Genomic DNA, 237,090 nt, shown 5'->3' with positions numbered 1-237,090 from the left:
AAGGGGACGGTATCTGATGAGGTGTGATGTCATCAGATAGTAAATCAACCGTATATACACATTTATGATTGTTAAATAGCCTGGGTACTGTCACGATCGTCAATGGGAGAGAGAGAGGACCAAGGCGCAGCGTGTGGAAAATACATCTTCTCCTTATTAGAAGAAGGAAAACGAAACAAAACAACAAACAGACGAACGTGAAGCTATCAAAAACTAAGTGCAAACATGCAACATAGACACAGACATTCCCCATGTCACACCCTGACCTAACTAAAATAATAAAGAAAACAAAGAATACTAAGGCCAGGGCGTGACAGGTACTGTTTCTGCTCTCTTACCAACTCTTTGGCATGATAGCACAAACCTACTGGCATTCAGGCCACCTCCAATGTGTCTGTTATAAAACTGTAACGATATGAGAAAAGAATTTGTACAGCATAGTTAAGAATAAAACAGCTATACAATGATGTAGCAGAGCATTACTGGACACCATGGAGTATGTATCACAAAAACTCAGGGATATAGTTGTAGCCTAAAAAAATGGCATCATTAAAGTTTTATCACTGGTTTTACATTGATGTTAACAATTTCCAGATTTCATTTTTTTTATTGGTATACCTGTATAGCAGAAATAAAATCCTAAAGCTCCAAAAAGCTCAAAGTGATTCATATAGTCTTTATTAAGACAGTAATGCTACTCCATATTCCAGGGTGTTGACAGTGTTTTACAGCATAACTTAAGGACTTAGTTTGTAACATCTAGCAAAAGTGAAACCTTTTTTTCCAGAATTGTTTTCATAACTTGTCATTTCTGTTCAAAATGTGGGAGACATCATCACATCGGAACAGAAAAGATCATATTTATAATATTACATATTATATAAGATAATATAATATTTACAGTATGTAAATCAGAATGAATAAAAAACAGAAATACATCAAGACAGTGTTAGTAAACCAATAGAAACAGATTTAGGTGAATAAATTACAACAAGAAAAAATGTCTCCTTTAAAACCCAATCTGTTTTTGAATTTCAAACTAGTTATATCAATAACCCCAATATCAGACCCAGTTACTGTAAAAGCATGACTTTTGTCATTGTAGAGTTTAGTTGTGCAGTTATATAAGACGTTATATACGTTATCACAAGATAGCTCTGTTTTAGAGAAATGTGTCTTTGTGGCTGGGTGCACATTACTTTGACTCAAATTCTAGAAGAGTTTATTATCTTTCTTCTCTTGTCTGTGCTTCTCCCAATGAAGACAGACAGACAGAGGTCAGTGAAGATCGCTCAAACTGTTGTTTTTTTCCCAGTCATTCTGGCACCATTTTCACAAGTCTGTGGAAATTTGTACATTATTATGAGGATTATTATTCATGGACATTGTGTGTGGGTTGATACATTTTTCGTTAGGACAAACCAAGTCAGAAATTCTAAAGTGGAAATTGCGAACTTTAGAAACCTTTTTTTCAACCTCAAATACACTACAAATGTGCGTTTCCTGCTTCGCAGCAGGAGCAAAAGAGTGATCAATTTAAGATCCTACATCTGTAGTACAAAACTCCAAACAGAAAATCAAAAAGGCAGTTGATTCAAATCTCTAAGCACATTTTCAATTGACAAAGTACAACACACAAAATCACTTTGTCACTTTTTCACCAAACTTAATCAGTTTCATTTTTTACTTTTGATATGATTGTCTTCTTTTGTTAAAATACATTTTCATATACTTAATCCGACTGCTCTTTATTGATGATCACTTAAATGTTTGATAAAACTATAGATTTGACATTTAAACTGGTTTGTCTACTACAGATTGAGAACTGCATAATGAAAATGTACAGTATGTCTGTAAAGTAGAAACATAAAAAGTACGATATATACTCAAATGTAAAAAAAAAAAAAATGTTAACCTTTATTGAACTAGGCAAGTCAGTTAAGAACAAATTCTTATTTTCAATGACGGCATAGGGATAGTGGGTTAACTGCCTTGTTCAGGGGCAGAATGACACATTTTTACCTTGTCAGCTCAGAGATTCAATCTTGCAACCTTTCGGTTACTAGTCCAACGCTCTAACCACTAGGCTACCTGCCGCCCCGTACTACTGTGTGTACTAATGTACTATTGTGATGATGACTATTATAATTTTACTCCACAGTAAGTGTTTTTTCTAAATCTGATAATGACAAGATCAGAGATGTACTGTATGTAACAAATCATGTCAAAGTTTATTGGTTGGGTACACAGATTAATGGATGTTACCGCAGGTACAGCGAAATGCTTGTGTTTCTAGCTCCTACAGTGTAGTAATACAATATCAATACAATACCAATATGCAAATTATTCAGAAAGTCTAAAACAAGAAATAAATGCGTCCCCTATACAGTAAACATGTATCCAAAATGAAGTTGTAGAGGTCTTTTTGATGGGGGGTTCACACTGCTTTAACAGGATTCCAATGGCCGATACAGTACTGTAATACCATAATATATGCCAGTACTATGACTACGGCTAACTACACTGAGCAAAACTATGAATTCATCATGCAACAATTTCAAAGATTTTACTGAGTTATAGTTCATGTAAGGAAATCAGTCAATTGAAGTACATTCAATAGGCCCTAATTTTGTGATTTCACATGACTGGGAATCCAGATATGCATCTGTTGGTCACAGATACCTTTTAAAAAAAGATAGGAGCGTGAATCAGAAAACCAGCCAGTATCTGGTGTGACCATTTGCATCATGCAGCACGACATCTCTTTCACATAGAGTTGATCAGGCTGTTGATTGCGGCCTGTGGACTATTGTCCCACTTTTCATTGGCAGTGCGAAGTTGCTGGATATTGGCGGGAACTGGAACATGCTGTGGTACACGTCAATCCAGAGCATCCCAAACATGCTCAACGGGTGACATGTCTGGTGAGTATGCAGGCCATGGAAGAACTGGGACATTTTCAGCTTCCAGGAATTATGCACAGTGCATATTCCAGTGGGTCAGAAGTTTACATACACTAAGTTGACTATGCCTTTAAACAGCTTGGAAAATTCCAGAAAATGATGTCATGGCTTTAGAAGCTTCTGATAGGCTCATGGACATCATTTGAGTCAATTGGAGGTGTACCTGTGGATGTATTTCAAGGCCTACCTTAAAACTCAGTGCCTCTTCACTTGACATCATGGGAAAATCAAAAGAAATCAGCCAAGACCTCAGAAAAAAATTGTAGACCTCCACAAGTCTGTTCATCCTGGGAGATTTCCAAACGCCTGAAGGTACCTTACCACTTCTCGTACAAACAATAGTACGTGTTTCTGTCTCCTAAGAGTGATGTACTTTGGTGCGAAAAGTGCAAATCAATCCCAGAACAACAGCAAAGGACCTTGTGAAGATGCTGGAAGAACAGGTACAAAAGTTCTATATCCACAGTAAACGAGTCCTATATCGACATAACTGAGAGCCGCTCAACAAGGAAGATGCACTGCTCAAAACCACCATAAAAAAGCCAGACTACGGTTTGCAACTGCACATGGGGACAAAGATCGTACTTTTTGAGAAATGTCCTCTGGTTCGATGAAACAAAATTAGAAGTGTTTGCCATAATGACCATCGTTATGTTTGGAAGGAAAAAGAGGGAGGCTTGCAAGCCGAAGATCACCATCCTAACCGTGAAGAACGGGGTGGGCAGCATCATGTGGTGGGGTGCTTTGCTGCAGGAGGGACTGGTGCACTTCACAAATAGCTGGTATCATGAGGTATGAAATGATGTGATATATTGAAGCAACATCTCAAGACGCAGTCAGGAAGTTAAAGCTTGGGTCGCAAATGGGTCTTCCAAATGGACAATGACCCCAAGCATACTTCCAAAGTTGTTGGCAAAATGGCTTAAGGACAACAAAGTCAAGGTATTGGAGTGGCCATCACAAAGCCCCTGACCTCAATCCTATAGAAAATTTGTGGCCTGAACTGAAAAAGCGTGTGCGAGCAAGGAGGCCTACAAACATCGCTTGTGATGTAGATGAGGTGCTGTGGCCAGACCAAAATAGGAGGCAGGATGCAGCCTAATGACTTTTTTCTTACATTTTGCATGTGTTTTTGTCTTTTTGTGAGTGTTTTTCCTGGTTTTCTCCTGTTTGGTATGGAAAGTGTTACATACAAAACACAAAAAATAATACCCTATCAATAATAGCCTATCGGCCAATGCGGTAAGAAGCACATCTTTCTAGTGGAGTTTATTGTAGATGCAAGGATACGACAGGTGCATCTATCTGCTTAGGCTCTAAGTCTATAGGCTACTACTGGACATTGACCTACATCTATATGTCAACATACACTTATTTGCATGGTTTTAATATAGGCTATGTTCTAACATGTATGGTGCTAGGCTGCTTGCATCATATGGCGCTGCAGCATATAGGCAATTTATGTGCGTGGAGAAGGTGACCTTCTGCTTGAGCCCTACTTGTCCTTGGCAAACATCATCAACAGTTAAAACACATATCATGGCACTTCAGTGGATCATTGTCAAACAGTATCGTAAATAGACATACAGGGTGTCACGTTCCTGACCTGTTTTCTCTTGTTTTGTATTTATTTAGTATGGTCAGGGCGTGAGTTTGGGTGGGTTGTCTATGTGTTGTTTTCTATGTTGGGGTTTTGTGCGTTCGGCCTGGTATGATTCTCAATCAGAGGCAGCTGTCAATCGTTGTCCCTGATTGAGAATCATACTTAGGCAGCCGGGGTTCACGTGTGTGTTTGTGGGTGTTTGTATTTCGTGTCAGTGTTCGTGCCACACAGGACTGTTTGTCGGTTAGATTCTCTTTTGTTATTTTGTTACTTGTAGTGTTCAGTTTATTTATAATAAATCATGGACACTTTCCACTCTGCGTTTTGGTCCTATCCCTACACCTCCTCTTCTGGCGAAGAGGAGGAAATCAGCCGTAACACAGGGCATGAAGGTTCACATGAAGGTTCACTACGGGACTATGATAATGTGCCTGTATAGGCTATAGGGGGTTCAATGGCTACAAATATAATATAATACATAAATCATATATTTTTGTTAGTTTGTTGATATCATTTTAGTTTGGCGGCATATTTGGCAAAATGGCGGCATATTTGTAGTTCACAACTCCGTAGCAATGTAAGTTGTTAGCCAATTTGTTACATACATTATTTAAAACGATCCAACGTCGTAATACCAAAACGATTTTGGGCTCCCGGGTGGCGCAGTGGTCTAAGGCACTGCATCTCATTGCAAGAGGCGTCACTACAGTCCCTGGTTTGAATCCAGGATGTATCACATCCAGCCGTGATTAGGAGTCCCATAGGGCGGCGCACATTTGACCCAGCGTCGTCCGGGTTTGGCTCTTAACTGACTTGCCTAGTTAAATAAAGATTACGATGAACGATGGAGCAACTAGAATTGATGAATTAGAAAATGCAGACAGAATCACTGCTGAGATATAGGCGATAGAAATGAATAGGTCATTTCAGATTGAGCTGACATATGCAGCGTTTACCGTGACGGCGGATGCGTTCTCAGCCCTCTCCTGTACGCCTCCAACTCATATCAAGTTTGCAGACAACTACAGTGGTAGGCTTGATTACCAACAACGACGAGACGGCCTACAGGGAGGAGTGAGGGCCCTCGGAGTGTGGTGTCAGGAAAATACATCATGCTCAACGTCAAAAAAACGGAGATGATCGTGGACTTCAGGAAACAGCAGAGGGAGCCCCCTATCCACATCGACGGGACAGTAGTGGAAGAGTGGAAAGTTTAGTCCTCGCGTACACATCACGGACAACTAAATGGTCCACCCACACAGACAGCATGTGAAGAAGCGCACAGCGCTAACAGGAGCTGAAGAATGTCATTGTCACCAAACCACTCACAAACTTTTAGACATGCCAATCGAGAGCATCCTGTCGGGCTGTATCACCTGGTACGGCAACTGCTCTCACAGCTGTCTCCAGAGGTAGTGAGATGTCGGCACAACATCACCGGGGCAACTACCTGCCCTCCAGGACACCTACACCCGATGTCACAGGAAGGCCAAAAAGATCATCAAGGCAACACCACCAAGCAACTGCCTGTTCACCCACTATCATCCAGAAGGCGAGGTCAGTACAGGTGCATCAAAGCGGGACCGAGAGACTGAAAAACAGCTTATTCTCAAGGCCATCAGACTGTTAAACACCATCACTAACATTGAGTGCTGCTGCCAACATACAGACTCAATCTTAGCCACTTTAATAATTAATAATGGATGTAATAATGTATCACAGTCACTTAAAAATGCCACTTTATATAATTACTCTAATCTCATCTATGCTATCTGCTCTATACCTTACTGCTCTTGCTATGCCGTTGGCATCCTATATCATATTTTTATGTACATATTCTTAATCATTCTCTTACACTTGTGTGTATAAGGTAGTTGTGAAATTGTTAGATTACTTGTTAGATATTACTGCACGGTCGGAACTAGAAGCACAAGCATTTGCTACACTCCATTAACATCTGCTACATGATGTAGTGTGACCAATAAAATTTGATTTGGGAACATTTCCTTTAAATTACAGTCACGCTGTAAAGCTGAACTTCAGCGATGCGGATTGAATAACCTTAAACCTGTTTCATCAGCAGCAGGTACAGTAGGAGAGTCAGAGTTCAGATGGTCATACTGAACTCCCTTCTATCTCAGGTCACTCAGGCACGCAGCAGTTAGCTTCAAGTGAGGCAACACCTCACGACACAACACCTCTGACCTAAAATCGAAAACTCGTATGACCTACATCTTGTAGGCCTATGTATGCTGTATATGAATGTGTAGCCTGGCCTATATGATGAGTATTCAGGCCTAGCCCATGTAGTGATTCAGGCGTTCAGATAGTGAAAACTTCTGTGTTTCAAGCTCTCACCCAGAGCTTGTTGGCTTGGCATGTGTACATAACCCCTCTGATCAATCAAATATGTGCATAATCTTATCATTAAACGTCTATAGTCTTACAATCAAGCTGTTTCCCAAGTTTACTGAGGAGTATATTACACCCTAGCTAAAAGCCTATAGGCCTATRTATWWAAAWWWAAMWTRKKCKKRWWYAYMRCRWAAWTMMWYMMYYYAKKWTWWMMWAWWWMMTTTAAGGSGTGTTCCATGATTGTGATTCCAAAACCAAAAATGTTTCAGTGCTTAGGAAGTATAATGGTTTGAATACAGCTATGCTTTCTGTGAACTACAACTCCCTGTTTCACGTTGCATCGTGTCCAGCGGCAGCGACCGGAAATGGAGCCAGAATTGTAGTTCTAACCCCTTCTGTGGTTTGCTTAAACATAGTGTACACTGTAAAGGATACAATTATTTTTAGCCACGGCTTTTGACACCCAACTGTAGATGGAAATGCCATGCTATTCATTTTGTACTATGCKCTTGCATCTAAGGTGTAGGATTAACTTGTTTGCGTTTCTTGCATGTTGCATGTAGGCCCTAAATGCATGTACCCAGAATAATGATTTATTACATGTGCTACTGATCACACCATGGCCTCCTGTCTCCTCTCTCCAGMAAAGTCAATTTATCACAAGTCTACAAGGCTTTAACTCTATTCTTTTTTCTCTGTAGCCTACACACTAAACCCCTGAAGATAGAATCCTTAGTTGCTAAATCCATTTTTGGACAGTTAAATGTTGCAGGAGGCAGGCAGGATCAGGTGCAGAAGTTATTATTTTATTTAAAGATGACAATGGTGATATAGATGTTACGAATGACAATATTTTTTAAATAATCTAAATAGATTTACAAACTCCATAACTAACAGGTCAATGAAAATACAATACTTTGGAAGAATCAAACCTMTCTATTCCATTAGACTTAGGTTGGGGTATACCAGGCTCACATCGAACAATTACACYGAAATGCCCACAGATGCTTACATTTTAAACAAAAGGCAGGAATACAATGACATACATTAAAACAGAATGGATATGTTCAATAAACAAGAAACACACAACAAATAGACAAAGGCAAAACATTGAAAAATGACAAGAGCTGCTATACAATTACTCTATTACCATCTGACAATAGACCATTACCGAAACCGAAACAAGTTCAGAAACAGCAAAAAAATAAAATGTATTATTGTGTTTGCCTATGAGTTGAAGCCACTACTGGTGGGGGACCATCGATGGAGGATGCTGTTCTTCCTCTCCATGCCTTTTCTGTCATCAGAAAGGTTCTAAATACTTTTACCAGGGAGATCAATTATATTCATTGATCTAACAATATTGCACTGTTCCAAACTAACTGAGGAAGTACCTATTGATCTGCACAAGCAGACCAACAGCAGTTCCATTGCCACTTTCCTGCTATGCCCTGAAAATAAAAARGGATGCCTGCAAAAAAAAAAAAAACTTTGCTCAGTCATCTGAAATTAATTACATACATTGCAATTGTATGTTGCTGGAGAATTGCAACATATTGCCTCTCAAGTGTGACACTGACATTTCTGACACAATCCCTAATGGTGTCCAGTGTTGTTTCTAAAASATAAAAATATTGACAGATGTGACAACAAATTCTAATCAATACTGAAATTCTATGCTTAGAGAATTGATACAATGGCGTACCTCTTAGACTGTGCAATTTCTGCCARTTCCCTTTCAGCCTCTGTTGCAATTTCTGTTTCTTGGGAAAGCCTCTGTGGCAGAGAGTCCACTAAAACAGAAKKAKKYGYAAWMMTWYGYKKKWRKKRWYMWYYAYGSRMGYKKKKWMYKKWTTTTAACAACGCTTTTTWSTGAWAWAAGATAGTTCYTTGCATCCACCGTMGAGCCCAGTTTCATAATATGARRATATTTCCTAGTTGCTTGCRGTCYAGTTTTGAAGTGATSKCGYAAAAACAGGCCTTATTTTAGGGCGTTTTTCACCCTGCCAGCTCCTATTAGTTCTATTGAGCACTGTGTCACCAACTCACCTTCCGAAAAATCTATTCCCAGATTATTGTTCTACATCACAATGCCTGCTTCGCTATTGTTGACAATTAGACCTGCTCACGTTGTTTATAGTTAAATGTAAACAACAACAAAAAAATCACTCATGGAACTCTGAGGTCGTCCCATTGTTTCCTATAGGGGAAATTAAGGCATGTCTGTCTATTTCGCCAAATATCTCGCAATGTGTACATTTAGATCATGAGAATCTCCTCTTTCTAATTATGTAAGTCTGGGCAGCGAGCTCGTTTGTCATCAAATGCTAGCCCCAAAATACTTTTTTCCCTTGGAACGCTGAGCTCCCCCCATTATTTCACAATGTGTATATTTCGATTTTTTTAACGCCGGGCACCATTTTAAAATCAGGAGAATCTCCTCTTTGTAATTATGTAAGTCTGGGCAGCGAGCTCGTTTGTCATTGATCACTAGACCAGAAATAGTCAGAAGTTTTCATTTTTCCCCCTACTTTCTCATTACGCAGACATAAGCACAGTTGACACCATCGAGGTGCGGATGTTTACTTTCTACACAAGTTGTTTTTTTACAGTTTCGTCCGACGAACAGATTATAGTGATAAAATAAAAAGGATACATTTTGTGCCATTTAGGTAAAATTGAATTCTAAGCATCACTCCAGTCAAAACAGGCAAAAGTTTGATTCCATTCATTTGCTATGGGCTCGCGCTAGTGTTCCAGCTTAGCCAAAGTTCTTTTGCCGTTTTTCAGCCTTGGGTGAATTGTGACTCGTTCTATTGTCCAGCCTACAATTCCAAGTGTGTTGCCTGAATACTAACATTGCCTCTGGTGCATCTTTTTCCCATGGTGGAGAAGGGCATCAATCAGGAGGTCAATACAATGGGACAGCGACATCCCTTTGGTGACATTCCCAAAGCACCTCAGATACGACCACAGCCTCTCCATCTGTTCCCCATCTGCCAGTCCAGCACCTTCCACATATCTGTCACGTTCCTGACCTGTTTTCCCTTGTTTTTGTATTTATTTAGTATGGTCAGGGCATGATTTGGGATGGGTTGTCGATGTGTGATTTTTATGTAGGGATTTTGTGTGTTCGGCCTGGTATGATTCTCAATCAGAGGCAGCTGTCAATCGTTGTCCCTGATTGAGAATCATACTTAGGCAGCCGGGGTTTCACGTGTGTTTTGTGGGTGTTTGTTCTTGTGTCAGTMTTTCGCCACACGGGACTGTCACGGTAGTTATTTTGTTATTTTGTATCGCATATTGTTTTGTTATATTAAATCACTATYGAAACTAACCACTCTGCATATTGGTCCGATCCMTCTCGCCTCTCCTCCGCTGAGGAGGAGGAAGAAAATGACTATCGTTACAATATCTTGTGTTGAATTTCATTTAGAAATAAAAGATCATGTAATACCATGGTAAAAGGGTTATTTGGTTAAAACTTATAAAATTTGAATAAATACCTACTCACAATATCAATAATCATGTTCATGTACCTGACATGGCAATGTCCATAAGCATGGAAAACTGGCACAGCAAATTTGGTCCCATGCTTCAATTCAGGAAAGTTTCTCTAAAAATTATGGACAAAATGTAAATGTAAAATAATATTTTGGGTGAAAACTGCTATTCAAATGTTAAAGTAAACGAGATCTTGAATAAAAAAGGTGAATTACTTGCACATGTGGTTGCATCTTGCATACAATGTCATAGATGAAGATGAGATTGATGTTCTTGCCTCTCATCCCCTCCTTCTCTCGCAGCAGGTACACTGCATTTGACAAACTACTGAAGAGATGCATCTTTATTTGCATAATAAATGAACCAAACACTGAAAAAAATAATGAAAAAGAAAAAAAAACAACTCATTATTACTGCATTCCACCTTTCACCCTTTTTCATGTTCAGGAAGTGAAGCGGTGCTCATGCTCGCAGGAAACTCCCAACACGCCTGTCTCATCGAATTTCGTTGTTTTGGGTTTGGACCTGATCGCGTTGCCTGCTTCAAATCCCTGACAACCCTACATATTTTTTTAAAATATCAAGTACAGTACAGGTATAACCTACTTAGCTGCTGCCTAAAGCAGATCAAACACAGTGGTAGCAGGTTCAGTGCCTAAATGGATGTTGCATGAGACATCCAATAATATTACATTCAACATACGCAATACTGACACACCGTCTCCAACCATAAAACCACTGAGTCAAACAGATGAAGTGGAGGGAAAACTGCATAATTTACATTTGAATTAGTAGCAATGTTTGATATCATGAGTTAAAATAATTCTAGATTTCGTTCACATTCCCTTCTAGGGAAGTTGTGCATAAGGTAACAATGCATGTTATCCTTAAAATGCAGTGCATATTACATTCAGGCATTTTGTTACCACTTTACCCCTGTTGGTGGCATGGGCTTACAAATGAATCAATCCACATCAACTTGGTTTGCAAAGTACTTTTCCTCATGTTTTGGTGGCTCATAACTTGATCCAGACAACTTTCTCCAAGGCAAACCAAAAAGCCCATCCACTGCTACCAACACTGTTCAATTGTCCTGTAAAGACATGTCAAATATACTTGGATACAACTTTATAGTTTTTGGACCCCATGAAGAGTAGCTTCTGCTTTGTAACAGATCATGGGGATCCCAATAAGCAAATAAAATGAAAGACTTGAAGTCTGTTAGTCTGTGCAACTTTTTGACAAAAATGTAACAGAGATGTTTCTAATAGATAATTTGTGTTTATAAAAGAGGGACACATCAGAATTGATATTATGCATTGAAGTGTTTTTTGAGGGGGATTAAACATTTCATTGGCCAAAAAGATACAACAAACCTTGGGAGAGAGTGGGCACTGGGTTCCATCTGCAGTTTCTGGGGCCAGATGGCGCAACATATAACATAGCATGTCGGAACTCCTCATAGGCCTCATTTGTCAGATCAAAATAAGCAGTGTCACTTAAAGGRACTCTGATTCATTACTGAATTCCATCAGAGTAGGACATCAACACTCTGATTCATTACTGCATTCCAACAGAGTAGGACATCAACACTCTGATTCATTACTGCATTCCAACAGATGTAGGAATATAACACTCTGATTCATTATTGCATTCAACAGAGTAGGACCATCAACACTCTGATTCATTACTGCATTCCAACAGAGTAGGACATCAACACTCTGATTCATTACTGCATTCCATCAGAGTAGGATATCAACACTCTGATTCATTACTGCATTCCAACAGAGTAGGACATCAACACTCTTATTCATTACTACATTCCATCAGAGTAGGACATCAACACTCTGATTCATTACTACATTCCATCAGAGTAGGACATCAACTCTCTGATTCATTACTACATTCCATCAGAGTAGGACATCAACTCTCTGATTCATTACTACATTCCATCAGAGTAGGCCATCAACACAGCAAATGCATCTTCACATACAAGTAGCACTTGGTTTCTATGACAGATCCTTTTTTATCAAAACAGAAATTTGGTTATGAACTTTTGCAGACAAAGTAGACACATTATAGAATCAGATTATAAAAGTGGTTACTTAGTGTCTTATGAGGATAATTGAATGACAGGCAGATGGCCCTTAGTGAAACAGCACTCTCAAGCTGCAGGCTGGTTATCCGCTTGAGTAGTGAGCAGACAACTTCAGTCTGAGGCTGGTGGGGTGTGCAAGGCCAAAGCATGCACCTGACCAATGACACTGTTTCTGGCTCACACTGGCAGAGCTCTACCCGCACATCATGCACTCAGCCTGAAAAATAGTTAGTCATTAAAAGTTCCATTAGAAAGACACAAATAAACTGTTAACAGAATGGAGCAAAAACTACAAATTTTCCATTGCAATTATCAATTGTTTTCTTTGACTTATCTGTGATGCGTAAAGGCACAATCCGCAGTCGGGATTTCAGTTTCACAATAAGTCGGGGTCAACAACGTAGAAAGCTTTGCGTTTCACATACAGTAGTAAACATAATCTCCTGTTTCAGTAGCAAGAGACAACTTGATATACAAGTATAACACCTGGACAGGACGCTAGTCTATCGCAATGCGTTACCCCAAATCTATCTGTTTAATGCAGAGTGCCAAGTAGAGACGCATTGAGTCCTGCTTTTTATAGTCTCTGGCGGTGCTTCATTTGAGCCGGGTACTGCCGGAACCTCTCGCCGCATTATTTATTAATTGTTTCACTGCTCGCTCTTAGACATTCTAATAAAAGCGATCAACATTAAATAAAGTTGCCTCGTTTATCTCTCCCGCCTGTGTGGTAATCCTTCTGTGTAATCATCCTATCATGCCACACTGATTTCAGAGCACCCCTTGATTGACCTGGGCAGTCTACAGTATGTCATGGTAAGAGCATGTTTTGTATATTCAGTGAATATCATTTGAAAATGAAAACAAAAATATCATTTGAAAATGAAAACAAAATTGCCTTGAACTTGTCGCGTAAGAACAACATTTTGAAAAACACCAAAAATGTTATGTAGAGAAAGGTTTTTGTTTACTGTAAGATATTATTAAACAAATGTCATCAAATACCCTCAGAAGTCTACTGCGGTAAAGTGATCACTTATGGCCAACTCTCCGCCCTCAGTGCCATTAGAAAGCAAACGGAAGGGTCCTTTTAAATTGACCATCCTTAAGCGGAAGAGTATTGGTTAAGAGGTTTCAATGATTTAGCCATGGCTAAAAAGCATGACCTGGGGAAAATAAGTAAGTTGTGGGTGAAAATATGTATCAGATAGACAGAGAGACAGATAGAGACAGAGATAGAGAGCAAATACAATTAGTTGATCAGTTTAAGTGTAACTGCAAATAGTACAAATGCTTGGTTTTAAGGTGATGACAGTGATCCTTTGTGGGAGAAACCTCTGCGAAGGCCTCTGACAATGACCATTTAACTAAACTTATGTTTGAGAAATTGGTTTATTTGTCAATTGGGCACATGATCAAACATTGCAAATGATAATTACACGCCAGATCTCCATGTAGTGGACAATGTTTTTGTTTTTATTGGTAGCCACCACACATTCAAGAGCAAAATATTGTCTCAGCCCCACAGTCAGTGAACTGCCATTATATCTCTGTCTTGATCCCACACACAGAGCAGATGGATTTTACTGGGGGGGCCATGTTCTCCACAAGGATTTTGTGCAGCTTTTCCCTCATCTCTCTCCATGCAGCCACTGTTTCCCCTTTTCTCCTCGGAGCACTGGTAGTCTGGGTATCACTCGTAGCCGGACGTAGTCCTCTCTTTGGGCCTGAGGAGGTTCAAAGCTGGAGGTACAGCACTGAGGGACAATGGGCCTCTTTTGCCTCAGAGTCTTGCCTGTCAATGGAATTTCCTTTCCCACAATACATTTGGGCGTTGTTGCATATTTCTGAAACAAAGACAGTTATGAAGAATCAGAGAAAATACATATAGTTGGTCACAAACTCAAGGAAAGCAAGAAGCGAGCAAATCTCTGTCCACTTTAAAATAATACTTTCCAAAGGTATTCACCATATGTCTCTGATGTTTCACAAATCATTTGATAAGGATTATGCAACATTTAGGGCAGGGATCATCAACTAGATTCAGCCACGGGCAAATTTTTTCTGAAGCGAATGTTCATGGGGCTGGAACAAAATAAAACGTTAAAACGGGTGGCCTGACTCTCTGTGGTCATTCATAATAAAACGCTAAAATGGGTGGCCTAACTCTGTGATCATTCATAATGAAATGTTAAAACGGGTGGCCTGACTCTCTGTGGTCATTCAATATAAAACGTTAAAACGGGTGGCCTGACTCTCTGTGGTCATTCATAATAAAACGTTAAAATGGGTGGCCTCACTCTCTGTGGTCATTCATAATAAAACGTTAAAATTGGTGGCCTCAGTGCTAGCTGTGCCACCAGAGACTCTGGGTTCGAGCCCAGGCTCTGTCGCATGGCTCTCGACCTTAGCCTCTCATGAGGCGGTACGGGAGTTGCAGTGATGAGACAAGACTGTAACTACTACCAATTGGATACCATGAAATTGGGGTGAAAAAAATGGGTGGCCTGACTCTCTGTGGTCATTCAAAATCCCTAAATTCCCAACCTGACCACATTCCATCATGGGCACCTAATCATCCCCCTCATTCCTAATTGGCAGATATCACTCCTCACCTCTCCACCTGATAGTGTGGTGAGCGTTCTGGTCAGGTGATACACATTGATGGTGGATGAGGTGAGTTTCCCCCGACTATGTAAAGCGCTTTGAGGACCTCAGTTGGTAGAAAAGCGCTACTTAAATCCAATCAATTATTATTTATTATTATTATTTGTATATGATCACTCTGTATTATGCATGGGAATATTTGTGAACAGATTTCCAAAATTAACATCACTTGGAGCTGATTTCCTGGTGTTTTAACACTCTTTTATGTCCGAAAATGAAAATTCAACTGGTGTTTTAACACTCGTTCGTATATGTCCGACAATGAAAATTCAACAACAACAAACAACGTCTTGGTCCCATGTTTCATGAACTGAAATAAAATATCCCATACGCACAAAAAGCATATTTCTCAACAACAAAAAGTGGCACCATTTTTTTTACATCCCTGTTAGTGAGCATTTCTCATTTGCCAAGATAATCCATCCACATGACAGTTTTGAGGGAGCTTGCAATTGGAATGCTGACCGCAGGAATGTTCACCAGAGCTGTTGCCAGAGAATTTACGTCGTTTTAGAGAATTTGTCAGTACGTCCAACAAGCCTCATAACAGCACACCACGTGTAACCACGCCAACTCAGGACCTCCACATCCGGCTTCTTCATTTTTGTTTAGAATATACAGTTTTGTATTTTTTAMTTATTTTTGCTCAGAAAACTTGGGGGGCCAAATAAAACCACCTTGGATTCAGTGCATCCAGTAGGTGGCAGTAACACATCTGTTTGGGTTGTAGTCCGCTATAAAACCCCACAGAAGAAGAAGAAAAACCAAGCGAAAGCAAAAAGGGACTTACTAGTACGTGAATCTGTGCAATAGAAACTCTTGTTTTCGTTGCAAAACCCCCCAATAATAAACACATCCCAACCCCTTACCCCATGTAGCCAAGACAGCAAATGGAAGCCTAGTAATGCCAGTTGTTGGGGGGGGAGCTAACACAAGCTTGCTCTATGCTGCTAATAGTGAGAAAGGACAACTTCCCGAAAAACCCACAAATTTGAACTTTGGCCTTCTATGACGAACATACGCACTCAGTCTCAATTGAAAGGGTCGCGTATAACACAGTACAATGTGTGGTACTGAATCACCATTCAAAGGTAACGCATACCTTTTTTAATTTTACCCCCTTTTTTTCTCCCCAATTTCGTGGTATTCAATTGGTAGTTACAGTCTTGTCTCATCGCTGCAACTCCCCTATGGGTTCGAGAGCTGTGCGTCCTCCGAAARACAACCCAACCAAGCCGCACTGCTTCTTGACACAATAGCCACTTAACCCGCACCAATGTGTCGGAGGAAACACCGTACACCTGGCGACCGTGTCAGCGTGCACTGCACCCGGCCTGCCACAGGAGTCGCTAGTGCGTGATGGGACAAGGATATCCTCCCCTAACCCAGACAACGCTGGGCCGACTGTGCGCCACCCCATGGGTCTCCCGGTCACGGCCAGCTGTGACAGAGCCTGGACTTGAACCCAGAATCTCTAGTGATTTCCACAATTTAAAGGGGGGATTGTAGTCTAATCGTGTGGGCGACCTGTCATTCATGGTTTCCCCACCTGTTTTGAGCCCCAACTGATCAACTCCCTCCAACAAATGCATATTTTATATTTTATTCTGGCATTAATTCGTGTCACATATCAGTTTGCAAACGATGTAAAAAAAGTCCTTAGTTAGTAAAGCGGCATAAAAGCATGGTCTCTGTCTTGAGTAAGGCAGCTCGACAAAATGCAGGTGTTTCAGCCTAGCTCAGTGCTTTCTGTAGTGGACTGGCAACCAGCGAAAACACTGAATGTAGGTGTTGGTAATCTTCTCAACATGCTCCGTGATTGGCTCAGTGTTCTGTCACTCATGGGGAGACTATGTCACCGCAGAATCTACAGGGGGAGCAAGGRCATAGACAGAAGGGGTAACCCAGATACGTCACAGGGGCTATAAAGCTGAAGCATCCGTTTAGAATGTTTTCCCACCACCAAATATGGTAGTAATGTAAGTAAGATGGCGCCGACAGACATGGCAGCTCTGCTTCTAGCCCCTAAGCAACTTTGCAGTATTTATTTAAAAAAAAATATTCTTACATGATTAGCCAAAGACAACGCCGGCAGAGAAGAGGTATTCGGAGTGTACTTCTAGACTCACCCACCACCCGCCAACCCCTCTTTACGCTACTGCTACTCTCTGTTCATCATATATGCATGGTCACTTTAACCATATCTACATGTACATACTACCTCAATCAGCCTGACTAACCAGTGTCTGTATGTAGCCTCGCTACTTTTATTGCCTCGCTACTGTATATAGCCTCGCTACTGTATTTCACTGTCTTTTTACTGTTGTTTTTATTTCTTTACTTACCTATTGTTCACCTAATACCTTTTTTTGCACTATTGGTTAGAGCCTGTAAGTAAGTATTTCACTGTAAAGTCTACACTTGTTGCATTCGGCACACGTGACAAATTAACTTTGATTTGATTTGAGGCGTGCACAGCCGTGTATATTCCTCCTCAAAACAATACCATGACGGCCCACAAGGACCTACACTGGACTTTGTGCAAACTGGAAACCACATATACTGAGGCTGCATTTATTGTAGCTGGGGACTTTAACAATGCAAATTTGAGGAAAACGCTACCAAAGTTCTATCAGCACATTGCCTGTAGTACTTACGCTACAAAAACTCTTGACCATTGTTACTCTCCCTTCCGGGATGGATACAGGGTTCTCCCCCGCCCTCAAATCATATCATGACTCCATTCTGGTCCTCCCTTCCTACAGGCAGAAACTAAAACAGGAAGTACCCGTGCTAAGGTCTATTCAATGATGATCTGACCAATTGGAATCCATGCTTCAAGATTGTTTTGATCACGTGAACTGGGATATGTTCCGGGTTGGCTTTGGGTGACTGAGTTCATCAGGAAGTGTATAGCGGATGTTGTTCCCACTGTGACTATGACAACTTATTCAAACCAAAAACCGTGGATAGATGGCAGCATTTGTGCTAAAGTGAAGGCGCGAACCACCGCATTTAACCACGGAAAGGTGACTGGGAATATGGTTGAATACAAACAGTGCATGCCCTCCGTAAGGCAATCAAACAGGCAAAACGTCAGTACAGAGATAAATTGGAGTCGCAATTCAACGGCTCAGACACGAGACATATGGGGCAGGGACTCCAGACAATCACGGATTACAAAGGGAAGACCAGCCACGTCGCGGACACCGACGCCTTGGTCCTGGACAAGCTAAACACCTTCGCCCACTTTGAGGATAACACAGTGCCACCGACACGGTCCYCTCCCGAGAACTGTCGTTCTCCGTGGCCGATGTGAGCAAGACATTTAATCGTGTTAACCCTCGCAAGGCTCCCCGGCCCAGATTGCATCCCTAGCCGAYTCCTCATTACATGCGCAGACCAGCTGGCTGGAGTGTTTACAGGCATATTCAATCTCTCCTTATCGCAGGCTGCTGTCCCCACTTGCTTCAAGATGTCCACCATGGTTCCTGTACCCAAGAAAGCAAAGGTAACTGAACTAAATTACTATCGCCCCATAGCACTCACTGCTGTCATCATGAAGTGCTTTGAGAGGCTAGTCAAGGATCATATCACCTCCACCCTACCTGTCACCCTAGACCCACTTGAATTTGCATACCGCCCCAATAGATCCACAGACGATGCAATCGCCATCACACTGCACACTGCCCTATCCTGTCTGGACAAGAGGAATACCTATGTAAGAATGCTGTTCATTGACTACAGCTCCGCCTTCAACACCATAYTACCCTCCAAGGTCATCATTAAGCTTGGGGAGCTGGGTCTGAACCCCACTCTAAGCAATTGGGTCCTGGACTTCCTGACGGACCACCCCTAGGTAGTGAAGGTAGGAAACAACCAGACAACACAACAGTAGTAGGCCTGATTACATCTGGAATACCATCTGCTAAATATGTGTATGTGACCAATAAAATGTTATTTGATGAGGAAGATGAAGTCCAGTCACAGGTAGTGGGAGAGGATGGAACTAGGTGAAACTGGGCAGACATTCTGCAATTTTTTTAGATCAATACATTTTTCTGTTACCAAAACTAGAATCTGTTACGAACACAGTGTACTAAGTTTTACAGACTTGACACTTTGCCAAAGTAAAAAAAACAACTTTATTTATTCAGAAGGAGTGCAAGGTTGAATTGAGTTTGTGCACACGCAAATACGTGCTACAACACGCCAATAGGATCTCGCTAGCTCGTACTTGGCTTTGCCCACCTCCTCTCTTGTTCTTCCCACTATGATTYATTTGCTCCCACTGTAAACGACACAGATAAACTGTCTTGGGTTAGTTATAAATGTCTTGTGCTGAACAAATAGGCCTACCTCGTCACAGCTCGTTTGCTTGCACTTGGTTATACTCAGAGCTAAGTGTTAATGATATAAAAACAAACATGATGAATTTACTGAACATAAATGTACAGTTGAAGTCGGAAGTTTACATACACCTTAGCCAAATACATTTAAACTCAGTTTTTCCACAATTCCTAACATTTAATCCTAGTAAAAATTCCCTATCTTAGGTCAGTTAGGATCACCACTTTATTTTAAGAATGTGAAATGTCAGAATAATAGTAGAGAGAATGATTTACTTTCAGCTTTTTGATCTTTCGAATTCACATTCCCAGTGAAGTCAAGAAGATTTACATACACTCAATTAGTATTTTGTAGCATTCGCTTTAAATGTTATTAACTTAGGTCAAACGTTTCGGTAGCCTTTCACAAGCTTCCACAATAAGTTGGGTGAATTTTGTCCCATGCTACTGACAGAGCTGGTGTAATGAGTAGGTTTGTAGGCTCTTGCTCGCACACGCTTTTCAGTGCTGCCCACAGCTTTAATTCCTGGCTTAATGTCTTGAGATGTTGCTTCAATATATCCACATAATTTCCAACCTCATGATGTCCATCTATTTTGTGAAGTGCACCAGATCCCTCCTGCAGAAGCACCCCCCAAACATGATGCTGCCACCCCGTGCTTCACGTTGGGACATGGTGTTCATCAGGCTTGGCAAGCCCCCCTTTTGGTTCCACTAACATGGCGTCATATGGCAACAGTTTCTATTGTTTGTTTCATCAGCCAGCAGAGGACATATGTCTCTCAAAAAGTACAATCTTTGTCCCCATGTGCATTGCAAACCGTAGTCTGGCTTTTTATGGCGGGTTTTGGAGCAGTTGGTCTTCCTTGCTGAGTCGGCCTTTCAGGGTTATGTGCGATATTAGGCTCGTTTTTCTGTGGATATTGTGATTACTTTGTTACCTGTTCCTCCAGATCTTCACAACGGTCCTTTGCTGTATGTTCTGAGATTGATTTGCACTTTTCGCGACAAAGTCTGTTTCATCTCTAGAGATACAGAACGCGTCTCCTTTGCCTGAGTGGTATGAGGCTGCATGGTCCATGGTGTTTTAACTTGCGTACTATTGTTTGTATCGATGAACATGCGGTACCTTTCAGGCGTTGGATTGCTCCCAAGGATGAACCAGGACTTGTGGAAGTCTACAATTAATTTTTCTGCTGGTCTTGGCTGATTCCTTTTTGATTTCCTCATGATTGTCAAGCAAAGAGGCACTGAGTTTGAAGGTAGGCCTTTGAAGATACATCCATCCCAGGTACATCCTCCAATTGACTTAAATGATGTCAATAAGCCTATCAGAAGTCTTCTAAAGCCATGACATTCTTCTTGATTTTTCCAAGCTGATTAAGGCGATCAGGTCAACTTTAGTGTATGTAAACTTCTGACCCACTGGAATTGTGATATACAGTGAATTATAAGTGAATAATCTGTCCTGTAAACAATTGTTGAAAAGTTACTTGTGTCATGCCACAAAGTAGATGTCCTAAACCGACTTGCACAAACTATAGTTGTTGACAAGCATGTTTGTAGTGTGTTGAAAAATTATGTTTTAATGACTCCAAATAAGTTATCCTAATCCGACTTCACTGTAGTTGCAGTTTTCCCGTCACTGAATTCACCACAAAGTGTTGACAATTCATTATTTGGCATACATTGCCTTCAGGAAAGTATTCATACCCCTTGACTTATTCCACATTTGTTGTTACAGCCTGAATTCAAAATGGATTAAATTAGATTTTTTTCTACACATTCTACCAATAATGAAAGGTGAAAACATGTTTTGAGAAATCTTGAAAATATATTGAAAATGTAAATCCAGAAAATATCAAATTTACATCAGCATTCACACCCCTGAGTCATACCTGTTAGAATCACCTTTTGGCAGTGTTGATACAGCTGTGAGTCTTTCTGGGTAAGTCTCTGAGATTTTGCACACCTGGATTGTACAATATTTTCTTTAAAAAAATCTTAAAGCTCTGTAAAATTGGTTGTTGATCATTGCTAGACAAACACACATTTTATTCAGGACATAAAGGTCATTTCTTTGACACATTTTTTGCAGTTTTACGTTAGGTACCTTATTACAAACAGGATGCATGTTTTGGAATATTTTAGTCTGTACAGGTCCTTTTACTTTTCACTCTGTTATTTAGGTTACTACTTGTGGAGTAACTACAATGTTCTTGAGCCATCTTCAGTATTTTGCTATCACAGCCATTCAACTCTGTAACTGTTTTAAAGTCTCCACTGGACTCATGGTGAAACCCGTGAGCGGTTTCCTTCCTCTCCGGCAAGTGAGTTAGGAAGGATGCCTGTATCTTTGTAGTGATTGGGTCTATTTATTCACCATCCAAAGTGTAATTGATAACTTCACCCTTCTCAAAGGGATACTCAATGTCTGCTTTTTTTTTACCCATCTACCAATAGATGCACTWCTTTGCGAGGCATTGGAAAACCTCCCTGGTCTTTGTGGTTGAATCTGTGTTTGAAATTCACTGCTCGACTGAGGGACCTTACAGATAATTGTATGTGTGGGGTAGAGAGATGAGTTAGTCATTAAAAAAATAATGTTAAACACTATAATTACACATACAACTAATGTGACTTGTTAAACATATTTTTCTTCCTGAACTTATTTAGGCGTGCCATAACAAAGGGGTTTGGCCTACCGAGTGGCGCAGCGGTCTAAGGCACTGCATCGTAGTGCTAGAGGCATCACTACAGATCRGGGTTCGATCCTGGGCTGTGTCACAGCCGACCGGGAAACCCATGAGGCCATGAGGAATCCTAGTGGCYGCTGGGTGCARGCAAGCTGACTTCGGTCGCCAGCTGTACGGTGTTTCCTCATTGGTGCGGCTGGCTTCCGGGTTAAGKGAGCAGTGTGTCAAGAAGCAGTGCGGCTTGGTGGGGTCGTGTTTTGAAGGATGCATGGCCCCCGACCTTCCCCTCTCCCGAGTCCGTACGGGAGTTGTAGRGATGAGAAAAGACTGTKACTACCATTTGGATATCACYAAATTAGGGAGAAWWWTTMMTATTTTTTCCCCKCAAAACTTAATTCAACTTTGACATTATGGGGTATTGTGTGTTGGCCAGTGACACAAAATRTWAATTTTATCCAATTCAAATTCAGTCTGTAACACAACAAAATGTGGAAAAAGTCAAGTTGRGTGAATACTTTCTAAAGGCCCTGTATATCAGATGTATTGGGATAAAGGAAAAAGACACATCAGTCTCTTTGTGACGATTGACAATAAAGTAATTTACAGTGCATTTGGAAAGTATTCAGACCCGTTTACTTTTTCCACATTTTGTTACATTAATCCCTTATCATAAAATGTATTTTTTTTAAATCCCCTCATCAATCTACCCATAATACCCTATAACGACAAAGCAAAAACAGGTTTTTAGATTTTTTTTGCAAAAAAACAAACATTTCCATTAGTATTTAGACCCTTTACTCAGTACTTTGTTGAAGCACCATTGACAGCAATTACAGACTCGACTCTTCTTGGGTATGACGCTACAAGCTTGGCACCCCTGTATTTGGGGAGTTTCTCCCATTCTTCTCTGCAAATCCTCTCAAATTCTGTCAGGTTGGATGGGGAGCGTCGCTGCACAGCTATTTTCAGGTCTCTCCAGAGATGTTCGATCGGGTTCAAGTCTGGGCTCTGGCTGTGCCACACAAAGACATTCAGAGACTTGTCCCGAAGCCACTCTTGCYTTATCTTGGCTGTGTGCTAAGGGGTCTTTGTCCTGTTAGAAGGTGAACCTTCGCCCCAGTCTGAGGTCCTGAGCGCTCTGGAGCAGGTTTTRATCAAGGATCTGTCTGTACTCCGTTCATCTTTCCCTCGATCCTGACTAGTCTCCCAGTCCCTGCCGCTGAAAAACATCCCCACGGCATGATGCTGCCACTACCATGCTTCCCCGTAGGGATGGTGCCAGGTTTCCTCCAGACGTGACGCTTGGCATTCAGGCCAAAGAGTTCAATATTGGTTTAATCAGACCAGAGATGTGTCATGTGCCTTTTACTGAGGAGTGGGATTTTTTATTTTATTTCATCCATTTTAAAATAAGGCTGTAACGTAACAACATTTGGAAAAAGTCAAGGGGTCTGAATACTTTCCGAATGCACTGTTTCTCATCTAAGCCAGTCTAGATAACCTGCAAGCGTATTGTGGTAGGCCTACATACAGGGAGGTCTTCCAGCAATCTGCTGCTGTAGGTTTAGTTCTTACAATGGCCTTGACTCTAATCAATAACACGGGAGGAGGATGACTTTGATGAGAAAGAGGAGAAACAATGTATTCTTCCTATAGTWTTCTCAGAGGGCTTGTGGTTTGGGAGGATTMCACAATAGAGTTATCTCAGGCTAAGGTCTATGGAGCTTTATTTGGCATACTGGATGGGACCCATTGAAGGACGTACATTGTGTTGGATCTAGTTTAATTTGATAGGAAATGGTTTAGTATCATCACATTGACAAACACAGCAATAAAATAATATAGTATAGAAATGCAATGGAGAGTGGAGACAAACAGTGTTGAGGTAAGTCCCACACCCTTTCCAATAAGAGGATCAGTATGCAGCCATCTTGTGTCTATCTATCCTCAATCATAAGATGGCCAACACACTGAAGCATCATCTAGTTCTAGTAGCCTATACATGGTTGTTCATATCCATACTGCTGTGTGGGATGTAGGACTATTACATTGACACGTTCTTTTAATTTAAAAAGTGTTTTTGTTTCGCAAAGACTAGGCTACTGAAAGAACTAAAACAGTGCCAGTGTATACTAGCTGAAAACTCGTTGACCATAACTACAGTAACAAGCCTACACATCCAACCAAGTCATCTTTGGTCATATTTTCACATTTTCTCTCCCCAATGAAAATGTGTTCTGGAATTCTTGGCCACTCCCAGTGTGTTCTGGTATGTGRGTGACGGGAATAACCAAAGCGAGTTCAGTTTGTGAATGGAAAGTCCCTGAAATGAACAATAAAAGAGTCAAAAACCAGCCGTCGCATAGGCTACAGTGAAGGATAAACGATGCCACAGTGKCATCTATATGTAGACTGTAACTCTCCTCACTACTGTTTCAAAGAAATCACATGATGAGTCACTTCACTTTTGGGTATCTGTCGCTCTGGGGTAAAMATTCCTCTAGGAACAGATATGGGATCAGCTTCCCCTCGTCCATTCCAATACTTAACCATTAGTAGGAAAAATMCAAATCTGACCCAAGATCAGCGTTTTAGGGCAACTTCACCCTACTCCGTCTCGACATCAAAGTAGAAGTTGCCTCACCACAAATCTTGGATCAGATTACCTTATTCCTTTTTGCCATCTTGTTTCTCTGCATTCTGCAAACAATCAGGCAACTCTGTGACATTCCAATTCAGGAAGAATGAAAAACAAGCTATTTAGTTTTATATTTAAAAGGTAGCAGATTTCACCTGTTGACTGGAAATACAAGWCAGCCAGGGGCTAACTCTTTCATAAAAGAATGACCCATCATGTATTAATTCATGCCACTGTACCGAAATCCATGTGACGTTCGTAATTTCGAACAGAAGCAGCCAGCCAGGTATAAACTCTAATGGTGTGCATGTCCCCTGATTCCAGTTTCAAAGAAATCAAGTGATCTTTACCACGCTGGGGCACGTTTGAAAGTAACGTTAGTGTTGGTGCACCATCTAGTGTTGAGTGTGCATTCTGCAATGCGTTGACGTCGTCGTATTTKTTTGCGCGGCAAATCATGTTGTGCACGAAGCTCTCTGAGTTTGTAAAACAGTWTATTTTTCACAACATGTTTATGCAATTTGTGCCTCATAAAATCAGTGTATTGARTTAACCTAATATTGGACACCGTGATGGTTTATCATTATCTATGCCTCGTCTAGCTATGCAAATGTCGGTCTGAAAAATGAAAGTGAAAGCAGTTTCTGCAGGCCACAGGGGAAGGCCGAAGAAAACATCATATTTCTCCATGCTTTAACAACTCCAAACTACACCAGAACAGTCGATAACACTGTCGAAGACAACCATGGACAATATTTCAACAATTTACAAGCTATCGTTTCTCGCCTTTACTTGCTTCATACACGGTAAAATGGTCGACTTTTTCTTACTGTATTTCCTTTCAACTCTCCGGCATTTGTGCTGTAGCTTTTAAAAAATATATATATTGAAGAATATTGAACATGACTTAATATATGATACAATTTGAAACAACTGTTGCTACCGTATCTACTTAATCTGTATTGATCTGTGATACTTTGTTACTTTGTAGCTTGTATATGCATTGCACTTGGCTGATTAATTTAGATCATTGTGTGAAATGACAAGCACACATAAACAGCCTTACAGCAAATATGTATTCATACGAATGCAATTGTTTTTTAAAAATTGATTACAGTTCAATAATAGAGATTTACAGTAATAGGGACTTACAATATTTTGGTTTTCACTGTCTGAATACTAAGCATCTCCATTTGCTCTTTTGATTGCCTTTTCATATCTATTCTTACCAAGCTAATCTACAGTAGTTTATCTTCTCACCTATCCACATTGATGGTCTCACATATTCACACAACTTTCTCATCCTTCTCTCTTCCAGTCTATGGGACAAGCTGTCCAGTTCTGGAGTGCTGGTTTGTCCAGGAGAAACCAGGTCGAGGTGGTGGATTCCCTGCTGCAATGATTCAGGAGAAGTCACTACTGTATATCAATACAGACCCAGAAACCAAGTCACAGCAGGGACCATCTGCAGACATTAACCATGATAGAGTCTACTACATCACTGGTCAGTACTTATCATTATACATTATATAGGACAATCTCTTTAGAAATTATGTAGGATTTGAATGACAAACCAGTCGCTGTTAAAGGTGCACTCAGTCAGTTTGGTGTTACAGCTCAACAGTTCGCCATCCTCGAACACCAAGCCTCTAATTTAAATTATACAAGACTACAAGAGTGTTGTCATTTTAGGCAGAATGTTTCAGAAAAATAAATGTTATTTCATTGAAAGGATAACTTTTATAGACAAATCTCCCTCTCTCTCATCAGACCCAGCAGCCATCCTCTGCAGTTCCTCTCTGCATCCACCAGAGGGCTCAGTCCATAAACCACAGTGCGAGATAAACCCCTTCATGCCCCAGCCCTCCACCGTTCAATGGGCAGTCCCGCTCACTGACTCTGCCCACAGTCCTATCTACCTGCAAGCTGACTGGTACTCTGCAGCCTTGCAGGGCCTTGACGGACAGCTGGGCCTGTCCAGTGTCATGCGTGCTCCCACGGCAACCAAGGAACCCACTGGTAAAGAGCCCTATGATTGAAAAAGAATTACATTCTTCTTGAGCAAGGGTTGTTTAAGTCAGATTGTTGTATTTAACCATTACAAGTGTTAAAGATGGACTTCTAATCAAAATTTTATACAGTTACCAACACCACAGTGATAATGACTTATTATTAACCGGGGCTCCCGAGTGGCGCAGCGGTCTAAGTCACWSRATCGCTAGTGCTAGAGGCGTCACTACAGACACTCTGGTTTGAATCCAGGCCGTGATTAGGAGTCCCATAGGGCGGCGCACAATTGGCCCAGCGTCGTCCGGGTTTGGCCGGTGTAAGCCGTCATTGTACATAAGAATTTGTTCTTAACTAATTGAAATGAATTTGTCATATGCCATGAAGAAGTATATAATCCGGTGATGTTTATTACTACGCAATGTCACAGATAAAGTAGTGTGAAAGTTTAATGTCTCTCTCGTACCCCTCTCTCTCTCCCAGTGGTGCTCAGTGTGTCCAGTCGAACCCCCTTGGTCCGTTCCAGACTCGGGGAACCGGTGGTTCTAGACTGTGGGTTCTGGATGGAGGCCACTTCTCCTCTCTCTGGCTCTGGCTTCGCCGTGGAGTGGCGCTACCAGTTCAGGGGCGATGGACGTCTGATCCTGGCCTACGACGGCAAGACTGACCGATTTGCCGAGACCAAGGAAAAGGGAGCAGGGCTAGACTTCACGGCTCTGCACGAGACAGGAAATGCATCACTGATCCTGCAGGAAGCTGAAGTGCGCCACACAGGAACCTACATCTGCACGGTGTACTTGCCCTATCTCCTGGCTCAGGTGGCAGTGGAGCTGGAGATTGTAGGTGAGGAGAGATGAATACGCTTGATTAGTCTGCCAATACTAAAGCGTTGCAATGTGTAGAATCTCAACCACTATGTATTTACATGTATAGTATATTCACTGTAATAACAACTGTAACTCTATATACAGTACATTCTTATAATGGTATGTCATGGTCAACTAAATAGCATTAGAAAACATGCCATATTTGTGTATCATCCTCTTACCTCATTCTCTCACTCTTATTTCTCCCTCTATCTCTCCCAGAGCCTCCGTCCCTCTCCATCTTCCCCTCCCCGCTCCCTCTCTCCGTGCCCGGCCAGGTGGTGAAGGTGCAATGRGAGGCGTCAGGATTCTTCCCCCTCTCCCTGGAGTTCCACTGGGAGTTAACAGGGCCTGACGGTAAGGTCAGGCCCCTGGGTCAAGGCAGCGTGACAGGCCACAGGCAGGGCCCAGACAACACCTACAGCCAGACCACCCGTCTGGAGTTAGACTCAGCCAAGCTGGACCTTGGCCGTGGAGGGGAGGTCACCTGTGTGGCCGTCCATCCTGGAGGCACCCGGCGGGCCAGCGTCACCCTCAATGTCATCGGTGAGAGATCATTTAATAGAGCTGCATTGAGTTGATGGATATTGCCCCTGGGTTCACTGATTCAGAGCCTGATATTTGTATCCCTGTAAAGGTAAAGGTTAGAATTGTGGTAAGGGAATCTGTGGTTAGGGGCAATTTATACCTCATGCAATGTTCTTTACATTCCATACATGGGTCCATAAAGCAATAAGGCCCTATGGGGTGTGGTATATGGCCAATATACCACACCCCAATATACCACACCCCAGCCGTGGTATATGGCCAATATACCACGGCTAAGGGCTGTTCTTATGCACAACACAATGCAGAGTGCCTGGACACTGCCCTTAGCCGTGGTACATTGGCCATATACCATAAACCCRAGAGGTGCCATATTGCTAATATAAACTGGTTACCAACAAAATAAAAATAAATGTTTTGTCATACCCGTGGTATACGGTACTGATATACCACGGCTGTCAGCCAATCAGCATTCAGGGCTTGAACAGCCCAGGTTATAATTTCTGATATGCAGTTACTTTGATCTGAAAAGTCAAATACATTTGACTTGACACAACACAACTTATCCTGAGTATGTCTTAAATTTACTCTATCTCTTCATCCCAATCAGGTGTTAATGGTCCCTCCATTGAAGACTCCATGGCGATGGTTGCCGTGGCCCTGGGGCTCTATGGTTTGATCAAGATCGTCTCCTGGACATTTAGCTCTGGTAACTACAATCGGTTTGAAKTAAGATACACAAAAAAATATGTTGAAGCCGTGAAGCTACAGTGTGAATTTGGATCTTGCGAATTCATTTGGATCTTGTGTGTCAATCTAATGCTTGACCTTTTCTTGCCTTTATAGGGTCCGATGATACTAACTCACAAGAGAAGGTAATTTCGCTTTCGTAAATGTCGTCAGACATATTTTGTAGTTAAGTGTAACTACTATGTATCTGTGTATATTTCCCAGCTAACACTGTCTTGCCCAAATTTGTTTTATCTCAAGCTGTATCCCTCTAGTTAAAACTCCAGCCCCTGGATTGTCAATCAATCAATTGTATTTAKTATGGATTACTATGTAATATGATGACATTATCTGTTATGTATTAGTGAGTTTTGAATTAGGCCCTTGGATTTCTCCCAGTCTGTTTTGTTAGTTTACACACGTTGGGCTCATCCTTATCCTCTCAATTACAGAAAGTGAAGTAAATGTGGAAACACCTGGGATTCCCAGGTGAGTGTGTAATGGAACCAACAAAGCTGGAATTTCAGGAATAAAAGTGCACCGTTTGTGGAAGGTTGTGGAAGGTGGTACATYGAAAGAAGATATTGAGTTTCTGACAGCAGTTGACAATGGTTGATCTAACAAGTGGTCGGGGAATAAAAATATTTGAATAGGTGACTGATTTAAATATTGACTGATTTAAATACGGTTATACAACTGTGAATTCCTCTCTAGAAGAACTCAAGAGACTTGTGCACATGWGCGTATGTACATATGGATATAGATKATTGTGTGTTGTGTTATTAGTGGTTCTATTGGGTTAATTGACCCAGGAATTAAAGATTGAACCCTGTCATTATTTGCTTTTCTTTTGATTCTGAAGGTGAATATAAGACAAAATCCTTTCAATTGGAATTAGTAATTCCCTGGAAGTGTGTTTATATATTGTTTTCATTTTGTTTGTTTTGGGRTATATTTAATTTGATCTTGCCTTGTATAGACGGTATATAGGCTATAGTGATTTTTTGTTTTTTGCTATTGATGTTCCTACCACCACATAAGAATTGTTAGATTAGTGTATTTGCCAGGAATGATCAACAACTTTGAGCAAATGAGGACTATTTGTGATGGGATGTAATAAATTCTTAATCTTCAAAGCAGTTTCCCCGTTGTTGAATGTGTGTTATTTGTCATGTGATAAGTAGATAAGAAGTATTTATCATATGAAAATCCTAGGATCTTTTGATTAGGGGTGCTTCTGCTTCCACACAACTTGACTCAAGGATGTGAATACTTAACGTTTTCCTTGGTCATAACCTAGCTGACTAATAAACTCAACTCCACGATTTAGAATGGAGTTGAGCGGCGACGAGTGTGTGCATCAAGTTTCAGTCAGTGGATTCTTGTAAAAATGTACATTCTTTAATGCCTACCCTGTACATGTTTGTCKTGTGTCACTGTGTTCTTTTTGTGTGTGCTGTAATCCATCGTTTTTGATAAAAGTACCGTTTTATGTAATGTCTGTCAAACTGCACCCGTATCCACTGTTTTTCAATGGAGTAGGAAGTTACTTTATGTACTACCACTCCATACTCTTATATATATKTATTATTTAATGCTTACTGTGTTTCTGTGCTTTTCGTGATTGTAATAGATTGTAAAAATGCATTATAGCCTATGCCTCCACAGCCAAAACAAAATATTCTAGTTCAATGACTGGTTGCTCCTTCTCTGTTTAAACAATGGCACCCTTTGCAGAGGTCGCGTAAAACACTCCTTTTTTTCATCACCAAAATAAAAAAAAACGCTGATACACAGAACGAACACYGTCACAAGGTAGGCATTAAAGAATGGACATTTTTTACAAGTATAGACTGACAAGTGTAGTCAGCCCAAACTCGTCGCTGCTGGAGTTGAGTTATTGGCCTAGTTTTAACCATATGGTTGTACMCTCAGTTGCAAGGAGCGCAACTGTATTCGCCTAATCACTTAKTCCAAATGAAAGACACATTTTTATGTTAATGCTATCAATATGTATCGTATGAGTCTCAGAAACACAAAATAACGAATTGGTTTAGGTAAATGCACTATGCAGAAATCGCTCCGCCATTTCATGGTTGCTAAAATTCMAATAGTTTCAGTTTWTGTGATTAAACAAGCAAGTATAATGTAGAAAATCATTTTACCATCTATTCTTAAACCGTTGTGAAATATATTTACCATAACAAAAAATATTGTATTTTCAGCTGTTTGAAGCTGGTGTMCAAAACCGAAAGTAAAAACTTAAGAACGAGAAGCATAGAAATAGCGCACATAGAACAMATCTAGCACTTCTTAAACTTGCTTTCAATGAAGAATGACAGATCCATAACACACATTTATATGTGAATTTGGTCGGGTCGACCAAAAATTGACATATACAGCTTTAAACAAGCTGACGGGCAAATGTAGACAATTTGGACAAAACACCTGACATGTGAAACTAGAGTAAAGTGAATGGCCAATGATCGACGATGTTACTGAGCGACAACCAACCAACAACCAATGGTAGGCTTGAATGTTCCCGAGCTCTTCGSGGCGAGACATTTCGGTATCAAGCGGGTAAGTTGARTATCATTGTTTTGTCCATAGCTAACCGTCTAACCACGGTCTTAAAACAGTAGCTATATTATATACATCTGRATTTCATACATAAAGCTAGTAAAAGTATTTGTTTACATGTTGTCTTTGTCATACCCCTACCATTTTACCTGGAGAGATTGGCGCTTTCCTGAGCAGCCAGCTAACATTAGCTTGTTGCTAACTGAGGTTAGCTAGCTAGCCAGCCAACAAGGAAACAACAAACACAYCAGTGGTGTTTGGAGTGTTTTTGCAGTAAACAATCTAGTAAATGTGTTGGTTTTTTTCTGACAAGTTTCGACCAGCTCAAATCTTGTTTAATCAAAAAAATACTTAGTAAATGAACTAGTTAGCAAGAGTCCCAGACGTTAGCTTAGCATGCTAGCTCACGTTACTGTCTGAACTGGCGGTCAGTGTCTGTTTTCGTTGTAGATAAGCCTACAAAATATTAACAATGTTTGTTGTTATAACATTTGTTTTAAATCGTGCTGGTGAAAAGGGWCAGGGTGGAGTTTACAATGGATAATAGGTAGTAGTGGTGTTTGTGCCTGATACTGTGTAATTTTGTAAAAATGGTTGACCATAAATATGATAAAACTTTGAAAGGCGTAATCATTGTATTGGATAGACTCACTAAACCAGATMGCATGACAGTGGTATGTTAATTTTGAATTTGCCCAAGGCATCATTTTGACACTGTTGTTTTTGCCTTCCCTCAGCAAAGAATAGTCCCTATCTGATGGCGGTTGCCTCAGCAGCAGTGATGGACAGCATTGTAATCCTTGATGATGATGATGATGAGGAAGAGGAGAGGCCTCAACCCTCTTCCTCCACCTCCTCTAAACCCTCAGCCAATCATCGTACTCCCCCCAAAATCCAACAGCCCGCTCCTACTCACATCACCCAATCTCCTTTTGCCACAGTGAAGAAAGAAAGCCATGTTCTTAAAGCAGAGAACCAGAAGCTATTTACTGAGGTAAGAGGGTACATGGATYGATGGTGGAGATGTTTGGTGCAGTCACATTACAAATATGTCAGTGGAGCTGCAACACTGGAAAGCACAACTACGGCTGTGGCTTTGAGTCTTTGCAGGCTATTAGTCCATCGCGATCATGGAAATCATAACGAATTTGTGCGTGACCCTTTCGAATTTGGGCCTTCCCACATCACTCTTAATCAGTGTTTTTCAAATCCCATAGTTTTGCAGGCTTTTGCTCCATCCCAGCACTAACACACCTGATTATAACTCATCTTTAAGCCCATGTATTTAGCAGGAACAAAAGTCTGCACCAACCCTGTGTCCCCCCCAGTGGAAAGATTGAAGAACATTCTTCTAAACCCTTCTCCCTCGTTCACTCCCCTCCTTCGCTTTGTTCAGTTTGTAGAGTACTGCTCGGCCCACACACAGGACTGCCCCGAAGTCATGACCTTCCTGCACGCCAAGCACTCCAAGGCCTCGCCGAGCTTCCTGGCCTCGGTGGAGTTCCGCAACACGCTGGGCCGCTGCCTGACGCGCGCCCAGGCCCGCCGCACCAAGACCTTTGTCTACATCAACGAGCTGTGCACCGTCCTCAAACAGCACTCGGACAAGAGGAGGCAGACTGTCGTGAAGGTGGAGCCTACCGCCGCGGAGAAGAAGGAGATGAAAGAGGAGAGGGAAGAGGAGGCACAGACAGAGGAGCTACCGTCTACCTCGGGGCAGCAGGAAGAGGAGGAGAAGAAGACGAAGAAGGCTTCCCGGAGACAGGTCAGCAGCACCAAGAATAGTGTCCATGACTTCTCTATAGCTTTATTCCTCTTCTGTCCAAAGTGTGCACTTGGTCACCCTCAAGGGTTTAAAAGCATTGATTTGGTGTAGATTACTGTAATGTTTTGCATCTGATAGTTCATCATAAGGAGCAATGTGCCAGGCATATCTTCATATCTCGCTCTCTCTCTCTCGCTCTCTCAGATTGCGTACCTGGAGAACCTACTAAAGATGTACAATGATGAGATCCGGCGGCTGCAGGAGAGGGAGCTGAGTGTCAACGAGCTAGAAGAGGAGGACTCCAGCTACATCCAGGAGCACAAGCTCAAACGCAAGGTCAGATCACCGAGGCCTATTGGTTCCAATGGCTCAGTTGGTTGGAGTGTGACGCTTGTAACYCCAGAGCTGTGGGTTTGATTCCTGCTTGAGCCACATACTAAATGTGTTAAATGTACATGACTTTGATAGATAGAAGCCACTGAAGTCCTCTCTCTCCTCTCAGATGATGAAGATCTATGATAAGCTCTGTGAGCTGAAGGGCTGCAGCAGTCTGACAGGCAGAGTGATCGAGCAGAGGATCCAATACAAAGGGACACGCTACCCTGAGGTCAACAGAAAGGTAACCAACACATTGTTTATTGACAACCCAATGCTTTTTGACCACTGCTTATTTATGTTATATAGACTATGGATGAAAATGAGATTTAAAACTAACCCCAGTATGAGATCAAATCGAGGAATAAGAATAAATGGGTAATAAATGCATGAAAACAATAACCATTCAAATTTTATTGGTCGCATGCAGATGTTATTGCGGGTGTAGCGAAATGCTTGTGTTCCTAGCAATTGATTTGGCTGTCCTTAGTGTTTGCTCATGGCGATACAGTACACTGACCCCTCCTCCTCCTGCTCTCCCCACCCGCAGATTGAGCGTTTCATCAACAGTCCCGAGGCCCAGCTGAATCCCCCCGACTACACAGACATCCTGCAACATATCCGCCGGGCCAACGAGCGCCACGGCCTCAACCTCAGCAAGAAGCAGCTGACCCAGATCGCCCAGGACGCCTTCCGCGAGACCGGCAACCGCCTGCAGGAGAGGCGCCACCTCGACATGGTCTACAACTTCGGCTCGCACCTCACAGACCTCTACAAGCCCGGTAAGAGAGCGTAATACACACACCTCTACATTCCTGGTTGGAGCTGTGTGTTTCCGTCTGTGCGATGTCTGTCTTTCTGTGTGTAAGAATAAAGAGAATTTCACACTAGGCTGGAAATTTCCAGGGACCTTACGATACGATATTATCACTATACTTAGGTGCCGATTTAAAATATGTATTGGGATTCTCATGATTCTATATGTATAGCGATTCGATACTGTGATTTATTGCGATTCGATGTTTCCAAACATATTGCTCACCATGGGTGTGTTTGTAAATTCGCTCTGGCTATCTACTCAGATTTCTGAGCACTCTCATCTGAGCGTGCCAGAGCGCAGAATAACTGATGAATTCACGAACGTCGGCAAAAACGCGTAATTATATTGTTGCCAGCAGCACAGTTACAGTCACCAACACTCTGGATAACATGAAAACAGCCTAACCAMCTCTGCTAGGGGGAGTAAAATGGTCAGTGAGCTGTTCCCACATTTGTGTCTGGAAGTAGCTAGCCAACGTTAGCCAGTTAACGTGGGTGCTTGACTGGCATTGTGAGGTCAGAACGCTCAGATCAACCCTACTCCTCGGCCAGAGTGTCTAGTGTGCGCTCTGAACGCTCCGAGAGCGAAARGCTCTGAATTTACGAACGCCCTGAGGGCACTCTGGCACTCAAGATTGAYTTGACGAACACACCCCCATACACARTAGGGCGGCAGGTAGCCAGCCTAGTGGTTAGAGCATTGGGCCAGTAACCGAAAGGTTGCTAGATCGAATCCCAGAGCTGACAAGGTAAAAATCAGTTCTGCCCCTGAACTAGGCAGTTAACCCACTGTTCCTAGGCCGTCATTGTAAATAATAATTTGTTCTTAACTGACTTGCCTAGTTAATTAAAGGTAAAAAAATATATATATATAATGTGTGTATGTGTACTCTCGGATCAACCCTACTCCTATCTATATATGTATGTATGTATGTATGTATGTGTGTGTACACACCCCATATATATGTCTGCTGCAGAGAGACAAGAGCCATAAATTAGAAAAATTGTGTGTGAAGCTGTGAGAACCTGGTAGTTGACACACAATTACAGAAAGAGTGACACCAGTATGCTGCTTTGTGGATATCAGGTTGGATGTGTGGGAATTATTTAGGAAGATGGACTAAGAAGTCACTAACTCTCTCACCCCCCCCCCCCCCCCCCTCTTTTTTTTATTTCATTTTTGTCCACCCATACCAGCCACTGACCCTGCCCTGTTGGATCCCACGTTGGCCCGTAAGCTGCGCTCTAACCGGGAGGTGGCTCTCTCCAGCCTGGAGCAGGTCATCTCCAAATACGCCCTGAAGCAGGACGACACCGAGGAGGAGGAGAGGGCTAAACGGATAGAGAGGGAGAGGCAGAAGAAAGAGGTAGGAGGAGGAGAAAGGTGTTGAAGGAGACCAATTTACATTTTAGAAATGACTGGAGATGACATTTAAAAAATAAATGTTCTGTAATTCTGACCTGTTATAGTCAGCCAACGCTTTTCCACGTCTGCTTTTAAAATACATGGTATTTATTTACATAAATGACTATATCTGTCACCACTCACTGACTGTTTTTTCTGTGTGTGTCAACGGAAGGGTCAGTCATCGGCGCTGGAGGCCACCACAGCCGATGACAATCCCCTGAAGAAGGGAGAGGATGGTGAGGGTGAGGAGCAAGCTGAGGAGGAGGAGGATGATGAAGACGACGAGTCGTCTGATCCAGACATCGAGGAGGAGATCCAGGCCAGCAAATCACAAGCAGGGCCAGGTGATGAGGATGATAATTTGCATCTACACAGCACCTTTCTCAAATTCAGTGTTTTAACCCGGTTTATCCTGGTTTCAACTGATTTGGGTTTTCTTTTTTTTCAGAGGATGATGAGGAGGACAACGAGGTAGAGGCAGCAAACGAGAGTGAGAACGAGGTGGATGGTGGGAGTGACGGAAACCAGGATGGAGGAGAGGAGGAAGAGAACGCTGAYGTGGACAAAGACTCCGTGATAAGTGGAATCAGCCCCATTTCCCGGGGTGACATCCCACAGATRTCCTCCTTAGTCGACGAATCCCCCACAGACAGCCCCAGCCAATCAGAGGCGATGGAGGTAGACAAGGGGAACGAATCATCCAATACCAACCTGACAAATGAGGACATTGTTTCCTCCAATCACATTTCAGCTGTGTCCATAAGCACTAGTGTGGAAACGAAGGACTCCTCAGCTTCCCCCATGGCGGCGAATCAGGTCTCTTTGCCACCATCACCGGTGCTGATTTCGACCAATGAGGACTCCTGCACGGTCATCACTGAGACGAGGTCAGCGAATTGCAGCCCCAGGCCACCCAGTCCCAGAGACACCTCCAGAGGCAGGAAGAGAAAGAGGAAAGAAGAGGTGAAATCCAGGAAGTCTTACAACGGGGTTCTAAGGCACCACAATGGGAGGTAAGGCTGTAGCATCCAAATTAATGATGGGGGGYAAAAATCTGTGGAGATGCCTATCCATTTTCAAATGTGGAGACTTGAATGAATGAATTCTCTCTGTTCGTATGCAGTGACCGTGACCTCCCTCTGGACATGGACGTGGTGACCAGTAGCCCCCTGCAGGCGGACTCCACCAGYGCAGACACTCCCACCCAGGAGATGGTCACCAGCTCCCAGTCCACCCCGCCTCCCAAGAAAAACAAGGTGAGGGTAAATGACGATTYCTGATGTTTAAGTATCATGACACTATACCTTTTTTCCACGTATACGCAGCATATCAAACATACAGTGCATTCGYAAAGTATTCAGAKCCCTTGACTATTTCCACATTTTGTTACGTTACAGCCGTWTTCTAAAARYGATMAATGTATTTTTTTACCCCATCAATCTACACACAATATACTCCATAATGACCAAGCGAAAACAGGTTAATTTAAATAGAAATACCTTATTTACATAAGTATTCAGACCCTTTGCTATGAGACTCGAAATTGAGCTCAGGTGCATCCTGTTTCCATTGATCATCCATGAGATGTTTCTACAACTTGACTGGAGTCCACCTGTGGTAAATGAAATTGATTGGACATGAGTTGGAAAGGCAGACACCTGTCTATATAAGGGCCCACAGTGGACAGTGCATGTCCAGTGTTTCCGCTGCACTCAGTTTAAATCATTGCAGCAACATGGAACATGAACTAATATTTCTGCTGAGGTGCATTTTGAGGATGCTAGAACATTCCACATGTCCTTTTCCTCTGCAAATAAAACAACCCCATAGTAGAACAGCTTATATATATATATATCTAAATATTCCTCTTGTGGCACATTCATGTTATAAGTGCTATAGGGAGGGAAACATGCATTCTGACAAASAGTCAATGCACAACAATTCTTGCAATCGCGAAAATAAGTCGTTTTAATGGCTTTTGCTAAAAAGAGGGGTTTCCCAGCTTTCCATTCTTACTTTCTTTATTTCTCAACTCCTAAATATGCTTGAACTTTTAAACCCATAATTAAATTTAAAAAAAATCAGAAGCACGTTACCGCTCTGCAATTGGGGCTAAATGGGGCTAAATGTAACACCGGTCAATTGTAGAGTGACTTGGGGTACAACGCCTATTTACGTCAAAATAATTTTTCTGGATTGACTTAAAAAATTGTAATGAGACAGAAAATATTTTGGTTGATCAAGAGTAGTGGAACCCAGGGGGGAAAAGTGACGAAGTGGTTTCTGTGAGYAGTACAGGCAGGGGGCTTATTACCCCGGGTGGCAAGTTACCCCAACAGGTAGACCTACAGAATATTCTGTGTTTATGCAAGTTTTTTTGGGGACATACAATTAATCAATATGATAATAACTAGTTAAAAGAAAAKATTTGAGATCTGGCTAATGATTAGCCCAATAGGGTAAATGCAGGTAGGCAACACCATGCTTCAGCCTACTTTGCTGCATCAGTTGGGCTACAGTTGATTATGTTTATTGCTAATAGCACACCTGATAATATGGACCATGCATAGGCTATATACTGTACATGGCCCAATATGTTAATTCTTTTACCAATGTGTTATTGGGCTAATTTCTGGAGGTGGAAATTCTATTTTAGATGGTGTCAGCATACTTATTTTCATTCATTTTGGAGTAGAATGTCCTTTTTAAAAAGTTACCAGATCTTAGTTCCTCAGTCCTTCTACATAATAATTATGAGGGACCCCTTCAACCAGCTGACATGTCAGTGATTCTCTCGTTAACACAGGTGTGAGTGTTGACGAGAACAAGGCTGGAGATCACTCTGTCATGCTAATTGAGTTCGAATAACAGACTGAAAGCTTCAAAAGGAGGGTGGTGCTTGGAATCATTGTTCTTCCTCTGTCAACCATGGTTACCTGCAAGGAAACACGTGCCATCATCATTGCTTTGCACAAAAAGAGCTTCACAGGCATGGATATTGCTGCCAGTAAGATTGCACCTAAATCAACCATTTTATCGGATAATCAAGAACTTCAAGGAGAGCGGTTCAATTGTTGTGAAGAAGGCTTCAGGGCGCCCAAGAAAGTCCAGCAAGCGCCAGCACCGTCTCCTAAAGTTGATTCAGCTGTGGGATCGGGGCACCACCAGTACAGAGCTTGCTCAGGAATGGCAGCAGGCAGGTGTGAGTGCATCTGCACGCACAGTGAGGCGAAGACTTTTGGAGGATGGTCTGGTGTCAAGAAGGGCAGCAAAGAAGCCACTTCTCTCCAGGAAAAACATCAGGGACAGACTGATATTCTGCAAAAGGTACAGGGATTGGTCTGCTGAGGACTGGGGTGAAGTCATTTTCTCTGAATCCCCTTTCCGATTGTTTGGGGCATCTGGAAAAAAGCTTGTCCGGAGAAGACAAGGTGAGCGCTACCATCTGTCCTGTGTCATGCCAACAGTAAACAATCCTGAGACCATGTGTGGGGTTGCTTCTCAGCCAAGGGAGTCGGCTCACTCACAATTTTGCCTAAGAACACAGCCATGAATAAAGAATGGTACCAACACATCCTCCGAGAGCAACTTCTCCCAACCATCCAGGAACWGTTTGGTGACGAACAATGCCCTTTACAGCATGATGGAGAACCTTGCCATAAGGCAAAAGTGATAACGAAGTAGCTCGGAGCAAAACATCGATATTTTGGGTCCATGGCCAGGAAACTCCCCAGACCTTAATCCCATTGAGAACCTGTGGTCAACCCTCAAGAGGCGGGTGGACAAACAAAAACCCACAAACTCCAAGCATTGATTATGCAAGAATGGGCTGCCATCAGTCAGGATGTGGCCCAGAAGTTAATTGACAGCATGCCAGGGCGGATTGCAGAGGTCTTGAAAAAGAAGGGTTAACACTGCAAATATTGACTCTTTGCATCAACTTCATGTAATTGTCAATAAAAGACTTTGACACTTATGAAATGCTTGTAATTATACTTKAGTATTCCATAGTAACATCTGACAAAAATATCTAAAGACACTGAAGCAGCAAACTTTGAAAATTTAATATTTGTCATTCTCAAAACTTTTGGCCACGACTGTACAACTTTCTGCAGCACTCCAACAATCAGTCCATTATGGCAGAGGGGCCAGACAGAAGCAACTCCTCAGTAAAAGAAGCCACTCCTCCTCAGGCCGCTTGGAGTTTGCGAAAAGGCACCRAAAGGACTCTCAGAAACAAGATTCTCTGGATGGCACTAAAAATTGTCAAAGACTCCAGCCACCCTAGTCATAGACTGTTTTCTCTGCTACCGCACGGCAAGCGGTGCCGGAGTGCCAAGTCTATGTCCAAGAGGCTTCTAAACAGCTTCTACCCCCAAGCCATAAGACTCCTAAACAGCTAATCAGATGGCAACCCAGACTATTTGCATTGTCCCCCCCCCCATCCTCTATGCTGCTGCTACTCTGTTATTATCTATACATAGTCACTTTAACTCTACATGTACATATTACCTCGACACCGGTGCCCCTGGACATTGACTCTGTACCGGTACCCCTTGTATATAGCCCCGCTATTATTTACTGCTGCTGTTTAATTATTTGTTATTCTTATCTTACTTTTTTTTWAAGGTATTTTCTTAACTGCATTGTTGGTTAAGGGCTTGTAAGCATTTCACTGTTGTATTCGGCGCTTGTGACATACAATTTGATAAAACCAAGATTGAACTCTTTGGCATGAATGCCAAGCCTCACGTCTGGAGGAAACCTGGCACCATCCCTACGGTGAAGCATGGTGGTGGTAGCATCATACTGTGGGGATGTTTTTCAGCTGCAGGGACTGGGAGACTAGTCAGGATTGAGGGAAAGATGAACGGAGCAAAGTACATAGAGATCCTTGATGAAAACCTGCTCCAGACCTCTCAGAACCTCAGACTGGGGTGAAGGTTCACCTTCCAACAGGACAACGACCCTAAGCACACAGCCAAGACAAAGCAGGAGTGGTTTCGGGACAAGTCTCTGAATGTCCTTGAGTGGCCCAGCCAGAGCCCAGACTTGAACCCTATCTAACATCTCTGGAGAGACCTGAAAATAGCTGTGCACCAACCTAACAGAGCTTGAGAGGCTCTGCAGAGAAGAATGGGAGAAACTCCCCAAATACAGGTGTGCCAATGTTGTAGCATCATGCCCAAGAAGACTCGAGGCTGTAATCGCTGCCAAAGGTTCAACAAAATCCTGAGTAAACATTTCTAAACTTGCAAACATTTCTAAACTTGTTTTTCTTTGTCATTATGGGGTGTCCAACTTGTAAGTCGCTCTGGATAAGAGCGTCTGCTAAATGACTTAAATGTAAATGTAAATGTATTGAGGGGGGGGGACAATTTAATCAATTTTAGAATAAGGCTGTAATGTAACAAAATGTGGAAAAAAGTCAATGGATCTGAATACTTTGAATACAGTGTGTGTGTGTCATGCTCTTGCTCCACTGCCGTGACATATCACCAAACATTTTTGTGGCGAAGTCACTTGTGTACACTATACAAACCTCTTACCAATCTCTACTTTGTGTCATTTTCAGGTCAACGTGGCAACTCAATGTGACCCYGACGAAGTGATCGTCCTATCGGACTCGGAATGACCTTTTCCCCAACCCTACTGGGTGTTCAGGCTTCCCATTGCTAGCCTGGAACCAGGTCTGTTTATGCTGCACAAACAGATCTGGGACCAGGCCATCCCATTACTGCCTCTTGACTTCCAAACCAGTGCCTGCTAATGTGAACTCTTGAAAATGCACACATTTTCAGACGGGAGAGAGCAAACTTTTCATTACAAATTGAAACTGGCAATGGACGTGGTAGTTTACCACCAGTGTTTACATTTTGTATTTATATGCCAATTTTTGCCCAGCGTCTGGATTGTGTGAGGAGGGAGCAGTATCACGTCAGGTTATTTTTGTATTTTAGCTGTAAAAATATTGTTTGTCAATCGTTTTAGGTGGGTGAATGAATGGGTGTCTGTGTTTGTATTCTAGAATGCCGGCAATAGAAGATYAACCAGCGGAACACCGGAGTACTGTATCTTAGATTTTATACAGAGCCAATACACAACCTACACGTCCAACTGTCAGTGTAATCATGGATCATTTGCTGTGTGGTTGCTGTGTCCACATAGTGCAACTTAKTGGCCTGAACAACGCTATTTCTACCAAGTAGTTACAAGAGCAACTAAGTGGCAGATTGGCCGATTGTGTTCAAGATGCCAAATGAACACAATTGAGCAGATGCATTGACGTAAACGGCCAGGTACAGCTTTGCGTTAACGTGAAATGTAGTGCAGTGTCCTACTTTATGCAGGCATAACCCCCCTGAAGAAATGTTCACATTGACTTTGCAGAAATAGCTGGGTTCATGCTGATGGGTGTTGTAGGGGAAGTCCATCTCGGCATGTAGTAAGCAGGTAGGTGTTTAGGTTGATTTGCATCAAAGGAACGTTCATAACGCCTCTTGCTTGAGACTGCAAACGGTGGTAATGATTTAATCAGACTCATTCATTTTCAATCCTCCCTAAGACACTTTGATTGGATTCTGTTGTTTTGACCAATTCAAGGTTACGGGGAAGGTCACTTAATTGTTATCTAATTTTCCTTTTAGTACACTGAGAAGCAAAGATCACATTTCCTTTTAAATAAACTTTGATAATAAATGAAAGTGCTTTGTGGTAACTCATTTAAAGCAATTAGGTAAGTTGTCCTTGCAAACAGCCCAACGTTGAACATGGCAGATAGATATGCCATGAATAAAGCCGACGTGATTACTAATTCTACATGTCAGAGATGCATGTTTGTTCTACATACCATATTTCTATCTGAACGTTCCAAAACGTCCCACTGAACACTCCACAGGTGTTTTGTGGGTAAAGGCATAGAAAAACATGAATTGTACATTTGGAAATGCGAAAACAGATTACAGAAATGAACTTTTTATTTGATTTAACTTGGCAAGTCAATTAAGAACAAATTCTTATTTACAATGACGGCCGACCAAGAGGCAGAAGGCCTCCTGTGGGGATGGTGAATAAAAAAATGTAGGACGAAACACCACAACGCTACATAGAGACCTAAGATGACAACACAACGTGGTAGCAAAATGACAACACTTGGTACAAACACGAAGGATAKGGTAGAGGCAACACATCACGCAAAGCAGCCACAAGAGTCAGTAAGTGTGTCCATGACTGAGTCAATGTAGAGATTGAGATAAAACTGTCCAGTTTGGGGTTTTTGCATCTCGTTGCAGTCACTAGCTGCAGCGAACTGAAAAGAGGAGCGACCCTGGGATGGGTGTGCTTTGGGGACCTAGATCCAACCCTTTTTTCCCCTTCCATTTTTGCCAAAAATGACATACCCAAATTTAACAGAATGTGACTGGCAGAACGGGTGCTGTATGTGGAGGATGAGGGTTGCAGTAGGTATCTGAGGGGAGTGAGACTTAAGAGGGTTTTATAAATAAGCATCAGTGATGTGTCCTATAAGGAGCCTTGGTGGCAAATCAGATGGCCAAATGGTAAAGAACATCTAGCCTCGGGAGCACCTTTACCTGATGATCTATAAATTACGTCTTCCTAATCTAGCATGGGTAGGATGGTCATCTGAATCAGGGTTAGTTTGGTAGCTGGGGTGAAAGAGGAGCAATTACGATAGAGGAAACCAAGTCTAGATTGAACCTTAGCCTGCAGCTTGGACATGTGCTGGGAGAAGGATAGTGTACTGTCTAGCCATACTCCAAAGTACTTGTATGAGGTGACTACCTCAAGCTCTAAACCCTCAGAGGTAGTAATCACACCTGTGGGGAGAGGGGCATTCTTCTTACCGAACCACATGACCTTTGTTTTGGAGGTGTTCAGAACAAGGTTAAGGGCAGAGTAAGCTTGCTGGACACAAAGCTTTGTTGTAGAGCGTTCAACATAAAATCTGTGGCGGGGCCAGTTTAGTACAAGACTGTATAAAGACAAATGAAGGCCTTTAAGAAAAGTTGTGATGTTTTTTTTGGTAACATAGATCACACATTGGAACCAGATATTTTATTTAGCCTTTTGATAAAGATCACATTGATGTACTTGGCCTATAGTAACAATGTCTAAGAAAGACTTGCGACTCGCTCACACCGACTGCGTCATTGTGTTTTGGTACACCAGAAGTACATTAAATTTCCAATGGAACACTGCGTTTGCCTTGCGTAGAAGGCTTGGCAGACATAGAAGGTGAATGTTGAACTTTTGTTGCACACATCCAGACGATCCTGCGCAATGACGCTGTAGGTGTGATCGGAGCATTATGCAACAACTCCGGTTCCACACGCATGTACAACAACAATCGTGTTCAATATAAAATAATATGTAACCCAAAATATGCACTATTCAGAAGTTAAACAGTATATTTCAGACCTAGTGTACAGTAGCAACAAGCTTTCTACATTTTTCTTCACAATTTTCCCTTTATGAAAAAAAGGTATTTATCCTGCCATAAAGATGACAAATGGATACTGTCTGTTAAGTGTCATACAATAGTACAGACTTTAAGATCAGCTGATGAAAAGGTGTTACATGAAGTTGAATCCTTTGATTATGTGATGTAAATGCTATGAAATGCAGCTAGGCAAGTTATTGAACAGTCCTCTATTGAAACCATAGTGTAAAGTCTTGAAACAGTCCATGGAATTCCTTTTCAATCTCACAAATAGCAGCCAACTTGAGTATTAAGATGTAGTCAATACGAAACTCACTATTGACCAAAAGCACTTTATCTCTATAAACAGTGGGGTTTGAAATTGACACCCTTGATAATGATGAGCAAAAATGACTGTATAAAATATTTCAAATACTGAGCTATATTATATACTAATACAATGCTAAGAGAAATACATTTTGTTTAGTAATATTTTTTCCCCCTCAAAAGGTAGGGGTAAAAATGYACACCCCTGTTTTTGATACCTCATCTTGTGAGGATAATGACATTGAGCCTTTTTAAACATGTTTTATGAGATTGGAGAACACATTGGGAGGGATCTTAGACCATTCCTCCATACAGAATCTTTCCAGATCCTTAGTCTGCGTTTATGGACTGCCCTTTTCTGTCTGGAGACAGATGGCCATTGCAAAATGTTGAATGGCCTATTAACCATTTCTTTGTGGATTTTGATGTGTACTTGGGGTTATCGTCTCACTGGAAGATCCAGTTGCGGCGAAGTTTCCTCCTCCTGGCCAAAATGTCCTGGTACTGTGTCAAGCTCAACTCTCAGTCTCTGGATTTGAAACCCAATTGAAGAGAGCAGTCCATAAGCGCAGACAAAGGATATCAAGGATGTGGAATAGTTTTGTATGGAGGAATGTTCTAAAAATCCCTCCCAAAGTGTTCAACAACTAAAAACATTTTAGAAAAAGTCTCCCTGCAGTTATCCTCACAAGGTGAGGTATTGAAAAAAGGGGTGTCAATCATTTTACCTCTGTTTCTGAGAAGAAAAACTTCTAAGACAAAATCTTTCTCTGAGAAATCGTATTTGTATAAAATAATATTTCCAATTTTCTTTTGCATACAATATAGCTCAGTATTTACATTTATACAGTCATTTTTTTTAATCAAGGGTGTCTATTTTCAGATCCTACACCCACTATGTTCTAGTAAGGCAGTCAAATTAAGTATATAAATTAGTGTTAAATAGTTCAATATTCCCTATTTGATAAATCTAAACATAAATATCTTTCATTATATACACTTAGTTTAAGCTCACTTCAAATGCAATTTCCTCAACTGCTGCAATCATGACATTCTACCACATGATTTAACAGATAAGCACACAAAGACTAAAAGCAACAAGTCTTTCTCCAGACAAGTTTTTCTCCTGAATAAAAACATCATAGCCACAACCTTCATAGAAGGTAAAACCCTGGTAAAAACATACAGAATCCTGGTGGATACAGCTTTGTTGAGCCAGCCTACTGTTAATAGTACTCAATGTCTCTCAAGGCATGCATTGGAATTTGGCAGTTTGAGTAAGGAATGATCCGTAAGTAACCCAAGTGTCAGACTAATGCTTTGTTGTCTACGATCAATATTAATGATGACTTGTAAACACACTATACACTGTATAGTTTTGCACCTATCATAATGGTAGCAATTAGTAAGTGATATAATAGGATATATTTACTGTACCATAGCACTGGAATTGGACAGTGAACACATCACCCGTGTGGAAGGGCATCCTGTGAAACAAGACCACAGTACTGCAAGGCTCTTCTTCACAGACACTAACTTGAAATGCACTCATTCCCTGGCAGAACAAAGCTTAGAATATTGTAGAACACATCACTTACAACAGCAACTTTCCTCTATTTCTAGTTTAGATTTTGCCAAAAGTGTTGTTGCGGAGTCATTGTCTCTTGATTTTTGGTTTTCTTAGACACAGCATGTGCCACAAAACAGTCATACAGAGAATAACCTTGACATGTAATAGTACACTGAACTGTACAATGGTCCCTAGCCATTTTCCAAGAGGGTCACTTTCCAGAGGTCATTGGAATACCTCTCCAAAGCCCCCTTGTCTTAAAACACTAACATGGTGTTCACCCGTTTGGTCAAGTGACACTAGTATCATTATCACCAACCTCACACACTTCCTCCTCACACCCACCTTGGCTGACCCCCAGACCAAACACAGAACCTTGATCCTGCAACACGCTTGGAGAGTTGACCCCTAAGCACGCTCCTGCACCGGCCATGGTCAGGCACGAGACGGCATTGCTGCTGCTACCTGTACTGGAATGATGTGGCGACAAGACAGAGATCCCAGTCCTGCTACCAACGGCATCTTGACCGGCCTCGCTGGCCGAGAGGGGGAGATGCTGAGGGGAGACGCCATCAGTGCGGTCGGACCCTCCCCCATCCTCACTCCTGCCAGCCGCCCCGCTCCGCCCCTCGCAGTGGGAGCGGTGCCGCATGTAGCTGTCGCGCCACATGAACTTCTTGCCGCAGCCGTGGCAGTCGTAGGGCTTGAGCCCCGTGTGGGTCTTCATGTGCTCCGTCAGGTGGTGCTTCATCTTGAACTTCTTGGCGCAGACGGGGCAGTTGAAGGGCCGCAGGTCCAGGTGCATGTTGATGTGGCGGTCGCGCATGCTCTTGTGGGTGAAGGTCTTTCCACAGTGGCACATGAACACCTTCCCTGAACCRCCGCCACCACCACCCCCGTCCAGTCCATCTATGCCACCGCCCAAACCCCCCTGTGCTGACAAATGGACCGCTCCATGCTCTAAGTTTGGCCTTTTAAATGGTGCCCCAGCCATACCACCTCCTATTCCTATGGGTTGAGAGGAGTCTAAAGAGGATTGGCTGTACATGAGGATCTGGTTGCCTTGCATGTCTATGGGAAAGAGCTGAGCTCTAGCAGCAGCAGCAGACTGGACTTGGCCGTGTAGGGCAGAAACGGCTCTGCCACCACTCTGACCAGCGCTGTCATGAAGGTGCTGTGGGGGAGTCTGGTCCATCAAACCACTGTCAAACTTGAGGTAGTCTTCAGAAGACTGGCAGTAATCCATCTATGAGAAAAAGGGATTCAGTTTGGTAACGATCCAAAAATACAGAAACTGACAGTTGTCCTCCTGATAAGTTAGAATGGTAAGTAGCCACATACACAGACAAACATTTCGCATCAAGGGTTTGACTAACCTGTGTCTCCATCTCATGGTCCGCTCTGCTCCTCAGCTCTCCAGACAGAGTCCTGACGTTGGATATGTTGAACGTCCTCTCCCTCTCCCTCAACATTTCCAACTCTCTCTCCTCTTCCTCATCTGGCCCTTCCTCCCCCGACACCACAATCAGGTCATCATCCTGGGATCCCTCCGTCTTCACCACCACCCACTGCTTCCGGGGCATGATGCTGGGCTGGCTGTAGGTGGGTCGCTTCTGGAGAGGGGAGGCGTCCCCGTCTTGGTAGGACGACACTCCGAAGCGGTCGCTGACTCCAACCTCTTGGTCCGAGATAGATGTTGTCCGTTTCCTCCTGCTGCTCCCTTGCTTCCTATGGTACAGGAGCTCTTCTTCCTCTTCTTCATCCTCCTCTTCGATCAGGAAGGCCTCCTCGGCCCCAGAAGGGGTGCAGTAGCTGGGAGTGGCGTTCACGCCTTCCTGCCCTGCAGCTCCAGCTACCGCTGCTCCCCCTCCGAAGTTGACATCTCTGGGGCTGAAGTAGTTGGTGCTGCTGGGAGACTGGCTCTCACTCAGGGACGGACGGCTGGGAGGGTGAGGGGCTGCCTGGGTGTTGCTTCCACCTGCTTGGGCACTCCCAGCCCCTAGGGAGCTTTCACTGCTACTGCATCCAGGGTTCCCCTGCACTCCCCCAATGACCCCCTGGGATGCGCTACCCACCACRCGCCCCTCTTTGAGGAGCTCTGTGCACTTGTCCACGATGTGCCACATCTGCAGCACGCTGCCCACGGTGAGGTAGTTGACGATGTCTTCGCGGAGCATGCGCAGCTGGCCCGTGTAGGCGCAGCTCAGGACGCTCTCGAATGCCAGCGGGTCCATGACGGCAGGGATGGAGACAGTGGACATGTTCTTCAAGAGCACCTGGGGGGGGGGACAGTTAATGATGGCTGGCGACATCCCAATGCACAGAATCAAGAATATCGATGTAAGCTCTCACTTCAGTGCAGCAAGTTGCATAGTGCCATAGGCCTTGGATGAAAACTATCTACATGAGACACTATCAGAGGCCGTTACAGAGTTAAACTAAGTTCAGTCTGGCTCTGCAACGCGCCAGCAAGCAGAACAAGACACACACCTGGTCGTGAAAGTAGGGTGAGGATGCAGCTAGCACGCAGCGGTGGGCCTTGAACACCTTCCCCTGGACCTGGATGGAGAGGTCACAGAGCTGGCCCTCCTCGCGCTGCCGATTCAGGCTGTCCAGTACAGACGCCTGGGAGCTGGGGAAGCACACCTGAACCACCGAGCCAGAGGGGGCACCTGAGCTGCTACAGCCCTGCCCCATTGACAGAGAATGCATCTAGGCGTTTGAAGAGATGGAAAGTTAAGTTTGTGACAGAATAATTCAAAGMACACGTTATATCAAGTGGTGGATGAATGTTGTATGTCCTTTCATTTACCTACAAGTAGGCAACAGTTTTCCTGAGATTGACCCTTTATTAGTGCTTATTAATGCCTACCACAAAACATTGTTCAACCACATTCCCAAAACAGTAATATGAAATTGCCCTAGGTGGTCAATCAACCAATCAAAACACATTTTTAATGTAAGCTAAGCTTTACAAATCACAACCATTCTTTCTTATAATGCATTGACTGAAATTTCTCTGAATGACAGACAGACACTACCTTGAGATTCAAAAACATTTATTAACATTTTGTTGGGGAAATGTTACAGCCTACAGATTGGTTCAATAAATCAAAGAAAGAAACTGTCAGTTGCCAATTAATAAACGTGATGAGTWGTAGTCTTTATTTGTCACATGTATAGCAAAATAACAGATAGCAATGCAATTAGTTAGCACGGGCTTGCAGTCAGTCAATTATTCTAACCAGCTAGCATTTGTTGCCAATCTAGTTAGCTAGTAGCAAAGCAAGCTGGTGTGTAAACAGTCTGCGCCGGTGGACATGRGTTGAAAAGGCAGTGTTGGGAGTTTCTCTCATTACAAAGCATAGTACTTTTCAAGCTCTTAATCATGAGAGCATKATTTAYCTACAACTAAAAACTGRCTTCAATGTCTATCTACGGGTAGCTAGCTAACATTAGCTTGCAAGCTAAACACAACTTACCGTTTTAGAATGTGCACAATTATGTCAAGCCAGACTCTATACCGACAAGCTACCCTCTCTCCGTTGTTTACATATACATTTCCAATGGTATGATTTGTTTTCCATCATGTTTTGCATACAACCCATCATGCGCCGCCTCTGAAGAAATGCCAGACGACTAAAAAAGTAGTAGGGTTGTCTCGACTACCGACTAGACACTGGAGGTAGCATAGCAACCAAGCTAATTCGACCTCTTGTGGCGTTTAGTGAAAGTGGTAAAATAAAGAAGAGGTTAGTTAATTAAACCAGATGTCTACTGGACAAAAATATAAACGCAACAATTTCAAAGACTTTACTGAGTTACAGTTCAAGGAAATCAGTCAAATAAATTCGTTAGGCCCTAATCTATAAAATTTCACATGACTGGGAATACAGATACGCATCTGTTGGTCACAGATACTTTTTAAAAAACTGTAGAGGCGTGGATCAGAAAACCAGTCAGTATCTGGTGTGACCATTTGCCTCACATCTCCTTGATTTGATCAGGCTGTTGCTTGTGGAACGTTATCCCATTCCTCTTGAATGGCTATGCGAAATTGCTGGATATAGGCGGGAACTGGAACACTGTCGTACACGTCAATCCAGAGAATCCCAAACATGCTCTATGGGTAACATGTCTGGTGACTATGCAGGACATGGGAAGAACTGGGACATTTTTAGCGTCCAGGAATTGTGTACAGATCCTTGCYACATGGGGCCGTGCATTATCATGCTGAAACATGAGGTGATGGCYGCAGATGAATGGCACGAAAATGGGCCTCCGGATCTCTTCACGGTATCTAATTAAAATTGGCATCAATAAAATGCAATTATGTTTGTTGTCCATAGTTTATGCCTGCCCATACCATAACCCCACCACCATGGGGCACTCTGTTCACAACGTTGACATCAGCAAACCAACAGCTCTGGTGGACATTCCTACAGTCAACATGRCAATTGCACGCTCCCTCAAAACTTGAGACATCTGTGTCATTGTGTTGTTTCAAAACTGCACATTTTAGATTGATCTTTTATTGTACCCAGTACAAGGTGCACCTGTGTAATGACAATGCTGTTTAGTCAGTTTATTGAGATGCCAAACCCGTCAAGTGGATGGATTATCTTGGCAAAGGAGAAATGTTCATTAACAGGGATGTAAACAAATTTGCGCACCAACATTTGAGAGAAATCAGCTTTTTGTGCAAATGGAACATTTCTATGATCTTTATTTCAGCTCCTGAAACATGGGACCAACACTTTACATGTTGCGTTTATATTTTTGTTGTGTATATAATGAGATGCTCATATCTCTGCCCTAGGCGGGAAGGCATGCGGCAAATTTAGGTCTGCATATTAAYCCCATAGAAACGCATTGGGCTTATTCTGAACATACTTAGCGGAGAGTGAGCGCTCTCACTTCGCCTCTTCCTCTCTGATTAAARTGTATTTCAGCTTAACCTCTGCAACAGATCTGGAAGGTAACATTATCAGACCAAATAACCATTCTCCTTAACAGGGGAGAATTAAGCATGTAAATCTTGGTGGTGCAAACAATAAATGTTATGCATGCCAGCAAAGCCACAACACTAAACAATACATTAATTGCCGTGACAAACAGTGCCCACAAACTGTTAGGGCCTACATAAAGCTGTCCCAACAGCAGAGCTTTCTTTTCAGCACCATGGAGTGAATCCTTACACCTGGCTATCAGCGGAGCCTTGTCTGGCAGCGAAACCGTTCATTCAGCCTCATTTACTGCCTTTTTGAAAAACATAGCTGATATGGCTGATTGATTAAACAAATGTGGTTTCTACTAACAATTGAGATGTACAAACTTTGGCATAAGGGAACGACGAGCTGATAAGAGGCAATCTGTAATTCCGATTAAGACATTAATGAGCGCGCTAGGACGGACGTAGTCAATATAACTATTTGTTCAGCTTTTGAAATCTACAGCGACAGAATTCAGAACATGGCCCATCCTTATAGTATTCTCCCTGTACACCAAGTCAGAACCGTAGGATAAATAAATGGGGGCATATAAGCAGACTATGAAAGCTCTTACAATATTCAATGATTACATTTCTCTTAAACTGGCTATAGGCTACATGTGCAACATCAAGTCAGAACAGTAGGCTAAATTATTAAGGTGATGCACATGGACTACTAACAGCTTACTACACAACATACACTAAGTATTACTTTCTTGGCTACAGTATACATATCGCCCTGACATATTACATAATTTATGCAGCAGTATACACAACATTTTTGGAATCACCTTGTGCTGTGCTCACTTGAACAGGTGGCGCTGCAGTCCTTCTTGTGGGCTCTAGAAAGAGGCCCGAAATCCCGAGTTGGAATTTCAAGTTGGATGACCATTAAATTATTTCCAGTATTTTCCCAGTCAGAGCTAGTTTTATCCGAGGTCCCAGTAGTCTTGAACTCACTGAAGTCTGTCATTTCCCAGTTCTGGAGGTTCCAGTTGTTTTAAACATGGCAGAAGTCATGCTGGATTGACAGCTTGGCCAATGTATTCAAACTTTTATGGCCCATGTCGTTACCCCCTTTTTCGTGATATCGAATTGGTAGTTCCGATCTTTTCTKATCGCTGCTACTCCCTATGGACGAGCTGATAAGAGGCAATCCGTAATTCCGATTAAGACATTAATGATTAAGACAGTCCATATGACGTAGTCCTGTGGACTGGGCAATGGTCGAGAGCCAAGCCGCACTGCTTGCTTATTAACCTGGAAGCATGTCAGAGGAAACTGTCAAACTGAAGATTAAAGTCAGCCTGCAGGTGCCCGACCCACCACAAGGAGTCGCTAGAGCACAATGAGACAAGGAAATTCCTGCCAGACAAATCCTCCCCTAACCCAATTGTGCGCTTCACAGCATGGGATCAAACCTCGGGCTGCAGTGGTGCCTTAGCACTCATTGTTGAATTTGCGATTTCCAACTTGTTGTAATGTTCACGTCCAATGGCCGATACGTTTTATCTATAATTTATCTTATGACAAGGTTTTGGCAGTAGATTGCTGACTCGATCCATGACTGCTTATCTAGCTTACTAAGATTTTGAAAGTATGATGTTGACATCAGTCCAATCAAAGCTACTGTAGATATAACTTGATTTGACCTGTGGCGAATGACTTTGAGACTTTTTGGATGGTCAACTCTAATGTAAGTCTACAGCAGCACCCAAGAGCTCTACATGTAGATGTTTTACACCAACGTAGTGGTGTTCCCATGAGTGACAGAACACTGAGCCAATCACGGCGCAACTAACATTACCAACCCCTACACCGCGTATTTTCCACTGGCTGCCCCACCACCACAGAAAGCACTCAAATAGGCTAAAACARCTGCATTTTGAAGCTGCCTTACCCAAGAAAGCAAAAGAGATACCATGTTTGTATGCAGCTTTATTAAAAAMGTTTTTCTTTTATTTTTTATACTTAACAGAATTTTTCAGCAAACTGTGGGCAAACAAAAAAGGTGGGTAAACTGTTTATCCCTACACTACTGACAACATCCATCTATGATTAAGTACAAGACAAACAAGACTTAAAAAATGAGCTTTTATTGATCGTTGTATATCCGATCCAATTGATTAAAAATGAATAATATAAAATGAAACCACCAATACAAGGGCATATGTCTAAAAACCACAATGTACAGACACCACATTAATTTCTCTCCACAGGATGCACATTTACTTCCGGTTAGCTGATGCTGTGCCAATAACACAATCATTCACCTGCAACAGAAAAAAAAAAAAATGTAATTGTTATTCAGATATTTAAACAAAATATGCACAGCACTAATATGAACAAGTACCAGAGTGAACTGTATGTTGTTTAAAAAATGTAATAATGTGTGAGGTCACTGACCTTGCTGGCAAACCGCAGAGAGTTCAGCGTCTCCGGGAAGCTGTCTGCCTCTGGGGAAATGTTGACAAACATCAAGCTAGAAGAGCAGAGACAGAAGGTTACATACTTTGATCTGCTCATAATCACAACCGTACAACTAAAAGTCAATTAAAAAAAGACTAATCACAAATCCCATTCAAACTTCGCTCATAACCCAACTTACGTCTTGCTGTTTCCTCCGAGGCAYCTTTGGAGAAGGTACGTCAGCTTTGAGTTTCTGTATGGGATAAAGCTCTCCTGGAATAGAGACAAAGAGTSGGAGGGTAAGCGAARGCAATCAAGCTATAACTTACAAAGCACCCGTGGCTCCATAAGCAAGCCACCAGTCTAGAGGCATTGGACTGCAAACATATACCTTATTAGCCAAGGCAGCAATAACAATCCCAAGGTTGGTCAAGGAGCCGTTGATGGCTGTCATCTCCTTGAAGCGGTCCCCTTGGGATTGGCTCTTCTGCACCCGCTCACTGCCAGCCAGGTCCACCAAACACAGAGAGGCTGCAGACAGACACAGAAACACAGGTCAGGATTCTCATACCAGAACGCAATCAGACAACAGGATTATCATTTGTTCTAATTTAACATCTCAGCCTGTGTGGTTGCAGATGTACAAAACGCAGACAACACAATTACATTTGCACTTGACATCTCTCCCGGAGTTCTCGCCCTCAATGTCAAGCTGGAACACCGAGTGCGAGCGGGAGGAGTGGTCGTTCATGTTGGTCCGGGCTGTGGATCGGTTCTGGTTGGCCAGTGCGATCAGGTTGCAGACCTGGATGGACATTTGGTCAAAATGGACACATTAGATTATCTTATAGGATAGGGGATACTTTATTGCAGAGGGATTTGAACCACCCATACAGGTTTATCAGACAACTGCTCTCCTCCCTGTGTTTGACATGTAGGACAATTCAGGTCCTAAATGGGCAATTTTGTATTTATTTTTTAAACAAGAGGCTACTTCGCATCATTCCTTTACTGTAGCACTATTGAGGTAATTATTATGCACTAACTGGTATGCATTTGTACATACCTATACTTTAATTCTACARAATTCGCTGTCTCTATGGATGAGTGCCATCTAAATTACTTAAAGGTCAACATAGCGAAATGATGTTGCCTCAAGCAGCACCGCAAATATTGCAGTGAGCAAGATGCACAACTTTACTTTCTGCATCTAGGTCATAATGCTGAGTCTACCTTTAAATCTAAAACGTACAAATAAAATGAAAATCGAACATTAGTTAAATTTAGGATAATATGAATGTTGAAATGCCCACCTCATCCTCAGAGTTGACCTTCTGGTAGGTCAGATTGGTGACAGAGATCTCGTTGTTGGCGCTTTTGCGAATCTCATGCTCCGGTCTCTTGTTGGCCTTGCCAGTGTAGAGGAGATCACGCAGAGTTTCATTGTAGATCTCAACGAAACTGGCAGTAAATGTAAACTGGGGGGGGGGGGGGGGGATGTACCAGAATCCGGTCAAAAAAATGTTTTTTTGCAAGTATCATGCATTTACACAAGCTTTAACTCATTCCACTTAAATACAAAATGGGAAATATACAGTATCATCTGTCTGAAAACCAGAAACACATCAATACAGCAAATGTCAAATCAACATGTTCAAATTCCCTGTTCACTATAATAGAAATGTCCAGCTGTAGGGACAGCTACCACTCATTCAGATGAAAACCAATGGCGTCATCGGTACCTTCCATCCCTGCTCCCGCAGTTTCTTGGAGGCCTGGAAGATCTGCTGCACGGCCCGGGGGATGACCCCACGCATGTCCTCCATCTCACTACCCTCCATGGTGTAGGTTTTGCCACTGCCCGTCTGGCCGTAAGCGAAGCAGCAGACGTTGTAGCCGTCCAGGGCTGACTGCACCAGGAGGGAAATCTCCTCAAACACATCCTTCTGAGGGATGGAGGGCCCAAACACCCGGTCAAAGCTGAAGTTGTAGCTCTTTTGGGTGTCTCCGGAGCGCCCTATGTGAGACTACGTGGAAATGGGGAAGTGATGATTTGTTTGCAATCTTTGACATTTAAGAATAGAGTAAGATTAGAGGTCCACACTGAAAAACATACAATTACCTAAACAYTGATTATAGTGACCCATTTCATGACTGTGCTTCAGGTGTGTGATTGTTACCTCTTCAGTCTTGGCCAGTGTGAGAGCCTTGTTGTCGTGAGCAGGGAGCTGAATATGGTCACTCTGCCCGCCGGCCTGCAGGGGGCGCACTCTGCAGAAAACTCTGATGTTTCCCTATAGAAATAAGACAGCGGTCAGTCTTGTTAGTGTGAGATGATCAATGCAACTTTATGCTCCTCCGTCATGAGCTACAAATGGACAGGGGCCTAGCTAACGAGAGCATACAGTTTGTTTGAAGCAGAAATATAAAAATAAAACAACTAATTCAATAGGCTCCAGAGAATAAAATGATGCAATGCAATCATATCTTCAGGGAATTGAGCATTCCCCCTACTGAAAGACCCCCTTGCCTTGAGCTCTTGGATTGTGTTGTGGAGCCCCCTGCGCTCCATCTCTCCACAGTGAATCTCGTCTGTCTGGCGGGCCACAGTCTCCTCCAAGTTTCGAACAGTGTCCTGGGTCTCCCTCAGGGTGGTCTGGCAACGGGAGAGAGTGGAGGCCTGCACAGAGAGCTGGGTCTGGTAGAAAGAGAGAAGTCAGACACCGATGCACTAAAAACAAAAAAATCTTGGACTGCAACAGGGGCTGGTGACAAGCTGTAATGGCAGTGGGTTTGAGTGAGGCTGGGCCAAAGGGCTATGCCAGACCTCCTTAGATATTACTGACCAAGGAGCAGAGGCACGTTAGAAAACAAGCTATACTCCATTCATCTCATGTCACAGCAGTCAAGGTGATCCGTTGTCACAATGAGTAGGCCTGCATGCCATTTCACTTCTTTTGTGGGAGAACATGTCCTACCTGCACACTGTGAAGCTCAGCCTCCAGACTCTCCCTCAAGCCCAGAAGGACTTTGTGCTCCTCYGTGAGGTTGCATAAGATCTTCTCCTGGGAGGCCTTCTCACTGGACACAATGGTCAGCTGCTCTTTGACACCAGACAGGGCAGCCAGTTCCAGTTCATACTGGCTGCAACACAGTAAAAATGGGTACAAATGACAAACACCAGAAGGACAAAAAGAGTAACATGTAGTGATACCATCAAGTTACTATTACACCACTACTGGCTAAATGTATGCATAAAGTTTTGACTAGTATTGGACTCAAGGCAGGCAAGAAATCATGTCAGCTATAGGCCCACTTGTTTTGCTAACGCAACACTCTCCTTTGATGTTCCTTATTTAAAATGAATCACTCTTTCCTATGTGGTTACAATGCCCTTTCCCATGCCACTACACCCATTTTCACATAATAGTCGACCCTATGCATGTTCCTTGGTACTCTGTACCTGAGCTGTGTGTGGAGCTCTTGTAGGTCTGAAGTCATCTGTGCTTCCTTCTGCCTGCTTTTAGCTACAGACTCCTTCAGGCTCTCATTCTCCTGGCCCACCGTTTTGACTTTGCTCTGGTAATTGGAAATCTTGCCCTCCATGTCCGTAACTTTTCCCTTCAGGTCCCATGCAGGCCGCCGTGAACCCCCAACAGCTGCTATTGGTGCTAGGAAAACACATTCAACACTCATGTTTTAAGATATGGAAGAGAATGTTTGTGGATACAATATACAGAAAATGTGATTAAGGAAGGACCATGTGATTGAAAAGGGACTTGGGTACCTACCTGCTTTAGCAACAGAGGCAATGGGCGGCTTCTGAAACCCTATTCGGGGTTAAATATATATATATTTAAAAAGACAACAATGTGAAGAAATATTACCAAACAAGAAACTTACACGGCTAGCTATTAATATCACATGTATACATATTTCACAGCATCTCACCTCTAGAGGGACCAGCAGCTATAGTGGCTGCTCCTGTATGCCGAATCAATTTGGCTGCTAAGAAAGAGGGAAGGAGAGAGAGGGTTATAAAATACAAATAAATACTGGTAATACAGAAAGACAGYGCTAAAACTATTAAAAACAAGAGGATGACATTGGCCAATCCAGTCGTTGAAGTTTGAGAACACTCACCAACAGCTCGCTTTGGTGGAAGGGGCCTCTTTGTTCCCATCGCACTTGCTGTCTGTCTCATCTTTGGGTCTGAATCAATTCTTCTCATCTTTTTCTAAAGAAGAAAAAAAAAAACATTTACTCCTGGCAATTAAGGATAGATTGGAAACAAAAGGACACGTCTAACGTGTGTTTGTGATGCATTTCTAAAGGAATTGAACATGCCCMTCATCACTGTCTGTATTAGTTTTGCAAAATGCTTTTACACACCTGAGCAGGTTGTTGGTCTGAGCAGTTTATACTCTCACTGCTGCTAGCGGAGAGGACCCTTTTACCAGACATGACTGGTAGTCGGGAGGTGTTCTGCAGAGGTTAGTGAAGGAAAAATCATCTAACTTWACAAAGTGACAACAGATTGTGGCAGGCAGTCCATTTAGTTACATGTTATTTTTCTGCACCTGTCAATAGAGAAAGAGACTAAACTAACTAGTTCCTGGCTTAAGCTTGTTTATATCCAAAACCACCCTATTCAGATTGGTAYCTTACGTTAGGTTGATAGTTAGCTAGCTAGTTATATCAGAGTCCCACTCACCTCTTTATTCATATGGCTTGAATTTGTACCTGAAACAGAGGGAGCAACATGTAAGGCTAACCATAAATACATCAATGGCATGACATAGGCTAGCTAAAAAGAAAATAACATTGGCCAGTTTGCAAGTGGAATGGTGGGTAGAATTAAACTGTAACTTTGTAAAGGTTGTAGCTAGAAAGCCAAGCTTTAGTTGTGTGAATAAACCAATAGCAAGTTAGTAGGAGTGTAGCTAAAATTAACTGGCTTAGCTAACTACTGTACTGTTAACTATCCAACCAACCTAACGTTAGCTAGGTAACGTTACTAACGTTACCGTAAACGTTAACACACCCAGCAAGTTGGGGTAACGGCAAAGRCATAGCAGGAAAAACAAAATTCAAACAGCCGTTCATTTGAACCACTCTTCGTAATTACAAACATATAAACAAAACATTTCACACATTTTAGTTTATTATTATTTACTTACCAATACGCGCATTCACACTTGTTTCGCTGCAGACACAACAGCCGTTTGAATTTCAAATTGAAATGTTTTGGTGGCGCTTTACACCGTCCAACGTAATTGGCTGACCTTAGACCAATRGCGTCATAGGAAACACAATCCSGCCTTCTTTTTTGCCTTACTACCCAATCAAATTTAAATTCTAGTAATTTGGGGGATGTACAATTTTCCGCAATTCCATCCGTGGAACCCTGATACAGAAAATCCATAGATCAGTCGTGGTGGGATCATTGAAATTAAATATCGAATATAAAATATAGATATAGCTCTGATCCATCAGCGTGGCTCTATAAAATAACAATATTTTGTTAAATATGAGCAGATTAAATATGAATATTGAGTCAGATACAGTCAAGATGGAATACCTGGAATTGAGAGATAAGAAAAACAAACACATTTAATTATTATGTAAAACCAGTTTTTTTATTCTTTGTTTGAATTCATTAAAATCTAGCTTTTTCCCCGAGAAATATTTCCACAACACATTGGCAAATTATATATTTTTTATGAATTATGATGATGAGCAAATAAATGTTGTATTTGTCAAATGCGCTGAATACAACAGTGAAATGCTTACTTACAAGCCCTTAACCAACAATGCTTTAAGAAGTTAAGAAAAAAAACGTGTTAAGTAAAAAATAGATAAGTAAAAAAATAAAATTAAAGTAACAAATAATTAAACAGCAGCAGTAAAATAACAATAGCAATAGCGAGGCTATATACAGGGGTTACCAGTACATAGTCAATGTGCAGGCGCACCCGTTTAGTCGAGGGATTATGATGATGATGATTACTATTATTATTATTATGTTATAGATTAAATACATAAATTCTAAACATTTTCACATTCATCAAAACCTACTGTTCCTAAAATACATTGTTCTCTCATCATATACTGTTCCCTGTCAAATACTGTTCACCCGTGATGTTACCCCATCAGATACTATGGGTTGAGGTCTTTTGGCGAAGGTGGTTTTGCATTTAGATGGGTTTAGTGATATTTTGCTGGCTTGGACCCATGTATCCCAGGCTATTCAGGGTTGTCTGGTGCGTGGTAATGTCTGAGCAGGAATGAAGTAGGTTTAAGGCCATCACGTCCAGCTGTTGTTCACGTCACATGTAGCAATGTCAATGATGGCCATGATGGGGGAAAAACAGTAGGCCTATGTGATGGGAAAGCAATATCTTATAGGGAACAGTATATTGTTGCGATGGTGGTTTAAAGTTGTTTAGCACCTCAGGAGTAAATGTCAGTTGGCTTTTCATAGACGATCATTCACAGATAGAGACAGCAGGTGCGGTAGAGAGAGAGTCCAAAACATATATGATGGGGGAGCATCATTTATAAATAAAAAAATATTGCACTTTTCTGGAAATAAGAGCAGGGAAACCAGTTTGGGAACCCCTTTCTTTGCCTGTACTGTGGTATACCTTTATCAGCCATCATCGATAGTGGAAGGCTACCAGCAATAACAAGGACATTCCATATTATCATCAATTAATCTAAATAATCATATAATATATGATCACATTAATTTAAATAGTTCTATACGTTCCCAAAGACCGGAAATCAAATTCTCGGCACCGGAAGTGTAGAGCGGAGCAGACCCACAAGAGGGAAAAAGAAAAAAARCGAGGAAAAAAAAATCGGAGAATCTGAGGGTTTGGGCGGATTTGGACTGAGTTTCCGAACTGTCCCAACCCGAGGGAGCCCCGGGGTTGAGAGGGAATCGCCAACACCGGTAATTAACATCGAGTTATTACTCAATCGTTAATTATTTCTGTTTGACAGAGCAACTCATATGAGCTGCTACTCCCCTCTGTCTGGATAGCCGGAAGTCTACATGAAACTGCGTCTCGCACAGGGGCATTGGCGTCGACGTTTTTTTCTCGTTTTTTTTTTTATTCTCACAGTGTGACGAACAGGGAGAGGGATGGAGGCGTAGGGGTTGTGACATTGTTGTTTTCAAGCGGAAGTTTATTTGTTTATTGTCGACTTAAAAATAGGCCGCATAGTAGCCAGCTAGCTAACAATACTGAAATTAATGGAGGCAAGTTAGCTACTGTAGCTAGCTAACCTCAAGTAGCTAGGTAGCTTCTACGTTAGCTAACTAGCTCAGATTTCACTCATCTGTTGTTGCTAGCTAACATCAATAGTAGTCTATCACGCTTGCCACCATCCAGTTAGCTAAAATAAAGGGTAGACGAGTGTTTTATTGTAGGTAGTGGTGGCTATCCCGTTGGCTGGCAAGCTGTCTTATGTGTGCCCTGGCCTGGGATAGGAAATACTATAACTTAAGATAACTCAATATTCCCCATCAGAATTGTTAGCAGACACGTCTCTGTTTCTGGTGTATTGAGTTACAAAGCTCCAATAAATAACTTCCCCGTTATACACCTAACGTTAGCGGGATGGTTTTCAATGACAGACTTGCCATTGTTCCTTGCTATGTATAGTGCCCACTCCTGCCATGTAACTCAGTGAGAGAAGCTAGCCAATAGGTTTCAGGGAGTTGCATTGCATTTTAAAATATTTCAGCTAAATATTCTATTATGCATTCAATACAATGTATCCATATTTTTTTGTRATGATCTCATCTGTAGACTGCTAGAGGTTATACGTAGCCATTGATGAAACATTCTTTCTGTACACCCCCGCTACTGCGCTCTGCATGCATTTATTTGTATGTAAACAGTAATGTGCCATTTACAATCCTGACCAACAACGACACTCTGTCCGTGGGCAATGGAGACTTGCAATCAATATGGCTCACACTTTTCTATCTTTAGTTAAATCTATTGGCAGTGGACAAAATGCATGCCAGTGAAGAAAACAGTGTTAGCTCAGCATTTGTATCGTTCAATGTCCCCCATTCCCTTGAGCAAAACTCTTAATTTCTTTTACTCAACTTCTTGGATATGCTTAGCAGTTGCGAGAGATCAAGAACTTTGGCCAGACATCAGTTGAGATGGGCATGGTCTCGTTTCGACTGACGACGCAGAGCGAGCAGGTGTTTATAAGCTATGTTGCTTTTCAATTACAGAAATAATGGAAGATTCCCATTTCAACTCATCATACTTTTGGTCTCCCGTTCCCACAGTACAAGGACAGGTAGAAACCTTATTACTGGACCTTATCTTGAAATGTACATGGTGGTGTCGCAAATAAATAATACATGTTAGTTAACGCTAACAAATAATGAGTTTGCACCTTAGGTGAGGATGGCAAAACATCAAATTCACTGTAATACATATGTAAGTAACAAAACAACGGGCCTCCCCAAATGATCACTTCTGCCCCTCCTCTCTTCCACTTCCCTTATCAACCTCTACCACCGCTACTCATTTCCTTTTGGCATCTCACCCCATTCTCTCTATTGCCCGTCTTTCTCTTTTCCACCCCTCCTTTACGATCCACTACCCCTCCACTATAGATTGAAAACGCCATGTTCCTGAACAAGATGAAGGAGCAGTTGGGTCCGGACAATAAGGGTTCTCCGTCGTTCCCTCACTCCTCGCACTATCCCGCCGCCGTGCTCACCATGGACACGGGAGGCCGGGTGGTGCCCAAACAGGAAGGTGGAGTCGGTGGCGTCCAACTGAACGCCTTAGGCGGTCACCTGCACCAGCCGCACACCTCACAGAATATCACGGTGGTGCCCGTCCAGTCCACGGGCATCATGACGGCAGGTGAGTAAACAAGACACGCTGCCAGTGTCAGTTTGTCTGGCTGTCCTCTGTGGTTGTTTTATGTGTGCCTCCTCCCTGTTTCTGTCTGGTCTAATCATGTTATATATTCAAAGATACAGAAAGAACCAACGTAAACGTTCTCAGTATTTCATTGTGTGTGTAATGTGTGCCTCGGCTCTCCCTGGGAGGGGTGTGGTGCAGTCAGGTCACCGTCTCTCTCTCCCTCTCAGCAGGGCTAGTGATAACCACTCCCCAAGGCACCCTGGTCTCTCAACCCACCTCCACACAATCTTTTGTGTCCGGACCCCCTGCCACCACCATGATAGTGTCCGCACTGCACCCCACAAACACAGGTAAAACTTCCACCCCGTTCCCCAAAACCTGTTTACCTCTCCCCCCCACATTGTGATAGATTGTGTGCCTGAGCAGCTTGCAAACCTGTCCTGGCTTATCAACAACCGTAGCAGACTCACTGGCACACACTCACATACACACATACCTCTTATACACATCTAGATGTGTATAAGAGACAGGTGATAGGTTGTGTGCCTGAGTGGCTTGCAAACCTTTCCTGGCTTATCAACAAGCAAAGCAGACTCACTGGCACACACTCACATACAGACATACATTAATTTGAGCATTTGTTTGTATTTTATTTCATCCCGTTGTTGATATGGGCTGACCCAGCAAAGGTGGAACCACCTTSTAGTCTTTTTTTATTTTTTTATCACAAACTTCAATCCTCAACACTCACAGACATGCATTACACGCACACAAACAAACACACAGTAACACACACATTGCTGCTTGAGCTAACCCCGGCAACGCGCTGCCAGCAGCCAGCCACTAACCCTTGACCTGATCCAGCCACCCCAACCTCTGCGGTGAGAGAGAGAGGGAGCGAGCCGGGTAGTGAGCTCCGTGTGTTGAGTGTGTTCTCCTCTTCTCTCGGTTTCTGTCAGAGAGCAGCCAGCACTCCTCTCTCTACTTCTACAGCCACAGTGAGTACCCAGCTCCATCTCCCCTCCACCCTGCCTCACCTAGCCTACTACTTCCTCCCCATATGCCATCATCCATCCCTACTGCTTAGCAGTAAAGCATCTGCAGCCTTAGCCTATGGCCAGTCCTGTGGTTGTGTTTACCTGCACTCTGGACTGTTTGAAGCCTGGTTTAGATGTGCAGTTGAGTTGCTTTTTAAATGACATTTCTGTGCTGAGATAATGTAAGGCAGAGGTTCCCAAACGGTTTTGGCCCGCGACCCCATTTTGATCTCTTTTTTTGTTGTTGTATAATATTTTAATTGGGGCTATGACAAATCAGTCTGACAGTAAGGAAGTATGGTTTGAAGTGACTGACATGTATCAGAAAGGTATTGGGAAGTTCAGAAGACCATCAGGCAATAATTGTGTATATATATATATATATATATATATATATATTATTAACCTTTATTTAACTAGGCAAGTCAGTTAAGAACAAATTCTTATTTTCAATTACGGTCTAGGAACAGTGGGTTAACTGCCTTGTTCAGGGGCAGAACGACAGATTTGTACCTTGTCAGCTCGGGGATTCGATCTTGCAACCTTTCGGTTACTAGTCCAACGCTCTAACCACTAGACTACGCTGCCGCCCCACTATGATCTTCTGTGTAGAAAGGATTTAGTGTCTGGTCCCGTCCTCTCTATTCTAATGACTCCTGCGCGGCATGTGGGCATTATAGAGGGAAACGTCAGACACATCCACACGTGGAGTCTTATCTTTCAGTGACGGGGTCATAATATGTTGCAGCTAAAACCATTCAAAAGATAAAGCCATATGTGTAGGAAGAAAACAGAAACCTCTCCTGTTTATTACAACCACATCTAGCGGCTACCAGAGGTCACTGACATAGCCCCGGGTTCTATCAACCAAGCGCACCTCTGAACCAAGCGCGACCCCATTTTCAAATCAGGCGACCCCTAGTTTGGGAAACGCTGCAGTAAGCCCTGTCATAAGCTACGAAGAAAATGTATAAAATGTCTTCAAATGTGCAGGATGCTTGGATGTAGTGTTTTACTGAAGACTGTATTTAAGCTCACACTATAAATTGCACAACATATGAAGATGATCAAATCTGGGACCTGTGGATGGTCCAATAGTTATATGAGTTATATTGACTCCAAAAACCCAATCTGAATGTCGAAGAATATGATCTGATGCCCTCCCACTAATGGTCCAAGGAAGTTATCTGGAGTACCAAAGGAATGTTCTGGAGTACGCCGCTATGTTCTGGAGTACGCCGCTATGTTTCTCTGGTGGTGCATTTCATCCATGAATGTGATCATCCAAAAGTTGATGAAAATCTTTGTCTTGGAATAACATCCAAACCATACAAACTACAGTATCTGGCCCATTCAAAAAAGCGAAATCAATTTTGTTTAGTTATGTAGCTGTGCAACACTGTCCAAATAGGCCGTTGAGTGTAACCAATTCTTTTTTTGCAGCGATGAACTCTGTCAGGTGTTCCAGTATATGAAGAGATTAAAATGCCTCTGTGTTGTGGGGTGATTTACCACTCACGTGTTGTTGCTTTCACCATTGCATACCAGGAGAGACCACTTTGGATGTTACTCACCAAGCAGAGAGGCCCATGGGATATGTTGTGTGGTTTTTGGTCTCTTTTAATCAGAGCTGATTCCTCTCCCCTTCTCTCCCCTCCCTCCATCCTCCTGTCCCCATCCCGTTTTTATGTCCCTGTTTCAGACAAGAAAGAGGATTTGGTCATCCCTCCTGTTGTCATGCCAACGCCCCGGAAGCGGGCAGGAAGAAGAAGTCGATGATGCAGAGGGCTGCGCCAACCTCCCCCAGGAAGTGATGCATTGATTCTGGCACACCTGGCTGCTGGGGGCAGGTATTTGAGATTTTAAGTGATGTCACATAAGAACTAACATGCTGACTACCCGGGCACGCGCCATCGCGTACATGTTGATTTTGTCCATCCACACCAGACACGTCAGGACACGCAGGTTGAAATTTCAAAACAAACTCAACTAATTTGAGGACAGGTCAAAACACATTAACATTCATTAGCTAGCTACCTTGCTGTTGCTGCTATTTTGTCCTGGGATATTAACACTGGGTTGTTATTCTACATTAAATGTACATGGTCCTTTTTTTTTGCTGGATCTTTGTAGAATTTTGACCCATTTTGATTCACACAAACGTGTGTTCTCTACTCCAACAATTAATCCACAGATAAAAGAGGAAACCTAGTTAGTTTCTAGTAATCTCTCCTAGTTCAGTCATCTTCTTCTTCTGTGGATTTTATATGGCGGTTGGCAACCAACTTTAAGGTGCCTTACTGCAACCAACTGGACTGGAGTGTGGACCTCGTTCATCTTTCAATCACCTATGGATATATATGCTCCTAAGAACCAATGACGAGATGGGGAGGCAGGACTTACAGCCTCTATAGAAGTTATCTTCAGTATTACGTGGGGGTTAGATCACTGCATCTCCCCAGTCAATCCATAGTGATAAAATGTGTTAAGGCTACATATTTTAGTGTCATTACTTCAGGTAGTGAAGCAAAGCGTTGTTTATTAAACAAACAACATTGTTTTGTGTTTGTTTATAGCACCACACTGCCGACCATTATGACTTATCAAATGATGAGGATGAGCATGGGAACAAAGATGGGACCAAATCATACAGGTAGATTACAGGCTTTGTGTTTATATACTTTTTAGTCCTTAACACTCATCATTTGTTACCAAGTTGACCCTAGATTTTTCTTCCCCATTCAACATATCCTCATCTCTAAACAGTAAATCTCTGTTTCGCTCGTTTCCATCACTTACCATTCTCTCTTACCCATCCTCCAGGTGCCGGATGTGTGCAGTGACGTTCTTCAGCAAGTCGGACATGCAGATCCACGCCAAGTCTCACACGGAGGCCAAGCCGCACAAGTGCCCCCACTGCTCCAAATCGTTCGCCAACTCCAGCTACCTGTCCCAGCACATCCGCATCCACACGGGGCCAAGCCCTACACCTGCTCCTTCTGCCAGAAAACATTCAGGCAGCTCAGTCACTTACAGCAGCACACACGGTACTGCTGCCTCCCTGGCGTGTATGTGTGTGAGTGTGTGTGTGGTGGTTGATTTCAGGGAATAGGTGACTGCAGAATATAGACTATCACACAAGATTGAAGGATTGTTAGTAAAGACCATCACTATCACTACAAATTCAGTGCTAGTGATACCAATGTACTTATCTATATTTGGCTTTGAATTGACCATTACAATATTAATAACCACTTTGCATTAGATACATAGGGTTTTATTGCGACAAATCAAATGAGACAGTATTGCTCCCAATATACTGATTACAAAACCTCTTATTGTACTACATCTATGACCGCAGGTTTAGAGTAAACAAGCACAATAACTATATCTATGACCGCAGTTTAGAATTAACAAGCCCAATAAAACTACATCTATGACCGCAGGTTAGAACAAACAAACCCAATAACTACATCTATGACCGCAGGTTTAGAATAAACAAACCCAATAACTACATCTATGACCACAGGTTTAGAACAAACAAACCCAATAACTACATCTATGACCGCAGGTTTAGAATAAACAAACCCAATAACTACATCTATGACCACAGGTTTAGAATAAACAAGCCCAATAACTACATCTATGACCACAGGTTTAGAACAAACAAGCCAATAACTACATCTATGACCACAGGTTTAGAATAAACAAGCCCAATAACTACATCTATGACCACAGGTTTAGAATAAACAAGCCCAATAACTACATCTATGACCACAGGTTTAGAATAAACAAGCCCAATAACTACATCTTATGACCACAGGTTTAGAACAAACAAACCCAATAACTACATCTATGACCACAGGTTTAGAATAAACAAACCAATAACTACATCTATGACCACAGGTTTAGAATAAACAAACCCAATAACTACATCTATGACCACAGGTTTAGAATAAAACAAACCCAATAACTACATCTATGACCACAGGTTTAGAATAAACAAACCCAATAACTACATCTATGACCACAGGTTTAGAATAAACAAACCCAATATTTATATTTCTGGTGATGTTTGACAAAGCAGCACCACCACCTTTTTTTCTCTGTCGAAATGTCTCAGTTAGTGACCCTTTTATAAGGAGAGTGTGTGCTGTTTTTCTGTTGCCAAGTGTTGTATCTGCGTTGTTTGCTGTCTTGGAGGCTATGTTTTTTTATGTGTGGTTTGCAGAATTCTTTGGGAATTCAAGTCGCTTATGTTATTGGCAAACAGAATCTGAGAAAGTTGTTTTGATGCGTTTGGTAAACTAGAAATAGTACAGGTCCAAGAATCGATCCCTGTGGAACACCACATTTGATCTGAAGGGGGTGAGTTAACTCCTTTTAAAGTGACAGATTGCATTCTAACCTTTTAGATACCCGGACAACCACAGCAAAGACTAATAAGTTACGTTCATCCTTGGGTAAAGGATGCAATTTTGGATAAACTATACCAGAAACAGCTTCATAATGTAAAAAGTTCTGTCAGACAACTGATCTGTACATTTAGCTATCCTACGACCACAACTTTCCATACTGATTTCTTCCTTTTCTTTCCCTGACACTTTCAGTTCTATCTGTTCTGTCATCTCTTCAACTAGTCTTTGGTTTCTTGAACGTTTATGAGGAATTAAATGAATGGCTTTTCCCTTCCTCCCCCTCCTACCCTCACCATGCTGTTAGAGTGAAGTGCACCCTTTGCTTTCTCTATTAGGCTACATATCCTCCCTCACACGCCCCTCTCGATGTTTCGCCTTAGGTTTCAAGATAAAGACACAAGAGCTTGCTTTCACTCAAATTCCTTAGCAGTAGGCCTCTGTAGAATGACCCCAGAACATCAGTAGCACACCATAGGTGGAGAGACAGAGAGAGAAAGAGAGAGAAAGGAAAGGGGGGCTGTGCCTGCTGTCTGTTTTCCTACTGTGTGTCGCAACTCAGACACAGCAACAACCAAAAAGTGCACACTGTCAATCAAACTGCGCTAAAACTTGATTCGGGGGGATTTGATTATGATTTGATCTCTGGATCATTCGTCGCTGATTTGATACATTATCAATCTCTCTCTTTTTCTCTCTCTCCATCTCCCCATCCCCTTGTTAGAAACCACACTGAGGGCAAACCGCACAAGTGTCCCCACTGCTCCAAATCGTTCGCCAACTCCAGCTACCTGGCCCAGCACATCCGCATCCACAGRGGGMCCAAGCCCTACACRTGCTCCTTCTGCCAGAAAACATTCAGGCAGCTCAGTCACTTACAGCAGCACCACAGGTAAACACTACTAAACAGGGACAGTGGGCAGTCACGTCAGCGCACACCCTCTCTAGTTCCATCTAGTCCTCTTTTCTTCTAATTGGTTCCCTCTCACTCATTGTGTCTCACATCCTCTTATTTTCTCGTTCAAGTTCAAAACTCCCCTAATCCCCACAGACTTCTTTAATAAAAGCGTTCAGCCTATATTTGTGTAATTAAAAGTCTCAATACATGTTCTGGGGCCTCCCTCATGTCAGCATGGGTTTGGACATGAGGCTGTAGACAATGTGTATATCACCTACACTTTGACCTGTAGGCTTTTTATTTATGTAGCCTACATGAAAAATAGATATGAATATTATTCCAATGTTGACCTCTCCCATCCAATTTTGATCAGAGTAATTGTTTGATATTGGGATTTCAAATATATATCTATTTTTTAATACTTTGTTTTTATTGAGGAACACAAATAAATTACAAATAAAGTAAAATAAAAGAACAACAAAAAAGATCTGTCAGTTACAGTGCACATCACTCCATCATATTAGTATCTTTGAATATCTTTGAATTAGACCATTTTCAAGTACGAAACCCATTTTTCCCAGTGTTCCTGACCTCTCTCCTCTTGTGTTCTTAAAGCAAAGGTCATACGCTCCATGTGGTGTATTTCTTCTACAATGTCTATCCATTGTGTCACTGTGGGAGGGTCTTTTTGTAGCCATTTCCTGGTGATAGCCTTTTACTGGATCTTTTATTWAAAAAATTAACCTTTAATTAACAAGGCAAGTCAGTTAAGAACATATTCTTATTTTCAATGACGGCCTAGGAACAGTGGGTTAAGTTAACTGCCTTGTTCAGGGGCAGAACGACAGATTTGTACCTTGTCAGCTCGGGGATTCGATCTTGCAACCTTTCGGTTACTAGTCCAACACTCTAACCACTAGGCTACGCTGCCGCCCCCTTCAAGAGATATTGGGATTTTTGTATTAATATTTTTATTTATTTGTCCATTCGGACAGTTTAAATATATATTCTTCGTGTCCGACAACTTGTCCCGGACAAGAGGACAAGCATTAATGTCGAACCCTGTTTTTGCTCATTCAATCATAGATCTGAAAGGACTGGTTGGATGTACCAGGAAGCAATATGGTGGAAACTCTTATCTATGAAGGGCCATCAAGAAATCTCTATGGATAGTTTGTTTGATTTGGGATTGGATGTCTCTCTTTCCATCGTTCCTGTCAGTTCCTTGGAGTGAGTGACGCTGTAACGGAAGTAGTCAGGCTACTGGGGTTTGTGGGAGCTGTAGTTCATTACAGACTGTGTTTCACTTCCGTAGGATCCACACTGGGGACCGACCTTACAAGTGCATCCATCCTGGCTGCGAGAAAGCGTTCACTCAGCTGTCCAACTTGCAGGTAGGCCTACCTACTACATCTCAACATCCAATTCACAAGTCCAACGGATCTTACATCTGGACACTAATCATTTCAATTTCCATTTATTTGGTTGTACGTTTCTCATCGCAAAATGTCGCTTAGCTCTAAAATCGTTACGTACAGTTAATAACAGAAGCGGAATGATGTGATGACATCATAGTCAAAAATAATCCTAATGTATTAAATCTTTCATGGCTTCCCCCAGTCTCACCGCCGGCAGCACAACAAAGACAAGCCGTACAAGTGCCACAACTGCAACCGCGGTTACACAGACGCGGCCAGTCTGGAGGTGCACCTGTCCACTCACACGGTCAAACACGCCAAGCTCTACTCTTGTGGCCTGTGCAACCGCGCCTACACCTCGGTACGCCTGCCAATCACCCTAAAACTCCTCCCTCTACCCTCCTCCTCAAACGACATATAGTCCCCACCCCTTAAAGTGTCACACCCACTTTTGCTTTCTAGGTGCAAGGCCTCCACTTGCGAGAGGGGCCTGTTGCATGGAAGGGATGCTCAGCAATGTCATCATTTAGGGGAGGGGTTAGGGAATTGTGAGGGTGGAGACTAATTCATTGTATGTACTTCTTTCAGTAACTGCAGTATTAGATTACTTGAATGACTACTTCAGGTAATTAACTGTAAGTTGGTTGGTAGTGAAAACAGTTGAACAAGAAGTACAAGCAGTAGTCTGGCTTGATGGTAACCTATAGGGTTGTATAGGACTGTACAGGTAGGCTTTGGCTATGTAGTTAAAAACAGTTCCCCCCCCTCCACTAGTTTATATACACTCGGCCTATATTTCCTCCCAGTCATTTGCATAGACTACATATTACTGACTTTGTATGTACACTACCGTTCAAAAGTTTGGGGTCACTTAGAAATGTCCTTGTTTTTGAAAGAAAAGCAAAAAAAAATGTCCATTAAAATAGCATCAAATTGATCAGAAATACAGTGTAGACATTGCTAATGTTGTAAATGACTATTGTAGCTGGAAACGGCTGATATTTAATGGAATAGCTACATAGGCGTACAGAGGCCCATTATCAGCAACCATCACTCCGGGATGTTGGCCCCTTTCTTTCAAAAACAAAGACATTTCTAAGTGACCCCAAACGTTTGAACGGTGGTGTATGTGCTGCCGAGCCCTTGCATTTTGTTCCCAAGACCCACTGCATGGTAAATGTTCACTGCACTGTCCACCTTGCTCACCCTCTTTCTCTCCTCTCCTCTTCTCCAGGAGACCTACCTGATGAAACACATGCGGAAGCACAACCCGGACCCCCTCACAGTGGCGGCTGCCGTCGCCGCCCAGCAGGCCCAGGGTCACACTCCTGGAGGAGCGGGCAGGGGGAGGGGTCGTGGCAGAGGAGGCGGTGGTCCCGGAGGGGCGGGTCAGAACCCAGGGCAGAACCAGCCCCAGAACCCCAACAACCCTCAGCAAGGCAGCTACCCGCAGACGGAGGGCGTGCCGTGCCCCTTTGACCTGCACCAGTACAAGACGGTCAGTGTCACCGACCTGTCGGCCCATAAGGACCTCTGCCTGACCGTGTCCACCTCAGCCATTCAGGTGGAGCACATGAACTCATAGAGCGAGAGGATGGACAGAGGGGAGGATGGAGAGGGAGGGAAGGAGCGGAGGCTGGTGTCACTTTTTAAATGGGAGGATGGGCTCATTGTAATGGCTGGAATGGAACGTGTGTCAAGCACATTAAATGTGTTTGAAACCAGCTATTTCAATGAGGCAGTCCACTGATTTCTCCTCCCACCAGCCTCCACTGGGAGGGAGAAAGTACTAAGTAAAAACTACACTGCCTTGGGGTTGGCGAAGGAATGAATGGAAGAATGAGGTTTGGCSATGCAAGACCCAATCAGAGAATAAGGAAAGGAGGGCGTGAAGGGACTACCTGAGATGAAGAGGAAGCATGGGATATGTAGTCCAGTATTGAATGAAGAGATGATATATGAATGGTTCAAAGAATGCACTTAAAGGAGAAGACATCGAAAAGGGAGAGAGAGAACAAAAAATGGGGGGGGGGGGGTCTGATATAAAGAAGGCACTTGGTCAATCTCGTATTTTTTCGGTTTCTCATCGTTTCATTTATTTGTTGTATGTATATTATCATATGTATGTATTTTTCTACCAACAGTGGAATGTGTTAACGAACGGCGTGGGAAAGCAAAAAGATTGTGCAAGGAATGTGAGTGAGAAGAAACATCTAGAAACAGCAGATTTTGTATTTAAGAAGGATAATTTTCTATATTCCCCAACTCATTTTTGCAAAGCAAGGGGTGATGGGGAGAAAGGCGCATCGTGTTGAAACATTAAAATGGCTGTCAGGTACTGTTAACAAGTTTTTTTTAAGTTTAGTTTTTTAAACCTTTCATACTGAATATTACATTATTCTTATTGTATCAATGTTATCCTCATTATTATCAATTGGAAGATACTGTAATCTATGTAGATATATATAGAAATGATTTTTTTCATTCAAAAAAAGGGAATGATGTACTTCTACTCTCTGCCTCTGTAAAGTAAACCAGAAAACAAAATAACTCCAAAAGTAACGAATCGTTGACATGTATTTCTAACCCGTCCAATCACAGAGCTCTATTCTGCTCCCTCTATTTATTGAGCAGGCTCGTGATTGGCCGGTTATCTTATGTATACTCCTTGTACTTCGTTATGTGTCTTTTGAAATAACACAGTTCTCAATATTCTTATTAGTGTCGTTATTATTGCTCCTAATACTGTTATTAACTACCCTTATGCTACACTCGCTGTATATGCATAGTACACATTCATCTGAAGAGACTGTTTCTCTTTGTAAGGACAATAAAGTGAGACAGTCGGAGATGACAAGCTTGCTGTCAGATTCTCCTTTTACTGCATGCAGACATGCTGTGGAAAGTCAGTTTGGAGGTATTGTATCAATGTACAGTACATAGGTCAATTATACATTAAAATAATTTAAATATTATGTTGTATGTTGGAATGGTTCGCTAGGTGATTGTGTTTGGGACATTCATTTGCCATAACCTATGCCATGCCCATTTCACGACCTTCACACACACACACACACACACACCAAAGAAGACGAGGGTAGTGGTTTTGGAATCAAAGGAATGATGTATTTGATATAATTTAAGGGTATACGTTTTCTACAAACTACAAGGTTCTTCATGACACCAGTGCACAGCAATTTGAAAACAATAGAGACACATTTACATTTTGGCAAGTCCTCAAAAACAAAGTAAACAACACACTATTCTAATATAACTCTAGTAAAATGAAATCAGTCCTGGATACAATCTACTCGCCATGGAATTCATCCCATTATGTTCATTAAATGTACATTAAGTAACTTTTTCCCAAGCTTTATTTGGTTTTCACTGAAATAAGCTCAATATAGAATATTATAAGCATATATAAGCAACTATTGGTATTATTTCTTGGTAAAAAAAAGGGACAACCATGAAAATAGATGATATCCTGGTTAAAGTAAGATACATCACAGGCTTCTGTTAGTAAGGATAAGGATGTTTGATTACTCTGGTCTTCTGATACAACTGAATGGAACCCCAGGCCAACACGCTYAGCTCAGAAGGCCCTTCATATATGAAGATAAATGTGACAACTTGACATAACAAAATCATATGTTTCAAATCATTTTTTACAAATCTTTGTGTACAGTATAAAATGTTTCAAGCTAAATTGAACAAAACATCGTATAATACTTCACTAAAATGGGTACAGTAGTAGTATTTCAACAATAATTACATCTAAAATATTCCCATAATTAGCCCCTTTGGCCATATTTGGAACCTCTGGTTCAGTTTCTGGTTTATTTACTGAGCTATAACAGTAGTACCTGTTCGGACACATGCATTCAGGCTCCTGACAAATCATCATACTGAAAAACACACTTAAATATAACAAATGTCTCGTGTTTCACATAAATAAATAAAATGAAGGGAGAAAATGATAAAAATCGGACATCATCAGTTGATAAGAGGGAGTTTCTGTGGCGACGGTGAGGTAGAGGGTGACAGTGTGTGGAGATAAGGCAAGTTAGTTGTCAACCTCACTTCCTATACTGAGTCAGTCGTTTCATTAGACCCTACAATGCCATGAGACACACAGGGCTTGCAAGCTATGCTATCTGACTTATTTCCCTTGAACATACTGATCTGAGGCATTGATTGAACGATAAGATAGGATAGTACTTTATTAATCCCCCAGAGGGGAAATTTGATTGRACCAGCCAATACATACAGTGATGAGGAATGACCACTTGCCTTTCCTTTGGTGAAATGCAATGTCATGACATATGTGCCATGTACTCATTACTTGTATATCATACTATTATGTACTAGCAGTTACGTCTATTAGTAGTACAATACAACACAGCTAGCTTTAGTTAAGGCTACGAAAGGTTCTCAAATAGATAACAATCTGCTTTCAGAAGTCCTTTTTACATATGACACCTCCTCTCTTTTTACTTCTGATGACAATCACTTTTTTCTAACTTAAAATTCCTCCCRTTATCATTCATTACCACAGCTACTATTTCTGTTGATCTGAGGACCACCTTAATAACAACGTAGCTTCAATGCTAACAGTACATCTCAATGAGCATCAATAGTACAACTTCACATTATGTAGTAGTTCCATTATTATAACGTCAAATTACCGTTTTGACAGCTATAACAGAGCAGTAAACCAGTCCCCTAGCACTCTGGACAAAATGAATACAAGTCACATCTGTGAGAGCTGCTACATAATCTGCCTGACCTTTCAAAAGACTAGCGATTAAATAGGATCCTTCAGTATGCGAGACACAGGCAATACAACGAAAACATCAAAAACACGTAAATTACGRGTTGTAACAGTGAATGTAGACACACATCAATGGGAAAGCACACATTTCGCAGATAGAAATCCATAATACATAGAAAAACAACAGCTAAATTGACTGTCTTATTTCACACTACTTCTCCCAAGAGCCTTTGCAGGTATAGATTAGAATAWTGGATACTTTGAATGGTTCATATTTTGCACATTCAGTGTTACTCAAACTTAGTACGAACAGAGCCATGACATTTCTCTCTTAACCAATTAKATTTCGTCAGACTAAAACYACAACCAGTAACARTWAAAACAATGAAAGACAAACATAGKTTTGGTCAGGTCACCTTTGCTTCTGATAAGTAAGACTGAGCGCTGAGAATAAGAATACTGGGTGGAGGATTTGACTGCGTTTACATTGAACTCGCCAGTTAAGATGCACTTAGGGTTTGGCAGCAAGGCAGTGGACACAGCCAGTTATGAAGGAGGGAATCAAGGGACAAATATACACGCAAAGAGGTGAAAGGTGAGCTAGGCAGAGACAGGGGTATTAAGGCACATGGAAAGAAGAGGGGCTTGATAGAAGCGTAGATACTAGATACAGCACAGTGCCCTCTGTAACTATTGGGACAGTGAATCATTTTCTCTTATTTTGACTCTATACTTCGAAAGTAGTAAAACGTTTCGTATTGGTTTCCATATTCATAGCACGCAATGACTACATCAAGCTTGTGACCCTACGAWTTTTTTGGATGAATTTGTTGTTTGTTTTGGTTTCAGATTATTTTGTGCCCAATAGAAAGGAWRGGTAAATAATGTATTGTGTCATTTTGGAGTCACTTTTATTGTAAATAAGAATAGAATATGTTTCTAAACACTTCTACATTAATGTGGATACTACCATGATTAGGGATAATCCTGAATGAATCTTGAATAATGATGAGTGAGAAAGTTACAGAAACACAAATATAATAACCCCCAAAAATGCTAACCTCCCCTGTTATTGTAAAGGTGAGAGGTTGTCATGTCTTGGGGATATGACATTTGTGCGTCTGTAACTTTCTCACTTTCTCAGGATTATCCATAATCATGGTAGCATCCACATCAATGTAGAAGTGTTTAGAAACATATTATATTCTAATTTACAATAAAAGTGACTCCAAAATGACACAACACATTATTTACCGTTCATTTCTATTGGGAACAAAATAATCTGAAACACAACCAAAACAAAATAACAAATACATCCAACAAATGTGTATAGTCAGCTTGATCTAGTCATATGGGACCAAATACTAAACCGTATACTACTTTAATACATATATAAGGGAATTTGTCRCTTAGCAATTTCTAAACGGTTCACCCGATATGGATGAAAATSTGACAGTCTGCACATTAACCTCAGTCACTGTTTGATTTCAAATCCAAACTTTTGGAGAATAGAGCCAAAAGAAGATGAAATGCTTCACTGTCCCAATAATTACGGAGGGCACCATATGTTTTTTGGCATAACATACTTGAGGAGAGAGTTAAAGGCTGTGGTGGTAGGCAGGGTTGTGAAATAGGTCTGCCTGATCACCGGAGTCCTCAGCCCATATGAGTTGTCACCTAGAGAATGGAAGGACAGGTTGAGAGAGAGGGAGATGGAGAGAGAGACAGAGAGCGAGAGGGTGTGGGGGGGGATATGGAGAAAGAGAGAAAATGAAGTCTTAGCATAGAACACCAACAGGAGCAGCGATTCACAAAGTTGGATCAGTGAATTAGCCAACTAGGTTTACTAACATTACGAACAATACTAACCGGAAATTTGCATGATATACTATCTTGTACTTGATGCTTATGGTGACCATATTAACCTTTAGCATTCTTTATCAACCGTAGAATGAAGAGTTATACATATAGATCTGTGTTTGTCACAGTTATCTGGCAAGTTATTTATTTTTCCTATTCTGTAAAATATAACTCTGGATCAGGGGCGGCAGGTTGCCTAGTGGTTAGAGCGCTGGGCCAGTAACCGAAAGGTCGCTGGTTGGAATAGCTGAGCTGACAAAGGGAAAAATCGGCCCATGTGCCGGTGAGTAAGGCATTTAGCCCCAATTTAACCCACGGGCACCGTACTACTATGGCTGACTCTGCAAAACAACACATTTCACTGCACCTATCCGGTGTATGTGACAATAAAACTATATTATGTGAGGGTAACCACTGGTTCATTAATTGGAGACCTACTGAGAAAACTGTTGTTTGGACAAATAACAGTCCTCTTGTTATATAATACGTTACACATCGTTGGTTAGGCTGTCTCACCTGTGAGATGTTGACTCCCGTCAGTTTCTCCACGGTCGCTGGAAGGCGGGTCATGATGTCTAGCACCTCTCCTGTGAGCTTGGCCGCACCCACCTCCGCACCCCCGCTGGAAATCATGGTGATCTTCTGAGCCTGCGCCAGAGGCCTGCTGATCTCTTCCGCCATCTAGAGGAGGGCAGAGAACATACAGTTATTCGCCCAGTTTCTTTGCCCAAAAGCTCACCCCAGTGACGAGTGATCAGATGTTGGACTCCATAACGATGTGTAATTTTGTATTCAAACTAACTTTATATGAGTTTTACGACTTTTTCATGCAAATCTTCAATTCAATGCATGATTTACGCAATATTTAAATGCGCAGATCTCAAATGATGATTCCACCGTAAGTGTGTATTTGAGCTCTATGTCTTGAAAGGTTTTCTCACTAGTGGTAGTTGCTCCAGCAGCATGTCCACCATGTCTCCCTCCATGTACTTCTGGAAGGCTTTGGCCTTCTTGGCCATCTGCTCCGCCTCGGCTCTCCCCTTCGCCTCCACGGCAAAGGCCTCCGCATCTCCCTTAATCTGAGAGAGAGAACATTTTTMAAGGTTATATTTTATTATTATGACACACTATGTTGTTACGGCTTCTTTAGGTGTGACTTATCATAAGTTAACTGCAGGATTTAGTAGTATTGATTGAACAAGCTAAAAGACTTGAGTGTGGTAAACATGGCCTTCTCTTACTGTTAAAGTGCTGTCTGCTTATACGAGTCCCAGACACAAGAATGAACTGCTTTTAGGGTTAAAACAAGCTTGGAACAGTAACAGTCTGATAGTAACAATGTACTTTTGCTTTTCAGAATCTGTCTGGAACAATGTGATACTTATAGACACACTCACCCTAATGGACTCTGCCTCAGCCTCCATAATGAGCTGTGCACTGTGGGAAAAAAACAAACATTTATTTACACCTTGTTTGGCCTGTTAGGTGTACAGTATAAAGTACATAGTACATATTGAGTATAGTTTGTATATTTGTCTGTCTCGTACTCCATGGAACGCATTAATATCTAGTATATTTTCATTGTCTATGCAGTAAATTGTTCACAAAATGCTATATATAATTTGTGAAAGGTCATTTTGAGACCTGTMGCTGGTACGAGGGTTGGGGCGATATTTTGGGAGAGCTCTTCTACGATATGCTACTTCAAATATCGCAATATCCGATATAACCGTTTTGCGCCATTAATGACGAGATATTTCCAGACGAGGAAATTTAAAAAAACGTATTTACGATATTAAAGTCACATTCTAATTAAATAACCTTAGTAAAGCAAAACAAAAAGGCTTTGTTAATTAATTTAGACTTAATTTTCAACATATTGATACAGCCTAACTGCACAGTTTTGATTAGAAAAGTTCAAATAGAGTATAGGAGGGGAGGGGTGCGTCACTTGGAAGGATATGTCACTTGGAGAGGTGCGTCACTTGGAGGGGTGCGTCACTTGGAGGGGTGCGTCACTTGGAGGGGTGCGTCACTTGGAAGGATGCGTCACTTGGAGGGGTGCGCCACTTGAGTGGGTTGAGTCACAGACGTGATCTTCCTGTCCGGTTTTGCGTCCCCCTCGYGCTTGTGCGGTGGAGGAGATCTCTGTGGTCTATACTCAGCCTTGTCTCAGGGTAGTAAGTTGGTGGCCTGTTGATATCCCTCTAGTGGTGTGGGGGCTATGCTTTGGAAAAGTGGGTGGMGTTATATCCTGCCTGGTTGGTCCTGTCCGGGGGTATCATCTGACGGGGCCACAGTGTCCCCCGACCCCCCCTGTTTCAGCATCCAGTGTCTATGCTGCAATGGTCTATGTTGCGGGGGCTAGGGTCAGTCTTATTTGTTATATCTGGTGTAATTCTCCTGTCTTATCTGGTGTCCTGCGTGAATTTAAGTATGCTCCCTTTAATTCTCTCTCTCCCTCCCCTCCCGAGGACCTGAGCCCTAGGATCATGTCTCAGGACTACCTGGTCTGATGACTCCTGGCTGTCCCCAGTCCACCTGATCATGCTGCTGCTCCAGTTTCAACTGTTCTGCCTGCGGCTATGGAACCCTGACCTGTTCACCGGACGTGCTACCTTGTCCCAGACCTGCTGTTTCCCTCTCTCTCTCTCTCTCTCTCTCTCTCTCTCTCGAACCTGCTGTCTCGACCTCTGAATGCTCGACTATGAAAAGCCAAATGACATTTACTCCTGAGGTACAGACCTGTRGCACCCTCTACAACCACTGTGATTATTATTTGACCCTGCTGGTCATTTATGAACGTTCAAACATCTTGACAAACAATCTGGCCTTAATGGCCATATATTGTTAAAATGTCCCCCGGCATAGCCAGAAGAGGACTGACCAGACCCTCAGAGCCTTGTTTCCTCTCTAGGTTTCTTCCTAGGCTCCTGACTTTCTAGGGAGTTTTTCCTAGCCACCGTGCTTCTACATCTGCATTGCTTGCCATTTGGGGTTTTAGGCTGGGTTTCTATATAAGCACTTTGTGACYTCTGCGGATGTAAAAAGGGCTTTATAAATACATTTGATTTGATATAGTCTTGCACATCACYATATATATTGTCTTGCATACCACGACATTCGATTTAATCATATATCGGCCCAACCCTATCTGGTACTCACCGCCGGGCCTCGGCCAGCTTCTCCATTTGGTATCTCGTGGCCTCAGCAGGCTTCTTCACCTTGGCTCGAGCTCCTTCTCCTTGCGGGTGATCTCCTGCTGCTGGAGCATGATCTGCTGAGAGCGCTCCACCACCTGGACCTGCAACTTCTCCTCCTCGATGCGCTGCTTGGTCTTGGCCACCTGACGGGGAGGGTTCAAATGGTAAGCCCAAGATCTCAGTAGTACTCTCTATGACCCTTTCTTTGTGTTTTACTTTTTCGTTGCTTTGTTTCAATTGGTTTAGTGAGCTGCTTTCCGTACGTTGTGATTTTGACAACAATCAAACAACAAGATTGGGCGTGCTATACAATACATCCAAGTATTAGRGCAATATTATGGACATACCTGTAGCTGGTAGGCCATCTCAGWCTCTGCCTTCTTGGTGTTGACCTCGATGTCGTAGGATGCTTTCTTCAGCTCATAGTCCCTCTGAGCCATGGCCATCTGGATCTCATTGACGTGCTGGGCTGAGATCTTCTCCTGCTTGGCATGGGCCTCCTACAGAGAGAGAGAGAGAGAACCCCAGGGAGTATAAAAAAAGGAACAAGGAGAGATTGGAGAAGGAAAGGTTCCGATGGAGTGCGAGAAAAGAGAAAAGCAAGAACGGATAGGGAAAACCAAGCGAAGAAACGTGATGGAGAACTCAGAAATAAACAAGAGAAAGGGACAGGATAAAGGGCGCAAGAAAAGAAGAAGGTAGAAAGAAGGAGAGAGCAGAGAGAAGGGACAGGTGGCTCACCCTGATCACAGCATCCCTCTTGAACTGGGCCTCTCCGATGCYGGCGTCTTTCTGCACCTGGGCGGTCCTGGACTTCCCCAGGGAGTGGAGGTAGTCCTGAACCACAGAGAGGAAGAGAACAACATTGGTTACTTTTTAGTTTAGGGTCCATTATTTATCCAGCATTGGAGTAGTTGCAAGAATGGAGTCTCCATTGAAAGAAGAGCGAGAAAGCACACCTGGTCGTCGTGAACMTCTTTGAGAGTGTAGCTGACCACGCTGATGCCCATGTTGAACAGGTCGGACGAGGCCACCTTGAACACCTCCTCTGAGAACTTCTTACGTTCCCTATAGATCTCCTGGAGGGGGRGAAATAACTGAGTTCGTACCGATGTTGATATGCTTGTGTTTAGTGTAACTGTCATGACAGTAAAAAGTTGCAGTYTTCCCGCTCCATCGTGTTACTATGTACAAGTTGTTGAACACATAGCCAGACAGAGATATCCATATGACTATGGTTCTGATGTATATACAACTGTTGCATGTGTTGTTTGTTGTGGTTATGTAACAAGACAGTTCTACTGTGTAATGTGCTGACTATGGTACATACAAAAATACCCTCAAATAAAAGGTGACATTCTGTACTGTCGCCTCATATGAATTATTTGATCTCAAATCCAAAATGCTGGAGTATAGAGCCAAATCAAAAGTTTTAGCTTCACTGTCCAAATAAATACGTGGGGGAGTGTGTCTCTGGCCATAGCTCTTGGCTTTGGTCATGGCTTTACTGCATTGAAATGAGTGAGCAGCTATAATGTGCTGTTTATTTATCTATATCTGTCTGTAACTGTGGATGTGGCCAATAAGGGTGCTGTCCAGTTTACCTCATGTAACCATGAAGAAGGCAAATAGTGCCGAAATGTTTCTATGTTGCACTAAAACGAGTGAACTGCTATAATGTAGCCTGATCCCAGATCTGTTTGTGACATCTTGCAAAACAGTTGTTTTACAACGGGTTGGTCAAAACAAGCGTTGTGATTGGGTAGTCGGCGGTACTCGGCTTCATCTTGTACCTACGACCGCAGCACAGCTGTGCTAAAAAGGTCAWAACCCACGGCCCCTCGTGTTGTCAAGTTTACCTCCACAGTCAGGTGGGCGATGATGGCCCTCTGGTGGCCCTCCAGCGTCTCCAGGGCGATTTGGGCGATCTCGCCCTCCGACTTCCCCATGAACATCTGACAGGCTGCGGCCAGCATCTCCTTGTTCTGCCCCTGGATCTTCATCTGGACAAAGGAGAGAACACATAACAGCATATTAACATTTAAAAATGTTTTTAAACAGAAAACGAAAATGGGCATTTCTGAGCAAGTTCAGGTAGTTTTAGTCTGTTTTTGGGTGATTAATGAACACAACTCAGGTGTGCACAGTGCTAAACAAACAGAAGCATCTGCTGTACACTACCCAGCTATACAGKCGTAGTAGCTGTATTAACACTCCAACAGGCAAGGTTACTCTGTCCTGTCCATAGCACAAGAGAGTGAGGTATTTCAGAATTTAATGCCAGTGCATAAATGAATGARATAAGCAAGTTTTAATGATCTACTTAATACCTACTTAATCAAAGAGAGCCCTTACACTTGTGTTCAAAACTAGGGTGTCTAAACATGTTTAAATGACTTTGATTTGATTTGATTTGACAGATTAGTGTACTTACATTGGCTCAGGAAGAAATGGAGACGGAGAAAGACGGAGAGACTAACCTGGGCAATACCAGTGACCGAGATGGGAACCCCACGGCGGGTGTAGACTTTCTCACTCTTCACGTTCAGCGTCAGAGTGTTCAGGGAGATCCTGGGCGAGAGGAAAGGAGGGAGAGATATAGTCATTCCACAATGTCGTAGTATGATATCCCAAAACAATGGCAGATGGCTATACATGGCCAGATTATTACCGTGTGTGTTTGCAGACATGACCAGGAGGAGAGACATTCCCTCTGGATCTTCTGAAAACAGGGAAGCACAAACACTCTGCCTCCAGCAATCATTACTGGAGGAGAACGGAGGCACCCTGGGAAACTGAGAGCGAGAGAGAGAGAGAGAGAGAGTGAGGGGGGATGGTGAGATACACATGAGAGTATTATTACCATCCTACTGCTTTTTAATTTGACATGTTTACACTGTTTCCCAACCCTGGACCTCGAGTAACCCTGGACAAGCAAACTTGATTCAACTTGTCAACTAATCATCAAGCCCTCAATGAGTTGAACAAGGTGTGTTTGTCAAGGGCTACAACTGAACTGTGCACTAGGGGTACTGGAGGACCAGGGTTGGGAAACACTGGGTTAGAGAATGGACCTGACACCACCATAGCCTCATTTGGACCACACGTGTAGAACATGTTTTTCTTCCTCAGATGCTGTAAAGACAAACAAAAACAACACACACACACAATTTAATTAAACAATTTCATATACCAAGCTCTAATCCTAGGCAGTGGGCCTGACAGTGGGTTACTTGAGAGCCTTACATTGGCCTATTGCTTAAGCATTTGTAATTCATCAGTCATGCTTGACAGCTTTGACTGAAATCTATACAGTTGGCCTAATAATAACAATTTGATACAGCTGCTGTKAGTAACTAAATGTTACTACATGTTTAATATATTCTATTAAGATTTCATCTGAATCTGAGCAGATAGTCAGTATTACAACTATTGTAACATTCCCCATGAAATTCCAAGGGGTCAGGAGACATCACTTGCAGTTAATTGAATCTGCGTAAATGTTGCGCAGCATCTGTATCACGATCACACCCAGGACATTTAGCTGATTAAGCGCATAGAACTTCACGCCCATGTACTGTATCAACAAATGTATCAACACACATGCAAATAGGATTTGAATAAAACATGCYGGGGTGTGTTAACAATGATACAAATGTATCATTTCTGCCAGACCCCACTGATGTTTATTTATGTTGCAAACCGAGATGCATCAAATCAGTCTAAAGATTAGTCAAAATATGTCCGATCACTTACCAATTTGACAGAATGAACTAATGCAGAATGCAAATGTATAGATGCGTTGCAACAATACTGTTTTTGGCTCTCAAAATACAGCAGTGTTATTCTTGCTATCGTCTGTCCAATATATGTATGTATATATGAAGCTTCTGTCCGTTATAGCTCTTCCCGTCAAAAGCGTCTATCCATCGTCTCACGCCCATTGCTAAATGTGCTGTCGCCATCTTGTGGTGCGGTGGTGAATTGGATTTCATTCAATGATCAGTGTGAAATACTTTTGCATTTAGGATACACAATCGAATTACTTAGCTATATCAACAAAGTTATTGACTTTATGCAATTTAGTTGCCTTTTGTTCTTTGTTGTGTCAGTACCTCATTAGATGGATGTGGAGGCATCATGCCTATTTGAAAGAGAGGATGTGTGTGTGTGTGTGTGTGTGTGTGTGTGTGTGTGTGTGTGTGTCCTCAAATTGTCTACCCATAGCCTCTCATTCTGATGGGAACCCAACTTCTTTCAAGTGAGGCCAGTCTGCTGTGATCTGAGTCATGGCACCAATGTGACAGGTTGTACTTGAATGTTTTGCTTCATGCAACCACCCCATTGAATGATTGGCTTAAGGATCGGACCCTTTTTTTAAATGTTCGCCTAAAATGACATACCCAAATCTAACTGCCTGTAGCTCAGGACCTGAAGCAAGGATATGCATATTCTTGACACCATTTGAAAGGAAGTACTTTGAAGTTTGTGGAAATGTGAAATTAATGTAGGAGAATATAACACATTAGATCTGGTAAAAGATAATACAAATGTTCCATCATCTTTGAAATGCAGTAGAAAGGCCATAATATAATATTGCAGTTTAGGCGCAATTTAGATTTTGGCCACTAGGTGGCAGCAGTGTGTGTGCAAAGTTTCAGAATGATCCAGTGGAGCATTGCATTTACATTTACATTTAAGTCATTTAGCAGACGCTCTTATCCAGAGCGACTTACAAATTGGAAAGTTCATACATAGTCATCCTGGTCCCCCCGTGGGGAATGAACCCACAACCCTGGCGTTGCAAGCGCCATGCTCTACCAACTGAGCCACACGGGACCATTGCAATACTGCACAATGTGCCGAATTGGTCAATTAATACATTTTCAAGTACATTTTAGAGAACATACAGAAATTATATGGTACTACAAAATTTAAGTTCACACACTCCCAGGAATGTCATATATGATGGATCATTAGCTTATACACTAACTTTCACACATCTAGATGGCCGGGCGGGGTGGGTGTGGAGCCAAAGACAGCAGGGGTTCAAACTGTAGAACCCAGTTACTACATTTGAATATAAAAATTMATTTTATCAAACTATGCTACATTTTATKTCTGGGACCCTCGGGATGACAAATCAGAGTAAGATTACTGAATGTAAGTACATTATTTACCTTCAGATGTGAATGTATCAAACCATTTGCCATGATAAAGGTTTTTGTTGTCGTGCACTCTCCTCAAACAATASCATGGTATTTTTTCACTGTCATAGCTACTGTAAATTTGACACTGCAGTTAGATTAACAATAATTTAAGCTTTCTGCCCATATAAGACATGTCTATGTCCTGGAAAGTTTGCTGTTACTTACAGCATCATTAAAACKTATTTGTTTTAAACTCATATTTTGGATGATGAACATATTTGRATTTATTGTAGTAAGGTTATCAATATGTCAGTGATTTGTCTTGGCTGATCTGATTTCAAGTAATATTACTGTACATAATATCCCCTTTTAGTTTTTTATTATAGGGACTGTTTTCACATCTAATAGGGGGAGAATTATTATRCAACAAAATATTTTTGCATTAATAGCCAATTCTATAGGAGTCTTACAGGACGCATGGCAGGAAAGTCATACATTAGATGCTGATTCCATGGCCTACTCCAACAGGACAGTGATGACAGGACGGGACGCGGCACTCCCTCTCTACTTCCGGCCCCTTTCATTACGGCAGAGAAACCCCTTAGATTTTCTTTCCTCAGCCAATCAAGATTGGGTTTCCGAAGACCGTGACCAATCATTAGGGCAAGCCTCGGTTTGGGCACGGTCCAGACTTATAWATTCTTTGTCCCGCCTTGCTCAAAGGTGGCATCCACATACTTCACAGTGGTCAGTGTGTTAACTGTGTGGCCATAACAGCACTCCACTTCTTCGCTTGTATTTTCTATTATAACTATCATACAGAATGAGGGAAATCGTGCACATTCAGGCCGGCCAGTGTGGTAACCAGATTGGGGCCAAGGTAAGAATCTTGAAAACTGAAATGAACAAGGCTTACATTTAGGAATTAATCAATAATGCATTGTACCATTTGTTGCTTCTCGAGARAAAAAGTTGTATTCTAGGCTATGTGTATTTTAAGTCGAAATGTTCCACTTAGCCGAAATGATAAACATTCAATGCAGAATTTTCCGTTATGGTTTCTTTTCTAACATGAGGTGGCCATTTAAAGTTATCTCAATGGAAAAAGAGTACCGGAAAGAATATCCATTTTGTTGTCRCCTTTTCAGTCCTGTTGTAAAACTTTACTTCGTTTTGTTCTTTATGGGATATAAATGTATAATTGGTCAATGTGAACTAGTCGTAGAAGAAAGCTAAACTGGAAGAACGATGACAGTTCTTTTATTATAGTGAGATAACGGGTCTATCGAGCCATGAATTCGCTGGGCGTGTGGTTGTATCCCTCTGCCTGGCCTCTCTCTGCCACGCTCATTGTTTTGTGTCTGGAATAGCCTTCTCTTCAACGGACTACGAAAAACAGATGTCTAAAATGAAGACTTTAAAACACAAATGATAAAACAACTAAAAAGACACTTAGTCCTACAGTTATGACACTGGCAAAAACTATAGCTTCATATAGTTCACCCCCCGCGTTTACAGATGTTYATGCACAAATTTAGCATTTTTGAGACAATTTATTTAGGTTTTTTTGTGGTTTGCCGAGTCAAGGTTTTCTATAATTTTAGTCTCAGTATTCCCTTGCATTACACATTTACATACGGAACGTTACTTACGTTAGTCAAACTTTAAAAGAGTAATGGGCTTTTTACGACAGTAACGCATGCCCTGTTGCGCATTTATACGCCGGCTCTTGGCTGAGTGCGCATAATAGACCAGTAAAATAAACCATTATTAACGCTATGATAGTCATTTCGCAATGGCGATTTAAGTTGAAAAGCGGGGACACTATAACCGTTGTCTTGTTGGAGCTGAATAAACGTCKTTTAAGAAAAAAGGGGGAAAGTTGCTGAAGCAGGCAGGAGAGAGGAACGAATGCCAATAACTGTGATTCTGGGCGAGGGGGAGGGATATGAACAAGCGGTAGACTAGCAGAGCTGATGACGTCATTTAAATGACTAACGCTTATGATAAAGAGCCGAGCTAACACTTTAGAGTAGCCTATATGTTTATATCCTCAACTTAATTATTTTACACAACACCATTTGGGAACACCACCGTGGAGGGTCGAGTGGGCCAGTGAAATGTAATCAACGTAATTTAATATCCACAAGGCCTCAATTACTCTCTTTAAATATACTGTCTATACCGGTTCGCTAGATAAGTCTATTCAGCCCTACCGTTTGTGGTGGATGGAAACGGAGTGTGTCACTAGCCTAATTTGGTAGGCCSAACTTGTTGATGTGTTAAATGAGAATTTGTATTAGCACAGTGAACAAGAATTGGCCGTTTCACTAATCTTTCTTGTTATTGAGAGGGGTTAAAAAATGGATTTCAAAGTGGAGTGGAAGATCAAGAGGTGTATGATATCACACAGTGTCCTCTCTCTCCATTTCAGAATGGGGTCAGTCGAGTTCGTGTGACAGTCTGTGCCACTTRCTTAACGAGGTTTCGCCTTAACGTCTCACCCCATCAATCTGTCCCAGTAGTCTAATTCCTCTGGGATGGTTATACTTTGCCTGCTTGTGTGGTAGCCTACAGAGTACTGCTTCTCTCTTAGCCACTTATAATGAATCTTCATGGATGGTCCTTATTCTAGTATAATGTCTTGTGACTGCGAAGGTAATTATTTATTGGATTTGCCCCAGGAGGGATGGAACTGAGGGTTACTTCTGAGCCAATGCCGACATCTGCTTTCTACACTCCCTGAGAGAATTCYACAGCAATTTTTCACCCATGTGACACCTGGGAAGTCAAGAGCACACATCTGTGCCAGGATAGACAATGCCACTGGGAGACATTTCGAATAGTTTTGGAATTATGTAACGTATTGAATATCCATATGGTTCAACTTAACATAATAGTTTGTCTTGCATGATATTTTGTAAGTGATGTGTTATAGATGATACCTTATATGGTATATGGCCATGTTCATCTTTACAGCAATAGCCATTTTTTTCATTACATTTCTAATGTAATAATATAGTAACAACAATCAAATATACATTACTWGKTCAGCTTCCCAACCACTTGACCTCACACCACCCCWCAAGTGAATGGGCTATTACATTACGTTGGTAGTTCAGCCACTTAGTGCAACCTGCACTTTAGGAGTGCTGGCCTGTYTCAATTCAAGRCTCTTGTTGACTTTTATCGATCTGACCTCTTTAGTTCTGGGAGGTGATCAGCGATGAACATGGCATCGACCCAACAGGCTCCTACCATGGAGACAGCGACCTGCAGCTGGACAGGATCAGTGTCTACTACAACGAGGCTTCAGGTAGCACATCTCCACCCTCTACAGTTACAAAGAACCTTTCAACAGAAGAATGTCTTTGGTGCTTACACAGACATGTACTATACAGTACCAGTCAAACGTTTTGGACAACACCTACTCATTCAGGGGTCCTTCATTATTTTTACCTGTTTTCGAAATTGTGGAATATTGTGAAGACATCAAAACTATGAAATAACACATATGGAATCATGTAGTAACCAAAAAAGTGTTAAACAAATCCAAATATATTTTTATATTTGAGATTCTTCAAAGTAGCCACCCTTTGCCTTGACGACAGCTTTGCACACTCTTGGCATTCTCTCAACCAGTTCATGAGGTAGCCACCTGGAATGCATTTCAATTAACAGGTGCCTTGTTAAAAGTTAATTTGTGGAATTTATTTCCTCTTAATGTGTTTGAGCCAATCAGTTGTGTTGTGACAAGGTAGGGGTGGTATACAAGTAGCCCTATTTGGTAAAGACCAAGTCCATATTATTGCAAAAACAGCTCAAATAAGCAAAGAGAAACGACGGTCCATCATTACTTTAAGACATGAAGTCAGTCAATCAGGAAAATTTCAAGACTTTTAAGTTTCTTCAAGTGCAGTTGCAAAAACCATCAATCGCTATGATGAAACTGGCTCTCACGAGGACCGCCACAGGAAAGAAGACCCAGAGTACCTCTGCTGCAGAGGATAATTCATTAGAGTTAACTGCACCTAGATTTGCAGCCCAAATAAATGCTTCACAGAGTTCAAGTAAAGACACATCTCAACATCAACTGTTCAGAGGAGACTGCGTGAATCAGGCCTTCATGGTCGAATTGCTGCAAAGAAACCATTACTAATGGACACCAATTAGAAGAAGAGACTTGCTTTCCAAAAACACGAGCCATGAAATTAGACCGGTGGAAATCTGTCCTTTGGTCTGATGAGTCCAAATTTTAGATTTTTGGTTCCAACCGCCGTGTCTTTGTGAGACGCAGAGTTGGTGAACGGATGATCTCCGCATGTGTGGTTCCAACTGTGAAGCGTGGGGGTGCTTTGTGGTGGCACTGTCAGTTATTTATTTAGAATTCCGGCACACTTAACCAGCATGGCTACCACAGCATTCTACAGCGATTCTGCATCGCATCTGCGTTTGCCCTTAGTGGGACTATCATTTGTTTTTCAACAGAACAATGACCCAACACCCCTCCAGGCTGTGTAAGGGCTATTTGACCAAGAAGGAGAGTGATGGAGTGCTGCATCAGATGACCTGGCRTCKACAKTCACCCYACTTCAACCCAATTGAGATGGTTTGGGATGAGTTGAACCGCAGAGTGAAAGAAAAGCAGCCAACATGTGCTCAYCGTATGTGGGAACTGCTTCAAGACTGTTGGAAAAMCATTCCAGGTGAAGCTGGTTGAGAGAATGCCAAGKGTGTGCAAAGCTGTCATCAAGGCAAAGGGTGGCTACTTTGAAGAATGTAAAATATATTTTGATTTGRTTAACACTWTTTTTGGTTAKTACATGATCCGTATGTGTTATTTAATAGTTTTGATGTCTTCACTATTATTCTACAATGTAGAAAATWGTKKAAATAAAGACAAAACCCTTGAATGAGTAGATGTGTCAAACCTTTTGACTGGTACTGTATATGCAAACATACATWTATACATTTATTCTATTGAAATTGAGATTAATTTAAATTATATCCATAAAGTAATGGGTGAAAATGTCAACGTGGCAAGGGATACTGAATAGGATCACTCAATTCGTGGACTAATGGAGGTGTACATGACGTGATATATTTTGTCCTCCCCCTGGTGGACAGACAGGAGCTCTACTCCCCTTGACATCATATATCCCATTGTTCCCTGCAGTATTGAGCTGGTGTGTGTCTCTCTATCTTTGTCTCTCTTGGAGGTGGCAAGTATGTACCCAGAGCGGTCCTAGTGGACCTGGAGCCCGGCACCATGGATTCTGTCAGATCCGGACCGTTCGGGCAGATCTTCAGACCAGACAACTTTGTGTTTGGTAAGGAATGAGATGGGTTTGAGTTTAGCACTGCTTGGAAACGTATGGGACATATCACTTTTAGTTAGCACATAGGGAAATGAAACTGAGTGATAAAAATACATATTATGAAACAGTCCTGTCATTTTTGAAGTAAAATAGGGTTTGGGGTGTTCTCCTCTCTTGCCCCTTTCTCCTTCAAATGACCCTCCGTTCCTCCTATTTRTCTAGGTCAAAGCGGTGCAGGAAACAACTGGGCWAAGGGCCACTACACTGAGGGAGCAGAGRTGGTGGACTCYGTCCTGGATGTGGTGAGGAAAGAYGCTGAGAGCTGCGACTGCCTCCAGGGCTTCCAGCTCACCCACTCCCTGGGTGGGGGCACTGGCTCGGGCATGGGCACCCTGCTCATCAGCAAGATCCGTGAAGAGTACCCCGACCGCATCATGAACACCTTCAGCGTGGTGCCCTCCCCTAAAGTYTCYGACACTGTGGTGGAGCCCTACAACGCCACCCTCTCGGTTCACCAACTTGTAGAGAACACAGACGAGACCTTCTGCATTGACAATGAGGCTCTCTACGACATCTGCTTCCGGACCCTCAAACTCACCACYCCSACRTACGGAGACCTCAACCACCTGGTGTCGGCCACCATGAGCGGAGTGACCACCTGCCTGCGTTTCCCCGGCCAGCTCAACGCCGACCTCCGTAAATTGGCTGTCAACATGGTGCCTTTCCCCCGTCTCCACTTCTTCATCCCRGGCTTCGCCCCCCTCACCAGCAGGGGGAGCCAGCAGTACCGTGCCCTCACCGTTCCGGAGCTCACCCAGCAAGTGTTCGACGCCAAGAACATGATGGCCGCATGTGACCCGCGTCACGGTCGCTACCTCACTGTCGCCGCTGTCTTCCGTGGCCGAATGTCCATGAAGGAGGTGGACGAGCAGATGCTCAACGTCCAGAACAAGAACAGCAGCTACTTTGTMGAATGGATCCCCAACAACGTCAAGACCGCTGTCTGTGACATCCCACCCCGCGGCCTCAAAATGGCRGTCACCTTCATCGGCAACAGCACGGCCATCCAGGAGCTGTTCAAGCGCATCTCTGAGCAGTTCACCGCCATGTTCCGCCGCAAGGCCTTCCTCCATTGGTACACCGGAGAGGGCATGGACGAGATGGAGTTCACTGAGGCGGAGAGCAACATGAACGACCTGGTGTCTGAGTACCAGCAGTACCAGGACGCCACCGCTGAGGAGGAAGGTGAGTTTGAGGAGGAGGCTGAGGAGGATGCTTAAAGACGGAGAGAAGCAACACGAGCGAGGTGGAAGAATGAAAAAGAGTCCTARGGAAAGCCGTAAAAGTGCCAAAAGAAAACCGGAGAAATACTATAGAACGTAGCTGAGAAGAGGGGCCCAATTGCACACCCAGAAATGGAGGATCAAATCTGAAAATGGCTGAAATGGCTCGAGTAGAATAGAATGACAGAAGAATGTGACTGGACAAGGGAGAATGAATGTAAGTAAGAGGAGGAGAGGAGTGACAAGCAGCATTARGAACAAATAAACCGGACACAGTCTGCATTCCATTTACTGTAACACCATTTAATAAATAAGTACGTTAAGAAACAAAATTGTTGAAAGAAAGTTAAAGAAGAAGCCTGTGCCTATGACAAYATTGTTCCTGTTATTTTCAGTCTTTTGTTGTTGCCATGATTTTGCATTTAATCATGTCACAAATAAATGTGAATGTGACCACATAAGCACTACAGGACCTCTCACCCCACAGTTCTGATTTTGAGACTATGGTTATTAACTTATAGCCTGGTCCCAGATCTGTTTGTGTTGTCTTGCCACCAACTTCTATGGTCATTGCCTCGTCATTGGCAAACAGATCTGGGATCAGACTAATTAACTTCTGAACGGGGGCTTGATTCTGGCCTGACTTTAATGAAGGTGTCTGTGCCACCTGGAGCCGCCCTCCCCCGGACGCCAACCAACGTCTGTGAATACAGGATGACARAGACAAAGATGGGATGAAATGAATCAATGGATTTAGTTTGATAGTGCCAATGGAGCTTTATAACAGACAACAATATCATGGCAATGACCAGTGAACATGTGTTGAGTTCTACCATTATTATCAATCTCAATGATGGTGGAACTGGAACATAATGGGGAGAGGTCCATGAATTTTATTCCATTTGACCATAGCAAGGTTTTGAAACAAGATTATCTGAAGGAACCTCTGCAAATGTGTGTGTACAGAACATTTTAGTAAACGTTTACATTTTTAACCACTATTCACATAGATGTCATTGTTATTTTAGGTCCAAGCCAGGTTATATGTCCAAACCCGGCTATAGTGTCAGGTATTGTTGACATCTGTACTGCACTATGAAGGGATGAAACTGCAACTCTCTTGTATGTGTTTTCTTTGTTTTTTCTATTCTGGTTATTAAAAAATTGATCTCTGAGAAAGTGAAAGGCAAGGTGCCCCTGGGGAGAAATAAAAAGGCTTTTTTAGAAAACCTCTGGTGTTATTATTGGAAAATAATATTGTGGTATAATGAAGCAATAATACATTCACAATGAAACTATTGCAAACATTTACTGTAACACCCTTGCATTGAACATTTAGAAAATCAGTTAAATAGAAACAAATATTAAATCAATAAACTGTTYGGCAAAGGCAAAAAAATATCCTTTGGGTGTTTAGGCTATTTGTAAAACGAGATTATAAAAGAATATGAATAAGCACTTGGAAACAGCAAATAAACCCAAATGATCTTCCAAAATATTGCTACCTTGTCTTAACCACTAGAATATGTAGATTCCTCTGCCTGGGTCTGTGATGAATTCCAAAAGGGCATAAGCAGTGACAGACACATCAAATTCTATCTGTCAGATCATGCTCCGTAAACAACAGGTTTGGAATTGGKGAATCCCTTGGCTCTTCTTATGTTAGTGCAAACTCAGAGAAGGGGAGTAGGGAAAAAAGAGTAAAAACAGATAAATGAAAAACGAATTAGGTCATYAATGTAGGGCCATTTTGAATTTGTTTAAATCATCAGCCACCACTGTAACTAACCTGCCTATAAGTGTGKTATTGCAGCCTACAGGATATCTAAAGCTGTAAAACTATATTTTTAAACATTTGTTGGTATAAAACWGTTATATTTGTTCTTTTTTTAATCAAACATCAAGGCAAACAAGATGTGAAGTCATAATAAGCAAGGGACAATCAACGATGGGGTATGCGTTCTCTGGAAAATAATGTGTGGAACACGTACCATGGCGATATTTTAACAAACGTAATCTAGAAATCTGTTATTTTGCAGGTAGAAATGTGTTCAACATTCACTGAAGTAGCTAGCAAGTTTACTAAATAGCAACAGTAGTAGTTCCCTTGGTAACCAACAAACAGACTTGATAGTTTAGCTAACCAAACCATCAATCCTAACCTTGCTATTTATGAAAATCGAATTCAACAAAGCCAATAATGTTTTCAATTCAACTATTGTTTTCAAAAGCAGCTCAAACATAGAACATGTAAGAACTATAGCCATTGAATTCTACCGTGTAAAGATAGGCCTACTGTGCATTATTTAAGCAAAAAGTCCCGAGAGGGTGTGGTATATATACCACGGATAATAAGGACTGTTCTTAAGCGACACACAACCCTGAGGGCCTGGATACAGGCCMTAGCCGTGGTATATTGYCCAATTACCACAAACCCCCGAGTTGCCTTATTGCTAWTATAAACTGGTTACCAACGTAATTAGAGAAGTTCAAATAAATGTTTWGTCARARCCCTGGTATATTTTTATTTGATTTATTTAACCTTTATTTAACTAGGCAAGTCAATTAAGAACAAATTCTTATTTACAATGACGGCCTACAAAAAGGCAAAAGGCCTCCTGCGGCAAGAGAGACAACACAACACTACATAAGACAACAACATAGCAAGGCAGCAACACATGACAACACTTAACATCCTCCAAAATGGCGTAGCAGTCAGACGTGTGTTTTGTCTTGTCCCGTCCTGTGTAAATATAGTTTTCCTTGTATTTTTCGTATATATTTTAATCTCACTTTCCATCTACGGACTGAATATAGTCTCCTGCAACCCGCCTCACCCAATGTGGTACGGATTTGCTATTTTTATACTTTTTAACCGGAACCCTAGCTAGTAGTCAGTTAGCCACTGCTAGCGGTCTTCACCGTTAACTCGGACACCAGCCAGCCTCAGTTCGGTCAATACCTTGCAAGTCTGCACAGCGTCTGCACAGCGCGATATCAACCCAGAGCATATCAGACTGCTTTTTCTCTACCACATCTCCGGATTCCTACCGCAAGCTCTGAACCTTTACACCGGATCATCGCAGCTAGKTAGCTGCAATCCGAGTGGCTACTCCTGGCTAACGTCTCTGTCCCGAAGCAAGTGTAACGGATGTGAAATAGCTAGCTAGTTAMCGGTGGTGCGCGCTAAAAGCGTTTCAATCCGTTACGTCACTCGCTTTGAGACCTTGAAGTAGTGGTTCCSCTTGCTCTGCAACGCACTAGARYACCAGTTCTTATAGCCTTTAGCCGTACCCTTATCCTACTCCTCCTCTGTTCCTCCTATTCCCCAGGCACTCTCATTTGTTGACTTCTGTAACCGTAAAAGTCTTGGTTTCATGCATGTTAACATCAGAAGCCTCCTACCTAAGTTTGTTTTATTCACTGCTTTAGCACACTCCGCCAACTCTGATGTCCTAYCCATGTCTGAATCRTGGCTTAGGAAMGCCACCAAAAATCCTGAAATGTCCATCCCCAACTACAACATTTCCCGCCAAGATAGAACTGCCAAAGGGGGTAGAGTTGCAATCTACTGCAGAGATAGCCTGCAGAGTTCTGTCATACTATCCAGGTCTGTGCCCAAACAATTCGAGCTTCTACTTTTAAAGATCCACCTTTCCAGAAAGAAGTCTCTCACCGTTGCCGCTTGTTATAGACCCCCCTCAGCCCCCAGCTGTGCCCTGGACACCATATGTGAATTGATTGCCCCCCATCTATCTTCAGAGTTCGTACTGTTAGGTGACCTAAACTGGGATATGCGTAACACTCCAGCCATCCTATAATCTAAGCTAGATGCCCTCAATCTCACACAAATGATCAAGGAACCTACCAGGTACAACCCTAAATCCGTAACCATGGGTACCTCTTAGATATCATCCTGACCAACTTGACCTCTAAATACAACTCTGCTGTCTTCAATCAGGATCCCAGCGATCACTGCCTCATTGCCTGCGTCCGTAATGGTCACTGTCAAACGCTCCCTAAAAACTTCAGTGAGCAGGCCTTTCTAATCGACCTGGCCGGGTATCCTGGAAGAAAATTGACCTCATCCCGTCAGTAGAGGATGCCTGGTTGCTCTTTAAAAGTGCTTTCCTCACATCTTAAATAAGCATGCCCCTTCAAAAAATGTAGAACTAAGAACAGATATAGCCCTTGATTCACCCCAGACTTGACTGCCCTTGACCAGCACAAAAACATCCTGTGGAGTTATGCATTAGCATCGAATAGCCCACTGCACTGAGGCTAGGAAACACTGTCACCACAGATAAATCTACAATAATCGATAATTTCAATAAGCTTTTTCTACGGCTGGCCAGGCTTTCCACCTGGCTACCCCTACCTGGCCAACAGCTCTGCACCCCTGGCAGCAACTTGCCCAAGCCCCCCCGCTTCTCCTTCACCCAAATCCAGACAGCTGATGTTCTGAAAGAGCTGCAAAATCTGGATCCCTACAAATCAGCTGGGCTAGACAATCTGGACCCTCTCTTTCTAAAATGATCTGCCGAAATTGTTGCAACCCCTATTACTAGCCTGTTCAACCTCTCTTTCGTATCGTCTGAGATCCCCCTAAGATTGGAAAGCTGCCATGGTCATCCCCCTCTTCAAAGGGGGAGACACTCTAGACCCAAACTGTTATAGACCTATATCCATCCTGCCCTGCCTTTCTAAAATCTTCGAAAGCCAAGTTAACAAACAGATCACCGACCATTTTGAATCCCACCATACCTTCTCCACTATGCAATCTGGTTTCCGAGCTGGTCATGGGTGCACCTCAGCCACGCCCAAGGTCCTAAACGATATCATAACCGGCATCGATAAAAGACAGTACTGTGCAGCCGTCTTCATTGACCTGGCCAAGGCTTTCAACTCTGTCAATCACCACATTCTTATCGGCAGACTCAATAGCCTTGGTTTCTCAAATGACTGCCTCGCCAGGTTCATCAACTACTTCTCAGATAGAGTTCAGTGTGTCAAATCGGAGGGCCTGTTGTCCGGACCTCTGGCACTCTATMGGGGTGCCACAGGGTTCAATTCTCTGGCTGACTCTTTCCTCTGTATATATCATTGATGTCGCTCCTGCTGCTGGTGATTCTCTGATCCACCTCTACGCAGACGACACCATTCTGTATACATCTGGCCTTTCTTTGGACACTGTGTTAACAAACCTCCAAACGAGCTTCAATGCCATACAACACTCCTTCCGTGGCCTCCAACTGCTTTTAGATGCTCGTAAAACTAAATGCATGCTCTTCAACCGATTGCTGCACGCACCCGCCTGCCCGACTAGCATCACTACTCTGGACGGTTCTGACTTAGAATATGTGAACAACTACAAATACCTAGGTGTCTGGTAAGACTGTAAACTTTCCTTCCATACTCACATTAAGCATCTCCAATCCAACATTTTATCTAGAATCGGCTTCCTATTTCACAACAAAGCATCCTTCACTCATGCTGCCAAACATACCCTCGTAAAACTGACTATCCTACCGATCCATGACTTTGGCGATGTCATTTACAAAATAGCCTCCAACACTCTACTCAGCAAATTGGATGTAGTCTATCACAGTGCCATCCGTTTTGTCACCAAATCCCCATATACTACCCACCACTGCAACCTGTATGCTCTCGTTGGCTGGCCTTCGCTACATATTCGTCGCCAAACCCACTGGATCCAGGTCATCTATAAGTCTTTGCTAGGTAAAGCCCCGCCTTATCTGGTCACCATAGCAACACCCACCCGTAGCACGCGCTCCAGCAGGTGTATTTCACTGGTCATCCCCAAAGCCAACACCTACTTTGGCCGCCTTTCCTTCCAGTTCTCTGCTGCCAATGACTGGAATGAATTGCAAAAATCACTGAAGCTGGAGACTTATATCTCCCTCTCTAACTTTAAGCATCAGCTGTCAGAACAGCTTACCGATCACTGTACCTGTACACAGCCAATCTGTAAATAGCACACCCAACTACCTCATCCCCATATTGTTATTTATCTTTTTGCTCTTTTGCACCCCAGTATCTCTACTTGCACATCATCGTTTGCACATCTATAACTCCAGTGTTAATGCTAAATTGTAATTATTTCGCCTCTATGGCCTATTTATTGCCTTACCTCCCTAATCTTCTACATTTGCACACACTGTACATATATTTTTCTATTGTGTTATTGACTGTACGTTTGTTTATGTGTAACTCTGTGTTGTTGTTTTTGTCGCACTGCTTTGCATTATCTTGGCCAGGTCGCAGTTGTAAATGAAAACTTGTTCTCAACTGGCCTACCTGGTTAAATAAAAGTGAAATAAAAAATTAAATAAATAAAAAACACAGCATGGTGGCAACACACCATAACAACAACATGGTAGGGGCACAAAACATGGTACAAACATTATTGGGCACAGACAACAGCACAAATAGCAAGAAGGTAGAGACAATACATCACACAAAGCAGCCACAACTGTCAATAAGAGTGTCCATGATTGAGTCTTTGAATGAAGAGATTGAGATAAAACTGTCCAGATTGAATGTTTGTTGCAGCTCGTTCCAGTCGCTAGCTGCAGCGAACTGAAAAGAGGAGCGACCCAGGGATGTGTGTGCTTTGGGGACCTTTAACAGTATATGGTCTGATATACCATGGCTGTCAGCCAATCAGCATTCAGGGCTCGAACCACCTAGTTTATAACGGGAAATAATGCAGAGCCGAACCTCCGGAGTCCGGATTCTAACGAAATTGCACGAGCTCCACCGATCATTAATAGACCACAAACCGACACCTACCGAAGCTCTCCAGATAATCCCGATTCGTAACACCATTGAAGTCCCTTTATTTGACGGGTTGGGGGTGAGGGAGAGGGCGACGGTATTAAGAAGAAAAAAAACGAATTTAGCAGAAAACCCTACTTCTTATACCCCGCCCGTTCCATCTGCTGCTTCCGGATCCAAGCCTGTCTGAAAGGTATTTACCAGCATCGAATCATGATTCATTGGTATCTGCTCAGTTCTAGCGGTTTTTTATTTGACCGGGAAATGTATGGGTTAAATTTGGCCGTTTTTTCGTTTGCTGGCTGGTAATTTGGCTGTTTGTTTTATGCATGTCTAARAGCTATATCTAATATGCGTGATTTAGGGCGTGTTACCGGTAATAGCGCAGCAGAATCGGGTAGGATGACAGTAATTACCTTCATATTCACCTAGAACACAAACATCATTATTATTTTACATGTAGAGWATAGCACTTCCCATAAACAAAGGCTAATAATAGAAAATAGAAACGGGAAAAAATGACTATTGTTGGGCACCAGGCAGCATTTCATAGGCTACTTATGCTATTTGGGAAGGTTGAACGCCCTCTCTGCATCTTCAGATTGTAYCCTATATCCTTACAATGAACACCAGAACAAACACTATGAGGGTTCGTCCCCCCACCCTCTCCCCCCTCAATCGTTTATGTAATTGATGAACGAATGGTAGTTCAATGTGAAATTGGTGATTCTTCATTATTCGTTTGATGTCCTGCCCAATGCGTTAATACGTGGACACCCTGACAGGACACCCAATCGTTAGGCTTCYTAATTAATGGYAACGACAGATGGCAAATTTAGCGTAGTCGCTGAGTAAGTGTTTGGTATGGTCACATATTCACTGTACTGAAGACAGAATACAAATCCTAACTGGAGTGAGGAGGAGTCTCCTCTATGTCTTTCAGATTCCTCAGGGCAGTATAGTCATCATCATTACCACAGCTGTGTATTATCTTGTTGGAACAGCCCATGCAGCGGAGCGTGACACACCCTTGTCGCACCACCGGTGTATAGACTGCACACTGTTTTACTGAGAGATAGAACAAGAAAGASGATGCTGCTCGCGCGAGAGTGTGTAGTGGAGGAAGAGCGACACGGGGATGTCATACTGATGATATATGTGCGAGAAATTGGGGTGAACAATTTCAGCTCTGCATTTGTTAAATAGACTCCTGACCTTTCAGAGTTCTGATTGATGTACATTGTTATTGCATGCGACAGGCTCAAGGKAAGCTTCACTCGAACGTAGATTAGCATCCTTCTTCTCAGATACTAAACACAACCCATTGGAAATCAATTGCTTTCAAAACTCTGGCTACACTTTGATTGTCCTGAATATGAGARGCAAATAGGGAAGAGCTAGTGCTGTAATTTCATAATTTATGCCGCTGAAAGAGAGAATGCTTATTAAACAGCACTCMGTGTTCTTTCATGGTTGTACGCTAGATCTTTGGAGCCACTTAAAACTCCTTCTCCTTCCCATCTCCTGCCACTGTAAGCAGAATGGTGGTCTGAGCCTGGGCTCATGTCCACTCTAGTCTAATGGTGGTCAGCCTCATCATCATACAAAAGAGCTGACTAATGCCCTGGGGAACTACAAGCCAGTCCTGTTAACCCCAGGAAATGATGTCAATACCACTGCAGACACCTTGGCTTTTTTTCTTCAGTTACAGTAGAATTTCCTGGGAGTAGATTATTGAATATGAGCTCTTCATGTCCAGATTTAAACTATACCCTATTATGTTTAGTGAATCTTCATATCTCTACATGCATGTACAATAATTAAATCCATATTTAGGTAAGCAATATCCTGCTGTAAAAAAACACTTTTTATTTGGTGTTTTCAGAGATTCAATCAAGATGAAAATAATTGGTGTTGCRGTGTTTGGAGCCGTGTTCTGCACTGGTAAGCATATTGGAGAATTAGTCACCAGGGATTTAGGTTGAGAGGTTGAAAGAGCATAAAGCAAAGTTTGACACAGTCACATGATTACATCAGATTTTATTCACATGAGTACACAATTCATTTATTATCTGTTCCTTTTTTCCCCCTCGTTAATTTATGGAGGGTTTGATGTTMTTGACAGCAGTTCTATTTTTGGCGGTGAGAATGTAGGGCATTTACATTGCAAACGCTTTGAGATATTTGCCAAGTTCTGTGGTTTCTCTTCCAGCAGAACAAAGCATTTCRAACTTCTTGAAGGATKTTTGACAAAGAACATAAAGTAATGCTAAAATAAACCTCTCTTTTACACTACAGTTCTGACTGCATCCCTGAAAGGTAAAGTCACGCATGATCTACAGTTTATTCTGTCTGTGACTGTCAAAACCTGAAGATTGAGTATGAATACCATCACTAACGTTTCCCTGATTCGGACATACTATTCCTTATACCCTTGAGTCCCCTTATCAATCTCCACCTCTTTTCCATTCTCTGTCTTCAGTCAAAGAAGAACACAAGATWGCTTTTTTCGGCGAGGATGTGCACATCCCACTCCCATCCCTAGACAGCACTGAGGTTCTCTTCAAGCCCGCCTCCAATCCAACCGCCGAGGTGGCCCTGATGAGGGACGGGCGGGTGGTGGGCCACCGGGCCCAGCTTAACTCCCTCAAGCACCTCATCCTGGAGGATGTGGGGGAGGAGGACGAGGGCATGTACATGATCAAGAACACCGGGGCGCCTGCCGATGTCAAACACATCCTCCTCCTTGTCAGGGGTACTGTTCTTCTAATTACTGTACAGTTAAATCATCTTCTGTCCGTTTKATTCTTCAAACTTTTCTTCTAATGTTGCAATCGACTTGTTTGTATCCTCCTTCTTATCGGTGTTTATCCAATACATTCACTGTCTAAGYTTGTATCCTAACTCTGCACAAACAATGTAACTTAGACGCAGATATCGATCTAAATGAGAGTTTCTTGCATTTTTGCCTGCAATCGATTACGATCACTGTTCTGATGCAAGTGCAACTGTATAGGAATAAAATACTCCCCCTGAGCCCAGAGTGATAGAACTGTGCTGTTGTGTGTTCCCTGGCAGATTGCGCGCTGGAGCAGGTGGTCAAGTACGGTGAGACATACCACATCCCACTCAGCGACATCTSGGGCCCTATCACCCTGGAGTTCAGGCCCAGTCAAGCCCAGGCCAATCAGACCACGGAGCCACCGGCGGTGGTGCTTCTCAACCAGACTTCCATCCCCGCGGAAGAGTACAAGGGCCGTCTGAGTGTGTCAGAGAAAAGGGTGACTCTAAGCATGGTGCAGGGGACAGACGAAGGTAGCTTCACCGTACTGGACCGCGACGGGAAAGTCAGGAGGAGGTCATGCCTTAACGTTAAAGGTGAGATGAGGAAAACCAAAGTCAGAGAGGGAGTGGTTAATGCCAGAGATGGAAGGGAGATTATACTTTATCCAGGGGTTTTGAAATTGTGGTTAGTGGTGTGCCCAAAATATGGTTGACAAAGCTTGAAAGACACAGGCCAAGGTAAGCGCAAACAGAACTATTTGACAACTTTGATCCTTTTTTATCTCGCCCCTTTGTTCCAAAGAGCACCAGAACTTCGTCCACCTATCATATGGCAGTACTTTGAAGATCAACCTGTTTGTGGACCACACCAAAGTCAACCTCCTGTACACTCCAGACTGGGACCGGAAGGACCGGGTCATACTGGAGCAAGGAGAGCTAGTGGTGCCGGTGGACCCATCACTGGACGGCAGGCTGACTGTAGAAGGCTCCATGTGCATTCTGGAGAGGGTCCGGTTCAGTGACATGGGGCTCTTCAGAGTGACAGACCTGTTGGGGTTTCCTGTGACCAACATCTACCTGGAGGTAGAAGGTAAACCGTGGGTTGTCAGGGAGACTAGGCCTTTAACATATGGATCCATGTATCACCCCTTTTAATGGTCTTTCCTTTCTCTTTCTTCTTATTGTCATCGATGGAACTGTCTATTTCACTCTATTGTTTTCATGTTGGAACTCTCCACATTCACCTCCCCCGTCATTCATCTCTCCTCTTTTCTTGGTGTTCCTTTCCTCCTTGTCTTCCCTTTCCTTCCTCCATCCTCCCTCTCTCTTTTAGCTTATAAGTTACCCACGCTGTATGTTGCAATCCTCTCCTTACTGGGCTTCCTGGTCCTCCTCTTGCTGGTGTGCCTGTTCTCCTGCCTGACCAATGTGCGCCGTCGGGCAGAGAAGGCGAGGCAAATTGCCCTCATCGCCCAGCAGGCGGACAAGGGGGATGGAGACGCATTCGTCAAGGTAACTCAGCCSAACGCTTCCTCAACAGGGGTGAACACTTTAAGACACCACGATACAACCCTTTTACTATAGTTAGGCAGCATCTGCTTTATCACACCTGTGTGCTATTCTCATGTCGAAACACTTACATTTATTAACAATTATTGGCCATTGTCTCTTCAAGAGCGCGGTTTTCACGTTTTGGTTATTCATGAAAATTCTGGAACCATGTTACTATGATTGTAGGCCTAATATAGTCGTAGAGCAGATTGCAAAGTGATTGTTAGAGAAATATTGGTGATGGTAACCCCTCTTAGAGGGATAGTGAGACATATTGGATTCCTTACCCTGTAAGCYGTCTATGTACAAGGTATGACAGCAACCCATYCTTTGGTTTTGTTTACCTTGCCYRTGTTTCAACTGCTAACCGTTTAGCATTAGTGGCACGAATCCAATCAAAGTCAATGCGAACAACATTAGTATATGTCCAAATCATCCTAAAGTATCTTAAAATTGGTTTTGTAACTCAATGTAGTTACTTAGAGATGATTTGGACAATGAAGCATGACAATGTTAACGTTGTTCCCATTGACTTGCATTGGATTTGTGCCACAAATGCTAAAAAGTTGAACAAAACTAAAGCACGGGTTGCTGTCATACCTTGTCCGTAGACTGCTTACAGGGTAAGGAAAACAACATGTCATTCTGTAAAATGATCACTTTAAGTATGGTCAAAGAAAGATGTCAGTGGACATCTAACTGTGTGTGTGAGTGTTCGTGTGCACCTTTGTCTGATCCGCTCTCTTTTCCTTAGAGTGCATTCCAGTGTTCGTCTTTTAGTCTCAGATATATAGCTTTAATTACACTTAAGGTCCTAATTTACTTTTGTTAATTTGCTGGAATTCACTATGGAACAAAACCTGCCTGCCCAATGTCGGATTCCTGGATGTGTGGCGCTTTGAATCACACATATCATATCATCTCAATTCAGTACAACATTTTTTCAAACGCATTGTATTTCAGATAGGTGAGGATGCATGACTAGATTATAATAACGCGGTAAAGTCCCAATGCAAAACAGAACATGAATCTTAATCCAACATCGTGATTGCTGAACTGTTGACATTTCATGATTATTCTATTGTCTAAATTCTATGAGAATTGTACTGTCAAATAGGCCTATCATCATCCACATATCATTAGTCATCACTCTCTCCACATGGCAGATTCCATCACAGTGGCCATTTCAAGTGTTTTGTCTGCAGCCCACAATGTTGCCGTTGTCACACAATGGGATCACACATATATCATCGCTCACTCCATATCGCAGAATCCATCAGTGGCAATTTGAAGTGTTTTGTACATTTGCAGCCCACAATGTTGCCATTGTCCACCCAATAGATGTCAGCCTAATTACAAGTTTGGGYAAATTCTAGTTAACGATTTGCCTTTGGTTACATTTCTCCCTCTTAAAGGAGCCTCCGACGGAGCCTCTGCTTGGTGAGAGAACTGTGTTCTGGCTTCATTCCGTAGTGTTAAGTGGATGAATCTGTATTGGTGTTTGTACTAACGCTCTGGGGATGGTCATAGAGTCACTATGATGTGTGGGCCTCCTACCACCGTCAGTGATTATTTGTCTGTGCCATCCATTCCTCACCCCTCCCTCCTTTCGCCCAAATCTCCAAGCTGACAAATAACTGCAGTTACTCATTCATGATAATTCATGATAACTGCAGACATAGCCTCAGTGCAAATAAGCATACAGATGCAGCCGTCCAATACGATTCAGCTATTCTCAAGCACACATGCACATATGTTGTTGTTGGGGGGCGGAGTTACAAGGTAAACATGTATTTATGTGTATGTGTGAGTATGTGCTGATTTGTGTGTGTGTGAGTCTACGGTGCGTTTGTTTAAGATCGGGGCAGTAGCGATTAACATATCAATTGGCTTGGTGATACTGGAATAGATCTACCACTTGTTTTCTTGATTATATGRAGTGGTACATTGGGAATTGCACATTGGGAACCAGGATATGTCCACCTAGTTAGTGGCACACTTACAGTAGCCTACATGCAAAGTATACAGACATAATGTGGGTTTAGGCTGTATAATACACTGGATTAAGTTGCCACTAAGATTATCACTGCCGTACAGTATGGTATTATAGCAATTAGTGTTCTCTAGTAAGGGAATACTGTGGAGATGAGTTCATAGACATTAATTAGTGCATCAAATAACTACTGTACTGTACATCGACCAAGAGCATTATGCATTATGACATCATGTAGTTTAAGAGTACGTGGGTGGGTTCTCTGGACACAGATTACTCCTGGACTAAAACACATGCTCAACGGTGAATCTCTGTTGAGGATGCTTTTAAGTCCAGTTACAGGCTTAATCTGGGTTCGGGAAGCCGGGCCAATTCAAGTACTGTAGTAATTACTCAAAGTATTCYACACTGTACGTCCAAGTAAGATTGTATTCTTGATTACCAAAAATTTAGGGGAACTCTATTGCTTAATCAGCTACTAGCCCAACAGACGTTTGTGTCAAAGGTGTGCCATTTCTGTTTGTTTCTATTTGTCTGTGTCTACGTGTGTGTCTGTGTAATTTCTGTACACCTGATGCTATACATTTGTGTGTTTGAAAGTGGTGTACCGTAGATAATTTACATGTATATATTGTGACATGATGTGAGGGGCCTCTACTGTTTTAATCCCCCTGTAAGGTGTTTGCTCTGGAGGCTTAGACGACACTATCAATATGCAGCGAGGCTTCATGTCCCACTTCATTATGGATTTCTGGAGACTAGGTCGACAAACCTGGACAGCCTGTCTGATTGCCTTTGCGCTCCCCACAGCAGTTTCCGGAGCGCTCCGACATAAAAWATCGATTGATCTACCTCATCTCTCGCTCTCTCCTGACATACACACTAGAATGCGAATCCCTGTCCCTCAAGAACGATGGCTCCCCGAAGCCTGCTCCTCTAAACTTCCAGTGTGTTCTTTTCACGCCAAACAACTCCAGTCGCTCAACTTGTCACTCTATATATACACACCTTACGATCTTATACATCGATATAAGAGCTTAATGTGCAGTACATGTACAGTTTTTCCCGCCAACTCCTATTTACCTGTATGTGTTTTTTATGACGCACATATATACATGATGTATACACGATGAAGTGAACCTGTGATTGCTACTGTAATGRGCTTGCRGTGGGTMCCTGCTAAAATACGACCCTCTTGTGCTGTTGTTGGTAGGTTGTTCAAGAGGCCTATACGCGGTTCGCTGAGGAGTCCACTTTGACGTCTACGTGGGACAACAGCAATGCTACAGAAAGCACTGAGGTCACTATTAAGGTWAGCAGGAAAACATTATGGGGTGGGAAGTGGCCTACCGGTGCGCATGTTAAGTTGCAAGAGGAAAACAGATTCCACCATTATAATTGCAAATGTTTTAAATAAAGACAGACATAAACAGAAATACGGGGGTAATGTTTCCATAAAAGGCTGAAAATAACCAGTCTACACGCCAAGCAGTACCTAAACTACATTTGCAGAAACATCCGAAATGAATCATTCATGTTCTTTTTTTGCTGACCCTTTCTTTACACACCCCTCCACCCCACATGACTTTCCTTCCACAGGGTCTGGAGGTATCCAAAGCAGGCCGCTACCACACTCTCTCCTCGGACAAGAACTTRCTGGAGATGAGCGACTCGGGGGTAGAGTTCAACTCCTCCGGCCTCCCGTTAGACAGCGAATACGAGACGGACATGCCCCAGACCTTTACCTCCCACAAGTTGGTCCTCAACAACTCTGACAGCGTGGCAGCCACTGTCATCCCAGAGGGAGATCAAAGCGCCAACCGGAACCCCGACTTGGCCATGAGCCCCAGCCCCGTGACCCAGGCCCGCTCTGAGGCCTACGCCCCTGAAGAAGACCTGATGGGTAACAGCACGCCAGAAATGACATCCAGGGGCGCCGAGCTGGAGGACTTAAGGCAGCCGACAGTGTTGCTGAGCCTGCCGATAAAGCAAGAAGCCCATTGATTCCCAGTGCCACCGCAGAGAGCACCATCCCCTGAGAGCTCCTGCATTGTATTCCTAAAAGTCAGACACAAACCACCGGACACCCTAACAACCTTTACTCTTCAGCCTCAATTACTCCCCCACTCACACAGACACTACCCAAATCCTGATCACTGCTTTTTTAACCTAAAGCTACAAAAAAATACATGGTGTAAAAATTGCCACTCTAAATGCACTAGACTTTCTAAAGAAAAAAATACAAGAACTTAGCTCATTAGAACACATGAATTCTGTGCATACGGGAAATGCATGTGTAACAGAGTTAAGAACATACCGTAAACTCACTCGACATCTAGGTTGAAATGTCGCGGATGGAGCCATCCAATTGGTACCTTTTGGGTGGCTCAACCCGTTGGAATGTTGTCACGCAGYGCGGTCACGTGTGTTGTGAAGCAGAGGATCACTGGGTCGAGCCCAGTATGTGGCAGTTGGACTGTGGAGGAAGCTAAGCTGTTAACAGCACACTGACCCCCGTTACACATGTTTTTAAATTAGACTTAAAGCCAGAATGTATCCTTAGCTGGCCCAAGAGGGAATTGACAGTATTAATTACTGCGTACTGCATGCATTCCTAAGAACCACAGACTCAGAGATAATATCTAAGATAATGCCAGATTAAAATGTCCAAAAGGAATGAGTGCACATTGATATCAAAGCATTTTTTTTTTTTTTTAATAATCCTGTAAAAATGTATCCCAGATTTCCTATAATGACAAAAATGATAACATTTCTGACAGAGCTACAATATATTTAATCCATCTTTCTTATTAGCATTGAATGTTCCTACCACTGATACTGTATGTGGGGACATAGACATAGCAGCAAAATGTATGACATAGGCCCAGGGTAATAGACCAACTTAATTTTACAAATAAAATTGTAATACTAGACTAACAAAATCAATAAATACAACTTTATTTTCTAAAGAAATCTTGGTAAATAACGCTTCTGACAACCATAAGCCCATCGTTTCTGACATAGGCCTATACCTCTACAATTTCATTACATAACAGAAATTACAGGCAAGGCTTTGGCACCAACTCATAGAAAGCGCTTGTCTCAGCATATAGCCTCTATAGAATACCAGAGTTGGAGAGCTAATTCTTGATAACTGATACAAGCCTCGTAGATTGAATAACACCATGCTATGCAAGAAAGCTTGTTGTGTCCCTGGGCATGTAACAAGGTGTCCAATCTCTGCCACTTTTGATGACATCATCCAGTAAAACACACGTTTACTACATCCCTTATCTTGCAACACAAATGACCCGGAACTAATACAACGGCAACTTCACATCACGCCATTTTGAACCCATCTCCATAAGAGCATGTTTCTCATTACAACCCCAGCCACTGCAGAAAAAGCCTTGGAATAGGGACTTCTGGTTGGAAGGGACCTGAACATTTGGATCGTTGCCCTTTAATAAAGACAGACTCAGGAGTGATTGTGGAGGAATAAGATGACATTCAGACCTATGACATCCAATGCTAATGCATGATGTCACCCTTCCTTTTTTTTTTTTATCCAATTGGTAGCTACAGTCTTGTCTCATCGCTGCAACTCCCATATGGACTTGGGAGAGGCGAAGGTCGAGAACACGTCCTCCGAAACACAACCCTACCAAGCCGCACTGCTTCTTGATACAATGCCCACTTAACCCATAAGCCAGCCGCACCAATGTGTCGGAGGAAACACCGTACACCTGGCGATCGTGTCAGAGTGCACTGCGCCCGGCCTGCCACAGGGGTTGCTAGAGCGCGATGGGACAAGGACATCTCTGCCGGCCAAACCCTCCCCTACCCCGGACGACGCTGGGCCAATTGTGCGCCGCCCCATGGGTCTCCTGGTCACGGCCAGCTGCGACGGAGCCTGGACTCGAACCCAGAATCTCTAGTGGCACAGCTAGCACTGCGATGCAACTCGGGAAGCCCCCTTTTTTCATTCCTATTTTGCCTGACTCCACGGCCCAAAATGAACTGAGTGCTGAATTGATAAATGCTAACGATTAAGCCAACTTTCCTGACAGACTGAAAACACATCGCTTCCTGAGATTGGCGCGCCAACAAAGCCAGCAAGTTATTAAGATTCAATGCACTTGCTGCTGCATTCATCACYGTCTTTATTCATCACGGTCTCTACTGTCAGATTCATTTATTTGAACCAAACATCCCACCCAGAATCTCTAAACGAATAACAGTCGCTACTTCATCTCAATTCAGTACAACATTTTTTCAAACGCATTGTATTTCAGATAGGTGAGGATGCATGACTAGATTATAATAACGCGGTAAAGTCCCAATGCAAAACAGAACATGAATCTTAATCCAACACCGTGATTGCTGAACTGTTGACATTTCATGATTATTGTATTGTCTAAATTCTATGAGAATTGTACTGTCAAATAGGCCTAATATCCCGGATCTATTCAATACATTCAGCCTGAACAGGAAAAAACGCAGAACCGTTCGCCAACCGCTCAGATAACATCAGTGAGAGCTGTCTGTCTGTCCATTTGCTGCAAATATATATTGCAAAGTCATCCACCATCAGTCCATTTGCTTCAGTAACACTATATTAATACACCCATTACAACATCTGACAAACCATTCCACTAAGGCTTCCCATTGGTTTCAACTCTAGTCCAATCAGGTTCTGCATATTATTAACGAGGGCATTCTGTATGTCGATAATTGGTGTGTGTCACATGATCATGTTAAAAAGGTCAAAACAAAGGGAATGAAGGGGTGTAACAGTCCCAGGGACGCGGCATAGTTGTTGTTGGGGACAGCGTCTGCTAGCAATATCGCTACCTTGTGTTGTGACCGATATAGGATGTCCGTGAGTGGAACTCAATTGAGTAAGGCAGACATGATTGGTGTCTGAAAGAAAAAGCACAAATATAACATGAGAAACAGTTAAAAGTATAAAAAAAATTTTTTTAAATGAATTTAATTGCAGCTGTTGTAAATAACACTACCTACAAAATAAAAAGTATGATTCTACATTCCTTTTTTTGTTGAAAATTAAGGTTAAATTGTTTTTAATACAACATGAGAATGCTGGACAGCGTAAATAAATATCTTACGTGTAAATTCATCATATATGATGTAGCTACTTCATCGTTGATATTCTATCGGCTATTATATTGGTTGTGTAGAATATCATTTGTGTTCAATTGGTGTTGAATTTGCACTAATTATTTAGAATTGATGATAACTTTGACTAAAGACAATGTAAAAGCCACCTTTAAAGCTATCGTTTTCATATCAGGTAACAAGCTACTGAATCCATGGTCTGGTGAGGTACATTTGACCCATTCCTATTTTAACTAATTGAAGGGGGATTGATTTTTCATTGAATCTTGAGCAATATCTGRGCTTTAGCACTGAAAAAAAAAGATATATATCTAAAAATATTACTTTACAAATATTACCCAAAGCTCACTTTCAAGCACTCTTGTATATAGCCGAGATATATTGCATGTGTATACAGCCAATATTGTTTCTTACTGCAAAGTTATGCAAGATTTTATATCCCTGAGTTGGGTAATTTATCCTTTCACTATGTTCATAGTAGTTATACTGATACACGTAATGTAGGAGATGCCTTAGACTGTGATCGAGGAGACATAATAGCAGTAAAATGCCTATTTTTCGGTCTCTCATTCTCTTCTCTCTTTTGCATCACACATCATCTACCTAGAGTATCACACGATAGTATCCGCACCTCAGAATGTTTCTTGGAAAATGCTAGATGTGCTTGAACATTTCATAAGAACTCTTAGTATCACGACTACTTTAACTAATATTACACTTTTTTCTTCTTATGCAGATAACTGCTGTCAGCTATAGTGTACCCAAAAACTACTGCTGCATGTTGAGCTGTAGGTCGCCTGTGAGACAGCAGGAATACTGTCATATTTAAATTGCAACGTAAATACTATCTTTTTGGTGTCTGTTCATGCAGTCAAAGAGGTATTCTCATTGTCAATATTACTATGGCTCAGACTAGAATAATGTACACGTCGCCCGCAAAAGCCATTACAAAATCACCTCTGCAATTTTCACAATGATTCTATTTCCTTAATATTGATGTCAGCCAACATGGTATGTAAACAAATGGTCACCCAGAGTTGAGAGTAAGTCTTGGGGTGACTTTATGCTCTATACAGGTAAAAAAAGTGGGATTTCGGCAACAAAGTACGACCATTCATTACAAAGTACGACCATTCATTACAAAGTACGACCATTCATTAATAGTAGTATTTAGTATTCAGCAATATATGTCCATTTTATCTAGTTCAGGGTTGAGTTCACAAGGCTGAAGTCCATAGCTGAATTCAGCTGAATGGTATACCTACCCGGCAGGTTTATTTCAGGCACCTTGGTGGGAAAAGATGTCAGATGTATTCAGGAAAACTGCTTCTGCAAATGAAATGATGCATGCTAACCTTGGTTGTTATGATTGCATTTGATTGTTTTGTTTCATTTAAAATGAAGTACTTTCCAAACTTGCCTGTTAGGTTTAAGTCCAGAATTCATACTGTTGGCTCTCTAGCTATATTATCGTTGACTTTTATAATACTTCGCTATCACGTACGAACAACTATGCCCTTGTATGCTAGAATTAACCATTTTGAAAATGTTATACTTTTGGCATCATGCACAGATTCTTTTTTTCCCTTTTTTTTCCTGTAATGAATGAGCAATGTCCATTAAAGGATTTTGAAGAGACTGATGGAAAAGGATGCCATAATTGTGTCTCGTGTCAGTGCCATGTCTGCAATAATATTCTTCCAATATAATGAAAATACTGAGCTGAGGTAAACTCACTAGGGAACATTCTTAGTGTAGGAGGGTTGGGAAAGTAATTTCCATAATGAAGTCAAATTCTGGAAGTGAATCGAGATTCCTCCTGTAACGTGTAGACCTAGGGCCTACTGGGGGTGTATCTACAGATTGTTACACAAGATGATGTGATATATTGTTGGTGTCCATTACTGAATGTTATAAGTTTGCCTATACAAAACTTCAACAACAATTTTTCTACTAACCTGCATTTGGTGATAGTCTCTTTGTTCTCGATTCAGGAAAACAGTTATCTTTATAAAATGTCTGTATCCAGTTGCAGGTGGTTCTACAAACACCATATAAAACTCAGGAAGATAGTAAATACATGTTTTGTATCGAGTGAGATATGCTTACTGCATGCATCTGTTTTAGTCGCCCTGTCACCTACTTCTACATGTGGCCATGTCTCATAGAAAGGACTTGTTCTGACAAAGATGCTGGGAAATTCTAGATGTGCGGCGGCTAAGATGGCAAGGAACCTTCGTTTTTGCTGCTTTTTTTGTAGAACCACCTGCAACTGGATACGTCATGTATAAGAAACTGTTTTCCAGAATCAAGAACAAAGGGAGTTGCAGATTAGATGCTAAATCTATGGCGCTGTTTGGTATAGGCAAACCTGTAACGTTCAGTAATGGACACCAACAATCTTTAGTTATATCACATTATCTGGTGTAGTAGGCCTACAATATGTTGCTACTGCAGGTGCTGCAGTGCACTGTTCTAAGGTGGAAGCCACATGGTATGAAACGCTCTAAAAACCTTACCTTATCAATTTATTTTTCTTTAATAATTTCCTGTCTTAATTACGGGAAACTCTGAAATCAACAGACACCATAGCCTATCAACTAACTAACTACATACACCTTACCTGCGAGTTTCATCTGTAATAGCTGGCCACGGTAGCTACAGTACCACTCTGTTTCAATTAAAACTATGCCATAGCTGTGAGTGACAGAACAGAGGCGGGCGGAAATGGCGTGAATCAAGCGCAAGGAAGCCTGGATGGCGCGCCAAATTTCAAAGGACTTCCTGGGGAAAAGAACGCAAAAATCTCCGTTCAGCAAACAACGACGTTTAAATTGGACATAAGTTATCAAAAGACTAAAGTATATAGACAGTTTTAAACAATCGGCAGCGTTAGCATCATATTTAGATAGTGGATAAGAATTCAAGTGCAGCAGATTCGAGCCACTTTTGTGGAGGTATGACTTTCATTGTGGATTACAGGAACTATCCGGCTGTCTACGCCTTGATTGTGAAATGCTTTTTCCGAGTAGTGTATTTTGACATCTTAATATGATGCACCTCTTAATCGGTGTAACGATGGTTTAGTTTGTTGACATTTGCATAGTCATCTTGGCAAAACTATTCGTTGTAATTTAGCTAGTTACCTAACAAAAGTGATACACTTGTTGCCCACTGCTTTGTCCCTGTGCAATTTCACCGCACGAGCCTTGTGCTACACTAGCAAATCAGCAGCACTGTCAGGCATACAGTAACGTTAGCCATTAGCTACATGCAGTTTGTTCGTTTTTCATAGAACAATGTGCATCATATTGGTGAATGCTCACAACGGCAAGGTAGTACCTACAATTCAACTACATGTAAAAGTCTATTTTGATGCGTATTTTTAATTTAGGCAACTTTTCTGAGATACAGAGTGCAGCTATGGGCAACTGATGGGGGCCACAATCTGAACTCATCATAAGAGGACACAGTGATCAGGGCCTGTCTGTAGCCTTTCTGCAATTCTGACTGACATAACAAGAGAAAGTGCTGATGCACAACCACATTTCGAATTGCATCTGTGTTTTCTAACTCTCAACAGTAAGCTGAGTTCCTAAAATATATTTTTGGAAGTGTGTGTGTTCGTTTTTGGAAATTGATCTGCTGGCCTACAAAAGGGCCAGATAGGGCAATAGAGCTGGGAATTGACAGGGACCTCACAACACAATACTTAGGTGCCAATACGATATGTATTGTGATTCGATGTTCCAAACATATTGCTCACTATATGTCTTCTGCAGAAAGCATGAGACAATTGGTTTTGATCAGTCGTGGCAATAAGTTTTGAAAATTGGCTCAATTTATAAAGATGGAGAAGAAGCTATAGGATAAAAAAATGCTCTACCAGAGTTTTGGRACAGGTACAGCCGACTAGCGCTAGCTAACACTACCTAGCAAAAGGTAGATTTCCAAATCGATACTTGGAGTCAAAGTATCGATATAATATCGTCCAAAGTAGTAACCATCTACTTTTTTCTCCCCATCACTAGGCAATAGGATGCTAAATTGCCATCAATCCAAAGGTTGATCACTTGTGTCAAATATGAAATTGTCATAATTGATTATATTAGCAATATAAATGAGTTAACTATCTATGGTGTAGACAGGCTGAGTGAGTCATATGAGCATTCTGTCTTACAAACGTTCCCTCTTCTGTCTTTTCAGGTTGAACCCACCTCAAGCTGCCAGCTCTAGCTCCCAGCCTTTACGTGTCAATTTATGAATTAGTTAGCTTAGTCAAATGTACACGGTATTACAACTGATATTTAGGTGACATTACTCAGCAAATAACCGTGCAGGTTATAGATTGTATACAATACGTTTTACTATTAAAACAAGAGTTTGAATGTTAAATCTGTTCAAATTCATTCTACGCAACATACTAAGAACAAAGCTTTTACCAGCATTACAGACGGCTTTTTGTTATCACATTCACTGACTTAAGTGCTATTTAAGCAATGGAAGGCTCTATGTAAGAAAGTATCTGTCACTGACTGGGGTGGGCATCGGTGAGTCGTGGCCATGCTGTCTGGAGTCCAGCCGTGTTTCCAGCTGCTGAGAATCGGCTCGTCCTCTACGGATTCAGCCCGGGACCTGTACACGTTCCGGCCTGCGCTGACCCACTCGGTGTTCCGGCTGGGCCGAGCGGCAGAGCTGTGTGATGTCACACTGGACTCAACGTCTGTGTCTCGTATCCATGCCGAGCTGCATGCTGAGAGGGAGGCGGAGGGAGCAGCTGAGGGGGGCTGGAAAGTGCAGATAAAAGACCGGAGCAGCCATGGTGAGTTCCACACCATCCCACATGATTACAGTACACCGTTCTTCGAAGAATCACCATCAGAGACATATAACTGTGATGTAGTCTGATATGATGTGTCTGTCATTCTATCTTTGGGAGGGAATTAATATTTATTTTGTTAATTTCTTGTAACATATTCTACAACTACACACACTTGTGTTTAGTTTCCTTAGGTCTCATTAAATTCTATTCTACTAGCCTTTCATCTGAGCATTCTCCTCCACTTTCCCATGCCAGGTACCTGGGTGAATGAGGTCCGGCTGCAGCCAGGTGTCCAATGGGTGCTCTCAGATGGTGACACGCTCACCTTCGGCGGCCAATCGGAGAGAGGAAGCCCAGAGTTCTACTTCCTCTTCCAYAAGGTTAGCGTGCGGCCGTTGGACTTTGACGCCATCACCATCCCAAAGGCCGGCACCTTCTCCTCCGACCTGAAGAACCGAATCAGAACGAGCCTGGACCGCAAGGCGGTGGCCAACTTGGATCTCAACAGGGCGACTGTCATTCTGAATTCCATCGGAAGCCTGAGCAAGATGACTGGGACTCCTTGGACATTTAAGAGGTGTGATGGCAATATCACAGACACAAGCTCCACCTCCTTGCCCTTCACATCCTTGGTCCCGCCCTCCACCCCTCCTCCCTTTCCACCCACTACCTCTGTGGCCTCATCCAAGTCACTCCCGCCCTCATCCAAGAGCAGGCGCAAGTCCGCCCACACGGTCCTTCTGGAGGATGACAGCTCGGACGATCCCGGGAACCACCGAAGAGTGAAGGACGGGCCGAGTGGGACGAAGAGAAGGCGCCTCTACAAGTCAGAATCTGAGGGTTTCCATGCTCATTTACCCAAAACGGACCAGGATGTACGACGCCAGTTTGAACTGAAACACGTGCCTGTGCCCAAACCGATCGCAAACTGTCACACCATCGTCGCTAACGGCAAACTCAACCATGTTTCCTTCAACATCAGTCAGAGGCGGGAGATCAACCCAAACAATCAAAGGACTGGCCCAAATGTGAACGTCTCTGTGTTTCGCCAGCAGAATATTTTCTCGCCGCCATCCTCTGGGCGGGGAAGGCAACGGGCTCACAGCGCCCCAGTTTACTCCCCTATGGTGGTGGGAGGAACGAGTTACACCCTGGGGTCTCCATCCTTGAGGATCTGCAAAGAGGATCGAGGACGGGCAGGGCAGTTTGCTAGATTTCACATCACCTCTGGGTAAGAATGCCCTCATGTGACAGCATCCAAACTACAGTGACATTGCTCTATCATATATTTGTATTTCTCATTGTACATTTTCCTTTTCTGGAAACGAATATGCTCCGTTCTCTCTTCACATTCTCAAATATGTATTTTTTGTGATATATAGTGAATACGTTGAAAGTCGAATGTGACACTTCGCTCTTCTCCCTCCCAGCAAGCGGCGGGGCAGACCAAGGAAGCACCCTCCTCCGCGGCCCTCCCTTCCCCCTCCTTCCTCTTCGTCTTCCTCCTCCTCCTCGTCGTCGTCCTCTTCGAGCTCCTCCTCGTCGTCCTCAGAAGACGAAGTGGAGGGAGTGTCCCAGGGGGTGGAGCCGTGTGCCGCGCCTCGCTGCCGCCTGCCCCAGCAGGACACGGTGCAGTGGGTCCAGTGTGACGACTGCGACGCCTGGTACCACCTGGACTGCCTGCACTGCGACCGCAAGAACCTCCTGCTGGACCCAAACGCAGACTTCCACTGTGGCTGCTGCTGATACAGCAGGAGTGGGTCACAGACCCCTACACTAGAGTACACTTAATGCCTTAATCATACCACAATGAATTATGGGGGGGAAAATACATTTTATTGTTGTATAATGGGGATCGTATGATGAAAATAGATGTTGTACAGTGTTCGTGGAGTTTATTTTTATTTTTATGAACAGTAGGATGGGTCTCATGTACCTAATGGTTGCAGGCTGCCCTTACCTGACATTTTTCTAAGTGTTCATCCAAGCTCTGATGTTGAGCAACGGTTTGAGGAATACAATGAAAGCTAGAACTTGGGTTAGAGGTGGTAACCCCGGGGACTGATATGAACTGAACTATTTTAGCCGCACAAAGGCTACTCTGGTGAACAGTACAAGTCTCGAAACGAGTAGGCTTACAGTGACAGACTGTAGGTCTTTAGGTCTTTGTGAATTAAGTCCTTCCATATTGGTTTGTGAATAACCCTGCTGTTGATGGGGCTAAATGAAGGTGGTATTGGAGAATTCGCCAAATTCATATCTGCCGTAACACAATATGCATCGCAATGCTCTCATCACACAATACGAATAATCGAGCAAGGATCTGCTTAGCTTGATTCTAGATGTCTACTCAAAAAGATGAGCGTGGGTTTTCTGCGTTCACACTCTGTCGTTGTGTTGATATTGATCTATAACATGCCGACTTTATTTTTTCTTCTGTCTGATGACTTCGATTTATATATCTAACTATGTATGCATATCTGTCCAAAACACGACTAGATTTCAGCTGTAGAGCAGGGACGGCCAACCTCCTGCAGGGTTTTGTTCCAGCCCTACTATAACTCACCAGTTGCTCCTCGGGATCTTGATTGGCTGAACCAGGTGTGACACAGTACGGCTGGAGTAAAAACCGGCTCTCCAGGAAGGAGGGTTTGCTACACCTGATGTATGGTCGCAAAAGATTTCACACTGTCTTCACTTTGATGATTATAAGATCAGCTCGTGAGAGCGCGTTACCGTTTGGATGTTTCTCTTCAAAGTTATTAGGGAAGAAATAAAATGTGTTGATGGAGTATATTTTTCAACCTGTAGTTCACAAGTCCGTCTGTTCACCGTGAGTCGTATTGAGAAAGTGTAACACACACACACCTATTGGCTATTGAATTACCAGGTGCGCGGTTAAAAACGGTGCTAAATTGCAAAGAAACTTCAGCACACTGGTGATCTTGACGCAGCAGCTTCACAGATTTAATTGATCTTCTGCGGAGCATCAAGATCACCAGTGTGAGCTTCTTTTCAATTCACCATGATATTACCAATGACTCATACTCCGGCCCTCTGGGGTACATATCCATCTAGTTATGGCTCTGGGTTGTGAGTCGTGATAACATTCTCTGGCCTTTCTAATAGCTTTTCATCCAGATGTTCTTTCTCCAATTGGAGTACGTCTTCTCTCAGGTTAGTGAGGTGTGCCCTAAAGCCCTGGTTAACGTGATACCAAGTCAGATCTCTGCAGACAGCCTCAGACGGCCAGGGGAATAGATTATAGAGCAGAAAAAAGCTGCCCGACTCTCAAGAGAGAGTATTGCATTGTCTGTTTCCATGGCAACACTTTTTCGGCCAGCCACAGCAACAGGCAGTGTTAATTCTGGGAACCTTGGAGGCGATTGGAGATGAGACGGTAGGGAGGGGAAAATCTATTTGACTCAGATAATTGTAGTCTGAGGGAAAATGCAGTACTGTTATCGGGAGGGTGGTAATGAGAACATGGAGCTAAAAAGCTATTTCACATTGTTATTGTTTGTTACCAGCAGAGGGCTGTCTTGTTCTTTTAAGTGAACTCTGGCTTTTGACTTCACTTAAAAGTGTCTGGTATAAAACTACCTGTCTGGATATATTTATGTAGCCATTCCCAATTATTTRCAATGAAAATCATATYTTTTCATTACACAATTCAAAGAGAATTCAATATCTTTTGAACGCATGCGGGTGAGATAAGTTACTGCGAGGGCCAAAATAGGCTTGGAATGGATGGATTACAGTGCATTTATTGGCACAGCATATTGTCCGACACCCCAGCCAAACTGAGTTTGGCCCATATGTGCTCTGGTTCCTGGGAGGTGTGGTGTGACTGGCACACAGGCTTAACTGAAGCCTAATGGGATCACTCTGGAGCAGCTGCCACTTCCCCCAAGAACCTGTTTCTGCCCTCAGCGCAGGATGTGAGACGCTTACCATTTCCTCCCGACCCCATCCTGACCCTGGTTTGGTGAGCTTCCAGCACCAGTCAGGAGAGGAGGGGAAACRCTTTTACTCACTAGTACAGCCTGAGAGGTAAGTGCCTGGAACACAATGAGCGTACTGTTCATAAGCCTTGTGTTCAATTTAATGAGTATCAATTACACTCAAACAATATTAATGGGCCATGGAAATGAATGTCTGATAGCATTATTACACTAGCTGGGCTATAATGGTTGTGGTTCAAAGTTGCAACTCTTTCTCAATAATGAATAAAACATGGCCTGTAACAACAGGTTATAAAAGTATGATTCTAAAAGATTTAAATAAATCACATTTAGCAGAACCGAGGGGAGAATGTATGTATTACTTATCACCACAGGCGGGCAATGGGATAGAGATAGTCCATTCATACATTCATGGCCCTGTTTCGAGCTGACCAAAATTGTAGTCAGATACTTAACTTGGGATCGAATCAGCCTGGAACACATATTAAACATTTTTATAAATCTGAGGGGTTGGGTTAAATGCAGAAGACACATTTCGGTTGAATGCATTCAATTGTACAACTGACTAGGTATCCCCCTTTTTTCCTTTTCCTTAATATGCCAGTTGTAGGGGGATGGTCATCGCACATGACCAGGCTTTATGTAGCATAAAGCCTGGTCATTGATGGTCTGGTCTTTGATGGATGGCCCTGGTGTCAGAGGGAGGGGAGAGTAAGTGTAGCGGTAATTGGACATGCCACTTTAATGGCAGCCTATCTGTCATTAGGCTCATCAGAGAGGGTTTAACACGCTGCCCAAGCATACAACACATCCTGGTATCACAGCATTTAATGAAATGACCAGTCATGCCACCCATAAGAACACATATGCTTAGGCTCAAACACACACAAATTCTGTTTCACAAACATACACACACAGGCCATCACTCACACAGCAACATCTCACAGTGGGTGGCATGCTTCATTCTCTGAACAGTCCACAGGTGGGGAACAGAACAACCATCAGTCTCCAGTCTATCCTAATCTCTAAACAAATGGGGCTATATCTGCACTGTAATGTCTGTGTGTTTGAGTGATCTGGGGTTATGAGGTTAACATCACAAGAGCAGTTGATTATTATTCTAATCAATTTGGCTATATCAACCCTCCAGTGTCTTGGTATTTGAGTGATCTGGGGTGGTGGGGTTAACATCACAAGAGCAGTTCATTATCATTGTGAATCTCTAAACAAGATTGTATTTAACTCCACCTGTGGACTGTTCAGAGAATGAAGCATGCCACCCACTGTGAGATGTTGCTGTGTTGGGGAATGCAAAACAACTCCTTTTTTCTTACATTCCACGGCTCACACCTCACCTTCCCACAGGTAGCACGGCTATTTCTCAGTGGAGGAAAGTAAATGGTAGCAATGGCAGGTGGCTTTATTGTAGGATGTGAAGCAGTGCCCACTTAGTCTTCCACAAGGGCAAACTGCTGTTGAACTACCAATTACGTGGTACACTTTCTCTAAATCCACTGCTTGTAATAAAGAAAGAGAAAGCAACCTCCCAGTAGGCTGTATCGGTTCGCTCTCTGTAATTGATTTAAGTCTTTTACGTGATTGAGTGAAGTCTGTTGAACTGCCAATTATGTGATACACTTGCTCTGCATCTGCGCTGCTGCTTACAGTAAATTAGCGTTCTTGTCTCAATCCATTCTCAGTAATTGTTTTTGCTAAGTCTATATGTGATGGGAGMAAAAGGRCTACTATTTCACATGGCAGAGGGGCCAAGCAGCGGACATGAGTCAAGCATAAGGGATGTAAAACCCACAGGCCCTCTCACACAGGACTATTGAAACAGGACTATTTATCTCACCAGTCTCACCCATCTAGCCTGTCAGCCCCTCACTCAATGAGCTCTCCACCCTTTAATCTGCCCACCAAACATTGTCTTCACCCCTGGGGAGCCGGTTTTCTATTTATGGAGCAGTGTTGAGCGGATGTGAGACAATCAGAAAGCGCCTTCCTGACGTTGTGTTTGTGTGTGAGCTGTGCATTGTGGATGAGGAGTGGATGAGCGGACACACAAACAGGAGTCAGTGACGCCATACAGGGAACWGAACAGATGCACAAGTATTATGTGTAAAATGGCAAAATATGGAGAAACAAGACGGACCAGATGCAACAACACCTTCTAGGAGAGGCTCTCTCAGCATGAGGACAAAAGCCTACACTTCATACACTTTAGGTGAGACAAATGCCAACTCACAGAAGCTGTAAACACACACACACACACACCCATATGGGCCTCAGTATATATTCACAAACACACAGCTACCACCCTTGTGCCTGAAACTCAAACCCACACAGTTTCTTAAATCCAGCAACAAGCGTACTGGAAATAAATTAGCAGGGAAAACACTCATTAACTGTAAACAAAGTCCACGGTACTAAACTAATGAAGATATTCACGAGTCGGAGAACACCAAGGAGAAGGTGGCGGAGACACCGAGAGAGAAGCAGATAGAGGAAGAGAAACGAGTGGGAGAGAGATGGAGAGAATGGAAGATAGAATGAGAGCGGGAGGGGAAGAAATTAAGAATATTTCAGGAGGTGTGAGAACACTTCCTCCCTGGGGCTCCATGTCTCTCTAGCCCTTTAATGTCTTTAATTAAAGCGAACAGTATTATCTGCTGCTCCCTTGGAGTGCGTTTACCAAACCGACACTTAGCTACAGCTCAGCTAATAGGGGAGGGGAAAGGGAGAGGGGTAAACTCTAATTATTTTATTATTTATTTATTTGTTCACCTTTATTTAACCAGGTAGGCAAGTTGAGAACACGTTCTCATTTACAATTGCGACCTGGCCAAGATAAAGCAAAGCAGTTCGACACATACAACAACACAGAGTTACACATGGTGTAAAACAAACATACTGTCAATAATACAGTAGAAAAATAAGTCTATATACAATGTGAGCAAGTGAGGTGAGATAAGGGAGGTAAAGGCAAAAAAAGTCCATGGTGGCGAAGTAAATACAATATAGCAAGTAAAACACTGGAATGGTTGATTTGCAGTGGAAGAATGTGCAAAGTAGAGATAGAAATAATGGGGTGCAAAGGAGCAAAATAAATAAATACAGTAGGGAAAGAGGTAGTTGTTTGGGCTACATTATAGATGGGCTATGTACAGGTGCAGTAATGACGGAAGGAAAAGACAGGGGGAAGAAGGAAGTCATCGAGGGGGAGGGAAAAGATGGAGGGAGGAGGAGAGAGGAGGAAGATGGGAGATCAACGCTTCAAAAAATGAAGGAGGCTGCCACCGGCTAAGATGTACAGRGCTTAAATGTGTTGCTTCGGCTGATACACGATCACATTAAGCGACAGCTTGTTAAATCATTCTCATTCCTCTGAGCCGATCTTTGGCCACAGGGGCAATTTCTCAAATGGCACGGAAAAGGTCTGACAGAGAGGGGGAGATGGAAGAGGCTAGTAAACGTTAGATGSATTTACTGTAGTCATCTTTTTTGATTCCATGGTTTTACCAAATGAACTTTTTGTTTTTTAAATTTCTGTTGCTCTGTATGTCACAGTGGAAGGACTAGTCTTTCATTGAAGCCTCCTTGCAGAATGTTGGGTCGAGCCATCAGTAGTGCCAGTCAGACAATTGGCAGAGCTTTGGGACAGATAAACACATTATTTTATTAGTTGAAAAAGATTACCCATTGAACAGTGCAATATTTCAGTGTTTAAAGTTCACAAGCAGAACTCATTTCCAGTGGTAGTTGGAGGTATTAACTTTGTTGTTTATGGCCCCCTTGGTCTCCATGGAGATAACCCCAGCACAAACCCTAATAAACCCCCAATAAACCCCAGGGCTGAAGTTAAGCATTAAGACCCTTTTGACCTACATCTGTACTGGCTAGATGTTGCAGATGATATGGCCAACCCAATCTACCCTCGGTTGAGTGATGGTGAACATTGCCTCCATTTTGCCCAGGCACAGCTCTGGCCCCCTGCCGTTTGCTGTTTGCGACCCCCAATCACAGCCATGTCAGCAGGCTCCTTATCGTGATGGACAGCCACCTCTTACCCACCGCTCCATGTGTTTGCAGATTGAAAGATTATCTGGCAACCTACGGGTCCCCTTCCCTCAAAGAAAAACATACGAATCTATATCCACACAAATCACATGGAAACCATATGGGCCTTGTGGCTTCTTGGAATGGGAGTGAAAACAGAGGGCCACATATACAATTCATGGGCTCCTGTATAAAGAAAACAATAAGGGAGAGAGCACTTTGTTAGCTTGCCTGGCTCCAGCGGTAGACCAAAGCATCTTGGGTAAATAACACAATAGGGGTCCAAGCTGTCAGGGGGTGGGAGTTGATTTATATTCCCTCCTGGAAGGAGAATGAGGAGCAAAGGKCAGGATGACCTGAACACGAGGTGATATATGTGGCCGCAATTGCATCAAACTGACAACAGATGGCACACTGTAGTTGGTGATTTGTATGCTGTGTACACTCACACGGGGGTGGTCACTAGTTTAGAGGACAGAAGGTTTTCGATGCTCCACCAGTATTGAGTGTTTGATTGAGAGTATTGCCAAGACAAAGAGTCAGCTGGTGACCACTGTSATAATGAACTGCTGATAGAGAAGCATCTCACAGCTTATGGCCATACCACCAATCACAGGGCCATATTCTGAGGCAACATTCTCCTCTGAGCGACATTTATACATAAGAAGGTTACTGAAGGTGTGTTTATGCAAAATATTTAAATAGGTGACATCTTGGAAATTACGTAAGGACGAACAACACCAACCTATAATCAATACCACATTTGAACAACAGAGGATTTAAATGAATGTACAGTGCATTTGGAAAGTATTCAGACCCCTTGACTATTTCCACAAAAATTCTCATCAATCTACACAGAATACCCCATAATGACCAAGCGAAAACAGGTTTCATAGAAATATCTTATTGACATAAGTTTTCAGACCCTTTGCTATGAGACTCAAAATTGAGCTCAGGTGCATCCTGTTTCCATTGATCATCATTGAGATGTTTCTACAACATGATTGGAGTCCACCTGTGGTAAATTATATTGATTGGACATGATTTGGAAAGGCACACACCTGTCTATATAAGGTCCCACAATTGACAATGCATGTCAGAGCAAAAACCCAAGACATGAGGTTGAAGGAATTGTCCGTGGAGCCCAGAGACAGGATTGTGTCAAGGCACAGATCTGGGGAAGGGTACCAAAACATTTCTGCAGCATTGAAGATCCTCAAGAACACAGTGGCCTCCATCATTCTTAAATGGAAGAATTTTGGAACCATCAAGACTCTTCCTAGAGCTGGCCGCCTGGCCAAACTGAGCAATCGGGGGAGAAGGGCCTTGGTCAGGGAGGTGACCAAGAACCCGTTGGTCTCTCTGACAGAGGTCCATAGTTCCTCTGTGGAGATGGGAGAACCTTCCAGAAAGACAACCATCTCTGCAGCACTCCACCAATCAGGCCTTTATGGTAGAGTGCCAAGCGCCACGTCTGGAGGAAACCTGGCACAATCAATTCGGTGAAGCATGGTGGTGGCAGCATCATGCTGTGGGGATGTTTTTCAGCAGCAAGGACTGGGAGACTATTCAGGATCGAGGGAAAGATGAATGGAGCAAAGTACAGAGAGTTCCTTGATGAAAACCTGCTCCAGAGTACTCAGGACCTCAGACTGGGACAAAGGTTCACCTTCCAACAGGACAACGACCCTAAGCACACAGCCAAAACATCGCAGGAGTGGCTTTGGGAGAAGTCTCAGAATGTCCTTGAGTTGCCCAGCCACTGCTCGGACAGAACCCGATCTAACTCTCTCTAGAGAGACCTGAAAATAGCTGTGCCGGTACACTTTCCATTCAACCTGACAGAGCTTGAGAGGATCTGCAGAGAAGAATGGGAGAAACTCCCCAAATACAGGTGTGCCAAGCTTGTAGCGTCATACCGAAGAAGACTCGAGGCTGTAACGGCTGCCAAAGGTGCTTAAAAAGTACTGAGTAAAGGGTCTGAATACTTGTGAAATAGTTGGGGAAGTTCCTGAATGTCATGTTTCATAGGAATGAGTGTTGGTGGTAGGAAAATCCCTAAACTTCACAGCTTTTCACAACCTGATCATTTTAACTGAAGCATTTTGATATCTATGCTGCCTAACACCCTGTGGTCTCAGTATAGATATATTCATCATGGGTCCCACCCACTCCAAATAGCCCAATTATCCTCTGTGTAGTCTAGCACTATGATAACATTCATGCCATATCCTACAGAGAAAAATCTATAGACGAATAGACAGAAAATGGATCCACCATCCATATAGGTCAGCGGAATATGCAAGAATGTTCTCTATTGTGATAAAAAAAAAAAATTWATGAGTGCCTTTGATATTTTAAGTAGAAATGTTAAAAGCCTGTTATATTCAATMAAGTGCCCTTTAATATATACCACATGGAGAATTCAATAAATACTTTTTTTGTATATGAATAAAGGCTTTTGACATGCCCTTCCATGCACCCTGCAAGATTTGAATCCCTTTACCCCCAACTTTTCTCCCAAATGTCCACCGTCATTGTAGATCCCTAGTTATGTTGTTGCTTTGAACAGTCATTTCTGAAGATGATTATTTATTTCATGTGATTAGTGATTCATTTTAAGGTCAACCCTGTTATATTAACTGAACTCTCTTTTTAATATGGTGAAACTATTCGTTTTTAAATATTTTTTTCAAAAGAAACATTTGACATCTAACAGTCAAATTATAGTGTAAAAGAAGGTGAGCTGGTTCTACTCTTTTTTTAAACAATTTTCTGGTGTTTTGTGTTGGAAAATCCATTGAGTCCAGCATAACAACTGTTATCCATCAACTATGTTACCCTTAGACAGGCTAGACATTTTTTTAAAGCTTGCATTCAATTGCCCATCCCTGTTGCACACAACAATCTTCCATTTGTTTCCCTTATCACAAGATTTATGGGTGATTTAAGATGAAATCTTCAACCCTGTTACTTTATTTGGCACATAAATATGCACTTTCTACAGTCATTTTTTAAATGTAACCTCATGAGATGGGAAAACGTGTTTTTTAAATTAAGTTGAACATGTGCTCTTTATGACAGAATGTTGAAATAAATTGAATAACAAGATAGGCCTACATGATTTGACCTCGTTCTTTTCTGAGTTCCCAGTTGTCATTAAAGCACCATTAGAGACACGTTCATCGTGCTTTCAAGACAACTTGGAACTCGGGAAAAAACGAGGTCAAATAATGACGTCAGTGATCTTCAGGTCGGAGCGCTAGAAAAAAAGCCCCAGTTACTCGGAATACTCCGAATACCAAATCTGAGCTCGTTTTTTTCAGAGTTCCTAGTTGTCTTGAACGCTTTGAATTAGGGAAGTCTGAGATTTCCGAATMTCCAGTTATTTTGAACGCGGCATCAGGCCAATGCGGTTTCTGCATTATGTGCATTTACATGACACTTCAACATTCTATGATAGCCATTTTAGCTCCCCATTAATATTACATGGGAATATACAAAAAAAGACTATAAAACGGAATGTATAGAATGAGCATTACGATGCATAAACATGATACTTCAACGTTCTATTGCAGCCATGTTGGTTTACCATTAACATTACATGGAGAATATTTAAACAATGCTATGCAATTGAATGTCTAGAATTAGAACAATATTCACAATTCTAAAAGTTGGCCTAACTATTTTAGGGTGCGTTCGTAAATTCACTCTGGCTATCTACTCCGATTTCAGAGTAATCTCGTTTGAGTGTGTCAGAGCGCAGAATAACTGATGAATTTACGAACGGACAATCTGACAACGCTCTGAATTTACGACCAGAGGGCACTCTGAGTGTACTCTGGCACTCCAGATTGAATTTACGAACGCACCCTTAATATATGGCTCTGGTTTTAGGCGGCATATTGTGACATCACAACCAATCCCCCACTCAGAATGCGTGCGAATGCTTAGTGGAAATAACCGACACACCGAACATGAGTGTTACTTTTTTCTGGTGCCATTTAGCGAACACCGGAGACATACCTGTACGCCCCACACGGGGAGGGGTTTTGAATGTTTTGTGTGACTGTCAAGTCGACTCTAATTTGAAATCGAGAAAATAAGACGTCGGACTGAAGATCAAACCTATAGCTTACCGACTCCGGTCTGTTTTGCGGTCTAGTCCTATTATATATTTTTATTGAGAAGCAATCAGTCAAGGAATATTAAGTCTGTTCTGGTGTGGTGTTGGGGATTTTATATCCACCTCGTCTTTTTAGAAGAATGGCGAGAGACGCTAAACATTGCCCTGTATCACCAATGAAAAACAGTTTGTTGGTGACAGCAGGGATACTTCTGATTATTCAAGGTAAGAACCATGAACATTGACCCTATTTTCTGTAATCTCCAGTCCTTTTATTACCTTTACGTTTTCTTAATGTGTTTCAATGGGTCACGTTCATTCAAATGTTCGGTATCGGCAACCGAACTGTGCCATAGATCCATTCACAGTCCCATATGAAACGCATGCACATTGTGTGGCTCATCAACACGGTCATACATGATTTCAGAGGTGGCGGTATTGGATTTCGCAAGACTTGTTATGGAAGTTGACTTATACACAATACCGTCTGGTTCCTCCCGAGTTTCGGTACGCCATGTTATGCATGCAAGGTGTGGCCTCCCGGGGTATTTATTACTCAGAGCGCGCAGACTGCAGCGCAGGTGTGATTGTTCCGAATCACCTTAATCCAGTCGTGGTCTGTTTCGACACCGACTCGGTTGATTTTGTTTTGTTTTGTTTGTTGGTATCCGCAGATCAAGTTTCATTTAGCCAATAGTGATCTAGCTGATATTTTACAAGAACTGAAATGAAGTCAGACAAAGCAACAGGGTGTTGCTGTAGGCTACAAGACATTGTCAGCAAAGACACTTGGTTATGAGCGTTTTGTGTGGTTTGACTGACTGGTCCGTTGTGACAAGGGAAAAAACGAGAATGGACTCTACCTACATGTGTATTTATCCTACTGTTTTTACCAACCAAATGTCAATCTATTGTAGCCTCAAAACTGTAAAATGAAGATGGCTAATGTAGCCTACATAGCATATGAACTAGTTATTTTAACCTTATAAACAATTCAGTTGTCATGTCTCCAAGAACTTACCTGCATTCAGCACAATTGAAGAGTGCATTGACTGCAAGCCTCATCACTGCCAAAACCTGAGCATGGATATGAAAAATAAGGTTTCTCCTAAGGTTGGACTGGTGTTTGACCAGAGAGAGTATAGATGTCTTGAGCCTGTTAGGGTTTAGAGCTACTAGATTTGAGGAATTTATTGATTTTGATGGTTGATTGCACATGTTGCACAGTGTTCCATAGGCCTATGTAAATTGTGTTTACTGTACATTTACTGTAGCCTGATGCTTTTAGTCATATTAAGAGTTTCTGGGTAGAGGTTTGCCTGGGTTTATAGTTCAGATTTTGAGCTGGTTGTCATGGATACTCCTGAGTGGCAGCATTAATTTGGGGCATTGAGATGGCCATCTTGTCTGGTGGCTTTGCTAGTATACTGTTTGATACATCTTGAATTCGGGCCTGGGGTGTGGGGGGGAAAAAAATCWGTTTTGTGTACTGTAATGTTTTAGTAAGCGTAAAGAAAATTCCACTTTTCTAGGAATCCATCTTGCAATTTTTATGTCCATACAAATCCTCATTGCAAACAGGTATTGTAAAGCCTGCAGTAGAATTTAAGCAAAAAGACTGTCTCCTTGCTTGGATACATTTCTGAATGTTTATGATTTCAGAGCTCAATCAACATTCGAAGCACCCTGAATAAACTGAACATAACAAACTTCTATCCCCCCACTCCCCCATCCAATACCTCCACCCAGAGTAAAAAAATCCCTGCCCTTTCACAGTATGCCCATTCTCTCTTTCTAGCCTATTTTCAGACTTTGCTCCAGCTCCTGTCCTGGCCCTTTGTTGGAGCAGCTTTAGTCATTGGTCCGATATCCCCCCTTCCCCTCCCTCTCCAACCGGAGTTCTGGGCCCCATTGTTTATAGACGTGTGGTGTGTCAGAGATTCGGGGGGGGGGGGGGGGGACTCAAACAGAAAATGTTTAGGTAAAAGTTCCTGCATGTCCTCAACTCACCCAAACCATGCCTCTCGCTGAAGGGGAGGTATCAACTATAATTTCCTAATTTCCTCAGTCTTCTATGTAGAGGTTTTCAGGCATGGTAAAATAAAATGACCTACTCTCTGTTATAACAACAATTCCAAAAGAAAATGATACATTTTATTTTTATGGCCAGGCAACCGTCTCAAGGATTACTGTGGAATAACCCAGATAATCTTACAGGCAAATGGAATAGAACGGCACCTTCACAAATGTATAAAGACATGCAGAGGAGTAATCCATGCAACTAGAAACATAAATGAATAGCGCAATGGTGGAGTAATGAGATGGGTTCACCAGAAATAAACGCCCTCTCCTCCACCAAGTAACTTCTAAATCGTTTGCAACAAGTTGTTTAGGTCAACCCCTCCTGCTGATGCAACCGAGATGGCGGCAGATAACCTACAGTTTTTTRCCCATTATTTTTTCTTTTTTTCCTAGTCTTTCAAACCCCTCCACCCACCTGCAGTTTGAGATGAAACGGAGGCTAAAGAGATGGATTTCTGAGTGGGCTAGGAGAACTCTCGCCCTTCCATGTGCCCTCTGTCTAAATCAGAATGTCTGACTTGGCTCCCTGCGACTCCCCTGCGTTTAGCATGTCATTCCCATTTGCATACTGCACACTAACATCTCTCTCCACCAGTGTCGGGGTGAAAATGTATTCACAGCACCTCTCAATGTAAAACAGACACAGAATATAATAGTTTTTTCRCCCGCCGGTCCAGCGCAAGCTTTATTAATTACTTTTATATCCCTCAGTAATTCTAGGGTTGATTGAAAATTGTGCCTGACAGCTGCAGCACAATGCTTGCCCTCGCCACTTCAGTGTGCTCTCCTTCAAGCACTTCATCACGACATGTAGTCTCTGCAGACCTGGCGACCGTTCTGTCTGGCTGTTAAAAGGCATGGCAAACACGTGGTTAATTGTCTTTATGGTAGATGTCGTAACCCGTCTCTGGTCTGGCTCAAACAGGAGCTAAGCACCGTCACGTTTTCCATCACTTTTGTATCCGTTCACTTTTTGTGGAGTCTATAGGCAAAATTTGAACCGGAAGACTAAACAAAAATGGATCTAGTTGCTTCCCTTAAAGAGATCTTATTACCACTTCATCTTCTGATTTTAATTTGTGCAGCTCCCTTACCCCTAGGCATCAAAGCAAAAATGGAATGAAATGATATGCATGGAAAAACAGAAAACATTGAGGCCAGGATGCATTTTCATGACTGTTGTCTTGGGTAGCAAACAAAAAGATAAACATTTAGCTTCCATTTTCCAGTGGGTTTGGCAAATGAAACGGACAGGCATGTCTAGGCCTGACAGTCTAACCCCAGAGTCTATTTTCAGTGCAGAGGCTTTTGCAAATGTGATGATGAGACCCCAATACCTTGAGATGTTTCTATTGGTCTTTTACTTTCAAGGGGAGTGATTTATAGGCACCCAATTGTCACACTGGGTGAGTGATTGCTGCAGAGGTTGCTAATAAGATGCATTCTCTTTCAAGTATGCTCCGTTACATTTTTTTGCATGCCATTTCCAGCAGGCCCAATCCGATGATCCTGGCGTATAAAATCCAGGCCTACACAAATGTTTAAACAGTTAAGAATGTTTGACTGGTGAGCGGGAGTGCAGAAGGGATGTGAGCACATGCTAAGGAGACTTACTGTTCGCAGCATCGCACATTCTTACACATTGACAGGAGGTTGTCGGAATCATCCAGCACACGGCACTGAACACCGTTGATGAGACACAGGGGCATGATCTGATCCAACTAGAATACAGAACGGCTGGAATAACTCAAAACAGCCTCCCAGTAAGCGTGACCACGTCCCGGATTGTGTGGGACAGTCCRGCATTTCAGCCCATTGTTCCGTGTCCCGCGACCAAACAATCATCTCCCGCATTTTATCAACAAATTCAAACACCGCAAAATTTAGAAAAAAAAGTAGAGTTGTCCCATATTTCAGTCAGACATTCCAACCTGTCTCTTGCAGTCACGTTGCACTTATGAGAAAGTGATGCTCCTCATCCAACCTGACAGAGCTTGAGAGGATCTGCAGAGAAGAATGGGAGAAACTCCTCAAATACGGGTGTACCAAGCTTGTAGTATCATACCCAAGAAGACTCGAGGCTGGAATCGCTGCCAAAGGTGCTTCAAAAAAGTACTGAGTCAAGGGTCTGAATACATGTAAATGTGATTTTTCAGTTCTTTGTTTTTAATACATTTGCTTAAATGTCTAAAAAGTTGTTTTTGCTTTTGTCATTATGGCGTGTTCTGTGTAGATTGATGAGGGGGGGAAAAAACAATTAAATCCATTTTAGAATAAGGATGTAACGTAACAAAATGTGGAAAAAGTCATGGGGTCTGAATACTTTCTGAACGCACTGTACATATTGTATCATAAGGATGTTGTACCGGTGATTAACATTTCTCCAATCGTTGTTGAGATCTGATGTTGTGCGCAGCGCAAGAGGAGACGTAGGCCAATGTCATTGGTTGACGAAATACCTATCACATTTCTCAAATCCTTTCAGGCTAAACTTTGAGAGGACAGTTAGGCCTCACTACTTACACAAAGCGTGCGTCTGACAAAGAGCTACAAAAGTAAGTAAATAGCCGTATTCAGGGGAGGACCATCCTCCTCAGTGAACTTCATAAAAATGGTAAAACATTTTCAGAAGTTATCCTTCTTAGATATAACTATACTAAATATATTCACGTCACCAAGTAATTGTTTAAAACACACTGTTTTGCAATGAAAGTCGTCTGTAGCCTCGACAGTACTCCCTGGGGTAGCATATGGTGTAGCTGGAGGACAGCCAGTTTCCGTCCTCCTCTGGGTACATTGACTTCAATATAAAACCTAGGAGGCTCATGGTTTTCACCCCCTTCCATACACTTACACAGTAATTAAGATGACTTCCAGAGGATGTCCTCCAARGTATCAGAGCTAGCTATATTTTGTGGTATTTGATTCACTTAATTAGCTAGTGAATGCAGCTAGCTAGTTTAAACACCTGGCTCTAACAGAGAGGGGTGCTATGTTAGCTAGCTGGCTAAGGCTATCCAACACTGGAACTCTTCCATGTTTTGGTAAGCTTTTGGTTTTATAAATGTATTGCCACCGGGGCCTGCCGGTGTAACTGCTTGCTGTACACTGTACTGCATGATTGTAGCAGGTTTACTGACATGTTAGTTCCAGTAGCTATGCTGACTAGGAAGTTAGCTAATAGTGAAAACGATGTAGACTGTGCGTAGTGGTTATGGTATGAAGGTTTGGCTTGGAAAGGTTTTCTCGCCTGGTCACAGACAGCTGTTGTGTTGTGCACTGAAGTCCACAATCAAAGGAAAAAGGTGAGAGGAGGACAGAATCGAGAAGGAATTATACAACGAGCAAAGTGATCATGCTGTTTGTATGTGGCTGCTATGAAAGTGAACTGCGTGTGCGGGTGATAGGGGTGTATTCATTCTGCTAATTCTGTTGAAAAAGTTTCTTAAACGGAAACAAAACTGGGATAAAAATAACTGAATTTGTCCAATAGAAACTCATTTGGACCAATGATTACACCTTAGATCAGCTAGATGCAAGGTGGTATTGAATGTGTCCCTGTCTGTCACCTTGATTACTAAAAAATTTCTCTCAATCTCTGCACCTACATTGTACACTTTCATTCATAGGCTAGGTTGTAGCAACCTGATGATGGGTATAGGGAATATTTTAGTATCATGTAGTAGCCTAAACCTATCTTATGTTACATTGAACTGGGCGAATGTAATATGAATGACAGTCATCCAATATACTGTAATAGAAATAAGGACATGCTCATTCCAAAAAATCCTCCTCCCTAATCTTAAACGGCACCAACCGCCACTGGCCATATTAGACTGAAAGCTATAAGGTACTTTTTGTCAAACTTGTGAGGCTCTCCAGTCTCAATACTCGTTAGTTGTTCATTCAACATAAACGCTGCTACTTCACCCGACCCCGTTTTTAGAAGTCTCCCTTGCTAACCGTTTTACATTCACTGACGCCAACCAATGTTTCCTTGTCCACATATTCCCGGATGTTCATAAAACAGCCACGCCGCGTGGTCTCTCGTTTTCTGCATCACCAAATTTTGGACGAGGAAAACGGATAGACTAGGTGCGGCTGGGGCGCTGTTAGCTAGTTTAGTGCAGCGCACTGCGGAGGTGTAGTAGTACTGCCAGAGCGCACCGGAGTGTGTAAGATCAGAGATGAATTAATGTCTTGGAAGATCACAATGATTCATTAGTATTCTACAGAGACACATATAATAGCAGAGTATAATGTTACTGTTACACCAAAAACAACTGAAAATCTCAGAAGAAATGAGGTGATTGTTAGCTGAATAGTCCAACAACAACAACAAATCGAATTAGGTCAAAACTCAACAGCATGCTACTGTAGGCTACTAGGCAGAATGTGCTTTCATTTTAAACAAAATGCAGGAAGGCTATATAGTTTAACACCATCTGCTCTAATTTACTCATGAAACAGTAATTAAATTGCAAGAAGATCTAAATATACTGAAACAAAATATGGGTGGGTTTGGGAGGGCATAGGCCCATCCACTTGGGAGCCAGGCTCAGCCAATCAGAATTTCATCACAAAAGGGCGTTTATTACAGACAGAGGTACTCTTCAGTTTCATCAGCTGTCTGGATGTGGAGGTCCTGGGCTGACGTGGTCTGTGATTGTTAGGCCAGTTGAACGTACTGCCAAATTCTCTAAAACAACGTTATGGTAGAGAATTGAACATTAGATTCTCTGGCAGCAGCTCTGGTGGACTTTCCTGCAGTCAACATGCCAATTGCACACTCGACTTCAGACATCTGTGGCATTGTGTTGTGTGACAAAACTGCACATTTTTAGTGTCCCTTTATTGCCCCCAGCACAAAGTGCACCTGTGTAATGATCATCTTGCTTAATCAGCTTCTTGATATGCCACACTTGTCTGGTGAATGACTTACCTTGGCAAAGGAGAAATTCTCACTAACAGGAATGTAAACAAATGTGTGAACATTTTTGAGAAATAAGCTTTTTGTGCTGATGGAACATTTCTGGGATCTTTTTAGTTCAGCTCATGAAACATGGGACCAACACTTTACATATTGCGTTTTTATATTTTTGTTCAGTGTACAGATGGCATTTTTTTTTAAAGAATGTAGGCTACACTGTCCTGAAAAAAAATCATCCTCTTGTCCCGCATTTATTTTTTTTATTTTTTATTTTTTATGAGTTCACCTTACATGGATTTGGAATTGAGTCTCCGCCTGTAACACACCGCATTGAACTTGACAAGTTTGTGGGAATTGTCAACCTCTCGCTATTCCTGGAACTTTTTTCTAGTGTCTGSGTTTATTGCGCTGTGACACTGCTGCTCCCTGTTTAGTGTCAAAATGTTTCTAGTTTTCCCGGAATGAGGCATCCGGAGAGTGTCAGAGGGAGCTGGACGCCGCCTCCTCGGGAGTGTATCCACTGGAGCGTCTGGAGGAAGACACTGCTCTGAGGCTCATGACAGCACACAGCACTGTAGGGGGAAAACGGTTAAGGCGTTTAGTGTGTACCATTTCTCTGACAGAGAGTCGGAGTCGATGGCAGCGACCCTCAACAGGTTGGTTGTTTTCACCCTCTGTTATGCAACACATACCCAGAATTCTGCACTGGCGGTGGGTTAACACCGACCACAGCAAGCCAAGGTGACTGCATGCTATGTAAGGCATGGCAGTGGCGCCGTCTTTGGCACGCCTCCTTCCAGACAGTGCATTATGCCTCCGTATCCGTGCCCCCCCCCCTCTCCCCCCCGCCAGCTTGTTTGTTGGGTGAATTCCTCCGTTCAGGTTTATGTCTGTCTGTGACTCATGGATGATGCAGGCTGGACACTGCCTAAGGGAAGACATGGCAGGCCTCCCACCTCCATCAGTCGCTATCGCTCAGTCGGTGTGTGTCACATGGGGTGATGCTCATTGCACCCCCTCTGGTGAGGTCACCGCTGGAGGTCATCTGCCTTTCTGGCAGAATTTGAAGAATTTCCAGATAAGCTTCGCAGCGAGGTTCACAAGTTCATTGGAATTGCCATTTTCTGTTTGTTAGTCTTTTGTGTGTGTGTGCACTAGTTTCTGTGCACAGTGAATATATTGTTTGTCTGGAAAGCACCGTAGCAAAGGTTTTGAATCCAATACAGGTTATCCTTACCACTTCGCTCACGCATTCCATTGCCTTATTTGGGCAGTGGAGCGAGACAGCACAATTACCGTGGGCCGCGGGGTTGTTTTAACATAATCTCTCACTCAGCCTCTCTCTCAGCCTCTCTCTCAGCCTCTCTCTCAGCCTCTCTCTCCTCGCCGCTGTCTTTCTCCACTCTCGCATTTATGCTCGTCATCCCTCCCTTCCTCTTTTGTCTCTCTCTATCTCAAGATCTCTCTTGTGCTCAATCTTTTCTCGTTCACGTCTCCCACTCCTCTGTTCAAAGTGTGATCAGATAAGCAGTGCCAAGCGAAAAGTAATGGGGGACGGCGTTAACTTGTGCCTTTTCAGGCACGCAACAGATTCCTTGGCCCTGCACAAAGGTGATGAGTAAATGTTTCATTGAATATTTTCCCAGGAATCTACCCTCCCGGCAGGCATAATGTGCCTCTATAGCAGGACTAGGTATATATTGATTGGTTTATTGTTGATATTCAGCAAGCGCCACACAGTTCCCTGAGTGTTGTCTGCTCAGTGCTGAGAAATACTGTCTGAAATGACCATGTCATAGAAAATAATTTCGTCCTCTTTTCCTGTAAAAGGCTTACCAGTGTGATTACTTGTGAAAGCTAAATTGGCTTTCTGCCCTCGGTCTTTCTCCAACTCCCATTCTGTCTCTCTCTCCCTCGCACATTAAAGCCAGTCCTCTAAGATTAATCCCCGGCACCCTCACTAGCTCTCTCTGTCTCTCTTTTATCTGTTCTCTCTTTCATATGCTCCCCCTGAAATCCCTCCATCTCTCGCTGACTCGGCGGCAGAGAGGGTCAGGCATGGTCATGTTTATTTTAGTGCTTATCTGTAACGGTGACCCTCAGACCGAGCCACCATATATTATGGTCTCTCGTCGCTTCCCACCACCCCCCTCTCTCTCTCTCCTCCTCTCACCACATCCAATCTTTCTCCCTTTGTGCTGCTCTGCCTCGCCAGCCACCATTTCCTTATCCCGCCCTGCTCTCTCTCTCTCTCTCTCATCTCTTCAAGCCATTCCTCTGCACACCCTGCGTCTAGGCGTCTACACACAGCAGAGCGGTTTAGTTTGGCTGTCTCCCTTTCCTTTCCCCCTCTGCTCAATTTAATGTACCGTCTTGTCACGATAAATGTGCCCTCATTTTGCCAAACGATGTACATAATATTGTACTATCAAAGATAAGACGCCTCTCCCCCCTCGTATCTCGTTCTCCAATTTCCCAGTTCTCTGTTATAGGAGCAGACAAAAATAATCTATCATTCTGACTGAGTTGTTGAACCCAGATATCATAGCACAAAAAGGCTGGAAGAAGTGCTTATTTTAACTCTCTTCCCCTGAGGACTGTCCTACCCCCCCCCCGCCCCACCATCCCTGATGTTCCAGCTGTCTCTCTCTACACTGTCCTCGCTGTTCCCTCTCAATGCTCTGTTTGTGTGTGTGTGTGTTCAGGGAGAGGGGGTTTACTGAGAAAAGGCACCCCAGAATGTCCAAAAATGAGTACAGTTAATATTGTTTGTTCATTCGCTGTTCTTGCCAGTCTGTGTTTGCTAGTCTAATTTTAATTTCCTCTTACAATTTAGCATTTGTTTTTAAATATGGATTTTCAATAGCGCGGGTCTTCTGAGCGCTGTGCCGCGTAGCTGGGACGACGCGTCTCCCCATTCCTAATGAATGAAGATGAGCAGAATAACATTTCTTATGCRGGAAAACATATGCCAGCTCAAACATTATCTCTGCGCCATAAATCAGATTAAATGTAGCACAGACTAATTGCAGTGTCGCTTTTGACGATTGATTAACACGGTGTGTCAGAGCTTCTCAGAACCCTTACTGCTGCCTGACTCGGACTGCAGACTTTTAGTATGAGCAGGAGGATGGGTATTATACAGCACAGGGTGTGTCTGCACTAAGAGGACAGTAAAAGATGACCTGGCGGATCTAGACAGACCTGTCCTGCAGGCATGACTTTCTTCCTGGTGCCCTTTTGCTGTCCTGCCTTTGGAAGGAGCCAGACAGATTCCCTCTGGGTTGGAGCTTAATTGCCACCTAAACGGAGTGTCATGCCCCTATGATGTACAGATGGCTTTCCAGTCCACGAAGTCCTGCGCCGTGCCTGCGGGCCGACTCTGTGACAGGTCATCCGCTGTCCTATTCATCATGTAGTCCTAGTCTATCTGGGAAAATGGAGCCCTGGCCTCTCCAGACAGAAATAGACTTTGAATGTTCTCCCTCCCACCATTCTCGCTGTGACAGAGTATTGAGAGCGAGAGGGAGGCCCTTTGAAGCCTGTGCGCCTAACCTGTACGAGACAAGCTTTCCATAAGTCATTTGGATCAGTGTTCACGGTAACACTGTTCTGGGATCTGTTCTCACTGCCCAAACTGGCCCCTGGGATTCATTGATAAAAAAAATAAAAAATAAAATAAAAAAATGGCTCCAGATCAACCTTTTGAGTGGCTCTTTTTCATGTTTTATCCTGCCAAACAGCACTCCAGAGAGGAGCTTCCTGTTTTTTTTGCCACTCATGAATGGGGGTGAATAGATACTTTGCTAGGATTTTGTTCCCATTAGACCATCGCTGTTTGTATGTTGCCCAGCCTGTTGATGTGGGCATTAGACCTTTTTCTTCCATTATGGTGTGAAGGACAAGCTTCGCTCCAAAGAGATTCTGTTTCAAATGATAGTCCTTGTGGCAAAGAACATCTGTGTTCTATATCTAGAATCTACTGTAGCGACAGCCACTCAATCTGGACCTGGTTTAGAYAAACCATGRTRTGTAAAGCCGTACCGCCAATAGGCGAGGGAGAGAGCATCCACGGTACTTCACTCTCTCTTTTCATGAGGATAAATAACAGTCCTCTACGTCTTAAGAGCAACGTAGCACTAGTTCATTATCTCRGAAGGCCAGCGTAACTGGGGAGAAGTACATGTTATTCACGTGGGAGGGAAAAAACCATTCTATTTAAGCCGCCCTGTTGATACATAGAGATAACCATTACCGATGAGAGATAATGATACTGGTGCGCCGCCAAAGTCGAGGCAGACTACGCAATCCAAAGGGAATTCTCAGACATGCGCAGTCGTCCAACAATTGCGTTGTATTATTTCTTTGCGTCTTGTAAAAGCCCCTGGGCTTTGTGACCTTTTCCACCCAACTGCTAATTATCTAATTATATACCCAGGATAAGAATTGCTACCAGATTAGAAGATCTTTCCCAGCGACAGACAATGGAGGACAAACAGACCATGCCCCCCCCCCATGCTAAATCAAGATGGCGTTTATGGCTTAAAGTGATACTTCGGGATTTTGGCAAAGGCCCTTCATCTACGTCCCCAGAGTTGGATGAACTTGTGGATACCATTTCTATGTCTCTGTGTCCAGTATATGAACGTAGTTTTGCGAGCCAATGCTAACTAGCGTTAGCGCAATGACTGGAAGTCTACAGGTATCTATTAGCATGTACTGGACACCGACATAACAACTGGTATCCAAGAGTTCATCTGACTCTGGGGACGTAGATAAAGGGCCTCGTTGCCAAAATCCCGAAGTATCCCTTTAATGGAGCTACTGCGCTGACAGGATTGAGCTGTGGGGTCGAATCAGACCCCCATCCATGTGTAGTAAAGAGGAGACGGTGAAACCATACCAGATGGAGGTTAACGGAGGTCAGATAGGATAAGGTCACGGTGGCGGGGCGCCAGTATCTCCCTCGGACAGAAGACAGTGGACGGACGATGACAGGAGAAACCTGAGGAGAATGTGATGCCCGAGGACTCTGAGGGGGTTTGTGCCTTGGAGTTGTCGATGAAGAAACCGGATGAGTGAAGCAGCAATGTAAAAGAGACGTATATCCTTTTTTTTATCTCCCAGCTTTGCTATTTTCCYTCTCGCTGCACATTCTGCCTGTGGAGAGCATTGGTGCGTGCTGCTGAGGACCTCCCCTGAACTAAAAACCACCCCGTGGGCCCCCAAGGGCCTTTTTCCTTCCCTGGTTTCCCCTTTATTTGGGCCTCGCGTTGCAGCCGAGCTGTGTTTATGATTGCTTGGTGGGCATGGGCGCTGCACGTGCCAGTATTTTTGGGAGCTGGAAGCGGGGGGAGTGAGAGGGGGGAGCTGAATCTTCTCCCCGGTGATTTCCTCCAACCCCCCCAGGCGCCACCCTGTTGGCTGCAACCCAACTTTATTCTTTCCTAATTTCAGACGCAATGCTTTTAGCCCCCCCCCCCCCATCACGTCCCCTCGGCGTGTGCTTACACTCGTTTGCAGCCCAAGAGTTTGTCAGCGATTCATTAATTCATCATCATCACCACAAGGCCCGGTGCTCAGGGGCCGAGGGACTGCTTTACCCTCTCCCTGTTCTCACACTCTTGTCACCCTGTCTCTTATACACATCTAGATGTGTATAAGAGACAGGCTTTACCCTCTCCCTGTTCTCACACTCTTGTCTCCTGCTCTCTTCCAGAGACAGGCTAAAAGTGCTGCAGGGAGAGAGGAAGAGGGGAGAGAGATGAGGAAAGCGAGGGGAAGAGAGGGCTGTGACGCCAGCCGCCATTAGAGCTATTGTACTCCCCGATTTTTAAACACACATTTAAATAGACACTGCCTTGGGAGGGAGCAGAAGAAAAAAGGAGGGGGACGGTGCCTGCACGTCATGCCCACAGGAACCGGCATAGATTATTAATGCACTGTGGAAATGTGGCCCTTCTGTACCCCCTGTCTCCATGTCGAAACGCTCCCCTTCCGCTTTCTCTCTCCCCCACTTCCCCTGTTCTTTCTCTCTATCTACCTCCCCTCTCAGGCCACCTCTCCACTTCCCTTGATTCAGTTCACCTCTTCAACCCAGCCCTCCATCGCTAATATTTCCATTTTTGTCTCCCTCTTTAGCGCTCCCTGGCAGAGACTGCCTGATTTWTTTTCCTGTTTCAAACCATCCCCCTCTTTAGCAGACATGCTCTCAATCTCTCTCTCTTTTTCTCTGTCTGTCCACTGTCTTTCCTTGTCCAATCTCTGCAAATTGGTTAGACTGGTGCAGTACATTCAGGTTGAAGTGCCCTACTTTCCCACTCCGCCACCCCTCCCTATGTTTATTTATTCAGATGTGAAGGGAAGGAGAGCAAATGAGAGTAAGGGAGGGAGGTAGGAAAGGTGGGGGTGTCAAGGGAGGGGAGCCAGGGAAACGCAATGAGCTCTCCCTCCGAGCAACCAACATGAAAGTGAGCATTTCTGGCATTCCGTTCTCCGTTAGTGTGGTCAGCCTCCAGATAGAAGGGGTTAAAGYTGACCGATCTCCAATCTAAAGCCAACGGAATTCAACAGTTTCTCAATGAGTGAAGCTTCAGTGAGTAGAGCTCGGCGGAGGCGGTGTACGTTTTGCATTTGGTAGTAGTGAACGAGAGATCCCAATCGCCGTCGGACTATGAATGGGACCAGTCACACTACCCAGGGCCACCGTCTCGGCGGTAGTATAGTATCGCTCAGTGGACACTTTCCTTCCTTCCAGAACAAATGTGGGCTAATGTGTCATCGTATCGCTGGGAATCTCCAGTGACACCTCTGCCATTGACCCCGACAGACACACTCGCACACAGACTGTCCCTCTCGATCTTTGTCACTCCAGTAGTCTGCCAGATAAGCCGTGCCGCGGCGCAGCCTCCCATCGTCTGAGGCAGCGGATGCTGGAGAGGGTCCAGGCCCTGGCACTGTTGGAATAAGCAATGTGACGGCTCCATTAGCCGTGATGGCTACAGGACTTCATTAGGCAGTACCTACACTCTGGGGACACTGTAGYGGGGGAACCGCGCCGGATTGAACAGGACAGGCTGACGCTGACGAGCACCTAATTAGCGATTACACCAGGAGCTCGAGCGGAGGCTTTTGTTTCGCCACGCAGGCATCCTCCTGAAGAGGTGTCCATAACGGGCTGACCCGGAATCCGAACTAAGGCGCTGGTCATACTGTGTTGTAGGTTTGGATCAGATGATGCTCGGCTGACCTCGGAAAAACTGTGCTTTAGAGGAAACAGTTGCGCAATKTGCCGCTGCTCATCTACTGGGATAATGACCCAGGTGTTGATGAATAGGGAGAGGAGAAAGCGAGAGATCTGACAGGAAGAAATCAGAGGAGAGGAAATAGAGAAAGAAGAGGTGGAGGGAACCCGCGTGAAGAGCCAGAATGGGGTGAATGCTAACAGCAGGAAAGCGAGAAACTGCCGCAGCAGACAAAAGAGAGTAGTTAGAGAAGGTAGAGATAATGGAGGAGATGATCTGTCACTGAGACTGAGTGCAGAAGGCAGAGAGGGGTGGGGTTGCCTCATTATAAGTAATGGAATCGAGAAACGAGGAAGGGGGCTGGGGAGGGGGGGGGGTGCTAAGCTGACAGGGAAGGTGTCTACTGTTCTCCGTAATGAGCTGAAGTGATGAAGGTCTGTGCTTCGTGAGCGCACACCAGAGAGGGAAGAAACTGGGGTGATGATGATTAGGGAGGCCTGGCGTGGGAGATTCCCGCAGAAGCCTGTGGGGAGAGTCGGAGGCTGTCTCACATCGTCTGAACTCCGCGTCAGTCAATCTGCACAGATCTACTGATCTGACGCTGAACGGATGGACTCGAACACACCCGGTGAATCGACATCAGTAAATCCAAATGATGTGAGGATTCTTGCACAGCTCTCATTGGTTAGAATTGTATTGAACTGTTTCTGTGCATAGCTAGCCATCTATCTAGCTGACAGTGAAATGGATCGACTCGACACTGTGCATTTCTATCCGTGAGTCAGGTGATGCAAGGGCTCTGTCCAGCTGCCCTCACGAGACAAATTCAATTAGGGTAGAGCAAATGGACAGTGAGGAAATGCGCATGTTGTCTTGTTGCGGTGGGGTACCTAGTCTCGTCTGAGGTGGGTAGACTGACTGCTCGTGCGGGGTGGGTAGACTGACGTGCTCGTGCCGGCGGTGGGTAGACTGACTGCTCGTGCCGGGTGGGTAGACTGACTGCTCGTGCCGGTGGGTAGACTGACTGCTCGTGCCGGGGTGGGTAGACTGAGCTGCTCGTGCCGAGGTGGGTAGACTGGCTGCTCGTGCCGAGGTGGGTAGACCTCTGGAAGTGGGCTACTAAATAAACCCTCCCCACCAGATAAAATCAGAGCATAACAAAACCCCATTTATTTTGCATCATGGGCATTTCCTCTGGTGAAGACCTCACGCGGCGTGGAGCCATGCTCAACTCTCAGACCTTGGACGGGCTAGTATGTCAGAACACACAGGAAATAGGCCAGCCCGGTTTGCTGCTCAGTTGTTTTAGCTCGCTTGTTTTTGTGCCCTAGTTGTCTTTTATGTATGTGAGAAATCAGTCCCACGGTCATAGTGGTGAACGTACTGCTACATAAAAAGGGGTCAAGTGCCATTGACTCTGTAAGCTGATACCTACACAGGCACATATTACCCAAAGAGGGTGGTGAGCTGTGGAGAGCACCTCTTCACTGTATTTTTATATTAGGATGTTAAAACAGACACAGTAAAGTCCATGGTAGACCACCACAGTGAAGGTGTACACTCACAGACAGTTTATTAGGTACACCATCTAGTACTGGGTCGGGCCCACCTTGCCTCCAGAATAGCCTGAGTTCTTCGGGGCGTGGATTCTAAAAGTCGAAAACGTTCCACTGGGATGTGGACCATGCCGACACGATGGCATCACGCAGTTGCTGCAGATTGGACGGCGGTACACACACATCCACTGCCTGTACCGTTGACACCAGGCAGGATGGGTCCATGGACTCATGCTGCTTACGCCAAATCCTGACTCTGCCATCAGAATGACTGAGCAGGAACCGGGATTCGTCGGACACATGAGTGTTTTTCCACTCCTCAATCGTCCAGTGTTGGTGATCGCGTGCCCACTGGAGCCGCTGCTTCTCGTTTTTAGCTGATATGAGTGGAACCCAGTGTGGTCGTCTGCTGCAGTAGCCCATCTGTGACAAGGATCGAGTTGTGCYTTCTGGGATGCCGTTCTGCACACCACTGTMMTGCTGTACCGTTATTTGTCTATTTGTGGCCTGTTAGCTTGCACGATTCTTGCCATTCTCCTTCGACCWCTCTCYTCAACAAGCTGTTTTCGTCCACAGGACTGCCGCTYACTGMATGTTTTTTGTTTGTCGCARCATCTTCGGTAAACCCTAGACACTGTCGTGAGTGAAAAGCCCAGGAGGGCAGCCGTTTCTGAGATACTGGATCCGGCGCGCCTGGCATCGATGATRATTCCACGCTCCGTCACTTAGGTCACACGTTTTGCCCATTCTAACGTTCAATCGAACAGTAACTGAATGCCTTGATGCCTGTCTTCCTGCTTTATACAGTGCATTCGGAAAGTATTCAGACCCCTTGATTTCCCCCCCCCCCACATTTTGTTACGTTACAGCCTTATTCTAAAATAGATTACATAAAACAAAATCTTCATCAATCTACACACAATAAACCATAAAGACAAACCAAAAACTATTTTTAGAAATGTTTGCAAATGTYTTTAAAATAAAAAACAACTTATGTAAATAAGGTTTCAGACCCTTTGCTATGAGATTTGAAATTGAGCTCAGGTGAATCCTGTGAAGCAAGGTGGCAGCATCATGCTGTGGGGTTGTTTTTCAGTGGCAGGGACTGGGAGACTTGTCAGGATCGAGAGAAAGATGAACAGAGCAAAGTACAGAGAGATCCTTGATGAAAACCTGCTCCAMASCGCTCAGGACCTCAGAATMGGGTGAAGGTTTTACCTTCCAACAGGACAACGACCCTAAGTACACAGCCAAGACAATGCAGMAGTGGCTTCGGGACAAGTCTCTGAATGTCCTTGAGTGGCCTAGCCGGAGTCGAACATCTCTGGAGAGACCTGAAAATAGCAGTGCAGTGACACTCTCCAGCCGACCTGACCGAGCTTGAGAGGATCTGCAGAGAAGAGTGGGAGAAACRCCCCAAGTAAAGGTGTGCCAAGCTTGTAGCYTCAWAKCCAAGAAGACTCAAGACTTGTAATCGCTGCCAAAGGTGCTTCAAGAAAGTACTGAGTAAAGGGTCTGAATACYTGTAAAWTWGATTTTTCAGTTCTTTATTTTTAATACATTTGCAKAAATGTATAAAAACCTCTTTGCTTTTTCATTATGGGGTATTGTGTGTAGATTGAAYGGGGAAAAAACGATTTAATCCATTTTAGAARAAGGCTGTAACAGAAGAAAATGTGGGAAAAGTCAAGGGGTCTGAATACTTTCRGAATGCACTGTATAGCAAGCCACAGCCGTATGTCTTACTGTCTGTAGGAGCGATCCATTTCCGTGAACTGGGGGGTGTACCTAATGAACTGCCATGTGAGTGTACCATGTCAATCAATCAGTCAATGTATTTGTAAAGGCCTTTTTACATCAGCAGATYTCACAAAGTGCTACGCAGAAACCCAGCCCTAAAACAGCAAGCAATGCAGGTGTAGAACCTTCTTGTTRTGTTTGTGCGAGCGCCTGTCACTTTTATGATCTCTTTGCTTGCCTTATCCGTGCTGTGACAGAGGCTTGGAAAGGTGTTAAAAGAAATTCAGATGGATGGATATTCTACAGACTTGGCGTGGTATTTTCTGTTTGTCTTTGAGGGGAGACTGATGTGGTGTAGAGAGAGGGGAAACATGAAAGCGAGTGACTGAGAGGAAGGACAGCCGGTGAATGACAGATGCAGTGGGTGGGAGTGTGTAGAGGAGGAGTGAAGAGTCTCTTGAAGACAGGCTTAGCAAGTGATAAGGTTTCCTGGGGAGAAGCCTGTTTTGAAATGTGAATGCTCTTGAAGAAGCGTACCTACCTGCTCTCTATTGAAACGTATGGTCTTGCACTTTCGGAGTCGTTCTTCGCCATCCGTACACTAAAGTTTCACTGGTCGGCATATCGACACTTGACAACTGCCATACCTCAGATTCTGTACTCGCTCCTGATCATCTGTATGTAACATATGCCAGTGAACGTGTATTTTCTTGATTGCTGTCATGGATGGAATAACAGCTTTACAAGTATGTTAAATTACTATGCAATTATCTGTCCTTGTACAGGCCTACAGGACTATGGTCTGTTCCAACTCTACCCCCCCCCCCCCCCAAACCCCCTTATCTCTCCCTATCCTTCCCCCTTTCCTGCCCCTCCCCTCTCCGGTCCACTCTTGGCAGTCTGTCTGCTCTGTGATGAGCGGGGCTGTCACCAGATGTGACTGAGAAAGAACAGATGTTGCTCAGCTTCACAGCTGCTTCGCCTCGTCCACAGTGACTCCATCACATCTCCTTGACGACCAATAGCCCAGCATGCGTTCCTGGAAATCACGAGCTGGGTTGGGATCGAATTTCAGTCTGTTTACGACTTTATTTACGGTTGGCTTGAGTGAGTCGTGAAAATATTGATATTGTTACCGAGAGAGCGGGAGAGAGGGGAGGGATTTGGACAGTTTCTCGTCCAGACTAATCTCAGCCAAGGACATTTTGATATGTTTTGATTGAAGGGCACTGGTACAATATTGTGTGTGTGTGATAGTTTTAGGATTACTAACCAGATGGAACTGCGAGGAAAGTTAAGACATTTGATGTGGCTAGAGAGTCTCCAGAAACCAAAACTGAATTTATAGAATCGGACAAGGTTGGCGGCCCTCCTCATTTCGGTGCAAAGTGTGAGCAGCTAGACTGTGACATTCAGGGACCTTGACCMTGTGACCTTGCCAATCGTATCTTTCCTTTATTCAAGAAGAGGTGACTGGAACTTTATGACCGGCCTATCACATGTCAGTTTTATCAGGGTAGAGGTGAAAAGGGTGCTAGACTTAAAGAGTATCTTTTAGCCCAAGGACCTGCTGTTATTTAATTAGATTTCTCCTGTTATGTTTCCTCCTCACCCATCTGACAGATTGTGCCTGTGATCCTGGAAATCCAGGGATCAGAGCAGAGTCAGATATGTATGTAATCAACGGGAGAGAGCAGCCCGGCCCCAGCCTAGAAGCCAGAGATGAGAGATTTGGGTATTTTTAATCGGTGTGAATCCCTCAATAGGGTGATTTGAATTTTTGTTTTGTTTTGAAGCGGCAAGACCCCTAATTTGAGGACTTAAGTCACAAAGCCGGCATGATTTCACCACCTGTGTGTTTGTGAGAACTCCTGACACACAGCCGAGATAAACCTCTACCAGGTTGTCTCTAATGCAGCTCCAGTCCTGAACCGCTGTGTTGCCCTTACGGSAACGTCCTTGACGGGGTTATAAATATCTAACGTCCACAAATCTATACCTTTGGCATGTTGATGAAAACACTGTGCACGCATGTTAGGTTTGCTGAGTTGACAGAAATGGTGTGCACAGGGCTTCCCGAGTGTCGCAGTGGTCTAAGGCACTGCATAGCAATGCTAGAGACGTCACTACAGACCCGGGTTCGATCCCGGGCTGTGTCGCAGCCGGCTGCGACTGGGAGACCCATGAGGCGGCGCACAATTGATCCAACTTCATCCGGGTTAGGGGAGGGTTTGGTTGGCTGGGGGTGTCCTTGTCAACTCGCGCTCCAGCAACTCCTTGTGGCGAGCCGGGCGCCTGCACGCTGACTTCGGTCGCCAGCTGGACGGTGTTTCCTCCGACACATTAGTGCGGCTGGCATCCGGATTAAGCGAGCAGTGTGTCAAGAAGCAGTGCAGCTTGGCGGGGTCGACGCATGGCTCTCGAACTTCGCCTCTCCCGTTGCAGCGATGGGACAAGACTATAACTACCAATTTGGATATCACGAAATTGGGGTGAAAAYGGGGTTAAAAGMACAAAACAGAGATGGTGTGCACAGTGCGACCTTTGACTGCTGTCTGGAGTTGAAACAGAGGCTGTTTCAATTGAATAGTGTACTCACTGCATGTTGCATCCCATTCAGAGGCCTTACTATCTTAATACATTAGTCTCCTGGTATTCAGCTAGCTAACTGATGGCATCATCTGGGGCTGTTTACATTGCTCACATTTTGTTATCCATTTCAAGCTAATCAGGTGAAGTATCTTCCTTAGGGCTAGCCCAGTGCCTGGGGCSAATCACCTGCTATTTGAATCATCATTGTTTCCGAGCCGTCGGGTCCCATGCAATGCTCTCTCTAAGCTGCGTGTGAGGGCGGGCAGTTGCCCGAGACTGTTCTATTGCGCGCGGCTCAGCCCATACACAGACCCGTGCGGTATAACCAATCAGAGCTGCGGTAGGCCTATATGCAAATAGATCATTACCATATGTGGATCTGTGCCGTTTACTTTGAACTGGACTGTGTTTACAGCTGTGGTCGTGAGTCCAGATCAAATAGAATTAGCTGCATGAAGCCACGTGTGCACATTTTGTTCATATCCTTTACTAGTTAGTGAGTTATTAGCCCAGTTATAGATCATTTGTAGTCAGCAATAGGGGACTGATTGCTTCCTACAAGAGCACAAAAAGTGCACATTTCTAGACCTCTTTGAAAAGCAAGTCAGGTAAAGAGGTTGGTTTTTTTTGTCTTAAAGGGGCAGCGTTGTATTTTGAGACCGGCTTGAATAAGCCAAGTAGCCAATAGGCAGAGGGTAGAATAATTTGTCWGATTTTTCTGTAATAATGGTATGGTAATAATAATAATAATAATAATTTTATTTTGTAAAGAGGTTTCTTGCATCAAACAACACAACATTTTCAGTCACCTCCTTGTCTGAAGGACAGGTGGATCAACAGGTTAATGTCAAGCCCTGCATGTTTTCTTTATTCAGTCTCATGGAATGTAGGCTACGTTGAACACCACACATTGGCTGCTACTGTAGGTTGAATGATAGAACAGCTGTTTCCATGTTAAAATGTTATGGAATGCATTTTCTCCATTGTTTTTGGTGGTAGGCCACTCTGGTAGGCCTACATTATGATCAAGTAGCCACAGTAGCCTACTTGGCCACTGTTACAACTGTAGTTCTATTGCACAGAATACAGAATTCTCACAATGTTGAAGTTTGCACTCAGCAGACCTGAAATTTGCTCAGTGCGGGGGGGGGGGGTCGAGGAAACATTGGTCCCACGTGTTAAAAAAATAAAAATAAAATCAATTCCGCAATATCTGAGCTGTACTCAACCCGCTTACTTAAAAGATAAAGCAACTGATGTTTGCTAACCTCTGCGGTGCGGTSGCTCACTCGGGCAAGAGAATACACATAACCCGACGTCTCCCAGTGGAGTACTACGGTCTACAAAGCCTACCAGATAATAAAGAGCGTTGTACAAAATCCATAACCAGGCAATTGAGAGGGTGAGTACGCAACAACCCGCACTCTGTTAATCAACCTTTTCTTTAAAACTGTAACAATGAAATAAACCCAGTCTGAGCAGGACCAATTATTCCTCCAAGGACCTTCGTCAATGTATTTGCCTGAACCTTTCCCAGGATCTTTTCATCTGTGCTCAGGAGAGTGATTGGTCTATAATGGAAACTTGGATTAAGCTGCCTCTTCTCATTCTAGTGGATAAGTCTCTTGCCCTTAATGTAATTCTGCGTTTCCCCTCCTGGGTGGTTTTTCTTACCGTGATGATTGACTATAAATGTAGACACTGCTGCCTGTGGCTCGGTGACAGTAGTGTGCTCTTTAGAAACTCACCCTGTTCAGTGTTAGAACCCTCCCCTACCCGGTGCTGTTCCTCGCGCTCGCAGAGCTACTTTTATTATACGAGTAACCCTTAGATTCAGGAATAAATATCATGCATGACGTTAATCCCTAGCCAAATAGGTCTTTGCCTCGCCACATGACGGATCTACACTGAGTGTGCACAACATTAGGAACGCCTGCTCTTTCCATGACAGAATGACCACTGTGATTCCAGCTGAAAGCTATGATCCCTTATTGATATCACCTGTTAAATCCGTTTTAATCCGTGTAGATGAAGGGGAGGAGACGGGTTAAAGAAGGATTTTTAAGCCTTGAGACAATTGAGACATGAATTGTGTATGTGTGCCATTCAGAGGGTGAATGGGCAAGACAAAATATTTAAGTGGCTTTGAATGGGGTATGGTAGTAGGTGAGTGTGTCAAGAACTGCAACGCTGCTGGGTTTTTCACAGTTTCCAGTGTGTATCAAGAATGGTCCACCACCCAAAGGACATCCAGTCAACTTGGAAGCAGGAAGCAGAGTCAACATGGGTCAGCATCCCTGTGGAATGCTTTCGACACCTTGTAGAGTCCAAGACCAGATAAATTGAGGCTGTTCTGAGGGCAAAGGGGGGGTGCAGCTCCATGTTAGGAAGGTGTTCCTAATGTGTCTTACACTCAGTGTATGTTACACGACAGCCCGTAGAGACAAACTGTCATAGTAAATAATGTACAGCCCAAGCGGGATTCTGGGAAGTGTCGTTTTTGGATGGATTGTGGAACTTTAAGCCCATAGTCTAGGATTTCTGGCAAAAGAACTGAAGTGGGCGCCCTGTAATTGTGGCGGTGTGGCTTTTCTTTATGGCTTTGACATGCGGTAATGGGGGGGGCTGGGTTTACCCCACTACGGAAAAGAGGCATTGTCCAAACAATGTAAATTGTCCACAAAGGACTTCCTTCCAATTTCTCCAGCTCCTACATATCTTTTCCCTTTCATATTTGTTCCAAGGAAGGCGTGACGTCCATTCTTTCAACAGACCTCCTCTATCAAAGATATTTACATGGGSGGGGGGGGGGGGGGGMGGMCTAGCTTGTAGTTGGCTGCTCTTAATAGGGACGATTGTTGACGTGCGTCAAAACAGCTTGTCAAAGTCACTGGGTTGCAACGGTGTGCACCTGGACTCCATTCGTCTTAAGTGCTGTTCTCCCGTCAGCTGGCGTTCACTCTGCGCTGCCTGTTCCATTCAGTCATTAACTTCCAGTGCTGTGTGCCGACAGACAAGCGACCGACTCTAATGGCTCTCAAATGAATATTGCGGCCCTCGTGACAGAAGCAGTGGAGTCCATGGCAACAAGGCATCGACTTGGCTTCGAAACAATGGGGGGGAAACGCAGCGTACTCCCCGATCCAACTCCACCACCCTTTTCCTCATCTCATTCCTCCCACATCCTCTTCCTCTCTCCCCCTGGTCAGGTGCAGTATAGATGTTGCTTGTCAATAATTTAATAAGCGGGAGAACTCGCTCTTAACCAGGCGGATGAATTATTAACTATTCGGAATGCTGCGGGGCTGTGTTCGGGCTTTTGTGAAGAGGAATGATTAAATAATTGTATATAGAAGTATGAAGACGAGCATGTACATACTGTGGCAGGCACAGCCTCATTCATGCATGTTTTAGAAGCATGCGTCTGTAGCCAAATGAATAGCTTCTTTTATTTTCTATGTGTATAGATGGGCTGTGTGGATAGTCCTCTATATACACACACACACACACACACACACACACACACACACACACACACACCAGTTCTTGTTCCTTTCGTTTTACACAGATACACAATACATTTTTTCTCTCTCTCTCACACACACTCTTTTTAATGTTCTCACATTGTCTCTTTTTATATACAGTGCATTTGGAAAGTATTCAGACCCCTTGACATTTTGTTACGTTACAGCCTTATTCTAAAATTGATTAAATTGTTRCCCCCCCCCTCATCAATCTGCACACAATACCCCATAATGACAAAGCAAAAACAGGTTTTTAGAAATTCTTGAAAATGTATGAACAAAACAGAAATCAAATTTATGTAAGTATTCAGACCCTTTACTCAGTATTTTGTTGAAGAACCTTTGGCAGCGATTACAGCCCCGAGTCTTCTTGGGTATGACGCTACAAGCGTGGCACACTTGTATTTGGGGAGTTTCTCCCATTTTTCTCTGCAGATCCTCTCAAGCTCTGTCAGGTTGGATGGGGAGCGTCGCTGCACAGCTATTTTCAGGTCTCTCCAGAGATGTTCGATCGGGTTTAAGTCCGGGCTTTGGATGGGCCACTCAAGGACATTCAGAGACTTGTCCTGAAGCCACTCCTGCGTTGTCTTGGCTGTGTGCCTAGGGTTGTTGTCCTGTTGGAAGGTGGACCTTCGCACCAGGCTGAGGTCCTGAACGCTCTGGAGCAGGTTTTCATCAAGGATCTCTCTGTACTTTGCTTTGTTCATCTTTCCCTCGATCCTGACTAGTCTCCCAGTCCCTGCTGCTGAAAAACATCCCCATGATGCTGCCACCACCATGGTTCGCTGTAGGGATGGTGCCAGGTTTCCTCCAGACGTGACTCTTGGCATTCAGGCCAAAGAGTTCAATCTTGGTTTCATCAGACCAGAGAATCTTGTTTCTCATGGTCTGAGAGTCCTTTAGGTGCCTTTTGGCAAACTCCAAGCGGGCTGTCATGTGCCTTTTTTACTGAGGAGTGGCTCCTGTCTGGCCACTCTACCATAAAAGCCTGATTGGTGGAGTGCTGCAGAGGTGGTTGTCTTTCTGGAAGGTTCTCCCACCTCCCCAGAGGAACTCTGGAGCTCGGTCAGAGTGACCATCGGGTTCTTGGTCACCTCCCTGACCAAGGCCCTTCTCCCCCGATTGCTCAGTTTGGCCGGGCTGCCAGCTCTAGGAAGAATCTTGGTGGTTCCAAACTTCTTCCATTTAAGAATGATGGAGGACACTGTTCTTGGGGACCTTCAATACTGCAGACAGTTTTTGGTACCTTTCCCCAGATCTGTGCCTCGACACAATACTGTTTCGGAGCTCTACGGACAATTCTTTCGACCTCATGGCTTGGTTTTTGCTCTGACATGCACTGTCAGCTGTGGGACCTTGTATAGACAGGTGTGTGCCTTTCCAATCAATTGGATTTACCACAGGTGGACTCCAATCAAGTTTTAGAAACATCTCAAGGATGATCAATGGAGACAGGATGCACCTGAGCTCAATTTTGTGTCTCATGGCAAAAGGGTCTGAATAAATATCGAAATAATATATATATATATATTTTTAATGTTGAATATGTTTGCAAAAATGTCTAAACCTGTTTTCACTTTGTCGTTATGGTGTATTGTTTGTAGAATGATGATCCATTATCCATTTTAGGATAAGGCTGTAACGTAAGAAAATGTGGAAAAATTCAAGGGGTCTGAATACTTTCCCAATGCACCGTAGCGTGTGCGCACACACTCCACATATTACCATCCTCCCTGTACAAAGACAGCACAGAGGGGTAGGAGAACAGCACAAAGAGAGAGGGAAAAAAGTGAGTCGGAGACTACAAGCTTAAGAGAGAGTGGATGACGTGATAGGACATTGGCTGTAAAGAGAGCCGACTTGAGACCATGGGAGTGAAAAGTGGAAAGGAGGTAGATGGAGAGGCGCACTGACACGGAGCAAAATGGTAGAGATGAGAAAGATAGGGACAAAAGGATTGGGGAGTACAGAGAAGATGGAAGGGAGCACTACTTTGACCTTGAGATGAAGAGCGGGGGGAGAGGGGCGAGGAACAGAGTGCAGTGGAGAGCGAAAGAGCTAGCCGGCAGTCGGTGACAGCCAGAGTTGAGAGGATCAGTCTGCTTAGTGTCTGTCAGATCGACAGGAGAGTGAGGGGAAACAGCTGGAGGCACTCTGAGTGAGTGTGTGTCCCTCTGTGTGCGTGTGTCCTTTTGTGAGGTATGTGTGTTTGTGTCCATCTGTGTGTCTCTCTCTGTGTGTCATTTTGTGAGGTGTGTGTGTGTGTGTCTTTCTCTGCATGATGTGTGTTTACTGACTTTGCTCTGCCTGTATTACAGTTTGCCTTATGTGTGTGTTTGTATAAGTGAGGGGGATGGGGAGAGTGAGAAGGGAAGGACAGAGGGAGAGAGAGGTATGACCCTAGCTGCCAGAGCCTAATCCTCTAGTATGGCCATTTGGCTGTGATCAGTGTACCTGCAGAGCTAATGGATTCAGATGTGGGAGGGAGGAGGGGGACGAATGGGCCGGCACACCGGAGGTCTGCTTTAATATGGCAGAGATGTCATCACTGCGCCAARGCTCATAGCAGGGGTCACAAAGAGTGGCGGGTGGGAAAAGTGCCTTTGCTTTCGACTCATTTCGCGTTGGACACATTCTGGGCTGAAGTACACAGCAGCACTCGATTCTCTTTCCTGCTTTCTCTTTCTTCATCTATTTTGGTGTAAAAGAAAGAACAGAGTGCCCACATACAATTCTTCCAGCTCCCTCTGTAGTTTCTCTGTTCCTGTGCTCTCCACCCTCCTCTAGTACTGCCTCTGTGGGCCTTGGCTCTCTCTCCTTCTGTTTCCCCCTCTCTGTGTGTGTGTCTGTCTCTCTCTACCCTCGCTTTCTGTCTCTCCCTCCTCATCTTCCTCTCTCCTCCTCTCGCTTTCTTTCCCTCCCTCGTTCTCTCTTCGATTTGCTCTCACAACTCGGCCATACCTGTTCTTCTGTCTCCAATCCAGCCTGAAATGAGACGGCGCTTGTGTACTTTCTCCCCCCCCCCCCCCCCCTTATCCGTACTTTGCCACTTTTACATCATTCAGGCAGAAATATCGGTAATTACACCTTTGAGCTTGACTACCCGCTGCAGTGGATAGCAGCCGTTTTTACGTGCTCCTGACCAATCCTGCATTGTTGGGAAGGACCCGGAAGTAAGCATTTCACTGTTAGTCTACACCTGTTGTTTACGAAGCGTGTGACGAGTAAAATTGGATTTGATTTTGCTAGTTCGGGAGTGTTTATCAAGGGTGCTCCACGTACAGGACCGATCCCACTTTTTAAACGACCCAGACCCCAGGTCGTAAAGCTTCCTGTAATATTTCTCCCATTTCGACCGCTTTTTCTCTTCCCACATTCACTGTGGCCAAAACTGCTGTTGATGAAGTTGGGGGGGAAAAATCTAAAACACTGTACGTACGCGGTCAGCGTTTTGGCCAACCAGGCATCAGGGGAAAAGTATATGCATTGAAATCTGTAATTGCCCCAGTGTGGTTAACGCCACTGATTTTATGGCTGAGGTGTTAATTATGTTCTCTCCCGTTCACTGCTGCTTACAAGCCGGAAGATGCAAATGACGTTGGCTCTGCGTGTGAGCCCTGTGACAATAGGCTATTGCTCACTCCCGTTTGCTTAGTGATGCTAATGATCCCTAATGATTCCTGACTAATGCAGGAATGATGAAGGAATCTTTTTGATTAAGAATGTCTACATGAAAGGAGTAGCCTTGATGAGTGTCACAGGACTATAGAATAAAAAAAATATTTTCCCATGCTATTATGGTTAATGTGCAGTACTGCCCAGTAAGAAACGGGCATAATTATGTGGGTTTTCCTCTGCTGTTCTCCAACATATGTCGATGTCAGCCCGTATTGAGCTGAAGCACAGCTCTCCTTTGTGATACTGTCGAGCTGATTTCTCGACGGTGCGCTCACTCGGATCTAATACCTGTTTGCTGTTGATGCTGGAAGTCATTGTTTTTCAAAGGAACTCCTCCTTCAGTGCTTGCCAGCTCAAAGCTCACACTGAAGTGCTTTGAACGAAAGACGTAAGAGATCTTAATCTGTCGCCTTTTATTCATGTCAATTTAGCCTACAGTAGGCACGGGTTCAAGGCTGTGCTCCTCGGATCTTTCATGCACTGCGGAGCATGGATAAAGGCATACTCGGCGAGATGACGTCGCAACAAACCGCACCGCAGATATTGAGATGAGAGAGATGCAAGACTTTGCTCTCACACAGTCACACGGTGTGTCCGCGCATGTGCACGGGGGCGCTTCACGCTGCTACGGGACCAAAACGGCGGAGAAGTTTAGCCTCGCGCTTCAACGCTCTTAGTTGTTGCGGAAATTGACCAGCTTTGTGTTTACTTTCTGCATGCAGCGTCACCTCTGAGTGTACCTTTTTAAGTTTCACTATAGTCATATCTCGTTTATCTAAAACGCTGGCATACAAGGAAATCAGTTTACTGGAGATCATAGACAGCCATAAACAGGATGTGAGGGGTGAATCCGGAGCCTTCCATTTCGATACTTGTAAATAATAGGCTCAGTCTGTAGTGATAAGTGGTTCTTTCTCTTTCAGKATTATGGCCCGTTTGCTAGTTATACCTGCGTCCGAGAGAGCTTTACCCACTGAATAATGTCCTGAAACTAGATGGTCTATTTTGATCCCAGTGATTTTAATATGTCGTTTTGGGGAGGAAGGGGTTGTGAGAACGGCTGATTGCTGCTTTTGACAGCCCCGGCCCCATTGTCTCCCTGCGGGGGAGAATTCTGGTTCAATGGCAGAGCACTTCTCAATCACTACACTCAGCATTAGTATGAGTCGTAGGGATTATAGAGGGGGTTCTGTACGTATGAGCCACAGGCAGAAACTGAGAGGCTGATATGTGTCACTCACTTACTCACTCTTTCTCTCTCCATCCACAGCTGCTTCGTGTCAGCGGGTGAGGGTGGAACCAGAGGTGGAGGCGTACCCCACCGAGTCGGTCGACCTGCGCTGTCAGTTTGTCGATGAAGGAAACACCAAGCTCACACAGGTAGCCAGATAACACACGATGAGAGAGCCTGCTGGGCATGTCGGCCTTGACGCAGGGAACGATAAATATTGCCCTCTGATTTCTTTGAAAAGGAAGGACAGTACTGTAAAGATGTTCTCTAGAGTTTTAATGTAGCAACCGTTGTGGTCGAACGTTGCTGCATTGAAATTCTGCCAGTGTGGGTGTTCTTTATGCTATTTCATGAAATTGACTGAACATGTGGATAGACTGTATGTGCATAGACTGTATGTGCATAGACTGTATGTGCATAGACTGTATGTGCATAGACTGTATGTGGATAGACTGTATGTGGATAGACTGCCATCCTGCAACCCTCTTCCTTGTCATTCTTGGACGCAGGTGTCGTGGATATGGGAGCCCACGGAAGGCCAGAGGGATAACATTGCCGTCTTTCACCCCACATACGGCGAGAGCTTCCCCGACTCGCCCTTCAACGGGCGTGTCCGCTTCATCCAAGGCACCTTGACAAACCCCTCCATTACCATCACCAGCCTCAAGATGGCCGACGCCGGGCGTTACACCTGCGAGTACGCCACTTACCCCAGCGGCAATGAGCAAGGCACCACCAATCTGGTCATACTTGGTGAGCAGCTGGTGTTTTGTTTTCTTTCAGTCTGCGCCCTAATTGCTCTCGGCGAAGAGAGGGCTCCGGTGCTATGACTAATAGTGTCCTCAAATGAATGCGGTGTCACGAAAAGCATCACTTCCAATGCGCCCCCACCTTGTTAAGCCTCCACATCGATCGCCTCCCTTTTCACCCTCGCCAGCTGAATCTCTGCTGCCTTTCTCTTGCACTGTTGTCTTTTCTTAGACTCTAGGAGGGACCACACTTCCTGTATATGCACAACAACAAACTCACTCATGCATTCACTTACCGTCTCTCTTTCAGCGAAACCCAAGAATTCTGCATCTCCCGTAATCGTCCAGGCCAGCACAAGCGGCAAACCAGTGGTCGTGGCCCAGTGTGAGGCGGCCGACGGCAAGCCAGCAGCCACCATCAAGTGGATGGGAGAAGTCGGGGGCACCGATAACACCACCTCCAAAAAAGGTCTGGACGGCACGGTGACGGTGAGGAGCGTGTACCTACTGGTGCCCACGCCCGAGGACAACGGCAAGGAGGTCACCTGCATGATCAGCCAGCGCACTCAGGACAAGCCGCAGACCTTCCCCATGAAGCTGTCCGTCGAGTGTAAGTGTTTCGAACCCAGACCACAAGATTGTTAACCCTCTGAACCGAAACCTAGGCATTACTCACATAACAAATGTTTGAATAACTGTCTTATTCAACCAAGTGGGAGGGGAAAAGCACCGCATTAGGTCTCAGACAAGGTTGGGTTACTCATCGCACAAGCCTGGTTCACCACCTCCATTTCCGAAACATTTTGGGACTTCCCTGTGTTTTGTTTTTACCTGGTGTGAGTCATCGGTCCCTAGTCATATCTCTGCAATCCTCCGGCGGTAGTTTTCAGTTTCAGTGATGCTTTATAGGTCAACTCTCGCTGTGAAAACCTCTCTGTTGAAGCTTCTCCCGCTCCTGCACCCCAGTAGGCAATCAGTGTTCACTTGGTCGCTCCAATTCACAGTAACACCTCTCTCTACTCTCTCCTTCTCTCTACTCTCTCTGTTCCTTTCCCCCTTCTTTCTCAGATCCCCCGACTGTGTCCATAGTGGGCTATGATAACAACTGGTACATTGGCCGGACCGACGCTGTCCTGACCTGCCAGGCCACTGGCAACCCTGTCCCCACCAACGTCACTTGGACAGCGTGAGTTAATCTTCCCATAGCTGGCCCCTGTTCTTTGGAGTACCCGCCCCCCCAATTGCAGTCCCAGGCTTTTGGACTGGAGTATCCATGACTGTCCCAGACTTTAGGAGTGTCCCTACCCGTTTTGGTCTTAATTTACCCTGAGATGGGAGAACGACTTTAGACAGCGTCTCCCCGATCTATCCCAGACAACAGAAGGAGTCAGTCATCCAAAAACAATCAATTAGCAATTCCAATCTGATCTGCTAGAGCACCAATATTGCCCGTCCTCTGGGTCCCAGCAGCTTGCCTTCATCTCTTAATGGGGAACACAAGTATCTCTGCATTGGTTATACGGAAAAGAAAAACATATTTAATTTGTTTTTCTCTTGTTGATTATCCACGTGGTCTTAATTTCGTCTGGCGGTGATAGACAGACGGCGGTTAGACTGTTACAGCCTGCTCCTCCAGTTGAGGTCTTGAATATGGAACCAGATAGGAACTCGTCACCAGGCTGTGCTTCTTCCAAGTCGTTTATCTCTGTCCTCCCTCCTTCTCTCACCCCTGCTCCCCCTCTCTCCCCCACCCCACACACACACACACACAGCATGTCCGGTCGGATGCCTGACACGGTACAGATCGCCGACAACAAGCTGATCGTGCGGAAGGTGGACGAGGCAGTGAACACCACCTTTGTCTGCGAGGTGAAGAACCGGCTGGGAGTGAGCAAGCACCAGGTCACCACGGCGGTCATCGGTGAGTCAAGCCCACTGAGCACGTGACAACCGCCTGTGTACTCTTACTCAGTCTTATGTACACACACTGATGCACACGTTCCAGCTCACGAGCGAACACAGGTGCGGACATTTTGTGGACACACACACACACACACAGGGATCAGAGCTATACAGTGGTCTTTTCCATCCTCTACACTGTCAGAGAGACCAACGTTCTCTCACAGCTAACTCTGTCGTCTGCTGGGCAGGTAAAAGGGGGTGAAGGTTTGGCTTTTAGGGGTTCTTGGAAGGGTTCTTCTATTCATGCGGGAAACCAGTTGGTGTGAGCCAGTTTGCCGGGTTTTCTTTTCTCCCCACTAACATCCTTAGTGTAGGTCTGGATCTCCCCCCCCCCCCCCCCCCTTCAAAATAAGAGTCCGCTCTTCCTCTGCATGCACTTTCAACAGATTTTTCCTGTATTCGGATATGCTGCGGTTTCTCCTCTCTTGCTTTCACACATTGATCCAATGAACACAAAACAGCCTTACATTGGCTAGCCTCGACTTGGGCGTCAGTTATGGTTTGCAAGATGTCCGTTATGCTTTGTTACGTTTGGATTCTGCCTGGTCAAAACGGGTGCTGCCTTTGGATCAGTGGAGCCAGTGCAGTTAGCACTTGTTCTCACCAAAGACAACGTGAAAGCTACATTTAGAATCCGTGGGAATCCTTTCAGAGATTTTGAATTGTCTCCCTTTGTTCTCAAAGGTGCTTTGTAGGCGCTGAAACATGTGGGAGGTGGGGAAGAAGTAAGCTCTGGCTAGCAGCGTTGCCTTGTGACCACTGTATTAGGGCTGGCTGGCACTCCCACCAGCACCACATCTTTGCAAGTACTTGAGAGAATCTGGTCCAACCTCCAGTTTCATCCCAAGCGATGGTGCCAGAAAWTTTTTTTTCTTCTAAATGAAACCAATTGTAGTACAAACACAATCAGCTCCCTTAATTTTCACTCCTGAAACCATTTTAAAAGCCCTCTCTGTTCCCTTTAACTTCAGATGAAAGCGCCAAGCTCTATTTGTCTGGGGTGGCTTTCGTAACACCCCTTTGAGGTTGTGACTGTAACGAGGGTTGACGGAGGTGCCGAGCACAAAGTAGAAGATGAAGTTTCTCCTCTACGTTTTAAAGAGGAGTGCTCGGTCACGTGACCCACGACCTCTGTGTAAATTACAGAACTGAGTCCTGCTGACAGGAGAGGAAAATGCGCCGCTCGACACTTGCTTAGCGGGCACGTGCCAGAGATGGCGTGTTAGTGTCAACAAGGTGCCAGCTGGATCTGTCCCCGTAGAGAGAGCGGCAGAGAGGGGAAAAACAATAACAGAAAATTCCATAGAACTCTTAGATGACTCCTGCTAGACTTTCAAAGGCCTGCCGGGGGTTCGCGACCCCTTGTCTCTAGTCCCCCCCCCCTTTTGTGGGCTGTCCAGCTGGCTCTGTACATTTTCACTGTACACTGGAACACTTCTGAAGGGACCAGCGTGTACACACACACACACACACACACACACACACATTACTTCCTCTACTGCCTCAGGCAAGCCATCCTCTGGACATACACACACTTTCCTCCACAGGGAAAGAATAATAAACTAATCTAGCTGAGAGGAAATGCTGGCACTGAAATGGCTGCTGACATAAACCCGGTGCTAGTAACCTACTGTATTGTAGCCTTAGTTCTGGTTTTGTCCTCAGGGCTGGAATGGCTGCAGGCCACTGGAAGTTCCTATTTAATTGATTGTTACATCTTGATTAATCCATCTCCATTGAGCAGATAAAATCCATCTCCATTTATCAGATGATTGTTTCCCACCTTAGGCCATGTTAAGCGGGTGTAGTGAGAACTGCCAGATCGTGAGGTTTCATCTCTGTGAGGGAGATAAGGAGAGAGGCAGGCACCTGGCCATGGTGGTTTATCAGAGACTGTCCCGTGGTGCCCAGAGAGAGGCTAAGCCTGCCCAATGGAGAGCCCGTCGGGAAGATACAAATAAACAAGTTAGAGAATATCTACCATGGTGCTAGTCCAATGTGACCCAGTAACCTTGCCCGTGGCCTGAAGAGGCGTGTTACAAAGAACTAACCACAAAGAACTAGCAAAATTGACAAACCTTGGACATTAGCACCACCAGACAGGGTTAGCTTGCAGATCTTTAGTAGACAGTGTGAGATTTTGGTGATTTGAGGAAAAGCCCTTTTTCTACCTACCCAGAGTCAGATGAACTCATGGATGCCATTTTTATGTCTCCAATTAGCATTAGCGCAGTAACTAGAAGTCTACCAGAACATGCTCATTAAGTTCATATGACTCTGAGTAAGTAGAAAAATGGCTTAGTTGCCAAAATGTCATACTATCCCTTTAAGCTCTGCATGCTAACCCAGTCTGGTGGAGTGCTGAAGTCCAAGGTTGGTCAATTAAACCCTGTATTTAGGGAGTTTCTCCCATTCTTCTCAAGATCCTTCAGATCTTCTCAAGCTCTGTCAGGTTGGATGGGGAGCGTCGCAACACAGCTATTTTCATGTCTTTCCAGAGATGTTCGATCGGGTTCAAGGACATTCAGAGACTTGTCCCGAAACCACTTCCTGTATTGTCTTGGCTGTGTACTTAGGTTCATTGTCCTGTTGGGCCGTGAACCTTCACCCTAGTCTGAGGTCCTGAGCAGGTTTTCATCAAGGATCTCTCTGTACTTCGCTCCGTTCATCTTTCCCTCGATCCTGACTAGTCTCCCAGTCCCTTCCACTGAAAAACATCCCCACAGCATGATGCTGTCACCACCATGCTTCACCGTAGGGATGGTGCCAGGTTTCCTCCAGATGTGACGCTTGGCATTCAGGCCAAGGAGTTCAATCTTGGTTTCATCAGACCAGAGAATCTTGTTTCCCATGGTCAGTGTCCTTTAGGTGCCTTTTGCAAACTCCAAGCGGGCTGTCATGTGCCTTTTTACTGAGGAGTGGCTTCCGTCTGGCCACTCTACCATAAAGGCCTGATTGGTAGAGTGCTGTAGAGGTGGTTGTCTTTCTGGAAGGTTCTCCCATCTCCACAGAGGAACTCTGAAACTCTGTCAGAGACCATCGAGTTCTTGGTCACCTCCCTGGCCAAAGCTCTTCTCCCCCGATTGCTCAGTTTGGCCAGGCAGCCAGCTCTAGGAAGAGTCTTGGTGGTTTCAAACTTCTTCCATTTAAGAATGATGGAGGACACTGTGTTCTTGGGAACCTTCAATGCTGCAGAAATGTTGTGGTACCCTTCCCCAGATCTGTGCCTCGACACAATCCTGTCTCGAAGCTCTACGGACAATTCCTTCGACCTCATGGCTCGGTTTTTGCTTTGACATGCACTCTCAACTGTGGGACCTTTTTATATAGACGTGTGTGCCTTTCCAAATCATGTCCAATCAATTGAATTTACTACAGGTGGACTCCAATTAAGTCGTAGAAACATCTCAAGGATGATCAATGGAAACAGGTCGCACCTGAGCTCAATTTCGAGTCTCATAGCGAAGGGTCTGACTACTTATGTAAAAAAAGGTGTTTCTGTTTTTTATTTATTTATAAATTTGCCAACATTTCTAAAAGGCTGTTTGTTATTATGGGGTATTCTGTGTAGATTGATGATGAAAAAACATTTCATTTAATCCATTTTAGAATAAGGTTGTAAAGTATCAAAATGTGGAAAAGGTCAAGGGGTCTGAATACTTTCTGAATGCACCGTATATCTCCTAAATATTTCTGATAGAAATGTGAGGTTCATTACTTACTAGTCAGGAAGACTTTGTTTGACTTTCATTCAAATGTCAGCAACAACCTTGTGCTTCCTTCACTGAACTTGGGCCACATTTTCCATTTTACTCTGGTGCGTCAGTTCTCCACCAACACTACCTGCAGTAGCAGCCAGACTTCTCAGGAGAGACCCCCCCCCCCCCCCCCCAATTCCAATCCCGCTCTGCCTCAGCCGTTTGACGTCAAAGAGCGACAGAATGATATGCCTGATTTGTCATTCCACTGCCAGGCGTCTAACAGACCCAAGCAAAGGGCAATGATTGCCTTGCCTGTGAGCGGCTGCATTTCAATTTGAATGATAAAGTCTAAGCCGAACGCTTTGCCGTTGCATTAACCGCTCACACCCTGCCATTTGTGCCTGGCGCTTTGTCATTTCCCTCATTTCTCAGGCTTGTAAATGCAACTGCCCTCTGGCCTGACCAGCAGAACAGGCTGCACTATCTGCATAGCCTACGGCAGGAGCATACCTCTGTAATCCTCCAGGGTCATGAAGCTACCTTTCAATTAGCCAGAGGGTTAGCTCTATGGCACATCAGATGACTATCGTCTCAATAATCCCCATCATTAATCAATGGGTAGTCAATGCAAGACGGAGTGCCCTAAATCCTTCAGGACTAGTACTGAGGATTGCTCTTCCCCTCTACCCTAGCTTTTGGGCCTCCTCACTCTGTTCTGGAAGAAGAGAGCTGGAACCACACACTACTTTTTCTCTCTCCTTTCCTGTTCTGTCCCTTCAGCTTCCCCTCATGAATGACTCATGGAAACACAGAATAATTCATTTTGACGCAGATTGCAGCATTGCTATTCACCGTGTGCGTTTGTTGATCTCTATCAACAGCCAAGGTCTGGATTCAACATCGCAGCAGGATTTGTCTAACTTAAAATTGGTCTCGAAATACATGTGTCTGTGTATAATGCAGTCTTGGTACAGTAGTTGCAGAACTGATTGAGAATCCGAGTCCTTACTAAGAATAGAAATTCATGTTATGATTTATTGAGTCTTAAGACAAACGGGTGCTAACAAATGGTAAATTGTGTGCCTCGTGTACTGTAGCATTGGCGTCTAAATAATGTGCCCGTAAGCTAAACCATCAGATGTGTTTAGACGGTAACCCAATAATATTTGTTGATGGACCCTCTCAAATTTCTATATCAGTATGCAGAGTATAGCCATTAACAAGATGTTTATCCTTTGCAGCTATGAAATGCGGTGTGTTTACATCTAGCCACATACTGCCAGACACCAAACTGGAAATCAATACCCGATCCAGTTTCACCCATCTGCTTTCCAGGATGCATTTTTATTTTACGATCACGCCATGAGTCGTTTCTTTTCATTAATCCTAGCTTACGTTGTTGTGGTGCGTGTCAGACTGGGAGGGGCGCCCTCGGCGCTACGCTAGTCCACCCCGCCTTGTTGTGTGCTGTCGACGCATCCTCACAGCAGCCAGCAAGGCCACTTAAGAGTGCTTGCCGACTGTGTGAATACGGTGTTACTGCTGCGTAGAACTGCAGCTGGGAAGAAGGCGTTGTGAATGAGGAAGCAGATTGACTTAAGGGTGGGGATGTCACCGGGGTGAGGTGGGGATGCCTCCTAGCGTTTCTCACCTCTGTAGGGGGACGAGCGAGCACCGCAATAAATTCTGTGTGTGTGTGTGTGTGAGGAGAGCTCTGCGTGTTAGTTTAGCACATCTGCCGCGTTCTCCAAAATAAATTGTTTAGAAACTTTCGCGTCTCCAGAGAGAGAGAGGATTAAATGGGCTGTAGAGAACTGAGGAGTAAAAAAATACGTGTTTTTGTCTGCTTCCAAAACGGAAAGAGAGGGAGGGAATTGGGTGAATTGAAGAAACGCCCCGGTCGCTTCAGACTAGACTACTTGGAATTGAAATGATTGAGATTGTCATGGAAACAGCTGAGCTATTCAGGGGAGGGGAGAACGGGACGGAAGATTGAGTGAACGTGCATGCAGAGGTTGAGAAGGTGCTTACCCCCGTTGATAAAGTTCACACTGTACAGCACTGGCAGCTCGACTCCGTACATTCCCTCTCGACACGTTAAGTGCCTTGAGTGCGTCAACCTTTAAATATTATTGGATATTTACAGTTCTATACATATGGGTACTTTCCTGTACTTTACCTACAGCAAGAACCTGAAATTGTACTCCTCATTATTTTCAACATCCATTCCAGATCCATTTTATTTCCCTGCCTTTTTCCTGTTCTGAGAATCTCTTCCTGTTCGCTAAGTTGTGATTCGCTGAAACAGGGAAAGATGGTTCAGGTCGGCTGTTGTGCTCTTTCCCCCTAATCTCTGAGTGACAGTAATATAGGCGGTGATATAAGCTCGCTGTGATCATTTTGACATTTATTACCCCTTGCTGGTTGATTTAGTCCTGACTCCCAACTACCCTGTCCTGTTTCTCCCTGTACTGTGGCTTTGATGTTTTCACCTCCCTATGCCCAGATTAGATATGGACATCAGGCCTGCATCTCCCTAGCCCTCTGTCTTGGCAGGACATTCCAAGCTGCCCTGTATGGGGTCTGGTTTTTGGAATGGACAAACTGCAGTGGCTTTCTGCCTCTTATAGCCTCGTGTGACTGAGTTTATTTCCTCCATTGGACTGGTTTACAGTGGGGGAGCGCTCATAGCCCGGGTTAAACTAACTGACCCATTAGGTGCGAGAGGGTGGGGTGGGCAGAGCAGAGCAGTATGTCGACGTGTTCCATTTTTCAATTCCATCAGCATGACCACAGTGTGCTAGTCATTACCACTTCTGTAGTTCACTTCCCTTTTCCTGTCTTTCCCTGTCTCTCGTCTCTGCGTTTTGTGCCGAGTACCCTCGTCAAAATCTCAGACCCGGGATTCGTCACATCGTGTGTCACAAAATGTTTTCCTCATTTTTGTTTCTCTACCGAAACAAGAGTGGACCGGCTCAAACTTGGCTCACACCAACCGTACTAGGACCGTAGAAATGGGCAACGGGGGGCTGCAAAAAAAAAAAAAACTGCAACTAAAGGGGAGGAATCAATCCCAGTTAAATCGCTACAACACTGATCGAGACACCACCACCTCACTGACCGCATCTCACCAGGAGAGCACCAGAACAACAACACTACTCGTATGGAAAGAGGCCCATTTAAAAACCGACCAACCTCCTCTTTCCTACCCCCCCATTTTTTTTGTCTCTCCCTCTACCTTTTGCTCCTCTCCTCCCCCCTTTTCAGAGGCCATAGTGGACCCGTCCAACGTGGGCATGGTGGCGGGGGCTATCATCGGCAGCCTGCTGGCCCTGCTGCTGGTCATCTCGCTGATTGCTGTCCTGGTGACCCGCAGTCGCCGGCAACGGCGCGGTTACCCCGGCAATGGAGAGCCTGGCGCCTACGGGAACAAAGCCCGCCTCTTCGGCGGAGCTGGCAACAAGAACGAAGGCACGGGGGCCAACATCAACGGGCCCATCTATACGTACRGCGAGAGCGACCCCGGAGCGCTGGCGGAGAATGTCAACGACTTCCACGGCCCGCCAGGCTCCACTCCCACCGCCCACGACATCCTGCTGAGCAGCGAGATGGACGAGGCGGAGCGCAGGAAATTTGACGCCCTCGGCGACAGCCTGGAGGAGGAAGAGGAGCGCTACGACAGCTTTAGCGTGGGCATGGTTCCAGCCTATCACATCCACCGGCACAACGAGGAGATGGGAGGGGTCAGCATGTACCTCGACGACGACATGGAGTCACAGCGGGATGGGTCGGTCATCTCCCGGACTGCCATCTACGTCTAGAGAGGGGCGGTCAACCAACAGGGTCCAGGAGGGAGAGCTGAGGACAGGGTGGAGAGTCCACCAACAACCACCTCTCTGGAACGATACCACCAACAACCACCCCTCCCCCTGCATACTAAATAGACATGCTACGCTTATGGTAATTTTACCCCAAAAAATCACTACAGAAACAAAACAAGACGTTGAAACTGAACTGTAACTGAGGAACAAGCAGAATGATAACTTGAGTGCGCTGGTCAATGACTAGACATCTCGATAAGTCAGTCAGTCTACCAAAATAAATTGTAACAATGTAACTCATCTTCAATGCTGCTTACTGCTCCATTTCAGCTTAGCAAGTGAAACGTGAAGAATGACCATGTGACTGCGTTAGTAGCCAACTAATCCACAGGACTGCAAAACACTAAGACTTTTTGTCGGTAAGGAATTGTACCGTTCAATGTCGCCTTCATGGTAAAACTTTTAGACGCGCTCATAGATGGTCGCACTCGTTCCATAACCACGGCTACTGCTTGAAGACGTCCTCCAGCGGACCACGGTGTGGAGGACAAGGAACAAAGCTGTAACTTGTTGTCTTAATGTACATCATCACAGGCGTTCCATAGCACAGTGTTACGTAAATGGTCTTTGTATTGTCAAGATGTTTGGGCCTTCAGGCCTTGTTGAACCACAGTTGGTGTTAATGACTCAGGCAGTTTCCATCTTCCATTTCCTTCTTTCTTTCTTTTTTCTTCATTATTTTCTTTTACATATGGGAGGCCAGCGACGTGGTAGACCGAGCTGGGGTTTGGATGAGAGAAATGGTGCGACCAGATCAGTTTGTTTTTCCAACTGTCTGTTGGCTGTTCATGTTGGTGGAACGTCACTGCTAAGCGAAGGGCAGCGGATCAGCTGGCACCATCCCAGGGTATTGGGCCCCGTGCCAGGCTGTACTAGCCTTCCACGCTGAGGGACCAACCAGCTCCTGTAATGATCAGCGCCACGTCTAGTCTGCCTAGCGATAGTACAAGACAGACCGACAGATCGACATGCACACCCAGCTCTAACTGAACCTCCTGCTCTGCCTGTCAGTTTGACCAATTAAAAAAAGGAAGCGGACTCCATTTCCCCGGCAAGTCAATAAATGCACCGTCTATTTAATAGTAAAGAAATGTTTCGCCGCTGATGCTCGAGGGACCGGAGGCGGAATATTTCCCTTTTTTTTTTACCAGAACAAGCTGTTCCTAGCCCACATGTTTAATTCAGGAGTAGAAGAAGCATAAAAGTGTTGCGCATTATCTCATGTAGAGGTATAGAGCGAGAGAGGCTGATTTCCGGCTGGTATTGAGCGCTTTTGTGAATTAKATTTTTTTTTTTTTTTTTTTTTAATGCAGATAAGCCCAAGCATTAATAAGACAAGCCGCACATACGGCTGTAATTGCGAAGTTTTGCTCCCGAACACAGTAGGAGTTATGAAGTGTTATGAGGTCGACCGTCTGCCTTGTTGTCTTCAAAATACAGTATTATCATTATTTTAGCAGGGCGAAATGCTTAGTTGAGTTGTTTTTTGCTGTATGTTAATGGGAAAATCTCTGCCGGGCCTTCTAAGGGGGCAGTAACACACAAAATACGCCTGTGACTGTGTGTGGGGATATTTCTGACCATGTGCGAGGCCCATTAGTTCTAAGCCTGGCCGGCATATGTGTTTTCGAGTTCTGAGTTGACCGAAATTGACTCGCTGCCAGACTTGGAACGAGGTTAAGGGGCTAACCCCACCCGCAGTATGTTCCACTGTCGGATTGGCGCCGTTCACTTTTTAAAGTAGCGGCCGAGTGTGTGTGCTGACTAGTGTGTGTGTGTATTGTGCAAGGGTGTGTGTAGTGTGATTGTACAGATTTGAGTTGTGTATATCCCACATGCTGATTCACCGTGCAATAGCCCAATGTTATGCAGGAGTTGTTTTTCATAATGTCATACATATGGATGGCTAAGCCTATCTCTGAGTCATTCATCTGTCATTTCATGCACAGTAACCTCACTGATGAAGGGGTTGGGGGACGGTGATAGGAAACTGCTTAGCACGGGGACCCGCATGGACATGAATATTACACTGGCGGAGCCGGAATGAAGCCGGACTGGCTCAAAGGGCCTTTGGAGTGGTCTCCTGTGCCACCCCGGCCAGATGGAAACTTGATTGGGTACTAGTGTCCGGGCCGTTGCTCTGTAAATATTGTGACCCACTCCCTCTCCTTTGCTTTTTCTTATCACAGATAGAGGTCGACTGATTATGATTTTTCAATGGCGATACAGATTTATTGGAGGACCAGAAAATAGCCAATCCTGATTTAATCGGCAGTTTTTAAAAAATGTAATGTATTTTTTGTATTTTTGTAAATAATTTTTATTATTATTATTTTTTAAATATATATATATAATAATGACAATTACAACAATACTGAATGAACAATGAACACTTTTATTTTTACTTAATATAATACATCAATATAATCTATTTAGTCTCAAATAAATAATGAAACATGTTCAATTTGGTTTAAATAATGCAAAACACAGTGATGTAGAAGTGCAATATGTTCCATGTAAAAAAGCTAACGTTTAAGTTCCTTGCTCGGAACATGAAAACATATGAAAGCTGGTGGTTCAATATTCCTAGTTAAGAAGTTTTAGGTTGTAGTTATTATAGAAATGATGATGCGTCGACTATTTCTCTCTATACCATTTGTATTTCGTATACCTTTGACAATTGGATGTTCCTATAGGCACTTTAGTATTGCCAGCCTAATCTCGGGAGTTGATAGGTTGGAAGTCATAAACAGCGCTGTGCCTCAAGCATTGCTAAAAGCTGCTGGCAAATGCAGTAAAGTGCTGTTTGAATGAATGCTTACGAGCCTGCTGCCTACCGCCCCTCAGTCAGACTCCTCTATCAAATATTAAATCATAGACTTAATTCTAATATAATAAACACAGAAATACGAGCATTTGGTCATTAATATGGTCAAATCTGGAAACGATCATTTCGAAAATAAAAAATTTCTTTCAGTGAAATACGGAACCGTTCTGTATTTTATTGAACGGGTGGCAACCCAAAGTCTAAATATTGCTGTTACATTGCATAACCTTCAATGTTATGTCATAATTATGTAAAATTCTGGTAAATTAGTTCACAGTTCGCAACGAGCCAGGTGGCCCAAACTGCTGCATATACCCTGACTCTGCTTGCACTGAACGCAAGAGAAGTGAATTTATGAATTTATTTTAACTAAATATGCAGGTTTAAAAATATATACTTCTGTGTATTGATTTTAAGAAAGGCATTTATGTTTATGGTTAGGTACATTTTTCGCGAATGTGCTTTTGTTAAATCATCCCCRGTTTGGTGAAATATAAGTAGGCTGTGATACGATAATAAATTAACAGGCACCGCATTGATTATATGCAACGCAGGACAAGCTAGTTACCCTAGTAATATCATCAACCATGTGTAGTTATCTAGTGATTATGTGAAGATTGATTGTTTTTTTTATAAGAGAAGTTTAATGCTAGCTAGCAACTTACCTTGGCTCCTTGCAGCCACAAGGTCCTTTTGACGCTGCACTCGCGTAACAGATGGTCAGCCTGCCACGCAGTCTCCTCGTGGATTGCAATGTAATCGGCCATAATCGGCGTCCAAAAAGGCCGATTACCGATTTGTTATGAAAACTTGAAATCTGCCATGCCGATTTAATCGGTCGACCTCTAATCACAGATTCCTATCACATTATCAGATCATCACCACTGTGTTCAAATGAACTGTTTTCCTTATGATGTTTTGTGCGAATGGGTATCCATTTCTTTTAGAAGTAAGAAAATAAGTGTTATGTGAGGTGTTGGTTGTGTACATCTTGATGGAAGATATACATTTAATGAAGTGTGTTTATCTTCAATACTCCCTTAAGAGATGTTATTTATAAGTGCAGTGTGGGTAATGGTAAGTATCACAGACTACTCTCATGGGAAATGGTTGGAAGATAACCAATGAGTACAAATGACCTTAATGTAATTACATGTGTGTCAAGGCATGTATCTTGTAGCCTGCTGTTATGTAGAGGTGTATATTATCAAGYGCCTTGATCTCCAATCTGCTCTGACCATCTTTTCCACACAAACGCTCTCTCGCTCCCTTCCACGGATAAACTCTCACGAGAGCATATAATCACACACKCATGCAGAGCTGTTTCACCCATAGAATTCTCTCTCACACAAACTATATTTCCCTGACCCGACACACACTTTGAGTTCGATGCCTCCCATTAGCGCGGGGGGGGGGCAAGATTGTTCCTGGTTGGGCTCCTGTGACTCCATCACTCTCCATCTTGTGATTAAGATGAACAGAGGGGCAACATCTTTCTCTACAGAGGCTTAAAACCTTTGATTCTCCATTCCCCTGTTTTTAGAAGTAAACAAGTACCAATTTCACTCTGTGGGAAGTGGTGCTACAGCTTCTAAGGACCATGTCAGAATAAAAAGCGATGTCTCTAGCATGCAATTACCAGCCCTGTCTAAGGGCGGTGATGGTGGTGGTGGTTTTAAAAAGCATAAATGGGTCACGACATCCTACAATTCTTGTCCGACTCTAATCTCAAGACCACCAAACAAAGCCTTAAATTCACAGTTTCGCCACATGCATTATTCCCCGTGTCCCTTGTGTACAAAGTATAAATAAATCCAACATACTTGCTACATGCATTACTAATTGATGTGGTTACCTTAGTGCATCTGTTCTGCCCAGCTGCTGGTATAACAAGATATTCATATTTTCTGGTCAATTCTACAGTTTTGTTGTTGTTGTGTACAATATTGACAGGACGGTGACCTGGAGAATATGAATAATATTAAAATGCTCCTATATTCCAAGATGTTTGTGTCTCTCACTATAAGCTGCTAGAATAACAATGTCTTCTGTATCACCGTCTGACTGTGTGGGTGTTTTCATTTGGAACCTTTCGTTCCGGTTRGTCCTGTCAACATTATTTTTGTATTCTGGTGTTTATTAAAGTATGATGGATTTCTAAATATGATTTGAGTCTGTTATGTGTGACGTTCAGCCAGCGTAATGATCCGTCTGCGAATTTGATATGTAACATGTATATCGACAATGTTTTCGCTTCGGCCCTTGCGGTTGATTAGGTCGAGCTTATTATAAAACTGAAATTATTCTCATTATTACACAGAGAACGGTCTGTTCGGTTACATTTATCACATGCTTCGACAACAATCCTATCTAGACAAGTGTAGTTACCCAAAGTGCTAGAGAAACTATAGGGTTATTGATGTGAAACAATGAGATGTAATAAGCGGAGAGTAACTGTCATGCAAAGAATACTGACGACAACGAGCAGTATCTTAAAGTAGATGCATTCATGGTTCGCTGAGTGTGTTGTTCACAACATGTGGGCTGGATGATGTATGTTGACTGCAGATCCCCCAAAAATGTATGTACTTAAATAAGGTGGCTAATTCAGCCAAACCTGTGGTACTACATTGCCCCGCCAAATTCTTGACTGCAGTCGAGACATTTATGGTCCTCCTGAGTCCACTTTAGGTCCTCGTCTGTTGCCTTGACTACACCTCTCTGCAGCACTCTGTCAATCCCTCTTCATTCAGGCCTTTTATCCTTGTTGACCTAATGCAGGTGATTGTGACACGAATGGCTTAGTTTTAGTTCAGGGAACGGTACTGAAAAGAATAACCTTTTTTTTTATATAAAGATTTGTTTTTAGAGTCATATTTTACAAAAGTCAATCTACCTCAAGTCTGCTGGCATGTAAATCTTAGTAACGGCTTTGAAAGGTGGGACAGTGACAAGCAACAAACAATTACTGTACCTCAGACAATCTTTGGTTGTCACCAATTGTTTTTGGCGGGGCATACAGGCAGAATGTTAAATAATGCAGCAGGGCACATTAACGACTGAAGTAGACCCACATGTCATAGTAATGGGATGTCGTTTTTCTGCCTCAATGCGAAATCATGTCATTAGCTGACACTCCATTTTTTTTTTTTTGGTGCATATTATTCTATTAGTTCCCCTTTTGTCTTTTAACAGTGACTGTTGGACTTTTTTTCCTCACGAGACCTATGTGTGTGAGAATGTGAATTGTTATGGATTTTGTAGGCCGCCACATCTATGCATCTAATTTTTCTTTATTTAAAACGTTCCTTTATCCCCACGTATGAATGGAAGACAGGCATGTCTGCATTCCCAGGCATGTCAAAATTCCATGACAAATTAGAAAATAATTTTTAGAAATGAGAGCGATTTTATAAATAAAATTGAAACTGAAATGTAAAATAAACTGCCTAACACATTCTTCCGTAGTTTTATTTGTGGAATGTCATTGTTTGTACTAGGTAGCCCATCAAATTGCACTGGAAGGCGGAATGCTTGAAATGATTTTCCTCGACTCGTCAATAAGTGTCTCGCCCACATGACCTAGTAGCTCGTTATTTACCTTGGGGCTTGTGATCTTAACCAGAGGGTGTCCGGGCAGGGCTAGCAGAAACGCCTGATAGCCTACTATGTTCGGGCCTGCCGCCTGCTTGCCCTGCCCACAGTATATTGACAAGACCACTAATGGCTCTGGCTGTCCGGTATTAATAGACCGGCAGAACTGTGGACAGCCACAGGGGGTCTTCCATTGAGCCCTTTGTGGACCGCCCTGGGGCCTGACACCCCTCTCTCACCTTTCCCGCGCCACTCGGGCTGAATGGATTGACACAGATTGACAGATAAATGGCCTACAGCGTCTTTTCTCCAGGCCAGTCTCTCGGTGGGATGGACAGATAGTCAGCCAGGGAGCAAATCCTGTCCAGTTCACCACCTCCTGAATGTTCTCTCAGTTTCTCGTCAAACTCACATTTGTATCTGTGTGAACAGTTTTGCTGTCAGTTGTCACAGCACCTGCGAGCTCAAATCAAATGTTATTTGTCGCATGCTTTGTAAACAATCAAATCAAATCAAATTTTATTAGTCACATACACATGGTTAGCAGATGTTAATGCGAGTGTAGCGAAATGCTTGTGCTTCTAGTTCCGACAATGCAGTAATAACAACAAGTAATCTAACCTAACAATTCCACAACTACTACCTTATACACACAAGTGTAAAGGCGATAAAGAATATGACATAAAGATATATGAATGAGTGATGGTACAGAACGGCATAGGCAAGATGCAGTAGATGGTATAGAGTACGGTATATACATATGAGATGAGTACTGTAGGGTATGTAAACATAAAGTGGCATAGTTTAAAGTGGCTAGTGGTACATGTATTACATAAAGATGGCAAGATGCAGTAGATGATATAGAGTACAGTATATACATATACATATGAGATGGGTAATGTAGGGTATGTAAACATATATTAAGTGGCATTGTTTAAAGTGGCTAGTGGTACATTTTTACATAATTTCCATCAATTCCATTTTTAAAGTGGCTGGAGTTGAGTCAGTATGTTGGCAGCGGCCGCTAAATGTTAGTGGTGGCTGTTTAACAGTCTGATGGCCTTGAGATAGAAGCTGTTTTTCAGTCTCTCGGTCCCTGCTTTGATGCACCTGTACTGACTCGCCTTCTGGATGATAGCGGGGTGAACAGGCAGTGGTTGGGTGGTGTTGTCCTTGATGATCTTTATGGCCTTCCTGTGACATCGGGTGGTGTAGGTGTCCTGGAGGGCAGGTAGTTTGCCCCCGGTGATGCGTTCTGCAGACCTCACTACCCTCTGGAGAGCCTTACGGTTGTGGGCGGAGCAGTTGCCGTACCAGGCGGTGATACAGCCCGACAGGATGCTCTCGATTGTGCATCTGTAGAAGTTTGTGAGTGCTTTTGGTGACAAGCCGAATTTCTTCAGCCTCCTGAGGTTGAAGAGGCGCTGCTGCGCCTTCTTCACAACGCTGTCTGTGTGGGTGGACCAATTCAGTTTGTCCGTGATGTGTACACCGAGGAACTTAAAACTTTCCACCTTCTCCACTACTGACCCGTCGATGTGGATAGGGGGTGCTCCCTCTGCTGTTTCCTGAAGTCCACAATCATCTCCTTTGTTTTGTTGACGTTGAGTGTGAGGTATTTTCCTGACACCACACTCCAAGGCCCTCACCTCCTCCCTGTAGGCCGTCTCGTCGTTGTTGGTAATCAAGCCTACCACTGTAGTGTCATCCGCAAACTTGATGATTGAGTTGGAGGCGTGCATGGCCACGCAGTCGTGGGTGAACAGGGAGTACAGGAGAGGCTCAGAACGCACCCTTGTGGGGCCCAGTGTTGAGGATCAGCGGGGTGGAGATGTTGTTACCTACCCTCACCACCTGGGGGCGGCCCGTCAGGAAGTCCAGGACCCAGTTGCACAGGGCGGGGTCGAGACCCAGGGTCTCGAGCTTGATGACGAGTTTGGAGGGTACTATGGTGTTAAATGCTGAGCTGTAGTCGATGAACAGCATTCTCACATAGGTATTCCTCTTGTCCAGATGGGTTAGGGCAGTGTGCAGGTGGTTGCGATTGCGTCGTCTGTGGACCTATTGGGTCGGTAAGCAAATTGGAGTGGGTCTAGGGTGTCCGTAGGTGGAGTGAGGTGATATGGTCCTTGACTAGTCTCTCAAAGCACTTCATGATGACGGAAGTGAGTGCTACGGGGCGGTAGTCGTTTAGCTCAGTTACCTTAGCTTTCTTGGGAACAGGAACAATGGTGGCCCTCTTGAAGCATGTGGGAACAGCAGACTGGGATAAGGATTGATTGAATATGTCCGTAAAACCACCAGCCAGCTGGTCTGCGCATGCTCTGAGGACGCGGCTGGAATGCCGTCTGGGCCTGCAGCCTTGCGAGGGTTAACACGTTTAAATGTTACTCACCTCGGCTGCAGTGAAGGAGAGCCCGCAGGTTTTGGTAGCGGGCCGTGTCAGTGGCACTGTATTGTCCTCAAAGCGGGCAAAAAGTTATTTAGCCTGTCTGGGAGCAAGACATCCTGGTCCGCGACGGGGCTGGTTTCTTTTTGTAATCCGTGATAGACTGTAGACCCTGCCACATACCTCTTGTGTCTGAGCTGTTGAATTGCACTCTATTTTGCTCTGTACTGGGACTTAGCCTGTTTGATAGCCTTGCGGAGAGAATAGCTACACTGTTTGTATTCGGTCATGTTTCCGGTCACTTTGCCCTGGTAAAGCAGTGGTTCGCGCTTTCAGTTTCACGCGAATGCTGCCGTCAATCCACGGTTTCTGGTTTGGGAATGTTTTAATCGTTGCTGTGGGTACGACATCGTCAATGCACTCCTAATGAACTCGCTCACCGAATCAGCATATTCTTCAATGTTGTTGTTGGACGCAATGCGGACAATTCCAATCCGCGTGACGAAGCAGTCTTGAAGCGTGGAATCAGATTGGTCGGACCAGCGTTGAACAGACCTGAGCGCGGGAGCTTGTGTTTTAGTTTCTGTTTGTAGGCTGGAATCAACAAAATGGAGTCGTGGTCAGCTTTTCCGAAAGGAGGGCGGGGGGGCCTTATATGCGTCGCGGAAGTTAGTATAACAATGATCCAGGGTTTTACCAGCCCTGGTAGCACAATCGATATGCTGATAGAATTTAGGGAGTTTTGTTTTAGATTAGCCTTGTTAAAATCCCAGCTACGATGATGCAGCCTCAGGGTGGTGTGGTTTCCAGTTTACAAAGAGTCAGATAAAGTTTCGTTCAGGGCCATCGATGTGTCTGCTTGGGGGGGAATATATACGGCTGTGATTATGATCGAAGAGAATTCCCTTGGTAGATAATGCGGTCGACATTTGATTGTGAGGAGTTCTAGATCAGGTGAACAGAATGACTTGAGTTCCTGTGTGTTGTTATGATGATCACACCACGTCTCGTTAATCATAAGGCATACCCCCCCGCCCCTCTTCTTACCAGAAAGATGTTTGTTTCTGTCGGCGCGATGCGTGAAGAAACCAGCTGTTTTTCAACTTCCGGCGCCGACCGAGATGGCCGCCTCGCTTCGCGTTCCTTGGAAAATATGCAGTATTTTGTTTTTTTATGTGTTATTTCTTACATCGGTACCCCAGGTGATCTTAGGTTTCATTACATACAGTCGGGAGGAACTACTGAATATACGATTAACGTCAACTCACCATCGTTCCTACCAGGAATATGACTTTCCCGAAACGGATCCAGTGTTTTGCCTTCCACCCAATACAATGGATCTGATCCCAGCCGGCGACCCTACGCGACGCCGTAAAAGGGGCAAACGTAGCGGTCTCCTGGTCKGGCTTCGGAGACGGGCACATCGCGCTCCACTCCCTAGCATACTACTCGCCAATGTCCAGTCTCTTGACAATAAGGTTGATGAAATCCGAGCACGGGTAACATTCCAGAGAGACATCAGGGATTGCAACGTAAAAGGGGCAACGTAAAAGGGGCAAACCAGTGTGGACTAACAGTGCAATGCTTATTTATGAGTCCTTTTCCAACAATGCAGAGTTAAAGGTGGAAATGACATGTAAATAGTGAGGAATAAATACACAGTGAATAACGAATAGCAATAAGGAGTAAAAATAACGGGGTTATTTGCATATTTCCAAAGCAACGTCCAGTAATTAGCAAGTAGGGTTAAGTGCCTTGCTCAGTCACCTAGTCAGCTTGGGGATTTGAACCAGAGACCTCTCGGTTACTCGCCCAACGCTCTTAACCGCTAGGCTACCTGCCGCCCTATACAGGGAGTACCAGTACCGACTCCATGTGCAGCAGCTGCCAGGGAAAACCTACAGCAATGTGTGATACAATGTGTGAAGATCACACTCACTGTTATTTATTAGAACGCAGGTTTCTTAAGAAAAGCCTCGTGACTTAGTCAGCTGTGCCTTTTCACACTCGCGGGTGTGTCGTTGTACGTGTGAACCCGAGCACGAGGGAGAACTCGGCGAGCGCACCTCGCTACAGCAGCTTTTGATAAGGCTATGTTAGCAACAGGAGTCAACGTGTTTCCAGCTGATCTAGAATCAGCATCTACCTACCACCCATAACGTGGTCACCAGTTGGTATGTGATGTTATGCAAGTTAAAGTAGCTAATCCTAACTGATCCCAGGACAGTGGGTAATGGATAGCGCCGGCTCGCTAACTGCAACGACAAGGTTCAGAATGTATAACCAGGGAAGTGACACTGAGCCAAGGAGAGGAGGTTGAACGTGGGCACTTGGAGACCGGACATGTCATCTTCGGTTTGGCTCTCTGCACGGCGGTGACAAAAGCAGAGGGAGAGATACCAGACGGCTGCTCTCTCTTTCTCTTCTCTCTCTGGCTTGTGAAGATAACACTMACACCTCTGGAACACACCACTGCACCATCGCTTCTCTGGTCCCCATCGTTCTCTGTGAAATGATGGTCAGAGTCCACCAGTTCTCGAAGCCTTTTTATGTAGGCTGCGAAGTGATAGGCATCTTTAAATCCACTATCATTTTATATACTTTTCTCCCCCATCAAGAACATCTTTCATTTGAAATTTAAATGATATTATTTAAAGGGTCAATCTGTGATTGCTGCATCCATTTTTGACTTATTGAATTAATGATATATACCCAGTGATTCTTGAAGAATATAACGTCTACATGCCTTGTGAGCTTAGTTCAACTGTCGTAACCCAAAATACACTACATGACCAAAAGTATGTGGAAACCTGTTCGTTGAACATCTCATTCCAAAATCATGGGCAATAATATGAAAGTTTTCCACAAGATGTTGGAACATTGCTGCAGGGACTTGCTTCCATTCAGCCACGAGCATTAGTGAGGTCGGGCACTGATGTTGGGTGATTAGGCCTGGCTCACAGTTGGCGCTCCAATTCATCCCAAAGGTGTTCGATGGGGTTGAGGTCAGGGCTCTGTGCAGGCCAGTCAAGTTCTTCCACACCAATCTCAACAAACCATTTCTGTATGGACCTCGCTTTGTGCACAGGGGCGTTGTAATGCTGAAATAGGAAAAGGCCTTCCCCAAACTGTTGCCACAAAGTTGGAAGCACAGAATCGTCTAGAATGTCATTGTATGCTGTAGTGTTAAGATTCCCCTTACTGGAACTAAGGGGTCTAGCCCGAACCATGAAAAACACCCKCAGATCGTTATTCCTCCTTCACCAAACTACAGTTGGCACTATGCATTCGGGCAGGTAGCGTTCTCCTGGCATCCGCCAAACCCAGATTTGTCCGTCGGACTGCCAGATAACGCGTTTCCACTGCTCTAGAGTTGAATGGCGGCGAGCCTTGGCATTGGCGATGGTGATCTTAGGCTTGTGTGCGGCTGCTCGGCCATGGAAACCCATTTCGTGAAGCTCCCTATGAACAGTTCTTATGCTGATGTTGCTTCCAGAGACAGTTTGGAACTCTGTAGTGAGTGTTGCAACCGAGGACAGACTATTTTTACACGCTTTATCTCTCGGCGGTTCTGTGAGCTTGTGTGGCCTACCATTTTGCGGCTGAGCCGTTGTTGCTCCTAGACATTTCCACTTCACAAGAACAGCACTTACAGTTGCCTGGGGACAGCTCTAGCAGGGCAAAAAGTGGACGAACTGACTTGTTGGAAAGGTGGCGTTCTATGACGGTGCCGTGTTGAGTAAGGCCATTCCTCTGCCAAGGTTTGTCAATGGCGATTTGCATGGCTGTATGCTCGATTTTTATACACCTGTTGTGTCGCTGAAATGGCCGACTCCAATAATTTGAAGCTTTGTATATATAGTTCATAAGCTTGTGTAATTGGAAACAAGTGGTTATATTTATCCAACCCCATCCCTCAGCTGTTTACCAAAACAGTGYTGGGGTGCCTGCTTAGTTATTGTTTGAGCTGCGGAGCTCCACTTTAAATCCACAGCCATGATGCTTTCTCCCCCATCCAGAACACGATCTTTAGTGTACCGTTCAACGTATATTCTGTCCCCCAGTTAGCTTGAATTATTTATTCACCAAGATATTTTTGTTATCTACAGAGTTTAGTATGACACCCCAGAGGCACTGGTTACTGGCCCTGCGCTGTAGCCGCTAGGCTACCTACCGCTTAGTAGCATAGCGCTCTATTCCCTCCACTTAAGTAAACAATAACCCTGTTTCCATGGCGTCCCGTAGATCCAGGCATGGTTAATTGGCGTTGTAAGAAGGGTCGGTAATGGAGAAGATTGGTGACTCGTTCTTAGGAGAGCTATTCAACAGGGCCTCTGGTTCTCCAGCATTCTACTGCTGCTTTATGAGTGTTGGGAAGGAGGAAGTGGYTATTCTAGCGCCTAAGAATAGATCTGCGAAACGGAAATGATTTTAATGTGAAGTGGAGGGTGTGCGCGTGATTGTGTGTGTTATGTGCGTGGCTCCGGGCATTCTGCAGATCATTCAATGTTTAATCCAGCGCTTTCCCCCGCCAGCACGATTCCCAACAGGCAGCTCCCACTCTAGAGTTGCGCTACTTCCTCTAGATCCTAACCAAAGAGAAGAAAGAGAGGGGAAAATGACGCACTTCTGTACGTTCTGGGCTGATATCCCGGGGTTGTGTTTTCTTCTAATCATCATCTTTGCAGAGGGAATCAAAGATGAGATGAGTGGTGGGAGTGTGTGTGGAGTGGGATGGGTGATTGATGTGTGTAGATGTGTTTGCGTAGATCTGTGTGTAGACTGTGTTGTGTGTGTGGCTGGATGATTAGGTGTGTGTGGCTGGATGATTGGGTGTGTGTGGCTGGATGATTGGTGTGGTGTGTGCTGGATGATTGGGTGTGCGTGTGGCTGGATGATTGGGTGTGCGTGTGGCTGGATGATTGGGTGTGCGTGGGCTGGATGATTGGGTGTGCGTGGCTGGATGTATTGGTGTGCGTGTGGCTGGATGATTGGGTGTGCGTGTGGCTGGATGATTGGGTGTGCGTGTGGCTGATGATTGGGTGTGCGTGTGGCTGGATGATTGGGTGTGCGTGTGGCTGGATGATGGTGTGCGTGTGGCTGGATGATTGGGTGTGCGTGTGGGCGATGGATTGGTGTGTGTGGCTGATTGGGTGTGCGTGTGGCTGGATGATTGGCATGCGTGTTAGCTGGATGATTGATACGTGTGGCTGGATGATTGCGTGCGCGTGCGTGTGGCTGGATGATTGCGTGCGTGTGGCTGGATGATGCGTGCGTGTGACTGGATGATTGCGTGCGTGGACTGGATGATTGCGTGCGTGTGACTGGATGATTTGGTGCGTGTGACTGGATGATTGCGCTGTGTGTGTGTGTGTGTGTGTGGCTGGATGATTGCTGTGTGTGTGTGTGTGGCTGGATGATTGCGTGTGTGCGTTAGTGTGTGTGTTTGTCTCATTGGATTTACTCTGTTGAACAGAATGTTTCTACAGTATGTGGGAATGCCTGTTATCATTTTTGTGGGAATACCTTTACATTTTTTTTTTTTGTGTGTGTGAATGCCTTTGCATTTGTTTGTTGAAAATCAATATCATCTTCTACAGAATTTGAGGATTAGTTTGAACAAAAACAGCTTGGTTTGTTTATCCTATACCTTTCCATCTGAGAGAGAGCAAGAAGGAGAGTGGGAGAGAAGCCTTTTCATTCCTCAAATATTTACCCATCTATTCAGTGCATGATGAATAGCCACTCAACCCCTCAGTCCACTCTCCTCTTTCATATAGCTCTCATCTCATTTCTTTCCTCATCTTTTCACCTGTCTTTCATATCGCTCTTTTCATTCGCTCCCTTCATCATCACCTCTCTCCCGTCACCTTACTCTGTGTATCAGTCACAGACTCACACAACTCGTCTATGTGCAGCTCACCATATTGCCTCATGTCTTGTATTTCCCTCTCTCATTTTCTCCAACTATCCATCCGTCTACCTCCTTGAACACGCTCACTCGCTTTCTCATTTTGAAGACCGGGGCATTGTCATGTCCGTCTATCCCCTCTCCATCTCTCTTCCAGCCGACAGATCATATCTCATTGTCAGGATCTTACTGAGAACATCTTCACCCGGGATATCAGTTTAATTTGTCTTTCATCCCCTCCGTCTTCGTCTCGCCGACCGGCTTAGCCCGGCGAACGTGAGGGTGATATAATAGAGTCTCATATCCGCTTTCACATCACTCAATCCATCTCCACTATCTTTATTTGGTTAACACACACACACACGTACAGTATACACACACATTCTCTCTTTCTCTTCCTCTTTCCATTTCCTTTTCTTTCTGTCTTTTCTAGCTCTCTGTCTCACGCACACATACACCCACACCGTCCCTCCCTCTCACACGGCAGGCTCACTAACAGAATCCAGTTTATCATTGCTACGGTTCTTGGGGGCTCTTCCCTCAGGACACATGGAGACATCTTGCCACTACCTTTCACCATCTTTACCGTCTTAATAAACCAGTCCATCCTATGACTCCCATCCCTCCATCTCTCTCTCTATTCTTCCCTCCCTGCTGTTGACCCAGCTGTCACTCCTTCATTCTATCACCCGTCTGGGACGCCGTCCATCCATCCATCCATTTGCATTAGCCTGACGAGTAGAGACGGCYGGCGAGCGTGGCTCACCTACTCGGCCTGATTACACTCGAAAGCCTGAGTGGGCGGTCCGGCCCCGCGGTCTCAAAGCACTGACTCCTGGGTAATGGGCACCCATGCGGAGCRGCGTGCCTTGGCGAAGATCCATTCAAAGAATTGTTGGCCTTTCGTGTCTCGGTTTCATTGTCGATTCCTATTGGTGTATAATTGCTTTGTCTTGTTTTAGGTACAGAAACGCCCATTTAATTTCTCTCTTACATCTTTCTCTCTATCTCTCGGTCTTCCCTTCGCGCTCTCGCACTCTCGCACTCTCCCTCTCACCCCCCCCCCCCCCSCAGATCTACATCTCATGACTGTCTGCACTGAGAGCAGACTGTCTCCTTCCTCCCCTCTAACACAGTGACTAATAGGAAAGTCTAACCATGCCTCTATCCACAATTCATGACCTGTTGTCCCCATGACTGGGTGGCAGCACGGGTAAAAACATATTTTAATGTCATTTCTACCCTTTCCATTGTACCCGCCTCGTACCCTCGTTATTATGCCCTAAGGCCAATTAGCTACTACACTGGCGTCAGTGTTGTGATATATGCGGTGGCTTCTGTCTGTCTTGGGATGCCATCTGTACGGCCTGGCTCTCTGGCTGCCTGACTCCCCCTGGGTCGCCAGTCTCGACACTCGCCTGGCAGCGCAAGCGTCTCGCAGTTTGTCACCCATAAAGAGGAGGGAGGGAGAAAGACCTTCAGGCCAGAGGGAAATTAAATGGAGCGACGAGTGCAACGGGGATCTTTATCTCTCTGTTAATGCCATACTCTGTTAATGCTATACAATAGCCTACACAATGCTTTATTTCAATTTGAGGCCCAATCTATTCAGTCTAATTCAATGTGATAGGAGTGTGATCGGGATCTGGTTAATGTTATACTCCATGCGCTGTCTATAGATACAATAGCCTTGTGGGGTACAATACTGTACACACAATGGCTTTAATTAAATTCATATGTGCACCAGGTTCCTGCAAGGCGGGTATGATAAGAGTGTCATTGAACAGGCCTATCTATACCCTTGCTAGGGAGACTGAACATCTACTCCCTGGCACTAATAGAAACCGGGGGGGGGGGGGAATGCCCCCACGTTTGTGTTTTTCCAAGGAGTACAGCCCATGTGTCGGTCGCGTCAAATCCATTGTATTGGAACATCCTCAAGTGATCCAGACCTACTAGAGTTAACAACATTGAGCGCACTACAGAAACAAATGGAGGCAATCAGGCCGATTCCGTTATGCACAGCATGCAGCTACCAAGAAGCGTGTGACTTGGCTCCCAGGCCCATCCACTGGCAATTACAAGTGTGGACAATGTGTTCATTGTGACAATACGACCAATACTAAAGTTTTTTTGTTTTTTTTACCATGCGAGAACAGGTGTGTGACAACAGGTGTGTGACAAAATACAAAAAATAAAGCTTAATTAATTGTTGCACCACAAATTATTCTAAAAATGTATTAAATAAAACATTTTCCTCATCAATCTACACACAGTGCCCCATAATGACAAAGTGAAAACAGGTTTTTGGAAATGTTTGCAAATGTATTAAAAATGATAAACATAAACATATATTCAGACCCTTATCTATAAGACTTGAAATTGACCTCCAGTCCATCCTGTCACCATTGATCATCCTGGATGTTTCTACAACTTGATTGGAGTCTGCTTGTGGTAAATTAAATTGATTGGATATGATTTGGAAAGGCACACACCTGTCTATATAACGTCCCACAGTGGACAGTGCATGTCAGAGCAAAAACCAAGCCATGAGGTCGAAGGAATTGTCCGTAGAACTCCGAGACAGGATTGTGTCGAGGCACCGATATGGGGAAGGATACCAAAACATGTCTGCAGCATTGAAGGTCCCCAAAAYCACAGTGGCCTCCTCCATAATTCTTAAATGGAACAAGTTTAGAACCACCAAGACTCTTCCTAGAGCTGGCCGCRCAGCCAAACTGAGAAATCGGGGGAGAAAGGCCTTGGTCAGCGAGGTGACCAAGAACCCGATGGTCACTCTGACCGAGCTCCAGAGTTCCTCTGTGGAGATGGGTGAGCCTTCCAGAAGGACAACCATCTCTGCAGCACTCCACCAATCAGGCCTTTATGGTAGAGTGCCCAGACGGAAGCCACTCCTCAGTAAAAGGCACAAGACAACCCACTTGGAGTTTGCCAAAAGGCACCTAAAGGACTCTCAGACCATGAGAAACAGATTATCTGGTCTGATGAAACTAAGATTGAACTCTTTGGCCTGAATGCCAAGCGTCACATCTAGAGGAAAKCTGGCACCATCCKTACGGTGAAGCATGGTGGTGGCAGCAACATGCTGTGGAGATGTTTTTCAGCGGCAYGGACTGYGAGACTAGTRAGGATTAAGGGAAAGATGAACGGAGCAAAGTACAGAGAGATCTTTGATGAAAATCTGCTCCAGAGRGTTCAGGGCCTCAGAATGGGCGAKGGTTTACCTTCCAACAGGACAATGTCCCTCAGCACACAGCCAAATCAATGCAAGAGTGGCTCCAGGACAAGTCTCTGAATGTCGTTGAGTGACCCAGCCAGAGCTGAACATCTCTGGAGAGACCTGAAAATAGCTGTGCGGTGACARTCGCCAGCCAACATGACCGAGCTTGAGAGGATCTGCAGAGAAGAGTGGGAGAAACTCCCCAAGTAAAAGTGTGCCAAGCTTGTAGCATCATACCCAAGATGACTCGAGGCTGTTATCACTGCCAAAGGTGCTTCAACAAAGTACTGAGTAAAGAGTCTGAATTCTTACGTAAATGTGATATTTAAGTAGTTTTTWAAAATATATATTTGCAAACATTTTTAAAAACCCWATTTTTGRTTTGTCATTATGGGGTATTGTGTGTGTGGATTGATAAAGGGGGAAAAAACGWTTTAATCCATTTTAGAATAAGGCTGTAATGTAGAAAAAGTCAAGGGGTCTGAATACTTTCCAAATGCACTGTACATGCTCAAATGAATCTGAGGGGGCTGCTTGTATTGGCCAAACCAAACGAGCATCGAAACTTCACATCGCGGAACATAAGGCTGCTATTCAAGATAAAACATGGACTATGCTTTTGCGACACTGTATCGACGCCAACCATGGCTCACCTTCCTCCCTGCTCTTTGCCGCCATAGAACACATCCACATTTCACCAAGAGGACATGACATCATACATTAACTAACACCGAGGCATTCTGACAACACATCTTACACATTGTGGATCCAAAGGGGCTAAACGAGGATGTTGTTGCCTCCTATAATGTTGTTGCCCTGATTTTTTGGGGGGTCTCTGTGTTTCTGGATTTACAGGCCTATGTATATTTTGACACGTGCTATTTCTCTTATTATTTGATGCTGTAATTMGCCATTTAGCTTGAAACAGGATTKTTTTTTACGTTGTTGTGTCTCAATGAGCCACTAGGCTATAAATAGGAGCAAAGTGCAAAGGTCAGGTCACTCTGAGGAATACGTCAGCTTGACGTCGAAACATCAGTCACCTGTTCGCATCRTGTACAATTTGATTTATTTTTGCTTAATTTCATCCATCTCCAACTCCTTTTTACCTRGAATTATTCCGTTTGTAAGTTCTTCTTGGTAAAAGTAACACTTCCTGTAGCATAGAAAATAACTCCTCAAAAGTGACTATTGTTAAAAGAAAACCCTATACCGGGACGGTTGTTGCTAATGTGCGCTAATGTGACTAGAATGACGTAAGTAACATCCAACTTTCCAGGACATAGACATGTCTTATATGTGCAGAAAGCTTAAATGATTGTTCATCTAACTYCACTGTTCTATTTACAGTAGCTATTACAGTGAAAAAATACCATTCTATTGTTTGAGGAGAGTGRACAACAACTAAACTTTTATCATGGCACTTGGTTTGATACATTCACTTCTGAAGGTAAATAATGTACTTACATTCAGTAATCTTGCTCTGATTTGTCATCTTGAGGGTCCCAGAGATAAAATGTAGTGTAGTTTTGTTTGATAAAATACATTTTGATATTCAAATGTAGGAACTGGGTTCTAAAGTTTGAACCTCTGCTGTTTCTGGCCCCACACCCACCACACCTGGCCATCTAGATGTATGAAGGTTAGTGTCTTTTCTGTGGGGAAGCTAATTTTCCATCATGTATGACATTCCTGGGAGTAAGCACGTTTTATTATCCATATCATTTTTGTGTGTTCTCTATAGTTCTCTAAATGTATCAATTGACCAATTTGGCACATTTGGGCAGGCTTGATAAAAAAAATGGTGACGTATTGCAATGCTTCACTTGAAAATGTCCACATACGCTGCTGCTAACTAGTGGCCAAAATCTAAATTGTGGCTAAACTCCAATATTATATAATTGCCTTTCTCTTGCATTTCAAGATTTTTGAAAACGCATGTTTTTTTTGTTTACCAAATCTAATGTGTTATTCTCCTACATTTTAATTTCAAATTTCCACAAACTTCTAAGTGTTTCCTTTCAAATGGTATCAATAATATCTATATCCTGGCTTCAGGTCCTGAGCTACAGGCAGTTAGATTTGMGTATGACATTTTAGGCGAAAATTGAAAAAAGCGTATGTTCCTTATTCACTGTGGATATTTTTTGAAGTATTGTAAAAAAAAATTAAGATCAGGACTACTGTGCATGATAATCCTCTAGGACACGTGTCAAACTCATTTCGGTTTTTGGTTTTTCCTTTCAATTAAGACCTAGACAACCAGGTGAAGGGAGTCTTTTACTAATTAGCGACCTTAATTCAAGTAATTCTGCGAAAAATCCGCAGACACTCGGCCCTTTATTATTATTTTTTTTTCACCTTTATTTAACCAGGTAGGCTAGTTGAGAACAAGTTCTCATTTGCAACTGCGACCTGGCCAAGATAAAGCATAGCAGTGTGAACAGACAACAACCCAGAGTTACACATGGAGTAAACAAGTCAATAACATAGTAGAGAAAAAAAGAAAAAAAAGAGAATCTATATACATTGTGTGCAAAAGGCATGAGGAGGTAGGCAATAAATAGGCCATAGGAGCGAATAATTACAATTTAGCAAATTAACGCTGGAGTGATAAATCATCAGATGATCATGTGCAAGTAGAGATACTGGTGTACAAAAGAGCAGAAAAGTAAATAAATAAAAACAGTATGGGGGTGAGGTAGGTCAATTGGGTGGGCTATATACCGATGGACTATGTACAGCTGCAGCGATCGGTTACTGCTCAGATAGCAGATGTTTAAAGTTGTTGAGGGAGATAAAAGTCTCCAACTTCAGAGATTTTTGCAATTCGTTCCAMTCGCAGGCAGCAGAGAACTGGAAGGAAAGCCGGCCAAATTAGGTTTTGGCTTTAGGGATGATCAGTGAGATACACCTGCTGGAGCGCGTGCCTACGGGTGGGTGTTGCCATCGTGACCAGTGAACTGAGATAAGGCGGCACTTTACCTAGCATAGCCTTGTAGATGACCTGGAGCCAGTGGGTCTGACGACGAACATGTAGCGAGGGCCAGCCGACTAGAGCATACAGGTCACAGTGGTGGGTGGTATAAGGTGCTTTAGTAACAAAAACAGATGGCACTGTGATATAACTGCATCCAGTTTGCTGAGTAGAGTATTGGAAGCTATTTTGTAGATGACATCGCCGAAGTCTAGGATCGGTAGGATAGTCCGTTTTCCTAGGGTAAGTTTGCGGCGTGAGTGAAGGAGGCTTTGTTGCGAAATAGAAAGCCGACTCTAGATTTGATTTTGAATTGGAGATGTTTGATATGAGTCTGGAAGGAGAGTTTGCAGTCTAGCCAGACACCTAGGTACTTATAGATGTCCACATATTCTAGGTCGGAACCGTCCAGGGTGGTGATGCTAGTCGGGCGTGCGGGTGCAGGCAGCGAACGGTTGAAAAGCATGCATTTGGTTTTACTAGTGTTTAAGAGCAGTTGGAGGCCACGGAAGGAGTGTTGTATGGCATTGAAGCTCGTTTGGAGGTTAGATAGCACAGTGTCCAAGGAAGGGCCAGAAGTATACAGAATAGTGTCCGTCTGCGTAGAGGTGGATCAGGGAATCGCCCGCAGCAAGAGCAACATCATTGATATATACAGAGGAAAGAGTCGGCCCGAGAATTGAACCCTGTGGTACCCCCATAGAGACTGCCAGAGGACCGGACAACATGCCCTCCGATTTGACACACTGAACTCTGTCTGCAAAGTAGTTGGTGAACCAGGCAAGGCAGTCATTAGAAAAACCGAGGCTACTGAGTCTGCTGATAAGAATATGGTGATTGACAGAGTCGAAAGCCTTGGCCAGGTCGATGAAGACGGCTGCACAGTACTGTCTTTTACTGCCCTCTGTGGAATGAGTTTGACACGTGCCCTAGGGCTAAATACTAAAGAAAACAGGCCTTGTGTTGAAGTGACAAAATTAAACAGTCTTAACTGTATGACATGTTCATATTTATTCAAAGGACTGTAGTTACATTGTTTTGGAAGCACCTTAACATTTCAATTTTCTCACATTGGGGGTCCGACTGACTGAATTCGGCATAGTCTGCAAGCCCATTTGAAGCAACACCTGTTACTCAATGGGCATGTCTGTGGGTTACCAATGTCTTACCACACATTTTCATGAGTCCCCACAAACTGCCATATGGGTCTCTGTATCCTACATCTCCTGGGTTTAAAGTGTAGTCCCCATTCTTGTTTTAAAGGAATTACACTATTGACCTTTTTATGTGGCTGTGTTTCGTAGTGCGCTTTTCTGTCCGGATCATGTCTTGGGCCAAGAAGATTCCCCTTCAGGTCCTTGGCGCCGTGCACAAAACGACATGGAGATAATTACTGAGGTGCCCCATGGGATTGTCATCGCTGTGTGTTTGTTATGGGGGGGGGGGGCAGTTTTGAAGCAGCGTCCACACTAATGCCTAGCGCTCTGTATATAGCTTGTGTGACCTTTTTAAACACCACCATTTCTGTGTATTTAACACGAGTCCTCTGTGCGTTGGGATATGTACGCACTTGAACTTGTGTCGTGTGCTCCGAGCGTCTTCAGTTTGTTTCGCCCACAAAGGCGTTTCCGTGCGCTGTGTCTGAGCACGCTTTGTCGTGCGTCGGCTCTGCCGTGCTGATGGTCATTTGCGGTGTTGTGCGCTCAGTGTTTGTGGCGTGTTGTGCACATTGAAGCTCCTACGTGTATTCAACGGGGCGCCGTGCGTGTTGGTTTGGACTCTCCGTGTGTGTGTTCAGGCACTTTCACCAAATTCAGCGTGCCGCATATGGTTACAGGCCCAGAATCCGTAAAGCCTGTTTCAGTGTTCTCTCTCTCTCCTGTTTCAGTGTTCTCTCTCTCTCACTCACAGACACACTCACAGACACACAGACACGCTATAAATAATTCAACAACCTGCTGCTTGCCATGAAATGACAAAACGCCCAAGCGTGCTAATGCCTTGTGTTGACGTGCGGTACTGTGTTCACTGGGAGGGTTGAGGAGTCTGTCGGCTCCAGCTCGCTTTGTTCTGTCTACATGTACGTGTCTGTTGCTGCGTGTACTCTTAGCAACGTGTGCTTACGTGCTGCTGTGCGAACAACAGCAGCACGCAGTGTGAATGGTAAAGGAAATGCACTTCATATTGTGTGTGTGTGTGTGTGTGTGTGTGTGTTACTTAAGCAATAAGGCCCGAGGGGGTGTGGTATATGGCCAATATACCACGGCTAAGGGCTGTTCTTCTGGGTACAGCCCTTAGCCATGGTATATTGGACATATACTACAAACCCAGAGGTGCCTTATTGCTATTTTAAACGGGTTACCGACATAATTAGAGCCGTAAAAATAAGTGTTTTGTCATACCTGTGGTATACGGTCTGATATACCACGGCTGTCAGCCAATCAGCATTCAGAGCTCGAACCACCCAGTTTAAAATAACAATTGAACAATGAGAATTCAAGATGGACTAGTTTTCTTTTTCGTGCCGGCTATGTGTGTGTGTGTGTGTGTGTGTGTGTGTGTGTGTGTGTGTGTGTACTGCATGTGAGCATTATGTGTGCTCCCTGTCTGCCTGCTGTGTGTGGAATAGGCAGTACAGCCCCTTGCTGTGCGTGGTATCTACTGTACATTCTGTATCCAGGCCTGAATCCGTCCGTGTGTGTGTGCGCCCATGGTTCTGCATGCCTCTCACACACCTTGGCAATTTCAGCATATTCCATGTTAATATTCAGTGGGGGGAGAATGGCGGGAGAAGTGTGTGTCACGGGGTGGGAGGATGGGGGTGAAACCAGTCCCCAAGTGTGCCACGACAGTTCTCATATACACACACATTTACATGCTGTATGCACACACACAGATCCACACATATTCCACACATGCCAGATGGGAAAGAGATACATACATCTGAGGAGAGACCGAGAGAGYAGGGAGATGTCCGAAGCACCCTGGCAGCTGAGGAGGACAGATGGAGGGAGATAGAGGAGGGTTACAGAGTGCTTGGCGTGACCTGAGGGGCCATTGGGGGCCGGTGTGGGCTTCAGTTCACGTTTCCCCAGTTGACGAGTTGTCACCCCACTCCRCCCCCATCCCTCTCTCCTCGGCCTGACTCCCAACACATTTCTCTCCCCCTCCTGACTCCCCTCTGTGCTCCTGACTGAGTAGCCCTGCTCCCTCCTGTAGTCACTGTCTTGCTGTGGAAACGTGCTGCGTCTCTGGGGAGGCTTTCTACCCTCTGCCCAAGGSCTGTGGAGTGTGAGGGAGAAAAGGAAAGGGGATGTGTGTGTTCCATATCTGTTGAAGGGCTGTGGAGCTGCAGTGTTGTGCCCTACCTGTTGAATACGCCTTTTGGTCATTCAGGTTGTGTATGTATTCGCCTGTGTGGGTGTGTAAACTGTAGATATCGATTTGTCTTTGTGTGTGTTCCATCTACCCTTTGCACTGTTGAGCAGCGGTGGAGACACGGTGTGTGTGCTTGTGTGTGTGTGTGTGTGTAGCCGCGTCGCTCTCTCACTCACTGTGTGTGTGTTCCATCTCGCCTCCGTCAAAAGGTTCCTGGCGTCCGCTCCTCTCACCCCTCTCCTCTTGTCATTGGCTCCCCCTGAAAGGCTCCAATCTCCTCCCCGGGCGTTAGCGCTAGCTTAGCTAGGCTGTCTGAGCACCGAGGCTACCGCTAACATGGCCTTGAATATAAATCACTGTTTGCTTGATGTTGGGTGCCTTAACATTGCATTCCTTCTAAGTCCAGTTTTCACATGACTGCTTGACACTACCTCGCATTCCTCCAACAAGGAAATGAACTGTTTTCTTTGGCACATTTTGCCACAAGGTAGAAAAAATGTATTGTTTTGACTATGTGGGGAGGACCATTGTATTCAAGATGGCCTTGTTTGTGTTCGTTGTAACAGCGTTAGCGCACATTGTATTACCTTTCAGCTGGGATGAGAGAGATAGTCGGAGGATTCTTTCATGACTTGGCCCCGGTTATGGGACGGCGCAGAAATTGCATGCAGAGATTATTCTAGAAAGAATGTATTACTCGTGATGCAGTACTTAGGCCAGCTTTTATTTCACAAACTGTAAAAGAGGGCTATGAAAAGCCTTTGATCATTTTATGTGGGTTAAAACCCATTCAAACGTACCAGTTATGAACTATATATGCAACACACGCGATGCAAATGCCATCTGTTSTATTCGATTTAAGTACCATGCACTTATATTTGAAACATTACGGTCATTTTTATATTTGAAATATTATGGCCATTTTTGGTAATAGCCCCACTTTTGTAGCACTGTCAGAATAGCAGCTACAGTAACGTATTACACACAGCCAGCTGAACTAGTTGGTTCAAGGGTATTACACAGTATATTAGGAAATGTGAGCTTTGATGTGCCTGAGTCTTCTGATGTATGATATTCACTGGAAATATGCTTTTGATGCCACTCTATTGATTTTCTGTTGTAGTCTTGATTTTTGGGGCTACGGCCCAGTGGCAGGCATTAGTGGCAGGCATTGCGTGCTCGTTACCAAGGTGCTACCTGGCTGTTAGTGAGCCCTGAGGCTGTGCATTTGAGTATACGTGTGTGTGCTCGTGTCACCCCACGTTAGCACGCCACGTGCCTCCTTTACCCACAGGTAACCAGGTTTGACACGCTTTGGAATGGCAAGCTTGCTCTAACCTGCCAAGATGTCAGGGGGAAGAGTTTTGCAGCCCCCTTCTGCATTTAAAAAAATAGCGTTGTGTGTTTTCCCATATGCAAAGACAGGAGAGGATTGTGATTTCTCAATTTTTAGCACACAGRGGTTGGCAGTTGAAACAGGTTGTACCCTAAGGGGGGTATTTCCAGTGACTTGTGTCTAAACACACAGGATGTCTTCCTTTTCCTCTTTCGAAACACCCCTGCTGTTTTAGCAATGTCTTTGTCTGCAGGCTTGAAAGCCCCGTCTTCCTACCTTGGTGTGACAGCAATCGCGTATGAAGCTATTCATTAGTCGCAGTGACACTGGGCAGCCCAGTTTATTATGCTAATGACCCTGTTGATTAGGCAGTGTGTGTGTGTGTAGGGGGAGAGGAAGGGAGATGTGGCAGACCTGGGAAGAAAATAATTTGTGTTTTGTAGTTTATTTGAATATGCCAAGTTCAAATACTCTGTAGCCGAATATAGTTTTGATAGTTTCAACTAAAAGGCAACTATTTTCTTTGATATTCAAATACAGGTCTCAGAAAAACAATATATGAAGGTATTTGAATACCTATTTGAAAACAAAATTTATATTTATTTGATGGCTGACAAATATTTGATGAAGAACCAAAAACTACAACAGTTAGTTTAATTAGTCTAAATATATCAACAATAGCACTCGGTTTGGAGGGCTCTCAGATATGAATTTTAACATAGCCTATAGCAGTGGTCGCCAACCTTTTCTGAGGGAAGAGTCCAAAAGCAAGCCGAGATCTACCGCTCAGATATATATTTTTAATATGACTTAAAAAAAAACATAAACCTACTGTATGCAACATTTAACCGATTTTAAAAACAGTTCTGTAGCAGTAAGCTATAGGCCCAATAAATGATCACTGCATATTGGCTCTGCTTGAAGTGCACTGCCAATGTTCCTCTCAGACCATTTGTAGGTATATGATCACACAGGTAATAGATCATTTGTCGTATTACTTGTGAGGCACAGCTGAGGGAGCATAATAATGAGCTTTTTATTTTATTTTACTGATGGCCTGCAACTGATGGTCAGTCTGAAGGGAGGGAGAGAGCAGCGGTGAGGCTGCCTCACCCGTCCCCTCTCCTCCCTCCATTCTGCTGAGAAAAGGGGACAGTCTTCCAGCTGATGGCGATACTCAAYTCGCACTGCGTTATTTCTGCCTCATCAACCAATTCATGTTGTTACTCCTATGACCAGAGAAAGTGAAATATTCCTTGATATTAAAAAAAGACAAGTTGCTAATAATACCAACGTAAGCTTATCGGAACACATTGATATACTCGTTAATTGCAGCTGCAGTGCTGGTTGTAGCGTAAGTGGAAGTAGGGAGAACGTGCATTTTGTGGCTTGTAAAAGTGTTGGAACAGTGTTGACAGTACTGAATAACAACATAACCATGAATTTATAAAAAAACAGCAGCTCTTTGCTGTATRAATTGAGTCTCTCTCTAGTCATGGTTTTAAAAARGGTGAAATCTCAAAGTAGCAACTTTGCTGTGRGCTCTAGGCTTCTTTTTGTAGCCTATGGCTCGAGGAAACTGTGCCGAGACGGTGGTCTGAGCTCTCTGATTGACCAGCGGTAGGCCTATAGGTGCACTTGATTTGCTCTCTGGGCCTGCCTGGTAGGCGCAGTTCTACCTCCAGACACATGAAATGGTTAAAAATGGGAACACTTTGCTTTCCTYGCACTAGGGCTGCTGAATCAAGTGCACCGCCAACGGCACTAAACCAACAACAACAAAAAACAGAAACGCAAGGCTTTATTGTTGTTTTTTTTACAGAAATGTTCGGTGATTGARTATGAATGCCGCAGTCGACCGGTTGGTGACAACTGGCTCATAGCCTGTAAGTAAATGCATTGAATCACCTCAACATTAGAGTAGAKCACTTTTGCAGCTTCAAAATGACTAACTAATATATTTTCATAATGAGTGAGACATAAGGTAATACAGTAACATTTGATATCAAGCTCTAATAGGGTTGCCAACTTTCTCACTACCAAATAAGGGACAAAAGGTGTACAGTGCCACGGCGGTGTGGGTATGGTGTTGTGTGAATTAATATACAATGTATATCATATTCTTAGTCAATTGGAAAGGCAAAACATTTTTATATTCCATTTACTCTATAGCTTTACTAAAACTGRATCATTATGTAAACTTATCTGAATAATATTCAAAATAAATGATCAAAGAAATCCCAATTTGGATCTTTACAGCAAAGAAAAAAACACATTTTAAATGGAAAAGAGGGGCACGAGTCACTCACCAAGTCTACTTTTTCCATGGATATTTTTTGCTGCTCTTGACTGATTCAAGCAGTCCTTTCTCCTTTTGCATAGCCAGAGAGAAGTACTTACATGACAAGTCACAGTTCACAGATATTTGAATTTCATTTTTGATCAGCTCTGCCTCTGTGCTGCGTCTGTTTCTTGAGTCTGACTATTTAATGGTCATCCGAGAGAAAATCCTCTCCACAAAGGCATTTGAGCCTGGCACACTGAGGACAAATGAGACAATCCTGAACATGTTGATCAAGTTGGCTTTCCCTAGGTTTTGGAAAACTGCCACCCACTTCTCACTGGTGGATTTTGTGGTATCCTGTCTGGCTTTCTGTATTTCCTCCCGGCTAGCACAAAACTCTTCATAGAGTTGGTTCATAATGACTACTGTCTCTTAAAAATAAATAAAAGACTGTCATTTTGAGGGCAACCACCACCTGCTCCAGGTCAGTGAAGGAGAGCTCCTCATAGAGGCTGATCGGTTTCAGTTTCACCATCACATTTTCTGGTGAGAAATCAAACCACTTGTCAATGTATGTAATGACAGTGTCATAGAACTTCACAAAGTCCTGTTGCTGCTTGGACCTTTGTGCTGACAATTGTTTGTCCATCAGCTGCTTGGTCTGGTATCCAAAAAYGCTGTTCTGTTTCCGCTGAAGAATCTTCATTTTGAAGTGTTGGACTTCCTCGTAAACATCTGTGATGCAGAGCGRTGTMTCCTCCAGCTTTTTTACGAGTTGGTCAAAAACACACCCCACGTTGTGGAAAAAGCACAGATAAATCTCAGCAGCTTCCGTTTTTTCTTCATACTTCATACTCTTCAGTGGCACAGGACAAGTCTCCCCAAGGGACCTGAAGTARGAWGTAAGAGCTGGCRAGCTTTGCAGGAGACATTCGACAGCTGGATGAAGAGAGCCATCGTGTGCAAACATGTCGCAGAATTTSACGCCACTCAATGTCAACAAAGGCAAATAAAATGCACGCAGTTCCTCTCTTCGGGAAGCAGATACTGAGAAGTGGCTGTAGATCTTTAAAACAATTGTCTCAATATCCACTGACAGCTGATTGCAGGCYTGCTTGTAGGCATTATGAGCTATGTGAGCTGGGCAATTAGCTTTCAGAATGCGATTGTTGGCACTGCTCAATAACTGGTAAACTGAGAGGTGTTTTACAAAGTTGACATTGGCATTATCTGCTGCATAGGGCTGTGATGTGTCCAATATCCAGTTCATGCTTTTCCAGACAGTTCATTGGAGCTTGATGTATGCCATTTACAGTTTCTTCATTGTCTTCATAAAAGTCAAGTAACTTGCGCAGCACTCCATCAGACAGAGAGAAATATCTCACGCACGCTGGACACATGCTTCTAGTGCTGTTGTAGCCGAGTCCGTGTTTAAACGTAAGATACGAGGCTTCACTTGCAGCCATTTTGTTGTTTTCCGCAGTAGACGTCACGAAGAATGCACCGATATTGCTAGCACCTTTAGCTAGCGTGGCCGCCTTGTGCATTTGTAACCGATGTGAAATGGCTAGCTAGTTAGCGGTGGTGCGCGCTAATAGCCTTTCAAACGGTGACGTCACTTGCTCTGAGACCTTGAAGTAGTGGTTCCCCTTGCTCTGCGAGGCCGCGGCCTTTGTGGAGCGATGGGTAACGATGCTTCGTGGGTGGCTGTTGTTGATGTGTGCAGAGGGTCCCTGGTTCGCGCCCGGGTCGGGGCGAGGGGACGGACTAAAGTTATACTGTTACACATTTCTGTGGATGCATGCTGAGTTTGGTCATTCTCCCCTCCATGGCCTATTGAGAATTCCCGACGGCATAAAGTACAGAAAGTTTTCGTCGAGTCACCACTGACGGGCTTAGCCCACGTCTTTTTTTTGCTTCCCATTCTTTGTTATAGCTGCACAGTCTTTTCTTTTTTTGCAGGTTTTTCCATATTTCCTTGATATGCCAAACCGACCGAACAACAACAGAAATGACTTTGCAGGAATTGGCCCGTTTACGCTATACTGTGATTGGATGAATATACGGGACAAGGGAGGTCCCGTATGGGACAAACCAATTTTAGCCCAATATAAGGGACATCCCGGCTAATACGGGACAGTTGGCAACCCTAAGCTCTAATGTGTAGTAACTTTGATTACTACAATAGTAACAGTGAATACATTTTCATGCACACTAATAAGTAGACATTAAACGGATTATAGCAGTAGACCGATGATGCAATAGTCATGTTAACACTTTACTCTGCGTATCTAAATTGGTGTAAGGTCAAAATCGAAGTAAACATAATCCGATTAAAACACCTGGTTTTTCTGAGCAACCAAATTATTAGAACATGTAAAACACCTTAAGCGACGTTCCAGCAATGTATTTGATCTGCGCATGTGCAAGCACCAGCCGAGCGAGCCTCCCTCTTTTTAGCGCGAGTGAAGTGAGTTCGGAACCACTGAATGTATGCGAAGTAGTTTTCACCTACAAACTTTGTCAGAACTCAGAATCAAATATGCTTCTCAAAAATAACATGGTCGCTGTGGTTGAACGTTTCTTTTGTTGGATTGGTGATTTTCTGCATTTATCAGTGTGCCATCAACTAGCCTGATTTCAGATGTATCCATGTAAACAGGATTATTTGGGAAATCGTGCTTCTTGCAAAGCATGTAAACGTTTTAATCGAACTATATTAATCTGACTAGCCACAATAATCGCATTATTGTGTGCATGTAAGCTAACTCACTGTTACATAGGCCTTTGGAAATTGCGTTAATTGCATAATGGGGTTATTACGTCACTGGAATAAGGAACAGTCACTATTCCTCTTGTATACAGTACTTCAAAACGCTCTCAGCTCATTGCTGTGCAATTAAAATGCAATTACCAAAGTATTTTGTAACACCAGGCTAATAAAATGTTGCTCCAAACGTAATTAAAGTTTTATTAGAGGCACAAGAACAATTTAATGTTAAGTGTTACTGCGAATTCTAACAGTAACAAAATATGGTTAAGTATTAAACTAAATATCCAAAAACTGTCTTCTTGAATCAACTACAGCCAAGGTAGGTGGAAAATCATGTTAGTTTGTATTTTGAGTAACTATCCCTTTTTAAAGATGGTTCAGTGTATGTTTGAAACAAGAACTCTTACCCTCAGATGGACAGAGGTTCGAAGTTGTTTTTGCTAAGCATCCAACTTGCTGTTTGCACTGTTTGCAAATGGATATTGAATTTCTCTGCAGTATTTTTACGTATCATTAAATGAATTGCAGTTTTCAACATCTTCAGTGGCATACAGTAGTGGAGCATCACAACTTATTTACTTATCGGTACAACATATCATTGATTTGACTATGTACACCTGGGGCAATGGACATTCAGAAGAATGGCTATTTACAGAATTTTCAGAGTCATATTTTATCTACACAATACATTTCTGTCAGATAGATTGGAATAGTATAGGAGATTGTGTCCTGTTCATTCTATCTTCAACATGCAGGTCCACATACAGCCCTGCCAAGACAGAAAATTCAATCGTTTCTGGAAAAGTTGTCACTTCCTGAGATCTGCATTCAAATAGTTTGACAAAAATATGAATTTTTGGGATCTGTATGTAAATAGTACTAGTCACCTTGAAAGTAGCTATTTGCCCCCCATAAAAAAGTATTACTTTCCACAAAGCATAGTTAAAACTATAGCTGTCCCAGGCAAGTGCTTTGTGACAGATACAGAGTGCTTGAGTGCATAGCTGAGTGTGGCCATGATTTCATGTGGCCTAAAAGTGTTTGTTGACAGAGTCGTGTGTATGTATGTGTTTGCGGGATACTCCTGGTCTTGTGTGATATCGAGAGGAGCCACTAAGTATCTGTCAGGGCCCATAGACATCCATGCGCGCCTTCCACTAGTGTGACTATCTCCGACTAGAGTTCATCAAACGGCTTCCATTTTACCACACCAGTGTTTGTTTGCTTCAGTCGGGGCTCGTTTTCCTTCACACCAGCCTAGTCACCACAGTAATTAGGCCCAATCATTAGTAACCATTAGCATCAAACACTGCTCATAAACCAAGCGTCAACTTTCTGATTAATAAGAGCTGTGACCTTTGACTCCAAGACTCAATTCGTAATCCCTCTGATTACGAAGAATGTACTACATACAATAGTAGGCGTTTTACATGGCACAATACATCAACGGTTCAACGCTCTCCGGAGGTTTTGATGGAACATTCTTTGAATGTTGTGGACATTTGTGTCGGAATCGATTTAGTTCGCATCTCTCTGAACCGTGTGGCCAGCAGCTGTTACTCAGCCTTTAGATGTGTTATAGAACACAGTCGTGTTGTTCCGAGCTAGTGATTAGAATCCTCGTCTTAAAGCGGTTTGATCGGGGCTAATGAGCCGCTACTGTTTACTCTCTGAGGCACTCAGTGTCTTTACCGAGTCTTTCTACTCCGCTGCTTAGTTTGCAGCCCAACATAATGCCTGCTGCGGAACCCACTTAAAGACGTTAATGCGTCTGGCTGCCGCCTGGGCTTGTGTACCTGTATATTATGTGTGTGTGTGTTTTGATTAGTATGTCTATATAGAGAGGTATGTGTGTTTTTGTCTTGATCGGCAGATGTTCTATCTGTCTGTGTTTTGTTCGAATGAGTAACGGCGTTGGGTGCCTTTCTCTGGGGACGTGATTAACAGGGTTTTTGTTGAGTGCGCGTGCGTGTGTGTGTGTTGTACCTTACCGTGACATCTGCGCTCTGTCATTCATTAACACTGCTCCTGAACATCAGTGTTCAGTTATAAAAAGCCTCCAGCAACCCGAGGTTAGACGATCTTATATAAAGACACAAGAGAAAATTGAGTTTTTGCTATTAGTTAAGGCCTTAGATATGGATTCCGATTCATTGGTATGCAGCCGTTGTCGTAGGTGGATAATTACCACAAAGAGAAAAATGTAATCTGCAATTAAACCGATTTCAGAAGCACTTATTCCACACAAGAGAATAGGTGTGGCTTTCACAGAATGTATTGATGTAATGAAAGCGAAATGCTCTATCAAAACACTTGGATGGAATTAATTGGGTGAGTTCCTTCTATTCAGTAGTACCTTCCAAAACATAAGCCATGGAGTATTAATTTTGATATTGTAAACCGCCATTCAGATTGCTGTATGCTTGCTGGTAATCAGCAATAGCCTAGTAGTTAACACAGCCTTTGTCGCAAACAATGTGGGGTACCATTTAATATAAAGGTATATATTGTTTAGAATGCATTGGCATTTACAGTTCTATATACATTTGATACACAATATTCTATAATTCAATGATGACTCACTTCCTCTGTATATAAAACAGTCGGTGTTGTCATGGGAATGGCTTTGTTGTACAGGTACTGTACATTCCCTCAGTCATATGTAGATAGATATGTACAGATCATGACTGTTTCTCCTGTATATCCTATGACTGTTGGTCTTTTCCCAGCTGCATGATAACAGCTTCTCACTGCTATCATAACAACAGAGTTGATGTTCACCCCTAGGTTCAACCCTTTCATTGAGTCCAATTATAGGAAAATACAGGTAGAAAAGAATGCAGTTCATTCCAATGTGAAATTCAGAGGTTGTTTTTTTTTCAGTCTCTTAGCGATTCATTTTTTAGATGGTTTCGCAGAAGTCATGAATATAGAATATTTTTCATTTTCCTTTTCTCTGTTTTTTCTTTCTCCTGTTCTTCCGCTCATCTTTCTCTATCTCTCCTCCTCTACCCCTCTGTCCATTAAACACACTCCAGCCGTGGCCTCGCAGGGCCTGCCCTTTTAGTTCCGCCGTGGCTAGCCATCCCAGAGACCTTTACCGTCGTTAGCGTAGCAAAACCTCATGGCTCGCTACACTATTAGTCTGTTAGCCACTAACCACTATCTCAGACCGATGCACTCAAGGGAGCTCATTTCTCTCTCTCCATAAAACCATTTCACCCTCTCTTTCTCTTTCTGGTCTTTCTCTCTCTCTTTCATTCCTACTCTCCCCTCCTAACCATAGTCCGGGAAACGCAAATTAGATGCTGAAAGACACAGAGATGGGGTTTAAGTGCACTCCAGGCTTCTCCCTTGATCTGTCCGTTCTCTGAAAAACTCCATTGTGGAAAAACAAGAGGAGTTTTACAGGAGCGGAACGGAGAGGTGTGAGGTGATGGATGAGTGTGTAAAGGGGGGGGGGGGGAGTGGAGGATGATGAAACGTCTGGTTCTCGACAGGCATACCAGGCAGGCTAAGACAAATCAGCTGTTAGTCCTGCAGGGATTGTGTGTAAAGGGGGGGTTTGTGTGTGTGTGTGTGTGTGTGTGTGTGTGTGTGTGTGTGTGTGTGTGTGTGTGTGTGTGTGTGTGTGTGTGTTCACAGTATGTGAGGGGAATTATAGTGAGTGGCGCTGTTTCTGTTGAGAGGTTACAAAGTTCAATGCTAGCATCTCCAGCTGCAACAAATCACTCACAGATAAACAAGCTGTGATGTTGTTTTGCGGGAAGAAAGAGGTGGCCATTTTTATTACCGTTAGTGAAAGTACCTGCATACCTGGGGTGTCTAAACACGACGTAGAATCCACAGCATGCAGTCAAAACAATTCCTAAGAGACGGACTCTCTCRAAGAGGATAAAGTGAACGGAGAAAAGGCCTGACACACTGACAGTGTGTATCAGGGTTTAAGACTATTAAACCGTTTTAGCCCGGCATATGTTTCCTGTGCCGCTGCAACTGCCAATGTTTATATCAGAAACTGATATGGCATGTAGCAGCAGGAAGAGGAGGAGGGGACTTGGTGGAAGTGTGTGTTTCTGCTGTCCTTGTGCGTGGGTCTGACTGTGTTTCTGCCAGGTTTCTGTGTCCCTTTTGTGTCTGTTTGTATGCGAGAGGAAGGTCACTCAGTGGAGGGGAGGGGGGGGGGGGGGGGCCTTTGGGCTGAGAGGAAGGGTAAGAGGCCTGTCTACCCAGGGCTAGAGGGCCAGCAGTGGCTGGATGAGAGTGTGTGGGCTGTGATTCGCTGTGGCACTGGATGGCAGGAAGCATACTGCTGCCTGCGGAGGAGGGAGGGATGGAGGGAGTAGAGGAGAGGAGATCAGTGTCACAGTGAGGGGCGCGCACTCACACACACACACAGAGAGAGAGAAGGACAGACAGAAGGATATAGCGACACAATCTGACAAACAAACATGCAGTGTCACTGACTGWCCTCAGCTTAATCTCCAGACAGTTAAAATGCACAAGGGCCAACAGGGGAGGTATCGCAGTAAATTAGCTTTGGCTCTGCTTGATGCTACTAGGCACAAGCAGCAGTGGCCACTAAGACATGCTAGTATAAGTGCCTGTTGGTCTGGAGACACCCTGCTCAGTGGAGCGTAAACCTTCTGCTTCATGCCCTTCTGAGCCACACACACACACATAAACACACACACACACTGCTCTCTTGACCTGACAAACCCTCCGTGGCCCCGCAAACACCCAGGCCTCATTACCTATGCGGAAGGTTACCATGTAAAAGGTGGCAGCCGCGGCCCCCGAAGCCCAGCCCTGGTCCACTTGACCCAGATAAGTGACAGTCGCTGGGTACGTGATCTGTCTTAAGGCAAAGATCAGGGGACGTGGGCCACGCTGGAGCCGGAAATGAAGTGGCTGTTGCTGTCTCGCGCCTATTTGACCTAGTTTGATCCCTGGGAATGGAATGGTTGGAGGCGTTTGCAATGACGATAAACTCATTTCAGTTTTATTTTTGTGCGAAACACTTTTTTTCTGGTCCAGTCATGCTATTTGAGGAAGCGAACTCGGAGAGTGTTTTTAATCCACTAAGTGGCAGAACGATGGCGGGAAACCAAAACGCATGGGGAGAGTTGACCGGCACGGAAAAAAGAGAGGATCTCTGGCAATTGATAGGATTTAAAAGTGTAGCTATTAAGACTAAGAGGGACATAACACGCTGAGACACTCAAAGCGCACAGATGCACACGTACACATGCAGGGCAGGGCGGGTGTGTTTCTGAGTGTTACCACGAGGCGTCGTGATCCAATGACTATTGGTGCTGCAGGTCTCCGTGTGTGTGTTTGCGTGTGCCTTGCGTTGTATTGCTCACTGGTGAGCAATGGGGAAAGATAAGATGTCGGCTCATTGGACGCTAAAGAGTCCAGGAGAGCAACACTCCTGCGAGCCTGTTCTCCAATCACAGACGGCCCCGCAAAGTAAGTGTGTGTGTGTGTGTGTGTGTGTGTGTGTGTGTGTGTGTGTGTGTAAGAAGGTGTGAGGGCTTGGGTTGGTGGAGCAGGCGGGAAGCCGAGAACACGCTAGGTCACTAAGGTGGTCGGGGAGAGAGAAGGAGGGAGGGATGGAGGGGTAAAGAAAACACGTGGAGGGGGGAGGGGAGGCTGATGTCAAGCGTAATCCAGTTTTGGCCTCCAAGCACAAGGCAGTATTTGACTTCATGTTACGTTGAAGTCTTCTCTCTTTCCCTCTCCATTCTTTATCTTTTCTTTCACTCCTTCGCTCCCCCTCTAGCTCCAGCACTTACTGTACAAGACCTATTTTGAAAAAMGAGAGGAAGAAATCGTTTTTTTAGTGGTTCGTTTTTGAACTATAAGGTAATTATGTAGAATTTGAAAAATGTTCGGCCCAAAAGGGCTGTGTGTGTGTGTGTGTACTTCTGTGTCTGACCAAGTGTGTGACTAAAAGAGAACATTTCAGAGCTTGCTTGCCAGTGAAGGGAAAGTGAGCAATGGCGTGTGAGAGAGAGAGATGGAGACAGACAGAGCGATAGAGAGAGATGTCCCAGTTGGGAGTTTTGCGAAGGAGTGTAGCAGCAGAATGCCAATGACAATGAGAGCCAGGCCGACTGTGAGGGGTTGTTTCACTAGTTGTTCCTCCCTGTGACTTAAACCGTATCCCAGAGAGACGCTGGACCTTTTACAGTCTGCCTCTATTGGCCCCACTTCAGAGCCTTCGCACCCATGTCGCTCTCCTCCGCCCTCCCTCCTAGCACCATCCTTCCCTCCCATCTCTCTCTCTCTCCATCCTCACACATCTTATGTATATACAGTGCTTTCAAAAAGTATTCAGACCCCTTGACTTTTTCCACATTTTGTTACGTTACAGCCTTATTCTGAAATGGATTACATTTAATTTTTTCCTCATCAATCGACACACAATACCCCATGATGACAAAGCAAAAACAGGTTTTTAGAATTCTTTGAAAAAGAGTCAAAGAAAAAAACTATCACATTTACATAAGTATTCAGACCCTTTACTCAGTACTTTATTGAAGCATCTTTGGTAGCGATTACAACCTCTAGTCTTCTTGGGTATGACGCTACAAGCTTGGCACACCAGTATTTGGGGAGTTTCTCCCATTCTTCTCTTGCAGATCCTCTCAAGCTCTGTCAGATCGGATGGGGAACGTTGCTGCACAGCTATTTTCATGTCTCTCCAGAGATGTTCGATCGGGTTTAAGTCCGGGTTCTGGCTGGGCCACTCAAGGATATTTAGAGACTTGTCCCGAAGCCACTCCTGCGTTGTCTTGGCTGTATCCTTCGGGTCATTGTCCTGTTGTAAGGTGAGCCTTCGCCCCAGTCTCTGGAGCTCTGTCAGAGTGACCATCGGGTTGTTGGTCACCTCCCTGACCATGGCCCTTCTCCCCCGATTGCTCAGTTTGCCTGGGCGGCCACTGTGTGGACCTTCAATGCTGCAGGCATTATTTTTGTACCCTTCCCCAGATCTGTGCCTCGACACAATCCTGTCTTGGAGCTCTACAGACAATTCCTTCGACCTCATGGCTTGATTTTTGCTCTGACATGCATTGTCAACTCTGGGACCTTATATAGACAGGTGTGTGCCTTTCCAAATCATGTCCAATCAGTTGAATTTACCACAGGTGACTTCAATCAAGTTGTAGAAACATCTCAAGGATGATCAACGGAAACAGGATACACCTGAGCTCAATTTCAAGTCTCATAGCAAAGGGTCTGAATACTTATGTAAATAAGGTATTTCTGTTTTTTTATATTTAATACATTTGCAAATATTTATAAAAATCTGTTTTCGCTTTGTCATTATGGGGAATTGTGTGTAGATTGAGAAATAAATATTGAATCCATTTTAGAATAAGGCTGTAACGTAACAAAATGTGGGTTCGGGATAGTCTCATTCTTTCAATCTGGGCTGACAGGATGGTTTTACACACTGAATGGTATTGGTAAGTGACTCAACTGGGAGAGATATGGGGTAGAATATGTTAGGATGACTGGGTAGGAGTGGGGGGGGGTCTTAGTGTGTGTTTGAGTGTGCTAAGGGGTTTGTCTATTCACATCACATCTGGTATGTGAGCTAATCAGTCTCCGATGACATCCTCTCCACTCCACCACGCCCCATTCTTGTATCCACCCTGACAAAATCTGATCCCAATCCCCCCCCCCCCCCCCCCTTCTTACCCCACCCTGTCTTGGCCCTCGTTCTCTGCCAAACCCGTGGGTATCGGGTGGGTGGGCACCCCCTATCGTTACCTTCCTTTTCCCAGCCAATACAATCGTCTGTTTCTTTACCTCCCTCCCTCCCGTCCTTCAAACAGGGTTATATTCATCAGGCACCAAACATAAGAAAACAGACTGAAACAGGGTTATATTCATCAGGCACCAAACATAAGAAAACAGACTGAAACAGGGTTATATTCATCAGGCACCAAACATAAGAAAACAGACTGAAACAGGGTTATATTCATCAGGCACCAAACATAAGAAAACAGACTGAAACAGGGATGGGTGTATCTGGACTTGAACAATAACAACAGCTTGTTTTTCTTTTTCCGTCAATAATTGTTTTAAGACCAGTTAATTTCCTCCATGTTAGGCTGCTTGTTTTTGATGCAGTAACTAACATGACTCATTATTTATTGAAAATACAGTTTATTATTATCGGAGAACATTAATGGTAAACGCTGCTAATGTAAACGCTGATATCCAGCACATCAGATCAGCAGCTAGCGTACCCACAGAGGGATGCCAATAGGTTGGAGGGGCGGGGGGGCTTCTGTCTGTATAGATTTCTGTGTTTGTGTGTGTGTGTCCGCGGATCCAGCTTTGAGAATGAGAGCGAGAGCGAGAGAGCAATTCAGGACAGAGCCCTGGCCACCGCCCCATATCTCCATCCTTCCCTTCTCCATTTCGTGTTAACGTGATAGCAAATGATTGACGCTGACCGGTCTCTTTTCGGGTGTGACTGCCGTTGTTCAGAGACACACGCTCACACGTGTCCCCAGCGTAGACGCAGCAGACTCCCCTACACCTACACAGCTAACAGATGCGTGGGTCTGCGTCGCTCCCAGTGGAATCACCCGTAGTCGGAATCTCTGATATGGACGCAAGCCGGAGTGAGAATCCACAAAGTAATTTATGCACTCACTCACTCACTCACTCTCGGCAGCGAGGTGTTAGCTTGGCAACAGCACACCACCATGTGGCTGAAAAGAGGAAGTCGACCGTCACTATCTTCCAATGTGATATTGAGGATAATAGTGGTCTAGTGGCCATCTGTGGAAACTGCAAGCTGGTTAAAACCAACATAATGAGAGGCTTTTACATTTAATTTAGACGCCTCTCTCAGCCTCAATGCCCTCTGGAAATCACAAACAGAGGCATAATTGAGCAAGGAGTCGGAGGTCAACTCAGAACATCGGCGGGTGATAAGATGTGTGGCAGGCATTAAATGCCTAGCAGAGCTCATTTCCTGGCGTGCGTTCAATGGTGAGAAACGTTCTGAATGTTGCAGAGAGAGAGAGAATGAGCAGTCATGTCTGTTCTGTGTGACACATTTCTATCGGAATGTTCTGTAACATCCTCCTGAGCAGGCCCCTGTTCTTCAGTTCAGCTGTTTTCATTTAACACTTCTGATTGGATTCTGATTCCAACAGCTCATGTTCCCCCAGCCCTTATCACAAGGAGTAATGACACATATATTTGAATTGGACGAAATCCTAAGTCCCCCGCGTCTTCTTCTCTTTCAGAGCAGCGAAAGAAAACAGCAGGGCCGTCGACGGCTGGCATCATCGGAGGCATCATTGGTGTGGTCCTCTTGCTGGTGATCGTGGGCGCTGTCATCATGCTGGTCCGCAAACGCAAGCAGAACGCAGAGAACGGAGAGTGAGTGTCCCGCTCTCAGAAAATTGTCCTCTTAGGACACTTAGCGATTTCTCAAAGTCATTTTTTTATTCAATATGTACGACTTAGCAAATCCCTATCTTTCCTCCAATCAATGAAGTTTTACTCACTCCAAATCTGTTAGGTGTGGACAGAGTGAGTTGCACTAACCTCTCCCCCTGCCCTCTTTTCTCTCATCCAATCAGTGGTCCTCCCAAGCACAAGCCCCCTCCGCCTGTGAAGACCGGCAGCTCCACAGAGATGGTGAGTGGTCCATGTTCCCTGTCACTCAGGGCTCGTTATTATTGAAGGTCATAAACCACATGGAGTGCAGTTCGTAATGGGGCTAATGGCTATTGATTGGAGATGAGTGGCCCAGTTATCTGACTTTACCCACAGCTGAACAAGCATGTCACGGACCCAGTGACGAAGGAGTTGACGGAGACCCAGCCTTTAAGTAAGGTCTACTACGAGACCAGCGGAGAGCCTGTCACGGTAAGAGGACATCCTCCAATCTCCATTCTCTGGGTCGTGATCATTAGGTGACACCAGAAAACAAAAAAAAATGAATGTTTCCTATCGTACTTAAGTCCAGCTAGTTACTCCATGTTTCAGTCTGTTGTCTGCCATTGGGTGCCTTATGAACAGAACCCGGACTGTCTCCATTTTCACACAGTGCTGTTTACAGTCGTTGATTTACTACCTGTACTACGTTTACCCTTCATGAGGTACAGCTGGCTGCTTTCTAGACTCTGGATTCGCCTCTATCATCAGATTACTCACCCTTTTGTACTATATTATAACATTCTGCCTGCATGGTCCCTCAACATCTTGACTATTTTGTAAGCAAAAAAAAGTTATTTTAACCTATTGTGAAACTATTGAACGGTGCGTGGTCAAGGAGTGGATTCTGTCTACCATACCACAGTTGATGTCATTTTCTCGAGAGTTGTTGTTGTTACTGGTTCAACCGGGATCTGTTGCTGTTACAGGATCTGGATGCCTGCGACGATGACAACACCCGTGGCGGTGGGGCTGCTAATGGTGGCGGCCCTGCTGTCCCGGAGGACTCGATACAGTATGCCGATGTCGACGACACGCTAAATGACGGAGCCCTGCCGCCGTACTCCGGCGCGGACGGTCACCACGGCGACGAGCCGCCGTCGACCACTGTGGCCCGCGGAGAAAGCTTTGTGTCGGCAGCCATGTATGTTTAGCAGATGACGTTTTAGCCTCCGTGACGACGACGACAACAGCAACAACGTGCCTGTAGACCCAGGAAGGTTCTGGACCTATCGGCACAACTCCAGCCTCCCGATGTGGTCAGATCCTAAATGCAGTGTTTACTACTCTTGTGATTCCGGAAAGGTCACCAAAGGTCACCGGAAACACAATTCAAAATATCACCAGAATTATCACTCGAAACTGTTTGTTTAAATGTTGCAGTGTTATACTTAAGCAATAAGGACCAAAGATGGTGTGGTATATTGGCCATATACTACAAACCCCCGAGGTGCCTTAATGCTATTATAAACTGGTTACCAACGTAATTAGAACTGTGGTATACGGTCTGATATARCACAGCTTTCAGCCAATCAGCATTCAGGGCTCGAACCACCCGGTTTATAATGTACAGTAAGCATCCTCAGACCAAAATGCCGTTTTATGGCAGTATGAACAGAATGAGGTTGTCACTGCTTTATAACATTGCACCATGACACAGTTTAAGAATCGGACTCATGTTTTGGGTTCAATCTAAATCGCAAGAGCTGGCAATACTGCGTTGTTAGGGTAACGAAGTGTGACATGTGCAAACACAATTATCAATGAGCGTGCAATTCCCCCCCCCCCCACACACACACACAGGAAAGATGAACATTTAAGTCAAATTAAGTTAAAATTATAAGGATTGTATTTTCAGTGTCAAAATACCCAGCATATATTATATATTGGAAAATACTGCCATTAGTACCAATTTATGTAGATGAAGTGGCTATGTAATATATGCTGTTTATTTTACACGCAGTGAAATATGTATTGAAATCTTTTCTATTTTAGTTTTATTCTAAAGCCTTTTATGTACCTAACCACAAATGTGCAAAACATCATTGATGAACAATTATGTGAGACCGTGTCAAGTTGGTCAAAGATGTCAAAGTGAACCAAATTATCAAAGAACACTGTAAATAATATTGCTGATTTAATATATTGTCGGTGAAATGTGTGCACATTAAAAAAAAAAATGAGTGTAGGTGTTTTCAGAACCTCTATGTATAGGGGTGTCAGTTTCCATGTGAAATTGGAAGAAAAAAAAGTATACATTTTACTTTAACGGGTATTGAGGTTGTCAGTCACAATGCTTATGTTTTTAATCTAAAAATGCTGTGGATTTTAGTCCTTTATAACTCTGCATGGCATGATCGGTGGCTTGTTTCAATCAGTTGGCTCACTTTTTCCCAAGGCTACTTACAGACACCAGGGCTTATACTTTTTGAATGTTGTCGACGTCTTTGCGTTCCTCCGTTGTATCGTCTACTTCAAGCACAAACACATGGATATAGAGCAGCGGGTGGTTTAGGCCGTACAGAACAACCTGAGATATCTTTTTGCTGATCCATAAGTCAGTCAGCATATGACTACGTTCTTTCCACAGGCTGCTTACTGCAGGGTGCAATAAACAAAGAGTTGTATGTAACTCTTGCTGAGTATTTGGAACAAATCATTGGTTCTGGCTGTTCCAAAGAGCTTGAGTCGCACAATTCCACGAGGGCATTGATCGGTGTCACCTCAACAGACAGCGAGTATAGCCTTGCTTGTCTCTAAGTACATTAGCTTGTTGAATAAAAAAACGACACAAAGAAAAAGACAAACATGAACAAAAAGCACATGTAGATATGTAAGTAAATAAATAGATACTATGACACTAATGATTGCTAGACAGATGTAGACAAATAGATATGGTATATAGACTGCTAGGTAGGGCGGACTGGTAGACGGGCATACGGACACAGAGAAATAGAACACAGTAGTACCTGCCTACCCCACTGTTCTCTATTCCATCACAGTCAGTGCCCCACTGCACTACTGTCGTTTTTCTTTGATGTGACAATCACTTTTGAAAACAACTTTCATTGGCTTTTGGTGGCACTTCGGTCTCTATGGTGTTTCTTTTAAAGATAATGTCTGCATGCTGCATGGAACTATGGGTAGCTCAACTTCTTCTCTGTGCAAAAAGACTCATGCTGTCATTTTGAAAACGTATGGCTGTGGGCGGCGGGCTCGCATAAAGTGGTGCAGTGTCAGACAATCACATCTGAATTTTATAGCCCTTACACAGGTCAGAGTTCAAAGGGAAATGAATTGTGCATTTTTTTTTATTTGCTTTTATAAACTGTGATTCCATTTTCTTTTATTTTTTTATTGCTTCATATTGCCGTCGGATATATATTGTACTGTTTTGTGTATTGCCTATAAAAAGAGCCTCAAAATTGAAGATGTGTTGATATATTGAGCTTAGAAAACGACAATCATTGGGTTTGTTATTATCAAAGACCAATGAGTCAGCATTCTGTTTAGTTCTGTTGTTTTATAGTCAAGGCATCTGATAACGTTTTCTCGCTGCAGCATGAGTTGCAGTGTGTGTTTGCCAAGCGCTTTGCCTCCGTCCCGATAGGTTTAATGCCAAAAATACAAACTGTGAATGTTAGCGATAACGCTAATCTGAATCCGGTCCTCTTCCTTCCCCGCTTGTTTAATTATCTCACATTCATTGTCGCTTTTTTTCCATCACCAAGCCAGATGTGCCTTCGTTACTTTATTTTTAGCTTGTTCATTTACACATTTGTTTCTGTTTTAGAAAATAAATTTGAGATCAAAAAAAGATGGGGTAACCTCTGATTGTGGAAAGCCAAACACTTGAGATCATTGTGATTTTTTAAAAGCATGTTCTTAATTTCCCTTTTTTCCCCCTTTTTTTGTAAAAATGTCATTAGCTTTTTTGAAAATATATGTTTTAAGGATCATTGTCTTGTCGAATAAAATGTAAACCAAAGGCCCTGAATGTCTCGCTGTATTCTGTTAAACTTCTATTGAGTGTCAACGACCTACAGGCCTTGAGTCCTTTAAGGCTCCTAAATGACCAACCAACATGTGTCACTGACAGCATCACATCCTGTGGAACTATAATGTCCAGTGGTAGCTGACACTGATTGCCCTTCGTTGCCCCTGGACAAGTATGTGTCTGTTACCATTCTATAGCCAGCACCCAAGTGATATAGCCTGGCCTGAGAACTGTCACCATGCATTTGTTAACCTCTGTCTTTAATTAGTGTTATAGGTCTTATAGCCTGCCGGGGAGGGGGGGGGGGGGGATCAACATCACAGAACATGTTTTAAGATCATTTTCAGCTAGTACAACATCCAACATTTCAGCCCCAGAGCACATTTCAAAGCGGCAGGTACTTTCACACTTTAACAACAACAAAAAAATATCATAAAACATGGCAAATTACAGGTACGCCTGAGATTTGTGTGAACATATCCTCTGGAGGGTCAAGCACAGACAAATCCAGGAGTATTATTTTAGCCGCCAAAAAAATGTTAGGCACCACTAGACGTGCTGCTTGTGAAAATTGTTGTCATTTTTTGAGCTACTGAGCCAGGCATGCGGACACGTGTTGAAGCGCATCTTAAACAGATTAGGGAGCGTTAAAGGTGCAGTCCAAATTTATAACAGCAGATTATAACATGCTTTTTTGGGGGGGGCGCTTTAAGAAAATCACCAGGAATAGCTTTTGCCTGCAGCTATTTCAGATCATAGTTGTGCCTGCTCTTCCTATTACCTCAATATCCACCTTCCATTAAACTACACACACTATAGATCAAATAATGAAATGATTTCGTAATTAGGGATTAAAACACTGATATGTGTGTCTGGTATGTTGAACTGATATATGGTGGTAAAATGTTATTAATTTGATATTCTCTGTTTGCATGTCATTTCAGTGAAATCCCTCTGTGACACCAAATAAAGTCTTTGGTAGCATATTTGGGCTTGACATTTAAAACATGCTAATCTGGATACATTGATTGATCGGTTTTGGTTTGAAAATGCTAATATTAGCCATTGGTGGCAGTGGCTAAATCAGTGTGGATTGTTGTCTTTCCTTCTCCATAGCTATCAAGGTAAGGAAACAAATATATACATATGTACTTTTGCTCCACTATCTCTTTAGTGATTCCAACTTTTTAAAATTATATATTTTTTTTACAAACACTACCTAATGGTTAGAATCTAAAAATGATCATGTTTACATCTCGTCATATAATTACTTCGCCATCCAGTAATTCCAGATCAGGGGAGAAACGTTTTACCCAGACCGGCCACCAGAGGGTGCAGTGAGTTGCGGAAATCAACCATGATGTTGTGTGCATGTAAACAGGCGGGGTGTTGACTGGTAAGATGATGATGCTCTTCATACCTCATTCTGTTAATGGAAATGTCTGTAAGGAAATACCCGACGGTCATACACATGACAAAGGCCATGTGCTGTTTTCAACTAGGTCCTCAATGCAGCACACTCAATTAACTATAGCACAATCAGTACACCTAGTAGGTATTCCTGTTATGATAGGGTTGTGTACATGTTTTGAGTGGAATGAAGAAGTTCTTATTTCAAAACTATTATAAACTCATTCTGGTGATTCGCAGCATGAGAGGTCCAGGGTTCAAATCCTAGACTAGCCCCCAAATAGTGGTTTCTTGTAGGAAAACAAATGGCTACATTGTGTTATTATTGTGGTATTGTACACTGTGTTCTGTGGGGAGCAGAGCTGAGACTGGCCCACCATCTCACGGGATTAACTACTGCCATTAAATCCGTTGCCTTGAGGTTTTCAATTTGCTTTTTCAATGGGAATAAGGGGCTTCACTCTCCAGCTGCTTTTTCTTTCTCTTCTCTTCTCTTCTCTACCCTTCTCTTCTCTACCCTTCTCTTCTCTACCCTTCTCTACCCTTCTCTTCTCTACCCTTCTCTTCTCTACCCTTCTCTTCTCTACCCTTCTCTACCCTTCTCTACCCTACTCTTCTCTACCCTTCTCTTCTCTACACTACTCTTCTCTACCCTTCTCTTCTCTACCCTTCTCTACCCTACCCTTCTCTTCTCTACCCTTCTCTTCTCTACCCTTCTCTTCTCTACCCTTATCTACCCTACTCTTCTCTACCCTACTATTCTCTACCCTTCTCTACCCTTCTCTTCTCTACCCTTCTCTTCTCTACCCTTCTCTACCCTTCTCTTCTCTACCCTTCTCTTCTCTACCCGTAACCCTCTAAAAACAGAACCAGCTCACCTGCTTTTAATCTATCATTTGACTATTAGATGTTTAATGTTTCTTTAGAAAAAAATATTCAAAAGGAATAGTTTTTGCCATATTAAAACGAGAGTTAAGTGATGGAGAAACTTGAAGAAATGTTGGGATCTAGTGGGTTAAAATCTTCCTAGAAGTGACACAGAGTTGACAGTGGGACATGTCAAGATGCCGTTATTCATTTTAAAAATCTGATTGATTGAATTCTTCATGTAGTCTATTTTAAAAGGTACTCCATTTATAACATGGTTTTAAAATACAATATTGGTGCATAATGTCTACTTAAAATATTAAAGGGACGCAAAAGGCACTTATTTCGTGGAAAGACCCAGATGTACTAATTATGAGCAAATTAACACAACTGATTCTAGATCAGTGCTAACTATCTGCTAAGCCCCTTGTCTCTCATCTGAGTCAGCCATCTTAACTGCCTACAACAATTCCAGAATTCTCTCTCGCTCTCTTAATTGAACCATGTGCCACCTCTCCCTCTCTCGCCCACCATTTCCTCTTTCCATGAATTCCCTTGCTCCCAATGTGGCGCGGAAAAACAGTGATCTCCATGGAAACAGCCCAGCAACAGGCTGGCCCCTAACACCCAATCGGAACGCTCGGTGGTTTTACCTCTCCTCCAATGGGAGCGGTGGGCCTGACGTCAGCCGTGAATGTGAATGCTCAGAGGCGTGATCGTTCACTTCCTCGTTGGTACATCTAGCCGACTGAGCTGAGCTTTATTCGATGTTCCTCGCCTCAACATCGCTTGGAACGTATCGAATGGCACTTGTCTGCTAAAGTGCTGCTCTTAATTGAATAAAGTCCTCTTCTGTGGTGACGATACCACAGTAGCAGAGAGAGGGGGGTTCGAGGAGAGACGCTAGATAGTTTTCCGAAGTCATGCCCACAAACCCACTTGCGACCTATATGCAACCACTTCACCAAACGATTCTCCCTGCTCCTCCCTCATCTACATATCAGCTCTGCTGCTCATTTACGATGTGCTGTCATTCAGAATGATGTGCCAAAAGGTCATCCGGTACACACAGTTCCCCATTTTCCTCTGCTTCCATTTCATTCCATTTTCCAGCCTTAAGTAACACGAAAAGTTGTATCTAACATTTAGCCTACAGTAAAAACATACAATTGTTGACAGACACCTCTTTGTCACCCTATGGCAAATGGATGTGAGGAGACTCTCTTGTTAGTAGCTGTGTGTGTGTGTGTTTGAATGTGTGTGGGTTTCTGATGTGATGCCTGCTGCCAGCAACTATGCCAAGCTTTGTATTCCACCAGTGTGTTACTACTCCTGAATTCAGTGCTAGTAAACCCATTTCATGTGACATGCAAGACAGGATGTGGTTGCCAGGCAACCTCCATCCCTCGCCCCATCCCCTACAAAATAGATGTGTATTTATAGAAGCGATGGCAAAGGAAAGGGAATTACGTGTTGATGCTAAAATTAAACTTTTCCTGTTTTCTGAGTCACTCAGTTTGTTTCATTCACAGATGGACAGAGGAGAGTGAAACAGGAGAGGGGCAGAGGAGAGTGAAACAGGAGAGGGGCAGAGGAGAGTGAAACAGGAGAGGGGCAGAGGAGAGTGAAAACAGGAGAGGGGCAAGGAGAGTGAAACGGAAGGGGCAGAGGAGAGTGAAACAGGAGAGGGGGGAGGAGTGAAACAGGAGAGGGGAGAGGAGAGTGAAACAGGAGAGGGGAGAGGAGAGTGAAACAGGAGAGGGCAGAGGGAGTGAAAGGAGAGGGGCAGAGGGAGAGTGAAACAGGAGAGTGGCAGAGGAGAGTGAACAGGAAGGGGGGTGAGGAGAGTGAAACGGAGAGGGGCAGAGGAGAGTGAAACAGGAGAGGGGCGAGGAAGTGAAGGAGAGGGGCAGAGGAGAGTGAAACGGAGAGGGGCAGAGGAGAGGTGAAACAGAGGGGGGGGTGAGAGAGTGAAACAGGAGAGGGGCAGAGGAGAGTGAAACGGAGGGGAGAGGAGAGTGAAACAGGAGAGGGGCAGAGGAGAGTGAAACAGGAGAGGGGCAGAGGAGGTGAACAGGAGAGGGGAGGAGGAGTGACAACGGGAGAGGGCAGAGGAGAGTGAACAGGAGAGGGGACAGAGGAGTGAACAGGAGAGGGGCAGAGGAGAGTGAGAACAGGAGAGGGGCAGAGGAGAGTGAAAAGGAGAGGGGCAGAGGAAGAGTGAAACGGGAGAGGGGCAGAGGAGAGTGGAGGAGAGGGGCAGAGGAGTGAAACAGGAGGGGCAGAGGAGAGTGAGAAGGGAGGGGCAGAGGAGAGTGAAAGGAGAGGGGCAGAGGAGAGTGAAACAGGAGAGGGGCAGAGGAGTAGGAAACAGGAGAGGGGCAGAGGAGAGTGAACAGGAGGGGGCAGAGGAAGAGTGAAACAGGAAGGGGCAGAGGAGAGTGAACAGGAGAGGGGCAGAGGAGAGTGGAACAGGAGAGGGGCAGAGAGAGTGGAACAGGAGAGGGGCAGAGGCGAGTGGAACAGGAGAGGGGCAGAGGAGAGTGAAACAGGAGAGGGCAGAGGAGAGTGGAACAGGAGAGGGGCAGAGGAGAGTGAAACAGGAGAGGGGAGAGGAGAGTGAAACAGGAGAGGGGGGGAGGAGAGTGAAACAGGAGAGGGCAGAGGAGATGAAACAGGAGAGGGGCAGAGGAGAGTGAAACAGGAGAGGGGGCGAGGAAGAGTGAAACAGGAGAGGGCAGAGGAGAGTGAAAAGGAGAGGGGCAGAGGAGAGTGAAAGGAGAGGGCAGAGGAGAGTGGAACAGGAGAGGGGCAGAGGAGAGTGAACGGAAAGGGGCAGAGGAGAGTGGAACAGGAGAGGGGCAGAGGAGATGTGGAACAGGGAGGGGCAGAGGAGAGTGAACGGGAGAGGGGCAGAGGGAGAGTGGAGCAGGAAGAGGGGCAGAGGAGTGAAACAGGAGAGGGGCAGAGGAGAGTGAAACAGGAGAGGGCAGAGGAGAGTGAACAGGAGAGGGGCAGAGGAGAGTGAAACGGAGAGGGGCAGGAGAGTGAAACAGGAGAGGGGCAGAGGAGAGTGGAACAGGAAGGGGGCAGAGGAGAGTGAAACGGAAGGGGCAGAGGAGAGTGAAACAGGAGAGGGCGAGGAAGAGTGAACAGGAGAGGGGCAGAGGAGAGGGAAAGGAGAGGGGCGAGAGAAGTGAACAGGAGAGGGGCAGAGGAGAGTGGAACGGGAGGGAGAGTGACAGCAGGGAGGGGGCAGAGGAGAGTGAAACAGGAGAGGGCAGAGGAGAGTGGAACAGGGAAGGGGGGTGAGGAGAGTGAAACAGGAGAGTGGAACAGGAAGGGGGGGTGAGGAGAGTGGAAAAGGAGAGGGCAAGAGAGAGTGACAGAAGGGGGGTGAGGAGAGTGAAACAGAGAGGGGGCAGAGGAGAGTGGAACAGGAAGGGGGGGGGTGAGGAGAGTGAAACAGGAAAGGGGCAGAGGAGAGTGGAACAGGAGAGGCAGAGGAGAGTGAAATAGGAGAGGGGCAGAGGAGAGTGAAACGGAGAGGGGCAGAGGAGAGTGAAATAGGAGAGGGGCAGAGGAGTGGAACAGGAGAGGGGCAGAGGAGAGGGAAACAGGAGAGGGGCAGAGGAGAGGGAAACGGGGAGAGAGGAGAGTGAAACAGGAGAGGGGCAGAGGAGAGTGGAACAGGAAGGGGGGGATGAAAGGAGAGTGAAAGTGAACAGGAGAGGGGGAGAGGAGAGTGGAAGACAGGAGAGGGGCAGAGGGGTGAAAAGGAGAGGGGAGAGAGAGTGAACAGGAGAGGGGCAGAGGAGAGTGAAATAGGGAGGGCAGAGGAGGTGAAAAGGAAGCAAGGGGAAGGAGAGTGAAACAGAGAGGGACAGAGGAGAGTGGAAGGGAGAGGAGAGTGACGACCGGAGAGGGGCAGAGGAGAGTGAACAGGAGAGGGGCAGAGGAGAGTGAAACGAGAGAGGGGAGAGGAGAGTGGAACAGGAGAGGGGCAGAGGAAGGAAGGAGAGCAGAGGAGAGTGAAACGGAGAGGGGCAGAGGAGAGTGAAACGGAGAGGGGCAAGAGAGAGTGAAAGAGGAGAGGGGCAGAGGAGAGTGAAACAGGAGAGGGGCAGAGAGAGTGAAACAGGAGAGGGGCAGAGGAGAGTGGAACGGGAGAGGAGGCAGACGGAGAGGTGAAACAGGAGAGGGCAGAGGAGAGTGGAACAGGAATGGGGGGGTGAGGAGAGTTGAAATCAGGAGAGGGCAGAGGAGAGTTGGAACAGGAAGGGGGGGGGTGAGGGAGTGAACAGGAGAGGGGAGAGAGAGTGGAAAGGAAGGGGGGGGTGAGGAGAGTGAAAACAGGAGAGGGGAGAGGAGAGTGAACAGGAGAGGGGCAGGAGAGTGAAAAGTGAGAGGGGAGAGGAGAGTGGATACGACGGGAGAGGAGAGTGAAACAGGAGAGGGAGAGAGAGTGAAAAGGAGAGGGCAGAGGAGAGTGAAATAGGAGAGGGGCAGAGGAGAGGTGGAGAGGGAGAGCGGAGAGTGATTAAACAGGAGAGGGGCAGAGGAGTGAAACAGGAGAGGGGAGAGAGAGAGTGGAACAGGAAGGGGGGGTGAGGAGAGTGAACAGGAGAGTGAACAGGAAGGGGGGAAGGAGAGTGAAAGGAGGGCAAGGAGAGTGAAGGAGCAGAGGAGAGTCTGAAACAGGGATGGGGGGGTGAGGGAGAGTGGAACGGAAGGGAGGATAGGTGGGGAGTAAAGGAGAGTGGAAACAGAAGGGGGGAGAGGAAGATTGAAACAGGAGAGGAGGATGAGGAGAGTGAACAGGAGAGGGCAGAGGAGAGTGAAACAGGACGCAGGGAGGAACAGAGGGCAGGGGTGAAGGAAGAGAAGTGAAACAGGAGAGGGCGGAGAGGACAGGAGAGCAGAGTGAAACAGGAGAGGGGCAGAGGAGAGTGAAACAGGAGAGGGGCAGAGGAGAGGAATTGAAAGAGGGATCAGGACAGAAATCTGATCATAACAATGAACTTCTGAACATAACATTACCGCAGATTTCGCAAAGCAGCAGTACAGGACTAACTCCATTATTCTAAATTATTCTAAAAAAGCATGGCAGAGGAGTTTTCCCATTAAAAGTCCTGTCATATACCATGATTTGTGCCAGGTCTACTGCTTACTGAACTCTAATATGTATTCTGTGAGGGGGAACCATTTTAGATACAATTTCTTTTTTTCTTCCAATTAGGTATTTTCTGGACAATATTTATTTCCATTTAGAGGACCCCTGTAGGTTCTAGAGCACCCCCAAAGGCAAAAGTTCAGTATTGCCTCTTTAAGGCGGTTTCCTAAAGGATGGGTGGTGGACGGTTATTTCTGGATCATGGCAAGAGATTGTTTGTCTAGAGATATTGGCTTTGTTGGTTCGGTGGGTGGCAGGAAAATTCCAGAACCTTTTGATTAGTCAGAACACAAAGTATTTTGGGTACGACAGTGTGACAAATATCACCGCAATATAAATAGACAGGGTCATCATCGTGGATGGAATGACAAACTCGCAACAGAGGAAGTCAAACCCTGTTTGTGGATGTACTTGGTAGAAAAAGGAGAAACATTACAGGGATGGCACATAAATGAGAGATAGATATGCTCAAGAAAGACACTCAAGTCTGAAAGACAGCAGACTCATATGGTAGACACAGTACAGTCTCTCATAAACGAGTCACACCCCATAGTAGGGAGTCCTACTTCACACAGGAGACAGACAGACAGACACGCTATCAATACCCTGATAAGGCCCGTACACAAGACAAATGTCCAGGTATTGTTTTCCCAAGTACAGCTAGTGTTCTTCCCCATTAGCTCAGGGAGCCATGGCTCATCTCAAGATTTCGCCCAACAACACGCTGRTGCTCGCTCCAATGGAGCGTCACATTGACGGATGGGTGTGTCTTCACGCGGAAGGTCATACCTTGTCTTCACGAAACGCATCCCTGAGCGTATAAAATCATGAATAGGAGAGACAGGAGAGTGTGATGTCCTTGTGAAAATACCAAGTTGTTTTTTTTGTTGCACAAAACCTGAAGAGTGCCATGGTATTTTTTTAAATACTTTCTGATGTACTTTTTTTTATCATGTGATGTTAAATCGAGGTTCTAGTACATTATTTGATTTATTGAATTATTTGTTATTTCTGTGTCTTACATCTTTCAGATACCCAGCCCGTATGGGTTTATAAGACACTAGATATTCAAAACGTATACAGTAATCCCTCGTTTATCGCGGGGGTTACGTTCCGAAAATGACCCGCGATAAGTGAAATCCGCGAAATAGAAAACTWTTTTTTTTTTTACAATTAGCAACTATTACATGTATACAAATACAGTGACTCACGTGTAGGCCGTTTCGTCGACATTATGGGTTTAGGAGATGTTCGAAATTACAAGATAATTTGGCCAACTTAATGTAAATTTGCCAAGCTGTTTTATGTACGTACACATAACTGCACGAGACGACAAAATGATAGCACAATTCGTAGCATGTTTTGATACAAGAATAAGCCGGAGATGAAGTTTATAGCGAAATCAGAATGCAGAGCACAATGACACCAAAAAAAAAAAAAAAATGCATTATGAAAATCCGACAAATAGCGAATCCGCGTAAGTGAACCGCGAAGTGGCGGGGATCACTGTATACGATTTTCAGTATAGTACGTATAAGCTCTACTCTATTATGCAGATGATCGTCACACTATTCCTGCTGTCTCTAATCACTGCCATCGATGCAACTCTGTCATGGAGTCAGACGAGGCTTTAACAAAGAGCGGAAGAGGAGAGGAGGAAATGGAGAGAGGATGGAGAGAGTAAAGCCCTTATTGAATTGAATGAGAGAGCAGGAGAAACATAGCCGTTAGTATCAAATTTCCAGCTGCATCCCATGTGTCCTTCAAATCAATGACATATTATAAAGCCCTTCTTACATCAGCTGATATCTCAAAGTGCTGTAGCAGAAACCCAGCCTAAAACCCAAACAGAAGCATGCAGGTGTAGAAGCACGGTGGTTAGGAAAAACTCCTAGAAAGGCCAGAACCTAGGAAGAAACTAGGAGGAACAGGCTATGAGGGTGCCAGTCCTCTTCTGGCTTGCCGGGTGAATGAAAACAGAAACATGGCCAAATGTTCCCAAAGTGTTCATAATGAACAACGTCTGGCAAATAATAAATAATCACAGTGGATTGTCGAGGGGACAAACAGTAGCACTCAAGGAGAAAATTATCAGTTGGTATTAGTAGCCTATCACATTAAGTAGTATCAATACTAACAAAACTCCTGCTAAGTTCTAGAGAGTTGAAAAAACAGCAAGGTGGTATAGAAAGAGAAAACTTAAAATTACACACAAGAAATAAAACAGACTGACCCTAACCCTGAAACACATAAACTACTGAGCAAGCTAAAATGAGGAGAGCTGAAGACAGAGAGGGTCGGGAGACACTAGTGGTGCCCACACAATCCAGACGATTACTATACACCCGACAAGGGCCAAACCAAGGCAGATATTATATAGAACACAAAAAATAAAACAAAAGAAAAAAAAAAAAAACCCAACCCACTTTGCTCAACACAGCCACACAACAATAAAGAGAACTTCACACCAACCTTAACCATCACTGAGACCAAGGCCGAGTAATATAAAGCCCCAAAGAATCTCCGCCGAGCACACACCCAAGGGGGGGCCAAACCAAACAGGACGAACACGTATCAAGCGAGACTCAACACCCACTCAAAGTATGACTCACAACCACCTCTAAAGGGAACGGCATGGAAAGAGCACCAAGTAAGCCAGTGACTCAGCCACGTCAATAGGGTAAGAGGCAAGAGAATTCTACGTGAGAAGAGAGGGAAGCCGGCACCGGCAGAGTACAAGGCAAGGAGTCGGTTGACTAAATAACCAGTAGCCATTTCCAGTTCACTACACACTACCTGGCCAGACTACACTCAGTCATAGAACCTACTGAAGAGATGAGTCTTCAATAAAGACTTAAAGGTTGAGACCGAATCTGCGTCTCTCACATGGGTAGGCAGACCATTCCATAAAAATTGAGCTCTATAGGAGACAGCTCTGCCTCCAGCTGTTTGCTTAGAAATTCTAGGGACAACAAGGAGGACTGCGTCTTGTGACCATAGCGTACGTGTAGGTATGTACGGCAGGACCAAATCTGAAAGATCGGTAGGAGCAAGCCCATGTAATGCTTTGTAGGTTAGCAGTAAAACCTTGAAATCAGCCCTTGCGTAGAGAGGCTAGCGCTGGACTAATATGATCAAATTTTTTGGTTCTAGTCAAGATTCTGGCAGCTGTGTTTAGCACTAACTGACGTTTATTTAGTGCTTTATCCGGTTAGCCGGAAAGTAGAGCATTGCAGTAGTCTAACCTAGAAGTGACAAAAGCATGGATACATTTTTCTGCATCATTTTTGGACAGAAGGTTTCTGATATTTGCAATGTTACGTAGATGGAAAAAAGCTGTCCTTGAAACAGTCTTGATATGTTCGTCAAAAGAGAGATCAGAGTACAGAGTAACGCCGAGATCCTACACAGTTTTATTTGAGACGACTTTACAACCATCAAGATTAATTGTCAGATTTAACAGAAGATCTCTTTGTTTCTTGGGACCTAGAACAAGCATCTCTGTTTTGTCCGAGTTTAAAAGTAGAACATTTGCAGCCATCCACTTCCTTAAGTCTGAAACACAGGCTTCCAGCGAGGGCAATTTTGGGGCTTCACCATGTTTCATTGAAATGTACAGCTGTGTGTCATCCGCATAGCAGTGAAAGTTAACATTATGTTTCCGAATGACATCACCAAGAGGTAAAATATATAGTGAAAACAATAGTGGTCCCAAAACGGAACCTTGAGGAACACCGACATTTACAGTTGATTTGTCAGAGGACAAACCATCCACAGAGACAAACTGATATCTTTCCGATGGATAAGATCTAAACCAGGCCAGAACTTGTCCATGTAGACCAATTTCGGTTTCTAATCTCTCCAAAAGAATCTGGTGATTGATGGTATGAAAAGCTGGGCTTTTTCAAGATAGGCTTTATTACTGCCACTTTTAGTGAGTTTGGTACACATCCGGTGGATAGAGAGCCGTTTATTATGTTCAACATAGGAGGGCCAAGCACAGGAAGCAGCTCTTTCAGTAGTTTAGTTGGAATAGGGTCCAGTATGCAGCTTGAAGGTTTAGAGGCCATGATTATTTTCATCATTGTGTCAAGAGATATAGTACTAAAACACTTGAGTGTCTCCCTTGATCCTAGGTCCTGGCAGAGTTGTGCAGACTCAGGACAACTGAGCTTTGGAGGAATACGCAGATTGAAAGAGGAGTCCGTAATTTGCTTTCTAATGATCATGATCTTTTCCTCAAAGAAGTTCATGAATTTATCACTGCTGAAGTGAAAGCCATCCTCTCTTGGGGAATTCTGCTTTTTAGTTAACTTTGCGACAGTATCAAAAATAAATGTTGGATTGTTCTTATTTTCCTCAATTAAGTTGGAAAAATAGCATGATCGAGCAGCAGTGAGGGCTCTTCGATACTGCACGGTATTGTCTTTCCAAGCTAGTCGGAAGACTTCCAGTTTGGTGTGGTGCCATTTCCGTTTCAATTTTCTGGAAGCTTGCTTCAGAGCTCGGGTATTTTCTGTATACCAGGGAGCTAGTTTCTTATGACAAATGTTTTTTGTTTTTAGGGGTGTGACTGCATCTAGGGTATTGTGCAAGGTTAAATTGAGTTCCTCAGTTAGGTGGTTAACTGATTTTTGTTCTCTGACGTCCTTGGGTAGGCGGAGGGAGTCTGGAAGGGCATCTAGGAATCTTTGGGTTGTCCGAGAATTTAAAGCACGACTTTTGATGATCCTTGGTTGGGGTCTGAGCAGATTATTTGATGAGATTGCAAACGTAATAAAATGGTGGTCCGATAGTCCAGGATTATGAGGAAAAACATTAAGATCCACAACATTTATTCCACGGGACAAAACTAGGTCCAGAGTATGGCTGTGGCAGTGAGTAGGTCCGGAGACATGTTGGACAAAACCCACTGAGTCGATGATGGCTCCGAAAGCCTTTTGGAGTGGGTCTGTGGACTTTTCCATGTGAATATTAAAGTCACCAAAAATTAGAATATTATCTGCCATGACTACAAGGTCCGATAGGAATTCAGGGAACTCCGTGAGGAACGATGTATATGGCCCAGGATGCCTGTAAACAGTAGCTATAAAAAGTGATTGAGTAGGCTGCATAGATTTCATGACTAGAAGCTCAAAAGACGAAAACGTCGTGTTTTTTTTTTGTAAATTGAAATTTGCTTAGCGAGATGCGCGGGGGATATGGTCACAAGTGTAACCAGGAGGTGAGGCCTCATTTAACACTTCATCAGGCTTAAGCCATGTGTCAGTCAGGCCAATCACATCAAGATTATGATCAGGATCTAACATTAAGTAGCCCAATTTTGAGATGTGAAGTATCACCATCTCTTTCAATAATAGCAGGAATGGAGGAGGTCTTCATTCTAGTGAGATTGCTAAGGTGAACACCGCCATGTTTAGTTTTGCCCAACCTAGGTCGAGGCACAGCCACAGTCTCAATGGGGATAGCTGAGCTGACTACACTGACTGTGCTAGTGGCAGACTCCACTAAGCTGGCAGGCTGGCTAACAGCCTGCTGCCTGGCCTGCACCCTATCTCATTGTGGAGCTAGGGGAGTTAGAGCCCTGTCTATGTTCGTAGATAAGATGAGAGCACCCCTCCAGCTAGGATTCCTATCTACATTTCTCTCTCTCTCCTCTCTCTCTCTCTTTCTCACTCCATCATGCATCACTGGCTCCCTAGTCTCTCGCATTCCTTTCTCCTCTCCATCAAGGTAGTTGGCAAGGAGGACCCTCATCACAGGAGACCCTCTGCGATTGACTGACGCTGGAGACAGGGCCTTAAAGAGACAGTGATGCTCTTTTATTGGGTGGCGGCCATTTTTAGAGCAACTAAAACAATGGACTGGCAGACTGTGGAGTTGTGTTGGGATTTTCTTTATAAAGGATTGATATAAAAGCGTACATTTGAAAATGTTCATAAACATGAGGTTAGAAAGCATTCTAGAGCTAATATGAATGTAGTGATATTCTGATTGGCGCTCTAATTTACACACACAGAGCAGACAAGGTCAGACAGACTTCCTACTCTTGGGAGCTTTGATTCCTATACAATTGAGAGCTATTGATATATTATATTCATAATAGAATTAGCATGTACTAATAGCTACTGTGCCCTTTAGCATTGCCTGGCTACCCAGACTCCTTGCTCCGGCCGAACTCTATGCCACGCCCACGGACATTAGTTTCTCCATAAGGAGTCTGGATCTGAGTATCTCCCCAACTCTTCACCGAATGCTGACACATTCGAGCCCGTCTGATTGGTCCAGAAACCGATGGGTTGAGCCAGAGCAGGAGCACACGTGGGGAGCGGCGGTATGAAAATGTGTCATTGGCTTTGATACTCTGATTTGTTAGAGACGATCCAATCGCTGACGACTTTGTTTTGTACAACGCCCCTCGTGGCAGTCTCTAGTTTTAACCAGAGATCATAGAAACACACCGTTTTCACGTATGTAAACACTGGTATGGTGCCGGAGATAATGAACATGAGGTTGAAAAGTGTCAGAGTTGCCCTTGGGTTTTTTTGCCATTATGATTACATTGTGCTACCAGTAGGAGTCGTAACACCAAGGAGACATTTTCGAGTCAGAATTGAATGCTGGAATGTCAGAACATTATACCAGATAGGTAATCTGTCACAACTAGCCAGAGAGATGTCAAGATACAACCTGAGCATTGTTGGAGTCTGGGAAAGCAGAAGGAACACTTTTGGGGAAATCACAACCACCACGGCTGAAACCTTTCGTTACTCTCGAAACCCAAATGAAGAAGACCCACACACACATGGAGTTGGACTCATTGAGTGGGAGCCAATACCTGCAAGAATAATTAAAGCCAGATTTCCATCTAAAGGGTGGAACTTTACAATCCTATAGTGCTCTGCTCCAACCAACTCAGGTGACTTCAAAGAGAAAGGGGCCTTCTATCAACAGCTACAGGCAGTTATTCAAAAAGTACCCAAAAAGAGACATCCAAATTGCACCGGGGGACATGAATGGCAAGATCGGAAAGGACAGCGACAACTGGAGAGGCACAATGGGGAGAGAGGGTCTAGGACAGACGAACGAGAATGGTCTTCTGTTTGCCAGCTCATTGAGAGCACAGAAGTCTGCAATCGGAGTATGTCTCTTCCCACACAAACCCAACAGGAGCCGAAGCCACCCCATCGGAGACAAACAGGGAAACCCTCTCACCACAGAATCCCAACAACTGGAGCACTGGAGAATACACCTCGAGGAAATCCTAAACAGGCCTCCACCTGACTTCACCCCAGACATGGTGGAAGCAACAGAAGACCTTGACATCAACTGTAGTAGGATATCCGAGGAGGAGATAAAACGAGCCACCAAAAAGCTGAAGCTGCGCAGAGTACCAGGAAACGACCAGGAAAGTACAAACAGAATGGAAGACAGGTTTGATTGTTACAATCCCCAAGGAAGGCAACCTAAGTGAGTGCAAGAACTTGAGAGGAATCATGCTCCTTTCAATCCCCGGCAAAATCTTCTGTAGGATCATCTTGGATAGGATGCAGGACGCGCTCGACAAGAGACTCTGAAAGGAACAAGCTGGTGTTAGGACGGACTAGTTGTGTACAGACTACATTGCAACACTCAGGATAATTGTCAAACAAGTGCATTAAATGGCAGACACCATTAGACATCAACTTTGTAAACTTTGAAAAAGCTTTCGATAATCTAGAGATATAAATAGTCTATGGAAACTGCTATGGCACTATGGCGTCCCTCAAAAATATGTGAATCTGATCAGGAGTATGTATGAAGGGTTCACTGGCCAGGTCATCTCCAACAGAAAACTTTCAGACAGACAAAACTGGAGTACGCCAAAGCTGGTTACTATCCACTTTTTCTAATGTCCATCGACTGGGGCATGAAGGGAACCATAGCCCACCAAATAACTGGGATTCAGTGGAGCCCATTCACTCAACTGGAGCACCTGGATTTTGCAGACAACCTGGCTCTGGTCTCTGAAAGTCACAGGAAAAGGCAACAAAAAAACAGATTGACTACAGGAAAGCAGCATACAACTTGGCCTCAAAATAAATGTGGGGAAGACCAAGATACTGACAATAAACACAAGTCTCCTGAGGAACTCACTATACAGTGCATTCGAAAAGTATTCAGACCCCTTGACTTTTTCCACATTTTATTACGTTACAGCCTTATTCTAAAATGGATTAAATTAAACAATTTCCTCATCAATCTACACACAATAAACCATAACTACAAAGAGAAAACATGTTTTTAGATTTTTTGGGGCAAATTTATAAAAATAACTAAATAAATGCCTTATTTACATAAGTATTCAGACCCTTTGCTATGAGACTAGAAATTGAGCTCCGGAGCATCCTGTTTCCATTGATCATCCGTGAGATGTTTCTACAACATGATTGGACTCCACCTGTGGTAAATACAATTGATTGGACATGATTTGGAAAGGCACACACCTGTCTATATAAGGTCCCAGAGTTGACAGTGCGTGTCAGAGCAAAAACCAAGCCATGAGGTCGAAGGAATTGTCTGTAGAGCTCCGAGACAGTATTATGTTGAGGCACAGATCTGGGGAAGGATACCAAAAAATGTCTGCGGCATTGAAGGTCCCCAAGAACACAGTGGCCTCCATAATTCTTAAATATAAGAAGTTTGGAACCACCCAGGCAAACTGAGCAATCAGGGGAGAAGGGCCTTGGTCAGGGAGGTGACCAAGAACCCGATGGTCACTCTGACAGAGCTCCATAGTTCTTCTGTGGAGATGGGAGAACCTTCCAGAAGGACAACCATCTTTGCAGCACTCCACAAATCAGGCCTTTATGGTAGAGTGGCCAGACCGAAACCACTCCTCAGTAAAAGGCACATGACAGCCCACTTGGAGTTTGCTAAAAGGTACCTAAAGGACTCTCAGACCATGAGAAACAAGATTCTCTGTTCTGATGAAACCAAGATTGAACTCTTTGGCCTGAACGCCAAGCTTCATGTCTGGAGGAAACCTGGCACCATCCCTACGGTGAAGCATGGTGGTGGCAACATCATACTGTGGGGATGCTTTTCAGCGGCAGGGACTGGAAGACCAGTCAAGATGATGAAAACCTGCTCCAGAGCGCTCAGGACCTCAGACTGGGGCGAAGGTTCACCTTCCAACAAGACAACAACCCTAAGCACACAGCCAAGACAACGCAGGAGTGGCTTCGGGACAAGTCTCTGAATGTTCTTGAGTGGCCCAGCCAGAGCCCGGACTTGAACCCAATCGAACATCTCTGGAGAGTCCTGAAGATAGCTGTGCAGCAACGCTCCCCATCCAACCTAACAGCGCTTGAGAGGATTTGCAGAGAATAATGGGAGAAACTCCCCAAATACAGGTATGCCAAGCTTGTAGCGTAATACCAAAGAAGACTCAAGGCTGTAATCGCTGCCAAAGGTGCTTCAATAAAGTACTGAGTTAAGGGTCTTGTGTAAATTTTACATTTCAGTTCTTTATTTTTAATACATTTGCAAAAATGTATAAAACATGTTTTTGGTTTTGTCATTATGGGGTATTGTGTGTAGATTGACGAGGGGAAAAAACGATTTAATACATTTTAGAATAAGGCTGTAACATAGCAAAATGTGGAAAAGTCAAGGGGTCTGAATACTTTATGAATGCATTGTAGATGGGGGAAACTGTTGAAAATGTGTCTGACTTAGCCTATCTTGGAAGCAACATCAGCACTGACAAGGATGTAGAGCTGCAGTACACATCATCAACGCTCGACATGCCTTCAGGACACTCCGCCCCATGTGGGTCTCARCACAGATCTCCATAAACACCAAGAACCACATCTGCAACACAAACGTACAATCTGTTCTTCTCTATGGCTGTAAAACATGGAAAACCACACAATCCCTTATCAATAAACTAGTCTTTATTGAAAACTCCCCGCAATACATTCTGAGGATATGGTGGCCAAACAAAATATACAACCACGACCTGTAGAAAAAAAATTCAACAGGAGGCCATCAGCAATGTAATCAGGAGAAGGAAATGGACTGGACATACACATCAAACATAACAAGACTACAACCCATGCGGGAAAAGAAAGCAGGGAAGGCCAACAATCAACTGGAGATGCTCCACTCTTCACGAACTGAGTAAAGTAGGGATCTCCTGGCCAGAGGCAAAAAGCCCCTGCTCAGAAAAGAGTGAGGATGAGGGTCATGGTGGACGCCCTATGCTCCCAACGGTGCCAAGAGGTTTATGTCAAGTAAGTCAGTTGATCCAATCCGTCAGCTGGCGTGGAGCCAACCCGGCATTGCACTCAGTCCCAGAGACCTGATTGGCTCGTGCCACGGGTGTGGGGTGCGGATCACGTGGTGCACACACACATACACACACACGCGTTCATGTGAATTATTTGACTAATACAGAAACTCTTCCCAAAAGTGATTCACAGTACTTCTCATGCTCCGCCAAAACCAGTGTGTCATGGCTAGACGGCTGGCTGGGTGGGTGCAGGCGAGCTTGCGAGCAAGAGCAAGTGAACCTGAAGAAAGTGGAAGAGCGAGGGTGGAGAGGAGAGTAGAGAGTGATGGGGAAAGCGAGTATCAATGAGAGATTGAGAGTTTAGGGAGGGTGATGTAGAGAGAGAGAGATGTGGAGAAGGAGAGCGTAGCGAGAGAGAGATTATTGGTGAAAGGGGGAAAGAAAAAGAAAGAGCGAATGGAATCGCACCATATTGTGGTCACCACAGCTGGCAGCTCAATCCATTATGTATGAGATCTCCCTATTGGTAGTGATGGGTCACTCCAGTATGGATTGTGTGACCTCTTTAAAGGCACAGTGAAACACTATCCGTTCCCTCCCCCCACACACAAAGCTACAAACAAAGTACTACTACAGGGGTTTGGGTTAAATGTGGAAGACACATTTGAATGCATTCAGTTGTGCAACTGACTAGGTCTCCCCTTTCCTTTCCCTAAAAGCAATATAATATACTTAATATGTAGTACATGTACTGCTTAATATATTAGCCCCCAGGACCAGGTTTCTGCTTCTTGTATGACAAAGCAAGGAAAGAATGCAGTGTTGTTAAATGCGGAAGTCTGGCACCCTAGTGGCTGAATTAGATGACATCATTGCGATAGAACGTCGATGATGTCATATTTTGATCTCGAGCTCAAAGACCGAGGTTATGAATGATATCCGTTTTTAGGTATCCTCTGTCATTTGCGTAGGAAGATTCCTGCTAATTGTCTGATAGTCATTTTAGGGGTATATGTGGCCGTGTAAAGTTATTAGTGCTGAGCAGACAGCAGCAGGAAGAGAGAGAGGGGGTTCAAAGGAGGGGAGGGGGTGGGAGACAGACAAACAGCTGGGAGGCAGATTAAGCACACAACAACAGAGAGGGGTGGAGAGCGAGAGAGAGAGATAGCTGTAGCAGCAGCAGTAGTACTATAAATGTTAATAGTAGTAGCAGTAGTAGTAGTAGTAATGGTGTTGATCTTAATAGTAGTAGTATGGCGCTGGTAGTGTTGATGTGCTCAGCAATAGTAGTAGCAGTAGTTGCTGTGCTAAGCTGTGGCACTCGTCTCCAAAACCTAGCATCATTCGACTGCACTGTCGGTCTCATGTGATATCACAGCAATTACACAATCGCTGTTAGTGATCTTGTGAGAAACACACTGCACAGGTCTGGAGGTGTTCTCATCTGATAAAGGGTGGATAGACTGGCCTGATCAGTGCATATCTATCTATCTTCCTCGTCCTCTCGTCCTCTGTCTGATCCTCCCATACTCATCAGCCACCCTGAAGAGTACCATAAGGAGCGCTTGTTCTCACATCTCAAGGAGCTTATGCAACAGCACAGCGTGTGTGTGTGTGTGTGTGTGTGTGTGTGTGTGTGTGTGTGTGTGTNCACTGGGGAGCAGGTGCAGCGGGAGATTGGGAAGAGATTCGGGGGAGGAGATAGCATGTAATATTGGGCTGATGATAGTCTGGGCTGATGATAGTCTGGGCTGATGATAGTCTGGGCTGATGATAGTCTGGGCTGATGATAGTCTGGGCTGATCTCTAACATGGTGACCAGACCACTGCTTTACAAGATGGTTTTACTGTCTGTGGTCACAGCTAGAGGATACATTGGGAGTCTATGGGGGGAGACCCACACACAGCTAGCTCTGTCTCCCCTAGTTAACCTGTGTGTTATCGTGTCTCTCTAGGCCTTTAGGTAGTGTCAACCTAGCCTCGGGAGACACTGGATCCCGCCAGCTTACATTAAACGCTGCACGATATATCAGCGTCCTCTGATGAACTAGGGGGGGTGTGGTTTAGTTGATGAGGAACGCGAAGCTCCGTCGTTGACCGGCGGTAGACAACAGGACAACGACGTGTGTCACGTCATACTTACGAGGTGACATGTATATATCTAGGGTGAAGATGACATCTTGTATTTAAACCTAGAAAATGCAGCGCTGTGGATTCTGTTTTTTGATTGGTCGAGGGGGGTGATCCAATCGCTTTCTGATTTGTTTTGTGCAACGCCCCTCGGCCAAAACGGCTTCGATGGGATCACTTCCAGACTGATGCTGCAGAGCTAATCAGTCTGCTAATTACGAGACCCGTGCTTACCTACCTGTCTGAATATACAAGGTGTGTGTGTGTGTGCGTGTGTGTGTGTGTGTGTGTGTGTGTGTGTGTGTGTGTGTGTGTGTGTGTGTGTGTGTTCTCCCCTGCCTTCCCTGGAGGATATGTCAGTGCCCTGTGGACGAACAATAATGATATTCAGAGGATGCATGACATCTCCCTTAATCCTAACCTTTAACCTTACCCTAACCTAAACCCCAAACCCTAATTGTAACCCTAACTCTAATTATAACCCTAACCCCTAAGCCTAAAATAGCCTTTTCCTTGTGGGGACCGGCGAGATGTCCTCCTGAGTAAAACCAAACACACACACCTGATCCTCAGTCAGACTCCTGCCATTGACTGCAAAAATAAATGCATTTCCTGTTTCCCAAATCCCTCGCTACTCTCTTCTCCTCCCTCACTCCTATCACCTTCTGTCACAGTTCCTCACACTCAGTCCACTCCTCCCCTTTTCATCGTTGCCTCTTTTCATTTTTCTCCCTAGCTCTCTGTTCTCAGAGTCATCCTTAATGTTGCTTTCACGCTCCATCCACAGCCTCCCTTCTCCATGTACATCCTGGCCCATCTGCTGTTGCTAGCCCTAATTCTGACTTGTGCTCTGATATCTGTTTCACAGATTTTTGCTCTCGTAAAAGCTTGGGTTTTCTGCACGTTAACACCAGAAGCTTATTACCTAAAATTGATCGATTGAAAGTGTGGGTTCACAGCTCCAATCCAGATGTTTTGGTCGTTACTGAGACGTGGTTAAGAAAGAGTTTTGAACACTGATGTTAACCTTTCTGGTTAGAACCTTTTTCGGCAAGACAGATCTTCCAAAGGTGGTGGTCAGTTGTCTCCACCAAGTCTGTCTCCAAACAATTTGATTTGCTGGTTTTAAACATTCAACTTTCAACTCGCTCTTTGTTGACTGTTGCTCTGTGTTATCGTCCACCATCAGCACCGGCCTGTATCCTACCTGCCCTAAGCTTTCTCCTGGCCCCTTACACTAAGTCAAAATTTTTCCTGCTAGGTGACCTAAACTGGGACATGCTTAAACCACCTGACCAAGTCCTAAAGCAATGGGACTCCATAAATCTTTCTCAAATGTTTTACCAATCCCACAAGGTATGACCTCACAAATAATCCTGATAGGTGTCAGTCTGGTGTTTTCTGTAATGACCTTAGAGATCATTGTTTTACAGCCTGTGTTCGTAATGTCTGCTCAGTGAAACGACCTGTCCTGGTGTGTCATAGACGCTTGCTAAAAAACTTGAATGTGCAAGCCTTCGTTCATGACCTGGCATCTATAAATTGGTAGAGATCCCCTCTGTCGAAGATGCTTGGACCTTCTTTTTCTATATTTTCAGTGGTATTGTTAACAAACACGGCCCCATATAGAAAAAACAGGTTCAACCCCTGGTTCGACCTTGATCTGGCAGAATTACTCCACCTCAAGAATTCCATTTGGCAAAAGGCTCGGCACACGCATACTCAAGCTGACTGGCTCAAGCTGAGAAATAAGTGCACTCAGGCTATCCGGAAGGCGAAAGTTAGTTACTTTAAGGAGCAGTTCTCTCTGTGGGTCTAACCCCAAAAAGTTCTGGAAAACAGCTAAAGCGCTGGAGAATAAACCCTCCTCCTCACAGCTGCCCATGTCCCTTCATGTTGATGATGTGGTTGTTACTGACAAGAAGCACATGGCTGAGCTCTTTAATCACCACTTAATTAAGTCAGGATCCCTATTTGACTCAGCAATGCCTCATTGCCCGTCCGACGTTTCCTCATCTCCCACCCCTTCTAATGCAACTAGCCCCGATGCTCCGCCCTCTTTTTCCCTGCCCCACTACAAAGTTTCTCCCTACGGGCGGTCATTGAGGTGCTAAAGGAGCTCCTTAAACTTGACCCCAAAAAAACATCTGGGTCAGATGGTTTAGATCCTGTCTTCTTTAAGGTTGCAGCCCCTATCATCGCCGAGCCTCTCTGACCTTTTTAACATGTCTCTCCTTTCTGGTGAGATTCCCATTACTTGGAAAGCAGCCACGGTGCGTCCTTTATTTAAAGGGGGAGATCAAGCTAATCCTAACTGTTATAGGCCTATTTCTGTTTTGCCCTGTTTATCCAAAAACTTGTCAATAATCAACTCTTTCTGGTATGCAATCTGGTTTACGCTCAGGTTATGGATGTGTCACTGCAACCTTAAAGGTCCTACATTATGTCACCCTTGCCCTTGGTTCTAAGCAATGTTGTGCTGCTATTTGTATTGACTTGGCCAAAGCTTTTGATACGGTAGACCATTCCATTCTTGTGGGCCGGCTAAGGAGCATTGGTGTCTCTGAGGGGTCTTTGGCCTGGTTTGATAACTACCTCTCTCAAAGAGTGCAGTGTATAAAGTCAGAACATCTGCTGGCTCAGCCACTGCTTGTCTCCAAGGGAGTACCCCAAGGCTCGATCCTAGGCCCCACGCTCTTCTCACTTTACATCAACAACATAGCTCAGGCAGCAGGAAGCTCTCTCATCCATTTATATGCAGATTATACAGTTTTATACTCAGCTGGCCCCTCACAGATTTTGTGTTAAAAGCTCAGCAACAAATCTTTCTTAGTGTCCAGCAAGCTTTCTCTGCCCTTAACCTTGTTCTGAACACCTCCAAAACAAAGGTCATGTAGTTTGGTAAGAAGAATGCCCCTCTCCCCACCGGTGTGATTACTACCTCTGAGGGTTTAGAGCTTGAGGTAGTCACCTCATACAAGTACTTGGGAGTATGGCTACACGGTACACTGTTCTTCTCTCAGCACATATCAAATCTGCAGGCTAAGGTTAAATCTAGACTTGGTTTCCTCTATCGTAAACGCTCCTCTTTCACCCCAGCTGCCAAACTAACCCTGATTCAGATGACCATCCTACCCATGCTAGATTACAGAGACGTAATCTCGAGCGGCTAGATGTTCTTTACCATTCGGCCATCAGATTTGCCACCAATGCTCCTTATAGGACACTTCACTGCACTCTATACTCCTCTGTAAACTGGTCATCTCTGTATACCCGTCACAAGACCCACTGGTTGATGCTTATTTATAAAACCCTCTTAGGCCTACCTCCCACTCTATCTGAGATACCTACGGCAGCCCTCATCCTCCACATACAACACCCGTTCTGCCAGTCACATTCTGTTAAAGGTCCCCAAAGCAAACACATCCCTGGGTAGCTCCTCTTTTCAGTTCGCTGCAGCTAGCGACTGAAGCAAGCTGCAAAAACACTCAAACTGGACAGTTTCATCTCCATCTCTTCATTCAAAGACTCAATCATGGACACTCTTACTGACAGTTGTGGCTGCTTTGCGTGATGTATTGTTGTCTCGACCTTCTTGCTTATGTGCTGTTGTCTGTGCCCAGTAATGTTTGTACCATGTTMTGTGCTGCTACCATGTTGTGTTGCTACCATGCTGTGTTGTCATGTGTTGCTGCCTTGCTATGTTGTTGTCTTAGGTCTCTCTATATGTAGTGTTGTGGTGTCTCTCTTGTCGTGATGTGTGTGTTGTCCTATATTTTTATTTTTAATGCCAGTCTCTGTCCCCGCAGGATGCCTTTTGGTAGGCCGTTATTGTAAATAAGAATTTGTTCTTAACTGACTTGCCTAGTTAAATAAAGGTTAAATACAAAATAAAGTCCCTTCTCCATTCACAGCCTCCCTTCTCTATTCATAGCCTCCCTTCCGTTCCTTTTTGTGTAATGACAACATAAATCTGTCTGTCTCTCGCTTCCTCCCTTTGTTTTATTCTGGGGGTCGGTAAAACAAACATACACACAAGCACACACTCACACCACACACACACACACACACACACACACCACTGTGGTGATCTCATCTGAGATCATGTCAACCTGGATTACAGTGTTTATATTAAAGCCCCCCAGAGCAACATACATTAATAATAACACACAGCTATGTTGTCACATGTAGCGACACACTCACATACATTGTCTTTGACACAACATAGAAATTCCCATTTAACAAGTCACACAAACGTGTGCGCCACGGGAGGTTGGTGGCACCTTAATTGGGGAGGACGGGCTCGTGGTAATGTCTGGAGTGGAATTAGTGGAATGGTATCAAATACATGAAACACATGGTTTGATACCATTCCATTTGCTCCATTCCAGCCATTATTATAAACCGTCCTCTCCTCAGCAGCCTCCACTGGTGTGCACATACTTTGCTTACTCAAAACATTTCCATTGGTGTGCTTAACGTACTATACTGTACTGTACTGTAATGTACTATACTACTATTGTTTGACTCTAATATATACACTGAACATAAATATAAATGCAACATGTAAAGTGTTGGTCCCATGTTTCTTCAGCTGAAATAAAAGATCCCAGAACTGTTCCATAAGCACAAAAAGCTTATTTATCTCAAATTTTGTGCACAAATTTGTTTACATCTCTGTTAGTGAGCATTTCTCCTTTGCCAAGATAATCCATCCACCTGACAGGTGTGGCATATTAAGAAGCTGATTAAACAGCATGATCATTACACAGGTGCACCTTGTTCTGGGGACAATAAAAGGCCACTCTAAAATGTATAGTTTTGTCACAACACAATGCCACGGATGTCTCATGTTGAGGGAGCCTGCAATTGGCCTGCTGACTGCATGAATGTCCACCAGAGCTGTTGCCAGATAATTGAATGTTCATTTTCTCTACCATAGTTTTAGAGAATTTGGCAGTACGTCCAACTGGCCTCACAACCGTAGACCATGTGTAACCATGCCAGCTTAGGACCTCCACATCCGGATTTTTTACCTGAGGGATCGTCTGAGACCAGCCACCTGGACAGCTGATGAAACTGTGGGTTTGCACAACCAAAGAATTTCTGCACAAACTGTCAGAAACCGTCTCAGGGAAGCTCATCTGTATGCTTGATGTCCTCATCAGGGTCTTGACCTGACTGCAGTTCGGCGTCGTAACCGACTTCAGTGGGCAAATGCTCACCTTTGATGGCCACTGGCACGCTGGAGAAGTGTGCTCTTCATGGATGAATCCCGTTTTCAACTGTACTTGGCAGATGGCAGACAGCGTGTATGGCGTCATGTGAGCGAGCGGTTTGCTGATGTCAACATTGTGAACAGAGTGACCCATGGTGGTTGTGGAGTTATGGTATGGGCAGGGATAAGCTATGGACAACAAACACAATTGCATTTTATCGAATGCAATTTGAACGGACAGAGATACCGTGACAAAATCCTGAGGTCCATTGTCGTGCCATTCATCTGCTGCCATCACCTCATATTTCAGCATGATAATGCACGGCCCCATGTTGCAAGGATCTGTACACAATTCCTCGAAGCTGAAAATGTCCCAATTATTCCATGGCCTGTATAATCACCAGACATGTCACCCATTGAGTATGTTCTGGATTGACGTGTACGACAGCATGCAACTTCACACAGCCATTGAAAAGGAGTGGGACAACATTCCACAGGCCAAAATCAACAGCCTGATCAACTCTATGCCAAGGAGATGTGTCGCTCTGCATGATGCAAATGGTCACACCAGATACTGACTGATTTTTTGATCCACGCCTCTACCATTTTTTATAAGGTATCTGTGACCAACAGATGCACCTCTATTCCCAGTCATGTGAAATCCATAGATTAGGGCCTAATATATTTATTTGAATTGACTGATTTCCTAATATGAACTGTAACTCAGTAAAACCTTAGAAATGATTGCATGTTGCCTTAAAAATGTTGTTCAGTGTACATTCTTGTGGTATATTGTGCATTGTATGGTTGTCTACCATCCTGTATATGAATGGTAAGGATTGGGGCTAGGGTTAGGGCTGAGGGTTAGGGTTGAACCGGGATGTAGACATGAAACTAGGGTTAGGGTTGTGCTTGGAGCTAGGGTTAGGGTTGAACCAGAATGTGGAAAAGAAACGAGGGTTAGGGCTGAGGGTTATGGTTGAACCGGGATGTAGACATGAAACTAGGGTTAGGGCTGAGGGTTAGGGTTGAACCGGGATGTAGACATTGAAAACTAGGGTTAGGGCTGAGGGTTAGGGTTGAACCGGGATGTAGACATGAAACTAGGGTTAGGGCCTGAGGGTTATGTGTGAACCGGGATGTAGACATGAACTAGGGTTAGGGCTGAGGGTTAGGGTTGAACCGGGATGTAGACATGAATACTAGGGTTAGGGCTGAGGGTTAGGGTTGAACCGGGATGTAGAACATGAAACTAGGGTTAGGGCTGAGGGTTAGGGACATGAAGCTAGGGTTAGGTTAGGGTTAGGGTTGTGGTTGAGTCTAGGGTTAGGGTTGAACCGGGATGTGGACATGAAACTAGGTTTAGGGTTGTGCTTGGAGCTAGGGTTATGGTTAAACAGAGATGTGGACATGAAGCTTCATGTAGATCCTTTAAGATAGGGATCATGACTGAGCATGTTTGAGTTTTATTAATATCTCCCTGTCTTCCTATTGGGACTGATTATAAAACATCATCTTGTGGATGGAGGGTTAATTGCCTTTGTTCCATAAGACCACCCTAAAAAATAAAAAAACAGTGCAGCGGAGGATAGGAGATAATTACTCGATCAATTAATCTCTCTTTCTCTCTTTTGCTCACTCACTCTGTTTGTCTAATTCTCTCCCTCCCACACCTCTTCTGAACCTCCCGTATCCCTCTCTTCTTACTGTCTAATTTTTCTAATTTCGTTTCATTTAGTCCGCACTCTGATTACGCAAG

General features: G+C 44.0%; 9 protein-coding genes, 1 long non-coding RNA gene and 1 pseudogene across 11 annotated transcripts; 7 read left to right on the top strand and 4 right to left on the bottom strand.

The window, feature by feature from the left end:
- The first annotated feature begins 25,273 nt into the window (after window positions 1-25,273).
- Window positions 25,274-30,160, top strand: tapbp.1 (TAP binding protein (tapasin), tandem duplicate 1). Its single transcript, XM_023976454.2, has 8 exons — window positions 25,274-25,679; window positions 26,192-26,377; window positions 26,644-26,892; window positions 27,364-27,723; window positions 27,969-28,292; window positions 28,903-29,001; window positions 29,139-29,167; window positions 29,474-30,160. Exons 1-8 carry the CDS (start codon window positions 25,619-25,621, stop codon window positions 29,483-29,485), a joined length of 1,320 nt encoding a protein of 439 aa, XP_023832222.1. The 5' UTR covers window positions 25,274-25,618; the 3' UTR covers window positions 29,486-30,160.
- A 1,332-nt stretch (window positions 30,161-31,492) lies between these two features.
- On the top strand, window positions 31,493-42,672 carry LOC111955883 (death domain-associated protein 6). The gene is made up of 11 exons (XM_023976233.2): window positions 31,493-31,601; window positions 32,339-32,595; window positions 32,998-33,366; window positions 33,571-33,702; window positions 33,869-33,985; window positions 34,292-34,523; window positions 35,758-35,927; window positions 36,141-36,312; window positions 36,417-36,981; window positions 37,092-37,224; window positions 41,544-42,672. Exons 1-11 carry the CDS (start codon window positions 31,514-31,516, stop codon window positions 41,601-41,603), a joined length of 2,295 nt encoding a protein of 764 aa, XP_023832001.1. The 5' UTR covers window positions 31,493-31,513; the 3' UTR covers window positions 41,604-42,672.
- Window positions 42,673-46,497: 3,825 nt separating this feature from the next.
- On the bottom strand, window positions 46,498-50,174 carry LOC111956083 (zinc finger and BTB domain-containing protein 22-like). The gene is made up of 4 exons (XM_023976517.2): window positions 49,788-50,174; window positions 48,796-49,017; window positions 47,682-48,581; window positions 46,498-47,551 (listed from the first exon to the last, which is right to left on the bottom strand). The coding sequence occupies exons 2-4, from the start codon at window positions 49,015-49,017 to the stop codon at window positions 46,595-46,597; spliced, it is 2,079 nt and encodes a 692-aa protein (XP_023832285.1). The 5' UTR covers window positions 49,788-50,174; the 3' UTR covers window positions 46,498-46,594.
- Window positions 50,175-53,213: 3,039 nt separating this feature from the next.
- On the bottom strand, window positions 53,214-58,963 carry kifc1 (kinesin family member C1). Its single transcript, XM_023976516.2, has 17 exons — window positions 58,885-58,963; window positions 58,419-58,447; window positions 58,097-58,189; window positions 57,848-57,941; window positions 57,656-57,712; window positions 57,496-57,534; window positions 57,168-57,375; window positions 56,683-56,848; window positions 56,235-56,402; window positions 55,885-55,998; window positions 55,447-55,731; window positions 55,018-55,182; window positions 54,371-54,509; window positions 54,096-54,235; window positions 53,904-53,977; window positions 53,702-53,777; window positions 53,214-53,568 (listed from the first exon to the last, which is right to left on the bottom strand). The coding sequence occupies exons 2-17, from the start codon at window positions 58,428-58,430 to the stop codon at window positions 53,524-53,526; spliced, it is 1,875 nt and encodes a 624-aa protein (XP_023832284.1). The 5' UTR covers window positions 58,431-58,447; window positions 58,885-58,963; the 3' UTR covers window positions 53,214-53,523.
- Window positions 58,964-60,504: 1,541 nt separating this feature from the next.
- On the top strand, window positions 60,505-73,238 carry LOC111956080 (zinc finger protein 384-like). The gene is given in 14 exon segments (XM_024134736.2): window positions 60,505-60,662; window positions 61,965-62,032; window positions 62,355-62,610; window positions 62,841-62,963; window positions 65,353-65,403; window positions 65,406-65,451; window positions 65,453-65,516; window positions 66,227-66,303; window positions 66,474-66,619; window positions 66,622-66,697; window positions 68,790-68,957; window positions 70,279-70,357; window positions 70,584-70,742; window positions 71,616-73,238. Coding segments are annotated over 13 exon segments (1,659 nt in total). The 5' UTR covers window positions 60,505-60,662; window positions 61,965-61,969; the 3' UTR covers window positions 71,967-73,238.
- Window positions 73,239-73,505: 267 nt separating this feature from the next.
- Window positions 73,506-84,151, bottom strand: LOC111955589 (flotillin-1-like; annotated as a pseudogene).
- Window positions 84,152-86,093: 1,942 nt separating this feature from the next.
- On the top strand, window positions 86,094-92,190 carry LOC111955684 (tubulin beta chain). The gene is made up of 4 exons (XM_023975933.3): window positions 86,094-86,248; window positions 88,576-88,684; window positions 90,588-90,698; window positions 90,909-92,190. Exons 1-4 carry the CDS (start codon window positions 86,192-86,194, stop codon window positions 91,964-91,966), a joined length of 1,335 nt encoding a protein of 444 aa, XP_023831701.1. The 5' UTR covers window positions 86,094-86,191; the 3' UTR covers window positions 91,967-92,190.
- Window positions 92,191-98,775: 6,585 nt separating this feature from the next.
- LOC111956227 (uncharacterized) lies at window positions 98,776-110,538 on the top strand. Its single transcript, XM_023976683.2, has 9 exons — window positions 98,776-98,960; window positions 100,653-100,711; window positions 101,066-101,086; window positions 101,250-101,522; window positions 101,846-102,145; window positions 102,354-102,641; window positions 102,885-103,063; window positions 106,309-106,407; window positions 106,695-110,538. The coding sequence occupies exons 2-9, from the start codon at window positions 100,666-100,668 to the stop codon at window positions 107,097-107,099; spliced, it is 1,611 nt and encodes a 536-aa protein (XP_023832451.1). The 5' UTR covers window positions 98,776-98,960; window positions 100,653-100,665; the 3' UTR covers window positions 107,100-110,538.
- Window positions 109,950-112,985, bottom strand: LOC139023331 (uncharacterized). The gene is made up of 3 exons (XR_011474460.1): window positions 112,858-112,985; window positions 111,500-111,563; window positions 109,950-110,018 (listed from the first exon to the last, which is right to left on the bottom strand). It is a non-coding gene; the product is annotated as an uncharacterized lncRNA (long non-coding RNA).
- On the top strand, window positions 112,946-117,860 carry LOC111955974 (transcription factor 19-like). Its single transcript, XM_023976367.2, has 4 exons — window positions 112,946-113,191; window positions 114,441-115,056; window positions 115,312-116,287; window positions 116,487-117,860. Exons 2-4 carry the CDS (start codon window positions 114,798-114,800, stop codon window positions 116,800-116,802), a joined length of 1,551 nt encoding a protein of 516 aa, XP_023832135.1. The 5' UTR covers window positions 112,946-113,191; window positions 114,441-114,797; the 3' UTR covers window positions 116,803-117,860.
- Window positions 117,861-126,990: 9,130 nt separating this feature from the next.
- Window positions 126,991-210,252, top strand: pvrl2l (PVR cell adhesion molecule related 2 like). 2 transcript variants are annotated; one of them, XM_023976667.2, is made up of 10 exons: window positions 127,001-127,431; window positions 155,823-155,932; window positions 156,293-156,536; window positions 156,843-157,142; window positions 157,601-157,718; window positions 158,305-158,453; window positions 206,065-206,200; window positions 206,404-206,461; window positions 206,597-206,692; window positions 207,190-210,252. In XM_023976667.2, the coding sequence occupies exons 1-10, from the start codon at window positions 127,347-127,349 to the stop codon at window positions 207,412-207,414; spliced, it is 1,521 nt and encodes a 506-aa protein (XP_023832435.1). In that variant the 5' UTR covers window positions 127,001-127,346; the 3' UTR covers window positions 207,415-210,252. The 2 variants fall into 2 exon arrangements, with proteins under 2 accessions (XP_023832434.1, XP_023832435.1); XM_023976666.2 differs by lacking the exons at window positions 206,065-206,200; window positions 206,404-206,461; window positions 206,597-206,692; window positions 207,190-210,252 and adding an exon at window positions 165,463-171,070 and having other exon boundaries at window positions 126,991-127,431.
- The last annotated feature ends 26,838 nt before the right edge of the window (window positions 210,253-237,090 follow it).

Source organism: Salvelinus sp. IW2-2015, linkage group LG31 (genome assembly GCF_002910315.2).
Source record: "Salvelinus sp. IW2-2015 linkage group LG31, ASM291031v2, whole genome shotgun sequence".
NCBI lineage: Eukaryota > Metazoa > Chordata > Actinopteri > Salmoniformes > Salmonidae > Salvelinus > Salvelinus sp. IW2-2015.
The sequence above is the reverse complement of the archived record's forward strand: the minus strand, read 5'-3'. Positions and strand labels throughout refer to the sequence as shown.